The 288,358-nt window shown below is 39.7% G+C and overlaps 3 protein-coding genes across 5 annotated transcripts; 2 read left to right on the forward strand and 1 right to left on the reverse strand.

The window, feature by feature from the left end:
- The first annotated feature begins 9,744 nt into the window (after window positions 1–9,744).
- On the forward strand, window positions 9,745–35,760 carry WDR36 (WD repeat domain 36). The gene is made up of 23 exons (XM_065744242.1): window positions 9,745–9,891; window positions 10,696–10,723; window positions 13,861–13,961; window positions 14,379–14,496; window positions 15,357–15,489; window positions 17,207–17,261; window positions 18,115–18,247; window positions 19,216–19,391; window positions 19,931–20,051; window positions 21,779–21,844; window positions 22,351–22,434; window positions 23,886–24,040; window positions 25,169–25,283; window positions 26,450–26,615; window positions 26,870–26,978; window positions 27,687–27,766; window positions 28,872–28,979; window positions 30,275–30,372; window positions 31,652–31,794; window positions 32,399–32,515; window positions 32,751–32,832; window positions 33,670–33,857; window positions 35,273–35,760. The coding sequence occupies exons 1-23, from the start codon at window positions 9,745–9,747 to the stop codon at window positions 35,420–35,422; spliced, it is 2,673 nt and encodes an 890-aa protein (XP_065600314.1). The 3' UTR covers window positions 35,423–35,760.
- A 29,701-nt stretch (window positions 35,761–65,461) lies between these two features.
- CAMK4 (calcium/calmodulin dependent protein kinase IV) lies at window positions 65,462–208,416 on the forward strand. The gene is made up of 11 exons (XM_065744144.1): window positions 65,462–65,656; window positions 128,511–128,589; window positions 142,264–142,326; window positions 142,968–143,050; window positions 160,646–160,718; window positions 192,738–192,828; window positions 195,098–195,172; window positions 198,640–198,715; window positions 203,985–204,111; window positions 205,227–205,379; window positions 208,199–208,416. Exons 1-11 carry the CDS (start codon window positions 65,541–65,543, stop codon window positions 208,361–208,363), a joined length of 1,101 nt encoding a protein of 366 aa, XP_065600216.1. The 5' UTR covers window positions 65,462–65,540; the 3' UTR covers window positions 208,364–208,416.
- Window positions 208,417–223,041: 14,625 nt separating this feature from the next.
- On the reverse strand, window positions 223,042–227,559 carry STARD4 (StAR related lipid transfer domain containing 4). 3 transcript variants are annotated; one of them, XM_065744244.1, is made up of 6 exons: window positions 227,539–227,559; window positions 227,297–227,414; window positions 226,387–226,436; window positions 224,778–224,904; window positions 224,106–224,220; window positions 223,042–223,549 (listed from the first exon to the last, which is right to left on the reverse strand). In XM_065744244.1, the coding sequence occupies exons 2-6, from the start codon at window positions 227,399–227,401 to the stop codon at window positions 223,323–223,325; spliced, it is 624 nt and encodes a 207-aa protein (XP_065600316.1). In that variant the 5' UTR covers window positions 227,402–227,414; window positions 227,539–227,559; the 3' UTR covers window positions 223,042–223,322. The 3 variants fall into 3 exon arrangements, with proteins under 3 accessions (XP_065600316.1, XP_065600317.1, XP_065600315.1); XM_065744245.1 differs by lacking the exon at window positions 227,297–227,414 and having other exon boundaries at window positions 227,539–227,553; XM_065744243.1 differs by lacking the exon at window positions 227,539–227,559 and having other exon boundaries at window positions 227,297–227,454.
- Between the last annotated feature and the right edge of the window lie 60,799 nt (window positions 227,560–288,358).

Raw genomic sequence — 288,358 nt, forward strand, 5'->3', positions numbered from 1 at the left:
GTAAAGTCAAAGGAAATAGATCATCTCTCAGCTGCAACATTGAGTCTAGTTTCTGTTGCAGAAAAATGATGACCAAGAATGTCAGAAGTTTAGAAAAAAACTGACCTTTAAAAAATACAAGAACCCTGAGAGGAAACAACATCCCTCATGAACATAGCAAACATCTGCAGTGAGGAAGGAACTAATCTGTTCTCTTTTTTTTTTTTTTTTGAAGAAGAAGAAGAAGAAAAGATACGGATTACAAACTACAGAAGCTTATCCTGAACTGTCATAATTTTCATATTTTAATGCAAACAAGCATGCTAGCAGCCCCTCTGTCAAAGATAATGTAGATATATTTGTTTTTGCCTTGAGAAAAAAACTGAAAGGCCATCTCTTGACAGCTTTTCTATGTATCTTTACAAACAAGGATACCACCATTATTTATGTTCCCTTTTAAAGTATAGGACAGTGCCTCCTGCTTTCACTAACAGTGAGTAGATTTGTAGAAACTGCTGCTTTTGCCTCTTCCTGCCAGTTGCCATTCATGCAGAACCTCAGCCCTTAAAATTTTATTCCAAAAGAAAAAAACATCCAGTCACTTCATATATGCCCTTAGTTATGACAAATATTGCCTCCAGAGAGGCAGAGTTGTGACTGAAGCTAGCTGCATAAAATGAGAGAAGACAGACCAGAACTGTTGTGTCCCTGCTTGCCTTTGGCTTTTTCTCTCAAGACAATTTCTGTCTCAGCTTCTACATTTATTTATTTGATTGTTCATTTGCTTTTGACAAAAGGTAACTGTCCTTCCTCTAGGTAAATATTTTATTCTTTACCTTGATTCTGCAATGGGGTAAAAGGCTTTCTCAGAAGGAGACAGCAATCCCAGGGAACTTCCCTGAAAATCACTCTCATAACATGACAAATATTTACGGAGGGAAGAATATCAAGAGCCTACTACATAATAGCCTTTTGCTTTTGAATATTCTTGGGAACACTAAAGATCAAGTTCATTTAATCTGAGATGTGCGGAAAGTTCATGCTAATAATTTATTAAATACATCCTCATCTCAAGGGATGGCCAGGTATAAGCATGACCTATCTCACTTATGTTCTGATTCTATGTAGCCCTGATAACACTGGTTTCACAGTGAGTGCTTGAATAAACTTCCAGTGGTCTGTAAGTCACCCACTATTTTGTCTTCACCTCTTGTTTTGTCTTCTAATCTCTCCTCCAGTCACTCTGCAGCAAGATTGCACACATCTTAGCCATTCCCTTGTACACAGACTGTATATCCACGGGATCAAACTTTGAAGAAAACTTGAGGGAGTTGGGCTTATTCAGCTTGGGCTTTTGGGAGACCTCACTGCACCCTTCTCAGTACTTGAAGGGAACTATAATCAGATGAGGATCTGACTCCTTACAGAGCCTATAGAGATAGGACTAGGAGGATAGCACAAGTATAGATGTACAAAAATACTTGTACAAAAGTACAGTGCATTGCACAGCAGCAGCCCTTTTGAACCTGTACTCCCTAAGCCTAATTCAAATGGGCTCCCATCCACTGATGGGATCAGTTGTGTGCTTCCTCTCAGCTCCCACATCCTATGACAACAACTTGCCCTTTAGCCTCCTGTGGGTCAGGGTAAGGCTCTGGCCACAGGGCTGGGTGGACAGCATGGTCACCGTCCACAGGGCATAAGCCTGCAGCCTGACACACTGCTGCTGGTTGGTCCACCCAAGTGCCTTCCTGCCAAGTGCCACTCCATGCTGCAGCTTTCATGGGCTGTCTGGAGGGCACCAGGTCTTGGCAGCATGACATGCACATCCAAGGCCAAGAGGTGCCTCCAGTGCTTGGTGTCAATTGGGATGTTATGAAGAAGATTTCTTCGCAGTGGGTATCAGACAGGAAATACATGTCCCTGGGACAAGCAAGAGCTGAATAGCAGCACTGAGAGCTGCAGTACTGAGTGAAAGACCTGCAGACCAGGAGGTCTGTGAGAAGTAGACCTCCTCCTGTTTCTGCTTGATGGGAATTTCCATTTTCTCTCTGTGCAGTTGTACTGCAGCTATCTATTACTCTGTGTAGAGATCTCTCCTGCCAAAACATGTGTCAGTGATCTTTACAGAGAGCAGATATCTGGCATGTTGCTCTTCTTGGAGGGAGGAAGGAAAGAAAATACAACTAAATGCCATATTCCTTCAATGCAGCTATGCAGTGTGTATTGTAATTGTGTAGACAACAAGTCAGATGGTTATGAATAAGGACTTCTCTGCAGTCCTCAGAATACCTCATCTTAATCCCATTTTGTATTGAGTCTTCCAGTACTGCCTACATCTGCTCCAAATTTTTAGCAAAACAGCATAAAGACACAACTCTTCAAAACCATGCTTCAGTAAGAAATGCTTTATAGTAAGCTATTCCTAGTATTAACATTAGATTGGATCCCACAGTAATTGTGGGACCTAGGCATTATTATTGCTTAATGTTGAATTTATCTTCTCAGTCCATCACTCTTGATCTAAATAAGCTATTTGTTTTACTAATTCTTGTGAAAAATGTTGTTTTACAAATTCATCTTTCTCTTTGCCGTCACCTTTAATTACACTGATAACATCAAATAAATAAGAGTGGTTGGTTAGATTCCTGTTAAACTGTGTATGACTCTAATGTTCAAAAATGTTTTAGAAAAGAGTAATTGCAAAGAGATAAAGTAAGCAACAAAGGGCACTGAATAGCAAATACATGAGCAGGAGCATGCTACAGTTCTTTGGGGATTTTTTAAGATTATTAGCTGGGTGAAAAATGAAATGTTATTTAGCAGTCATTGTTTCCATAAGGATAGATTTCTGTCACCTTCAGAAACTGAATCCCATGTCTGCTCCATGAGAAGTGTGTTCTTTCAGTTTTACTCTTTTCAACAGCAACGAGGCTGACTTTCTTAAAACTCACAGTTATTAATTCAACTTGTTATATAAGGTCCTCAGGGCTTCTCCCTTAACAAAACACATCAAGAAATCAACTGGGTTTTTACAGAAAGGAATCTTGACTCAGGCTAACAGGAGATAGCTACAGTGAATTATTTAAAACTCACTGTAAAAAAAAAAAAAATTGGCCAGAGTAGAAAAATGTGGCTTTAAAGTTCAAGTTCTAAGGCAAAAATTATTGAGATGTAAATTGAGTTTCCAAATTCTCCTTTGAACATATTTAAATATTTATCATGTAGTCACGTATATCCTTTCTCACTGACAGACAGTGGATATCCTGCTCAAGTGCAAGGTAGGTTCACTATACTTCTGCTGTATGCTGAGACCTATTTTGTTACCAGTCCAAACCAGTGTATTTCATTTGTTCAGGATTTATGTGCACACTGGACTTGATTTGAGCATTTTATACTCTTTTTTTCAATGTATATTTTAATACACCATTACAAAGTTTAGGGACAGTAAGTTACAACATAAATACATTAAATCTGAGAGAGAAAAATAGCTGAGTTAAACAGGAGTACTATAAGGGTGAAGGGTTAAAAAAGATACCAGCATTGCTGAAATGGCCAATTGGTCAACTCAGGAAGTAAAAGCCATGCTTCAAAGAAAGCTAAATATGTTAGTATGGTATAGACATGAAAGACTAAAGTACTTGAACAACTTTAGTTCAAAGGAGCTGAGAAACATAGAAGTTATGGTGTAATTAAAATTCTGATATTTGAGCGTTTGTGAATGTGATCAGACGCAACCAATATCTTTATTTGTCCAGCAAAGAAAATGACAGGTCCTCATTGCTATGGCTAGTCAGCCTAGACAGAGAGGATCTCAGGTTAAAATCTGGATCCTGCTGAAGCGAAGTAGCAGTTGCTTTGGTTCCTAGTGCTGAAACTTAACCTGAAGGGTGTTCGCTCTCCTTAGGAGCTAGGAAATTTTAAAAACAGATTGCCTTGAAGAAAATATATTTAGATAACATATGAAGCTCTTAATAGTTAGGATGTGCCAGCCACTATGTTGTAGGACTTGGATATTCAAGCCTGGACTTCTTCAGGTGCTACGTAGAAGCCAGCAGCATTAGGAGACTTAGGAGAAAGAGGCTCTATGTTTATTTTAAGCCTAAGTCCCACAGCTGATAGTCATCAGCAGCCATTCAAATAAATACTCTCATCATGGACTATTAGATCGAAATGATTCACCTTTTTCAGTAATATAGGCCTTCTCTGTTTTGTTGGTGAGTTTTTTTACCTCAGAACTGAGGTGTACTAACCAACAGCAGATTCTGTGATGCTCTCTTAGAGCTGTTTTGTTCACCAACAGCCACTAGACATATTGGGTGCTCCTGAATATCCTCATCTTTCCAAAATGTGAAGGCCCTGAATGGCACTCAGCTGTTGCTTTTGCTTTAGTAAATAAGATTCTAAATGTGCATAGAGACAGAGAGGAAGACCAAGGTCTAGGTAGCAAGTGTGAACGTAGAGAAAAACATGCCAACATTTTGACTTTCCATTATGTTGGAAATCATGATTCTTAAAAAAAAAAAAATAACCTTCATTTCCTCAGTAAAGATATTCTGAAATAAACTTTTACAACAAAAACAAATAGTAAAAGTAAGAACACTATGCTAAGAATAGCTTAGGTTGGAAGGGACCTGTAAAGACCATCTACATCCAGTACAACCCCCTGCCACCACTGCGTAGGATGCTCAAAGCTTTCCTGTGTGCAAGCGTTCCAGATAGGACATTACTGCTGAGCTACCTGCACCCTGTCGCAGCAATTATATGGTACTGGGCAGTGGTTATACATGCTGTGCCCTCTGCAACCAAAGAGCTGCACTAATGGGGCTCTTCTACCATAGCCAAACTCCTGAAAACAGCAGTCTGAGCAGTGTTTGCCCACCCAGATCAGTCTCATGTGGCTCCTGTCAAGAGCAGGTAGACCACAGACAGGCTGCACGCACCTACATTGCTCACAGCTGCCTATCCTAGGATCTCAGGCTGTGACACATACTCTGCATGTTCTCAAGCACCAACCCACTTCCTTTTCATCTCCCAAACTTCACTTGGGTAATCATTATCTTCCTTCACCTCTCCTTTCTACATGTAAAATTTCATAATTTAAGAAATTCCAAAATCCTACACCCCCGAAGTATAATTATGTTAACATTCTGGGTATGACTGGCATTTCTGCAGCAGTAATGTACTTCAGGCAGGAACACATTGCTCCTGAACACACACACACGCACACAAAAATGCACCTACAAGTGTAAGGTTTGCCTTTCAGCTACATGTACCAAGATGTAACAATCTAAAACTGTCTCAGCAAATACAAGTCAGACTGATAAATTATACTGCCAGTAATATTAATGATATTGATCAGAAGTGTCTACCAAAGTCAGTGATTTCTTGTTGGCTTCAGATTTCCTCTCCCAGTGAGGGCTGGCAGCAGACCTGCCCACAAAGATACCATCTTGACCTGCAGCAAAGTAGCAAAAGATATTTCTTAATCTCTTCTTTCCGCTGCTCAAGCTTGGTTGCAAATGTGGTGTCTTCAAGACAGGACAGGACTGCCAGACAACAAGCATTAGGGCAGAAATGAGATCTGTTACGAGGCCTCATTCAAAAACTACCTTGTCTTGGGCTATTTCTCTTGACAGAAGCCACTTGCAAATCCCTCAGATTTGGCCAACTTCTCAGATAAAAAGCAGCTGTCAGAAGCAAGCCCTTGGTATTATTATGGCTGGAGCGAGTAGAAGTCAAAAGCTTTTAGGAATCATAGAATCATAGGGTTGGAAGGGACCTCTAGAGATTGTCGAGTCCAACCCCAAGCTTGATTTATAAGCACTTCATATACTTTTCATTATTTCTCCTCTCACCTACCTGGTCCAAGACTGAGTAGGAGGCTGCTGGACTGCATGGTGGGGAAGTGAGAAAAAGAAAGGGAGGGCACATAGGATTAATGTTGACAGAAAATGAGAGACCAGATGAATGACTAACAGGCACTATTTATTAACAGAAATTTTCATACATAAAAAATCATCCTATTAAACCAGAAGTAATTGGATTGTTTTAAACATCACACTGTCTTTTGTAGGCGTATGCATTTCTAGTTCCTCTAAAAAATGCATTTATCATTTGCTGATTATGTTTCCAGATCCTGCTGTAACTTCGTCCTGCTGCTAGCTGCAGACACACATGGAGGAAATAAAACCACGTGCACATCAACAGTGATGGAAAAGAACATCAGCGCGTTATGGGGTGCATGGAAACCAAAACAAGCTGTACACTTCAGCTATTCACAGAACTTCTACATCCTGTGTAGTAAGGGTAAGAAAGCATCCTTATTAACATGGACAATTGTATTCTGTTCATTAAGGGCAAATTAACAATGGAAAGTAACAAACGGTATTTTCCTTGCCCTAAATTTATTCCTTAGATCAGTATTACTTCAACTGTGTGGCAGGGCAGTGATGCTGCTGATTATCATGAGTATCACAAAATTCACCTAAAGTGAATGCCTTTGTAGTAGCTTGCACCTTTGTTTATACAACGGTAAAAGAAGAAAAAAAGAAATGCAAATCTATTCGGAAGAACTGCATTGTTTTTAATCAATTTATTAACTTTTACGAGGTCTATTAAGAGCTTTCTGCAGAAAGTCCTAGAGAAAGGTGAAGGCACATGGGTTTGTGAGTTAGAAAAAGAGAGCTGAAATCTCCTGAAATATGAGAACAAGATATTCTTTAGGAACATGGAGACTTGGTTTGTTTCACAGCTTTGGGGTAGTGTTGAATGCAGGCATCCCCACCAGATGAACACCGTGCTATCTGGAAAAAGATGAAGTATTGCTGCTTGTAGGAAACAGAAACACACGCGGCACATATTGACTACACAATGGTCTCAGCAGCATGTCCCCAAGTGGGGCTTGTCCCTCCAGGTGCCAAGGCCTCCTTGAGCACTGCAGGAGTTCAGTGCATGGCATCTCAGTGAGAGAGATGCTAAGACTCCAATCTGGAAGCACCTCTTCTTACTCACATAGCCCGGCGTGAGGGATGCCGCCTCTCGATCGAGCGGTTCTCAGTGCCCTGCGACCAAGTCCAAGGCCGGGAGGAGAGGCAGCAGCCGGCTGGAGAGGGGGTCGGGGAGAAGAAGAGAGGGACGGTGCTCAGGCACGAGATATTACCTAATAGATTTTCGCCCGCCCCCAACTTCATGGACCAAAAAAAATTCCGTTTCCTCCTACGGCAACGGCAGTCCTCTTGGGTTTCCTTAATGACTCACGCCAGAGAGGCATTCCTCGAAAAAGAACTGTCTTTTTCTTTCCCGAAACCAAGATACGGCTGCGTCCGCAACAGCCGACCCGGCGGGGCTCCCGGCGCTCACCCCACGAACCGCTTCCGCGGGGTCGGCAGCATCCCCGTCTGCCCGCCCCTCCCCCTGGCCCCGTCCCTCTGTCCTCCTGCCGTTAGCATCCGAAGACGATGAGCTGGACGTGTCCCCGGGCTCCTGCACGGTGTTGAGCGCCGCGGGGCTGCGTGTGCACGGAGCGGCCCGTATTGTCCCTTCCTGCCGGCAGCCACTTTCCCAAAATCTCCATAATCCGAAGCACATCGCGTGTTCTTGCTGCAGCCACTCCGGGATGAGCCACGCGCCGCTGCCCGAGGGCTGTAACGCAGCGTCAGCTGGTGCGGAGTTCCTTGCTTTGGTTTGTTTGGCGTTTGGGTGCTGCGGTTGTTTATTGTTTTATTATCCCGGGTTTCTTTTCGAGTCAGTGACACTTCTGAATGATTCTGAATGATTGTTATTTACAGTTCTGGAGAGAGGCTCATGAGACGTCCAAATAAGCCCCGGTTATGGAATTGGAAACCATCATTTCCGTAGGCGTACAGGTACATATATGAAGCCAGCAACGATCCGAAGCCCAGCAGGAGAAAAACAACGTGCAAAGGCACCATGGATAACGCAAAGGGTAACCAGCCAGCTCCGCTACCGCTCCCGAGCACCCGCGCCGCTCCCTGCAGACCGCACTCCGTGCTCCTCGGGTCACGTTGCAGGCGCGAGAATTAACCTCTGGCTTTTTCTTACACAGTCTATTGTGGCTTCATCATCTTTCTTCAGATCGCCGACCTGCCGCGGGAGGCCGCCTACAATTTCAGCCTCTGTCACCACGAGGATATACGAGACGATCTCCTAAACGCTTTCGACGAGCGCATGACCTTCAACGAGGTTTGTGGTTGCTCTGGTGGCATCGGAGGGAAACTGTCGGGACGGCACTGCCTCCACGATTCTGTCCTCGATGCCGGCAGTCGCTTTCCGAAAATACTGATTAGCAAGCCGGGAGCTGGCTAGTGTAGTAAACCGGAGCACAGGACGGGGAAGTTATCTCCTCTTCTCCTCCCTCCGGCCGACCCTCCTAAAGCGTGCGCTGAAGCTGGGACTAGCAGGGACGGAGAGCAGAGGCTCTGCTGCCAGAGCGCTCCTCACCCCCGGCAGAGCCCTAGGACTGACGGTGTAAAACCGCACCGACGCCGAAGACGGTTTCACGGTTGCAAAGGTGATAAGTGGTCCAGAAGCTCCGCGGGCGGTTCGCTCGCGCACATAGCGCCCAGCCCGAGGACCCGGCTCCGGGTACACCAAGCAGCCCACCGCCGCCTCCCGCCAGGCGGAGCACCGCCCGCTGCCCTGGCCGTGCTGCTCGGGCGCGGAGATGATCCCCCCTCCGTCTTGTTGTCTCCCTCCAGGGGCCGTTGCTCGATTTTCACACTTGCGAGGACGCGTCCGAGGGCCCGCAGCTGTCCGAGGTTCGCCCGGGTGAACGCGGCACCCGACGGCTAGGTGGCATCCCCAATCCGTGCGGAGCCGAAAGACAAAAATAAAGACACAAAGGGGAGGAGGAGACGGAGGGGTGGGAAGAAGGATACAGCGTGGAGAAGGGGCAAGGGGAGAGGGGAAAGGAGGGATTAAATGGGAGAAGTAAGGAAGGAGAGAGGAAAAACGTGGGGGGTGAAGGGGGGGAAAGAAAGAAGGGGAAGAGCAGAGAGATGGGGGGAGAGGGGATGTAAGGGGAGAGGAGGGCGGGGTGAAAGGGGGAGAAGAAGGCGGGGGGGGGGGGGAAGCGGGGAGACGGCGGGGTGGAAAAGGGACAAACGGGGTAAGGGGAGAAAAGAATGGGGGAAGGGAGCGGGGTTTTCAGGGGGCAGCGGGAGGTGTCCGACGCGGCTCACGGCCGTGCCCCACAGGACGCCCGTCGGGCGCGGCAGGAGAGCCGCCTGCTGGAGTGCGTCCTGGACGGGGCGCGGGGCTGCGGGGAGCTGTGGCTGCGCACCGTGCGCGTGGTGCAGCGGCGATGCCGCGGCTATCGGCCGCCCCAGGTGGGTGCCGCGGGTGGGCGGGCGAGGGCAGGGGGGGAGGGGCGGGCGGCAGGTGCTGACGGCGCTGTGTGCAGGAGCGGCGGCGTGGCGAGGTGCGGTGCGACGAGCGCAAGGTGCAGGAGCTGATGGCGATGTGGAGGAGCTACATGAACTTGGAATAGATGGGCAGACAGAGGCGTGATGTGTATTTTTCCACCGGACTCGCTATTTGTGGTCCGCGGGACGAGCCCTCTCGCAAATGGCTTTAACTGACGGCCGAGCCCCCGCGGCCGCGCTGTACGGGTGTGCCATTAAAGCGTTAACCACCACGCGCTGTACGGCGCTGCTCGCTCCCTCCGCCGCGGGGGAACGCTTTGGGCGGCGCACGGCCCCGCCGGAAGTGGGGCGCGACTTCCGGGCGGCCGCACGCGGCGGCATGGCGGCGGAGCGCGGCGCTTTGTTCGCGGGGTTCCGCGCTCTCGGCCTCTACTCCGGTCACGTCCCGCACGTTCTGCGCTACCACGGGCGGCACCGTGAGTTCTACGTGGCCACCGCGGTCGGGCGCAGCGTCCACACCTACAACGTGAGTCGCACGCGGCCCCCGCGCTGAAGCCGGGGTTGGGAGGGGGGTGGGGAGGCCGGGTCCGCGGTGTTCGGGGGCGGCGGGTGGGGGCCTTGTCCGGGCCGGACGCTGCCGTGTGCCGGGATCTTCGCTGCTGGCGGTGCAGCGCGGCTCCCTGCAGATCTAACACTGCGCTTTGCGATCTGAGGAGCGCTCCGCTGGTTGCTGCGAAGCGTGACTTCCGTAGGGACGGAAGTGAAGGCGATTCAGTCTTGTGGGATGAAGGCATGTCATGCGGTTGTGGGTTTTTTCTTTCACTTACAGATTGCGGACATGCGTATGAAGTTGTTGTGTTTTGCGACAGACTGTGTAGTGTAGATTTGCCTGTGTGTTGCTGCTAGCTTTTTAGTGTTTGCTTTGCAGAGCTTGAGCCAGTTTAGCAGCAAACATCCCTAGGCGCTGATGAAACACTGAAACTAATTCTGTGGAGCAGAGATAAGATTATGACAAAATACGGAGTGAAGTAGAACTAGAGATAATGTGAAAACGGATTTGTCCAAACACTGCAGGATATCAGTGCGTGCTTAGTTCTGTGCATGTTAATGTAGACTTTGCTGGATGGCTGTCTTTCAGCAGCAGTTGTCCCTTGCCTTCTGAGCTGCTGTCTGTGGATTTCACCTTAAGACACTGTTATAAGCTAATGGAAATCTATTTTTCTCTCTTGTAAGACATGCAAATTCCTAATCTGAGCAAGGTTAGTTCCTTGAATTTTGAATTTTGTCTACAGCTAATTCATTACTAAAAAATGCCTTTTTCTCATTGCAGGTGAAGAAGCTTGGTATTGTTGCAGTGAGTAAGTATGCATGTATTCTTATTGTTGGTTGTTGTTTTTTGTTGTTTTTTTAATAGTAGCTGCATCAACTCTTATATTGAAAGGGCAAAATGAATTATATTTGTTAATATTTACACTGAGGAACTCTCTGAAATACCACCTGTTCATTTGGAAACAGGATTGATGTCATAACTATGATTTAATTCTTTTAGAGATAGGCTTTGTGAACCTCTTCTCCAAAGAAGCCTAGGGTTTTCCAAAACCACCCCTAGGCTTTAAAGAAATGAGTATCAATTAAAGCTGTTATTGCCATCTCTTTATTGTTTTTACAGATACTTGAAGGAAAATAATTATAGGATCACAGAAGGTGGTAGTAAAAATCTTAACAGTGTTAAGAATGGGCTGGCCTGCTGGGTACTAAGGACAGGAAAGCATGGCTTGACACAGAATTAACAGTGAGCGACAAAGCATACCCTAGGTGTAAATACGTTCAATGTCTTCACCAACAATCTCAGCTTTAGTCAGGGGAGGTGCTGTGAAGTGTTGGGTCAGGGCCAACCAGTTGAAACCATGGCATGCAAGGCAAGCAGAGAATGCTGCACACTGGATAGAACAATAAGCCAGGAGCTAACTGCCTGCATGGCACCCTGCTGACAAGTTACTGCAGTTGTGCTGATTGCTGGGCTTAGCATGGACCAACAATGCAGTCACTCCAAATAAGATAAACCCTGTACTGAGCTAGGAAGACAACCAGCAGTTTTGCAAAAGCTTTTGTTTCTCTGTACTTTGTGCTGATGAGACCACATGTAGACTGCGATGTCCAGGCTGAGGAATAAGGCTGAAGAAGAGTTGTTGAAGTAACTGGATCTGCTTTGGTGAGGGGATAAATCACAAGAAGCAGCCTATTACTGGAAAGATACTTGCAAAAATGTCAGCTGAACTTGTGTGGGTGGTGGTTGACAGTATAAAGAGGGGCAACAGCCACAATTCGCAGCGTATGGCTGGTGATTAGTTAGTGTGTCTGACTGAGGGAGAGCTACAGTACGATGTAGATATTCAGGGAGATACTTTCCCAGAAGTTTTCAAGACTCATATGGGTGTAATTAAAGCTAACTTGATTAATAGGGGTTGTAATCTAGCTTTGAGAGGAGCTGAGTGGAATGATACATGAAATGCTTAGCTGAAAGTTAGGTGATTCAGTGACATGAGCACTGTCCTTTCAGCTTTTCATGAAGTTCTTACATGGATCTCATAAAAGCCCAGTATTTTTCAGTAACAGCTGCGCCCATAAATTGGAGAATTAACTTATGTAGCTGGGACCAGATTCAGCAGTGAAAACATAAGGCTATAAACAAACATATGTCTTCAGCCCACCAAATGGTAAAGATGTTTTCTGTTTTGTGAAATCCTTTTCAGTGGGCTATACCTGTTAATAGACAGTGATATACAGTTTCTTGTGAAATATGATGTTAAAGTACAGAACTTGAGATATTAAAATACAGTTGTGATTGAGAAAATGAATGATCTGCCTTGCTGATGAGTGATTGTTGTTTATTGATGTTATCTTAGACACGCACTCGCACAGAAGTTCACAGTACTTAAACTGTCTTGGACTAAGCAAGCTCCGCCTTTGCAGGGTACCAGATTTCTGTAACCTGATTGTATCTCTACATCATCACAATAAATAAAATTGTAACTTAGAATCATAGAATGATTTTGGTTGGGAGAGACTTACCAAGCTCCATGCTATAAGCAGGGGCAGCTCCTACTAGAGCTCAAAGCCATGTTCAACCTGGCCCTGAATACTTTCGTGGAGTGGCCAACTACAGCCTCACTGAGCAACCTGTTCCAGTGCCTCACCACCCTCAGGGTTAATATCTAGTCTTAATCTACCCTCTTCCAGTTTAAAACCACTTCCACTTGTCCTGTTGCTACCTGCCCCTCTAAAAAGAGCCTCCCCAGCTTTCCTTCAGGTACCAATAGGCCCCCTGTGCAGATCCCCTCTGGAGCCTTCTCTTCTCTAGATTGAGGAGCCCTGGCTCTCTCACCCTGTCTTCATAGGGTAGTTGCTCCAGCCTCCTTATTGTTTTCATGGCCCTTCTCTGAACTTGTTCCAACACCTTGATGTCCTTCTTGTGTTGGGGGGCTCCAGAATGGGCTGCAGTACTCCAGATGGGGTCTCAGAAGAGCAGAGTAGGGAGGAATAATCACCTCCCTTGACCTGCTGGTCATGCTTCTCTTGATGCAATCCTGAGTACAGTTGGCCTAGGATTAGGATAGCTTTAGAGGTATTGGAAGAGGTCTAGCATGTTCAAACAAATGAAACCTCTTGTAGAGTGCAACCTTATTTATATTTTTCAGTGTACTTCTAGCTTCAGTGCAGCAAAGAGTACAAAGGAGTGTGTGGAATGGGGTGCTATGTCATCAGTTAAGTTTGCATCGTAGGCCAGCTTCTATGGTGACTCATTTTTGATCCAAGTTTCTCTTTGTGCTCTGGTTTGCTTTTGTTTTTATTTGTTCACCAATAGTGTTTTCCCAGGATTTTTTTTTTTAGGTTTCTATCACGTGAGACCACGCCAGCTTATACTGAACATTGTATAGAGCTTAGAATTTTTTTAGCCATTTAAGCTAATAAAGTAGTTGATAGCAATACTGGTCAGCCAGTCAATATGTGGGAAGTGAGTTACATTCTTAAAACAGTAAGCTGTCTCTTTCTTTAGCTGTTATTAGAAGAAAGAAATGCAGGAGTATGTGACAAACTTACTTAAACTCATAGGTTCCAGGAAAGGCTGAAATTAATAGGCATTACAAATTGTGAGGCTTTGGTGTAGCAAGTATTTCCAGCAGGCTGTATGGCTGTGACAGTCTGTATAAAGTATTGTGCTGGACACCTTATCTGCAAGCCTTCAGGAAGTTAACGTGTGTCTTTACTTGAAGTAATAATTCAGTACTTTATGAAAGAACCACAGTGTGATGTTACTTATCTTGTTGTTACCAGATGTCATAACATAGTGCTATCTGGAATGAATGTGTTCTTATAGGAACACTTATAATAAGGCAGTTTTATCAGTGTGTCATAAAGCTAAACAAACACACTGTCAGACTTTCTCTTTGGTTATGAAGGTGAAACCTGTTGAACTTTTCTGTTTGATTTACAGGCAATGCTTTGCTACAAGACATTACTTGCTTGGCAGCAGACCGAATGTTGATATTTGCTTCATGTGGCAATGTTTTCCATGCTATCGCCAGGAACAAAGAGGTTTTTAAGATTTTGCTTATTCATTGGTGGTACAATTAGTTTCTGCAAATTTGTATTTCCACAGCTGCTTGTTACCTTCAATTTTTAGAAATCTTTTTATTGCTTCTAATGTAGGAAATTAAATAGCGCAAAATGGGAATTTGTAAGAACAGATTTCTTGATGGCTGACCTGTGCTTTATATATTGATTACAGTAGTTCAGTAGTTTCTTAAATGAATTAACAATGAATAGATTTTTAAATAAATAATTTAGAGGTTATTTTAAATATCTTGCAAACAAATAGTTTTTAAAACCAAATTATACATAATTTCTGTTTAAAGTTGTGTGGCTTTTCCATCTATTTTATTTACATCTGTTGCTCATTTGTATGCTTCCTGAACGTTTTATACTGAAAACACTCCTGTTTAAATTTTGTAGGTAGTTCATACCTATGAAGGTCACAAGGCAGAAATACACCTTCTGCAGCCTTTTGGGGATCATGTCATTTCTGTGGACGTTGGTAATGTTCTTATTGTTTGGGATATACAGTCAGAAGGTGAGCGACAATTTTTATTGTTGTTACTACACTATAGCATAACACTGTTAAACTTTCAGTAATTAAAAAGGTGAATGTGCATGTTGAAAAGTAGTTTATTCTTCTAAAAGAAAAACATTCTGAAATAACATTATTACTAAAGCAGTAATTTGAAGTCATAATCCTAGAGTAATTTTTCATTGGTTGATTCTGCAGCACATGTAGGTACTCTCTAACTTTCCATATACATGTAAAGAAATGTGCTTTATAGAAGTACCTTATTGATACTACATTTTTGGTTAAAGACTTCGGGTACGGTAGCTTTGACACCATCTCTGAAATCCTGTAATTCCTTGATGTTTATCAGTCTGGAAAAGAGTTAATTCTCATGATCAGTCTGATTGTGTCAGCATCTTACACTGTTGAGTAGTGCCTTGTGGAATCCTGCTTCAGTTGCCTGATTTTTTTTTTTCTTTAGAATGTATTATGAGAATGGCTGCAAATAGGCTGTAGTGATTTGAAGTTGCTATAACAAATAAAAGGTATGCTAATGAAATGAGGTGTTGTGCTCAGACAGGAGCCTGATCCTTCAGAAAGATATGAATCACTTCAGTTTTGCCAACCTTGTTGTGCTAGGGAGGCTTATAAGGAAAAAATACACCTTCAAGCCAGCAGATGTTACAAAGTAAACAAACTTAGAGTGTCCTGTTATACATTAGCTATTCCTTTAATGCAGAAACACCAGTCCTGGTTAACACCAGTCCTAAGCTTTCTTTTACCTTTTACATTTGTCAGTGGGTAACAAGCTGGAGGTTTGCAGGGTTAGCTATACTACCATTGTACTACCATCATTTCTTTTCTGCTTTGTTTTGTTTTTGCAGAGGAGTATCTTCAAGTGGATTTTGATAAGGCCACTTTTGCAGTTTCTGCAATTTTACATCCAAGCACCTATTTGAATAAAATTCTCCTTGGGAGTGAACAAGGCGGCTTGCAGCTGTGGAATATAAGATCCAAGTAAGATTCTTACTGTCTTAGTTGTAATTTATGCTCCGAGCAGTTCTGGATACAACAACTAATATTTTTAAGTGTGGTAGCTTTTGAACATGGAATATTTTACTCAGTACTTTGGCATAAGTTTTCACTTGGCCTGTCTTCAGGCACAAAGAACATTGCTGCTCCCTGCATGCTGGTATCATTTAAACTGCGTGTTATTTACTGTCTGCAGAATGTCAGGAGTCGTTCAGGAATCTTGTATGTATATATATATATAAATTTCTTGGAATCACACAGCTTTCCCATGAAAATAGTTGAAATGATAGTAAATGCATGTCCAGGCTTCCTACCTCCCTTTGGTTGGTGCTGCTCCAAGGAACTGCTGGCAGGTAGTGCAGAGGTGATTAGCATTCTATCTGTAGACTTAAGAAAGAGATGTGTAGACATGTAGTTGTCTCTGAACATGTCCCAGTTGAACACTGTCCAGATGACAGTATGTCATGTTTACTATGATCAACTGCTTTCTCACTCATGGAAGTTAGAGGGAGCTTAACTTTTGCTGCGTTATTAATATATATGCTGCAAATAGGTGTTATCTCAGATTGTGTAGTTAAATTTTGTATTCTCATACACACTATGTATGTTCTGTGAAAGTAAAGCTGTTTTTTTAACATCGAGATATTTTGGAAACTCAGTATATGCCATTAAAATCAGGAAGTAGAAATAACCTAGAAAGTTCAGAAAAGTAGATGTTTCTATTCATGTTACTTTTGCTCTTTAAAGCAAGTCACAGCATGTAGGACACTATATATCCCAGATGTTAAAATATCTTGCTTAAATGTCTTGGTTTCTTGCTTAGCTGTATAAGAATTTACATAACTGTTACTGCCTTTTTGGCAGCTTTGGTGGGTTAAGCAATTTCTATTTTCCATTTGTTTGTTCCCTCCAGAGATTATTTTGTGGATACGTATTGGCATGATTAGATAAAAGCTGAATTTGTAAAACTGAGAGAAAGCCTTGGTAACCTCTGTCAAGAAAGGAGAGGGATTAGGATTTAGGGATTTGATTTAGTAGTTGGATAGGGATAGTGATAGGAGGATGGTTGGACTAGATGATATTGTAGGTCCTTTCCAACCTTATGAACCTATGAGAGAGAGTTGAGAATAGGTATCTGCTAGCAGTCTTTTAAGAATAACTATCTCAGTGGTAGAGGAAAGATTTTTTGGTTATGTCTGTTCTTAAATATTGCCTTAGTTATTTCATCTCAAGTGTTGTGCGACTACTTTGGTTGTCTTTGATGCTACTATTTATATTTGTGAAAAGAACAGTGTTGGAATAATAGTACTATAAATAGTTTGCAGTGGAGTTACTCTACAAATGAAATATCTATTTTTTTTTAATTAGAAGCTGACCCAAGACTTGCTTTCTGTGTTGATAGGAATTCTGAAGAGTTGTGATTAAAGGAGAATTGTACAGGGAGCAACTAATGACATTTTAGTCCTGCTCTGTATTCGTGTTTGTAATCATGTCATCTTTGAAGAATTAATGCATTTATTTGTTCAAAAATTACTGAATTTTTTATTCTGAAACTTAGTAGGTTTTTCTTTTTTTCTTCTGAGAGGTATTTAAGAGCAAAAAACTGACATGCTTGTTTAAGTGCTTGAAAAGCACTCATTTTAACATGGAAAATTCTGAAAAGTTAATTGATTCATTATTTTTGGCTTTGTTTGTCTTCCAGCAAGCTCTTATACTCATTTCCAGGATGGGGCTTGGGGGTCACAACTCTCGCACAGGTAAGTATTTTTTTTATCTTATTTTCTTAGGTAACTGGTCAAGAATGTGAGGCAAAATACTGTAGTAAAAAATGGAAATATGTATTATTTTCAAGGTGTGCTGGTAACACCCAACAGCATATTAGGTAATAGGAGACAAGGTACTTTAGTTTAAAATGGCATCAGTGAAAGTAATCTGTATTCTTTTCAAGACATACAAATAACCCTCTACAGCTTGTTGGATACTGAAGAGAAGTAGACTTGAAGGCCACTCCTAGCTCTGTTGTGTTTAGCATCTTGCATATTTTTGGCTCGTCACCTCTGTAGGCTTTATTCACTGAATTACATAAGTTCACAAAAACAAACAAGGTATTGAAAAGGTGCTAATGTGTTAACTTTAGTGACACTGGTAATTGCTTGCTATTTGAATTTTTTCACATCAGGTAAAGTACTAAGTTGTAGGTTTGTATTGATTCAGGCAAAGTTTTGTAATTGCTTTATTTTTCTAGATGCAAAAATGAATTAAAACTTAGTAGTAGTGTTTGAAACGTTACTAACACCTCTGAAAACAATCTGCAGTTGTCTTGTGTGAAACTTTTAAATGTATTTGTGTGTCTATATATATATTGATCTACCAGGATTACTGAGAACTTGAAATATTTTTCTAAGAAATTGAAACTTCTGAAAATGTAGCTGTTCTGTTCAGCAAAGGGCAGGTGCCAGATCTTGCACCTCTCTTCTTGTATTAAATGCTCAATCCTAGGTTATGGCAATACAGGTGTAGGGGTTCTGAAGACACCTTTACTATTTGTTCTAGTATTGGTGTTTAGAGGAGGTGGCAAGCTTTTTCACTTGTCTCTCAATGTTTCCTCAGGCCCCAGCAGTAGATGTTATTGCAGTCGGTCTTGTATCTGGTCATATCATTATACATAATATTAAGTTTGATGAAACTCTTATGAAATTTCAACAAGACTGGGGCCCCATCACAGCAATATCTTTTCGTACAGGTAGGTATTTGTAAAACTAAATGGAATTTGGGAAAACATTATGAACAAGCATTTCAGAAACAAAGTTTGGAATGAAAGTTATAGTTTCAAAGGCTGCAGATAATTTTGGAGAGTTATTTAAAATATATATATATATATACTTTCATCATGCTGACTGTTCCCTTGCACTTTTTTGTGTACTGCCCAGGTGGCATGCCATACAGTACTCATTTTTTCAGTGAAAAGTAAACTGTTTTCTAATGTGCCAAGAGCTAACGCAGTACACTGCTGTTGTACTTTCTGCAGAGCTATCAGTATGCTGACTTAATGTCTAAACTTAATTCTCAAAAGCATCTTCTCTGTGGAGATAAGTTCAAATGTTAGTACTTGAGTGACTAATGAATGGAAGTTAGTGCAGAATATTGTGATTAGTGTTAGATTACTTGTTTGTGGAAGTTAGTGTTATGTGTTTTCTTCTACTTCTTCAAGGAAATAAAATTAGAGTTTATGTGAAATTATAATTTTACTTAGAGTACTTGAGTAAATGTTATCAACTTCTAAAATTTATTTTAGCAAAACTTAATAAGTTAAAAAAAAAAAGTCTGTTAACTTGAGGTAGTGCAGTGGTTGTCATCCTGAAGTGTGAAGGCTTGTAAGTTTGAGGAAGAAACTAGGGTACAGAATAATTTTAATGAATTTAAGAGCTTTCATGCTTTCAAGGAAAACTGCTTATCTTGGCTACTAAACCTTGAATATATTTGGTTCTCTCTGATATGAAATAAATCCTTCTTCTTTTATAAGTGACCATCATTTATTTTCTGTTTGAAAGATTAGAATATCTCAGTTAAGGCATTTTTAGGACTAGCATGAGAATGACTGGTTTCTTGTGGTCATAGCCTTTCCTTGCATCAGTTTTGAGAGGTGAGATGTAAGTAGGGACCTGATGACCTGAAAGTAAAAAAAAATAAACAAAAATTTTTTTGGAGCAGATGGACACCCAGTAATGGCAGCTGGTAGCCCAGTTGGACACATAGCTTTGTGGGATCTAGAAGAGAAGAAACTAATTAGTCAAATGCGAAATGCTCACTCCACAGCAGTAGCTGGTATGTCATTTGTCCCTGGAGAGCCACTTCTTATTACTAATGGTGCTGATAATGCCATAAGGGTAAGTTCTAGTAACTACTGCTCTACAGTGTTGTGTCTTGTTTTGTTTTGTTTTTTTTAATCCTGTAGACCTCTGAAGACTGTTAATGTATACCCTGGATTGAAGTGGTAATGTTCAAGAGATACAAATTTCAGTCGCTGGCTCTCAGCTTATTTGTTAGTGGAGCAGTCTAAAGTTTTGGTGCCTTGCCATTGCTTCATTGATTACTTTATGATAATCTTGAAGTATAAAGCTTTGGACCCATGCTTCCTAAACCACAATTTATATCCTGAAATATTAACTTAAATCTATATCTCTTTTAGTTTTTATTAGTATTCTGGATCATTAGCTGTTGCAGTTGCTAGATATCCCTTGTACCTTGCATTCTCTGATATAGTAGAGTGGCATATTGATCAGTGGGGAGCAGTCAGCTGCTACATTGTAAACCTCCAGAGTTTAGGGATCACATGTGAATGCCAGTGTGTGGAGTATGCTCAGCTTCCAGCTTACCCACTGCAATATTTATCACCCTAATTTTTCTCTTTTTTGTGGGGTGGCAGGTGTGGATTTTTGATGGACCTGGTGGTACAGGACGTGTACTGAGAAGCCGAATGGGACATAGTGCACCACCAACAAAAATTAGATACCATGGGCAAAATGGAGAGCAAATTCTTAGTGCAGGTATGAACTCTTACTATTGTCTGTTTTTATGTTGCAATGAAAGCACACAGAGCTTACTGAGTTTTGTTTTATTAATGTAGAAGATAATTGTGTATTACCCAGGAGATATATTATGAAACATAGAAAGTGATTAGTGAGTGGAGATAGCACTGTTACTGCATTAGACTATTTCATGGTTTCCCTGGAAGAACATGCAACAGTATTTGGGCTGAAAAGTAGTTATAAACAGACAGACTTTGAAGCTGCTTTTATTGTCTATGTTTGTGTTTGACAAATAAAACTGTTTCATTTTTGTCTTAGAAACCATCAGCTAATCAAAGTAAAAACCACTAACAACTATGTCAATTCTGTTGACATAAAAGAACAGGCAATGTAATTTATTTATTAATTTGCAGGAGCCAGTCTACTTTTCCCACTAGCTAATATGCCTCCCCAACTCATATATATATCTTCCCAAGATAACTTGATAGCAATAATAACTTGCGAGTGTGTAAGAGACTACCCTTCCTTAGAAACTAGTGTATTTAAAAATAAGTTAATAGACTGCTAAGGAGGAAAGTACTAGCTCAGAATACTTGGTGGCCCAGAGCAGTTGCAAAATGGAATAAGAGAAATTTAATGTAATCTTTAATCACTCTGAAGTAATCAGATTGCCTACATGAGCAGCATTTGAAAACATTACACTTTTACAAATGTCAATACCACTCAGCAGTACACTGGTGTACTACCTTTGGCCCCACCATATAAGAGGGACATGAGCGTACTTGGAAGAACTAGCCCACAGGCATGATTGAGGGACTGGAAAATTCTGAGGAGTGTGAGAGAGCAGAAGAATCTTGTGTCCTGCCTCTGCAGGTGAATTTCTCTGCTTTACACAGATGCACATGCAAACGTGTTTGAGTTCTAATAGTCCATTGTCTTTCAGATTCTTAAAGTATGAATTACTGTGAATAATTTTCTTCCCTAGTAATGGCGTTTTCTGATTTCTTTTGACCTTCAAATAAAGTGATGTTTATTCTGCATGTTGTACAGTTACATTTTCTGTTAGTTTCTGATTCTGCTTTGTCCTTACTTCCCCTGTATAGTGTTCTGTTTTGTTTGCCAGTGCCATATTTGTCTTCTGTCCCTTTATTAGATTGAATTACTGAGATTTCTGTGGATACTGATCACTGCCTAGAGGAGGGAAGCCCCATTAGCATTACATTATTTGCTGGGAGATGGAGAGCTCTGCCTTTACCTTTTTTCTATTGTTTAGTTTACGGGCTTACTTAGGTGTAGTTCTTGACCAAATGTGGAACATCTCAGGTAGAGAAGAAAGGGATAAAGAAAGGAATATTGGTACTGAGTAGTACATGGTCGTGGGAAAGTTTTGGAGGTACTGTGGGAGTATTTGAAGAACAGAACAGTGTTTGTAAGATAGTAATGATAGAAAGCTTGCAGCAGTTAGGTTTTGTGAAGGGCAAAGTAGTGATAAGGAAGGAGCTGAACACAGAAGAAATTTAAAAAAACACCTGTGTGCAAGGTATGGTTAGAATATAGACCATAGAAAACTGGGCTTCATTTGTTACAGTACTTATAGAGTACTTCTATTTTTTCTTGAATAAGAATTTTATTAAGTTACTACGGGTTTCTGAGAGGTTATCTTATGCTTTTCTTGTTCAGATAACCTGTGAGTAAATAGAAAGTTGATTTTTGCACTTTGGTGTTTTTTGCTAATATTTTGTCAGGTCAAGATGGAACACTGCAGTCTTTTTCAACAGTGCATGAAAGATTCAATAAAAGTTTAGGACATGGTAAGTGTTTCAATGGAAGTACAAATACTGTTGAAAAAACTTGAAATTTATTAAACAGATGTTATCACTTGTAACTGTTGTATGAAAAACATTAATTAATCTGCTAACTCAGTCCTTCCTGATATTCTCAGGAGTGTTTGGCTGATGAGAAGTAATTTGTAACAGTGCGTATTATTTCACTATGGGAAATGTTGGCATTATTTTTGTATTTAAAATGTATAAAATGTTAGGTGATGTTTATAGTTTTAACTCCCTTTCCCTCATTTGTTTTTGTTTTGTTTTCTTTTTTTGCTGCATCTGTGAATTTATTTGATTGGTTAGCTCAGTGTTGTATGAAACTTGACAAGACACTGTTCATATTATGAGACCGTAGGGAACATCAGTGCTTGTTGAAAACCAGAATTTTCAGAATTTAATAGGGACTTTACATGTAGTGAATAACCTTCTTTGAAGGTGTATTCTAAGGTCTGACCTTGAGATTGAGACACTTACTTACTTTTTTTAAGGTTCAATTAACAAAAAGAAATCAAAAAAGAAGGGTCTTCAGTATGATACGATGGCACTTCCACCAATCACAGCCTTTGCTTCAGGTAAGTAGTCTGTGATATATGACAGCTCATCGCATCGTTATTTAATCTTTTAACCTTCAAGACACAAAATACATTGAAAGTTTGTGCTTTGTCAAGATGAAATCTTTGAGACTTTGGCTCTTCGTGAGCCACAGAATGCAATTCAGAAGTGCATGTTATCTGATAAACTCCTCTCACATTTCAAAATAGGAGTATATTTTAAATATCTCCAGTTTAACAAGTTGTTGTCTTGAAAATTTCCAAGATGAATGCCAAAATCTTGGCTAGTGAATTATCACTTAGGGAGGTGGAGATCTTTATCAGCTAAGGAAAGCCTAGTTGCAACAGCAACTTTTGATCCCCCAGTTTCCATGTTTGAGTCACTGTTCAAAGGCAATTTTCACTTACTCAGGTCATTTGTACTTCAGAGAGTCTAACATTTAGAAGCAGAATAATAGTAATCTGTACCTTTTCAAAGAGATTTTTCTTTAAATGAGGCATGTCATCTTCATGTTTTTATCTTAAAGATAGCTACTTTGTTTTCCAACTATGGTTCAGTGTCCCCTGTGTTGAAAGGTTTGGACTTAGGACATCATGTAGCCCTTTTACTAAATATAGTATTTATGTTTTGCAGAATTCTATGATGCTTACTTGTTGGAAAGTTTCATATATAAAATGCCTGTATGTTTGTTAATGAATGTTAGATCTTCTGCTTGATTAGTTTAAGGAAGAATTATCCTGCATGTGTCTGGAGACATCAAACATTGGTTTAAGTACATTTTAGTTAGAGTTGCTTCTTTCTTGCTATATTGTCACTTTTGGTGTGTACCTGTTTGTTAATTGTTGCTTTATTTTTTTAAAGGTGTAGAATTATCAATTTCGAGATCTGAAAGTTTTTTCTTGATTTCATTAATTCCAGAAGAAGGTGCAAAATGCAAACTTGCTCATTATTAGAACCCTGCATGACTGATTATATTTAGGTTTAAAGTTCTACCGCTAAGCTGCAGAGGAAGGGTTTTCCTGCAAATGCAGGAAAGGCTTCTGCTAGGTAACACAGGATAGCTTAGAGCAGATTTTAAATGGTTAAACTAGTGGCTCTCACTGTTTCAGAAACTTAGAAAACATTAGGGTACTCTTGAAAATGTGTACAGCTTGAACAGTTGAATCAAACCATTGAAGTGTAAATATGCTTTTCAAACCACATAGACTCACACTGAGACTTGAAATGTGGCATGTGAAAAAATGTTTGTTGTTTTGTTAGTATTTCAGTTACAGTGGTAAGTGAACAACTTCAACATGCGTTTTTGGGTTTTCTTTCTTTTTTCTGAATAAGCCCTTGGTGGTCCAGCAGGAAACATCTACTGTTCTATCTGAGGGTATTTCAAAATACTGTGTCTTAAGATACCAGAAAAAGAAAAGGTTATTTGACTTTAGAGTGATTGTTTCCAAAATGAATGTGTATTGTATTGCAGAGGTGGCTCATCAGAACGACTGGGATGGTATTATTGCCTGTCATCAAGGGTATATAACCTGTACGACCTGGAACTATCAGAAAACTTCTATGGGAATTCATAAACTGAGGCCAGAAGAATTTAGCAAAAACAAGCCCATTGATATATATGCAACAGTAAGTTTATTAGTTCAATTAGGATACTGTCAGCTTTACAGTGCTATTTTGAATTGTTGGTAGAGAAGCAGTATTTACAATGAAAAAGCTCTTACTTAGAGGTGTTCTAGTTACTTTTCAGAGTTCTTTATGATGGCTGTCTTAGTATGTCTTAAGTAACTGTTTTGTAATCTTAAGAGAAAGGCTGTAAATGCATTTTTTTCTTTGCAGGTTAATTGCACCTTTTATCTTTGAATTCAGACAGATAGGTGACTGAGAAATTAAGGGGAAACATCAAAGTGACTTAGATTCAGCTGAACATCAGTAATGATATACTTGTGCTGTATATCATCAAACTGAAGGGAAATTGCTGAAAATGTGGGTTTTTTTTTCCTGACAACACGTAGAAAGTATTTTCAAATTGCAGATGAGATATTTTCTTCAAAATGCTTTTGTAGCTTGAGCTGACTGCAGTGGAAGTCAAGCAGTCAATACAATGCACATAAATGTTTGCTGAGGATTTACCAATTTGCAATGCAAATAGTTACTGTAGCACATATAATTCACCTCCTTTGCACCCACACTGTTTATTTTACAATGTGTTTTGTTTTTATGACCTCATGCATAGCAGTTAAGTGGTAGGTGAGCTCAGCTGTAAATACCTGCTTTCTATTAATAGTTAGATCTCTTTTGAGAGAGATTAGACCATTGTTTCTCTGTTTCCTACAACTTAAACTCTGAATTTACTCTCTTGGTTAACCACTGTCAAGGCTGATGTTTATGCAGAGTGCCAGCAGGTATGCTTTGTCTTTATGGTAGCTACTGAATTAGTGGTTGCACTGTTTATGTAGGTTACTCATTTAGGTATCAACTTGGATGTTATTACATATGACTTCAGAGAAAACAGGAGTCACCAAGTCATTATTTTGCTATCCTTTATAAACCTGCATCATCTTATTTATTATTTGCTGCCAATTTGCTTATTTTAAGATCTGTTCTGTCTACTTGAGAGATTTATTCCTTGCAGTTTGCTTTGAAGTCTAATGAAAACATACAAGCATTCCTAATCCATTTTGCTAACGTTCCTAACAGTTTTCCTAATAAGACAGTTTAAGAATTATTTTCATAGGTTTTTCTTCCCTTTGAAAGGCTGTTGATATTACCACGTGTGGGAACTTTGCTGTAATTGGGATGTCAACAGGACAAGTAGATGTGTATAACATGCAGTCTGGCATTCACAGAGGACGCTATGGCAAAGAAAGAGGTATGAATTTCTTACGACAGACTCTTAACAGAGTAGCAACAACTTTGTGTTCTGTTTATGGAATGTAGCCTACATTCTGAGTTGAATTTGGGAGTTCGTTCTGTTTCTGTAAGTGCCCTATGCTGTTCTGTCTTGTACTGTAATTGGAAGTAATTTATGTCCACCACTTCAGAGCATGATCCCTGCTGGTTTTTATATCTGTGTCTGGTTTTAGTCTACAAAGTTACCAGAATGTTTAGAACTAAAATGAGACCCTGGGGTCATAGATACCTTTGAAATAGTCACATCTCAAGTATTTGGCTTCTTGTTCCCTGCTAAAAAGTGAAAGAGTACTTTACACAGGAATTCCAATTCTTTGATGGTATTTGAATATCCAGCTGCAAACTTAGGGCTTTGTGGGTGATAAGTGTTCAAACATCTCCTTTTAATGTTGCTTAAGTATATATTTCGCATCAAGTGTGTTTGCTGCTGCTTTCTAAATCTGAAATGTACAGTAGGGCCTTCATACTCTGATGTTTCTATTTATAGAAACAAAGAGAGAATCCCAATGAGTCCTCCGAACTTGCTGTGTTTTTTGAAAGCTGTCTTGCTTAAGAAGCCTGAAGTTGTCTTTTATAATAGCAGGATAAGAAAGTAAAGCCCAGATGGAGATTAGGAGATAAAATGTGTAAGGAGTTAGGTATTACCTTTACACTGCAGTGTAAAGTTCCTTGGGAAAAAAAAAGAAAAATACTTTGTGCAAGACCTGAAGCAGTGAGTTCTGTGCAGAGTAGTGGTCAGATTCCATGGAAATAATGATGAAAAATAAATGATAGAAAAACAGTCTTCAAATTTAACATTAAAAAAAAGCTCCCCAATTGAAAGCAGAAATGAAGGTTAAACTTCAGATTCACCTGTGTGCATCTGTTGTTTTGCGATTTGAATTATTCTATCCTCTGCCTGAATGTGTACTTGAAAACAAGTTCATTTTTGTATATTTGATTTCTGTACTGTCTTTAAATAATAATAATAAACTTTGACTGCTCTTGTTAGGTCACTTTAGACAATTCGTCACTTGTTTACAGCTCAACTTAGTGTAGTTATGCAAAGCCATGCAGAACAGTGGTTGCTATTGTGCTGATTTCTAAACTGTGTTTAAATTCTGAAATACAACTCTTGATTTCCAGCTCATGAGGGGTCCATTAGAGGGGTAGCAGTGGATGGATTAAACCAGTTGACAATCACGGCTGGAAGTGACAGATTAATTAAATTTTGGAAATTCAAAGCTAAAGATTTAGTTCACTCCACTGATCTTTCTTCTTCTCCAAGTGGAATTCTGCTTCACAGAGATAGGTAAGATGTTTCATATGCATATTTTTTACTCTAGGTATGAAAATCTGGGTGACAAATACTCTAATGAAGATTTCATTCTTGATGATTGAAATACAACAGACTGCTAGTTGTACAAATCACATTACTAGACTGAAGTATGTTGTCCTCTTTCTCCTGAGATTAATTCAGGATAAAAATATCCTAAAGTGTGGTTAGTAAGTTGTTTTCATTTTTCTTGAGTATTCATTGATGTATGTGTTGTTTATTCTTTGCAGTGGCATTCTGGGAATTGCCTTTGATGACTTTGGCATTAGTGTTTTGGATATAGAAACTAGGAAGATTGTTAGGAAGTTCTCAGGACACCATGGACGTATTAATGATATGGTAATTTTTTACTCATTTTCTGTAGTAAGTTATGTATACATATACCTTATTCATTCTAAATGCAGTGGATTTTCTATGCAAATATTAGGTCCCTGAGCATTATATTCAACTCTGAACAGTAAAATTATAGTATAGCAGCTTTGACAGTGTTCATTTTCATGTTAAAGTGTGTTCTGTTCAAATAGTCACATATTTTTAGGGTACCTTGGCATTTTATAATAACTTTACAAGAAGCTAATTTTGTGTTTAACTAAATGAAGCATCAACAATAGTGAAAGACAGTCTGAGATGCAGAATTTTGCTAGTCTTGAATTATACATGTTCAAAAGATGAACCAGGTCAATACATGGTGAAAACATACCTGAGATAATGCAACACACTGATACTTCCTTATTTTATGATTTATGTCGTTGTGTTTTGCAGTGTTCATTGAAAAACTTTGTTATTAGTGTCTGATTTAATTCTTAGTGCTGGGAAGTGAGCAGTTGATTTCTTCAGTTTTATGCTAAGTGGTTTTCATCATTAACATAAAAGTGAGGTCCAAAATACTTTCAAGTAAAGCTATATGTAGCCTGTCAGTGCATTTAAGCCTGTTGTGAAATATTTTTTCTTTTTTTTCTCTTTAATAAGGTGTTATCAGTTTTGTTTTATGACCAGATCATTTTATCTTTGTCTCTGGAAGTCATCTAAAACAGTGTTTTATTTTAGACTTTCAGTCCTGATGGTCGTTGGCTAATAACTTCATCGATGGACTGTACTATTAAGACTTGGGACCTTCCCTCTGGATGGTGAGTCAGTTGAAAGAGCTATAGCAACATATGTTATGAACTCCTTCCTGTCTCCTTGAGGGGCAGAAAGCCTTCTGACTTGATCATCTGTCACCAAACTGCATTTCATGATATTCTGAGTTATGTTATCTTGATACATGAGCAGCAAGTAGAGTGATACGCTGTTCCTGGTCATCACATCTAGCCTCTGTAACAGGAAGCAGTCTGCCTGCGTTCCAGGAGCCTGATGGACAAAACATGAACCACTATGTTATTTTCAAGTTCTCAGGTAGCTGAACACTGAAATCACTGGTGAGGGCCAGGTTCTGTGCCTTTTTCAGGGAATACACAATAACAGTGCCCTGAAGATCTGATTATGAAATTCAGAGTTTTCATATAAGTATGAAAAAGTGTGAACTTGTTTGTCCCAAAGCAGTAGGGTATTCTGAATAACAAGAGATTGTTTAAGGTGGATTACTTCTGTTATGCTGAAGTATCAGTTTGTTTTTTGAGCAGAAGCCTGTTCTTAATTAAATTCATTTTAGAAACATGGAAGTTTTGCTTCAGAACTTCCAAGAAATTCTGGTCAAGCAGAGATCCAGATAGGACATGACACTCCCAATGTGTGGGTGTTTTTTTATTTTATTTTTTTTCCATTTTTGTTGTTACTTAGAATTACAAGGAAAGCGCTGCAGATACTGCAGAATGTTCATTCTTCACAGGAGGTACATTAGTCCCTTATGTTAACCAAATGCATGTGAAATACCTTAAGGAGAGAGAATTTAACAACTAATGGCAGAAAACTAAAAGATGAGTTCAGATCAGTGTGGGGCTGCATGGAAGTATGAAATCTATTGCCCCTAAAATGCATTGGGCCTGAGGAGTTGGATCTGGACAGATAGCTCATCAAACATTTCTCAGAGTGTCTTAGGAGACAGAATAAAAGTTGCTGCTGCAGCTGATGGCTGTAAGGTTTATGGAGGTGAGTTATTTATTGCCCATCGTCACTCATTTACTGAGTTTATAGTGGTGTATTTGAATACTTCTATTATGCTATTTATGTTGTAATTTAGATAGCAAAATGAACCTTTTTCTATGCCTAAAGATTTCTCTTTTCTCTCTTTAGCCTTATAGATTGCTTTCTGCTAGACTCTGCAGCAGTGAGTCTTACTATGTCTCCTACAGGAGATTTTCTAGCTTCAGCACACGTGGATGATCTTGGTATTTATTTGTGGTATGTAATATTTATTTCTGTAAACAACTTCAGGTGGGGCTGAATGCTTTCAATCACTTTTGTGGCAAATATATGTTTGGCTTGCAAAGTATCATCTCAAGAGCTTTGTCATCTTTTCTTCTAAAAGGCTAATGTATTCTCTACTGCTATGAGCTGTAAGTCTTTAAGTCTCTTGTTAAGGTACTCACTCTGATAATTGAATGCTCTTTCTTCTGTTTCTTTCTGTAAATGGTTCCTGTTATGCCCTTCCAAAATGTCTCTTCGAGTCTACTACTTTTTTCTTGCCATTTTGAAATATTGCTTATACATTGTCACTATCTGAAGGGCTTTTCTTAGTACACAAAATTGTCTGAGATTCCTCGTAAGAATTTGAGGAATTACCATCAAGTTCCAGCTTCCTGCAATGGGCAGGGCTGCAACCCACTAGATGAGGCTGCCCAGGGCCTTATCCAACCTGGTTTTAAACACCTTTGGGAATTGACCACAGCTTCTCTGGGCACCCTGTGCCAGTCCCTCACTGCCTTCTGAGTAAATAATTTTTCCTAACATCTAATGTGAATCTCTCTTCTTCTAGTTTAAAGCCATTCCTTCTTGTCATATCACTATCAGACCATATAGTCAGTCTTCCTCCTGTTCATAAGCTCCTTTTAAGTACTGGAGGTCTCAAAGCTAGCTCTGCTCTAGGGTGAGCAGATCTTTTTCATAGGAGAGTTGGACCAGCCTTCTGATCATCTTTGTGGCCCTCTGGGCACGCTCCTACAGCTTTGTGTCCTTCTTTTGCTGGGTTTACCTGAGGGGTATTCACTTGTTAGACCTTTCTGTGGTTAAGAGGTTCGTTACGAGTAATTATAAAAGGTTTATCTACCATAGGTTATTTCTGGCAAAAAGTCACTTACCTGAATTGCTCGTGTGCAGGTTCCAGCCTTCAGCAAAATTGGTTACGAGTACCACCCTGTAATTATTTGAAAGTAGGATGAATGATTTATATTTGCATAATACTTTGTACCTACTAAGTGCAAGCAAGATTTTTTAGGTAATTTTGCCATTGGAAATAAATGCAGAAATTGGCATTGATTGAAGTAAAATTATTTCATACTTCTATATCAAGTCTTGGGCAATAATTCTTTGGTATAACATTTCTATTTCAGACTTTTTGACAGTATATATCATTGTATTTCATTTCATGTTTTTCTGTTTAGAGAATCTGGTGCGTAGTTACAGTGCACTGACAGAATTCTGTATAAAATAATAGTTCCCATTCACGTGAAAATTGGTTTGAAATTTCTGTCTTTTAGGTCAAACCGTTCTTTATATTCACTTGTCTCCTTACGGCCCCTTCCAGCAGACTATGAACCCTCTGTGATAACACTCCCTGGCACTTGCCCTCTGCAAGGTAACCTTCAGGCAAAAGGTTTATTTTTTATTTGATACTGAATTTCAAATAGAAGACACTTTTTACTTCCTTGTTGAATACTTGGTGTTTAATTACTCTGTTTCTGGACTTATGTTCTTTCTGCCATTTCTAGCAGACTTTGGCATACTCATTGTGCTCTAACGTCTACTGAAACATCTGTTCATGTTTTTGCATTTGAACATACAGAATTATATTCTGATTACCTTCACTTGCTGAAGTAGATTTTGTGGGTAATAAGAATGCTTGTGCTATTTGATAGCTTTCTTTAAGCCCAGATTGCCTTAATTACCTTCCGTTATGACCTCCATTAGAGGTGTTTGAAAAAAATATTTGTGTTTGGCACTGGGGTCAGGATCATTGTTTGTTCCCTTCCCCTACAGCTTTTTTCTCTGTATATGTGCCATGGTACTTTCAGTGCTGCGTGTCGTTACATTGACAAGAAGACTGGCTTTAGCTCACCTGCCACATTCCTGTATTGAATTCCCAGTGGAAGAAAGTCTAAATAGCATTATAATCAGATTTAGTACCAACAGTTGTGCATCTGAAGGCCTCTAGATGGAGGTCTTATATGATAAATTTCAGCAGTTCTTGTAAGGTGAAGTGTGTACATTTTGCTCTCCAGCTGGAGGAGGGACACAGCTAGCTACTGACTGCTTAAAAAGAACAAGTAACCTGCTCTGTTGATTGCTTAATTGGGCGCATTTTCTTTCCAGGTACCTAAATTAGAGAGACAGGATTTCCCCCCCATATATTTTAATGTTTAATCCTATACATTGATACTGGCAGGGTCCTTGAATTCACCTCCTGTCTTAAGTCAGTGTAAGGCTTCTGTTTAGGTGCTCTGAAGTAATGTTTTGGCGTTGTAATTTTAGGCTTTTCTGGGATATTCAGATGTGTAGTATTATGCAAAAAGAAGGCAGAAAGCAAAGGTGTTTGCTTTGCAGACATATCATATCTTATTAGCCTTTACAGTCTTGTCTATTCCATTCTGTGTTTTAGCCAAAATTATTCATGATTTAATTATTTTTTCACATTAAAATTCATAATTAAATGAGCAATAGTAAGTTCATGTTAAATATCCATAATTCAGTATTTCACTGGATTTATATAGTTTGTTACTGGAGCTTGCCAAATGTTGACTATGCTTATTATCTTACTATCTGCAACACTTTTTTTGTGGTTGCAAAATAAACAGTCATGTTTGTATTTATAATAATTAACAAGTTGTATGTTCATAAAATATATTTGTTTTTGAAAGATGTGGATGTGGCAGAACATGAAGACAAATGTGATGAAATAATAGAATATGACTCACCAGAGCAATTGGGAGAGCAGCTGGTGACCCTATCCTTACTACCCGAGTCAAGGTGGAAAAATCTCCTCAGTCTTGATATTATCAAGGTAATATTATGAGGTACACCATTGTTTATCTGTTATAGTATCTGGATGGTGCTTCTTAAGGAGGAGGTAAAATAAAGGCTACAGTCTGAGAACTGTTCAGTAACTTCAGCCATAATGATTTGTGCAATGTGCAGAATAGCTATCTGAAGGGAAATATTTCCTTTTTAGTGCATCTTATGAGTGTCCATAAATCTGTTCTGAGTGCCTCCAAACCACTGACAGCCATTCCTATAAACAGAAAAAGAGGAAATGAATAAAAAATAGTAGCATACAGCCAGATAGTCTGGCTTTGACCTATGAGCTGCATTTGTCTGTTCACAGTACTTATCTCACTTTTCAGATATTGTCCTTGATTTTTGCAGTAAAAGATTGCAAAAGACTTCCTATCACAATGACTGCAAAAGACTACTTATCACAGTTTCTGGGATTTGAGGGATTTGTTCTAAATAATTTATATTCATATTCAGTTTACATTCAACAGCAAAAATGTTTTTCTGCATTTTTACTTTTCAGTTCTTATAGTGATACTCTAAAGATAAATTTCTTGGCAATAAAAATTCCAACTTGTTCTTAATGTGACTTTATTCAAATATCTTATTAACAGAAAAAAAATAAACCAAGAGAACCACCAAAAGTTCCCAAGTCAGCCCCTTTCTTCATCCCAACGGTTCCTGGTCTTATTCCCCGATATGCTGCTCCAGAGCATGAAAATGATGCACAGGTAAAAACAAGCCTCAATTTAATAATGCTTATCTAGTGTATTTTTACAGTAACATCTTAAAGCTTGTTAATCCTAACTGAAATTTTGCTATAGACTTCACTAGTTTTAATGTATTTACGTTAATGCTATTTTTTTTCCTGTAAGCCTTTATCACGTAAGGAAAAGAGTATAACTGTTTCCATCTGTAAAAATGTTAACATTTTCATGTATGTTTACTTACTCTTTCATGGTTTAGTCGAAGATAGTAAATATTGGAGTACTGGCACAGAAATCTGATTTCTACATTCATCTCGAAGAAGCCCTGAGCACTAATGAATGTAAGTTAAGAAATTTCACTGAATGTATAGAAGCTAGTGATGCTTTGGTATGTTTCATTTCTAATGCCAGAATTGCAGTATGTGAAGGAAAAATGCACATTGTACTGTAGAAAAGGCAAAAAGAATGGTCTGATAGGTATAAAGCTGAGGAGTACATATCCACTGTTGACCAAAGATCAAGCTGGTCAGCAGCATGGGGCCAGACTGGTTAAAAACTGCTTAGAGGGAACAGGTGACATTCTTAAGACTGTTAGACATTCTTGGAGGTTGTGATGCTATCATCCAGAAAATATGCTCTTTATTACTTGGAAGGGATTGATGTGATAGGGAATAATCTGTTGGTTCATTGAAGCATGGAAAGTCTGATTTGCCCAGCAAATTCTGTATGCATAGGCTACTTCTCTGAAGTTTCAGCAAACCTACTTTTAATTGTAGTTGCTTTGTAATTTGAACTTTTAGGAAGGGACATATTATTTAAAGGATGAAAATCTGTTGGATTGTTTCTATTAAAATTCTTTAAATCTTGAGAGTCAGTTGCTTATGCTGTGAGGCTGAATGTAGCTGCTGTTTTCCTTATTGACACAGTGCTGCTTTGGAATCACTGAAATTGGGGTTTTTAGAAATGTTTGGCAATGTAGCTGATGTGGAGATTTAAATGGACAGCTATTGAAAGCTTGTCTGTGAGCCAGTTCTGAATAGGCTAAAACATATTATGTAGATTTGAGCTGTTGCTTGATACTTATCTATGAAATATTTTGAATTGCACTGAATGGATTCCTTAGTGTTTTTTTTCCTGCAGATGTTAATGACAATGGATTGCTCTATGTTTTAATGCAGATACAGCTCCACTTAATTTGCTGAAAGACTTGGGACCATCCAATATTGAGGTAGAACTGAGAAGTTTGGCCCCTGAGGGTGGTGGTTCTCTGGAGGTGATGCTGAGCTTCCTGAGAATGATTGGGATGATGCTGAAAAAGAAGTACAACTTTGAACTTGCTCAGGCATACCTTGCACTATTTTTAAAGGTAAGTGTTCTTTTAAAATCTGATCTGAATAAAATAGTACAGAGAAAGGGTGTAAAAGCTGTGCAAACTCTGCTAGGACTGTTTATCTTAAGCGGTTTCTATAGGGGATGGATTTAAAAAGACTTAACCAAACATTTTTTACAGGTTTTTACTCTTATTTGTTAGCTGTGTTACTGAAACACGTCTGATTTCTTAATGGTTGTTAATTTGTGAGCTGAGATCTGTGTTTTGAGTAACTTACTGCACGATGTTTGGAAAGGTAAAATGAGAATTTTATTGTACTCACCCCTTGAAATTGGAAGTGTGAGTTTACTTGTGTCAGTGGTCTGCCTTCCTTCTGTTAGCTGTTAAGTTTCACAGAACTGAAAAACTATTCCCAGATGTGTGGAAGTTGGAAAGTTGCCATGATAAAATGCCATAGCATTTACTCCTGGTTCTGTAGAGAATGGAAACCTGTCTGATGCTGCTGTACCTTCCTACCTGCTTCATGGAGCTGTGGGAAAGCAATTCATTGCAACTTAATGGGAAAGCTGTTAAAACGTTCAGATATGTGATGGTATCTATTTAACTGCACATTTCTTAATATAATTATTTCAAGGTTTTATTTTATGGCAGACAAATAGGTGCATATGCTTTGTCTCTTTCTTCTGCTGGTGTTAAGTGGAATACACAGAATTATGTCAACAAGAGCAAATGGTGCAAGCTAATGTAACTAAATGTGTTGAGCAAAGCACGTCAGGATAACAAACTCCCCCTGTGATAAATGCAAGATCATATATTTTGTTACAGATTCTAGAGAAGGCAACTCAGAGCTTATCAAAACTCCTAGATCTGTGCTGTAGCTGAGAAAATTACTGTTCCATCCATTAAGCTGTAATAATACAGTAACTGTACATGTTTGCAATACTGCTTTTCTTTTTGCTTCGCTGATGTTACTATCTATAAAGAAAACACTATATAAGGAAAAAAAAAACATCCCCCAAAACATTAGGAATGTGCTGTCATATTATTCCTGGTTTATTCAATACAGATAATTAAAATAATAATCCTGATTGACCTTAGAGCATCACTTTCATGTTTCTAAACTGAACATGAGTTTATGATGCAGTTTTTGGAAAAAGGAGAAAGTTGTCTTCTAGAGACATGTGTGACTAGGATAGATTCAGCAGCATCAGTGCATCTAGTAAGATGTTTTGCTGCCTTATCCTATCTACTAAATATATGAGAGGAAAATGGCTTCTGAAAGACTAGCAAAAAAAAAAAAAAAAGGGAGGTGGGATTAAATTGAATTAACTGAAGAACTGTCTTCATTCAGTTCCAGTACTTTGCTTTCACTAATGTAACTGGAGAAGCTTATATTCTGATTTTTTTTTCTGTGTTAATTTTACTAACTGCTGCCTGTTTTTAATTTTCAGTTGCATCTTAAGATTATTTCATCAGAGCCAAGCCTACTGGAAGAAATATCCAGACTGTCAGCACAACTTGAGGAAACCTGGATTCATTTGCGGACACTTTTCAATCAGAGTCTGTGTGTGTTAACATATATGAAAAGTGCTTTGCTATAAAATATTTAAGAGTTCTGACTACATAAAAATTTCCTCAGAAAAATAGTACATCTTTTTTGCCAAAGTTCCTGAATTCCAGTATTTATACTGGCAGTTCTTATGCAGTATTTTGTATATCTGTCTAGAACAGAGTGTTTTAGGACATGTGTAACATGCAAATGCTCTCCTGAACTCTGATATTGTGTGCCCCCTGCCCTGGGGAGCCTGTTCCTGCCTACCACCCTCTGGTGAAGAACTTGTTCCTGACACCTACTGACTCAGTGAAGTTCCACATTGTTCCCAATCTAAAAATGATGTAAAACCAAAAAAATGGGAATATGATTCCTGTATGGGAGACCAAAACACATAAATCAGTAACATTGAAGCAAAAATAAAACAGAGAGCATCTTAGTCATTAACCAGTTCTAAATATCTGTTTAAAGCAAAGGATTGTAAAAATCTGCATTCTTCTGAAATCAGCATGTGTTTACATAAACCTTGTGATACTTTTCTTCTCATGTTGCCAAGCTATATTTACTAAGCAGAGGTTTCTACCTGTGCCACAAATGAATGGAAATTGGTGGGGAATTGGGGAAAAAAACATTTACTTTCTGTCAAGTTTCTAAGTTAATTTTGTAGTATCACATTCTGATGAAAATTGAGATTATTTTCTTAGAGATCAAAAATTACAAAGTAAAAGCCTTCAGTTGTGAGGATTTTTATTTTTTTTCTTGAATCAAATGCTTTTTTCATGAGTAGGTGTTTAGGTTTAAGATAATGGTGTTTGGGAATTTACAAAAGGGATTGTCTTAAAACTTTACTGCTTGAGAGTGTGGGGACAGGGGAATGTTAAATAGAGTGTGTTGAACTCTGTGGACTCAATGGCTTGGCACCTCGGACCCACAGAAATATAAGGCACTGGTTGGTGGACACTGGTGCACAATGTAAGTCATGAAGGGACAGAATTGATTTATATTTCTGGGGTGACTGGGGTTTCCTAAGAGTTGACCATGTTGGAGACAGAAATAAGCCTCACTGGTAGACTGGCAAAAGCATCCAGTAGAGGCTGGCCCTGGGGCTCCTTGTATACATTGTGTTAATTACTTCAGAAGGGGGCACTTCAGGGATCCCATGGGGCTTTTAGAATAGCTGCTGTAAGCAGAGATGACGTTAAGCAGCTGCCTGCTTTGCCTGGCCTGTTGGGTGATCTGTATGCTGTGGGGTTGCTACCAGAGGAAGAGCAACAGGTACCAATTGCTACAAAAACAGTGCGCAGACGGCAGTACTGCACTAACAGGATTTCCTTCTCCCCACTCATAACTTGATTCATCAGCTAGAGAGACAGGGAGTGATCAGCAAAACTCACTCACCTTTTAACAGCCCCATTTCAGTTCCTAGGTATAAAGTGGCAAGATGGGCATCTCACATCCCAACAGATGTGCTCAACAAAAACACTGCCATGTCTCCACCCCCTAGCAGGACAGACACACAATCTTTTCTGGGTGTAGTGGGCTTTTGGAGAATATATGTTCCAAACTTACAGTCTCATTGTGAGCCCCTTCTATTGGGTGATAGAGGGGGCCCTGAGCAGCAGCAGGCTTTTGAGCAAATTAAGCAGGAGATAGCCTGTGCCGTGGCCCTGGGGCCAGTGCGGACGGGACAGGATGTAAAGAACATCCTCTACACTGCTGCTGGGAAGGAAGGTCCCACTTGGAGTTTGTGGCAAAGAGCTCCTGGAGATACCCAAGGCCGACCCCTTGGATTCTGGAGTCGGGCGTACAGGGGTCTGAGGAGCGCTACACTCCAACTGAGAAGGAGATCTTAGCCGCGTACGAGGGGGTTCGAGCTGCTTCCGAAGTAATCGGTACTGAAACGCAGCTCCTCCTGGCACCTCGACTGTCAGTGCTGAGCTGGATGTTCAAAGGAAAGGTTCCCTCAACCCGTCATGCTACTGATGCCACTTGGAGTGGATTGCATTGATCACACAACCAGCTCAAATGGGGAGCCCCAGTTGTCCAGGCATGGTAGAAGCAATTGCAGGCTGACCTGAACTGTTGACACAACCACTCAGTTCCTTTGCTGTCTTGCACTTGCTCCAGCTAGACATAGCATAATAAAATAGCTAATGCATCTGTATGTAATTTTGGTGAGAATACTTGAAAGACGCTTGTTGGCAAAGAACTGAAATGATTGTGCAGTTTCATTTTTCTGTATGTACAACTTTATTTTTTATGCCATTGCACTTTTGAACTTTTTTTGTCATGTACCCTGCAACCACCACAGACACAAACGTGGAGTGCTCAGTGCTGCCTGAAGCAAGTTATGCTTCAGTTGCCTACACACAGCATGAGATCAGCATCCTTTTTTTTCTCCAATTTGCAAAGAGGGTTATTAAGGCTATCAAAGGAATGCAGAGGTGATGGAAGGTTAGAACGGCACAGAGAAGCTGTGTAAGTAAGTTGACATTTCTTTAACTAGAAGTCACATTAAATATTGATCTAGTGGATGGCAACCCAGCTGAGGGCAGGGGCTTGGACCTGTGTGGATGAGCTTCAACCCAAGCTGTTCTGCAGCTTTGTAAAAGCTGAAGTAGCATGGAAGTTTCCAGAGTGGTGTTTTGGCCATCTATGTCTGAGAATACAGTCAGTGGGGGGGGATGCATTACTAAGCTTTTTCGTAAGCATCCCTCTAAGATAAAAAAAGATCTTTTTGAACATACAATGACTAGTTTCTGATGATGTAGTTCTCAAGAACTTGTTATTCCTGATTTCTTGAATAGATCTGAAGCAGCGCCCAAATCCCTCAGACTTCAATGTAGTAAATACTTAATAAACCTCTGAGCTTGTAGGTGTGTTACTGTAACTGCCTGATTTAGGAGGTCTCAGTGAGTTGCTTCTTGAACTGAGCCAGCAGAAAGTACAAAGGTATGTAAGCCAGTACACTGTGCCCTGCAAGAAGGAACAAGGGAACAAGAATTTTCCTCCTGAATGAGAGCAAAGATCTGTAAAGCATACCGTCCTGACTCCAGCTAAAACAAGGGATAGGAACAAGTCTCATATAAAAGTGATCCCTTCTCACGCACCTCATGCCAGCTTTCTGTAGTCAGCTGTTCAGAGACTTCCTGACCCAGATGTACTCTTAGCAGTTGTGTTTAATAGTCTGTGAAAGACCCATTTGTTCCCTGCAATCCTGTTGTAATGGAACCCACAATTTAATTAAAAATAAAACACAAAAAGTATTCCTGTTCATATACTCCTCATATACTCATAGACCTGCTACCTTCTAACGCTGTATCTCTCCTACTTCTTGTAGATAAATGGGGGAGAGTACTGGTGCTCCAGTCCCTTCATTTTACAGAGTCTGCTCATGTTCTTTCTCATAGCTATAGAAGACTGGTTTCAGTACATTTGGAATGATATGTTCAAGATCTGTCTTCAAAGCCTGTAAAATTTCTACTGGGAGGTAATGTGTGAATTTGTTGGTTTTGCTTTGTTCCCAGATGAGTTTTGCTGGAGTACCTAAAAGACCTTTTTGCCAAACAGGCAGTTCTCTCAAAAGCAGAACCAGCAAACTGTTTTTTTAATGATTTATGTGCAGCACTGTTGACATAACATTTTCAATCTGAAGGATCTCATTAGACACATTAATACAATCTGTCATAAAGAGATGAGTTTTAAGTCCACCTTAAACATTTCATTCTTCAGAAAATAGTCCTTTGCTGTGATATCCCTCTTCCTTCATTCATTTGTCCTTTCTTCAGCATTTCTTGGCATTACTGCTATTTCAGCAGTGTTTGACTATTCATAAGGCTTATTACAGTGGTTCTGAGCCCTTCTTCTCAGCCTTTTATTTTGTGTTCCTACCCCAGTCAGTGGTGAGCAGCTTCATTCCACTAATGACATTCTCAGAAATAAGAAAAAATTCTGTTTTGCTACTGGATGAAATGTATATTTCACATGCTGATTCCTGTGCTATTCCTTTATCCAAGGCATTAAAAGCAACACGTTGTTCCGTTAATCAAAATTATTGATTACAAATGGGAGTAGTACAACTAAATTGCTGGATTTGGTTTCATATTACCTTTAAGAACTTTAATTTAGGTAACTTTCATTGTAAGAGCATATTAAGGGTGATGTGAGGTAAAAGATTAGCTGGATCAGCAGTGCAGGTGTTAACCCTTGGTTTTCTTCGAGGCAGAACAGCTACTGATGATTTTACCAAGCCTGTTACAGACCAGCCCTGATAGCAGCTTGCAGTTAGGATTCTTCTCTCTGCCATGTGTCTCAGCACTCGTCCCACTTTCTTCTCCAGTCTGCTATTCTGAGGCTGCATGTGTCCCTTTTCACTGTAGTTTGCCCCTTCAGCTTTTAATGGTGGTGTTCCACACAGCACCTCCTGTATGCACCAACTGTATTTGGTCAGATCTCGGTACTTCCTCTGTTTTCTTCCAATTGTTGTGCATTGAAAACTGATTTGGCACCTGTGAATGAATTGACACCAAAACAGTTAGGTGGATTTGGTACCTGGAACTTGGTAGTGGGCTCTGGGCTCTGAACAATGAGTTACTTTTCTCTGAGCCTTAATGAGCTTTCACTGGAACCTTTGTTTGTTTGTTTGTTTCCAAGTAAAAAATAAAGATATTATGAGGAAAACATGTGGACATTTAGTATATATAGATGAGTTTGTACAGTTGAGTAATGCAGATGTTAACACCTTGTTCTGCAGCAGCACAGACCACTGACCTGAGCACCTGAACACTGAGTACATTTCAAATTCATTAACTTTCTCCTTCAAATGAAATGCTAGGAATAGCAAAGGTCTGTGCAAACTGGTGTAATACAAGTGTAATTTCCCCAGAGCATAGAAACTGGGACATACTGGTTTGCTTTCTGTGAAGTAGAAAAGCCAAAGAGCCTATTGACTTGTGTGAACTCTGGTGCTAGGCTGTGTGGAAGAAGTTCAGTGCTGCATAAAGATGACCAAAATGTAAATAGTTTCCATTTTTTAACGTCAGCAGAAGTTCTGTGAACATGGCATGCTAGTGTACAAACCTTTCTAGCATATCACCTGTTGTCAAAGCTGTGCTTCTAGAGAATTATTTGATGAAATATGTTGGTTTTTAAAAATAATGTGTCTTACTTGATGTCAGCACAAAGAGTCAGCTTGGCATTTTTGATGGGTGTGCAGTATTTTTTGGAGGAGAGTAACATGCAGTCTTTGGCACCCATGCTTTTCTTTTCATGAAGAAGCGGTAAATTACAGAAAGAGAAATAAAGGCCAGACTCTAAGGTCATTCTGAATGGGCTATTACCTGCTACCCAAGAGGACTAAGTGAGCTCTCTGGTGCTTTGTTGCACATCATGGAGCCTTGCTGGCGGATGCCAGTCTATGTATGATTTCTTTTGCCCACAGATGCACACTGTTCTAGACCACAGAACAGACTATTGCCAAGCAGAAGTACCATTGCCCTTCCTATCCATTGGGCTGGAGTACTGATGTGCTAGAGATGCAGTATGCCAGTGTTCAGTCATCCCTCTGAAGAAGCAGGCCACCTTGGCGTTTGGCAGTCACCTGAAGTCACCCAAAGAATAAGCCAGAATAAGGTAGAGTAAGTGTATATGTAGAATGCTAACTCATTTGCAACATTTGTGAAGGCCAGTGAAGTGAAAATAAATTTGCCATTTTAATTAGATCCAAAAGCTTGCTTTGTTCTGTGCAACTCTCTGGTACTTAGAGCAGGGGTCGCAGAAGATGTGAATTTAGAAACCCATCCCATCTCATTCATTCAGTGCCCTGGACTCTCCTTAAGGGTTATTCAGATTCTTACGTCCCAACAGGCTTCAACAAACTTAGCTCACTGCAGTCTGGCTATGATGTGCCACTTTTGCTGCACTGATGTGTTTCTTGGCCTGGCTGGATCTAGTAGTTGGGTAGGGATAGTGATAGGAGGATGGTTGGACTAGATGATCTTGTAGGTCCTTTCCAACCTTATGAACCTATGAACCTATGATCTGAAAAACCCTCAGCACACTGCAAAGAAGTTTATCCCTTCCTGTCACATGAGGCAATCTTTAAGGCCCAGGTAAATGTTTTATCAGGGTCAGGTTACATTTTGTCTTAAAGGGATGAGCTGATTGCTAAGATCACTGAACTTAACATTTACATTCACTCATTGCCAAAGATAGATAAAAGGGTGAGCATAATTCTCCTTGAAAAATCCAACTCCATCTGAATAAAAATAAACATAAGCTATTTAAGGAGGGCCCGTGTCAATGTTTTTATCAAAATGTTTTACTCCAGGCACTAGGACAGCACAACCTGTACAAAAATTTCCTGCAGCTTCCTTCGAAGAAGGAGGATTGCAAGTGCTGCCTCTCGGGTCCATACTGAGGATCAGCAATTGAAGAAATTGCTAGGAGGTGAAATTATCTGTGAAGCAGCCTTGAGGAAAAGGGAGCCTGAGATTGCTGCCTGGTTTTTAAAATGTAGTGAGAGCTCAGGAAGGAGGAATTCCTTTGTGGAGGAAGGGGGGTGATTTTGGCAGCAGGCCTACTTGACTAAGAAGGAAACTTCTCAGCAAACTAAGATCAGCAAAAGAGCACCAGAGATGTGAAAGCAAGGGCAGACAACAAAGAAGAAACACTGCCCAAATACCTGACAAAATCAGGAAGACCAAATACACACTAACACTGGAAAGGGGAATGAGCAACAGGAAGGTAATCTACAGTTATTCTCATCACAAAAGGAGGTGTAGATAAAGATTTGGTGGTTGAGGGGGACACCCTACTGATGGAAATGGAAAAAAACAGAATTGTTGCTACTTGTCCTTCAGTATTCACAGGCAAAATCTGCTTCTATTTTTCTGTATGTATTGACATCCTTTGTGATGAAGAGGTGCTACCAACAACAGGGGAGCGATGGTTTAGAAAGACCTTAGATCTCTACTTATGTCCCCTTAAAACCATGGGACTGCATAGGAATCACCCACAAACACTGGGAGCTGCTTAATATAATAGCACTGCCTGTCACCCATAAAAAAAGGCAGTGGTTCCAGAGCCCCCTGCAAGTGGGCTGAGACTTTTGTGCCAATTTGTAACAACTGTGCAGTAGAGGATCTGGGGAAAGAAATGTTGACTGAACTTATTTTAGTCACCAAAGCAATGCTGGATCTTGTGCTGCACGTGTTTTTGAAATTCATCTCCAGAAAAAGTAAGGGAAAAATGATGAAAAGCCAGCAGAGATGCAGTATTTAATTACTTAGTAATGTATTATTAAACAATGTAAATCTCTAGCATTAAAACCAACAGGCATGCTGTAAATTATGATTTTGCAAGTTTTGGTGCTTGCTTATCACATTCTGTGCTATATATCTCCTATACTGTCAGCTCATTTATGGGTGATATAGGGTCTGCAGAACAGAGTTGTATTATCTTTCAGTAACTCGATATAATCGGCGTTACAGGAATTAATTTAGTCATGGTCTAATTATGCCTAATGTCTTAATATTTTGTTAAATATCCCATAGCAAAGAAGCTCAATAGATTAAGATACAGCAGTGTGAATAATCCTACTGTCATTCAAGAGATTTGCAATGAGGCATTGAAGAATTAGACTGCCAAATGAGTTGAAAGTATTTCATGTAAATGCCAGATAAGAAAAATTATTCTAAAATGGCTGTGACACAATACTTTTGACCACTTTACAAGTTTGTGCCTTTTATTGCTGGAGGTTTCATTCTCATGCATTACCACTGTATTATATCCCCTGCTGCAACTGCAGATCTTTCTGTAATAGCTTCTAAAGCTTGAGTATTCTATAACCATTGAGTAACATATCTCTACTTCAGCAAAGGACTTCTTCCCAGTGTTATAGGTCTGGGAACGATGCACCTGAGATATACAGGAACCCCTCTAAGAGAGGCTGTAAAAGAACATAGCTGCCTGAGGTAGAGACACAAAGTACTGCTATCTTAGAGGAAAAAGCAGTGTCTGAAAATGTATTTCTGGAACAAGACCCTGCTGCTTAGGCATGGAGACAGTGAGAATCTCAAAATAGTAGAAGAAATAGACTGGGACCTCTTTACAGGAACTGGGGGATTTATGTCAATTAAATCTTGCTCCTTACCAAGGAAATAGGTGCTGTAAAGAACCTGCATAGTCAGAAGTGAGAAAGGAGATGTCCTCCTCATGAGAGATTCCATCCCCTGTAGAGCATCTTCCACAGTCATAAATGAAAACAGCAGAGCAGAGACCTGGATACCGCTCCAGAAAGAGTTATGACAAAAAACTGCTTGAAGGAAAAGAACACAGAGACCTTGTTCTTTCTATGTTGGATAAGCAGAGGAGTGAAGTGAATAGCAGTGATCCTGTTGGGCAGTAAGGATCTGTTTGCTGAAACCATATAGTTGATAGGTACAGGCATCCACAATTCTTCCAGTTCCCTCCCTGGCAGTGGAAGCACTATGGCATCCTTTCCTCACTGCCAGCATGTGGCCAGGTTTGGTCTTTAGGCCTTATGTTTTAATATACAATGGGACTTGTGTCTGTGTTCTGTGATTGCAAGTGTCAAGCTCTTGAAGGGAGACATGACAGAACAAAACGATAAGGTGGGAAAATACAAACATTTCTGAAGCAATTAATTCATAACACTGGTGGGGAAAGATTTCAAAACGTGTTGTTTTTTCCCCAACAGAAATCTACTGGTGAGCTGTATTGAGTATTTTCAGAGGTTGTCAAGACCTGAATACATTATATCTCTACAAAATGTAAGGCATCTATTCAATTTTTTCATTAGAATGTCCATTCCCATGAGCCTGAAAAATTTGATAACCTACTTCATAAATATTTGATTGCATTAATCTACTTTACAAAGAAATAAAATACTGAAGAGTCAGTATAAAAAGAAAAATCAATGAAATACTAGAAGCAATACAATGAAGTAAGCTTTAACTGAAAGGGATAAAGATACTGACAGTGTTACACACTAATGAAAATTTTACCATGTTAGATTCTCTGTTCCAGGTATAAGAGAATGTTTCTTAACTGAGCCCAGTGCTCAATACCTTTAGATCAAACTTTGGTTATGTCACAGTTGTATATTTCAGACTATTCCATTGTGGTTGGGGAAGTGCTGTTCTTATGTCAGTCAATTGCTTCTGTGTTGAAAGGAGTTTTCAAGCACAGCCATAGCAAGTACAGCCCAGATAGGTATTCTCTCAGCAATTTTATCATCTCGGTATGCTGAAGGAGGAAATGTTGAGCCCCAAGTAATTACAGATGTTACCAGTAATTTTGAGGCAGCCTACATTTATCAGCCCCAGCTTACTTAAGTCTCTGGGCTAAGAGACACATGGATGAAACTGTGGGGTTAGGAGAACCTGGGCTTTCTGGGTGAGATATAGCTTTGCCATGGATCACAATCTCCTAGATACTCAGCTCAGCCACATGTGAAAAAAAATGATTTGGAATATCTGCTGATTTCACACGATGAAGTGACATTGGCCTTCAGGTGAAAACAGTTCAGATAAAACTAATCTAACCTCATTTAAGTTAATCTAGCAAGAGCTCTGGGCTGGTATTTTGGAATGGAGTGTCCATTTTACGTTGAACGCTGATAGTAGAGACAGAAACAAACCCGAACTTTGCTGTTAGAATATTCTGAGTTTGACCAGCAAGAAAGTGGTTACAATAGTCTCTCTAAAGTACAGGTTTGTGCACTGGTCCAGATTTGTTGTTCATCTGATTTAAATACTGCTTGAAATACTCAGTACATTCCTAAAAGAAATGCTGTGATCTATGCAACTATTAAGGTGTTTTAGCTGTCTGAATTTAATAATTGACAGCCCTAAGCAAACTGTCAATTGAGATGACAGATTCCTCTTCATTAAAGAGGGATACACTCAGTGAATCTCTAGCTGCTGACAAGAACAAGGCCTCTGTGATACAAAACAATCTGCTATAAAAACAGGAACGAACATTTCCTTTTATTTTGTAATAAACCATAGAATAATTTTCTGTTGTCTTTCTGCAATAAAATACTGTGTTGTTTTGGAAAAGGGCTGGGGGGAAGTGCTTTATATAAGAAAGATTTTTATTAAGCTTATATGGGAAAAACTGCTAAATAAATCTTTGAACTTTAATTAATCAAGACTGAATACTACATTCAGAAGAGCAGATTAATTATTTTATGTTCACTGGAGAAGATTAAATCAAATATCAATTACTTTTAAAAAGAAGAAGTAAACAACTCAATTTTAAGTGATGCTCCAGTCTGTTATTCTGTTGAAATGAGTCAAGATGGCATAAGACTTTTCTTTCAGAATTATTAACTCAAACATCAGAAACAAGCATGAATAGCAACAGATGAATTAAAACAGATTTAAAATCTAATGAAATGTAAAGATTTGGTGCCAACTTGTCACATTTCAAAGAAATTGGTTACATGTGCATTGGATGTCCCCCTTTCTGCCTAGAATGTGGGAGGTTCTTTGGGCCTTTCTGTTTGGTCCTTGGACGAAAGCTATTGCAAAACCTTTAGGTTGTTGCATTGTATCACAACAGCAACTCTGCCTCCTTATCTATACTGGACACTCCATTGTGTTGTCAATTTTTTCTCCTTATTCACTTGCCTTCAAGACCTCACATTTCTATGGTTTCTGTGTTCCTCCCTAAGGTTTTTGCAAGATAGGAGACCTAGTTTAACAAAGTTATAGTTTCCTTGAATCACCAGGAAAGCAAAGGTTTCACAGCATTAGTCAGTGAACTCTCAGTTTATTTCTTCCCATCTTCTCTTATTTTTGGTAACATCTTTCCTATGGTATTCACACTACTGGTTCCATATAGCATCCACAGCAATTTTAAGACCTTAATATAACACTGTGGGCATGTCTGTTCAATTCAGCATTTTCTAATTTACATTCAGTGTTTCTAAACAAGATTCTCTCTTTACACTGCTAGTTATGCTTTTCTGCTTTTAGTCTTGCTAAAATTGTTCTTCAGATTGTACAAAAATAAAGGAAAAATCCTATTTGTTCCATAAATCTTTTAAATTTCCACTTCAGCATTCAAACTGTAACAATTACCCTTTGTTACAGCCTGCTTCTATTCCTGTTAGAGACCAACATGAAGGCATTTTTTCCCATTGTTACTTTGTTAGCAACCAAGTTACGAAGAGCTAATTGTCAGTCTGAGCAGCACCCACTCATTTCATGAAGTTGATGATATCTTCCTCTTGCTGAAAGGAAATTCTTTTCTTCCTAATCTTTAGAGCACTTTGCTTGGGTATATTCGGTTTTACAGCAATCCATGAATTTGCTGCAAGTAAGTTTTATGAGAATGGTATAGAAAAACAGGTAGAAAAATGGATAGTGTGCCATGGTACTGATAAGAAGTATCAGTGTGTTGCTGCTACTGTCCACTAGTAAGTCAACAGAAATGACTGGAAACACCAGGGAGGAATTCCAGCTCATGATTCCTTGTCCTGCCTCTGAGTTTACTCCTATCTTGTAAAGGCCAGGATTGGAGGAGAAGGTGCAAAGACGATCAAGCTTTATGCATTCATGTTAAGCTGGAATTGAGCAAACCTCAGTTGTTAGTTCACATGTTGTGATCTGTGGTTTAGAGATCTGCCTAGCTCTGTTTTCAAGGAGATCCATGCCCAGGTATTTTGCCTAGGAGTTCTAGTAATTCTGCCTATCTTCTCCATCTCTGGCAAAAAGCCTTCACTGCACACCTGTATTAACTTCAAATGACACTTCTAGGTTTACAGGGAAAATAAAGTAATATATCATCGCTGGGCAAAGCAAGTTACCTGCCCTGTCAAGAACTTGCAGCCTCACTGTACTTTAACACAAACCAATTTATTTCTAGAAGGAATAAAAGAATGTTAAATGATCAAATACGGGTCCCAGTAAGAATGATTTATTTAATAGAGTTCATGTTCATAGATGGGTAGAATTCAGATGGGCTGTCTCAAAGTGATAGCAAAGGAAGTGTCCTTTTTCTCAACAATTTCATTCATTATTATTATTTTTTTTTAATGTGATGAAAGGATGTCTGAAATTAAATAATGAGGTCAGTGTGCTAATCATGAAATGTAGGGATGCACTGACTTCTTTTACTGCACTGTAGGACTGAAATAAGTGTTTTCTGGTAATAATACCTTAAATTGCCCTGACTTTTGCTTCAAAGCATACAAGTACTGTCCCTGAAGTCCACATAATGAAGGGTCATAAATATGCTTGCAGAAGTCATGAAAGTCCAGACAACGGGTTTTCCTCCCATGTCTGACACAGTGTACTTCATTTTCAGGATATTCATTACATGGGGAGCTGCTGATGCTACACCTTACTAAAATGGCCTACCATTCTCTCTAAGTTTCTGGGTTGGTGTTACATCCCACCTGTAACAGGAAAGAGAGGTGAGCAGACTTTCAAATCCCCCCAGTGGATTAAAGCAAAACAGTTCTCAGTGCTCACACATTAGGAGAAAAAATGATAACTTTAAATGGAAATTTCTACAAAAAGTTATCCTATAGGCATTAGCCCTCCATATCTACCTAAGATGCATGGTTTTATAGGAAATTCAAATAAGCCTTGTGTTTCTTAACATCTTTCAGAGAAAGAGAGGAAAAAAAAATAGAAGGGACCAGACAGATGACCAGTCAGGAATCCAGCACTGGGCCTGCCAAGTGGAGGACTCCTAGTGGTGAAGGGAAGCACCAGCAGTGAGAATACAGAGAGGATTCAGGCCCCCTCTAGCCCCTGTTTATAACATCAAAGCAGAAAGGGTGCCTTTGTTACAAAGTGTGACACAATGTTTAGCACTTGAACATGCAGAAGAATCTCAGAGAAAATGTCTTCTCTCATCTGCATAAATACTTACATACACTTAAAAACTTCTATTATTTTAATGGTATTGTTTACCACACTTGAGAAAACAGTAACTTCACTAAAAAAAATACAAAAAGCAAACAGAATGTTAATGTTCCAGTTCTATGAAGTAAATGGCAGTTATTGATAAATTAAATATGACATTTATTATCCTAGATTCTGTTCTTACCCAGAGCTAATGGAAATTATGGAGTATGGCATGTATTTGCTCCCATTAAGGTTGCTTCTTTCAGTAGCACTTCAGACTTCTCTCGTCTGATCTTTTTGTTTGTTTTGGTGTCTAAGCTGCCTAATTGCCCTGCAATATGCTAGGCAGGGTCACAGGAAGCAGTGAAGCTGACAGGTGAAAACTTGCAGTTAACTGTGGTTGTGGAAAACCAGCATTTTCTAGTGCTGCATATGCCAAACAGGAACTGAAAGTTTTAAGTTCTGCTGTCAGGTCTTTCACATTCTCTCAGTTATTATAAATAAATCAGTAATATGTTCATTAGTTTCTTCATCAGTGAGCAATGCTCAGTGTGCTACTGTTACCAGGAATTCAAGGGAATTTTTAAATAAATGAGCAAAACAAAGTGACAGTCTAGAAGGGAACATCCTGCTCAATATTCAAGAAATCCTTTGGCACCTTATGGGTGCAGCCTGCTCTGTGCCAGAGTATCATATTGTGCTTCTGCATGTCTTGTTAGAACAGCTGAATTTAGATTTCACAAAATCATTCCAGTAGCTGGCCTCCCATACCCGTCAGAATGACTGAGTAACTTGGTTGGTTTCCAAGGCTCCTTTCCCAATAACCTAGATCATTTCAGACCGAGTGTGTTGTGGAGAAAAATATTTGCCAGGAATTTCTCTTACAGGAACTGGTAGAAATGTCACTGGACCTGACTCAAACCAGGGAAGCAAGTGGTTTGCTATGATTTATAAGTGTCAATTTTTGTCCTTTTAAGATTCCTGAAGAATTTCAAAGTTCAGCCATTTGCATTATGGGCAGTGAAATTATGTCTTGGTATGACAAATTAAAGACATGTGGTAGAGGGTGGTTGCAGCACTACCATCCTGAGCATGTAGCCAGAGCATGAAGGAATACTGAAGTTTTTTTACAGATGTAACAAGGGAATGACCATCTACCGAAAGGGAGAATTGCTGTGTAAATGATGAGTGAGGGGTGTGCACATGGGTTATGACAGGACTCAGAAACACAAACAAGTAACCTTTTGTTTAATAATTTGAACTAGAGGAGTTACACAAACAAAACACCAGTCTGGTACACAAGGTAGCCTATCAGCCTAATTTTGTCTATGGTCAAACTAGATTCATGGAAGCTCAGGAATAGAATTTGAACTAATTGACCTATGAATATCTTTGGTTACATGGACAGATGGGGAAAAAAAATATTCAAAAATAGTGTCTGGAAAGAGTCTGCCAAGACTTAGACAACAGCCTGTTTCATGGCCAGGGACATCAGGGTCATGGATGAGAGCCAGAGAGTAGGCTGATACACTGGCGCTGTTGAAAAAAGGTCTGCAATTAGGTCTAGGCTGAAAGCACTTTGGACAGCAGAAATCAGTTTTTAAAAGTTATACAGAGGTCCTAAGCCAGCTGCCAAAGTGTCTTCCACAAGCTCCATTCCTTACTCTTGGCACCCAGGCTCTCCAGCACCCCCGCCTTCTCTGAAGTTTCTTGGCCTTACAGCTTGCTGTACCCATTTCCCCTTTACACCTGGAACTTTTGATGATTATGACAAGCTCTTGTTGTATGTTTGCCCACATCACTGATTCACTGTGTTGCTTCCCCACCTTTAGCACAGTTAGTCCAGGAGAGCCTCAGGGACCAAAATGACTCACTTTGTGGAGGTGTGGTCAGTCTGTTCAGGACCAATTTCTTGGTTTTATAAAAAGTCCAGACATTCTGCCACACTTGTGAGTATCACCATGCTTTAAGACTGATTATTTTAATGGCTCTGTTAAAGGATTGGGTTACCTTGCAAAAGCCAGTGACTGCTGCTGCTGAGCTACTGTTTCCACAGGAAAAGGAAAGTCTGATGTAGCACAGAGGATTGGGAAGTCAGACACCACATGTGATACCAAATACAAAAACTAACTGTGAAACTGGTGGTAAAAAGTGATATATTGGTAACAATAGCAGAAGGAAGTCTAGAACCTGGAAAAGAAAATGCAGTCTTCTTAACAGCTTAGATCCTGTTTGGATACCTAATTCAAGACCTATCACTTGGTACAGGGATTCACTTTCACGGAAGCTGACAAAGGGAGGACAGCCACTGGGTTCTTATCCCTAGTGAAGGCTTTTGAGATATATAAAATATTTGATTTATAAAGCTGCTGTTGAATTCTTTCTTCTTCTCCATTCTTGCTTTCAAAATTTCAGCTTTTTAATTTATTTCTTCCCTGAATTTCATTTTTAATCAGAAAGATTTTTTTCTTTACTTTTGTAAATTGACATTGAATTCTTACAGGTAGCAGCTTCTAAGAAAGCGGGGAAAAGACAAAATATCACAAGAGTCAGTCATGCTGGTAATGACATGTTTGTGTCACCAGCCAGAGAGGGTTTTTAATAATGCTCTCTATGCTGCCTATGCTGTGTTAGCTGGCTCTTGTTATATATTCTTAGATAAAATGAGTCTAGGATTTTTTTTTTCTTAAACTGGAGGAGAGCTGCACCCATTTAAAATCTCTGAATCTTCAAATAAAGAGAACACAACCAACTGAAAGGCAGCGAAGATTTGCAGCCATGTTAACTCATACTGTAGTATGCCTTTTCACTTTTAAAGACAGAAAACAATTTAGCAATGCTGCTACCTTAAGTTCTTAAATAATTTTTGGTAATTTTGCCTGGTCAATTATTTTAAACCCTGCTGGGAATAAACCTTCATACATGTTAGAAGGGAGGTGTGCTGCATCTGTGGTAGCAATGATGCAGTGTTTAGTGCAAATGTTGAAGTTCTTCCAGGAGTTGAGTGGGTCTGAGATGCAAATATGTAAACACTTTCGAACACTGCCAGATTTTAAAGCTAATCTTCATGTGATACATTGGTCGGGAAGGTCCAGAAAGGGGAGAAAAAGAACATACTGATAGCATCTCACTGGTGCTAACCTCCTAACATTGCCAGCAGTCAACAGATTCATTTGACCTAACTAATGAAGAAATAAGATGTCACTTGAAGATAATATTGTAACTAACAAGGAAATAGTCCTCAGTATCCTGTCTTCATCTGTTAGCTTGCACTCAGATTATAAAACTTTTGGATGTATGCAGGTAGTGTAAGAAAAATGTGGGGAAGGAGATGGGTCAGACTCTGGGGAATGCCCAAAGGCAGACAGGCCTGGTAAGAGAGCAGCAGCAGGGTTATAGTTCTGTTCTGCAGCGGTTGCTGTTTTGTTCCTGGATGAGAACCCTGGCAAATCAGTCTCCCTGGCTCTGCCCCGCAGAGCTGTCAGTAGCTCAAGTGCCAGAGCCTAGCTCCAGCTGTTTGTTCTCTGCAGAGGCCATCCTTCCCACCATTTGCACTTCCACTGTCCGGGTGGACTCCCTTCCCAGCTGGCATCTTCTTTCTTCTCTGAGAGGTAGGGGTGCCCATATCGTGGCAGAGACAGTGGTCAGCTTGTCCAGCAGAGTATGAATGGCAGCAGGGTTGGTTAGGCTGCATAAACCTGCCTGAGATGTTTAGCCTCTTCCTGAAGTGGGGACCAGAAGTGGTTTTCCATCATTTGCATTGATCTGTTCCTCCTGCTTCTTCAGACGATTTTCAATTTGCCACTACTGAGGCCATAGACTTCTAAATTAAAATGCAGCCAGAACAACCCACATAATACACCACATTACCGCTCTATCTTCCTGCAAAAAAAACCAACAAAAATTGTTTTGTATCAATGTGCGTATCAAATTTGACACCACTGCCCAGGACTCCTCTTTTTCAATAATAAACATATATGACTCAGCTTCTGAAGCAGTTTTCTATTTGTCAAAAGAGTTGAAATTCTTTTTCCTGAAAAAATCAAACCTGCCTGTACTTCAGGTATGTGATCTATGCATGACTGCTCATAGATGTATTCTAATTTATTAAACTACTGCAAAGTAATTAAATCTTGTCATGGAGAACATCCATCTAGAAAATGTCTAATGAGTTGAAAAGTCTATCCCTGGAGTCCTCACTGAAATTTATATGTGCTTCTCCCACTGCTGTTCTACTTGGAGATTGACAGTGCTTTCATTTTGAAATCTCTTTTTAAGAATTAAGTACATAGACACGATTGAGGTAGGACATTGTAGCAAGCACAGGTGAGGCAGGCAGGGGGACGTGGATTCCATTTGTTTGTTTTAAATATATGCATACTTAATCATTTGCCCTCTTTCCTATAAAAGAAAATGTGGTGGAGACTGCTGGCTATGGTAACACCTTCCTTCACTTTGTGCAGTTTCTGTTCTCAAGAATTTGTATTTTTTTCAGGTTATTGATGAGGGAGGATAAATGATCCAGTAGCAAAAAGTTGAGTCTCTCCTTTTAAGATCTGAACTTTGCTATCAGCTGCATTGAAGGTCAGGACTTCGGTTTGTTCTCCCTAATCCACTGATTTATCAACCAGTCTGTGACTTTATGCAGCAAGACATATGCACACGCTAAAGTTCACTAAAATCAGTGGCATGAGTTGAAGTCCATTTTTCTTATTTCTAAACAAAGATATTCGATCTCAGTGAGAGAAGCTGTTTCTATGAATGAGTATGTAGTGGATGTAAACCAGAACTTAAATAAGGGAGCCTGTTCTACTTTTGGTGCGGTACATGCTAATTAGGGGCATATAATCAATTAGAAACAAATGAAGCACCTAACTTCATGTTCCATCACTTTAAAGAGGCATTTCTGGAGGGAGTGGATCATGTCATCACCTGTGTTTAGTGGGAGAGGAGGTAGTAGTGCAAAGGTATGCTCAGAATACCACATAATTCATCATGATCCAAACTAAGCTGAAATAAATTGAAGTTATTTCAGAGGATTAGTGCAGGCTTTTGTGCTCCCTGATCAAACTGAAATCAGATAGGCTTGTTTGCAAGGGCTGGTCATATCACCTTTATTTAAGAAACAATGCATGGTTTGTTTGGATATCATCTACATATGTAATTTTAGCACAAGTCCATGGCAACAAATTCTACTGCTACAAGAGGCATCAGACATTCAGGATCATATCTGCACATCTGTCTCTGTAACTTGTCACACCAAATACAAAACATTCTTTATCCTCATTTCATTCTGTCTTGCTAGTCTGGCTATCATAACTTGATTCTGTCCCTTTTTTATTTTTCCTGAATTTCTCTAAGTAGAAAATGCATACATACTGAAGTTGAGGGAGAGATTCTTGAATTCATTTAGAGAAAAATAAATGTTTTTTACTCTGAAAATCTATGAATAGTTGAGCATGGTGGTATAACTCCCATCCAAAAGAATGTGCACAGATTGCTGGCTGGAATTCTAGAGGAAAATACCTGTCTTAAATAAAGAGCTGACCTCTGTCACAGAATTCATATGGCACATTCAAGTGTTGCCCTTGACAAGGTTATCAATACTCTTTGCCTCGCTCTTCATTTTTTTTTTAATTATTTAAATGAGAACATTGTTTGGACTGAAAATGTTGGGTTCTGTCAAAGCCTAACAATGACACATTACCTCAGTGTTCACAGAAAAGTTCTATTTTAACAAGTCAGAAAGAAGCCCAGAATTAAATTTGGAGAACATAGGGAAAAGCATTTTGTATAGTATTAAATGGATTGATGTAAACTCAGGAATACTCTGATGTTCAGTTATCTTATTTGCCTGGCTTTCTCCTTACTATTAACCGCATAGCTAAAATGGCCTGCAATTAAACTTGGTCTTAGATTTCTAGGTCTCATATTGCTGTTATTAAAATGCAGGCCAGATATAAAAGAAACCACTTTTATGACAACACTGCAAATAGAATACATAAAGGATATAGGCAGAGGACATTATGAGTAGTTGTACTAGCAGTAATACATTCTTCTTTAATTGTGCCTGAACATGATAACTAAGATTTGGCCAAATCATGTGCTTTTGTCTTGTTTTAATTGCCAGTGCAATAAGCAGGACAATAAGCAGTAAAGTGCCTTCATACCCTGCTGAAGTGAGATTGAAGGAAGTGGAGATGGGCTTGTGATGTCAGATTCATTTTCTGCTCAGATCCATCGGATGTCTCAGGGATACCTGCACCACAGCAAGCCTGTGATGCTGTTTTTTATTCAGGAAATTGTTTTTCCTCTCAAGGACCTTCCAGTCTCAGGTGAGGTTAATGAAGAGTCGTACAAGTAGAAACACACCATTTAAATCTTGGCCTTTAAGAGCAAAAATTCTTCTTGATGTCAGTGGATTTTGAATCTGCCTGTAAGGACTTCAAGATTTGACTCAGAAATATTTTGCATTTTTCCTCCTTTTAAGAGCAGATGAGGACTAAAAAACAGATCAATATAGATCTTGACAGAGATGTCTTAAGTCAGACACGTACTTAAAACTGCAGCTTTGATGGAATAAAAAAAAAGAAGATTTGAGGTTTAGTATTTATGGTGATGCTTTTTTCAGTTTGCTCAGTTTCACTCATCACTAGACTAACTTATCTGTGTTGTGCTTAAACTCTAAAGAAAAAATATTTACATCACTTACATTCATGTCTCTTTTTATTATTACCATTTATTCAAATATGTTGCAGTCACTGATGCAGGCTATCTTGGTCTCTCTTCTCACAACCTGCTGAACAGTTTTCCTACTGACATCCCAATAAGGAAGAATTACTCAAGAAAATGGCACCAAGTGCTTCCCATAAGCATGTCATATTCTTCCACGTTAAGCTGCATTACTATGATAGGTAAAAAACGCCATAGCCAAGATAAGTGTACCAAACAGATGATTCTCCAGTTTTCTGTCTTTTAAGTTCTACTTTTCTGACAACAAAATGTCTTTGTTTTCTGTGTTGCTGCTTGTCTGCCACTGAGCTGGGTAATTTTTTAACCAACACCTTCTTAAACAGCCTTTGTACGAACCAAGCATACCCCTTAAACTAAACTCAGTGAATAATTTTAGCAAAAAAAAATGAGAAAAGCAATCAAATATTTTGTGTAGATACTTTTTAAGTTAAACATTTTGCTTCTACAATTACTTCAGTTGTTACAAAAAACTATGTTGAAAAAAATAACCAGAACAAGTCAAATTAAGTATCTGAATGGTTGAAATAAGTAATTTGCATTTTACTATAAAATCCCTAAATAGCAATTTCAAGTCTCCTTGTGAAAGTCTGTGGGATTCAGACCACTAACCAAGAAGACTCAAAGAAAACAAACGCATACTGCTTTCATCCTAGTCAATGCTGAAGAACCCTTTTTGTTGTTTTATTTCATTTCCTATTGAAAGCACATTTCAAAAATGCAGTCAGCAAAACACAATGAGCTCTATGACTCTTGACATCAGTTTAGGTAACCATTTCCCTCCCTCTATGAGTTAAGATGCTTATCTACATAACTGCTGGCGTTTCATAACAGTTCTACAGCTCCTAGAGAAACATGAAAGTGGCAGGTAAAATCGAAGCAGACTTTGGTTGTTAGAGTGCTCATTTAGTGGAAACTTTGAGTAAGAAAAGGAAAGATTAGCTGGTTATCAGATAGATAATTATTTGTGCAGTTCTCATCTGGTATTGAAAAAACACCTATTTCCAAATCAGTTTCAAAACTACTGAAACTGTTGACAATCTGTTCACAATGTGCAGAGCTTGTTGGCATTGAACAGGTGGATCAACACTAGTTTATGATCTAAAATATACAAATAATTGTTCTATACTTAACCAGCTTAAAAATTGTATCTGAAATTGAAAGCCACTATCTAAGCAAGAAACATTGACAAATGTGCGCTAAGATCAGCAGGGGAATGCCTGATCCTTGGATTTGCTTGTTTTCACATAGTGGTTAATTATTTTAATACTGCCTTTCTGCACATCAGCTCTGTGGAAGCAAGAGCAACTGTTTTCTATGCACAAAGACTTTGCATACAGCAACAGTAAATATGCGCAGATCAACATTCAAATTATGCAAGTTTTATTACATGTGCGTCTTTCCATTTATTATTATAAACGCAGAAGAATCATTTTTAGTCTAAGGTTGAAGTCAGCTTTGCTACAAAGGTTAGCAAAACTCAGCTTTATTTATTTGTTTAACTTTGAACATCAATGAATATCTGAAAGAAAATAATTTGAACAGTATACCTATCTGTGATTATAGCACTTTCATTTTTAGTGAAGAGTTCTTCACTGAATTCAGTATTTAACATCTTATTGATTGTATTTCGCAGAAACAAAGTAAGAAGCAATACTTGGAGGAAAACAATGCCCTTAATTACGTTGCAAAATCTCTTAATGGCAGCAAAAGGAGTTTATGCTTCCTCATAAAGTGGTTTGTCTGACTCAGATGTTATCAAAGCTCTTAGAAACATTACATAAATCAAGACTCTAAGCAATGAAGCAATGATAAAGGTATACAGAGAAGCAGGCGTACTGAGTGAGAAAAAACAAGAAAAGCTGCTAATATGAGCAATGAAATAGTTCTGCTTTTTGCTTTTGACATATGGTGGTTATCCTGGGGCATGAAGGTAGAGTCTCTGCGTTACAGTCTTTATACATGATAACCACTGAACTCTGATTTAAATTCTACCAGGTTGTTTCATAATTCTTCATTTAAACCCTTTTTAGTTTTTTTCAGAAAAGAAAAATGTTGTTGATGGGGCAAGTATAATAATAATATATTACATTTGTTAAATCCACAAATGTTGTTCTATTATTAACTACTTCTACTGTAATTAAACAAATGAGAAAGATTTTTAAAATTTAGCTGTACAAGAAGGTTTATTAAATGAACTTCAGCTGGTTTTCACAAATCAGAAAAAATAAACCCAAACCCTAATCACCCTTATTAGGACATGCACAATATTATCGATGTAATTGGATAGAATATGTATGTATGTCTTCTGAAGAAGAAATTACAGTGATGAAACTTTGAATTATTATGCTCTCTTTTGCCTTGGAGCTATTCAGATTTTTTTTCTATGAAAGTATTATTTCTTACAATCAAATGTCAGACAGAATTTGTGAAGTCATAATGTCTGCTGATTTTTATGAAAGCTGCAGAAGTTATCTACGCTGTAGTTATACAGACCTGCATCTCGATGTGTCGGTTTAATAATGCTGAGTTGCTCAATAATGAAAAGACCTTGCAGTCCATCAGCAACATAGTGTAATCTATCCCTATGTACATACTTGAATTACAGTCATTAATCTTGAAATGTAATAAATACAGGCTATAAGCCCTCATATGGATATCAGAGAACTGATGAGGAGCTGTTAAGTCTTCCTTTTGCCTAATGGTAACCTGTTCTTGTCCCTAAGAGCTAAATTAGTCACAGCAAATGTGCAGGAATTGAAAGTGAATAGATGGAGGTAAATCCAGTGAGGAGATCGAAAAAGATGACCATAGTGAAGAAAGTTTAATCTCAAAGCCCTAAAGATTTTATATGAGAACTGTTAAGAGATAAGGATTTAAGTAGGAGTTAGATATTTTGTTTAGAGGAGAAAAAGTGGAGGTAATCTCAAGCAAGCCTTTATATTAGCCTGAAGTTAGTGTCACATTCAGGTCAGACCATACGGGTTAAAGACTGTGTTTTCCTAATCCTTTCCTTGTCACTTGTCTGCTGATAAATAGTACTTCTTGGCATGTGGATGCTCACCTGCTGTGTATCTCTGGTCAAACTATGTCAGACAGAAATCAGCAGCGATGACTTCCTGGAGTACTTGGAGCACTGCATTCAGCATTGGGATCTCCAAAATAAGGACAGGAATCTTTTAGAGCAGGTCCAGAGGAGGGCCAAATGGTGATCAGAGGGTTGGAGCATCCACCTCTGTAAAGACAGGCTGAGGGAGCTGGGCTTGTTTAGCTGAAGGTTCAGGGGACACCTTTTAATAGTTTTCCAATGCCTCTCCAGGAGTGACAGGGAGGAAATCAGGAACGGTTGTGACAGGAGAAGAGGTAATGGCTTTAAACTAAAACAGGGGAGGTTTAGATTAGATACTAGATAGAAATTCTTTACTATGAAGGTGACATGAATAGGCTACCCAGAGAAGCTGTGGATGCCCCAATACTGTAAGTGTTCAAGGCCAGGCTGGATGGGGACCTTAGCAGCCTGATCCAATGGAAGGTATTCCTACTCATGGCAGGAGGATGCCTTCCAACCCAAACTGTTCTATGAATCTTTGACAAGTGCCAGGCTCTTCAGTCAAGGGACTTGTGAAGAAGAAAAGGACACTGATACTCAGTCTAAGAGGAGTAAATGGAGGAATTCTCAAGGAGGTGCAGGAAGAAATACTCAATTGCAAGCATTCTGACTCCTTTATATTTTATGCATCAAGTTCTTTCCATGATTGCTATCTCGTTCTTCCTTGTTAGAGCCATGAATACAAGTATCAGGTGTGTCACTTGAAATAACTGTCCCCATGAATATCGAAGGTACGATTTAATCCCCAATCCTAATATATAGCTAATTAGTTAGTCCTTATTTTTAAATATTATGGATTATGTTTTAACTTCTGGGTTGTATTTGTTGTTTTTCTAAATTTGTTTTGGTTTTCTCCAGAGTTTGATATTTTCTAGAAACCTTCTTTGCTAGCACATAATGAATCTATTATCAACAATATCTGGCAGGGCACTCAAAGAAATTAGATTGTAATTAAAGAAGGCCATATCTGGATACTTAATCAGAAAGATGTGCAAAACAACAACAAGCCACAGTCATTTCCTTGCTCATAACAGCTGGTTTTCTAGAATTTACAAAACTTGTATCTATCCAATCAGAAATAACTGAAACAAACAATGATAGCTATGCTTCCTGCGATGTCCTGAGTAAAGGTAGTACAATCTTCGTACAGTTTTCACTGACACTGATGTGATGAGAGACCGAGGCACAAGTACACTGCACCTACAGCCCTCCCAATAATGTATGACTGGGACAAGGGACTTGTGAAGAAGAAAAGGACACTGACATTCAGTCTAAAGAGAAGTAAATGGAGGAATTCTCAAGTAGGTGCAGGAAGAAAATTCAACTGGAACCATTTTGACTGGATATTATGCATCAAGTATGGATGACTGAGTGAATGAAATGATTGAAACAAAGATCTGCTCTATACTGGACAGCAACAGTCAGAACTAATGGTCATAACTCATTTTTTCTTCTTCCACAGCACTATGCAGTTTTATTTTATTTCCTTTGAGAAGAAAGGCAGCTGCTAAATGGTACAATTAGAAAAGAAAATATGACTACCTAGAACCATTTGGGCAGGTATATGGAAAATCAATAGGAATTCATAGAATCACAGAATGATAGAAAGTCCTGGGTTGAAAAGAACCTCAAAGATCACCTAGTTTCAATTCCCCCGATGTGAGCAGTCTTCAACCACTAGACCAGGCCACCCAGAGCCACATCCAGCCTTGCCTTGAATGCCGACAGGGACACAGCATCCACAACCTCTCTGTTCCAGTGCATCACCACCTTCTGAGTGAAAAAAATCCTCCTAATATCTAACCTAAATCTCCCATCTTTGTTTAAAAACATTCCCCCTTGTCCTATTGCTATCAACCCATTTAAACAGTCTCTCCCCATCCTGTTTATACCCTCCCTTCAAATACTGGAAGACTGAAATGAGGTCTCCCTGGAGCCTTCTCTTCTCCAGGCTAAACAAGACCAGTTCTTTCAGCCTTTCCTCAGAGGTGCTCCAGTCCTCTGACCAACTTAGTGTCCCTCCTCTGGACCCGCTCCAAGAGCTCTACATACTTTCTGTACTGGGGCCGCCAGGCCTGGACACAGTACTCCAGAAAGGGCCTCACAAGAGCTAAGTAGAGGGGGACAGTCACCTCCCACTCCCTGCTGGTCAACCCCTTTTTAATGCAGCCCAGAATATAGATGGTCTTCTGGGCTGCAAGTGCATACTGCCGACTCACGCCCAGCTTCTTGTTCACCAGGATCCCCAAGTCTTCTCCTGGAGTTCTTCTCCAGTCTGTATAAATACCTGGTATTGCCCCAGCCCAACTGCAGCACCTTGCTCTTGGCCTTGTTGAACTTCATTAGGTTCACATGGGCTTACTTCTCCAGCCTGTCCAGGTCCCTCTGGATGGCTTCTCTTCCCTCCAATGTACTGACTGCATCGCTCATCTTGGTGTCATCTACAAACTGAAACAACTCAATACCATTGTCAATGTCACTGATAAGGATGCTGAAGAGCATCAGTTTCAAGATCAACTCTTGGGTACACAAGGCCTCCACACAAACACTCAACTGTTGATCACAACCCTACGGCTGCAACCAGCCAACTAGTTCTTAATCCACTGAACTGGCTGGCTGGAATTATCCTTGAATTCAAGCCCAGTGACTATAGCCACAGCTTTTAACTTCCCTACTAGTGGACCAGCTACTGAACACACTGGATTAGTACCGAGATCTGGTGATGAAGAGTCTCCGGTTCCCTTTACATACACAGTAAGTAATCTTGCACTGCTGAATCTAAAGAGTTAAACCAGAAAACTAAGCAAATGGCTTATAGACTCATTCTCTCTGCTTGGCAATGTAACACTCTGCCGAACATTTGATGACTTTGGTCAGCAAAGGTAGTGGCAATAATCCTTGAGCAACTTTTAAAATGAGGAGAGTTGCAGCTGTTTTCCTTTGTACTACTTACTGTTTGCTTTGAGAATAGACAAAATATAAACTGTAGGAGTGAAAAAAAAAGAACCCACAAAGCTCTTAAAGAATTGTTTCCAAGTTCCTCAGTTCACTGTATACCTACCCAAGATTCACTGTATACCTACCTAATGCTTTCATACCTAAACCTACTTTGAACCTTTCTCCAGAAAGACTGCTTTATGACTGAACTGAGGTGGAACTTCAACCTATCCTGCTTCTGAGTTTGCTTCACAAAAAGTCTGTTTCTTAATCTGCTAACTTTGCTTTTTTCTTACATTTTTATATAATTTCCTGCATCTAGATTTACTTTTCCAAATAGCAAAATAATGATGAAATTTACTTTTCCATCTGTAAGGAGAAAGAAGCAATATTAAACATTGTCAACACTATTTTAAAAATTTTAAGACTGTTCAGTGGTACCAGAACCCTTTGCGTCCCTTCTAATAATGTTTTCTGTCTTTTCAACTTAGAATCATCTTAAGTCCTGCCAGAAATTTCGTACTCTTACACATACACATTAAAGCTCACGTCACAGTATTTTTTTTCTTTCTTTTTCTTTTTTTTTTTCTGTCATGAGTTTCATTTAGTTTGATTTGGTTTGGGGTTTTCGTTTGTTTGTTTGTTTTACATCATATTGGGCTGGAGAGTGTTTAAGCTGCAAAAAAAAAAAAAAAAAAAACAGGAAAAAAAAATAATAACAGCCATATTTTTTTCTAAGAAAAAAGCAAGCATCCATTTTGTTTTAGAGAAATTCTTGAGCTGCTTATGACAGCAAGGAACCTCCCGCTGGAGTTCATCCAAGCAGAGAGGCAGAAGCAGCTCCCCAAGTTTCACTCAGGAAGAGCAATGTGAAACTTCTATGGGTCCTACCAGGTAATTTTGGTTTGTGAAGCTTGCCATCAGTAGAATAGTTTATTTGCATTTAATGACTTGTGAAGTCTTGTGGGTTAGCTTTATTTTCTTTAGTGAGTCAAAGAGTACTGTTTGATCCTGAAAATGAAAGAGAATGCTTCAAGAATCCTTCTACACTCTAGAAATCAAAGGATTGATTGAATCATTTAAAAAGAGACATGAAAGATAAGCGCCATGACTGTACTGCAAAGATAGCTGTTCTGTGTATCCTCCTACAGTGACTATAAAACGATCCTACTGATACCTGGGGTACACAGACTGTAGTTCAGGGATGGCTAAATCAGATTGCTTTCTAATTGTCCTTCCTCAGTCCATTGACTTTTTATCTTTGTTTACACATTTCCTTTCCCTAGACATTAGCAAAAGAGCAGCCTTGACTTCAGTACATATGAAGCAAAAGGGTTTGTTTCTACTGTCTTTCTTTCTCCTCTATTGCTGCTCTGTAAAGGGTCTCATGACAGCCTATACCACCACTTCTGGCAGAAGCACATATATTACAAACCACCACACATCTGATGGCCTATCCTTGCACCCTGTGCTCATTCTCATCTGACCGAATCTACTCTTATGTACAGCTGATACAAGTGTCTTTATCCAGCAGTTCTATCAATCATTAAATAGGCTCAGATTTACATATAAAACAGTATGAAATATGATAAGACTATGAGAAACTTGTTCAATATAAGTCATAAAGCTTTTTCTACGTAAATAGACAATAAAAGAATGCTTTAGCATTCCTAGCTGAAGGACATATACAATGTAGGCTGGGATATAGAGTTCCTTTTCAGAAGACCTAATCTGCACTATATCATAGCAGATAAGCATTGGATCTAGTAAGCGAGTGCAAACATTGATTTCTGTACTGGATCATCTGCATCAGGAAGAAAGCTCTAGTGTCTGCAAACTGGAGAGAAATATTCTTTCGTTAGGACAGTCCCTGACTGAGTACTTACTGCATAGAACTATGTTTTCTGCCTTGGATATGGACATCTTCTACCTTCAACAAGCAACCACAACACTTTCTTTAAAAGCCTATGGGATAAACAAATCATTTTTATTGTAATATCCTGAAGATATATCCTGGTTCAAGGCAGTTTGTTCAAGAAGAAGTACTGGCCTAAGCTGGCAAGGCTAACATACTACTCTTTCAATACACAACCTATGAACAACCTGCTCAAATTCTGGACAGAATTTTCTTGTTGTGTTTTCTACCCAAGATCTAACTGCTAGAATTGTATGAAAAGATCAGAAGCCAAGTTGAAAAAGTTCTTGTCCCATTTTTGAAGGAAATGCTGTGAAGTGTGAACTGCTTATACCCAGTGCAGTGATGACTGTACAGACGCCAGAATCACAGCCACAGGAGGGCAGAAAGATTACTGATCACATCTCCACCAACACAGCAGAATAACTTCCCGCTTTGAGTTTAATTTGGAAGTGGTAGGACAGGGGCAGGAGGTTGGACAGCTCCTGTGTTTATTTTTGTGCTCATAAAAACAGCTTCCTCTGCAAAAACTGCCTCCTGGAACTGCTTTTTTCCTCTGAATTTGTAACCTATGTTTGTTGGCAGGAAGACGATGGTATGAGTCTCAAGAATAAAATTTCACACACACAATGTCATAAATACACAAATGAGGTTTCCTCAGCAGTTCAATCTCATGTCAAGCAATGACAATGCAAATCAGTGCTTTGTGAACAAATGTCAGACACAACTGAAGCACCTCGTGTTTGAAATGCTGCCTTTGGTTCTCTAAAGGCTGAAAGAGGCCTTCATGTGATGGTCACACACAGTGTGCAACCTGAAGACTTCAGGTGCAAATGACTATTTACATATTGCTATATTATGTTTATTTCTTGTTTCTTCTTAAGTATTTTCTTTTTTTCATTTTTTTTCATTTCAAAGGGAGTTTAGGTGCATATTAGGAAACATTTAGTCTGAGAAAGAGTGACAATGCATTGGAATGGGCTTCCCAGGGTGGAGGTGGGATCACTGTCCCTGAAAATATTTAAGAAACATGTGGATGTGGTACTGGGGGACACGGTCAGAGCACATGGTGGGAGTGGATTGATGGTTAAACTTGGTGATCTTACAGGTCCTTTCCAACCTTAATGATTCTGTGAAGAGGTGATTTTCCAACCTTAATGATTCTGTGATTCTATGAAGAGGACCTCCTGGAGAGCAAGGTCAGTCAGTTTCAAAGTACTAAGTTGTCAGTATGGTGTGATCCAGCTCACTCTGAGACAGGATTTTAAGGGAAGTCAGTGCCTTTCACAGAAAATCACAGAATGGTTTAAGTTGGAAAGGACTTTTAAATAGTCTAATTCTGCACAGGTGGCTCAGTACACAAAAAGATCTGCTGGCGCTATGGCATTAGCACAGCAAGCCCCATAGCGTATCTGGAGGATCTGAGATATGAATCTGATAAAAGAAAATCCACTAAAACTGTTCAAAAAACACACACAGGGAGTATATGTACCCTATGGGTTACAGAATATGTTAGATACATGACTGAACCAAAATACAGCACAGAATACAGCTGCCTTATAGTGTGCTGACTGGCCATTCTGTCAAGGTATGTGGTTTTCATGAGCAGTGACCGTTCCTTTTCCCAGGAGATGTGTCAGAAAATGTCATAGGAAGAGAGGAGGAAATGTCACCTAGCAACCAAAGCTTTCAGAAGAAAAGTTCTCCACCGGCCAGGAGAGAGTGAATGTGCTGGGATCCGGGTGGGAGCACAACCAACAGCAAAATGCTGTGTGCCCACTGCCAGCCCCAGCCCAGCCGTGGTGGGTGCTCTGCACACCGTGGGTCTGAGAGGATTCTGGTTTTTGAAGCAGAGCTAAGGATTACTTTTCTTTTCCCCACTCCTCCCAAGATGAAATCACGGTGGGGATCTGCATTTGAATTTTAAAACAGCAAGAAGTCAACTTGATGGGAAAGGGCATTATCTATCTTTTGTCTCTCGTAGTTCTCTTTTTTATCCTTTCCTACCATTTGCAAAGGCCAGGTTAACAGGTATTTCGCCTATCATCCGCTTGAGCAAAGAAGAGCTACTTCCTTATTTATCGTTCTTATTATGCGTAGGCCTTTGAGGCACTAAGAAATTCAAAGCGGAGATCACTTACCCCTGGGCTAGGGAAGGAAGCTGGGGAACAGCAGGAATCAGAATCGTTAGGGCGAAGACAAGACAGGCTGTGAAACGCGCCTGTCTGCACCGAATAGGACGCCGTGCTCCGGCGCGGCCTGCCGGGCCGGGACCGCTACAGCCGGCGATACAGCGTGCCGCACCCGCACGCATCTCATCAGCTGCACGTTTCATAACCTGCTCGGAGTGCCATTGCAGCACGGCAGCTTCGCCTCCTCACGCTCCCTCCAGCACTGCGCCGGCAACCGCACCGCGTCCCAGCGCCGCCGCCCACCGCCCAGCCCCGGCTCCGCGCCCCGCCCCCCGCCCCGCGCCCGCCCCCCCGGGCTGGGGGAGCTGCTGGGGAACCGTAGTTCCGACAGCCCCGGCGGTTGCAGGCGGCGCGGAGAGGGGTTCGAGCTGAAAGTCACCATGCGCTCCACCTGTGCCTCGGGCTCGGCCGGCCGCCCCGCTCCCGATTACTGGATCGACGGCTCTAACAAGGACGCCCTGACCCACTTCTTCGATCTGGAGTCCGAGCTGGGACGGTGAGGGGGGGTTTGGGAGCTCGTGGGGCGGCGTCGCCGGGTCGGGAGCGGCGAAACTTTGGTGTGCGCGGAGCCGCGGGGCGGGGCGGCTGACGGCCGTGCGGCGCCGTCGGGGGTCGAGCTCCGGGGACCCGAGAGAGGTGGCAGCCCCGGGGTGAGCCGCGCCGTGTGTGCGTGGCACTCAGGTGCCGTGCAGCGCCGGGCTCCGTGCCCTGCTGCGTCCCCTTGGAGCCCCAGCTGTCTGTCCCTGCCGCTCGCCGTGCCGGACTCGCAGTCCCTGCCCTCCGTCGGTCCCTCAGCCTGGCTGTCAGCTCGCAGCTCGGGCAGCGGCAGTGAGCAGGCCTCTGTCAGCCTGCGGACTGCGGTGAGTCCTGCCTGGCGCTCCTGCGTGCCCACGGCTTAAGGGTCCCAAGTCTTCAGTTTGTTTCTTTTTTTCCGTTTCCTTTCAAACCGATGTCCCGGCGTAAGATTCAGTTCCCCTCCCCCTCCCCTCTCAAAATACAGTTGTTGGTTTATGTTGAATTTATAGGCAGAAAATAGCACTTTTTAAAAAAGAGTGGAAAAGGAAAGCACTAGAGAAGATCTTGCACCGGATGACTTGAGTCAGCAAATCGGTAAATAACAGCAATTGCGAATTCTAAAACAGGCGTTTATTAAAATCCCCGTTGACAGTGGGAAATTTGCAGGTGGTACTACGGTTTCTTGGCACACTTCTTTGATGAGAGGATGTGCAGTGAAAGGTATTGCTATGAATGCACCTGTGCTTGCCTGCTGTAGCTAAAAGGGGCTGGAGGAGCTGTTGGAACACAATAAAACATTATTCTTGGCTTGCTGGCTAGGTCTCAAGCATTTGCTGCTACCTTTTTGCCACTCTTGTGACTGAGATTTAAACAGGATTACGTACCCTTTCCCAGGTTTGTACTTTATCACACACCTATGCAGGAACATGGAAACGTAGAGGAGGAAGTAGTCAGGTTGGTTTTGTTTCCAGAAGTGACACAGAAATGTACACTGCTGAGCAACAGCAGTTGATAGCAACTCTGTCACCTGAGTAAGTGCTGTTCTGTGCGGTTTGCCTGGAGTCCTTTCAGCATGGCTGCTAAAGACTGAGCTTAGTTTTTGAAGGCTCCATAGTGCTGATATGACATGTGTTCATCTCATGGGTTTGAAAATGTTGACCACTCAGGAAGTCAAGTCCTTGAAAACTGCAGTATTAGCGGGGCTTTCTACCCCTGCAGGGTGTTGCAGAGGAGCCCAAAGCGCTGCACGCTCCACTCTAAAGACAGAAAGATATTTATTTATATAAATAGATGCAAGATGGTAATTTGAGCAATGATAACAGCAACTTAACAAGGTTCAAAATGGCTGGATATCTTTGATTATTTGCTACGAAGAGGGTTGGGGGTGCTGGATGAATCTTAGATCAAATCTTAGCAGAGCTAGTATAGCTTAATAACAGTAAATTGCTTACTAAGGATCTGTTAACCAAGTATAACCATGTTCTGAGTGAATGGGTTTCTTTGTACCTTGAGAGGTGTTTGTCCCTACTCAGAGGGAAATTCTGGTGGCAAGAACACTCTCCAAGGGATTCTTAGGCAGCTTGCTACCTATGGGCTAAGATGACCAACTCATAGTCATACAACTTAGAATTGGTTCTGTTGAACCAGATGCCCGAGTACCAGTGGTGAAACCTTGATTGTTATTAGTCCTAAGGATAAGGTCCTTTGCACTTCACTTGTATGCATTAGGCCTTGGGTATAATGACCAGGCAGAGTGCTGGGCAAGGAGACACCATCATACAAGAAGAGACAGTAGATGCTGAAACCCTAAGGGAAGGTTTGAGTAGGAAACAGCCACGCCCAGCTGGGTAATCTTACTATTCCAAGTTAAAATAATATAGTAAAATAAGTGACTTCTTCAAGATAGGGTTTTGGAATATGTCTTTTGTTAGCCTGAAAAGGCCTGTGTTTGGACAGATGTCCCCAAGTATGGGGGTCCCCTTGGAAAGTAACCTTTCTGCAGAATGTGTCTGACAAATCCCTTAGCTGTTCTAAACAGTAGATCTTGCTTCCTCAGCAGCCCTGAGAAGGAACCAGGGGGTGCTGGTTGATGAAAGATTCAACATGAACCTGCAGTGTGTGCTTGCAGCCTAGAAGTCCAACTGTATTCTGGGTTACATCAAGAGAACTGTGACCAGCAGGTCTAGGGAGGTGATTCTGCCCCTCTACTCTGCTCTTCTGTACCCATCTGCGATACTGCATCTGACTCTGGGGTCCCTAAAACAAGACAGACATGAAGCTGTTGGAGCAGGTCCAGAGGAAGGCTGTGGAGGTGATCAGGTGACAGGAGCACCTCTCCTATGAAAACAGGATGAGAGAGCTGGGTTTCTTCAGCCTGGAGAAGAGAAGGCTCCAGAGGGGACTTCCAGTACAGGGAAGCTGGGGAGGGACTTTTTTAGAAAGGCAGAACAAAGGAAAATAGTTTTAAGCTGTAAGAGGGTAGATTTAGACTAGATATTAAGGAGAAACTCTTTACTGTGGGGGGTGGTGAGATGCTGGAACAGGTTGCTCAGTGATGATGTGGATGCTCTCCTCTGGAAGCATTCAGTACCTGGCTGGATGGGGCTTTGAGCAGTCTGGTCTAGAGGGTGGTGTCCTTGCCTATAGCAGGGGGTTGGAACTAAACGATCTTAAAGGTCCCTTCCAATGGAAACCATTTTCTGATTCTATGATTCTTGTATGGCTAAGAAAGAAGTGACTGGGAAGCTTAGCTGTGGGGTTTCACAGTGGCTCATAGTTTTCCAGACTCATAAGTAAAAAGATGAAGAGTGATGTTTGCTGGTCATATGCTGTCAAGGGTTTTTAAGGATGATTTTGCCTGTGGAGAATCGCAAGAAGACATTACTAGGCTGGCAGGATATTTAAATCACATAGTCACAGAACTGTAGGGGTTGGAAGGGACCTCCAGAGATCAGCTAGTCCAACCCATCTGCCAGATCAGCTTCCTAGCCCAGGTTGCACAGGTAGGTGTCCAGGTGGGTCTTGAATGTCACCAGAGAAGGAGACTCCACCACCTCTCTGTGCAGCTGTGCCAGTGCTCAAAGTGACAAATGAAATACAGTTTAGATGAATGGAAGCATATGGGAGTGGGTGAGAAAACGCTAATTTGGACATAGAACTGTGTCTAGTTAGGTAGTGGGTCTCGTGCCCACTGGATACTATGGATGCTGAGAATTTACAGTGGTTCAAGAGGTTCAGGTTTACTTTAGAGAAACCCATTGAAGTTAATTAAATATAAAATTGCTAATTATTGAACCATAAGTTCTTCAGTGTTATGACAATATTCTTTGACAGTATTCACGTTGGTTTGCTCTATTTGTATTCGTCTTGTGACATCTGTGTTTGGCCACTGTTAGAGACAGTATTCTGAGTGGGAGAGACTATTCTGAAGCAGGACAGCTATTATTATTATTATTATTATTATCCTACTTAATGCTTGGCTACTTTACCTTCCCGTTAGTCCATTTCTGAAAAGCTTTAAAGATAAAATTTTTGTTTTGCAAAATGTATTTCTTATTTCTCTGAAGGTGGCAGCATTGGCAACTTTTTGATTTTTTCAGAATGTATGTCAGCTGGAAGATTGTTTTTCACACTCTTGGAAAAATATGTTAATAATTTTGGGTTCCAAGCTTGTACATTCTATAAAGACTAAAACCTTTTGTTAGCCATTTACAGCTCATGCAGTATCATTTGGTACGGCGTTTCTGAAATAAGCATTAGTGTAGCAGTACTGTATGAGGGAAGGAGAAATTCAGTAACAAATATTTTAATACTCAGCAATATTACAAAAACTCTCTTTATTGGAATTTTAGTCACTATTTTACTTAGTATGCACTGGCTTACCTAATTGTGTTAAGTTTTGTTATCATTTGATTTGAAACTGCCTGATGTTATGTTGTAGGTGTATTGCAGATCTGTTAAACAGCCAAGAGAGGTTGGAAGTATTTTCTACTAAATACTTAGGGCTTTTAGTTTTGTAAACAAACATTAAGAAAAAAATAAAGAAAAATAGAAAAGTTATGGGGATTTTTCTTTGTATAAGAAGGGTAGTTAGAATCATCCAAAACCACTTTCAGTTTTGTGATTGCTGCTGAAAACTGAAAGATGCTTGGTACATGTAGTTTACCTTGAATTGATGGTGATAGCTGAATCATGGTTTGCTTCAGGTGTTCTGAGCACAGAGAATTGAAGTCCAAAGAGTGGTTTATAGGCTATGAAAGCAGTGCCTTCTTCTTTACTGTGTTAGCCACAACATCAGAGGTGGATATTGGTGATATGGCAGCAGAGGCTGAAGCTTCCCACCAATATTCCATTATGTTTTGTTGCCATGTGACAGATGGCAGCAGAGGGGTGGTCTGATAAAATGGTGTCTGACGTGGAAGTGTGTAAGATGCAAAGATGTGTCACTGAATTCCTCCATGTGGGAAAAATGGCTTCTGTTGGCACTTTCTTGGTATTTATAGAAACCTGACAGTGGATGTGAGCGCAGTGATGCAGTGGGTGAATTCAGACAGGAAAGATAAGCCACGTTCCAGACACCCATGCACAGCTGTCACACCACAAAATGAAGAGGGTCTCAATTGGCTCATACATGTGAATCAATGGATTACAAACACAAAACTCTGTATGAAGTGGAATATTGGCTTCAATGCATTTGAAGCAATGGTGACGATGTGGGAATATTGCAGAATACTGCACCATATGGGTCCCATGAATGCTCATGAAATAATGGAGTGACTGCTACGTGCAGTTTGTCAGGACCTACTGAACCAATATGAGGCTGAAGGTGATGGTTTCCTTGATGTCATTATTACCAGTGATGTCAAACTCTTGTTCATTGCTGGTGAAAATGCATAGTTGATAGTAGTGACTATTGTTGAAAATCATGTTTTTTAGCTGAGAATTTTCTGTATCAAATAGTGCTATTTTGCTCTTTATACCTGTTGTGGTTTCCATGGAAATAAATATGAGGCATTACTTTCAGAGCAGCCTATGTAATTTCATTCTGCAGAATGACAAATCTCTCTCTGTCAGGAGTGGTCCTTGTTGATTCTTGTACATCCTTTCCGACTGCAATGTTCTGTGATTCTACGAAGAAAGTGTGGGGCCTTTTTCTGCCTATTGAAATAGTCATTTGTTTTACAGATTGCTTTCCATGTTTACTTAGAAAAGTATGTTTTTTTTATAGGGGTAGGTCACTCCCTTCTTCAGCAAAATAATTCTGCTTAGTGGTTTGCAACTTTCAGTGCTAGATCTGATGATTTTGTGGTAGACACGTGTGCTGCTGACGGTGTGCAGTGCTAGCTGTCCAAAGCCATGTGCGGGCTGCTTTGTTAAACTGCAGTGAGAATTCCTCTTGGAAAATTATCATTGAACAAAATCTGCAGGTATAGATTTGCCTGTCCCTGTGTCGCACAGTGCCACTAGTTGCAACTTGCTTCTTACCCTTATAGCTCTTATCTGCAGATGAATAGCTAGAGTTTCTGTGAAGGCAACTGGTCATTGAATAGGGAAGGCTGTCGAAGGTGGAATTTTAAGGCTTCCCTTGTCACTGCTGTGTTATACCAGAGCTCTAGTTGAAGGAGAAAGATAGCAGTAAGAGAAGACCTGGTATCTTCATGGCACCAAGGCATCTGCAAGGAAGGTGGACATGGAGAATTGTCTTCTTCACACAATGCACTGGCAGCATAGGTCTGAAGCTGAAGACTTCAGCACTCCTGCTTGTCTCATCTTCCTCCTTGAAAAATGTCCTTAACATGTGAGAACAGGCTCTTCCATGATGGACATGCACTTTACTCTTTCTGTTGAAGCCATGCTCTCGTGGAGAAGACAGTTGAGTGCTAAGTTGGCCAGAGAGAGGACATTAGAGAGATTTTTGTTAACTAAGATATGTCTTGAAGAGGTGGGAGAAGTCTGTCCCTCTTAAAATACATGTTTACCTGCAAAGGGTTGTAAATATAATAGTTAACAGGCATTGAATGTGTTATGTGGAAGCTCTATAGCTTCTCAGCCCTGTGTTTTTGGTGAAATAAAAAATAAAAATAAAGCATTTAGAAAGTAAAAAAAGAGTATCCTGTACTATTCTGTAAATAAAAGCAATTTCAGAATAGACATGCCGTTTCACCCGAGGGCTTTAATCAGGAGAAAAATGTGTGGGTAGTTTGGAGAAAAAAGTTAGGCATTTTGAACCAGTCCGTGAAATGTTGCTGTTGATTCTGTTGTCTGAATGCCTGTTTTAGATGTTAGTTACTTTTTAGATAAGTAAATAAATATCTAAATGCCATAGGCCATTGCTTAAATTGTTTTACAGTTGGAATTTGAGGCCAAAGTCTTGTTCTTTTGCAGCTAGGGATTTTTTCATTGAACTACAAACTCTGCACCTGCTTCACAGAGGCATAAAAAACAGAGTATGTTTTTTCTATGATGGCTTATGTGTGTATCTGAATCCTGTTAATACTGTGATTGAGGCATTGCTTCCATCATGGTATGGTGGAAAATAGTTTTTTTGATTCTGTCTGCTGTGAGTGAAATGTTTAGTTGTCAGTGCTTGTAGCTGGTCACATCAAAGACACTAATGCTGCCTTAGCCCACTGCCTTCCAGGAATTGTTTAATGCCTGGTTGGTAGTGTGAATGAAGTTGCCTATCATATTTTATATTAGCCCAAACTCCACTGTATTAAAAATACTGTACTTGAAACATAATTATCATCTTTTAAATATGAGCCAAAATGGACTATTGATGAGGGTGTGGATTTACGTTTTAATTTACAGAAGCACAAAAGCACTGATTTTATTTGCAATATTTTACTACACCATTCTTTTTTAAAGGGCAATTTGTGGGTGCACCTACACTGAAGCTTTAACTTGGATCATTGAGTGAAGCACTGGAAACAAATGCCTGTTATTCCCTCCCACTGTGCTTCAGTGTGCATGAGGGGGCATCCTTGGCAGGCACAGAGCAGACTGAATGTAACTGAACCAGAATGTATAGTTCAGCAGCACGTAATCCACTCAAACCTCATGTGAACACTCAGTTCACAGGACCAGATTGGATCTAGTCTACAGCAGAAGCTGCAGAAAGTTTGTATGTTTGTATTGACACCATGTTCCACTGTTGCACTCCATTGCAGCGTGTGCCATAGTGATATTATGTTTTAATCTAACTGTAGTTAATCTGCAGCATGATAATAGGATGCTTGTGATACATCATGTTCAACATAATGCTCAGGTCAGTGTCTCTCTGCTCAAGTTTTAATTAACTTGTAAGCCACTGAGAATATATTTTATGTAAATTAAAATTTAGAGCCTAAAGTGGACAGTGAAAGAATAGTTAGGTGATACAGAGTATTACGTTATCTCTATACACTTATTAGTCTGTGTACAGAGTGCATTGTTATTCCAATAAATTGAGCTGTTAACGTTTTACTAAAAAAATGACTACTGGAGCAGCTTGGAATAGTTGGAACAAGTTGATGATCATTCTGTATAATTTTCACAGCTTTCTTGTATTTAAAGAGCTATTAATAATGAAAAGTATTATATCATAGAGCTGTTTTTCCTTTATTTTGAAGTTATTTATTCTTTCAGCCCCAGTGTTATTTTTGTCACTGATTTTGGTTATCTTCTTTTTAATTAAAAAAAAGGAAAAAAAAAGTATTTCTAATGGAGCAAATGAGCACCTCTTGAAATAAGTGCTTTAAAGAATACTGTTTTGTTTTTTTTTAATGCATGTAGTTTTTAGGAGTTGAAAATAATGACATATAAGAATAGGCCACTTGAAAAAACATTAGTCCCCAGCCTTGTCACTTATTATTAGTAACTAACCAAGTAACTGAGCTGCCTTTGTCGTATAGTGACAAATGGTAGTATGCTAGCTGTAACATTGGCATAGCTTTTAGAAACGTTATGCCAAAATTTCAGTGCTAAGATTGAGTACTCATAATAATTGAACATATGTAAAAGAAACAGATATTAACTTCTGATTTCATAAAAAGAAAATAAACGTAATCTTTTGTGTTATCATAGTGAAGTAGGATTTAGATTTATAAACATGAGTACTTGCTATTAACTTCTTATTTAGGAGTTTTTACCAGTTCTGCTTCCTCTCTACACAATAGGCAGGTCTTTATTACCTGAATAGCATCATTAATTTCATAAGGGATAATCTTTTTACTGCGTGGTGATGGTTTTTGAGGAATGGTAGGCAAACATGCTGTGTGTTTTCAAACAGTGATGCTGATTTTTGGTCCTTCATTTGTTTAATGTCTTTTTCGTTATTTATGTGGGTTTTTTTTTCTTCCCCCTTTCTGCTCTGCTTTAAAAAGTAGGTTGAAATGACAGCTTTTACAGTCATCAATACCATGGAAGTACTCTTCCATTTGTTGTTAGTTGTGCTTTATTTGGCCTTACTTGCATTGCCAGTGTCTTTGGTGAATCACCAGAAAATATGTTTTAAATTACTGCTTCCTGCTCTTAAAAACTGAACTTGTTCCTCAGTTATTTTACATCTTTCTTTGTTCTTGGTGACTGAGCCAGCAGCTCTGTGATATGTCAGATAGCAGCAAATCATTAAGAATTGAATTTAGGAATTTTTGTGTTACAAAAGAATTTTTTTTTCTTGTTGGTTTTGCCTTACTTTTCTTTCTCAGTGTTCTAAGAGGTCTTTTCAGAAAGAAAAGCACATTGGATGTGTTTTCCCAGTCTACCTATGTTTTGAAACTTGTGGAAGGTCTGCCAAAGAAGACAAGAGGGGTGCACATCTTTCATTCTCAGGTCCAAGGCCCTAGATCGTTGTGTTACACTTAGCCAGCTCTTTCTAACCTGCAGAATAAAACTTGTGTTTTGTCGTGAACAGATTTAGTAGGGAAGGTTCGGGTCAGAATGATCTGTCTGGCAGAAGAGGTTGCAGCAGCTCAGGTGCACCGGAATTGCTGAGGATTATGTGTCTTCAGGGCAGAATGACATTTCCCCTGAGGCTACTGGGCAATGAGGGTTGTTTGTGACTGTGTATGTAAGATGTGTTTAAGATCTGTCTGCGTGGTGCCATAGGAAGGATCACTGAGAATGAAATACTGTTGTATGCTTGATAAACATGCGCACTGTGTGTCCCCAGTTTCTTAAATGATACATAGTTTAAAACAGAAAGATGAAGTAGTGTTGCTACAACTGAGTGCCAATACATGTTGTAAATGTACCTTTTTTTTATACAGTTGTAGGAGAACTGTCAGGTTATGGGTTGAACTGATGCTTCAGCACCTGGTGAACAGGTGTGGCTGGCCTAGAAGTACAGAACTGTTGACACCTGTGTTCTCCCTGCCACCAGAATGGGTGGACACAAGGTACAGCCACCTTGGGCTCATATGAGGGCCAGCCACTAAAGGGAGTGCCTTTTGAACCTAGGCGGCTTCCTGCAATGGAGTGTTGCGTACCCAGATATTCCCTTCACCAGTTGGGTGAATTCTGTTCTTTCTGTAAAAGTAGGCCCCTTTGCTGGCCTTCTTGCAAATATTTTGCCTGCTGTCACCAAGAACCTATCAAAGCAATTTAACTTCTTCATTAGTAGAAAAAGAATGAAAGCAAAAATTGTATAGTTAACTGTCATAGGTTACTACCACTAACACACTGTCTGTCAGAAACTATTGATTTTTGCATCTGTTGATTCAAGAACAGATTTCCAAGGTGGTATTTCTTTCCATGTAAAATAATTGTAAAGATGAGACTGTACGACCATATGACTTTGAAAGGGACTGTTCTGGCTATAGCAAGCAAAACCTATGTTCTTCTTGAATTTGATCTGCAGGGGATAACCAGAGGGGAATTACTTGGTCTGAACCCCCATATTGCATGGTCAGAATTGCACATGAATTCCAACATGACTGAAGTAATATCTGAAAAACTTAGCTGTCTTTTTCACATATGTAGCTATTCCAGTTAGAATTCAAGAACCATAACACGTAAATCAGAAGATGAGAGATAAGCATCCATCTATCTAATTATGTGTTTTAAGGCTACTATCTGTCATCATCTATCTGTTCATATTGGCTTTTGGAGTGGATAAAGCAGTGGCAAAACAAGTCCCAGAATTCCTCAAAGACATCAATGTCCAAATCGAAACCTTTGAACAAATGTATAGTCTCTGCTTAGATGCATAGCTCATGGTGAGTGTCCATATGCCATGGATAAGATGCCAGAAGTGCAACTTGACCTCAGAACTGATGTCATCTTCTCAGTTTTTTTTCCTGAACACTCTCCACTAGAAACAAATGATGCGTCTTTCCTCTGGCCTTCCTCCAGGTTTCTTGAAAAAAAAACAAAAAAACAGTTAATAGGTTTAAGGAAAAGGTAGTATTGTAGAACAGTTTTCTTTTTCTCTGAATAATTTTTCCTTATTGTAAAGAAACTTTTTTCCTGTATTCAGGTTATCATAAAAATGTCAGTACTGTTCCTGATTTTTTATTGTTAATCTTTAAAATATATCCATATCTACCATGTCGCCACCTTTGTGAGATAATACAACATCTCATTTATTTTTAGTGCTTTTATTTTTAGAGATTACTCTGATTGCTCCACTGAATTTTGGAAAGCTGAATATGACGTAAAGTATTCTACAGATATCTTGATTTTACATTTTCTAACGAAAACATTATGAAAGCATTATACAATTGAGGGAATCTGTCAATTGTATCAGTCATGACAAATTTTGAATTGCTTGTGCACTTTTTGTCATATATAAAAACCCAAACCACTGACACTAGTAGGTAACAAATTCACGTAAAGAAGTTGGGAGTAGCTCAGGAAAAAAAATATGATATTTCTGTTCTAATCTAAATAAACTGCATTCAGTAACTTTGCTCTCATGAATGAATGGAAATAAAAAAACATTCCAGATGTTAATGAATATCCATTGAATAAGAAGTCTGACATTATTTTAGCATACTTTGGAAATAATATTCTTAATGATTTGTCTTTGAATAATCCAGTTAACAGAGGCATGCTGCCAGTACAAAAGGCTGTTATGCTATGGGATTTTATTTTGTGCTTGGCAGTAAAAATAAAAACAAATAAATACTGTGTTGAAAAGAGTGGATATTCATGCCCCTTCTGTGGAATACTGATCATAAATTATACAACTTTCAGATGACAGTGAGCCCTCCTACCTGCTTATACTCTTTGGAGACTGAATTTGAATTTTATTCAAACTAAAGAAAGTATGTCTTTCAGATTCATTAAATGTGCAAGATGGAGTTTGCCATTTAATTTGCTAGGTGTCCTGCACCACTCCTAACATTCTGGACCGGTGAGTATTCTAAGAACATACTTGGGGCCAGAAATTTATTCCAATTCCTTTGGCATGCTGTAGTATTTTTTAAAAAATAGAGGTGCTTTACAGTATAGTTTTGCAGAGAAAATGGATCACTTGGTTTGCCTCGAGTAAATGTCTGTCTCAGTGCCTCAAGTTAAAGCCTGTCATGGGTGAATATTGATTTATTGTATAAATTATTTTATATATATAAAGTATTAATGTGTTTTCTCGATTAACTATCTGCAGTTGTGCTATGGTATATGAATGCAGTGCCTTACTGTTTATTTTCCTGGTGGGAACTGTTCACTGGTGAATTTTCTATACCATTGTTACCATTGTCTTAATTTAGAGACATGCAAGATAGGTGTGCATGGATGTTTTTACCTGCTAGCTTTGCTGTATTCCTCCCATCCCACTCTTCTTGCTATAAGGACAGCAAGGAGTCTGTCTCTTCAAGCCTTCAGTCTTTACTAGCTGTTGAGCTTAGTAAAATCAAAAAGAGAAGATCAAAAAGTTGACTTTTGCCATGGTAAGCAACACTTTTTAGAGGTTCAGAGTATTCTGAGTTGGTTGGGAACCCACAAGGATCATTGAGTCCAGCTCCAGGCCCCATATGGGACCACTCAAAATTCAAACCCTGTGTCTGATAGCATTATCCAAACATTTCTTGTACTCCGGCATTTGGGGCTGTACTCAATGCCCTGGGCAACTCGTTCTGTGCCCACCACTCAGCTTCTATCTTCTCTGCACTGAATAGAACCAGGGATCTCAGCTGTTCCTCACACAACTTCCCATCTTCATATCCCTCCGTTGAATACTCTCAAATCATTTATTGTACACTTCTATAGTATATATAGTGATGACCATTTAGGAAAGGGCTTAATGATTTTTTTTTCAGTGACTTCAGGTTCTTGGTGTCCTGGTGAAAGAAGATGACAAACCATCTTGTTCCCCCCACTATGATTGATTCTTTGCAACCAGATATGAAATGCAAGTACTCCGAGTGTTTAGGGACTGCACCATTCTCTCACCATTTGTTGGTATTATTTACTTAGCAGGGCATTCACTTAAACTGAAAGACAAAGCTGAGGCTAGTCTTTTAAAATATTCTTGAAACACCAAATAACTGCAACTTCCAGAGCAGAACATTTGATGCTAAAGAAGGCAGTAATAGGTTGATTTTGTTTCCTGACAGAGGAGGAAAAATTGGTAAATTTAATTCGAGAATATCTGTTCTTGTTGGATTGCCGTATTTAAAAATTTGGACTTTTAGATAAAATTGAGTCTGTGTGTGAGTAGGATCACTAATCAGTTGCCAAATTGGGTCAATATGAAGTGGAAAATTTTCATTGAAAGATGCACCCTGAAATTCTGTAGCATGTTTTCCATTCTCACTCTCATGGAGATGAAACCCATCTCCATCATAATAAATATGCAGGTAAATTATTTTTTAATTTAAATTCAGATTCCATCTCCATGCATAATTCATATCTTAGGTGCTAAAAAGAAGATGGAACATGAATAAAACTGAATGAAAAATGCATTTATTACTATAAAAACTTGTTCATAGAGTTTATTTGATTGGCAGTAGCAGAGAAAGAATTCTCTTCTATTTCTGGAGAATCATTCATTTAAAATGACAAAATAACCTGAGTCTCTTCCTCTTCCTTCTCCTCTTCAGCAGAACAGTGTCTCTTTGAGCATTTTAATCTTTGGCTGTTCTAGCTAAAGCAGTAGCCCAAGTTACCTTAAAGTCATTTCAGCTGGCATGATCTATTTTTATTATTCTTGCAGCATTTCTGTATTAAAAAGAAACCAGAGCCATCTCACAGTCTACTTCTATGTGACTTGAGATGAGATGAAGCATCTTTTATGTTTGAAATAATCATATTAGAATTGAACTTGCAGATGACCATATAAATTAAAGCCAGTGAAACTTATTTTTTTAAATGAGGTTAGTTTTTCTGCTGTCAGTCTATATTTGTGAGCTGGTTATGTTTGTCAATGAATCCAATGAGGATTTACCAGATAGCCTGTTAAAATAATTTTACATAGTGCTTCTTAAGAACCATAACTTCTAACTGTACTGAATACCTAATGGGACCATTTCATTGTGTTCTTTACTACTCATGAATTTGCAGATAGGACGGTAGTGAGTATAAGGAGTGGTGTATACAATGGCATGTAGCCACGGAAGACCACATTTTGTGCTGGGGAATCATATCTATTGCTTGTTTTATTGAATATTCAGACGCTTATAAGTGTGAATAGACAGAACTGAGAAACCAGAGGTTTTTCATCCCTTGATGAATTCCAGTATATTAGTATTTTTTGTTGTTGTTGTTGTTTTTTTCAGTTACTTTATGTTATTTTTAAGCATGAGTGTGATAGGAATAATTCAGTGTTTTACATCATAGAACTTCTCAACAATTCAATGAAATTTGCAACGTTTCCCTTTTTGCGTTCATTGTTTATTAAAGATATGCAGTTGACTTCTCCAGATTTAGGATCAGTTATACAGTGGTGCTTTAAGAGAGTCTTGGTACAGCTGTTTGGTTTGACTGCTTTCATCTTATTTTTCGTCCCTTTCTGGATAATATTTTGTGTTATACCGTAAGTTGAGCAGCATTCAGTCACACTTTTGTATCTAGGTCTGTCCATGATGGGGACAGTGGTCTCACAAGCCCACAGACTGAGAGTTGTGAAGGAAGTGGAAAGGAATGAAAGGGAAAACAACAACAAATGGTGGCGATGATCTGAGGAGGAAAACAAACATAGTTAACTAATAATGGTAGTGGAATACAAGTTAATTGGGATCGAAGCTAATAAATAAATGAGAGTTTCTGAAAACAGAAGTCCTTACCCTGATCTTGCAGGGAGCAAAGAGTTAGTCTTGCAACTTCCAGTCAGTTTCATTTTTCACTCTCCCTGGATGATGAAAATGAAGAAGGGATGTCTTCTGGGAATCGTGGTTCATTCCTCTCTTTCAAGTCTGGAGTTGCAACACTAACTCTTTAGCTCCTAGTGCAGTGCATGATGTTATGATGTGAAGTGCTGATTACAAACAACAAAACCATGACATATGCGTATGATATAACCTCCTATTGGTACAGAAGGATGTTACAGGAGCTGCATTTTTCTACTGACTGCAGTCATAACATTATCATACCTTTTAATAAGAACAGTAAACATTATTGAATTGGATAGGCTCAAGTTTGCCTTTCTCACAGCTGTTATCTTGGTAGTTATAGCCATCCAGTTCTTTGTTGCCCAAACTTTTTGTGTTCCCTTTTCATTTCCTGTTTGTCTGACAAAACATCTATCTTAACAGCAAAGTTCCTGTTACTTGTCTGCAGTGAATGAACTTGCAATTAACACTGTTATTTTTTTCCCTATTCCTCTTGCTAGCAATCCCCAGGTAGCATAATTCTTCCTTTCTGATAACACAACCCTTTCTTAAATTGCCATTGCCTCCTACCATCATCATCAAATTGAGCTTAGCATACTTCTAAGTTTGTGCCAGAATTGCTAATGAAATTACTAAACAGGTAATCTAGCAAACCAAAATAATATTTTTCAAATGTGCATGAAGTATGTTCAGATGATGCTGAAGTAATGAAGAGCAGTGTTTTTCTCACAAGCTTTTGTTGAAGGTTAGATTGCATAGGCAAATTTCCTTGTGACAGAGAGAAATCCCAAACAGTATAAAACCATTACCCATTATTTTAATTAAACTGAAATAATGTAATGATCAGAAATCTTTCAGTATACCCCGTACCAGTGTTGAATCTGTTTCACTTTATTTTAGTAACTCCTTGGTCCTTTCAGTTAGAGAAGTCTAGGCTTATTCTCACCTTCCTTAAGCACCTAGCTCTTTTAGAAAACAATCTACTTTATGTAGGGAGGAAGAAATATTGTCTACTGTATTTAATTAATGCAGTTTCAGAAGCTGAGAAATTCGTCATTCTGCATCCATCTTCCTGAAGCAAGTACAAAGAAGGGTATAATTGTTAAGCTAGTCAGAACCCTTGACAAAATCTGATGTTTCAGAGAAATGGAGGATTAAATTTCATTATTTGGATGGATTTCCCATTTTCCTCTTCCCATTTTAGGAATGTGGATCAAATTCATTATTCTTGAATGTAGAAGTAACGCTGTCAGACGGAAACGAAAGACAGTGTGTATTTAAATGGCACTTAAAAATTATGTATATGAGATATAGATCCTGATTCGTCCTTGATTTTCATCCAGCATAATAATCACAGAAGTAAAAAGTGACTGTGATGGCAACGGAAGTATAAAACGCTACCCTTCGTATGTATTACGAAAAATCTGGTTTAAACTTATCTGTGAATTCTATCATCTGAAAATGTTCTGTGGAGGAGTTGGGCTGGGAACAGATGGTGCTGGGGAAAGGTGATGATAGTTCTCCAGCAAAGAATCACACCTGAGAGGTAGAATATTTCAGTTAAATTTAAGGACTGTTCCTGCACACAAAGGAGAAGGGAAGTAACTTGACTGTGATAAAAATAACAAATGTAATCTAGGAGAAAATGTCTATCTGTCTTCAGTTCTGAAGCAGCCTTTTTGATATAGACAGGAAACTCAGGAAATGTGTGTAAAATCTGTATATTATCATTCTGTGAAGGAGGCTTTATGACATTGTTGCCCATGATACCAGGGACTATTTTGATGATTTTGGATAGTTCTTAGTGTTCTTTTGTTGAGAGATACAAATTCAGTATTGATCTGTTGACATCCATCAGCCAGCTTTTCCTGGTCACATTCTTACCTCAAACTGAAATTTATCAAAATCTCTTTGGAGGCTGATGCTGTGCTCTTCTACACTGTTAATGTCTGACTAATGGAAAATGTATACAAATTGAGGCTGTTGCTGTCAAGAGATGAGTACGTAGCACGCTGTGTATATGCTTTGTGATATTTAAGGAAAGTTTATACTTGGCTTTCAATAAAAAGTAACATGAGTGGTAGGACGGGTAAGGTTTCTTTGCTTGTTGTTGATATTTCTGGAAGCATCTCATCTAGAAACAGTAAGCATTTATTTTCAGAGCTATTTCAAAATCTTGAAGTCTCACCTAGAAATCCTGTCTTCTATAGATTGAGTAGTAAGTACACATATGTAGGCTTCTCTGAAGGTAATGATTCCATGGAAACTGCAACAGGTACAGAGAGCACGAGAGCACTATTTGACAGAGCAAAATCTCAGCTACATCATTTTTCGACATCAACATCGCTGTTAGCTCTGCATTTTCACCAGTGATGAACAAGAGCCTGCATGCTGCACTTGTAGTAATCTGCACCAGTGGAGGTGACACGCTGTTACCATCACTGCTGCTGAAACAAACCAACTGTTCTATACTGTGCTCATATTCACTGGCTTCCATAAACATTCAGCAGGTGTCAAAGATGTCAGTAAATGTGTCCTTTTCTGCATTTCAGAGGCACACCTTTGTGTGCACTTACATGTCAGATGCTGTTTTGTCAGGCTGCCCTCCTACTGCCATCTGTCATGCAGCAACATCATGTAACTATATATTGGTGGGAAGGCTCAACCTCTACTGCCGTGCCACCACCATCCACCTCAGATGTCGTGGGCGAGTGTATTAAAATAGGAGGCACTGCTTTGGGTGCAAATCTCTGTATTTCTCATATAAATATAAAATGATCCGGTAGTTCTAGACTTGTTGAACTTTTAACTGTGTGACAACAGCTGGACTGGATTGAATTAGAGGTCTATTTAGGTCAATAGCCTTCTTGCAGCTGTAGCAAGAAGGAAGTAACTACAAAGTGATATAAAAAATGTCAGACATGTAAGAATACCAGTCCAGAGTAGTCCCTCAGCCTTCAGAATTCTGAAGTCTAACCCGAACCTTCAGCTCTGTTTCTTATATTGGAATAGAAACATAGACTTACACGCAGTGCTCAACATGTACGAATCACAACAGAATGGTTGGGAGGGTCCTTTTTTAACATCATCTGCTTCAGAGACAGCTGCAGCAAGTTTCCCAGGACTGTGTCCTGTCTGTTTATTAGTATCTCTGCAGGGGATTTATACAGGAGACAATAATTTATCCTTTCTTTCGGCTGTTGCTGGTGGTTTGTATTATTTTTAACCCCAATTGGGTATTAAGTTAATAATTTGTAGAGCTTTTACGTAAATTTAAAGATGTCTTTGTAATAGATTTCTAGTTAGTCCAATTAATATATAAAATCAGTCTTGTGATGAATATTCATAATTTAATATTTCTTTACACTGAATTTAATCTGCCTTTCATAAATCTACCCCTCAGTCTCATTAGTCTTCTTGCAGCATTTACGTTTGGCAGAAACCTAGTATTATGAACAATTTTGATTAGAAAAGCAAAAAAACTCCACAGCCATATGTCACCTAATTTCTCATCTAAGCTCCTATACTTGCTCATTGAGCAGACGTGATCTATTCCAGACTTCAGTGGTGACCTCTGTGCAGTGTGAGAACTGAGCATTTACTCCTTACCTGTTTTCTTACTTGTAACCATCAATGTGTTTCCTCCTCATGTGGTTTCCTCAAGAACCTTTCATTAGGGATTTCATCAAATAGCTTTTGGAAATCTAAGTAAGCTTATTAACTAAATTTTATTTATTCACACGCTTTCCACATCTTTCAAAGCATCCTTGAAGTTTTGAGACATGATGTACCTTCATAGAAACTATTCATTTTTCCCCAGTCCATGATATATTCCCATGTATCCCATGATCCTATATCTAGAGCTCTGCATGAAGTAAGTCAATGTAAGGCAAGTATATAGGACTTGGTTTCTCCAGATGTCTCTCAGAAACCTTCTTAACAATGTTCGTCACAGTTTTTTTCTTTCCTGCCTAAAAGAGCTAAGATACAAAGTGGTTGTATAAGATGTTGCAGAACACCTTTTGAGCTACTTCATCATCCTTGAGCTCTAGACGAAGTGCTGAGCGAGTCCCAGCTGGTGCTGTTGAAATGCAATTGCTCATTTTATCTCTTGGTTTCATGACCTGTTTTGCTGCTTCTTTCTGTCTTCAATTTGAAGGATCTTTGGTTTGAAAAGTATTTACTATTTGTCTTCTGAGGCATCCCCACTAAAAAAATGTTCTATTGTAGGTAAAACTTCATTTTGTCAAATGTTAGCTATATCACAGTTCTGTTTTTAAAAAGTTAATTTTTTTTTAAATCATAGTGCATCTACTTTTCAATGTCTTATGCTGATATTGTGCAAAATGCTGTAGAGGTTGTCTTCAAGGCAGAATATTCTTCAGTGAATAAACATGCAAGAGATTGCTCTCCTGTCTCTTCTGTGGCAAATAACTGTCAATAGAAAGCCTAAGAGGGATCTGAGGCAGAAGTAGATGACTGGTCTTCGTCTTTGTGCCATTTCATTGTATGCCTTCCTTCTAGTGTGTTTTGCTACAATTTGGGCAAGGTGAAAGTCTTTGCATGGTTTTATTGTCTTTTCTGTACATTCACATGGTGTTAGTGATTCTAAGTTCATCCAAGGAAAAACCAGTATGGCTGAAGATGAACAAAAGTTCATCTGCATCCACACTGCGCAACTAATCTGTCTTTTGATGAACTGATCAAGGGATAGAACATCTTGGGAAGCAAAGAGTTACTAGTTAAATTCTTATCTAATAGTCAGTACTTACATGTTGCCTTTGGTATAGAGGTTGTGAATGAAAATTAGAAGTCATACATCAGTGCTAGACTTTTTCCATTGAAAATAGTTCAGGTGTAGCTTTTAAGAATAAATATGTGTGACTGATTGGCTGGAAAAAATATTAATGTTAGCCAGTGAAATTCATGCTTAAACTAATTCTTTCTAGCCTGGATCATAAGGAGAGTCTCAGTGTTTACTAGTCAATAATTTTTGCTGCTGATTCTTACTAGTTCTTTATTTCCTTGTGTTAACATTCATCTATGGCTGTACATGATGGTGTCAGTTCTGTCGTAGAAAAAAAAAATCAATGTTGTTTAACTGCCTGGAAGTAAAATGGATAACTGTAAGTATTGACTGAAACTAATGGTGCAAAACTGCTTAGAATTGTCCATAAATAGGTGATCTAATAGCAGCCTTTCAGTAGCTCAGGGGGAGCTGCAGGAAAGAAGACGACAGATGTTTCAGCAGGGTCTGTGGTGACAGAGCAAGGGGAAATGGTTTCAAGCTTAAAGAGGGTGAATTTAGGTTGGGTATAAGAAAAAGGTCTTTCATAGTGAAGATAGTGAGGCACTGGAACAGGTTGCCTAGAGAAGTGATTGATGCCCCATCCCTGGAGACTTTCGAGGTGAGGCTGGATCAGGCCCTGGGCAACATCATTTAGCTGTGTGTGTCTCTGTTGAAAGGTCCCTTTCAGCTATAAAGATTGTATAGATTCTGTGATGATTCTGTGATAATAATTTAAGAGTTGCTTTTGGGAACATGCTGCAGTTCATGTAAATGCATGAGCATGCACACACATTCAGACACCCCTCAGATGGATGAGAAGGTAACTTGAAAATTTTTCAGAAGTAATGAATGACATTTATGGTACCTTGTGGTGGCAGATGAAAGGGAATTACCAGAGAGTTTGCAGAACTGAAAATGAAATGGATGACACACATTTTGAAGCCTAATGTAAGATTTATTTTTCTTGGGAAATGTTAGTCTCAGCTTGTATCAGTGGTGGATGATACAGCATTCTGATTTAAGGTAAAACCTCCCTCTGAAAAGTGTTAGAAGCTGCAGTTCAAAACTTCTCTTGAGATCTGTTAGAGATGGGAGACAGAGCATTTTAAGTTTTGCCTAGATGACTCATCTGGTGCAAGCTGTTTTGGCCCTAAGCCAGTGGGGCCCAGGAGGTGCATAACTTTCCTCTGTGCCCGAACAGATGTCAGATTGTGAAGGCATGTTCAGCCCCACGGAGCATGCACAAGTCTCTCAGGGGCTGTCTGTGCTTCCCTTTACCAGGGATTCTCCAGGCATGGGGAACTTCTGAGGCGCTGTCAGCATCCCAGCTGGTGCTATCCTTGATACTTCCTTTCTCACTCAGTGCAGAGGTGCTCAGAGGAGATGTTTCAGATCTCTGTGACTCCTTTCATGTCTGTGTTTTGCTGATGCCATATCTCATTTTAGATTGTCAATTTTCACAATTGCAGTCTCTAATTACTAGTAAGTATCTAGTAGGCCCTTCAGATTGTTTGACAATATGTCTCCCGACAGCCAAACTCTCATTATTAGTATGGGCACCCTAAGAGGACACGCAAAATGTGATTTACAAGAAAATCTTTCTTTCTTTCTGCATGTGAATTATTCCAAAGCATATTAGAACAGCAAGGAGTTCATTACCTCTCGAGAAGTATGGATGGATGATGCAAAAGAGTTACTTGTGTAAATTAATTGTAGAAATTTCAAAAATGTGGACATGTTTGCTAGCCATAGACAGCATCATCCTCTGATCTTCAGTTTTCAAGCACGTGTATATGGAACAGGCATAATTATTATCGTGGTTTTTGTTTCTAGATCTGTATCCATGATAGGGACATCAGGCCCACTGGCCCAAAAGGGAAAGAGTGGAAAAAGAATGAAAGAAGAAAAAACCAAACCACAACAGTGATCCGAGGAGGGAAACAAATCTAGTTTACTAATTATAGCAGTGAAATGCAAGTTAATTGGGATTAAAGCTAATAAATAAATGAGAGAGTTTCTGAAAACTGAAGTTCTTACTCTGATCTGGAAGGGAGCAAAGAAAAAGTCTAGTGATTTCCAGCCACTTTTATCTTTCCCTTTTCCCAGATGTTGGAAATGAAAAAATATAGTCTTCTGGGAATCCTGGTTTATTCTCCTCGCCTGAGACAGGAGCTGCAGCATTAACTCTTTAACTCCCATTGCACTGTATAATGTTATGATATGGAAGGAATACCGATAACAAACCACGACGATTAAATATGTGCTTATGTGTGAACTATATATTCCAGTCTGTAGAGTTATTTGAAAGTAAACAATCTTACTGCGTGTTCATTGCATCCTAGCTGCCCTCTTACAGATCTGTGAGCAGTGCAGACAAAAGCCACTTTGGGAATATTTTTCTTCAGTTCAAAGTATTTTGTTGAACCTTCCAAAAGCCTATTATCCCTATCCCTGGTTTTGCCTTTTCTGCAACCTTGAATTTTGCTTGCTACTGGGAAGCAATACATTTTAATCTGATCACATGTTCATTTAGAGATTTTCTTTCTCTCCAAAAGGAAAATTACTCATGTAAAATCATCTGTTCCCAAAAACCTGAGTAGGAGATTGGTAAGCAAAACATTCTGCAATTCATAAACTTTTTGTTTACTGTGTGGTGCTGAACTTCATGGAGGACTCTACCTTGGGCAAGCACTCGCATCAGGATTTACCCTGCAATGTAACAGTGGTATGTCATCACAGCAATGACTGGAATTCAAACTCCAATGCGAAATACATTTTTAAGATGATTCTCATGTGTCAGTCTGTCTTCCAAAGCTGCTTAAACTAAGCTTTGAAGGCTTACATAAAGTATGAAAAGAATTAATTGACAGTGCAAACTTTTGTGACTGGGATTCATAGGATTGAACTCTGACAGCATTGGGATGGTTATTATGACTGATTTTCATTGATCTTTTTTTTTTTTTGCACCGAGTATGAGCTGAATCTGCCACTGGAACCATAGCAATTTTCTGAAGCTTGAGTCAGAAGCTGTAGATAGAAGACTGCTCTCTCCCAGGGAGAGTGTCACTCTTACTACAGACATTATGAAAGAAAGCTGATATATTTTTACATTGAATATACATGTAACATAAGAAAAATAAAAAAATTAACCTTTTAAAGTAACATATCTTCTGTTTTGTTTGTTAAAAATATTACCCCTATTAGTATGTACAGCTTAGTTCACAGCAAAAAATAAAACACACTTTCACGTGACTTAAACTTTACAAAATGTGGTAAATTTAACTTAAAAAGCTGACTTCAGCTTGTTCTTCCCTCTCACCATCAGTCAGTGAAATAAAATATTAGCTTGAAAGCTGTCTTGAATTCATATAAATGTTTGTTTGGGTAGGCACTGTTGTTGTAGTTGAAGTCAGTTACTTAATGGATTCTGAGTTCTTAGAAAATAGACTTTATACTCTGTAGTAAATTCACCACTCTCCTCTTCAGCAAGTAAGGACGTTATTCAATTTTCTGCTTATTTAAATGATGACTGTTCCTTCCTGCGTTGGTTCTGTTGTTCTCTTCCTCCTACTGACCAAATTTCCTGTAGGAATGACGATTGTTTGTTACACAGGGCTCTGAGTAATTTGAGAAGCCCAGACATAGACTTCTGAGAACTGTTAAGAGACTTATCACATACATGGTGGCATTTAGAAGTGCCAAGTAGCTGCAAGTGAAGGTGTATGTGTAATACAAGTCTACCAGTGATTATTTTAGGGACGAAAAAAATGCATATAAACAATGATGAAGCTCTCACTATTTTGCTTTTTCTGAAGGGAAGGCACAGCTACTGTTATCCTGATGCTCCTCGACAGCCCATGGAATATTACCTTTCTCTGAAGTCTGTTGATGTTAATTTGCCCACAGAAGGGCTATATTCTCAACCTGAATTAAAGTTGCAAGCGTGAGGTCATACTGGTTTTGTTTTAGGGTATTTGTTGGTGGGGTTTTTTTTTGGTTTTTTTTTTTTTGTTTGTTTGAAATATGACTGGAAAATCTTTTTGTTTTGGTTATGGTAACTGATGATTTTGAAATAATTAAATATATAATGTCATTTATGTGGAACTGTCATTAGATCTTTAGCTTTAGTACTTACCATTCATTGAAGCCTTGGAATGTAAAGCAAATAAAAGGAAAATATGGCTTGTGAAGATCCTAAAAAAGCCATATCAGTTTACTTATTAATTTACTGCTGGCTTTAATCTCCAGTGGTAGGATAAAAGTTAGGAAATCCTAACTCTTACTTGGCTACTGATGTAGCGTCTTAAGAAGGGTCATCCCATCTCAGGCTGTTAATCCCTTCAGTGGTCAGTAGAAAGAGAAGCAAATAGTTTATCCTGTTAATGTTCAATGTCTGTCTTGCAGATCACCTTGTGAATATGCCTCCTTTAACAGTAGAGGACGCCTTGGCAGTGGGAATAAACCAAATGTGTTTTCACAGCTCACATTAAGAAGTGAATTAGACCATAATGTGTTCAGAGAAACTGTGCAGCACCTTTCCAAGAGCTGTGATGTAAACTCCTGTTGAATGAGTTCTGTTTCCCTGGTTAGAATTGATACATATGTACTGTTGTATGTATCCATTTCCAAAAATATTAGTAAAGTAAATCAGGCCAGCTTGCCTGTCTTATCTTTGCAGGTTGAGTAATGTTCTAAATTATACTTAGTAGGATAAAAGGCCTAAATTAGCTACTAGAATGGGAAATGGAAGGGTAGCATCAGATCACTGAATAACGTAATCTTATACACGAGGATCGTGTAGACTGTATTGCCACCAAACAGATGAAATTATGTTTACAGAATGGCATTATATCAGTTTTTACTAGAAGTCTTCTACTCAGTTTTAATGTGATTTTTTGTTCTCTAATTATTTTTAATTTAATAAAAAAAATAGCTAAATAAAAGAAATCGCCTCTAGTAAGGGGGCGAAGTGGGAGAACTGCTGCAATAAAGCACTTCAGTGTGAGCTTGAGTCCAGACACTGACATATTCCAATCAATTACACTTCTGACAGAGTTTCTTACAAGCAGCTGCTGAAGGTGAAATTAGGAAATATAAAATATTAATCCATTAGCTAGGTTGACTTTACAGGAGAGGGGTCACAGTCACTATTTTCTTGTAGCAGAAAACAGTTAAACATACTTGCATCCAAACAGCACCATGAAACTTAACAGAAACTTGTGACTTTGGGCTAGCTTCTTTTTCTATCAGTAGGTTGCAGGAAACTGTTGAGACGGAAATAAACATAGTTGCTTTGGGACCATTTTTTTTTTCTTCTCTAAATATGAAATAATGGAATATAAAATGTATTCATCTGTCTCCAGATATGCCTCATGTTGAAGAGGGCCATGGTTTTTGAGACTGTTAGGTACCTCCGTCTGGAGAACAGTGATTAACTGGAAGCTCAGGAAGGTGTCTGTGCCTTTTATTGTTAGTTGTCTGGGGAGAGGTGTTCCTGACCAGTCTAGTCTGCTGAGGTGAGGTTTTTTTAATTCTTGTGTGTTCCCAGCTATGTGATGTCCATGTTTAAAAATCGAATCAGAACAAGAAACAACAAACAAGCCACCATGTTTTTATCCTGCTAAACCACTGATAGTCCAAGCCACCTATCGATTAACCATCTTTACCATTTAGGAAATTAGTGAAAACACTGAGCAGCATTAGACCCAGAAGCAAACACAGAACTGATGGATGATATGTCTGTCCATTGGAACTGATTGTAACTGTTTTAAACTGTTGGACTTTCTGGAACAATTACGTGATGGTGTCAGTACAGTGTCATAAGCTTGGTGAATGTGATGCGCAGTATTATTGATTCTGCCTCCTCCGGTAGTGGAGGAGTATTACAATGTAGAAGGAAGTTTCAATTTGATAAGGATCTGTTCTTCAAAAGTGCGAGTTGGTTGCCAGTCATTTCCTTCTTGTTCTCTGGTGTTGACAGATAGTTTGGCTAATGTTTCTTGTTTTGCAATTTCTCCAGGGTGTGAAGCTCTGGTTTCATTTGTATTCTTTTTTCTTTTTGAGGCAGTGGTAGTCTAATTTCTATCCCTCACTTTTCTGAGTTATCAGGTATTGTCAGTGATGGCTTTGAAGTTTCTTCTCATCTTTCTTTTAATATGTTAAGGTAAAATTCACAAAGACTAATTAAATAGATAACGTCTAATTCATCCAGGTACTCTCTGGTACATTCCTTTCTCAGTGTTTAGATGTTAAAATAGCAATTACGGTCATTTGAACTGTGGGACTGTGAGTGTAAGAAAGCCATTAAACTTATGTCTTGTGGCGGTTTTTTCATGGTTGCTTTCCTTCAGTACCAAGTAGGATGCTAAGTCTGCTCTTCCTCTTATAACTGCACAGCTGAGGTATGTTTAAAATCTGGCTGTTGTTGGAAGTGTAATGTTGAAAAGACATTTATTTAGTGAGGTACTGGTCTCTACCTTATATTTGAAACTGGAAAGACACTGATGGCTTCGTAAGTCATAGAATCATAGAATGGTTTGGCTTAGAAGAGACCTTTAAGATCATCTAGTTCCAAAAAAGATCCTTTATGGCGTAGACCTGTCAACTGCAAGTAGAATATTGGATTGAATTAGTCAGTGGGAATACTTTTGATTTTAATGTCTAGGTAAACAATACTTGTTCAGAAATGGCGAGATGCACTGATCATAAATGTAGAGATTTTCTTTCATTCCTGAACAGTCTGTTTGTATTTTTACAGGACATATACATATATTGGATAACATTTCCAGATAGACTCAGGAAAGTAGATTCCATGAGAAAGAAAAAGAAAAAAAAAAAAGTAGATTATATAGATTATATTAAGAAGCTGATGAAAATGTTATTCTTCTTGTCAGTAGTTTTCTTACTTAGTTTGCATTTTTAGAGGTGAGGAAAACTGTGGCTGCTGAAAAGCTTGCTCTCCTTAAAAGTTGAATTCTCCAAAATATAAATTTATCTTTTAATAGTTATCATACTAGGAGGTTGTAGTTGTATTTATGGTAGTGTTTCTTCACTGTGAATAGGAGATTTCACTTTCTTGCATTTTTATTGCATTTTTTTCCTAACTCATTCTCTGGCTATAGAAACATTTTTTTTCTAACTGTAATTCAGAGAAAATCAGCTGTTTTAGAGCTTTTCATATTCTAAGTGTTAGGAAAGGAGTGTAAAAAAAGATGGGAAGACAAAATGAGACGTAAAAATATTAACAAAGAAACCAGAAAAGGAGAGATGTGTTGTTAACTTCCATTTTTAAAGGAAGAGATATTTCTGGAAGCACAGCGGAAAACAGGTAGACAAGTGATCCTACAGTAGTGCCATGATGCGACAGCAGTGGAGGTACTAATGCTATCTGCAAAGTTTGCAGCTACATTCTCAAGTTGCTAATGCAGTACCTGCTAGAACTAAAATACTATTCTGCCATTAACATCTGAACATTAAGGATAAACTTTTACAATTTTAAGAACCTGTGCTATTTTTTCACAGAATATGCTGCACCGAGGAGGGGTGGTTAGCATGTTGACTGGCAAGTTCTGTTTAAATTTATTAGTTGGCATGTTTCAGGCATTTAGATTCATACAAAAGTGAATCCAGCATAGCGGAATGCTTGTAATGACTTTTAAAATACTGATCTGTGGCCTGTGAATGTGACTGCAGTATGCATTCATATTGTAAGGTAACAGTTTTTTTTTTTCCTGCGCTGCACCACTGAACTCTTGATTATGTCAGCTTTTACTTTGGGAAATATGTGGCTGTTGATATAAAAATTAAATTTGAACTGGTTTATAATAGCCAAATATAATATAATAGGAGTTCAGTTTTAGTTTTGTTGGTGAGACCTGAGACTGTCTAAACTTGCTTTCAAACAATGACCTTCTGTTTCCTTCTGTTTTGGTTCGTATAGAACAACTTTAGTTTCTGTTGCAAATTACTAAGTTAGCGTGGTGCATTCTGAGGTAACTTTATCCAAAGTACATGTGTTTGCAAATCCAACCTTTTGCTCAAGTAATTAATTGCTCTAGTTAGAGATGTGCATAACTAAACAATGTCAGCTATGACAGTCTTTACATTTTACATCTCAATTTCCTGATCTGTTGTCATTCAGTTCGTGTTGCTATGATGCAACCGTCAAGCATGCAGGTAACGAATGTAAAGCTAGCATCTGTTATGCAGTTACTGTATCCAAAGTAGAAGCTGTTTGTCCATCAGTCAAGTCATGTGAGATGACAGAAAGTTATATATGCACTGAAAAACATTTAGGAATTTTTAGAACAGTGTTTGACTTTTCATATGGTTTTATAAAGTATGTAGCAATATGAGGTGCACTTTAAACATTTCACTAAGGTGTGAGGAAATGAAATGAATGAAATAATGAAAGAGCTCATTCAAATTATAAATGAAATTTGAGAGTACTCACTGGGTGTGTCTGTTCAGTTGCTGACGTGGAGAGCAGGCAGTTGCACCATTAAGATTAATAGAGTTATCAGGAACATATATTCTTTAATATATATAAGTATTTTTACTGAATAGTGTTTTAATTGATGATTTATTTTAAAGTGCAAAATTCTCTGCAATTTTAACTGTCCACCTAATAAGGGTCTCATTTTTACTATGTGAATGAGGTATAGTCTTTTAATGGGAAAGTACAGAAAAAAGCAAAACAAAACAAAAGACAGTTCAGAAAGTACAGACAGCAGATAGATAAACTAGTAAATGTCAAATGCCTGATCTCAAAATTTTTTTTTTCTTTGGCCTGTTACACTGAATACAGTTTTAATAAGGTCATCAGAGTCCTCATGGGATTATAAAAGGGAGAGAAATAAACTTTTTACAAGGGTAGACTAATAGGACAGGGAGGAATGGTTTTAAGTGCATTGAAGGAAGGTTTAGATTGGATGTCAGGGAGATGTTCTTTACAGAGAGCATGGTGAGCTGCTGGAACAGGCTGCCCAGGGAGGCTGTGGGTGCTCTGTCCCTGGAGATGTTCAGGACCAGGTTGGATGGAGCCCTGGGCAACCCGGTCTAGTAAAGGGTCTGGAGGTTGGGGGCCCTGCCTGTGGCAGGGGGATTGAAACGTGATGATCCTTGTGTTCCTTACAACCTGAGCCGTTCAATTATTCTCAGCTTGTACTTTCCTTCTAACATCTTGAAATGCTGAGTGGAAGAAGAGTAATACCCAGATTTCAAGAGGCTGAGTACAGGTATGGTTAGAGCCTTTTATATTCACACTGAGAAATTTATCAGTTTACTTTCAAACAGATTTTTAACTTAACCTGAAGAAGGATGTGTAATAGGAAAGATAGAAGTCTTTCTAAGTCTCTAAAGATGCTCCTCTTCCATCTCATTAATTGTGTAGGTTGTGGTGAAATTTTCCCAAGTTAAGCTTTGGAGAAGACTCAAATCTGTTTTTCTTCAAAATGGATCTTTTTTTCTCCCTTCATCTAAATCTCATTTCAGTTATTAGAAACTTACATAAGTGTATGTATCAGCTCTAAATTTGCAGTAAAAGGAAGAGCTTTTAGATTTATCATAGGTTTGCTGTGAACAAGTACTATTTACTTGAGGAAATTATGGAGATTTGGGAGATTAAAATAACAAAACAAAAGCTTCTTTTTAAGACTGAAAGGCTTTCCACAAAGGAGGGTATTATAAAAATAGAATTCTGCAAGAAAAGAAAGAGAACAAAAACATTTATACTCTGAAAAGTAGTACTGTGAATAACATCACACATCTAAGAGTTTTTACAGAGAAAAAAGCATTCTTGTATTCCCTTGACTCCCAGATTAAATCTGAAATTTTTTTAAAGGATTTTTATTCTTCCCTATCATAGGGCTTGACCAGTAATAATATTTTTTTCAGTCTGAGCTGAACCCTCAACTTGTGAAAGCACTTGCAAACTGAAGTCAGTAGTATTACTTTTTAAAGAGATTTGGAACTTTTCAACACAACTTGTGGTTTGCTGACTTGACTTGAACTGTTTGCTTCTCTGCATTATTTATTTATTTATTTATTCTCAAAGGAAAAGATAGTTTCAATGAGTTATGAGTTCAAATCCAAAATCTTTAAGTAGGCAAGAAAATGAAAAAGTCAGAGTAACTGCAGTTGTGTCTTCTGTCAGCAGCTGACAGAACAGCAGTTATTTTAGAAAGCTGCATGAGGGTGGAGTGAAAGGTGAATAGCATCCAAGCTTCAGAAAATGTGTGAGCTTAAACATATTGGCAATTAAATATATTTAAATACTCATCATTCATAAACCTTGTTACTTCACCAAATTTGAATATGAGTCCTATGGTTGTCTATTTTCTTTTAATAAAAGGAGCATGGGTAAGGTTTGTTAATATGCTTTCTTACTGAATTTATGAAAGATCAGTTTTAGCATTTTTAGAAATAAAAAGCAATGTAACTGGGCTTTATTAGAACCAAAGTGTGCAGTTACTGTTAGTTATTTCTGCAACATAATGCATTTGCATAGCAATTTATATACATCTATGTAGCAGATCTGGAGCAGATGTGTTCTGGAATTCCTAGATGCTTTTATCAAAGAAATTTCTTCATGCATAGTAAAACTTGAGCATGATGTGAAGGAACAGACTTTGTGAGGGACCACAACTCAGTAACACGTAGTCAACAGTTGCTTGTTCAGAGCATCATTTTGCCAGATATTTTCTTCTTACGAATCGTACTCCACATGGATTTTCTTTTCTTTTTTATTTTTTCCCCTTCCTGCACGCTGCAGTGTAATTCAGGACAAGAGCTTGAAATAACGCAGCTGAGGCGCCCATATCTTCTTGCTGACATTGCAGTTCTAGATTCAGCTAGGATCAAGGGTGCGGGCGGTGCGGCGCTGACCAGGGTGCTGAGCCCCGGACCACAGAGACTGGTGGCGATGGTGCTGGAAGGTGTGCGGCCTGCTGCAGATGTGGAAGAAAAGCCTCAGCTGTTGCTGGCAGAAGAGGGAAGAGGCAGGTTATTCCAGCGGAGAATATAAGAATAGAGGTTACTATATGATTTCAGATGTTTATTTTTCTAAGAAAGCAGGCTACTGCCCTGCAGAACAACTAGAATCATAGAATGATTTGAGTAGGAAGAAGCCTTTAAGATCATCTAGTTGCAAGCCCCGTGCTATAGTCAGAAACATCTCCCTCTAGACCAGTTTGATTATAACCCCATCTCCATATAACCCCAAGCCTTGAATGCTTCCAGGGAGGGGACATTCACAGCCTCTCTGGACAACCTAGTCCTGTGTCTCATTACCTTCCTGGTAAAGATTTTCTTATCAACATCTAGTATAAATACCCTTTTCTAGTTGAAAACCATTTCCCTTTGTCCTGATGCTACATTCCCTAAAAAGTCCCTACCCAGCTTTCCTGTAGGCCCCCTTCAAGTACTGGAAGGCCAAAGTAAGGTCCCACTAGAGCTTTTTCTCCTCTAGGCCAAAGAGACCCAGCTGTCTCAGCCTGTCTTCATAGGGGTGGTGCCTCAGGCCTGTTACAATAATCTCTGTGGCCCTCCTCTGGACCCATACCAACAACTCCTTGTCTTTCTTGTGTTGGGGCCCCAGAATGGGATGCAGTACTCCAGGTGGGGTGTCATGACAGCAGAGTAGATGGGCAGTATCACTTCCCCATACCTGCTGATCATGCTTCTCTTGATGGAGCCCAGAATATGTTTGGCCTTCTGGGCTGTAAGCACACATTGCTGCCACATGTTGAATCTTTCATCCTCAGGGCTGCTTTCATGCCACTCTCCACACAGTTTGAATCTCTACTTGGGATTTTCCCAGCCCAGGTACACAACATTGCACTTGGCCTTGTTGTACTTAATGAGGTTGGCATGGACCCACCTCTCAAGCCTGTTTGTGTCTCTCTGTATAGCATCCTTTTCTTCTAATGCCCTCTAATTCCACCACTCAGCTTGGTATTGTCTGCAAACGTGCTGAGGGTGCACTTGATCCCATTGCCCATGGTGCCTATAAAGATGTTAAATAATACCATTCCCAGCTCTGATCCCTGAGGAGCACCACTTGTTACTGGCCTCTACTTGGACACTGAGCTATTGACAACACTTCTCTGAGTGTGACCATCCTGTCAGTTTCTGATCCAGCAACTGCCATCCATCAAATCCATTGTTCCCCAGTTTGTCATGTGGAACAGCGTCAAACGCTTTGCACAAGTCCAGGTGGATGATGTCAGTTGCTCTTCCTTTACCCTATGATGCTGTAACTTCATCATAAAAGACCACCAGATTTGTCAGGCATGACTGGTCCTTGGTGAAACCATGCTGGTTACCACCAATCACCTAATTTTTATTTTGAATGTGCCTTAGTAGGGCCTTCAGGAGGATATGCTCAGTGATCTTGCCAGGCACAGAGGTGAGACTAACTGGCCTGTAGTTTCATGGATCTTTTTTATTTTCCCCTTCTTGAAAATGGGGTTGTGTTGCCTCTTCTTGAATCAGTGGAAACTTCACCAGTCTGCCATGGCCTTTCAAATACAATGGATAGCAGCTTGGCAACTTCATCTGCCCGTTCCCTCAGAACCCATGGATAGATCTCACAGTGTCCCATGGACTCATGCACCTTCAGGTTCTTTAGGTGGTCTAAAATCTGATCTTCACTTGGAGAATGGAGATCCTTCTTCTCCAAAGTTTAACTTGAAAAACAGTGGGAAAAAATTAAACTTTTGGGTAAATAATGTAAGGTGAATTTAAACCCTCTTTTGATCAGGATTATAACAGAATTGCTGTTGTAATAATTTCAACCGTGAGCTGCATGTCAACTTAGAGCAGAGAAAATTGGTGGAATTTAGATGTTGGTGGTTGTAGCAAGAAGAAAAAGAGATGAACAATGAATTATAGCCAGTCACTTTGTGAAACACTTCTACTGCTGTACTTGCTTGTAGATGAGAGAACAATTTTTCTACAGTTTGCCCAAGTTAAATAGTAAAACGGCATACCCCATCACTGTAGAAACATTTGAACACTGACCTATACTCCTGCCTGTCACAGGAACTTTTCGTTATCCCTTTGAAAGCACCATTGATTAGGAAATATGTCAATGATGAGCAATTTTGTTTTCTCTTCAACAGCAGAAATGCTTTCCGACAGTGTTTCCCCCCTGTAAGCCTGCCAAAAACAGTTTTAAAAGTTAAGTTTCTGTGTGCCATGCAGCATACAGATTCCTATCTCATTGCATCTGAACATAGATGGATAAGGAAAGTCTGAACATTTTATAAGAAGTTCCTTTATCAGTGTGTTTGCACTTGCCAAGCCTGCACTTAATTTCTTCAGCATGAATTAATTAGTAGTCAACATTGTTTTTTGATATCCATTTTTGCAGCCAGCCATCTGTGGTTGAAATCCTCCCCCTTCGAAGCTGCTGCAAGTTGCTTTTTTTGTCTGCATTAGAAAATCTGGATATCAAGGCATTCTGCTTGTTTTGTTTTACTGTTGGTAATGTAGCTATTAACAAATCTTTCCCTTGTGAAATTAGAAGACAATTGATTTCAATAAAACAGTGAATTACTCATTTTCTTTGGCTATAGTGTAGGGAGACAAAAAACTTGACAGAAAGCAAAATCAGCTGCAGCAAGCTGATTGTTCTGGTATCTCCCTACTGGCTTTAATTTATTATTATTAGATTTAATTCAGTCGGAAACCAGAATTGACCCTTAAGTCATGTAACAAAATCATGAACCAAAATCTTGTCTAATGCTGTTGTCTTAATGTCATGAGAGTACAGATTTTGAACACTTTATTGAGGTAGCTTTTTATTATCTTTTTATTGAGTAGAATTATCTGTGTAGCCTTAAATGGAATAGCAAAACCCAGTCAGGACTAAGTGCTTCTGTAAGACACCAACTTCACAGAGTTGCAGTCTCACCGGTTGATCAGTTTCACAAGAGTTTGAAATTGAGAAATCGGGTTCTATCATGCTGGTTTTCAGTACATTACGTGGAAAGAGTTCTTGCTAGCATTAAAAAAATGCACAGTAGGGCACTAGTGAATATGAGCAAAAGCAGTACAAGTTTAAAACTAATTACTATTTAATGAAAAGCTATATTACTTTTTTAGATATTATTTCAGTCTGCTACTTTTATGAAAATTCAGTGCTCTATTGCAAAGAAATATTCAAAATCTCATTTACTTCTTCAGACAAAAATAGTTTCACATTTGCAATTGCAGTGGATCGTGCAAATGTACAAATTGGGTAGTTTTGCTTTTCATGGAAATAATTGCTAAGAGTTTGAAAAAATTGGCATGAATTGCAAACATATTTTCCATCTGGTTACAATGTTCCTTGTGCAAGAGCAAAACGTAACTTCTGATTTGTGTGTGAATCACCAGTGGGTCCCCACATTAAAAAAAAAAAAAAAGCACGAAAGCAGAATATTTGCTGAACAAGCAGATAGGCAGGTTTGCACATAAAGTTCCTTGGATAGTCAGCTTACAGGTGAAATGATCAGGTTTGTGTGTACAGTCAGATGGACTATGATAGAATAGCATGACTAGAGGCATTTGTTCATTGAGTGTCTAAAAATGACCTTATAATATTCTCTGTTTTTGATACCTTGATATAAATTTCCAACTTCCAAAATACCACTTAATCTGATCCTTGTTTCTGAACTTGAGGAAGCAACCTTGGCTCAAGGGTTTATGTCTGGATCTTTGTTTTATGTGGTGAGTTGGAGAAGTCTAGATGAGCTTTCAGAGAAGCAATGCTTGCAATGCTGTGAACTTCCCTAGTAGGAATACGTGGGGAGGTGGGCACTGAAGTAGAAATTTACTTGCTTTTGGCCTTTTAGAAAAACAAACAGATTGTCCAAAGAGTGCGGAGAGATTTTCTGTGTGGTTTCCTCTGCTTACAGCAGACTTCAGCTGAAGATAAAAGCTTCCTGGTTAAAATATTGGGTGCTGCGGGAGGCACGAAAGTGTTGTCATAGGAATAAGATGAAGATACAGAACTTGAATAGGAAAAAGCATTGGGAAGCATAGAGAGGAAAATGTTATTTAAGGGACTTTAGTGAACTGAGTACAAAGTTTCTGGGAAGTGTGAGCTCACAAGAACATTGAGAAATTCTGAATGCTACTAATTAATTAGTTTAACAGCTTGATCTGTAACAACATATTCTGCTGCACTGAAATAGGTTATAGAAGAACAGAACAGATGAATGCTTATAAATCCCACTGTTTATGTAGCTTGTGGGAGAGTTTTGAAAAAGTTAACAAAAACTGACCCCTTGAGCTCCATATATGTTTATCCATTGGATGCTGCAGCTATTTTATTATCGTGAAAGCAAAATGATAATTTTTGTTGGAAAAGTTTTATATGGAATTTTTACTTTTGAGTTCTGCCTTGCTAGATTCAGTCTTGGAACAAAGGCAAAATATGGCACAGCTTCTTTGTGGAGTAAAAGGTGCACCCTGTTCTGTAAATATATGTTAGTCTGTTAATGTAACAGGGTTACATTGCACCCGAAAGATGCAACCAGAGTTGATTAAAGAAACTCACTGTTTTATGATAAAGATATAATTGGCAATACTACATAATCTCACTGTGTCCACCACACTAGATTACCACAGAATCCTATAAATCTACTGTTTTTATACAGGAGTTTCATAAGAACTGTCATTTAAATTTTACCTTTCTCTGGAGTTTATTTTTGGCTAATATGATCTACGAACACAGTCATCGTTACTGTGCTGACAATTTGAAGATCAATTTGTTTTACTCCTTGTTTCTCCTTCTGCCTTTATAGCTGACATTTAATTATGATGAAAGGACATTAAACTTCTGTCTCTTTTACAGTTTCGCCTATCTTCTTTCTACTCAGAACGCTACTCTAAAGCTGTCAGTGGTGAAGGGAGGACAAAATGAATCCCACTCCTGAAGTTCATAGCAAAATCACAGCTTCTAGGGCACTTGGGTAAAGAGATATGAAAGAGAGCATGCCAACTGTGAAAGAATGTTCCAGATTGTTTTCCCATCTGTGCAATTCTTCCTTCTAACTTCACACACCATCTTGCATCCTAATCCAAGTTTGGTTTGAGTGGGCTTGAGGTTAGAGAAAATTTTTAAATGTTCTTCTTAATCACTAAACAAAATACATTGAGGCTTTCTTACACAAGGGGAATTCTTTGTTCACTGGAATTCCTTACCTCTCCTCTTTTTCACACAAAACTAGCATTTTCAGAGCACTCGCTGGAATAACATTTACATTCTTTCTCTAGTATTTATCTGATTGCAAACGCTGCTAATGTCCAAATGTTCAGTTTAGTCTGGCAGCATAAAAGCCAATTACTGTTTTCAGATCCAATATACTAGGCACTGAAAAATTAAGAACACCTTCAAAAATCTGTTTTTATACGAGTGTAAATGTTTTTGCCTTTTCCTAGCAGTAAAAGTGGGAAAATTATCCTACAGGTATGAAATCCTTGGTGTACCCACAGCATAAACACTAAATACATCTTAAGCTCCTTGCTTTTTTATATGCAGATACATACAAAGATGATGCAAAGAAGAAGTGTTGCCAGTGAAATGTAATGTTCAAAGTTGGTTCTCATTATAAAAACAGTTATAGGATGTAATGTCGCAAAATCTTAGTGATCTGAATATCTGAGTACTGGGATCTGAGTATAAACTTCTGACAAGCTAGGGCAGCTGTCCTAGAGGAAATGAGTTTTGTTGTTAGCAACATAGTTTGTGTTTATTCTCTTAATATGTAGGGAAAAACAGTTCCACAACCCAGTGGGATTTAGCGTGCAGCTGTGAAATGAAGGAGACCTTTCTTCGTGTTCAAACACATTTTCACTTGAGAGAGCTTAAATTCTTCCCTGGATTGCTTTTTTTCTTTTTTCTTTAGTTCGTGCACACTAACAGCTTATGGCGTCAGTTGCTCTACTCTTTAGTTGCTACCAGCTATGTATGCATTCATATAATTTTCATCCTTTCCATTTTAGAGTGTGTATTGTTTATTTTAATCTCTTTGGAGTCAGCTCCTAAGTTTACATGACTATTTCCAACACTAGTGCATTGATGCTTGCAAAACCTTGGAAGAAAGTTTGAGGAGCATTATTGAATTGTGTTGTAACCCAAAGTGTGTCTGATTTGTTTCCTCAGTGTCTTTACATGTCTCTTTTTATTACTGTCTCTATTTGTACATGTCTATAATTGATGAGTCAGAAATAAAATGATAAAATGTCAGCTATCTTCCTCCTCAGAGAGAACCTCACTAGATAAATATAGTTTTGAAGGAAAGTTAAGTTAAACCAAATCCTGTTGGTTTCTCTACTGTTATCTCCCACTTCTTCCTTCTTTCTCTTTTTTAATCCTAAAGGCAGGCTGCCATGGCAGTTGAAAAAAAATCCTTGAAAAAAATCCCTTGAAAAATATCCCTTGCCATAACTTTTGAAACTACAGAACTGTAATTAACACAGGTTCTTAGTGTTGTCTACTTTTCTGCTGCATAATACTACCACATCTTCCACTTATTTTTGTTTCTTAATACTGCAGTGCAGTTGCATGATCTGAAGTTGCCACTTCATAGACTTAAATGAGCAACTAGATTATTCAGTCTTAATTCTGAGCGGGACCTAATTGTGTGCATCTCATGTGATCATTATTCAGTATCAGCCTGATTGCCAGCATATGTATTAGATTTGTGCTATACATTTGTTTCACATCAGCATGTTAGAAGATGTTGGCAGAAAATCTGTAATCAGCTCTACTGATGATTAAAAGGTATAGATACGTTTTTGGGAAAGTAAAATAGAAACATTTCTAAATTTTCTATGCAAAGTACACAATGGCATTTAGCACATAAAAAATCCCCCAGGCATTAATCACATATTTTCTCTATATATAATCATTAGTCACTGATAAATGTACACTTGCATTTTGTCCATTCTCATTGTAAAACAAATTTTGAAAGCACTTTAAAGCTTTTCAGGGTGACTTGGAAATCAGTTTGCTCAAAGAACTGGCAGTGCGGTATCAGTCCTATTTCCTTTGATTTCTTAATTTAATTATTCTCAGCTCTAAGAGTATTTGAAAGTGCTAATTAGGTGGTGGGTTTGGTGGCATAATCATTTTCACTTGGCTGCCTTCTACGATGGACAGCCTCTCATGAACTCTTACTAAAAAAGAATCTCAAAGTCATACACCTATCTAACCATATTTTTTTAGTTTTTGTTTCTTGTACCAATGTGTATAAACCAAAAAATTAACAAATAAACAGAAATTGAATAAACCCTTGGATTTTATGAAATTACTTAGAGAAGGATGCACCCTATGTTAGTTTTAGTTGCTACTTGATTTGCTCTTTGTCAAGTCTGACTAGAAACATGACAGGAAATTATTTCTGATAATGATGATGAGATGGATTTGACTTAACTGGAAGCTAATAGTAATTGTTTTAGAATAGATTCCCCCATTCATATGTTTCTCCCTCCAAATCAGAATCTATATCGATATCTCACAGAAGCTAAGGAGTTTCTTATTAAAAGGAATTTATAGAGTCCTTTTTATGTTTCCAAGCTACGAAGTGATTAAAAAAGAATATTGAGAAACTAAAGGGAAAATTGTATTACATATCTTTACTCACATCTGAAAAAAAATCTACCGCTTTGTGCTAGAAGCTAGTGGATCTGCTGAGAAAAATGCTACAAATGGGGTGTTTTGTGAAGGTTGAGTAACAATTGGATCATGCAATTTCGGAGTGGCGTGGAAGCTGACAAGAACTCCTGGAGATTGTCTGGTCTTGCTGACTCAAAAGTTAGTTTCAACTTGCTTAGAGCCATTCCAGTTTAGTTTGAGTATCTCCAAGGGTGGAAACTCCAAAGTGTCTCTGGGCAGCCTCACCTAGTTTGTCACCACCTTCAAAGGTAAATATGTTTTTCTTATGCTTAAATGGTATTTCCTATCTTTTATGCTTTGTCTACTTTTTATTGTCCAGACATTGGAGTCTGTCTCCATTTTCTTTAGTACTCCTACCTCACCCCAGTCAGGTATTTATACAAACCGATGAGCCCTTCCCTGATTCTTCTCCAGGCTGAACAGTCCCAACTTCATTTTGTAAGCCAGATGCTCCAACGTCTTAATCATTTTCATGGCCTTTTGTTGGACTTGGAACAGGATGTCTATCTTGTAGGGATCTATTGAAGGAGGTCCGTGTGACTGAGAAACAGCCTTGTTGAAAGGGACTTGGGGATCCTAGTGAAGATGAGTCAGCAGTGTCCTGATGTAGCAACAAGGGCAGATGTGATCCTGGGCTGCATCAACGAGGACATTACTAGCAGAGATGTAGATGTGATCATCTCACTTCACCTGGCGACATATCACAGATATGAAAACATATGTTCTGATTCCTCTCTGATAAGAGAGATTCCCTGTGCTTTTGAGGATCAGTGTACTGTCTGAAAGTAACTTCCTACCTAGAGCAGTTCATGGAGTTTCACCAAGGCTTTCCTTTGTTTAGTGCAATAATGTAGCAGAACAACAGAATGCCTCCTAAAAAAGTGGGCATAAAATGTTAACCAGGAGCATTAGTAAACACATGCATGTGGAAAGCAATGAGTGTTAAGGAAGAAAGTCTCTCTCTCCAGGGAAACTCCTTGCCTACTGGAAAAGAGGAACCTGCAAGCACATACACTAAGCAAGCAGAGTGTGGGATGTTTCAGGCTCTAAGCTCTAAATAGAACAAAGTAGCTGGAATCTCTGTAGTGCATTTCAGGGGAAATGTACAGTTATGGATTGTATAATCAGTTCCAGTGGTTCTTCATTTCTGCTGATCAGTGATAACCCTGCTTCTAGCTGTGTGTTGTGTTACTCTGTTTTTTGGTGTTTCATAATTAGAACACGGTAGACCAGAGATCTGGAAAATAATGTGTTCTGCTGCTTCTGTGAGATGGAAGGCAGTAGGCAGGGCAGAGTCTCTGGGTACTAAGGTAGTAGGCATTGGTAAATACTTCGTGCAACATGTTTGAGGAAAGGAAGAACGCAATAGCATAAGAATGACTTTTGGCATGAAGCTCAGTTTTGTCTTTACATTATGCTTTCCCTCAGTTGTAGTGTATTATGAGTATTTGACTTTGCAAAATCTTTGCCATGATCCTGCACTGCATCCTTATCCAGTTGGGGAAAAAATGGATTTGAGGGCTGAACTATTCAATGGATAATAATTGGTTGGATGGCTGCAGCCATGGGGTTGTGGTCAGTGGCTGTATGTCCAGGCAGAGAGTTGGTCACAAGTGGTATCCTGAGGGGTGCCACCTCCATGAGTGGCATCCCCCAACTACTGCTCACAATTTTGCTGAGTGATGCAGTTGACAAAGTAGAAGGAAGGGATTTCATAACAGAGAAGCCTGGACAAACTTTAAAAGCAGACCAACATCAACCTAATGAGATTTAACAAGGCGAAACGCAAGTAGGTGCAATACCAGGTATGAATTCAGTCTGGGAGAAGAACTCATTGGGTGCAGCCCTATGGAAAAAGACTTGGGGGTTCTGGTGAATGAAAAGCAGGGCTTAAGCCAGCTGCATATGCTTGCAGCCCATAGACCAACTGTATTCTGGATTGCATGAAAGGAGAGGTGGACAGCAGGTGGTCATCCCCCCTATACCCTGTCTTCATAAGGAGTGTCTGGAGTACTGCACCCAAGCCTGGGACCCCCAACATAAGAAGGGTGCAGAGCTCTTGGAACTGGTCCAGAACAGGGCCATGAAGATGATCAGAGGACTTAAGCATCTTTCTTATGTAGAAAGGCAGAGGAAGCTGGGTTTGTTTAGCTTGGAGAAGAGAAGACTCCTGGGAGACCTCATTGTGACTCTCTAGTACTTGAAGGGAGTTTATAAGTAAAAGGGGAACTGAATTTTTTACATGAGCTGATATCACTACTCTAAGACAAGAGAGAATGACTTTAAACTAAAAGATTATTTAGGTGAGATATTATGAAGAAATTCCTTGCTCAGAGGATGGTAAGGCATTGGCACAGCTTACCAAGAGAAGCTGTGGTTTCACCACCCCTGAAAGTATTCAAGGCCAGGTTGAATGTGGCCCTGGCCTGATCTAGTTGTTGGCAACCCTGCCCATGGCAGAGGATTAAAACTAGATGATCTTCTATCCTATGCCATTTTGTCATTCTGTGATCCTGTGACTTCACTGACCATTAGATTGCAGAAGGAGGAGATGGTAAAGTATCAAAAGGATAGGACACTTTTGTCCTCATCTAAACTGGAGGCTTATTTTGGCTGACGACCAGGTTAAATTTATCTGATATATTTACTAGAGTTCCCCCAATAGATGATGTTACTGGACTTCTGTGGTTGGCCAGAAATGTGCACAAACTGCTGTAGAGGTGTATTGCAGAGCCATTTTTGCATCAAGAGCTATGTATATGAGCTTTGTAGTTGCCAGAGGGTAGCTGTCAGAAAATTTGTCCTGGTGAATATTTGTGGTGGTGTGGAAGGGGTATGTATCACCATGGGTGTTCTGCTTAGGCTGTTTTTAACCTGACTTTTGTTTTTATAGTCTGAACCTGTAGAAACAAACTTCTAATGTACCTTGAAGTTTTTTTTTTTCTTCTTTTTTTTTTCCACTCCAGTCATGACTCCCAGCAGTCTATTCCATTTGATGCAGTCATTTACACATCTCCAGATCCCATCTACTTTTAATTTCCTAGATCATAGTCCTGCCTTCAATTGAAAGTTGGTTTCACCAACTAAACTTTAACTGCTGTCTATGTCAGTCAAAGATACTTTCAAAAACTCTTTAAAAGTTGCTATACAAGATTGAATTTTAAGCTAGTAAGGCAATACATTATATTAAACCAAGAAACTATGCTTTATATTCTTTGGTCTGTGCCACAGTCCAATATTGTACCATTTTTTGCAATATCATTTTATAACCCTTTTCTTATGTAGGACAGCTTCATATTAAAAATGGCTATAGCTGTTTGTATCATTTGTTCCTGTCAGAAACTTCATTAAAACCAGATTCCCGATTGTTAGATGTATTTAATTTCTCTCTAAATGTAGTTATAATCATTTCAGTCCCCTGGAGTTTTGTACCAGACTCATGCTTTATCTCAGATTTGTTTCTTCACCATAAATAAGAATAAAACAGTGTTTTTGAACAACAACAACAACAACAACAAAGAAGATAGTTCATTTCTCCGCCCTGGCACGGTACTTCTCAGAACTTGGTGTTTCTGGTTCTCCTTTGGATGATGAGTCTGGCTTTGTTTCTTCTGCTAGTCCTTACTCTTTCACGCTTAACTAGTAGCTTTCCCTGAATTCTATTGCTTCATTGAAATTCACAGATGAAAGATCTCCTGTATTTCTTACATCTGTGAATCTCGAAATAGGTAAGCACTAACCTTTAATCAAATTAGATTAATTTATCCTATGGTCTGCTTTTCTTCTGTTTGGAAGAGTACAGGGCTTATGCTGGAGCTGTAACATACTGCTGGGTTTGTGTAACACTTTTCCCGTATTGCCATTTTACATGTGTAATCACTCAGTAAAACTTGTTTCTCCTGACTGGCACCTGCCAGTGATGCGTAGAGTTTTCTATATTTTTGTAGTTTTGTATACCAAGATAGACCTGAAGTTGTCTGTGTGTAGCAGTAATATCATAAAAATGTAGTCAGTTATCTGATAGATTTTGATATGACCAATTATGTTTCTGTACTTGCATTTGGTGGTATATCAGCATCGTTTTTTCCTACTTTTGAAAAATGTATCTTATCAGGGTAATTTCTGGGCAAGTGTTTCATTCCATAAGATGAAGGGTTTTATTTTTTTATGGTGGTTCTTGGGTTTTGTTTGTTTTTGATTTTACAAAGGTTTTTTTTAAATTTATCCAAATATCACAAAAACAAAACATGTGCTTGCCTAAGAAGTGACCACATCTCAGTTTCTTCCTGTTTGGTTGCTGGAAAAATGCAAGGTGCATGCAAAAATGCTTATAATTTCAAAAATATTTCTAGATGCACAGAAGGTGTATTTAGGCAATGAACAAAGTATCTTGAAACATAATTTTTAAATGATGAATTTTAAACTCATTTTGATAACACGCCTGCAGTTAATATAGTATTTACAGTCAAATTGAGTCAAACTGTTAGGTACTCACAATAGACAGTCACTGTGAAAATACTGCAAAAAATTAATGTAAAAAAACTGTTAGTGAAATGACTGAATGTAATTGAATGACTGTAATTGAAAGTGTATTTTTATTTCAGGTGAACAACAGTTACTGCAAGGCTTGTACTTAGGTAATAACTCTGTTTATGCTTTGTTAGGAAACAATAATCGGAGAAAAGGATCCTGAAAATGAATGTCTTCTGTCTACCAGTGCCAAGAAATTTCACTTTCTTTACTGTTGACCTGCAGAAAGTTTTCTGAATTGCAACATACACGTAAATAAAAGCAGCATTTGGACCTTTGGCTAAATACACTGTAGAGCTCAGGTTTCAACTACTGAGTTGTTTCTCAGTTAAGACTATCCCTCAATCATAAGAATTGAAAGGAATTAAAACTGGAATCTCTTGAAATGATTTTATGTTTCAAACAGAAATACATGTCCCTGAATCAGAAGATTAACTCTTCTATTTGTTGTCTGCCTGATGGCAGCAGTAACAAGAAATTGCAGTAATATAAGTTCAGTTCAGTGAAAGATGAGAAGCTGAATTGTTTTGGAAAACTTGTGTTGAAGTAGAATGTAAACAGAACTTATAGGAACGCTGGTCATGTTTGTTATTGCCTTTGCATGACTATAAACAGTGATCCTCATGGAGTCTTAGGATCAATCTGACTGACTCTGAATGATCAGAGTCACATGCTTGGATTTAGTTTACAAATGCAGAGCCAAGTTCTGGATTTTTTCAATCTATGTAGTAGAGAGAAAAATGGAAAATGCACACCATAGCTCCAAAATTCATACTTTGTTGCTCAGCATTTCAGATGAAGTTTCCAACTGTTTTGTGGATTGTTGTCCAAAGCAAAGACTTGGTGTGAGGTTGAGGATCTAATATTTCCAAATATTTGCAATGTTCTGCCAATTCACATACGTCTGTGTCCCTGCAGGAATTCTCACCAAAAACCCTGCCCATCTGCCAGAGACGAGCAGAGAATATAGAATTCAGTAGATGAAAGGTTGCAGTGTCTAATCAGTCACCTCATTAGTGTGAACAGAATTTTTTTTAATGACTTGTTTTAATTCTCTTAAGTATGGGAATGCAGGAGAGACCCTCTGAAACTGTGGTGAATATAATTCAAGTTAAATAACATTTTCTGCTCTTGTAAAGAGAAATATAAGGGTAAGACAAATTGCTATGATTTATTACTATGTAATACCCTGTTTTCATTTTAAAATGGCCCCAGAAGTAACAGAGAAAACAGTTTAACAGCTAACGTCTTCAATCCTGATGATCTATTAAAGGCAGAAACTTGCTTTCAGATTGGTAGGTGTCAAATTTGGGAAAGACAGGAAATTTTTAGAGGATACCTATTACAGACATAAAAAATAAATATCTTAAAAAAATGTGCTTTTCTGTATGGAAAGGATACATAGGTATTCCAATGAAAATTGATTATTGATTTCTTTAAAAGCTGACATCTTGCCGTCCTTTATTTCTCTGCCATGCTTATCATTATGAATTCACTGAGCAGCAAAAGCATGCACTCTACCAAGTTTTCTTCTGTGGCCTTTTCCCCACAGCAGTTAAGTATGGTAAATTGTTAAAACAAAGTTGTTTTGTTTTGTTTTGTTTTCTAGGGGAAAATGATTTGGAGAGGAGAAAGTTGGTAGAAGTAAAATGCTTTTTCTCTTCAAGTAGTGTGTGGGGGCTGATTCAAGTCTGTGAATACAGTTACAGAAAAGAATGAAAATGGCAAAATAATCCTGTGTCATAACTGCTAGCAAAGTTTGCTTATGGAACACTAGTGGTAGTGTGATTGGATTGTTGATGTACTTAACTAGTGAAATGAGGTATGCACTGATAAAAGAGTAAATTCTGGTGTTTTACTCCTATGTGAGTTAGGGGGAAACGGCGTGTTGCTGAGGTAGTAAACTTTGTTTTCTAGCACTTGCAAAATAGTTCAAATAAAATGACAGATTTGTCATGAAAAATAACATTATACCCTTTTTCCATTAAGTGGTTACACAGTTTAAATGATATAACAAGAAAATGCACTGGGGTTTACATGGTAAATCACTTCTCTTCTTCTGTATGTTCTTCATTACAGCGCATGGAGAGTAAGGACTGCAGTGGATTTTAAGCTTTCTGTGCAACAAGTTGCTATCTCTGTGGACTAAATTTATGCATACAGATCTGTTTCTCTAAATTAAGCTTATCTAAGTCTTGTGCATGTTGCTTAAGAAGGAACATTTTTTTTGTCCTGCTATCAAAATTAGATATACGCTTTTTATCAGCCTGTTGGTATGTTGGATTAACCTGCAGTGAGCAAACGTTGTCAGGAATCTGCTGAAATTGCTTGCTGATAAGGTTGATGTTATCTAGTGTATTACAGTAGCTGCAGTATTTCCAATTAGCTGTAATCACTGGTATCTTTGAAGATCTATTGTCAAGAAGCAATTAACAGAAACAGGTTTGGAGGGCCAGAGTATGTTGCTGCAATTCCATGCTGAAAGCTAAATCCATGTTTATGGACATGTGATGTCCACTTTTTTTATTTTTGAACCCTGGATACTGATTGTGTTCCCCTGGGATCATCTGTTAATGAAATAACTATTGATGGCAGATACACAGTGCTTTTTAGCAAGGTTATTATAACTTGGTGGTGGTGTGGGTTGTTTTTTTCTTTTTCAAAACACAAGAGTAGGGGAAAACAACATAAACAGATAATTTTGCTATAAGCATTACACATGTCATCATGGTGCTTGACTAAAACAACCTGAAAGAAAACAGCATTGTTTTGGTAATTTGTGTTTGTGTATTCACATAGTAGTGATGATGTCTGACTGTGTAGGTTTTTCAATTTTTTTTTTTTTTGTATCCTTTTATTTCAAAATCACATTTATTTTTTTCCTCTTTTTTCTTTCTTTCTTCTTCTTTTTTTTTTCCTTTCTTTTATTTTGAAAAGTTCTGTTGGTTTATGCCTGTACTAGGTCACTCTAACCACTTGTATGAGCACTGACTGTTTAGAACCTAGCAACAGTGGTCTGTTCTACTACTGTTCCCTTCTGTAATGAGTTTCTGGAGCCAACAACCTTTAAAGAAGCAAGTACATTTGTTAGGACATTGCAAATTTTTATACTTCACAAGATATGAAGAATAAGAGAGCTGACTGAGACATCACTTTTCAAATCTGGTGGTAGAAAAGGGTACAGTGCTTTTATCTGTGATTGAATTTTAGATTAGCTATACTGGGCACTATTAAACCTTGTTGTTGTGTGCAGTGCTCATTTAATAACTGAGTCTTCACTAGGCTTCTTTGTCCATGTCTGTCAGCCATGACATTTACAGTTGGCCTGATAGGGTAGCCTGGAAATGCTTTGAGAAGTAACCTGCAAACTAATAGGCTCAGTGATGACTTGACATCTTTTTAGTAAATCAGTGGAACTTAGTTAGACAAAACCAACCAGTTCTTTGTATTCACTCCATAAAAAACAAGACTTGTCTTTGTTTATCTCATTCTGTTAGCCAGTGTCATTTTTCAAAATTTGACATTTTATCCTTAGTCTTACACAGTAAAAATGAACACAGATTTTATTTATTTATTTATTTATTTATTTTAATTCAGAACAACAAGATGTGAGGAGTGCTCAGCTTTACTTCAGTTGTTGCCTGAAGAGCCCCTGTTGTGTACAGCCAGCATTTGTCCAGAACCATTACAGTATCCTGTCTTCCAGTCATGTCTGGATCATCACTGAATGCTGAGTGCTGCTACTGAATGATTTATTCCTGTGTCACCATGACGAAAATGCTTAGTTTATCAATAATAACAGCAGCAATTGGAAAAGCAGCTCCCTTTTTATTTAAATGTTAAGTGATAGACTTCAAGTGCACTCAAAACTAAATGCTACGGTTGGCATAAAAATCTGACATTAACAGAAGACCAGTAGGTGGGTGAAGATGGAGCAAGGGCGCTTGATTTGCTTTCAGAATCTATTGTTAGTAGTAGAAGAGGAAGCTAAAATTGTTTATTTTTAATTTACATTTATGAACACAGTGACATTTCTGTTCATGTACAGGAGATGATGGCCTTTTGGAGGAAGAGTACAGGCAACCTACCAAAGGTAGATTCATACTGCTACCTTTTGCGTTCCTCTTCAGAAGCTGTATTTTTTCAGCCTGTATGGGGTGTTTACATTTGTATGAGAAAAAGATTTTCAGGCATATCTGGTTTAATTAAATTTGTTGCCAGTCTGAGGGTACATGACACTGTGACTAGCTTGCACAACAGATGTGTACAACTGGCGTAGTCCTGTTCAAACGTTGTTTTATTGAAGATGTCAAGAGTTACACTCTAATACAGGCCTAGGGTTTGATGGTGCAGGTGCCACTGAAGATACACGTCTGAGAACCTTTTCCCAGTTGAAGAATGTGGAAAGTTTAAAATAGCATTAAATACAATAGGTCTATGGCATTGGCTTTTATACTTGCCACTTTTGATGCTGTATTGAGCTGAAAAAATTAGCATAACTCTGTTTTGCATATGTTGTATATTCTTCAACATAGGAGAAGGAGCTAAATGGAAAAAAAAGGAAGGAAGTAAAAGGAAACTACCTTCTCTTCAATTTATTCTTTCCTTTGCTGCTCTTCTTTTTCAAAACTTGGAAAGAAGTACAGCTGCAGCCCTCACACTTCAGTTTTCTTTCCTACTCTTGTTCTCTACTGTACTTTGTCATAGCATGTTCTGTTTCTCAGTCTCTGAAATGGTAAGCTTATCAATACGTTTGCTATTTGCTGTTCTGTCTATTCTAATGTCCTTTTCACTTCGCTTTCTCTTTTGGAAGCTGGCTTTTGCTTGGAAGTCTCCTGGCCCACCCTGTGCTCTCCTTTTGCTTTCTTCTGTCACCACCTTGTGTTTTGTCTTTTCCATGCTTCACACTCAGCTTTCCTCAGCATCTCTGTTATCGCTGTCTGTCTCACCTCTGGATATATGGACTGTTGCATACAGAACATGTTCTGTTTCTGTTTATCTTCAAAGATCTGTCCTCATTCTATCTTGCAGTGAGACAGTTGTCTGGTATGTACCACACCAGACAAGTGTGCCTTCTCACTGTGCTTTCATTGCTCATGGTAGCTTTCATTTGTCAGTATGGGACATGGAAGAGATAGGAGATAGGTGTGTGAATTTTTTTCTTTTTTTTTTTTTCTTTTTCTCAGTATTGGTTGTATCAAGGGAAATTTGTCTCCTGTTAGAGATATATGGACATCAGAACTTGTAGTTCATAAGGAAGGCTGGTCATGTTGAAGTTTGTGCTGATATGTATAGAGTCTTAAGAAGAAACTACTGTGACTGTCTTTCACTAAGGCCATGCTGTATGTGTTGCAATACTTAGAACAGGTGTAATTCCTCCTAACCATGAGAAGTCACTATTAGTGGCCTATGTAAAGCTTCCTTCCTAGTCATGTGAAGAAAAATACACTTTCAGGACATGTTCTGTCTGACATGTTCTGAACATCCTTAGAATAAGATGAATTGTGCTTCAGAACTGCCCATTTCTCTCTCTGAACTACAGGAGGAATTTAGGTGATTATCTCTGAAGTAAATGATAACATTTGACCGGATGAGTTTTGCTCTCTGTTTTTGTACAGACTCAGATGGAAAGTGGAGATTTGTCTTGAGAGAAACGAGTAGTTTGGTGGTTCAGGAAAGGTATTCAACACTTGTGTTAGCATTGCAAAATGTTACACAAATGGGGAGGTAAAGCCAAGGTGGAGCGAGATTGTTTGTATGTATGAGACATCCAATTTTGAGTGTCCCTGTGTAGAATCACAGACTATGCCTAGTTGGAAAGAACCCATAAGGGTCATCAGGTCTAACACCTGGCTCCACACAGTGTATTCTAAGCTCTTTCCAGTACTAAGTGAAATGGTGTTTCACTTGTTACAAAGAAAGGCTGCAAATTTTCAGTGCATATACAGATCATGTTTACTGCTCTGAAGAAAGTGATAAAAGCTGGCCTAGTTTTAACATGAATGTCTGTCTAGCTAGTAAGATCATAGAACCATGGAATGGTTTAGGTTGGAAGGGACCTTAAGCCCACTCAGTTCCAACCTCATGCCATGGGCATGGTTGCTACCCATTGGATCAGGGCCTACTGTACAGGCCCCCAACTTGGCCTTGAACATCTCCAGGATGCTTCTCTGGGCAGCCTGTGCCTGTGCCTCACCACTTCCTAAGTAAAGAATTTCCTCCTAACATCTGAACTAAATCTCTTCCAGTTTAAAGCCGTTCCCCCTTGTCCTATCACTATCTGTCTGTGTAATAAGAAGTCAGTCTCCCTCTTGCTTATAAGCTCCCTTCAAGTACTGGAAGGCCACAGTGAGGTCTCCCTGGAGCCTTCTCTTCTACAAACTGAGAAAAGCCACACCACACTCTGAGTATAGAATTTTCTCCTAACATCCTGTCTGACTCTTCCCTTTTAGTTGAAAACCATTACCCCTTGTTCAGTCACTACCAGACTGTGATTTTACTTTTTCCTGCAAAGTGTGCCTTCTGAGACAGTCCTGGATGAAATAACATTACTTTTTTTACAATCACTGTAAAAATAGGATGTTTACTTAATCATATGAGCCTTGCTTAAAATAACTATGGAGTATGCAGTCTTTTTTTTTTTTTTTTTTTTTTTGACTAATTCATAGATTTCTTAAGTGAAACCAAAACAGCAGTTTGTTCTACAGAGCTGTGAGGCACTGCAGGAATATTTGAATAAATTGAAGTAATTTTGAATTCTGTACTGCCCTTTTTTGGTACTGTTGAGTAAAATATTAACTTTCTGCTTTTGAAACTAATAGCCATTAGAAACTTTTTGCAGGCAAATAAAACAAAGCAGCACTTCACAAACATTTAGGAGCAGCCCAGAGCAAGCCCAAAAAACATCACTAACAAAAATACAGTAAGGATGCTCTAGACATCCACGTTTTAACTGTTTTCTTGCATCTCCTGTAATTGAAGTGCTTGTGCATACAAAGTAGTCTGTGACATGCAAGTAGCACCAGAAGGCTGTCTGTGGAACTGTCGACAGCTGCAGCTCTCTGTGTGGAACAGGCAAGCCCTGCAGCTCCAGTCCTCCCCATTGAGCCCCCCATGTGCCTGCGCCCTGGGGCCTGTGGTTGGTATGCTGCTCCTCCTGGGTATAGGCAGGAGTTGCATCTTGGGTGCACCTGCTCCCCACTGTTCTCATTTCATGAATGCAGGCTGATGGATGCCTCTTTATGACGTGGAGTAATGAAATTACAGAACCAGATTTATCTTATTAATGATCTCCTCCTTTCTTTTACTTTAGTGGAGATGAGGGGCTTTCATTTATCACAGCTGGTGTTTTTCATTATTGAACAAACTATACTGCCATACACTAAGCATCCAGATTAATTACCCGTGAATCTTTGTTTATGGGTAATTACTGTTAACTCTTTGCAAATAAAATTCATTCTGATGAACAAAATACAAAGCTCTGACTTTCTGCCACTACAGTTTGATAGGAGTAAACTTGAAACTTAGGGGAATGATTTAACATCTTCATACTCTGTTCCGGAATCATAATAGATAAAAACAGAAGTTAACTCTTGATTTTTGTTAAGGCTTTTCTTTTAACAAAATATGCTGAATGCTGTTGTAGGGTGAATAACCCAAAAGAATAGGATTCATAGAAAACAGTGAGGTGGATGGTATATTTTGCTTGCCTTATCTAGATGGTAAACAGACAACTGGTAAATAAAGAGTGGCTCACCTTTTGCAGATGGCCAGAGTTTGCCAATAACTCCACACGGGAGGGATCTCCAACAAGAGATCCTTCTCTGGTGGTGGTCAGCCCTTAAATGGGGTCTGGGAGAGGTGGAGCCAGGCTCCACCCCTTCCCATCACACAGGTACATTACCTTCACCTATGCTCCTGCAGCTGACTTAGTGCTGGCCTCAGGTGACCAATCAGTGGATCAGGCCGTGATGCAACAGTTCCCATACAGCTGTATTCCTTCTTTAGGAGCAAAACTTTAGAGGCTTTTGGTGAAGGAGAATAAATATGGGGAGCTGGAATAGCTAGTTGTGTTTAACACTGAACTATTAATATTTCAAAGACCATGTTAACTAGGTGACAAATAATTATTAGTTTCATCAGGAAGCAAAGCACATTTCTTGATACACTGGACTTAGAAGCTGCTTTCCTGACCACAGATTTCTTAGCTAATGGATTAATCCATGACTGCTCACAACACCTGTGGTATTTCCTAGCAATTAACAAGCTTAGAGGTTGCTCTTAACTAGGAATTGCTTTTTCTGTCTGTTTTACTGTATCGTTACTGTGGTGGATGTATAGATTTGAGTAATATACTAAGCCATAGTTTACTCATCTAGGAAAACCTGTAGTTGTCATCTGCAAGTGTGTACAAGATAAGTCATGATGAAATCACATGTGATGAAATTGTACTCTTAAGAACTGAGTGTAGCTCACTGAGGTCCTGAATAGTGTTAACAATATTGTCAAAGTTGATTGCCCTGTTCATTTATCTTCACAATGCTGCCTCTGAACAAACAGCAGACAGATCTTTCTGCAGATTTAGATGGTTGAGTTTTCCTCAGTTTAGGTTTTCATTTTTGGTAAAGCTAGGTGGTTTATCTTTCTCCCTTACTTTGTAAACAGAGATCAGTATGCTATGCATTTTTGTCTATCCATCCATGTCTTATTATTTTATAGCTTTATATTACCTGATTTTTATTTGAATACCTACCGAGTTTTCTTCTGCTTACACAGTTTTCTGAGCAGGGAAATCTTTCAGCCTAGATGGGGTAAACTTTGAGGAAGTAATCTTGGGAGCACAGTGTTCTTTTCCCACAGAACAGCATCATGCCTGAATGTGAGTGTGAGTGATATTTGAAGCTCCTGTGCTCACAAGGAGACAAATGAGCATGGCTGTACTGTGCCCCTTGTCTGGCTTTGTGAGTAGCCTGAGCAGGCAGCATATTTCTCCTTTGGATTTCAAATACTGGGAAACAGAAGTGAAAGATGATAATAGGAAATGGCTGATAATTATGTTTTATCTGCAGGTGAAGTTATTCAACTGTTTATAAACTGCATTGAGAGCTCTTTTTATGCAGAGCGCTTCCTCTTCCGCAGTACTTTAATGCTGTAGTAAAGAAATTATCCATGAGGTGTTACAAGAACATAAGGTGTTTTCAGGGGTGTTCTTTGTCACTGTTGAAGTCACTTATCCTTGTGTATTAGTGAGAGATTTTAATTCATTTACTGCAGCGAAGAACTGGTTTGACTCTTTGCAATGCTTAGAATTAACTAGTGTTCTCTTGGCTACACGTCTGTGAAAATGGTTGATTTGAACTTGTGAACAGCAAACAAGTTCATGGTGAAGCCTCACAGAACTCAGTGAATTAATAATAGATTCCTGAGTAGGGGAAATATCGTCAGTTCAACAAAGGAGGTAATTTCTGACTCAATAGAAATGATAGTTCATCTCCTCTTACATGGCTGACAAAAGACATAATTGAAAATGTACCTCAAATTTCCAGCTGATATGTGGTGTGCTAGTAAATGCACTGGAAATCTCCATCTGTCCTTTTTCTTTCATCTTTTGAGAGAAGAGGGAGAACATGCAATTTACAACAAGAACGTTAGGATTTGTTATGAGCTGAAGTATTTGCTGAGCATAACAGTATTTGCCCTGTGTGCTTACCCCCTGCAAGCAGTCCAGTGACCAAAACTGAAAACTTTTTCATGACTCAGATGAATCATCTGGAGAAATGTGGGTCTTCTGAGTCAGGGTGACCTTTTTGGAGTTTGTTTCTGTCTTTCCCTTTGCCACGATATGGTCAGGCTATCTGAGTATCTCTGCAGCAGCTGCAGTGATTTCTCTGCCTGTAGCTGGGCACACCCTGTTGAAAGATTAGCATATGGTCTGTGTCAGAAGCTAGTGATTTTCACTGGTGGTGCAGTGCATTTGTATTTAAGTACCTTGGTTTTACCTTTCAGAAAGGCAGACCTGCCACTTCTGGAAAAGTTTGTCTAACTTTACTTCCTCAAAGGACACAAATGACAGAATAATGTAGCACTGGGATGTGAGTTTCTCAGATAAATGTGTCCCTGATACAGACTAGCTGTTTGTTTCTTGTACAAAAATTATCTTTTAACAAGGAGGAGAGTTCCTGCAACTGGGCGATTTGTCAGGAAATTTACTTAATTATAGCTTGTGTTCTGTAAGTATATCTCAACGCTGTAGAGCAGTTGTACAGTAAGTTCAGCTCTTATAGGAGTTTGTGAGGTCTGTGACAAGGGCTTTTTGCCTTTAGTAATGTCTGAACTACATCTTGTCTCTTTTACATTTCCCTCTTCTGCTGTTTTGTTTTTGTTTTTCAGTGCATTAATAGTTCAATATCAGAAGAATTACACTGTTAAAGAAAAGTCTCTTGGGATTTTTTTTTAATTATTATTTTCTGAGTGATGACAGCATATACTTACAATTCAAATTATCCATCTACGTAGACTTTACACTGTAAAACTACAAGATGAGGTACTAATCCTTTTCTGCTGCTGATGGCAAACCTGCTCAGTAGATTAATTTTCCATTTTTGCTGTTACAGAACTTAGCAAAAGCAAGGAACTTCCAAGAGTGCTTGAATTTTCAAAATGTAGTCACAGAGTGAAATCCAGACATGGAGTAAATTTAGGATAGAAATATGTTTTTCAGGTACTAGGCTTTTTTTCCTAAGGATTCTTTCCAGAGAAAAAAATAAGAGAAGTGAAGCAATTAATTTGAAACACTTGACCTAAAACTCCTAATTTGCTTGGAGTAGCATGTCAGTAGCTTAATATGCAAAAAGAATATATAACAGTTAGCAGTATTTCTTAATAGAGTTTTGGAGTGAGTTAATTATTTATGTATCTGAAAGATGATCAGATAAATTTAGACAAGCATAACGTAATTTTTTATGTTCTGGTGTGTCAGTTCTGATTCTTTAACATTAGATAGCTTCAGGTTTGTTTTGCCCATTATCTAGCTGACATGTTTTCTCAAATTGTGCATTGCATGACATCAGCGTGTCCCATTTCTGACCTGAACTGTATTTCAGGCCTGTATCAGATGTCCACAATTGAAAGGCTATTGTATAACAGCAACTCTCCACACTTTGTCCTGCCTCAAATTCCTGCTGTCTTTAAATGGAGATCTATAAAGAGTTTCTAACCTTTCTGAGCACCAGCAGAGTGTATTTGAGATTGTCAACTCCGAAGAGTATCAAGCTTCTCTATTGGGAAAATTATGTCTGAGAGAACTGCTTGTATTGAAAACTTCTGTTTTCCTGTAATTTTTAGAAAAAGGTGTAATGTGTTTTGTTGCTTTATTTGCATAATGTTTTTCTTTGGAAAAGTAAACAAATCTAGGGATTTTTGTCAATGTTAGTGGTTAAAGTGTGGTATGGTGTTACTCAGTATAGCTCTGAATCAGTCTGATTCAGACTTCTGCAGTATGGGTTTATGTGGGGAAGAAAAATAGCAGAAGTGGGTATAAATCCTCATTAACCACAGCTTGTGTATTTCTGCATGCTCCAGAGCTTTCTATGCAGTCTCAGACAAGTGGCTGTGTATGTAGCTCCTTTATCTCTCTCAAATCATATTGTGGGAATGTTTATCCATTCCTGCAGCTATGGTTAAGCGTGTCACATAGAGTGATGGTATATCCCAAGCTAGGAGGGACCTGCAAGGACCACAGAATTAACTCCACTCAAAATTCAAACCATATTTATATGTTTAAGTATATGAATTGGTTTGCGTATACACTCTAGCTTCTATGATTCTGATTATTGTAACCAGGGGAAGGTTTTACATGTAGATGTAACCTAAGGCTCTTACTTTTTTTTTTTTTTTTGTGAAGCATTTTTGTTGAAGTTTTTTTTTCTAACTGACCCCAAACAGAACGGAGAAGTTGATAAAACAAATGATGTGCAGTAAGTCCCTAAATACAGAGATACACAGGAATAAAAAATTACTTATAGCTCCAGCAGGGTAAGTGGAAGAGGCAAAAGAATATCCTCGACAAATATTTGTCACTGTTTATGGGGTGTTAGAGATCCTTGGGTACTTATCACAAATGTAATATAAACTACCTGTGCTAAAGGGTATACAGTAATTAGTATTCTGTCAGCTGTAGCCTTTTAGTTTTGCTATAATGATAGGACAAAGTCTTCCACAGGTTTCTGTGATCCATGTACTTGTGATAGTTTTTTCAAGTTTATCAGCGTGTTCAGTGTTTAAAAAGCAATGGTGCATGCAGAGAAGATAGTGGATGTAATCTGTGTTCCTAGAGTTCAAAAAGGCCTTTGGTAGTGTCCCTCACAGCATTCTTCTGATCAAATTTTCCAGATGTGAGATGAACAGATTAATGCTTGCTGGGTGCTAAACTGAAAAATAAAGCTTGAACTGTCTTAGTGAATAAGGTTAATCTAACTGCTAACTTCTTACTAGCGATATTCCCCAGGGCTCAATTCTTAAACCATATTCTTAATCTTTAAACCAGTCAACATTTTTATCAATAACCTGAATGCAGGATTGCAGTGCATCCTCAACAAGTTTGTTAATGCTACTAACCTGAGAGGTGCTGTTGACACTGGAACACTGAACTATCAACAACATGAAGGTAACAAAGGAAAACGTGGGATGAAGCAGTGCCATACAGCCACAGCTGGCAGACAAAGGGCTGAAGAGCAGCTCAGCAGGAAGGTACCCTGGGGGTGCTGCTGACAGCAGTGTGCCCTGGGAGCCAGAAAAGAAATGACCACATTTTGGGGTGCATGAAACATAGCATGGGCAGTCAAACAAAAGAGGAGGTTCTCCCACTGGGCTTAGCATTGTGGCCTCACCTTGAATACTGTGTGCAGTTCTGGGCTCCACAACATAAAACAAATGATAGATTATTTTAAGTCATCCGGAAGGGGTCAACAAAGTTGACATCATGGCTGGAAGACATCTGTGAAGAGAGGCTGAAGGCACTGGGCTGTCCAGTCTGGAGAAGGCTAAGAGATGACCTCGCTGCTCTCTGCTGCTCTCTGAGGAGAGGAAGGAGAGGGAAGTTCCAGGCTCTGTTCCTGGGAGCTTATGGCAAGACATGTGGCAGTGGCACAAAGCTGTGCTAGGCAAGGTTCAGATTGGGCATTTGAAAACATTTCTTTACCATGAGGGTAGTCAAACACTGGAACAGGATTTCTAGGGAGGTGGTATATACCTCATTCTTCTCTCTGCTTAGGAAGTGCTTGGATAATGCCCTGATTAATGTGCTTCACCTTTGGATAGCCCCAGAGTGGTCAAAGCTAGCCTGATAAGACAGTCTTCGTAAGTCCCTTCCAGCTGAACTGTTCCACTCTATTAATCTTGTTTTATTACCAATTATTGTTATGTATCTAAATCTTTCATTTCTAGTGGGTTTGCTGCGAAATCAGGAGAGAAATCAGGAGAGAAAGAACAGTATTTTCAGGTACTCCTGACAGAGGCATAATGAAAGAAGGACAATGTCCAAATAAAAAATAGGACGAATTTCTCAATAAGTGTTGTAGTGTTACAGTGTCAAAAACAGAAATTTGTCCCCTGACAGGATATCGCATACATTGCTTTTTCAACAGGGTTTTCTGTTCCAATACTGAGCAATGATTCAACATGGAGGATACAGTGGTGGATATAATGCTTTAAGGATGCAATGGCAGTATCCTTATTTCTTCCCATTCTAAAATGTTCACTATTTTCACATGAATGGGCAAAAGGATAAAAATGCTCTGCATATGGGTGCAGTACATGATGGGCTGTCTTTGAGAAACAGAGTATTGTGCAGTGTTGCTGAACAGCCCTCTTGAAATAGCTGCCTGTCTAATGACAACAGCCTCATGAACGTCTGCAGGGGTTGTTGTCAGAGGCTTCCCACATGCTTGTTCATCACAGCTCTTTTCTGAAATCTCATAGCAGTATAGAATCAAGCTGCAGCTGACTTGGGCTGCTGAGAGCATTTGTTGTGCTGGATGGGCAATGACTACTTGAATACATCAACAGTTGAGTACATGCGATAATATAAGTGAATGAATGAGCACATGGAGATAACTGCACTTTTTATTCCAAAACTGAAGTACATGGTGAACATTCATGAATATATTTTTTAAAAAGTTAAATCTTTAAGTCCTATAAAGAGTATATTCCAAATACTGTTTAACTGTGTTTTTCTTTTACATTCTAATACAGTTTGAAAATGCCAGTCTTTGTGTGTCATTAGAATATGCTGTGCTTGGAGTTTCAGTGCTAAGGGGACAACATGAAAGAATTAATTTAATTTAAAATCTGTAATACACTGTTGTGCTGAGTTCTTTATGTATGGGAGTACAGGCTGACATAGATCAGATTAGAATCATTATCCTGGATTACAAAGCAGCCTTGACAGTTAAAAAGCTGTAGTCTTTTAAAAATGGAAATGACAGTCATAGAAAACTAGTCTTTCTCTAGCTTTGCGTAAATGGTGTCTCAGTCAGTAAATAGGGAGCTTTGAGTAAAAATAATATGATGATTCTGTTAGATGGGAAAGTCTAGATGAATAGGGGAAAACAGTTAATTTCACTTCCGTGATTATAGAGAAAATTTCCTTACCTCAAGAGATTAATAGTAAGGATTCATTCTTGAACTTTGTCACTCATTGTACATGCACTTGCATGCATGTGTTTGCCATTAGTTGTCAGGAAGGTCTGTGTTAATCATCTCTGGGAATGGTTTCTTTGTCATTTCACTTTAAGTTCCTCTAGATAGAAATGTGTGCATCAGAAGCTTTCAAATGGCAGGGAGACAAAATGCAGAAATTTACAATAAGTAGGAAAAAAACCCCACCATATAGCAAGGACAGTACAGTTGTCCCAGGAATGAGAAAAGCTGAAGTCCCAATGTTTATAACATTTTCCAGGGAAGAGATTTGAGAAATGAGCTAGGAGGATGAGGAAAATGAAGAAACAAAAGGAAAAGAAAGCTGAAGTCTTCACTGAAGTTTGACAGAATTTTGAAGGCCCAAACAAGTCAATAGGAGGATATTTAAATGTCAGAAAGGATGACAGTTGCTGAAGTTCACACTAGAACGCTGAAGAAATAAACTCTCTGCAACAAAACCTGAACCAGTCAATTTTCATTTGCCTGAGCAGATGGAAGTCAGTAGGTGCCAAACCCAGAATATATGATAGATGTGGTAGGACAGTCCAGCCAAGGTTGACAATGTGCTACACAGTCCTCAAACTAGTATTATCATGTTGCAAGAGGAAGGTTGTCTTTGCTGGCCTGACTCTGGAAGTTTCAGCTCTCAGCACAGTCACTGTTATGATGTATTTAGAGTTCATGGGTTCCAGGGAATCCAGAAGGTTTCCTATTTCCATTCCTATTCCCCTGTCCTATTCAAAAGACAGTGAATATCACTTTATCCACTGAGGGCTGAATCTTGAATTTTTTCTTGGATGTGGAATTCAGATTTCACCTCTCCATGGACAGCCACTTCGACTTCAGCTCATAGCAGTGACACCATGTCTTGTCACCACTAATGAAGCAATCTAGGAAACTGTCACCTCATGTGGATTCAGTAGGTCCTGACAAAGTTGCACACGGTGCTCTTCCTGTTCCATGTGAACATTTGTAGGACCTACCTGGTGCAAACTGTGGTATTCCAACATTGCCACAGTTGTTTCCAATGCACTGAAGTCAATATTCACCTCGGTACAAATCATAATTCGTTGATTCACATGGGCAAGCTGGAGGATGCTCTTCATTTTGTGGTATGGCAGCTGTGCGTGGCTGTCCAGAATGTGGCTTGACTTTCATGTCTCTGTCACTACTGTTGAAATGTACCACTGCCTCTTTGCTGCAGAATGTAACATGACAACAAAATGGGGCGGAATATTTTTGGGATGGTTCAACTTCTGCTGCCACACCAACATCCACTGCTGATGTTGTGGGCCAACATAAAATAGGATTCATTACTTTTGGAGCAGTCTCCATAGTTCTCTAAGGCTTACAATGAGACCAGGAGAAACACTGAAGTAGGTTGTTCAAAGATTAATTTGCAAGAGCTGTAAAGGACAGCATTACTGGTATAACTTGATTTTGCAAGGTAATTCTGTGCTTTTTGTTTGCTTTGCCTTGCGTAGGGCTTGCCTTGTGGTGGAGGGGTAAAGAGACAATGCTTCTGATGAGTTTTCACATGGTTGTGCATGGCTTTCCTGCGACTGTGAAGGGAGGTGTAATGGTTCTGGCTTTCTGCCCACTTTGCCCCTTGGGTGGCCATAGCTCTGGACTGACCCTGAACCCTGCCCTGTGCTTGCAGAGGAGGCTCAGTGCTTTGGAAAGGGATATACTTGCTCACTGTAAGCCAACTGAGGGAAGGGTTTGTTCTGCTCTATTCTGTACTCTGCAGCCTCACTTCAAGCATTATGTGTGGGTATGAGTACCAGAATATAAGAAGGGAAGAAAATTATTTGAGAGCAGCCAAGAGAGGGCTACAGAGACAGGGAAAGTTCTGGATGGGAAGACGTGAGGAGCAGCTGAAGTCCCTTGAGCTACTGGAGTTCAGGGATTGTTAGGACAGCGCTCTCAGGCATTAGGTTTGAATTCCGAATGGTTCTGTGTGGAGCCTGCAGTTAGGCTCAGTGATCCTCATGAGTCCATTCCAACTAAGGGTATTCTGTGGTCCTATGGTTTTAGGTCTTCCCTGGCCATCAGCAGTGAGGTCTGCCCCACTAGAGACAGGGCATTACAGGGTTGGGAGATCATGCTTCCCTTATGCACGGTGTAAGCAGGGCTTTGCCCCTCAGATGACAGAGAGCAGCAGATTGTGTTGCCTTATGGAAATGAGCCCTTCATTGACACAAGTTGCATCAGAGTGTGTTGCCTTAATGATATCTTTGTATTCACAGGGAATCTGGTTTTCTGTTTATTGTCAACAGTTTACGGGCTGGTTTGGCCTGGTTCCATGACTAAGTGGGGCGGGGGGACCCACAGGCCCATGCCCTGGAAAAGGGGAAAGGGCAGGGGAATGGGCCTGAAAGCAAAACAGTGGCAGTGATCTGAGTAGGAAAGCTAATTTATTGAATGTAATACTGGAATGCAAGATAACACTATATAATACAGTATAATTGGAATTGAGGCTAATAAATCAAATAAAATGAGAGAGTGTCCAAAACTGAAGGCCTTACTCTAATGCTGAAGGAAATATGGATAGGGAGCATGCACCACAGATACAAGCAGTAAAAGGAAGGGACGTCTCCTGTCTTGCAAAAAGTCTTTATCTTTCCCTCTGAATGGAAAATGGAAACAGAACAGCAGAAGTCTTCCAGGATTTGTAGTTCTCTTCTGAGAACCAGGTATCCGGAAATATCATCAATCCAAAGAACTGGAGCATTAACTCTTTAATTCCCAGTGTACTACATGATGTTATGATGTGGAATACCAATTAAAAAATCATAAAACCATGACACTAATCCACTGAATATAGGTGGTTTGTCTTCTGTAGTACTGTAAAAATGTATTATTCAGATGTAGTGGAGAATGATTGCAGAAAATGACGTGCATGTTGCCATGAGATTTTTTGCTTTCTATTTATTTATTTATTTTTTTCTGACAGTATGTACATGAAATGTTTCACTGATAATAATCGCATTCCACCTTCTGAGGATGTTACTGTTTTCAGTCAAAGTTTGATGCTTAACTATTCAAGATGAGAGCAAGAGATTACTCCGGTTACCACCTCTCTTAGCTTTTCAGTTGCACAGGGCTCTATATTGGTGGAGCGTCCTACTGCTTTTAGTGATGAATTCTTGAATTGCACTGATGATACTTGTGACCCTCATGTCATACAGTCTCTGAAAAGCTTTATATGCTGGTTCAGAAGAAGGCTTAACAAGCTCCAGTAGGAAGCTTCCTGCCCTTCTGCACTGACCTTGGGGCTGCAAAGCTGTTTTTCACACATTTCTCACATCTTCCTTCTGACTGCTGTCATGCAGCAGTTTTTCCCTCTCTTGAATCTGCTCATGGCTCAGCTTTGCCCAGCAGAGGATCCCTTTAGGAGCAGATAGAGCTGCTTGTCTGATGTAGGCTTGTGCTGGACTCTGCTTACAGAGTTGTGCAGCCTCCTGCTACCAAAACCTTGCCCTGTAAACACAGCCCTGCTGATTCAGCTGTCCATCCCCATCCCATTATGAATCACGTTCCATTGTTTGTACTGAAATGATGTATATATAGATATACATATTAATGTGGTGGTTTTTTGTTTGTTTGTTTCTTTTTTTTTTCTCCTCTTCTTCTAAGTAAAGTCCTTTGAGAATTAGCCAAGTAAAGATCTAATTAAATTAATGTAATGATCCTGGGAGTCACTGATGCTTGCAGTACTCCCACACATTAATCAATACAGTATGAGAGACATATCATTTTAGCGTTTGAGATGAAGATTCCCTTACCCGTGTTTGATGCTTGGCAGCCCTCAGATGACTGAACTGTATGAAGATTACTGTAGGTGATGTTTCCTAATGAAGAGATCTTCCTGAAACATACTTTCAGCCAGTTGCCCATTCCTGTCCTCACTTGGACTTGCCTGTGTAGAGCATTACCTGGCACTTGTGCCTGTGGTGAGGACAGTGAATGCGGTGTTTGCATGCTGGGAACATTGAATCTGGTTTTGTATAAAAGCAGCATACCCAGAAAATAAACCCTGTGTGACAGCCTTAGTGGTCCCGTGAACATGGGTGCACCATGTTTACAAATACAAAAGCAAGCTGTTTGTGTCATGCTGCAGTTATTGACCATCTCCTATAGATGTACTGGAATGGGTTTCTTCTAGTTGAAAGAGTCATGCTGTACAGTTGGTACCCTTCCTTTGTAGGAACTTCCACAGTGTATGTTATTCAGGAAGACATGTATGATAAAGCCAGTCCTCTCTACCTTAAAAATCTCCAGCTTTTTGGAATTAATTCATTATAAAGAGCATGGCCAGCAGATCGAGGGAGGTGATCCTCCCCCTCTACTCTGCCCTGGTGAGGCCTCACCTGGAGTAGTGCCCAGTTCTGGGCTCCCCAGAAAAAAGAGAGGGAGCTCCTCAAAAGAGTCCAGCAGAGGGCCACGAAGATGATAAAGGTCCTGGAGGACCTCCCCTGTGAGGAATGGTTGAGAGACCTGGATCTGTTCAGCCTTGAAAAAAGAAGAGTCAGAGGGGGTCTGATCCACATCTGTAGATATCTAAGGTGTGGGAGGCAAAGGGATGAGACTGGATTCTTCTCAGCTGGGTGTGGTGATAGGACAAGGGGAAATGGCCACAAACTGATGCATAGGAAATTCCACACAAATGTGCATGGAAACTCCTTCACAGTGCAGTGACAGAGCACTGGCACAGCTGCACAGAGAGGTGGTGGAGTCTCCTTCTCTGGAGACGTTCAAGACCCACCTGGACGCCTACCTGTGCAACCTGGGCTAGGGAGCTGCTTTGGCAGGGGGGTTGGACTCGATGATCTCTGGAGGTCCCTTCCAACCCCTACTGTTCTGTGATTCTGTAATTGATGGATCTTTGAGAGCGTGATACATCCCTTGAGGTTAGACTTTGTTGCTTTCACCCATATGGTCAATGCTATTATTGCATCTCAAAGGGCCTTAAATATGGTTCTCAGATGCAGCACTTCAGTATATCCATTTTGCTGCTGACTGACTCTGAGTTGTTTAGAGATGTTTAAATACAGATGTTGTAGGGTATAATCTGAATCCTTTATAACCAGTATGGCTTACCCAGTGTTTTTTCCTCTGTCTATATAATTCATACAAAGCTACTTTGTAGATAATAAATAAAGTTGCTTAGAACACCCTGATCCTGGTCTCTGGGGAGTATAGCCCAACTTCCTGTTCTGATAACTGTCTCCCAAATACCAGTGCCATAACTTTATATTATTAGTACGCTTATTTAGCTTGCAGTGGATCTTAGAAAGGACATGAAGGTCTACACCCAGCTTGTTTGGTTTTGCTTTGATCAAACCTCTTCAATTCCCACTGAATTAACCAGAGTCCTGCGTGCTCCGCCTGGTGCCATATTTGTCTATTTGGGCAACTGGACAGGAAGTACCATAAGACTTTTTTCTTTTCCTCTTTTCTATTTCCACTGCCATTGCTGCCTGTAGTGGTTGGCAAAATAAGCAAAGAACAATAAAAACCAAAAATTTGCCTCAGTAATTGTTGCAAATTGATTGCTTGCACAAAGAAAAGGTAAGGTCTCACAGATCAAGGGCCAGATTATGTTCCTTGCTATTTACAGTAATGTTCAGTGTGTGCAAACCAAAGCTGTGACAAAGAGGCACCTTGAGCATTTGCAGTTCTATTGCCTGAGTAATAACCGAAGTTCACTGGCTTCACAGAGAGCACTTTTCACTGTTTTATTTTTTGGTTCTATGTGTGGGGAAAAAATGAGGTATTTTTGTCCAGTGTGGGAAAAGTAGAAAATGTAGTTTCAGATAGGGAACTCGGTTTATTGACAAGATGTATGTGTGTACAACTATCCTTCCTTTTATTTTTTTATTTTTATTTTTTTATTTAGTGGGGCTACATCCATTGTCTACAGATGCAGGCAGAAAGGGACCCAGAGACATTACGCCGTCAAAAAGTTGAAGAAGACAGTAAGTGTTTTTTGTTTTGTTTTTGTTTTTACAGTTTTTTGTAGTTATTGTTGCTGTTCATTTGTTTTTCTTTTTTACTTTGGAATATGTTTGGGGTTTTCTGTTTTTCTTTCCTCTGGATATGGTTTCTTAGTGGGAGGGAATGGACTAGATTAAGGACCTCACTAACCCTTGTATTTTCAATAACTGGGCTTCGTCTGTTCCTCATAGTTAAAATAGCTTTTAGAAGTAACAATACTTCATTGTGAATCTCTTATCCCCATAGATCTTGTTTCTCTCTTCATCTGGTGTTGTCTGTACAGACCTTGATTTGGGGAAAGTGTTTTAGACAAAAATTTCTTTAGTTATGGAAAAGGAATTGGTTCTGTGTCATTCAAACTTTCTTTGATTACATATTGCTTTAGTATATTGATTTGCTCAAAATATAAATGTCGTTATATGATTTATTTTATTCAGAAATGGATTAAAAAACTGATTAACATTCAAGTAAGATTAAATATTTCATGGTGGCTTTTTCCACCTACAAAAAATTGCAAGAGGACCAGCTGAAGCATCACTTATTTTTAGAACTCCATATATATCACACTTCTACCATGGCTATTTTTTTGTGTTACAAAATAGATGGTGGAAGGCATGAAGAGAGACTGAAGAGAAGGGCATAGTAATGGACTGATAAACTTCAAGCAGCACAAAAGAAATGGGATATAGGGAAGAACTCTTAATGTTTCTAAGTAGAGAAGATAAATTTGGGGGGAAGGAAACAAACTGTGAGACACAGACATGATTTCTAATCATGAGTGGTTTTGATTCGATTTATTCTAGTTTTAAAGCATTCATTAGTCCAGACAGTTCAGTAGTGTTTGTGTGTAGCAATGTAATGATGGATGGGTAGGTGTAAACATGTCTAAATGCTGATTTGACTGGTGGTCTCTGTGCAACATATAACGAGCAGGTTCTACATGAGTGAAATGTTGGCATTAATTTGTCACCTCTGAAAGTAAGCCAAAGTTTAAACTGTCTTAAAAATTTAGATTTGTTTGCTGCATTTGAATTTGCATTTGGTCCGTGGGAGAAACAGTCCTTGCATTACTGGAGCCTTCTCTATTTATGAAAATGCAAAGAATTGAATTTTTAAGTTCTTATCAGTTTTCTATGCCTGTGATTCCTGTAACGTTTTAAGAATATACTTTATTACAATACACTTTCTGCAGTGCATTTTGAAGAAATGTATGACTTAAAATAGTTTATTTGCTTCTTTTTTAGTGTTTATAGAGATTAATTCAGGTCTGCCTGAAGGAGAAGGTGGAGAGGCTGAGGGCCATAAAGGATTGTGATAGGGAGACTGATTGGTGGTGCCGGTCCCTGTCGGCCCCGAGATCCTGGCACGCAGCTGAGGCTCCACACAGAGCATGTTGCCCCCTGTCGCCTTGCAAACAGGTGATAGAGGGGAATCGGCAGGCACAGTGTACCTACTGCAGTGAGCCCCCTGTCGTCTCCTACCCCTAGCAATACTAGTAAAGTACTGGAAGGGGTGGTGCTGTGGCAAAGGCACTGTAACCCTCTCCCAGAAGGGCAAGGTGATATCCACCACACAGTGGTGGAGCCCCTGCCCTGTTGTTGCCAAGCAGAGCACTGCAATTTGAGAGAGAAGGATGAGTGGAAACGGATACCGACTCAGCGAAGTGGGCGTCCCCTGTCCTGACCATCCTTGGCTCCCCAGGTGCCTCTGCAGAATAGGTTTGAGGCCCTGGAAGTTGAGGGAGAGATGAACGCAGGTGTGGAGGGAGGCCCACCAGTGAGGGTGCCTCAGGTGAAGCAGTCGCCCCCACACCTCAAGACTTCCTCCACCTGTAAGGACAGAAGGGTGATTGTCATAGGCGACCCCCTGCTGAGAGGAACAGACGGTCCTATATGTCGGCCTGACCCTGCCCGCAGGGAGGTGTGCTGCCTTCCTGGGGCACGGGTCAGGGACATTTCTAGGAGACTTCCCAGACTGATCTGCCCTTCTGATTACTACCCACTATTGATAGTTCAGGCTGGCAGTGACGAAGTCACTGATAAAAGCCTGAAGACTGTCAAGGATGACTTCAGGAGACTGGGGCAGGTAGTTGAAGGAGCAGGTGTGCAGGTGATCTTTTCTTCTATACCGTCAGTGGCAGGAAAGGATACTGGGAGGATCCAAAAAGCCCACCTCTTAAATAAATGGCTTAAGAGTTGGTGCAAACATAGGAATTTTGTTGGTTTTTTTTTTATCACAGGGCAGCCTACTCGGCACCTGGCATGATGGCTGCAGATGGAAGCAGCCTGTCTCTGAGGGGTAGGAGGATTCTAGCTGTGGAACTGGCAGGACTTATTGACAGGTCTTTAAACTAGGTATGAAGGGGGAAGGGGACGAAATGAGGGCTGCTGGGTCCGAGGGGGTAGTTCGAGGCTCAAAACAGAGCTTGCTGGGTGAAGAGAGTGGAGTTCCTAGGCATGGAGAGAGGCGGGGGGATGCTGCTTCCCTTGTGTCTGTACACTAATGCGTGCAGCATGGGAAATAAACAGGAAGAGTTGGAGGTCTGCATGCAGTCGCAAGGCCATGGTCTCATTGTGATCACAGAGATGTGGTGGGACAGCTACCATGACTGGAATGTTGTCATGGAGGGCTGTGTGCTTTTTAGGAAAGAGTGGCTGGCAAGGCGAGGTGGTGGAGTTGCTCTTTATGTGAGAAGCAGTTAGAATGTATTGAACTCCACTTGGGGGAGAGTGACGTAGCAGTGGAGAGCTTGTGGGTGAGAATCAAAGGGTAGGCTGGTAAGGGTGACACTGCTGTGGGTGTGTACTACATGCCCCCTGATCAGGAGGAGGAGGTTGATGAGGCCTTCCATAAGCAATTAGAAGTAGCGTCATGTTCCCAGGTGCTGGTGCTTATGGGGGACTTCAGTTACACAGATATTTGCTGGATGAGCAACTTGGCCAAGCACGCACAGTCCAGACGGTTCTTGCAATGTGCTGAAGACAACTTTCTGATGCAGGTGGTGGAGGAACCGACATGGGGAGGTGTGTTACTGGACCTTATTCTCACTAACAAGGAAGGACTTGTTAAGGAAGTAAAGGTTGGGGGCAGCTTGGGTTGTAGTGATCACGAGATGGTGGAGTTCAAGATCCTGAGTGGAAGGAGCAAAGCAAAAAGTAGGACTGCTACTCTGGACTTTAGGAGAGCCAACTTTGATCTCTTCCAGGACCTACTTGGAGCTATCCCGTGGTCTAGGGTGTTAGAAAGTAAGGAGGCCTGTGAGAGCTGGTCAGCATTTAAACAGCTCTTCTTCCAAGCTGAGGATCAGTGTGTACCTGTGAGCAAGGAATCAGGAAGGGGTGGCAGGAAACCTGCGTGGATGAGCAAGGAGCTCATGTGCAAACTCAAAGGGAAGAAGGTCCAGGTAGGCCTGGTCACCTACCTGTGTGACCTTGTGTAGGCAGCCTGCTTTGGCAGGGGGTTTGGACTCGGTGATCTGTTGAGGTCCCTTCCAACCCCTTTGATTCTATGAATTCACATTTCATGGTGATCACATTACTGCTAGTTCCATCACGTATTTGGTTCTGATTTTGGCAGAGTTATTGTAACAAAGGTTTTGTTTTTAAAATGATTAATAGTCAGGGAAAGATGGTAAGCAAGAAGGACATAAGAATATAGTTATGTATTCCACGGCAGAAATAGCTTAGCTTAATGCAGCCTTCACTATATCAGCAGTATGTTTAAGCAACTTAAGTGACTGAGCTGTTCCAGTGTAATCATATACTTTGTGAGGCTTTATTCTGCCATTAGAACAAGTGATATTACTGTATGACTGGGCTTATTTGTATAATTGAGGACATCACTGCAGATACTGTAACAATATATTGTACTTGGTGTCTGTGTGCCATGAGCTACTGTACCTGCCGTCGAAATTGGACACGTAATTATTACCGCAGAGGCAGGACTAACTGTGTGTTAGTATTCCCACAACAGGAGGTTGATATTGATATTTGCCTAGAGCCTGTCTCAGTAAAAATAGCTGTATGGGCCAAGTTATACACTAAAACGTTGATTGGCATAAGTTTCTAGTTGGCTTTTTTAAACAATTATTTAAAAAACCCACCAACAACGAAACAAACAGATGGCAGTTCAATTGCCAAGAACTTAAGGGAGAGAGAGGAAGAGCCTGTGACTGATACACAGTCACCTTTTCTTTAATTCCCTTTCTTAAATATATTTAAGGGAGCTGTGAGGAGCACGGGGGTTTAGAAGACAGGCTAATATATTGAAACAGCAAACTCTCAAATATTTCCATTCAAACTACCTGATTTTAAACACTGCACAGCACAGAGAAAGAGAAACCTGGTGAGAAAGAGTGTCCAAGAGAACAGAATGGGATCAGGAGGCAAGTGATCCAGCTTGCTGTGGAGGTAGCAGCAAGTGGTTTGTTGCTTGCTACAAGCACTTTAGAAATGAATGCTTTTTTCTCATGGGAGTGGCTCAGGTAAGAAAGAGATTATCCTTTTTGACTGGAAAAAAAACCCTAGAAAATGAAATGTTTAAAAACTTGAATTATTGGCTGTAATTTGCTCATATGCTTGAAACATAGAGTTGTATTAGCTACATGTTTTTCATTCTCTACTATGCTTAGCAGATTTTTAAACGTTAAAAAGGTTGTGGATTGAATCCCTTGATACCTTTGTGCAGAAGTCCATTTCACAAGGCAAAAAAAAAAAAAAAAAAAAAGTACAGAGCTGAAGTTACAAACTTGCAGTTGCAAATAAGAAATTAGTTTGCTTTTCATTCTTTCTGCATGATCCCCGTGTGTCTTCATGCTGGAAGAATGAAGAGATCAAATAATGTGTGCTGTTTATGGAGAAGCCCTTAATCTGAAAATGTTTGCTTCCTTCAGGTGTATTCTGAGAAAGCTAGGAACCTATGAACTGGGGCCAGCCTGAAGGCTGTCTCATTGTTTGAGCAGGTAAATACCATCCAAGAAATAAGGTTCGCTTCAGCTTTAAATTTCCTGCAGAATCTGGACAAATTGCTTAAAAAGTATTAGAGTATCACCACTGAAGAAAATAGGTGTCCACTCCTCTGTGGCTTCCAAGTTGAGACACAGAGGGGCTGCCTGTTTTTTAAGGGTACCTAGTTCTAACTGAAGTTATCTGGGAGCTGTTACTGCAGTAACATGCAGTAAAGCCACATGCTCTCAGGAAGGCAGAGTAGGATTCTGAGTCAGATTGTCTGGATTTTGGTGCTTCTCTACTCCCAGTTCAGCCCATGCTCTTGGCCAAGTTACCTACCCTTTGTTTCTGTTTTATCATCCATAATGTGGAAGTAATTTTTTCACAGTTATGCTTTGTAAGGTAGTCTAGTTGGTACTAGGTTTTAGTTGATACATATTTTTCTATAAGAGCAGCTAAGTAATATGAAATGTTAGAGCCTCTGTACCTCAGTAATGAGGCATCCAAGTGCAGAGACTACTTTGGAGAATTTCGTTTTGTTTAGTATGTAAGTGTCCTCTCTCATAGGGTTTGTGATGCTTAACTAGTGTCTTAGGTACTTAAGATCATTTTTATGAGGCAACGTTATTCAATACTTCAGGCAAGAAACAGAGCAACGCTTTTTAGACTACACATGCTGGCAATGGTTGTACTGAGATTAATCTAATTATACTAATCAATAAGACAATTTGAGAGATATTTGGTCTGTGGAGCAGACAGAAGTATGAACAAATGGGAAGATAACAGCCTTCCTGCCTGGATAAATGAGCATGGATGCCTGGATGGATAGCAAGGGCTGTATTCAAATATATTAGGATATGTATGTATGGAATAAACACCATATGTTCCTAGCTGTAGAAAGAATACAAAGAGTTGGGCTATTTTATTCTGAGTTGCAGTGAATTGTTGATAATAAGTGGTAGTCATGACTCTTGTACAGAAATTGGGCCTGTTATCCTGGAGTAGTGCTACTTTCGTTGAAGCTTTCCAATTGGATGAGAAGACAAGTGCTATAGATGTGTACTCTGAAAAAAGGAAAGTAGGGACCATGTATCATTCTTAGGGACTGCCAAATTTAGCAGGTAGGATTTCCAGTGACTTTTGGAAAAGAAGATGTGTTTATGGCTATAAAATAAAAATTTTCATCTGCTTCCACGTGACCTTGCAAGATTTTTAGCTTGAATGCCTGCTGCTTCAGTATTTCCCTGCTGCTGTAGAATCTCTGATGAGACTGTATATACTGGTCCCATGATGCAGGAACCATTAGTACTCTTGTTGAACTAGCATCTAGGAAGAACAGTGGTTTAGCTGAGTAAACTAGTCTACAGGAAAATTGAGAGACAGTTTCTGAGTTACCTTACTCGCTGTTTCAGTAGCAGTTACTAAAAAGTATTGATGTGTAATATTGTACATTTTTCCTTTTTTCTTTAAAGGAAAAATAATATTCTTATTTAACTCTATGTAAAAATAATTAACTACATATCAATACTCACCATTAAAAAGGTGTTCTTCTGTCAGACAATGCACACTCTTCTGTTATTTGTTCACACACATACACAAATGACACATTGCTTGATAGTTAATGAAAAATGGTAATTTCTTATTCATCATTCAATCTGTAGTGCAAACTATTGTATATTTGGATTGCTTTATTTTCCTTGGTATGCTCATTTTTAGTCATTTGTTCACACACAGTGTGATGTTTCTTCTGAAAGCTGAGTAAAATATTTCAGTTTAAATTATTATGAATATAGAAATAAGGCAGTACATCATAACTTTCTACTCTTTGTATCTGGTTTCCCATATACATAAGTGGAATCTAGCTTCCATCATCTGATTCACTTCATTCACAAACAAAATTGCTTTTAAATAAAATGTAAGCCCAATGAGTGCTGTGTGTAAATAAATATAAGAAAGTTCATCTTATGTAAATAACAAATGAAGAGACATCTGATTTTTTTTCTATAGTAAGTTGCCAATAGATTTTTGTTTTAGAAGCTGTGATATCAGACACCACTGAAAAGTCCAGTGAAACTTTTGCTGGAAAATAGCTTTGTAGTATGCTTTTGTAGTCCTCAGAAAGCTAAAAACAGCTTTTGTATGTATTTGCAAGACATCCTTCAGAAAAAGATACCACTCTAGAATTGAAAGAACCTGACCTGCACATATGAAGATATATTATGTCATCTACATTGCAATGTATTGTACTATATCACATTGCAGTGCAGATAAATCCAGCACTGGAGGGAGGGGAAGCCATCCAAAGGGACCTGGACAGGCTGGAGAAGTGGGCCTGTGTGAACCTAAGGAGATTTAGTGAGGCCAAGTGCAAAGTGCTGCACTTGGGCTGGGGCTACTGGGAGAAGAACTCTAGGAGAGCAGCCCTGCAGAGAAGGACTTGAGGGTCCTGGTGAATGAGAAGCTGGACATGAGTCAGTAGTGCATGCTCACAGACAGGAGGGCTGACTGTATCACGGGATGGATTAAAAAAGGGGTGACCCGCAGGGAGAGGGTGGTGACTGTCCCTCTCTACTCAGCTCTTGCGAAGCCCCATCTGGAATACTGCATCCAGGCCTTGGGCCTCTAGTACAAGAAGGACGCAGAGCTCTTGGAATGGGTCTGGAGGAGGACCACTAAGATGATCAGAGGGCTGGAGCACCTCTCCTGTGAGGAGAGGTTGAGAGAACTGGGCTTATTAGCTTGGAGAAAGGGAATCAGTTTATTTGGAGGTGTAGGAACAGCATGAAGTCTTACTGTATGCCAGATATCTGCATCATTTAGAGTAAAACTTAGCTTAACAAGCTTCAACTGTGTTTATAGCTTTATAAATTAAAATGAAAGAATAGGCAGGAAAATGTCAAGTGTCATTTTCTGAATAATCCTGTAAATGTCACTGTTTTGAACTAGGAAAAAAATCACACTTAGACTTATGCATTGTTCTTCTGTTTTATAAGTGTCTGTCTATGCAGCTTTGGGAGCTGCAGCACTATAAATAGTGAGTAACTGATACAAGCAGTTCATGAATGCCTAGCAGTCTGAAATACGTCTTTGCAAGTGATTCAACATTTATCAAACATATTTGCATAAAATAAATCTGTGTGTAAATTAATCAGAAAAGGAGATAACAGCAACATTATTCAAGTAGTTAGACTATGACATATAGTAAAGCTTGTTCTAACAAACATGTTACTTACTTAGAGCCTATAAAGAAGACAGATTATACTGAATTACCTGTGTTGTGCAAGCTGTTAGAGCACTGGGAACCTTGTAATTCAACCTTGTGTGACACCACCAAGTAAAGCAGGAAGATCCTTTGACCAGAGTCTGTGTGCTTTTAGAGAATATGGTTTGCCTCTGGCCTGCTTTATCCTTAAAATATTATATTGCAGTGTGGAGGATCTATTAATCAGATAAATCAGTACATTATTTATTGTTTATAGTCTGTACAATCCCATGAACTATCTGTGTTCATCTGATAGCTTATCCGCAAATGCATTGTGATTTTTTGACAAACAGAAATCTTGCTCCTTTGATGGAAAAAAATTACATTTAACATATTAACAGTATAATCATATACAGAAATGACATTTCATTTTCTTTCTTAAAAAGCTTGTACCATTTGCTTCTGCTAGCCCGTCTGATTTGTGTTTGCAGCCAGCACTTTTGCATACAAGTAGACCTTTAAGCACCAAATAAAACAAATACAAACAAGACAAATTCAGGCACATTAATGTAACTTGCAGTAGTTCCATGTAAGTGTGTGCAGTCTGAGGAATGTGCATCCATTGAAACACTGCAGATACAAATTAGAAGTGTGGACTTGTGTGTAAAGGAAGAAAATATTTGATGTAATAAGGAATAGTCTGTTTCATGCACTGATAATTATGGATGCTCAAAAACTTTGTCAGCAACCTACAAAGTGGGAACACCCTGCTGACTTTATAGAGGATACTGCAGGGCTGTGCAATTACTGCTGTGCTTTATTGTATTGTTTGATTTTGTTCTTCAGGGACTTTGTGTTCAGCTTGAATAGGGACAGAGCCAGAAGCTTAAAATACAGAAAATATTATTTTGAACTGTTTTTTTTTTTTAATGTATAATATTAGTCCAAGTACAAACGTTTGTCCCTTACAAAGAGAGAGCTGCTAACATTGCTGAGAAGGTCAAGGAGTGACCCATCCAGAACAGCCCCTAAAACATAGGAGGAACTCCTTATTTCAAGAACTCTTACTTTCATTCAAAGAGGGTCACATTAAAAATTGGATCATGTGAAATAATTATTAAATAAATATCCTAATTGGAACAAAGAATTATCCTTAGTATCCTTTTGTTCAGAAGGTTCATCTCTTTTTAATGATGCACACGCTGCTACACCAGTTACTGAATTTCACCTGACTAACTCAGAGAAATAGTCTGGATCTCATAGGAGAACAATTTTATTTTGCTGTGGGAATTTTATCATACCATTTTTATATTCCCTGAGATTTTTTATTACTTACAGAGAAGGCTAACATCCCTGTCTTGCACTGTTATGCAAACCAGCTCAGATGCATGTTTTCTGCCTTTCTACCCTGCTTTATACAGATGAAAATGTGTGCTCAGAAGTCATCTTTGGAGTGTTTAATCCTTGTCACAACAGAAAGACTTTATGCAAAGACATTCTTTGTGTGTTCAGGGCAGCAAATGTAATTCCTGTTATTCAGGACACACTGAAATCAAAAAGTAAAGCCCAAAACTGAGTAGAAACTGTGTATTTTAAAGGTTTTCTCTAGGAGATATATGTAAACTAATGCTTTAAACTTTTTAAAAGAAGGTAACCTGGTAGCCCTTTGCATACTTGTCACAGTTGGAAAGAGGCTTTCAGACTACCAGTGATTGTGCATCTCTGCTGGTGAATAGCTGTATTTGCGTATATTTTCTAAGAAAATAAAATGGTGTAGCTAGGAAGAGTAGTTAACAGTTAACACTATAAAGTCTGAGTTGAGGGGTTCTTTTATCTGAGGTGGTAGTAAAAATTATTTCTTAGGAATGCTTGTAACAGAGTGCAGTGGCAAGTCAGCTTTCATTAAAGATGAGGTGTAGGAGAGGACCATTAAGAATCAGACCTAGCTCTAGTCAGCGATGAGGATCCAGTTTGAAGATCCAGTGCTTTTAGACACAGTTTTAAAAACATAAATACCTAGTTCTAGAAAAGTAGGGGAAAATGCTGAGAAAATACTAGCACATGCAGTAATATTTTTAATGTAAATGCTTAAATGTAAAGTAAAGGATTTGGGGGATAATTTAACTAACCCACATTGGCAGATACTGTCTTAACTCTAATCTTGGCTTTGTGTAAAGTACTCTATTAATACTGTTAGCCCTATATCTGTCTGTCTGTCCACTATCTGGACATAAGAGTTCAGGTTTGAGTGCATTCAACCTGCTACCATTTGTCTGGGAATCTCAGGTATCACGGCAAAGCCACAATGCAGACTACAGAGAAGATAGGCATTTCAGTTAAGTGTCCAGGGTTCTAGGGCTACATTTTGCTCCCAGATTCAGTTTGGTAGATCTTTGCTGCTTTTGGTACTTTTCCTGGAAGAAGCTGCAACAGAATGAATGTTGAAATAACTTTGTCCTCTCTGTACTTTGTGTAAGAGAATGTAAGAATATAAAATTAAGTAAAAAATCAGTCTCTTCATATTAAAATGCTGTGGCTACATATGCTGCTGTTTTTACTCTGAAGCAGTCATATCATTTACACATGCTTGCTTGTGTTGTAAAATATATTCCTTTTGGCATTTTCTAGGATTTGGCATTCATAGGCATTTATATGTGACCTACTTACTATCCAACTCAGTACCTGAAATTTTTGGATACCTTTTTTTCATACTACCATTTGAAGAAGCCTAAATTAAAAAAAAAAAAGTGTGTCAGATTGGGATCTGGATCACTGGATCATAGAGGATTTCTCTACCTGAAACTGAGTCTCTAGTCTCTTCACTTAATTTACTGCTGCCAGCAACTTCAGAAAGAGCCTTTGTCATTTGTCAATACTGCTACTTAGTGCCAAAGGAAACATCCTTAGGATTTGGACAGGCACTTACATGCCTGCTGCCAGGCACACATGATGAGCAAACATTTTCAGAACTGAAGAAAATAAACTGCAGATTGTTCAACTTGTATGGGTCCTTTTCAAGTGGGTGAATTGCTCAGTCTAAGCAGCAGCTGTGCCTGTGGTCATGGATGTTAACTTTTCTGATTTGGTCTGAGGTGTGAAGCCCATGAATAGTTCCCAGGTGTGTGTTACTGCCTGGGTCACCAGAGCCACTGGCCATGTGTCAGAACCCTTCTTTTTTCTTGTCCCAAAGCTCGCTCTCTGAGTCATTTTTCACAATAAGGCTGACTTATCTAGGAGGTGAATGGTGAGTGTCCCTGTGTAGTGATCAACATCAGTTAGAACAGTTTTACATTTCAAAGCATTTCTTTGAAGATGTTTGCCTTCAAGAGAGGGTGACCAGGAGTGTTTACTGATGGAAGACCTGGCCCGTGACCAAATAACTCCAGTTTAGTATGGGAGACTGGGGCATTATACCATTGTATCCTGTGAAGATGGGATACAACCTGCCACCTCCCTGCTCCCTCTTACCTGCTGGCTTAAACTTTCAAGGCCTGTAAGATGGGGACAAAGGAATTCCTGCTGAGATCCAAAAGCCAGAAGCTATCGCTCCAAAAAGAGTGGACTTGACCACTTTGTACTTACAAGTAAGTCTGTACTATCATTGTTAGTCATCAGCTGAACAACACAACCTCCAACAACCCATCTCTACTGAAGATCAACATCTTAGATACTGGCAACACTAGAATCTGGCAATGCTAGAATCCCAGTGTTGACTATCTCTCTCTTTCTTTCTACAAAGACTTCTTGCTTTTAATTCCTGTCTCTTTTCTATCCCCCATTTTCCTTCCCCATCTCCCTAAGCAACTAGGATCTGTAATAAAACTGTTTGTGCTAACATTTGACCCATTGTATCTTAATCTCACTGTTGGGTGCACGTATATTAAATAATCTCCTTTCCCTCCTGTAGTTGGAGCAAGACAGCATGCCTTTGTGCCATGTGGGTGACCCAGGGGTGAGAAGTCATCCTGGGCCCAAGGAGGAACTTCTCAACATATGCAGCCACAGCATTTTATTAGATCCCAGCAAAGAATTTAGATATAAGCACCACTGTTTATCTCCCATTAGATATTCAAGGAATGGAGCATTTTGTTCTTTTAGTTTTCTGCTTCTCTGATGCTCTTAATGTATTGAAAGTCATTTTTGTGTCTTTTATTTTGCTCTCAATCAGAGCTAGTTAAAGCAGGTCAATCTCAGTGACTTTCAATAGATCCTGAGGGATCTCACTCTCAGCTTTTTTACACCACTGTCAGACCAGTGCAGAACTACATTGTTCTTGACTTTCATGTGTGCAGAGAGAATCAGACACTGCTTGCCCTGCAGTTCAGAGTGTCACTGATACCTGGATTTGGTGTCGCTGAAGAAAATAAAATAGTGAGAAGCACTTTCCATCTTTCAGGTGTTGAAAAAGGGGTAATTTTCTTAAGCATGTGACTTCATCATTAAGAATTTGAAGGTAATTTTGTACTCCTCTGAGAGATTTATGTAGCATTGTAGTTCCTTTACAATATAATATTTAAAAAAAAAAAGACAACAACCGAACAACAAAGCCTAGAAATGTTTGATGGAATGTCACCACTGAAGAGAAAGAAAGAAAAATCTTCTATCTCACATCATTTGTTTGACCAGTTTGGAAAAAGCTGGTGTCTTAACTTAACTTGATTCTCATGCATTTCATAACCCCTGAGATGAAGAGTGTAGTAGAAGAAAAATATTTATTTTCATCAATGTAGAATTTCTCTTGGTTTTGTCAAAATGTCTGCAACCATGATAGTTTCTTCATAAGTGTATTGATTACCTTAGCAACATAAAAAGCATGCATAAATTGCTTTCAAGCACTTCTTTTGTTTGCTTAGGTGTTCAAGTTCTAGGTTAGTTGCAGTTGTCTTTCCTGAAAGAAGTACTGCCCAGGTCCGCAATTCTTGTTATGTCTGGGTTGTTAAAGCTAGCAATTTGATAAGGGTAGAGCTAACCCTCTAGTAATGTAATAAGAGCCTGTGCAGAGGTAGGCCTGTCTGTCAGGTATGTCTGAAGTGAGCTGAAGCTAAACCTTATGCACTGCCTGTGGCTTAGGGCTGTTTAACTTTTGTGTCAGTTTTTTGTACTAAGCAGCTTGTTACTCTGCTTTGCTGTGCTCATCCTACCTGCAGAAAAGTACAGCTAGTGACCGGAGTGTGCCAAAAGGAAGCTATCTTAGCAAAAGTGGAACCATCCTAAGCAGTGGTAGACAAGGGCAAAGACTGAATAAAAATAGAAATTTTAGGAGTTTACTAAGATATCTTTTCTGTAGTCTACGTGATTTATTTTTGATCGTGTTACAAGATGCCAATGTTTTTTTCTGTTACACGATCTGTCTTGTGGTGAAGGAAAACTGATTTTTGTATCTCACCTCATTGTTATCTCCCAGTAGACCTAGAATTGCTGTTTGTACTTAGTTTCCTATGATAAACATATCTGTGGTTAATAAAGAAATAAATTGTTTACCTATTTTTCCTCCTTCTTTTAACCAGATTGACAAGAAAATTGTTCGTACAGAAATTGGAGTCCTTCTTCGCCTTTCACATCCCAACATTGTAAGTTCAGTCACATTTCATTCCATGTCTTTAAAAAAATAAATAATAATCTTTATGAGAGCTCCACATTGACTACTGTTGTTCACTTACATGGACTTGCAGGAATCTGAGTTAAAACTTTGTGTCTTCATTAGCAGTTCATTATGCAAGTCTGTTGAATTATACTTTAAAGTAAATTATTGATGTTCTCACAGAATTGAGTGAGAAACTGTGCAAAAGGAGCTCTGTGAAGGATAGGAGGATTTTGGTGGAAATTCGTCTTACTCTAGAAGATTGACAGAGGGGTGCTGACAACCACTAAAGAAAGCAGGTTCTAAAACTGCTGTATTCTGTAGAGATTATGGTGGTGTGAAGAGTTTGAAAATAACCACAACAAAAATAAAAAGGAGGAAAGCAAAAGGGGTAAAGGTAGCCAAAAAAGAGAAGGAAAAAAAAATCCAAACCAAATAAAAAACCAGCAAGGTTGTGAGAATATTTACAGTAATTTGCTTGACTGCAAAGTAAAGGAAACATTGACTTCAGTGGATGTCATCCTCTACATTATTTGCTAGGGTCTTTGTCTAGCTGTTAGCACTAGATATGCTCTACAAGAATAAAAATATGAATCTTATGATTCTGTGATTTTCGTTGTCTTTTACCAGATAAAACTGAAGGAGATATTTGAGACCCCTACAGATATCAGCCTTGTTCTGGAATTGGTCACAGGTGGAGAACTATTTGACAGGTAAGCTGTCTTTACATACCACAGTATATATTTCCTGGGGTGTTATGGTCCTGTTTTTGGATCTGCACATAATCTGTGTTTTAGTAATTACTGGAGTTATTTTGTCAACATACAATTTCTTCACATGAAACTAAATCTGCAGGGGCTAGTTGCAAAAACAGGTTTGGAAATCTGTATTTGAAAAGTATTGGGAACGTTTTTTTTTTGAAGGATTGCATGAGTTGAGAATGGAATAAATTGATAGTAAATTATGAAGAGCTCATACTGCACAGGGAAAGTGTTTAGAAGGTGTATGGTGTCAGTGTGTGCTGGAGCAGTTAGAAGGCAGGTCATAATGAAAAATGGTAGGTGGTAATCAGCCATCCAGGAAGGCTATGTTATGTCAGATAAAAAGTTGATACGTGGAATAACAAGAAAGACACACTATTTGAAATTCATTGGATTTATAAAACCAGTCATCTTGTTAAAGCATCTCTGCAAGATAGCTGTTGAGTTCTTGTCTTAGTTTCAGCTAGGACAGAATTTTTTTCTTCAGAATGTCTGGGACCATTGCAAAAATGGTAGGAGGAGAAAGAGACAGAAACAGCCGCCTTTCTCCTAATGTTGAGTGAGCTGCAAGATTTGTGAGAAGATTCTGACTGTCATCCAGATGAGCCTTCTGCCACTCCTACTGAGTTGATGGAGCTGGTAGGCTGGACTTAGCAGACAGTGAAGCCATGCAGCTCGGATCTCTTTCTTGGGAAAGTGGCATTGACAAAACAACTGGAGAAGGGTCACAGCCTTTTGTCCTGTGGCAGTGCCTCTTGTCGGCTGTGAGAGAAAGATATCCCATCAAAGAAGACCTCGTGTGTAATCCAGGGAAATGGACCACCATGGAGAAGGGTATCCAGTACTGGAGGGAAGTAGCTGCAGTAGAGATGGTATATGGAATTCACTTGGACAATAATAGCAACTCCCAAGATCTAGATGACATAGTAATGTGCATGACCTGTGTGGTGAAGAGCTGTACAGAGTGAGCCACCATCATATGCCAGCACCCTGGCAGGAATGAAAGGAAGGGTAATGAAAGACCAACAATGGATAAAGTGACTAGCCTACTTTGGCAATGTGAAGATAGTCTCTCTTCCTCCCTGTAAGCCTGTGTCTCAGCTGTAAAGAAGCTGGTTCAGCCACTTGAAGAAAATGGGACTGAAGTTTCTCCACTTGTACAAACGAATATGTTATCCTTCAGAAGTAAGCGTTCCTCTGCTTGATGAAGGGGATATAGTGAGTACACGCTGTGTGCCATGCTGCGGTTTAACCTGCGTGACTGTGGAGAAGATATGAGGAAGTGGGGTGAAAAACCCATCTCAGCCCTACGGGCATGGGTACATGATTTGCAAGGAAAAACAAACACAAGAGAGAGTGCTTCCAGGAAAATGGCAGTTCTGGTTTATAGAGTGCAGTTTTCCAGACAGAGTAAATGATCTGGTCTTGTTTCTGTTGTTAACAGAGAGCCTTCTAGTTCTCATAAATGAGAAATGATTGACAAACAGAATAACCAGAACTAGAGGAGCCCTGCCTCCAGCCAGTTGGAAACAAGGGAAAATTTGGTTTATTGAACTATGTAGATTTGATGGCCTTGCACATCAGAACCACAGAAGTAAGATGCTATGGTGGACACACTCCATGGTGTACTCTAATGCCATAAAATTAGAAAGAGAAAAAAAAAATGTGTATCTCTGGAGTGCCAGGAGGATTACAAGAGTTAACTTTTGGAGACTGAAGTAAGCCTAACTATAAAGCAATGGCAAAAGCACCCCATTTTAACTCACCCAGAGACTCTGCATCCTTAGTGTAGATTGTTTCAGGTGAAGATACTTCAGGGACCCAAAAAGGTATCGGTGGGCTTTCAGTATAGCTGTCTTGGAGATGGAAGACATTAAGTAGTATCTATCTTGCCTGGTCTTTCACTGGATCCTTCTGTTGTGGGACTGCTAAGAAGAAAAGCAGGTGCTAATCTCCACTACAGTGGTGCACCAGTGCTAATATCACACTAACCAGGACTCCCTGGTTCCCATTCATCAGTTGATCCATCAACTGGAGAACCAAGGATTAATCAACTCCTTGCTCACCCTTCAGTAGTTTCATATATCCAGTGCACTCTTCCAGTTGAGAGTGAAGGCTAGCAGTGAACTACCATGGCCTGAGTGGTCATACTGCTTCTAAGCAGTGCTGTGACAGGTGTGTTAGACCTTCAGTCCTGTGAGCAGTGACTGAAGTAACTGGGGCTCTTTAGTATGGGGAAGAGAAGGCTGAGGAAAGACCTTATTGCTCTCAAGTACCTGAAATGTGATTGCAGCAGGAGTGGGGTTGGTCTCTTCTCACTGGTGACATGTGTCCGGACAAGGGCCTCAGGTTGTGCCAGGGAGGTTTAGGTTGGGTATCAGGAAAAGCTTATTTACAGGAAGGGTTGTTAAGCACTGGAATAGGCTCCCCAGGGAGGTGGTTGAGTCACTGTCCATGAATGTATTTAAAAACCATCTGGATGTGGTACTCAGGGAAATGATTTAGCAGTGGGTTGTTAAAGTTAAGAGTAGTATGGTTAGGTTGTGGTTGAACTTAATGATCTTGAAGGTCTTTTCCAACCTGAACAATGCTATGATTCTGTGATTCTGTGAAATCCTTCTAAAAGCTAGTTTTACCATAAAGTAAGCTCAGGTGATTTGCACAGGAGATCCAGTTCTTAGGAAAAAAAATGGCAAGATGAAAATAGTCAGATTCCCAGGCATGTGCTCAACAGCTAACAAAAAGGAAACACAAGCTTTCCTAGGTGTTGTGGGTTTCTGGAGAATGTGTGTTACAGATTACAGTGTGATTGTAAAGTGTAAAGTTTCCCAGAAGAAGAACAATTTCATGTAGAGCCCTGAGAAACAACAAGCCTTCGGACAAGTGAGATAGGAGATTGTTCATACAATAGTCATTGGTCCAGTCAGGACAGGACAAGATGTAAAACGTGCTCTACACTGCAGCTGAACAGAGTGGCCCCACTTGAAGCCACTGTCAGAAAGCCCCAGGGGAGACTTGAGGTTGCCTCCTAGTGTTTTGGAGTCAAGGATACAGAGGATTCAAGGCCTGCTATACTCCCCAACTGAAAAAGAGGTATTGACAGCAAATGAAGAGGTTCACGTTGCTGTGGAAGTGGTTAGTACCAAAGCACTGCTCCTTTTGGCACCCCAACTGCCTGTTCTGGGCTGGATGTTAAAAGGGAGGGTCACTTCCACACATGACGCAACTGGTCCTACTTGGAGTAAATGGTTCACGCTGATCACACAACAGGCTCAAATAGAGAATCCTAGTCATCTAGGAATCTTAGAAGTGATTAGGGTCCATCTCAAAGACAAAGATTTCAAAATATTTCCAAAAGAGGAGGTGACAGAGAGGAGAATAGGCTCCACTATATACTATACTGCCAGAAGATGAGAAGAAATATTCCTTGTCTGATTCCTGTATGATTGTGGGGAAAGCATTGGAAATGCTGTACAGAATCCTACACAAAAAGTTGCAGAAGCTACTGAAGGAAAAGGTGAATTGGGCCAATTAGCAGAAGTGGAGACCATTTGGCTGGTTTTAGACATTGCTGAATGAGAGAAGTGGTCAGTGCGCTATCTCTACACTAATTCTTGCATGGTGGCAAATGCCCTGTGGGAGTAGTTACAGTACTGGAAGCAAAAGAGCTGAGCATCAAGGATGAAATGCAGCATATTGGCTTGGGATTGAGGGTTGGACTTGATCATGGGCACTATTGCACAGGTTATCCATGAGTGTGAAATGTGCTGTAATTAAGCAAGCAAAGTGGATAAAGTCTCTTTGGTATGGAGGACAGTGGATGGCTGAAATATAAATAATGGGATGCTTGGCAGGTGGATTGTATCACGCTCCCGCAAACATCATTCATAGATTCATAGATACAGTAGGTTGGAAAGGATCTACAAGATCATCTAGTCCAACCATCCTCCTATCACCATCCCTACCCACTGAACTACTAAATCAAATCCCTTAGCACCTCATCTAAACGCTTCTTGAACAGCGCTAGGGATGGTGCCTCAACCACCTCCCTAGGCAGGCCATTCCAGTGCCTGACCACTCTTTCAGAGAAAAAATGTTTCCTCAGGTCTAATCTAAATCTTCCCCGGCGCAACTTGTGGCCATTCCCTCTTGTCCTGTCATTAGTTATCAGGGAGAAGAGGCCCACCCCCTCCTCACCACAACCCCCCTTCAGGAAGTGGTAGAGTGCAATAAGGTCTCCTCTGAGCCTCCTCTTCTCCAGACTAAACAATCCCAGCTCCCTCCGCCGCTCCTCATAAGACTTGTGCTCCAGACCCCTCACCAGTTTTGTTGCCCTTCTCTGAACACGCTCCAGGGCCTCAATGTCCTTCTTGCAGTGAGGGGCCCAAAACTGAACACAGTACTCGAAGTGCGGCCGCACCAGAGCTGAGTACAGGTGGATGATCACCTCCCTGCTCCTGCTGGCTACACTATTTCTAATACAGGCCAGGATGCCGTTGGCCTTTTTGGCCACCTGGGCAAACTGCTGGCTCATGTTAAGCCGAACATTAACCAACACCCCCAGGTCTTTTCCCTCTATACAGTCTTCAAGCCATTCTGCCCCAAGCCTATAGCATTGCATGGGGTTATTGTGGCCAAAGTGCAGGACCCAGCACTTGGCCTTATTAAATCTCATCCCATTGAGCTCAGCCCAGCTATTCAGCCTATCCAGATCCCTCTGAAGGGCCTCCCTACCCTCAGGCAGTTTGACACATCCTCCCAACTTGGTGTCATCTGCAAACTTACTGAGGGTACACTCAATCCCCTCGTCTAGGTCATCAATAAAGATATTAAACAAGATGGGCCCCAATACCGACCCCTGGGGGACTCGTTACAGGACGCCAGCTGGACTTAACTCCATTAACCACTACCCTCTGGGCACGGCCCTCCAGCCAGTTCTCCACCCAGAGAAGAGTGAACCTGTCCACACCACGGGCTGCCAGTTTCCTCAGGAGAATACTGTGGGAGACCGTGTCAAAGGCCTTGCTGAAGTCCAGGTAGACTACATCAACAGCCTTTCCCTCATCTACCTGTCTAGTCACCCAGTCATAGAAGGAGATGAGGTTGGACAAGCACAACCTGCCCTTTGTGAACCCGTGCTGGCTGGGTCTGATCCCCTGGTTGCCATGGACGTGCTGTGTGATCTCCCTCAAGACCATCTGCTCCATAACTTTCCCTGATACCGAGGTCAGGCTGACAGGCCTGTAGTTCCCCGGGTCTTCCTTACGGCCTTTCTTGTAGATGGGAGTCACATCAGCAAGCCTCCAATCTTGTGGGACCTCTCCAGATAACCAGGAATGCTGATAGATGGCAGAAAGTGGCTTGGCAATCACCTCTGCCAGCTCCCTCAGCACCCTTGGGTGGATCCCATCTGGCCCCATGGACTTGTGGCAGTTCAGATGGAGGAGTAGATCTCTGACCATCTCTGCTTGGATCACAGGGGGTGCATTATGCGCCCCGTCCCGGACTTCCAGGTCAGGGCAAGTACCCTGTGGACAACTGCTCTGTCTATTAAAGACAGATGTGAAGAAGGCATTGAGAACCTCAGCCTTTTCCTAATCATCTGTGGTTACATTCCCTGCCTCATCAAGTAAAGGAGAGAAATTTTCCTTAGTTCTTCTCTTGCTGTTTATATATTTGTAAAAGGGTTTTCTGTTCTCCTTTACAGCAGTAGCCAGTCTAAGTTCAAGCTGGGCTTTAGCATTTCTAACTTTCTGCCTGCAAATCTTGGCCAGTTCTCTGAGAGGGACCTCAGAGAGCATCTAGTTCCAGCTCCCTGCTGTGGAGAGGACTGTCAACCACTAAATGAGGCAGTAGATCAGGCTGCACAAAGCCTGGCTTTGAACACCTCCAAGAATGGGGCATCCACAGCCTTATCTGGGCAACCTGTTGCACCACCTCACCACTCCCTGAGTAAAACATTTCTCCCTAACATCCAATCAAAATCTCCCATCTTTTACTTTAAAACAGTTCCTTCTTGTCTTGCCTTTGTCTACCTACGTAAAAAGTTGATTTCCCTCCTGTTAACAAACTCCCTTTAAGTACTGGAAGACTGCAGTGTGGTCCCCCTAGAGCCTTTTCCAGGCTGAACAAGCTCAGCTTTCTCAGCTTTTCTTCACAGGGGAGATACTCCAGTCTCTGATAACCTCTGTAGCCCTCTTCTTGACCTGTGCCAAAAGCTCAACACAAGATAAGTTCAAAGAAAAATATCAGTTGTATATCTCAGTTGGCATGACTGTATCAAGTTGAGGGGATTTTTTGGCTGTTGTATTTTTAGAAGTCTGTTTCCAAGACTAAATAAATTACTTTGTAAGTCCTGTACAGACATGCTGAGCCCAGTGAATGCAACTCTGAATTGGAGAAGTTTGCCTTCCAACCCCTAATTATCTTTGTTGCCCTCTGCTGGACTCTCTCGAGAAGTTCTCTTTCTTTCTTGAGCTGGGGAGCCCAGAACTGGTCACACAGCACTTCAGATGTGTGCTCACCAGAATGGAGGAGAGGTGGAGAATCACCTCCTTCAACCTGCTGGCCACACTGTTTTTAGTGCACCCCAGGATGCCATTGGCATTCTTGGCCACAAGGACATGCTGCTGCCTTATGGCCAACCTGTCATCCACCAGGAGCTTTTTAGAACTCCTTTCCAGTTGGTCAGCCCCTAACCTGTACTGATGTGCCCCCCAAAAGGAAGAACTCCACCCTTGCCCTTGTTGAGCCTCATAAGGTTCTGTTCCACACAACCTTCTGATGTGTCAGTGTGTCAGCTTTATATCATCAGCAGACATACTCAAGGTTCATTCTATCCTTTCATCATGGTCACTGGTGAGGATGTTAAAGGAGATTGGACCCTGTTCTAACCCCTTGGGAGTGCCACTAATTTCAGGCTTCCAAATAAACTCTGCACATCTGATCACAGCCCTCAGCCAGTCAGCCAGTTCTCTCAATCCACTTCACTGTTCACTAGTCTAGCTCACACTTCCTGAGCTTGTCTGGGGGGTTATTGTGGGAAACATGTCAAATGCGCTGCTGAAGTCAAGGTAGATGGGCCTAGTAGGTGTAAATTAAGTGATATTCTGGTCTCCAGCCCAGTTCTGGCACACATGACTTTATTTAAAGTTGTCTGCCCCTTTTCTTTTGTCCCTGTATATTTGAATCAATTATGCATGCTTGAAAAACATTTTAAACTGTGGCATTGTAACAGAGGCTTAGAAGAGTACTATGATACTGCTTAGTCTCCCAGTCCAGTTTGTCCTACAGTTAGTCTGTGTTTCTCACACTGCCCTGATACTGATACCAGTCCTCACTGCAGCCAGGAAAGGATATTACTGAAAGAACCATAAACTCAGAAGTAGCACAACTGTTAAAATGCATGATAGAGTGATCATGACAAGATTCACCCCTCATGTCGCCATCTACAAGAGTGGTCCTTCTTGAAAGAATCTTGTCTTCACCCCACTTGTGGATACGAAATTGCAGGACATGAAGCACAGTGACAGGAGAAGATCATATTTAGTCTCTTTCTCACAATTTCCATCTTACATCAACTTCTTTGGAAGAGTATCACAGGTTTTAGACCAATTTTATATGAAGAGTTTGAGTGATGGAAAGAAATAATTTGGTTTTACTATGTTTCTGGATGGCATCATGTCATGCACACAAAATAAAGTAATAAACTTTCTGTGATTACTTTTAAAAGGTAGACGTGTAGTCAGAAAGCTTTTCTTTTTTTCCTTTTCTCCATTTGAAAGAAGAAGGATAAAGTAAGAATTGATGGAATCAATCCTCCAACTACTTTTAGGTAGATGGGGCTGAATTCTAGTTCAAATGAATTAAATCAAATGTTTTAGTATGAATCAAAGATTTCAGTAGAAAAAAAGATTAAATTCAATGACCACGAAAGAATGTAGAATGACTTCACACCATAAAAACTGATGTAGGTTTCCTGTTAAAAATTAGACTTGACTTATTTATATAAGCAAATTGTTCAAGATTGTTTTTAATACACTTCTACTATGACTAAGTAAACTTAGGTTGTTCCAAGACTTGATTATATATGTAGTCACTCTTCTCACTTTATTATGTTAACCCCTTTGATTATAATTTCTTCAATTTTCATTACAGTTCTTTTCTTTTGGAATAATGATGATTATTCCTAAGGTTGATTCAGTTACATTTTTCTCTTGCCTCTTTATTTTGCCCTCTGTCCCTTCAATATTCTTTAGTTAAATGAAATTGTTTTATACTTCTAAGTTTGATTTTCTCTTCTATTCCATGCTGCGTTTAATCAGATTTTTGATTCCTTTTTGATATGGTTTTCTTCTATCATTTAAACTCTTAACTGTGACAGGTCTCACAGAACAATGAAGTCTGGTTTCTGGCCTTTATGAACTGTCTCTTTTTGAAGTTAATCTTTCTCATTCAGATTTTACTGATATTTATTGATTTGCAGCAAAATCACTTTTCCAAATATTAATTTCAGAAAAAAACCCAACAAACTTTAAAAGAAAATACCAAAGACTGATTTCATTTTGCTCAGAATATATGAAGATTGATAACAATAGCTTTCATTAACTTCTTTCTTTTTTCAGGATTGATATGATTGTGACAGTCCTTATGTGTTCCTTGTCTGTACTTGGTCATCATGACTGCAGGCTCTCTTATTTCTTCATTTTACCGTTGAGTACACCAGCCATTGTCTCAAAATATTGTTTAGGGATGAAGGTCTCTCAACTCACTTTCATTTCGCATTTAATACAATTTCCTCTGAAATTTAGATTTAAGTTAGTACTATCCTCCTGCATGGAGTGTATGCTACCAAAAATAAGATTTTTTTTTTTTCTAGAGAGCTTGTTTTTTTAAGAGGTGCTGAAATGATTAGCTCTTGTAATCAAAATTTCCTAAAGCTTCTAGTTTCTGCATGCGGAAATAAGAATTGCCAAAGACTTCAGCTGTCACAAAAATGTGACTCTTATAAATTTGTGGCAGAGTAGCATCTTTTGTTTGTTTCTGATGTCAGGTCTCATTAATTGGTGTCAGTTCAGCTTGTCTTTTGGACACGAGCCACAGCCATGCTTTGGACTGTATTTCACATGAACAAGATAATATCCCCTCACTCAAGGTTAGCAAAAAACAAAAAAAGTCTGTCTGTCTTGACTTATCCAAATGCACCCTATTCAGTGAAAAGCAGAATGAAAGACACACAAATTGGCTCTGGTGAAAGAGCTCAGTGAAGTAATAACAGCTCATTTAGTGTCTCTTGATTTCTACTGCAGCAATAATTAAAAAAACAGTAGTTTACAGAATAAAGAGGTGTGTGTTGTTGCTAATTTGTAGGCTTTATAATTTACTATTTCCTTCCTGTTCAGAGTTGTAATAATACCTTTACACCTGACACTGTCATAATTACTCTTTAAGTCAGTCAAACTCTAGCAGACTATGATATTCTCTTCAAGAGAAGAGAAAATAATTTTTGGAAATGGTTATAATATAAAATACACCTCACGATGTAGTCAGTGTATGCACTTAGAATTGGATGAAACATCAGAGAACACACAGCTTTATGTATGAATAAATGACTTGAGCTATGATGATGGTGCAACTATAATAATGGTTGGCATGATGCCACTCTATAAATGTGACCCGATAAAACATTATAAAATACCTGGCTCTTATCTTGTGGAAGCCTCTTTAGCTAAAACATTTTCATTTAAAATATCCTTTTGCTTTTTTTGTTATCACTCAAGATAACTTGGCAGGAATTGTTGCCACGAATTTGTCTTCCTGTGTCACTAACATACTTGGGAAAGGGGACAGTCCTGCTGAAGGGAGTGCAACTTGGTGCCTGCAAAGCTCTTGAGTTTTTAAGTGGCATCAGTATAGTCTGCTTGTGATTTCAGCATCACTGGCAAATATGTTCTTTCTGCCACAGCCTCATCACTATAATATAGTCTTAACCTGCGTGCTAGAGAAATGAGAAAAGATGCCTCTTAATTTAGATATGAACATTTTCTCAATTATTAACAAATTTATCATTTATATTTGTTTGAAATGTATAGGTTTTGATAGCTCTGTGCAGGTGGTGATATATATAACAGCTTCTGTAGCTGTATGTGTACAGGAAATCTGACAGACCCAAGAGCTCACTGTGTTTCCTGTGCCTTGATTCAAGACATTTCCTGAAATTATAAAACAGGATGTGAGTGCTTTCTACATTTGTTGTTTTTATTGCTTCTTGTATTTACTTTATGACTGAAGTACAAAGGGAAGCCAAAAAGGTTTAGGAAGTACAGTTATCCGTATTATTTAGGGCACCAAAATGCTTGTCCTAAACAACAAGTAAATTGATCTTAATGATGAAAGCCTGAAAAGCAAATCCTCTTCAGAAAGTGTAATGCTGTGGTCAGTGTTGAAGCTTAACTGATGGAGGAAGGAGTGTATTACACATCCAGGCTGTAAGAGCTGGCAGAGTGGAGCCATAATGCTTATAATGTATAATTCCTTATTTAGCTCAGAGGATTTTTTAGTTCTGTGTATGCCATAGAAATGCTGATCAGAAAGTAGAAATGTGGAAAACAAACATTAGTACCTGTTACAATAAATGTATAATCTTCCCCCAAATTCTCCTGTATGGAACATTTTTGTAGTAACTACCTCTCATTATTATAATGATGGAAGAAAAACAGTTTTTCTAAATAACTAGAGTGCTGTATTTCATTTCTAAACAAGGTACTAAAGGAAAATGTCCCAGAGTCAGGTTCAGAGCCATTTATGTGTTTCTCCTTATCCTTCTTTGTACTGAAGCAGACAGTTTTTGGTATTAGCAACAGCAACAGCTATTCTGTAATGAATTATGAAAGCAGTCATAAAATAAGGGAAAATCAGCAAACTGAATTTGAGCTATAATATTTGCATATTTGCATCAATGCAAATATTATATATTATTAAGAAATAATAACTTTTATAATTAAAAGAATAAAGAAAATTAAGAAAAATACATCAATAGTTAAAGAGGAGGCTATAGTTTTTAACTAAACAAATGCATCAAAACAGCAAGAAGAAATCATCTTAGTAGAGGTATGGGCCAGTTTATGAAACACTCACTGAGGTGTTCTTTGTAGAAAACTTTTTCACTATTGAAAAGACTGATGTCATCTTCTTTCCTTGTTCCTGACTAATTTTCAGGCCTACTTTACCTTGTAGAAGTACATCAATTTTATTTTGAAATTATCTTTACATAAGGATTAAGTGAATATGTACAGAGAAAATCTCCATGGCAACCAGAGAATTTTAGATAAATGAACATTCATTATATAAAATCAAACATTTAAATAATCAGCACATACTGCCATTTAAATTGATTTTGTATTTATATAAGCAAGTATCTCACTAGTACTGTATGTGATGTAATGGGATGTAGACCACCAGAAACATAGTACAGGAATGTGATATAAAAGCTAGCCAGGCCTAAGAAGATAGGCCTAAGAGCAGTAATATTTTTTTCTGATATTGTGGTATTTATAAAGAATGATCAAAAAAGCAAATGTAAGCTTAGCATCAAGAAATAAGGAGAAATAATGTTGGAAGCTGGTAAAGTAGTAGAAAGTAGAAGTGATTTTTTTTTTCTTTTGGGCAGCTTAATGTATTTACAGGCATTTGAAAGCTAAATTACCTATTTCTAGATTTACATAATACTAAAATAGAAGCAACTCTGCAGCTTTGATAAATAATGTTTGTAGTAACAATATCTGGAATTGGCTAGAGTTTGCAAAATTTGGAGTAAATGTTTAGATTGCTTTACATAAGAGTTAACTGTACATATCTATCTGAGGTGAAGGAAGCAAGAGATGGACTTTCTATGCTGAGATTTCAGGCTCAGGATGGAGGTTGGGCAGTGTGGCCTGTGTAGGAAGGAAGCAGGGAATTAAAGCTAAGAATAGGAGAGCATGCCAGTATGGAGATTGGAGGAGGAAAAGGTCAGTTTGTTAAAGTGGGTAAGATTTACTTGGTCACCAAGATTTACAAAAACAGCTTCTGTTCAAAATTGCAGTGATATTCTTTGCAATGGATTTCTCTTGCTAAGAAAAGTGAACAGAAAGAGGAAGAGGCTTTCAGGTATCTGGTATAGAAACCAATCTTTGTGCATTTTGGCTCCTCCTCAGTATTGCTTCTTCCACCTGCTAGTACTCAGAATCACATTTCAGCAGCAGCTGCTGCTGTGAAAGACTGGAGATCTCCCTGAGTCTGCGCTGCCTTAGGAAGGATGCCCAGCCCCAACTTGTGCCTGGCTTGGACCTCACTGGAGTTCCAGCAGCCACCCTTGTCCTGTCCTTCCATGATAAAATGTTCACTTTTTTGTTTCTGTGGGAGGTTGATACTTGAGCTTGTTGCTTAATGTGCTTGTCACTAATCTCCAGATGCCTGTGCTCCAGTGAACTGCTCAACTGTGTATCAATATAATTCTAATTCTGCACTAAAACTTGTTATTAAAATGATATATCAGGATTCCTCAGCTCTTTTCTCATTGATTCTCAGCTCAAACATAGTAAGTTTAGGTGGACTATGCTCCTACTCTTATTTTATTTCCATCAGTAAGAGAGTATCAGCAGAGTAAATGGGGACATGCCTTGATTGTAATGCCCTCTTGCTTTCAGTGGCTTCATAAGGATGTGGTGAATTAAAACTCAGTCACAAGTAATAGGGAGAGTGTCACAACAGGAGTAAAATCCAGTTTGTGTTCTTCCCAACTTAATCTGTAGGCTGCAGACTTGTGAACATCTGTGGAAGTCTGTGCCACTGCTGCAATGAAGATGTGCATAATGAAGGAGACATAAGCAGCAGAGGAAGCTTCTCTTTCATAGAAGAGTAGCACTAGAGATACCTAGAGGCTACACTACAGAGAGCCCACAGAACTACAGTGTCTATATTGTTAGGAGCCTCACAATACTGGGAGAGAAGAGAAAGGATACAAAGACTAGGTGGGAGCTAGCAAGCATCACTGCAAATTATTGAACACTTCAATACATATATTGTCTTGATGATCAGGTGAAAGCTGACAAATTTCATCTGTCTGCTACGCAGAAGAGAGAACAGATCACAGGAAGAAGGCTGCACCCTTTCTGCAGGCTGCTTTCGAGTTTGCATGGCAGCGTGCCACTATAGCTGGTTTTGCTCAGTCCTGCATTTTATAGTTGGGCACCAGCATCCCCAGTTGCCCTACAAAGAAGCTGTGAGGGGAGGCCTTTTAGAAGTGCTTCTCTGCTGTTTATCCTGTTCCACAGCTTGTGCTCTAAATATACTTTCTTGTATTCGCACAGTTCTCCTTACAGCAGCAGAAGGATTTGTCTCAAATTCATTAATTCATTTGGCCTTTTGGGAGACCTTCAACTTGATGTGAATCCTTGTGTACTCTGTTAGATGTTTCTGGCTGTGTACTATCAACAAATTTCAGTAAATGTGTTTTACTGTTTACTTATTGTTTATCACAATAAGAATAAGAACATTTCTATCATAGGTATGATATTTTTTGCTTTCTCTAGAGTGTCATAATCAATTTGAAGGGCTATCTTAAATTTTCTGAATGTTTGTGCTACCAAATTTATAATTTTTCCAACCTATTTTTTCTTGAACCTTGAAATAGCATTTCTGTATACCTCTTTCTCAATTTCCTTCTGACTTCCTCCCACTTCTTCTTTCAAGCAGTGGCCTACCTGACTTTGAATTAACATATCAAAGACAGGAATTAATTAGCTCCTTGCCATTAATGTTCTTGTCGTTCTGTCCTATCAATGACGGTTTACTTTTTCTTCATCTGAGTATTTCTTACAGACAATTCTGTACGCAAAGTATAAATAATTTTTTAATTTCCATAATAACAGAGTAAGACATTCCTGCAGTTATCCTTCCCTTTATGGAAAGGAAGGGCAATGATTCAGTGTCAGTCTGAAAGCTGAAATTGAAAAATCCTTTCAAAGAAGCTTCACTGGCTTCAGGTAGGAGTGTTATGATAATAAAGCAGTGTCACGCCTACCATTTGTCTTATGTAAACTATTGCATGGAGAATACAGAAGATAGATAGGTAGATATGTCTTCACTGATGGTCAGGCTCTCCATGTCTGCCACGACTCTGAACCTGTAGGTGTGGGTAATAGGAGCAGATTATGTCCAGCTGTAGCAGTGGAAGAAGTCTGAGACCTCCTCATGAAACTGAATGTATATGAATTCATGGGGCCAGATGATATGCATCCCAGGGGCTGAGAGAGAAGGCTTATGTGGTTGCCAAGCTGCTCTCCATCATATTTGAAAATCATGGCTATCAGGTGAGATCCCTGGTGACTGGAAGAAGGGAAACATTACATCCAGTTTAAGAAAGGGAGAAAGGATGACCCAGGGAACTACAGGCTGGTGAGCCTTACCCCTGTGCCTGGGAAGATCATGGAGCAGATCCTCCTGGTTACCATGTTAAGGAACATACAAGATGAAGAGGTGATCTGAGACAACCAGCATGGCTTCACCAAGGGCAGATCTTGCCTGACCAATCTGGTGGCCTTCTGTGATGGAGTGCACATCGGTGGACAGAGGAAGGGCTATAAATGTCATCTAACTGGACATGGTCCCTCACCACATCCTTCTATCTAAATTGGAAAGATATGGATTTGAGAGATGGACTGTTCAATGGATTAAGAACTGGTTGGCTGGTCACAGCCAAATGATTGTGATCAACGGTTCTATGTCTGGGTGGAGGCTGGTCAAGAGTGGTGTCAAGCAAAGGTTGGTCTTGAAACCAGTGCTCTTCAACATCTATATCAGTGATGTAGACGATGGAGTTGAGTGCATCCTCAGCAAGTTTGCAGGTGACACCAAGCTGAGCAGGGCAATTGATACACTGGAGGGAAGGGAAGCCGTCCAGAGGGACCTGAGCAGGCTGGAGAAGTGGGCCTGTGTGAACCTAATGAGGTTCAACCGGGCCAAGAGCAAGGTGCTGCAATTGGGCTGGGGCAATACCAGGTATTTGTACTGACTGGAGAAGAACTCCTGGAAAGTATTCCTGCAGCGGAGGACTTGGGGGTCCTGTGGATGAAAAGCCGGATGTGAGTCAGTAGTGAACACTAGCAGCCAAGAGGGCCAACTGTATCCTGGGCTGCACTGAAAGGGGTGGCCAGCAGGAAGACTGTGCCCCTCTACTCAGCTCTTGTGAGGCCTCATCTGGAGTACTGTGTCCAGGCCTGGGACCCCCAGCACAAGAAAGATGCAGAGGTCTTGGATAGGTCCAGAGAAGGGCCACTAAGATGATCAGAGGGCTGGAGCACCTCTCCTGTGAGGAGAGGTTGAGGGAACTGGGCTTGTTTAGCTTGGAGAAGAGAAGGCTCTGGGGAGACCTCATTGCGGCCTTCCAGTACTTGAAGGGAGCCTGTAAACAGGAGAAGGAAGGCCAGTTTATGCAGGTTGATAGTGACAGGACAAGGGGGAATAGTTTTAAACTAAGACAGGGGAGATTTAAGTTAAATATTAGGAGGAATTTTTTCACTGAGAGGGTGGTGATGCACTGAAACAGGTTGCCTAGAGAGGTTGTGGATGCCCCTTCCCTGGAGGCATTCAAGGCCAGGCTGGATGTGGCTCTGGGCAGCCTGCTGTAGTGGTTGGAAATGCTGCCCACAGCAAAGAGGGTTGAAACTAGGTTCATAGGTTCATTAGGTTGGAAAGGACCTACAAGATCACCTTGTCCAACCATCCTCCTATCACCATCCCTACCCACTGAACTACTAAATCAAATCCCTTCATCTAAACGCTTCTTGAACAGCGCTAGGGATGGTGCCTCAACCACCTCCCTAGGCAGGCCATTCCAGTGCCTGACCACTCTTTCAGAGAAAAAATGTTTCTTCAAATCTAATCGTAAATCTTCCCCAGCGCAACTTGTGGCCATTCCCTCTCGTCGAAGATCTCTAGGTGTCTTTGCGGTCTTTTTCAACCCAGGCCATTCCATCATTCTTGGATTCTATCATCCCCCACCGTTATTACAGGACCTAAACTGCAGGAGTCTTCTTTAAGTACTTGTCTTTATTACGTAAAAGCTGATTTTCAGTTTTAAATCAGTGCCCATAAAAATACATATTTATTATGAATATGTATGTCTTATTTCATTTACTGCTGTTACAGAAGATTAAACTTTCTGCTTGCTACATTATCATTAAGAGTTGTGTTTTTATTATCGTCTATTTTCTAGAATTTTGAAAAAAGAGAAAATTAACTGCATGTGACATGAGGAATAATTGGCTTGCTAGTGCATGACACTCACATGTAGCCTAAGCTGGTGAGCCATGTGCATCACACAGAAGTTCTACAGTTTTCTTGTGTTGCTCTTCTAAAATATGGGCCCACACTTCATTGCATCTATTTGCTGTAAATTCACAATAGTTTCGTCTTCAGCATCTGTGCCCTTCTTCCACTGAATAAGTGTGAATAACAAAAACAGTATCCTACCAATACCGATATACTGTTACCTGAGTTAGGTTGGTCACAAAGTAAACTTTGCATTGTTTTACCTTTGTGTTGGTATGATATAAAAACAATTGAATTGAAATAAAAACAGAGGAAAAAAGAAGATTTTCTTGATCTTCAGAGCTCAGAAGTGTAATGGAACTCATCAAATGCTCATTATGATCAGAGCATTTACAGGCTCACAGTTTTGTGTGTCATTTATACTAAATAAGTTTAACATACTAGCTATTTACATTAAGAAAAATAAATAATATTTCATATCAGTTTTAATGAAGCAGAATTTTTTTGATGGCAGAGCCCTTCTGATTTACTACTGAATGGGGAAGAATAATAGTTATTCAGCCCATGATATAAAGGGATAATTTCAATTTAATATGTTTTCACACTGTTTTTTCTAAATAATCCAGTTCTGTATAGACATGGCATAATGCTTTTCTGCCATAAACCCCATTTTACCCCATTTATGTAAATGGGGTAAAAAACGTAAGTATAGATGCAAAAAACAAAAACAAAAAGCCATTTCTAAAGGATTCATAATTTTATCTGAACGCATTTTCTATTTCTTCAATTTTAGAAAACTGCAAAACTTTTCAGTTGAATGTGTGCAGTTCCTTGTCAGGTACCATTTTGTCACACTGCCCCTCTGCTGTCATCTGTATCATGGCAACAAAATGAAACAGAATATTGGTGGGAAGGTTTAATTTTACTGTCGTACCACCAATATCTGCCTCTGTCACTGTGAACCATCATAATAAAATAGGAGGCATTACTTTTGGAGTAGCCCTCATATTACCATCTCACTGATTTGATACTTTAACTCCATCTTTTCATTTAAGTGGAATCAGTGATAACCTGAATTGCAGAAGAACTATTTTCTGTGCTTTACAGGGGACTCCGTACTCCTCGGAGTATTTGAATTTGTTTTCTCACTCATTTTTCAAAATAAGCTTATGCCTGCAGAGTTATTTATCTAATGCATAATTTTGAACACAATTTTTCTCGCTACTTCTTTTGTAGGATTGTGGAAAAGGGTTATTACAGTGAACGAGATGCTGCTGATGCTGTCAAACAGATCCTGGAGGCCGTTGCAGTGAGTATTATTTAGCCTTATATGCTCAGCACCTTTCACCCATGAGCATGAAAGAAATGGGAATTCACTGGAGCTTGTCTCCTTCCTGTGATTGTATTTGTATTGGCTTTTTTTAAGGTAGTGGCACTTTGAAAGGCAAGAAGTGACATAAGATGGCAGTCAGCAATATAGTTAGTGTTCTAAGTTGTCTCTTAACAGTGAAGTGTATGCTGTGTCCAGTCTTGAAAACCTGTGGTGTTCAGCATTGATCATTTTAGCTCTGAAATGCAGTCTGGAATTATTAACACTCACGTAGCTTCCTATTCAGTTTTTACAGACTATGTCCCAGTGATTTATTTGGAACCTTAAAAGAGAGAGGGCATTACTTTTCTCTCAACATAAATTGACCGATTGTATTAGATGATGTAAAAAGCAACAGGAATTTAAGTCCAAGATGCCTGCAGAATATTGTCATGAAAGTAGTTATTTTTCACTTGCAGTTGTTGCTTGAAGGTGATCAGTCTAAGTTTAAACACTGTGCAGAAGCAATAAACACAAGAAAAGAAAGATAAATCACATGAAAATGTAATAATTATGGGGATGCTGGATAGTGTGGGCTACATATCCAACTGAAACTTAATTCTTACTGTTCATCAGATTGCACATGTACAGAATCACAATGATATTGAAAAAAGGCCTAGTAATTTGTACAGTTCCTAATACAGCTTTTCCTCTTAAAAAAAAAAAGAATATTTGTACTATTTCACTTGCTGTCGTGTAACAAAAGAGGTAAAGATGTTTGAATCAACAAGTTGAAGGTTCCTAATGGCTGCATAAAGTATTTCAGCACATTATTTGTATTTCTTTGTAACTTGTAATTCTCACATTCAGTTCCACACCAGCAGTTCACCAAATGGGCAATTATGTGCTGGAAATAATAAATTAATTTGTTGAATTTCTAGTCTGTAAACCAGCATTGATCACTTCCAGTACAAAAGAAGGTGGGCATGTTGGACAAGGAGAGACAGTTCAGTTGGGACATGCAGACGTTTTCAGACAAACTGTAAAATGAAGGCTATTTTACCCTGTGACAATAAGAAGCTAGTAAGGGTTAAGAACATAGGGATACTAAAGGTTTTGCCCACTGCGTCTGACTTCAGAGTCACAGCAGCAGCTATTTCAGATTGTGGCACCATGAGGTAGGCTGCAGAATCTATTTGGCATGAAGCAGTCAACTAGCAGAACAGCTGCATAAATCTTGGAACAGAAATGCACTCACCCCTATGCAATTAGTGCAGATGTGAATGACTTTGAGTGTATTGATAGAATGTGGGACACTTCAAACAAAAACAAACAAACAAACAAAAAAAAAACAGCTGTCAATGGTGTGCAAAGGAGAGGCCAGTCTCAATGACTAGGAGTGGAGAATATGGTAGTGGTGAGGTTGGATCTGTATGGACTGTCAGAGAAGGTATTTTGTCAAAGGAACTTTACACAGGACAGGACCAGGGCGAGAACTGTCCTCTGTTTAAAGTACCTAGTAATGAAAAATTAATGTGTAGTCTAAATTATATGTTTAAAGCACAGCATAATGCAGTTGTATTCTTAAAATGAAGTTTAATTATTAAGGCCATTTTTTTTCTTCCATTAGGGTAGTTCTCCATAATTTGTCATTCTTCTAATTAAGATTATAATTATGTTTTGCTGGAAGATGGTTGGGAATATGTTCCAGTTCTCTATTTTAAAAGTCAGGAACCAGATAAGATCTTCAGCTTGTATAAATTGTTGTAGCTTAGCTGAGATTAGTGGAACAGACCAAAAAAATGGCTTTCACACGAGCATGCAGTTGCTTAATTTTGAATTTTACAGAGGATGGTGCTATATGTCTAGTTAGAAGGATTGTCTTGACTTTGACACTAAGCATTGAAACCAAAGTTGTGAAAGCTGTGGGAGTTCCCAAACTGGGATCTTTGCATCCTAGATATACTAGTTTGAGGCTGTAAACTTGACGGAATGTCTTTTATGAGCAGAACTTGAGTTACTGTTAGGAACTGTCTGAAAAATACTACTGCAGAAGAGTAATATTTCTGGAATAAAAGAAAATGTATCCCTTAATCATTCTCAAAAACTAAGAATTGTACAGTCCCCTCAACAGACCATGCCAACTAATACCCTGCTTACACAGGTTAAGCATTTTGACTTCAGCAATTTTTTGAAATTGCTCTTAGCAAGAGAAGTATCAGCCTTCATATTGCTAAATTCTCTCAAACTAGCGTGCTTTTTTTTATAAGTCCCTTGTTAAGGACTGCTGTAATACTGGATCCATCCTCACAGTGTATTATTGACACCAATAGGGGGTATTGTCTCTTCAGTTTGAACAAAGGGTTTTCATAGACACTTTGTAAGTAGGTAATCAAATGTTAGGAGATTTGAAAAACATAAGTATTTTTGCTTAGTTTCTTTTGCAATTGTTAAACCAAATGGGATTATACTGTTGATTACAAAGAAAAAAAAAAAAAGCTTTTGAGTTTATCTGTTTCTTGTTGTACATGGGTACCTGAAAGCCCATCTCCAGCTGGCTTTCCAAGAATTTTGCAGGTAGTCAGAATGGCACACCAAAGATGAATCCCAATCTTCCAGGTCATAGACCAGCATAAAAAATACTGGTTCTCTCTTGTCTTAAGAACAGATACCAGTGCATACACACAGATATCATGAGGCCAGATACTCACTGAGTAACTTTCAAAATGAGTTACTAAAGTTAGGGTACTCAAAGGGTCTTTGAAATAGTGGTCAGAAGAAGATACTTAAATATTTTCATCATAAAAGATATTCTACTTTGTAGCTGATAGAACTTAAGAAAATGATGCTTTCTTTTTCTGAATGTGTACTTTGAATATTTCATGTTTGTCATTAAAAATAAACCAACAAGAGCTGGGAGAACAGCAGAGAGATTGTTGGATTTCAGATTTAACATTTGCGCTCTGGCATGCTTCATTTTGGGGAATTTTGCCTGGCAACATTTTGGAAGAAAAGGTGGGTGAACTCTGAGTTCAGAAGAGAATTCTAGCTATCAGCATTTAAAAGCACAATTTGTGAGATAATTGGGGAAACACGTAATGAGAGCACTGGTAATTCTCCACTTTCTTAGAAAAAATGTTATCAGTATGGAAGAGAAGTTTTTTATTTATTTTGTGGTAACTCACACAGGGAAAAACGCAACATAGAAAATCTAGGTGACTAATCTGCTTTCTGTCAGTGCTGGTACACGTCCCCAAGCTATGAGTAGCCCAGAGCCTGTACCAGTGCCTGAATCCAGTATTCAAGAACTTTCCTTCTCACTTTGATTTTTGTAGCAAAACAAAGCTTAAGGTTAATGGTGACCTTTTTTGATGAGTGAAACACCAAGTCACATATATCAAGCATAATATCCTGCAAAACTGACTGTATGAGTATATGTTGCTGGCCAGATTTATCCTCGTGTATTTGTGGTTGAGTTTTATTTTGTGCTCTGTCATATAACTTGTCAAATGAGCTGCAGATGGAAGATAAATGGAATGTGATGATAGAGGGCCTTAGCATCAGGTGAAATCTTACCGGAGGTCTCTTGTATCCTGACTAGATATTATTTGTAATGTGGTCATCATCTTTACCAGCTACTTTTATGATCATAGTAGGAGAATGCAGAATGAAGAGGTTCTAACACTGTTTTTAAAAGACTTCTGTAAAAGAACCGGGCTCTGATACATGATAGACCCTATGTGTCAAGGCTGGATGCCGGAGAGAGAGGAGAGACTTTCTGTTTGCAAGCCTGTACCATCTTACAGTCACAGTCAGAGAAGGCAGGCTGGGCCAGTGGTTGTATTTGTATCAAACCGTGTATTGTAAGACAAATATGCAAGTTCTTCCCTTGAGTCAAAACTGGGAGTATTGCCATGTATGTGGCAGGTGGAGTGGTGACTTGTAGTGGAGAAGGAACAGTGTCCTGGTTTGTTTGTTTGTTTAAGTACCATTTGATGTATTGCAGGTAAAGTATTTCTTTCTTCAAAATTTTCTTGATTTGCTTTGATTTAACATATTCTATATGGAGGTGGCCCATAGAGTCTGGGAGACCATTTCTGCTTTTTTTCCTTTTGGTGATGCCATCTTTACAAGGGTCTCGTGAGCATCCAGTGGAGACCTTTCTAGCGCATTCCTGTCAAGAGCAAATAAGCAAATGAATGAACAGTCTAGTTGTGTAAAAAAACTGAAGCACTGCTACTTCATGGGAAAGGAAAGCATTTAAGTCCTAAGTATGTTATTTCTGAAGCAAGGTTAAACAACAAATGGTTTCATATGTAGGATAATCTGTTTACAGGGCGCAGGCATGTTGAATGAGTAGCTTCATCATTTTTCTGGCTTACATTTATTTGCTGTAAGATTTACAACTATTTTTTCATGGTAGTAGTGTTTTTAAATGCTGAAAAGTTGGCAGGGAAATAGAGTGGGTTTCATTGTCACACCAGCCTGCTTTATCAGGACCTTGACTCAGAATTCTCTTTGAAGACCTGTTTTGAGCTGTAACAAAACTCCTTTGGCAGCACACAGGGGAGAGAAGATTTATGGTCAAAAGAGTCTGGCAGTGCTGCCATCAGCAATAAGGAAATGAGGGTATTGTATTTGCTATTATCTCTTAATAGAGGAAATGGAACAAGCACTAATGATCACGTTGCAGACCTACTGTATTACAGTTAATGTCCAGAGCAGCAAAAAGTCAGTCATTTGCTAGTAGGTCTACATCTTAAATTCCACTTTCATCCTTCTCTCATTTTGAAAGCAAGTAATTTCAACATTATTTCTGAAAAATATTTGGAATAATTGAAAGTGTTTTAACTTGAAACAAACCACAAGCCATGTGTCAAAGGGCAGAACCTGCTGCAGACTGTGGAGATCTTGCCTCAGAAGTTGCCTCAGGGGAAATAACAAAAAACAACCCAGCTATACATAAGCTGGTAATGGAGAAATGCTAACCCGTACCTCAGGTTAGCTGCTATTTACATTGCTGCTATTTACATGACCTGTGCAACCCTGATGGGTGGGTTCAGAGTAGCAGCACTTCTGCAGAAGTCAGAGCTTTATTGGTCAAAAGATTTTCTGAAGCCTAAGGAGGCCCCTTTTTTAATCTCTCACTATTCAAAGGCCTGCTGTGCCTGCAGATAAATGTGAGGACAGGCTTGTCTCTCTGTGTCTTCTTTTTCCTGCCTTAGGGAAAAAAACAATACACTGATTGTTTAGAAGTAAAATGCATGTGAACCTGTGTAATGAGAAGCATTTGCAAAGCAATTGCTCAGCACTTCTTTTGTAGTTTATGTATTTTTCAGTCCTCAGTTTCATAGTACAAAACTGACCAGATAACAGGCTCACAGCAAAATAGCTATTTAGAAAACTACACTTTTTATTAGGTAATATGGAAAATTGCCCAAACCTCCCCCCTTGTGGTTTGAGGAAATGCTCGGAGAATTTCTGTGGTCTTTAGAGGAGACAAAGTGCTAGGGGATGGCATGAGCTGAGACTGATGGTTATCATTCCTGAGCAGAGGCTGTAATGATTTACCAGTTGTTTCAGATAACTGATTTATTCCTGTGACCCTGTCACTATGAGTGAATCCAGTGCATTCAAAATACATATCCCCTGAAATGTGATTAGCTGTGAATATTTTGGAACTCGTGAGTTTGTTTGTCTCCTTTTCTTCTTTACTCTCTGCTGATGCTTTTTATGCCTCTGTGACTAGTATGATGTGATAGTATACTGGTTTTATCACACATACAAATTCCTTTTTGAATTCTTGTACCATTTAATATGTCCCAATAGCTATCAGCAAAACTAAGGAATACCTTGGCTTTAAATAACATAAAGCCCATATTTTCACGTGAGATCTTCTTAGGCTCCCAAATCTGGAATATCCAAACTTCAGCAGTTGTGAGTGATAAGAATTTTGTTTTCAGAAGTCAGTCTCACCTTGTGTTAAAAACCCCAGGTGGTAAATTGGGAATATATTGAATGTATGTAGATGATGTATGTTAATTTATGAGCTAGATAGAATAAGTAGAGAGATAGATCTAAGAGAGAGAGAGGAGGAAATATACATGTGAGATCTAGGTGTCTCTTTGATTCAAGTTGCAGGTTCAAGTCGAGGGCTTCCTCAAGGAGCGTAGGCCTTCTGGATTTATTTGATGGTGCATAAGCATAGAAAAAAGCAAGGAGTGGTTAGTTTTTCAAGTACTAAGAAATTTGATTTTCTGGTGAGTGGTGTAGGATGTTGGGAGTTTGGTGATTTTCTGACACAGGCATTCGTGATGATGGCCAGAAGCTGGAGTATAAGCAGACACTGTGTTTCATTACTGGACTGTGTTTTCCTCAGTACTGCACTCTCTTGAGTCCATGTGATAAGCAGTAATTGCAGGAAACAGGTATGTTGTCAGTTATCAAGTAAACATACCCACCTTTTCTTTGAATTTTCCATTTTAAAGCTAATTCACTATCTTACTGTAGTTTCTCACCCATTAAGTATTACTGTACTTTATGGTAGTAAAGTGTAATAATACTAAATCTTATTTTCATGAGCACATTTCATTGACAGTAGAGCCAGGTACCATATACTATCATATGAGGCTGCAAGGTACTTTTTCTTCCGTTTTACTGTGCCTTCTTCACTAGTTTTCTTACATCTTTTTGTGTGACACATTGGTGCAAGTTTTCATGTTGTTATAAAGAACTTTGAAAAGTGTGCAATAAAAAAAAATCTGTCTCAGTTTTGGAGCCTTAAAATTATGTATTTCACTTAATAATCAAAGTTTAAAACTCTGTTATAAAGTAGCGAGATAAGTTGTAGAAGTTTGTTACTAACAAAAAGTTCATCATAGATTAGCTTTGTACATAGAATCACAGAATTATTTGAGTTTGAAGAGACCCCCAGTGATCATCTGGTCCAGTTCCTCTGCAATGAACAGGGGCACTTACAGTAGATCAGGTTGCTCAGAGCCCTGTCCAGCCTGACCGTGAATGTCTGCAGGGATGGGGCATCCACCACCTGTCTGGGTGACCTGTGCCAGTCTCTCACCATTCCTGTTGCAAAAAACTTCTTCTTTATGTCCAATCTAAATCTCCCTTCCTTTCATTGGAAGTTTTTTCCATACGTCGTGTCATAGCAGACTCTGCTAGGGGGTCTGTTCTGTTCTTTCCTATAGCTTCAGTTTAGATACTGAAAGGGGTGTCACTGGAAGGATGAATAATTGAACTAATTCACAAACTAGAAACTTAACACTCCACATCTCTCAATAATAAGAGTGCTCTTTTCCTCCAAGTGTGCTTCATTGCTGTGTTTGTAATTTGAGCACCACATGAGCTTCCAGGTGTATATTGACAGTGGTCTGTCTTGTGTTGTAGTTTTTCTCCTGGTGACAGGACTAAAAGACCACTTTTCCTGACTGCTTTTTTTCTTTTCTTTTCTTTTTTTTCTTTTTTTTTCAACCTAGAGAGAGAGGTGAATGCTAAAGTCTCAAAGTAATTAGCTGCCTGCAACATGTAATTGAAATTACTGAATGGACTTTGTCCCTAAAAAAAACAAGCGTAGATATAACTGTGTTGCTAAAGTTCTGAAGAGTGGATATGTGGAAAAAGGGCTTCCACCCCCTCTTCCTTTTGTGTCAGTCCTTTCTCTTGCTTCTGAGAGACCCTCCCTGACTTCTTTCACATCACAAATCCTTCAGTGGAGGCACTTTCTCCACATTCTGCTCTCAAAACCATGCAGTGCAGTGATACATGCTCTGTATCCATCAGTGGCATTTTGCAGAGGGGAAGGATAGGCAGGACCAGCTGCTGCATCTCACGCAAGCAGTCCATACCCCAGCAGTTAAAATGATCTCTGCCATGATTTATCATATGTTGCAGCACAGTGGGCTGCTTTCAAGATGTCTGTTATGAATGCTGTGTCTATGCCATTCAAATGCAGTAATCTCACAGCAGCACTCCGGTAAGAGAAAGAAAAAGAGCTCCAGTTCAATCCACTGCTAGTGGCCTCTCTGAAGTAGGACAAGTCAGTCACAAGGCACCATTTTTCCATCACTTGTTCTGTTACTGGAATGTATAGAATCAGTAGTCTCAAAATGCAAGAGCAAAGATTCAGGGATCACTGCAGCCGTTCACGTTGGAGTTGCTTTACATGATATACTTAAACTGCTAGGCAGGATGGGCATTTGAAAAGTAGATGTGGCTTTTTAAAAGTAAATTTTGATGTTACCTCTTACTTTTCTTCCTGATCTTTTCTTCTGTTATGACCTTGTGCTTGAATAGTTTCTTAGAATAATTTTTTGGAGTAAAATACAACCTAATGTACCTAATCAGAGAACAGTTGTGGGCTGGTTCATAGCATTCTGTTCATTTTCAGTTTGATGATTATGTTTAAAATCTTGAAGTTGATGTTTTATTTAGGCAAGGAAAATTAATTTTTTTTTTTAATTTGGTATGGCACAGCTGAGGGGAAAAAAAAAAGGAAAAACTCACTGGACTGTTGATAATAAACAGTTCCTCTTGGGTGAGTTGAGATTCATTTCAGGGCTGTGTCCAGGGTGTTGTGTGCTTTGCAAGGCTCTTTGGCTGAAATCTTTCCATGAAGCTTTGGAAATGTAGAAACTACACCAGACAAATAAGGTAGTTGTTTTTGCTTCCCTGCTGGCGCACCCACCAGAGATCATGGGAACAAATGCCTTCTGCATTGCCTTCCCTCAACAGTCAAGTAAAATCATCTTGACACAGCCCCTTCCAAAATCCTCTTCTGCATCCAGAGGTGATGAAAAGCTGACAGCCCTTCAAATGCAAGACCCTTCAGCCCCAAAATACCCACAAAAGCCTGCCCATGAGGCATGTTATGAGAATCCCTAGCTTCCTGATGCAGCTATTAAGAGATCCTACCAGGAGAGTTGCCCCACTAGACCTGCTGCTCACAGAGAACTACTGGTGGGAGATGTGGAGGTCAGGAGCTGTCTTGGGCAGTGCATCCACAAAATTATAGAGTTCTTGATTCTTGATGAATCAGGAGAGAGGTCCCCAAGGCTGATACCTTGGACTGACATAGGGTGGACCTAACTACTATAGTAAAAAAAAAAAAAATTTTTTTGAAGAATCTCCACCTTTTCCTGGATGCAGCAGGGATTGTGATCACTAAGGATAAGGAAAAGACTGAGGTTCTCAATGTTCTTCTTCACATCTGTCTTTAAAAGTCAGACCAGTTATCCTCATAACTGATAACAGATACTCTACCCCCTGGCCTGGAAGTCTGGGATGGGAAGCAGAATTCAGATGGAAACAGAAACCTACTACTCCATCTGGACTGTTACAAGTCCATGGGGCCAAATGGGATCTACCTGAGAATGCTAAGAGAGCTGGTGAAGATTGTCAAGCTGCTTTATGAATCTGTGAGTGTTCCTGGTCAGCCTTAGAGGTCCCAGAGGATTGGAGTCTTGCCAGTGTGAACTCTCATGTACAAGAAGGGTTATAAGAAGTATCCAGGGAACTACAGGCCTGTCAGCCTGAGCTTGGTTCTAGAAAAGATTATGAAACATATCATCTTGAGTGAGATTATACCATATGTGCAGAACAAACCAAGGATCAGGCACAGCAGCATGAATTCATGAAAGACAGATTCTGCTTGACTAACCTCATCTCCTTTTGTGACCAGGTGACCAGCTTGGTGGATGAGGGAAAGGCTGTTGATATAATCTGTCCAACAAAGCCTTTCACACTGCCTCCCTCAGTATTCTCTTGGAGAAGCTGGCAGCCCATGATCAGGACAGGTACACTCTTTGCTAAGTAAAGAACTGGCTGGATGATTGGGCCCAGAGCAGTGGTGAATGGAGTTAAGTCCAGCTGGTGACTGGTCACAAGTGTTGCTCCCTGGAGGTCAATATCAGGGCCTGTCTTGTTTCATATCTTCACCGAGGATCTGGATAAGGGGATTGAGTGCACCAACTCATTAAGTTTGCAGATGACACAAAGTTGGGAGGAAGTGTTGATCTGCCTGGGGGTAGGAAGGGCCTTCAGAGAAATCTGGAGAGGCCGGATCACTGAGCTGAGGCCAATGGAATGAAGTGCAACAGAACTAAGTTCCAGGTCCTGTGCCTTGGCCACAAAAGCCCCAGGCAGCAGTACAGGCTTGGAGCATAGTGGTTGGAAAACTTAAGAGGAACAGACCTGAGGGCGTTGGTTGGAAGAGGAACAGACCTGAGGGTGTTGGTCGATGCTTGGCCCAGGTAACCAAGAGGGCCAGTGGCATCCTCATTTGTGTCAGAAATAGTGTATCCAATAAAACAAGGGAGATGATTATCCCAATGTACTCAGTTCTGGTGAGACTGCACCTTGAGTACTGTCTTCAGTTCTGGGCTCCTTACTATAAGGAAAACAGTTGAGGCCCTCGAGCATATTCGGAGAAGGGCCGTGAAGCTGGTGAGGGGTCTGGAGCACAGATCTTACAAGGAGCAGCTGGGAGAGCTGGGATTGTTTAGACTGGAGAAGAGGAGGCTCAGGGGAGACCTTCTTGCTCTCTACCACTACCTGAAAGGATAAGGTGAGGTGGTGGTCACCCTTTTCTCTCACATAACTAGTAGTAGGACAAGAGGAAATGGCCTCTGGTTGCACCATGGGAAGTTCAAATGGCATATTAGGAAAAATTTATTTTCCTCAAGAGTGGTCATGAACTGGATAGGCTGACCAGGGAGATGGTGGAGTCGCCATCCCTGGAAACGTTCAAGAAATGTGTAATTTTGTAAACCAAAAAATGGTTTAATGGGCAGCATTGGTAGTAGGTGGATGGTTGAGGGTAGATATTAGAGGCCTTTTCCAGCTGTAAGGATTCTGTGATTCTTTGAGAAGCACTGAATGTACAGAAGTGTGCCATTCCAGAAGCAACTGCAGGTATTTCTGTCATTGGTGTTCCTGACTGGTTGCTTGTTATTCTGCTTTAGCTTATTGCTGTTCTGTGTAACTTGTAACACTCACAGAAGAGTAGAAAAATACTGTATTTTATAAACATTCTGTGCTCTGAAATGCATTTGAGGAAGGAAGGAGGTTATCTGCCATTCCTTTAACACTGTACTTGGGGTATAAGATATCAGATACCACAAGAACCTTCTCTGTAGTTTGTCTTGTCATCTTTAGTTGTGAACTGCTGTGTTTGTGCTCATGGGTGATGAATGAATAGAAACACGGTATGGTGAGCCATAAATGCCCTCTTAAGTGCCCTCTAATTTCCTAAACCTCTGTCACACAGTCCAACATTTCAGCAGAGAAATGCATCAAAGCATACACCTCAAATATTGAGAGATCAGAGACCCATCTCTGAACCTTCTGTGAATTTAATCTTTTCTACTGAAGCAAAATTAATTCTACTTCTCAGGCTTTTGTCCCTCCTCTCCACTGCAGGAAAAGGCCCATAAAGCTACTTAGTTATGTAATGGTAGTAACCATATGACATGTAACAAAACAAGATGCATCACTTAGTGTACTGTAGTTCTTTTCAGCTGCTGGTTTTATTTCCTCTTAATTTTATACTTAAATGTGCCAAATTTATTTTAAAGTAACAAATTTGTGAGAGCAAAATGTTTAAGTAATATTTGTACTCCTAAAAAGCTGTTGTTACACTCAGTGATAATGTCAGCAATTGTATTTAATACTTAATGATAATTAGATGCAGAGACTGCTGTTTCTGTAACAACACAGACAAATGGGACAATATTGGCTTAGTTTAGTTGTGTGGTTTCACTAAATGGGAGTTTACTGATGAACAACCTCCAGAGAGTAATGATGAGACAGCTCTGAAATTTTCTCTGCATTTCCTCACATATTTCCAGGAAAATGCCACTCACGAAATTTGCGAATTGTGGAGAAGGTAATGTTTTTCAAAGTAGTAAATGTTTTCAAAGTAGGTGTATGCCCACTCTTCCTTTAATTCTAATGTAGGTGTTCTTTTGTCGCATTTACCATGTTTTTAGTGTTAACTTTCTTATAAACAAGGTAGCATTACTGGCAAACAATATGCCAGTGTTCCTTCTAATAAGTATGTGTTAAAGATGACTCTCACTGTAGGTTTCATTGATAACACTAGTGTGCTCCTTAGACTCCAAGGCTGATACTAAATATATATGGATAGATGTACAGAGCTTATATATATAGTGTACAGAAGATAGATTTTAATAAACTAAGAAAAATTTTAAAGTAATTTAGTAATGTAGCTCAATTTTTTTATTTCAAAGAAGTTAACTTCTCAGTATAGCATTCTTCATGTTAAATATGTACAGCCTTTTGAAACCTAAAGTTAGAAATAATGTGTTTAGAACATCACTTATAGAATCACAGAATCATAGAATGGCTTGGGTTGGAAGGGGACCTTTAAGATCACCTAGTTTCAACTCCCGTGCTATAGGCAGGGACACCTCCCAGTGGAACAGGTTGATCAAAGCCACGGCCAGCCTGGTCTTCAGTGTTTCTAGGGTGAGTCATTCACAACTTTACTGAGCAACCTGTTCCTATGTTATGTTGTGTTGTGTCATGTTGTCTTATGTTATGTTATATATTAGTATGCTTCCTTACCCCTTTTCAACATAAAAAAGGAAAGGGTATGTTGGAAACAGATGTGCTCTGAAACGTGACCTGGATGAGACTGGAATAAACCCAGCATCAAATCTGGGCAAAAAAGGTGAAATCTAAGATGATACTGAGTTATCCCTTCCAAAGCAGTAAAGATCAGCCCTCTGCAAAGCTTGTACACCTTAACATCTTCTTGCAAGATCAAGGTGTGTGTTACTCTGCAGCATCCTGTTGCTGACTGTGGCATTTATGGCCACATCAGCACTGACAGGTGGATTTGATCCCTTCACAGAGATGATCCAAGTGCTTGAATTCCACCTGCCTCAGGTCATTAGGGGTTCCTTGGAGCCCTGCTGGCTGGGGGAAAGGAAGAAATCTTCAGACATTTATCTTACCAGATTTAAAATAAAGAGCAACATAAGACAAAAACAATGAGAGCAGCAATGAAGGTCTGCAAGATTGGTAGCACCCTCTGCATTGTCAGGGGATATTACTCATGTTGTGGCCTTAACTGGTAGAATTAAAAGCATTTGTTAAATACAGGGTGTGTGAGTTTTTGTCTCTTCACCACACAGCAAGGATAAGAAGAAAGGATATTTTAAGTGGACATGTAACCACAGAATCACAGAATTGTAGGGGTTGGAAGGGACCTCTAGAGGTCGTCTTGTCCAGCACCATTGCAGTGGCAGTTTTTTATGGAATTTGCCTTGAAAGCTGATGTTCTTAAAGCACACACACACACACACACACACACACACAAAAAAAAAAAAAAAAAGTAAATCAGCAACAATTCCTGAGATATAGCAGGAAAAAATGAATGCAAATGGCCTGCAGCCATTTGAAAAACAACAGCTGTTAGCTGCTACAATTAAGGCCTCCTTTTAGTACGTGATTTTATTTATTTATTTATTTGTTTGTTTAGTATTGCTTTGGGTTTTTTTGCTTCTGGCATTTTTCCTGAAAAGGTACTCAGTCTTTAAGATGCAGTGTGTACCACCTTAGGTGCTGTGTACCAGTGTGCTGAAACCAGTAGAACTTTCTCAAAAACTGGAGACCTTTGGACTACTGATTTTACGTCCAATTCTAATTTTCAAAATGCTTTGGTTTTGGCAAATATTTTTCTAAAACTGCACGTATTTCTAGGGATTGTACTAACTCATTTTTGCAAATTTAGTTCATGCCAGGTAATCATATCTTTAGATTCAATCTGTCTTAATTTCCTGAAGGTTTATGCAAGAACTGATTAAGGAAATACAAACCAACTACTTAGTACTTTCCTGATGGAACCAGTTGCTGTCACCATGACCTCTCTCCTTGCTTTCAAGATGACAGTTGGACCAGCTGTCGGTTGGTGTCCCAGTGTGTGTCAGCACAACTTGTCAGGCAGAAGCATCAGAGTACCTATGGACAGTAGTACACCAGGTGCAAGTGCACTGCTCCACATGGAGCAGTGCCAGTGTGCTGCACAGCTCTGAATTCTGCACCAACATTTACCAAATTGCTTACCTGAGTGCCTCGCTTTAAGAGCAGTGCATCTCTTTTAACTTAGTGTACTGTTGGCTAATGTGTAGTTATATGCATTCAGTCTTCTGTGTAACATAATATTTGGAAACTAACACTGACTGCTCAGTATTATTTTTTTGTGTGTGGAAAATGGGCTTTTGTACACAGTTCATATGCATGCTGTTAACAATTCAATGATAAAAGCTTCCAAAGCTAGGATAAGATAGCTGAAACACAATGACACTTTAAATAATTAAGTTATCTGGAAATTAAATGCAGTAAACATTATTTAAGTGGTTGAAATCACTGGCATTTTCATCATTGTTATAATTCTCATCTATTTCTGCTAAATCTTGCACTGGACAGTGTGCCTGATAATGCCTATTTCATTGTTTGGAAACAGCATCGGATTATGTGAAGCTGCTCTTCGTTTGTTTAGTCATATGTGCCTAAACACAGTTACTCCCATCTTCACAAGCTCACAGATATTGAATGCTGACTGCTCTTAACTATCAGCTCAAGCCCCAGACTTCTGTTCACAGATTTAGCAGGGGAAAAAAAGCATGTCTATACTGAAACATAGATAAGCATTATGTAGAAGAGCAACTTTTACCTTGATGTGATCCTCCATCCATGTGGGTCATCAGTACTGCACTGAAGCCAGTGGAGCAGATGTGGCAGTTGAAAGTTTGTCTTGTTGATGTCACAGGTTGGAAATCAGCATCCAGACTTCACAGGGCTACTTGCTGTTGAAGCCTGTGAATAGTCAAGTCTGAAATTCAGCTTTTTGTTTCAGTATTCTCCTTGGGTCTAGTTTAAGTAGTTTAAATGGTAAGGTTGTGCTTCATTAGAAATGCAGGGTTGTAAAGATCCTCTGGGATCATCAAGCCTTGTTCCACTATCAGAATTGTAATTTCTCACTAGTTTTCTCAAACTTAAGACCAGCTTTTGCTCTCAAATTTCTATAGGAAAGCTTCTCATCCGAGAGATTAGGGAACATCTGTGAGCTTCCTTTCCATTCATCTTCTCTGTTCCAGGTGTTTACCTGATGTCTTGAGAAACAGCAGTTGCTTCCCCAACAATCTTCCACTTTTTGCTGGATCTAAATCAGATTGTATGTTTAATTTCTGCTCATAATGACCTAGACATCCAATTAATGTATTTCTTACCAGGGAATCTGAGCTTGACGTCAGCTTTTCTGGGAGACCTCCATTACTAGATACTATTGCAGGCATACATATTCAAGGAAAAATTATTAAAAATAAACACTCATGATCATTCTGCCAAATCTTATTTTTGTGCATCTTATTTCTGCACCCCACATTGGTGTGTTTGTCAACGTTATACAGGTGTCCAGCAACAGAAATGATAGCTACCCTCGATAGGAGTTGATATTTTACTGTACTCACTGCTGAATGCTGTTCATCTCTGATGGTAATGTGAAGCCATTTCTCTGTGCTGTACAAGGGAAATGACAGAGCTGTGTGTGTTACTGGGTGTGCTGTCTGGGTGCTGGCAGATGCACAGAGGTGGAGGTGAGCTGAAGTCACAGGTCATGGTGACAGCACATGGGCAACAGAAGCAGTGCAAGGGGGTACACAAGCCTGAATGGGAGGTCAATGTGATAGTAGAGATGAGGAGCTGGCCCACGACAGAGAGAAAATACAAGTGTCTTGACTATTTAGGCCTGTGTGATGTGAAAAGCAAGAGAGAAAAGTGGAAAAAGTCATTCCTGAAAACTGTTTTTAACATGCAATGTTAGCATCTAAATGAATTATAAACAATCTATTAGCAGACTTATGGAAGATAAGAATGTTAATTCCCCAAATTTAAAAATACAAGCAAAAGATTGTAAACGAGAGACCTTGTCTTAGATGAGGCAGAAGCTCAGCCTTGTAATCTTGCAGCGCCATCTTTGGTTCTTGACAGAAGTGTGGGAAAAACATGTGCGTCACTTCTCTGAGCCTCGCAGACTGAAAGAAGTAATTTTTAGCTGTAACTTCCCTTTCTATCATTTCCTCAAAGCTCTAAGATCTCTCTTCTCTACATCATCCCTTGAATTGGAGCTTGCATCCCTTTACATCATTCCCTTCTGACATGCTATTAGCAGCCTTGCAGTTCAGACTGTGCTTGTCTGACAGAAGACATTCCTTCTCTGAAATTCCTCCAGTACAGCTCTGAGCGGATGGGAGAGTCATTTTCCATTCCTTACTTACAGTACTTCGTATACTGCTGCCTGAGCTGAGCAGAAGTAGTCCCTTAGTGGGGCTAACCCTCCAAAATGAAATCAATTCTCAAATAAGGATCATAGAATCGTAGAATTATTCTGTTCAGCTGTTGTTTCCAATTCATTGATGGAACAATGTCCGTCTAGCTCACTGTTTCTCTTTTGGCTTACTTGCTTCCAGTCTTACTGTCCTCCTCCAACCCCACTGCACAAATGATGGCCTACACTTAAATGATCAGTAGTATTTCATGCATGGTGGGAGAGTCCCAAAATTTTTCAGTTGTGCAGCACAACACACAGAAACCATGAGAAGTTGCAACTGAAAGCCATTCAAAGAGCAAGAATAGGGGAAAAAAAAAAAAGAGGGGAGAGGAGAAGATAAAGAAGGGAAGATAGCCCAACACACACTGTGGGTAATGGTGGCTAGGAAGCAGAAGATGCATGACAAAGAGAAGGAGATGGAGGAGAAGGAGGCCCCAGCAGATTGCTGCCTCCCATCTCCTGGAAGGACTGAGGGCAGCTGCCTATCTGCCTTTCTGTGCCCTTGGCAGAGAGCAGGCATCTGCTCAGAACCAGCCGTTGCAGTTACAGGGAAAGCTGGGCTGTGTATTCCTTTTGCTCTTTACTGCAGTCTCTGCCCACACAGACTATATCTTGTAGCCCTCTTTTAAGTGTACTGAACAGCAGTTTGTATTTTGACCTCTACACTTCTTGGAAGGTTGCCCTCAATACTTGTGACTTTCACAGTTAGGAGCCTTTTTCTTATTTCTAGCCTAAAGATATTCATAGCTAGTTTCTGGCTGTTTTGTTTGCCAAGAATCCTTTACTTAAATCATATCCTTCCACCCTGCCAAGTGTTTTAGTTACAGGCAGTGGTCAAATCCTTCATCAAACCTTTGTTTTGCATTGCTGAACAAGGAAGGTTTGGCATCAACACAGCAGCCTTCCCGCTCCCCCATTGATTCCCAGTTCAGAAGAAATTTCCTTCTGCCATCAGTTAAGTACTTTCCACTGCCTTCTGCCACTGCCTGTCTTCACCTGCTTTGCCCTTGGATAGCATTTAACTTTTTCAAAACTATTTCTTATTGGTGGCACATAAATGATGAGCAACTCTTAGAGGTAAGCTTTACTAATTTGTTCCATCTAAGACACTACCAGGTAACAAATAAATCCTGCCATTAATACCTAAATGGATGACTTTGCATTTATTGATACTGACTTTTCAAAACCCTCAAGATTATTTATGGATTAATTTTTTTTTCTCCCGGAGTGTTACTTTTGAGAGTACTGGTAATGCTCTCCCGCTCAGTAAAAGAAGGGTGCACTAAATTTTTGCAGTTAGGAAATACTAAACAAGTGAAAATGCTAGAAAAAATAGTTCCATCCTTTATTAGCTTCACTTTTCCACCACCCCATGCTAGCCCATCTGCTTTCCATTTCTCCTACTCATCTCCATTTTCTTCAGTTCAAACATCTGCTAATGCAGTAATTGATCTAAAATAATATCAAATACCGTATTGAAATCCAGACACATTGATAACTGTGATTTCTGCATGAAGTTTGGTTGATCAAAACCTTCGAAGATTACTACGTTTTGCTCCGTAAATAATCCAAAGGCAGACTGCTGTTTTCTTCTTCAGTGTTTACGTTTGTATCTGCTGTTGTGCCAAGTACAGTTGCAGTTTTATGATCACAGGCTCATCTGAAGTAGGATTAGCACAGTGTGTTCTGAAACATGTTAAAATTAACACGTTTTTTTTCCATTGGCACTTCTTAGTCTAGCAAATCTGTTCAACCAAAGGCTGAAAAGGCTAAATAAGGAGGGCTTATTTTTACCGCATTGCACTGTGAAAGGCTTTGAATTTTTGTCTGAATCTTTCTTTGCTGTATTCCACATTCATAACTGAAGTCATAGTAAGCCAAGTCTCTATGATTGGAAGCACATTTAAATGGTGTCGTTATTTATTAGGATGTAATGAGGGGACGTAACTTTCCATCAGAATCTTCATAGTTCCTCAGTCAGATTGTTTTCTTACTCTAGTCAATAGTAACTTAGCCAATTAGTGACTGAGGCCTAAAGAGCATGTTCCTCTTAACAGTTGACATGCTTCTTTCTCATTACACGTTTAAACATTATTTACTGATTTTTAATTGTTTTACATTTTAAATTGTTTTTCATCCCTCAGAGCAATGAAAGTAATAGTGTAACTGAATGATGCTCACTGCTTTTATTTTCATCATTTTGAAGAAGAGGGCCTTAGCTCTCTTTGAGAGCTACAGTGTTGGCATTATGTTGACCAAGGCTAGCAATATATTTGAATTATGGTGGTAGCATGTAATAAAAAAACTAGTACAAGGGCTTTGCTTTCATTGAGGATAACAGAAGGACTTCCATTTATTTAATAGAGTTCACTGCAGTTTGTCACGTGTGGGTGATGTTTTCTCTAGTTGTAAGCTGTAATTGTAGAGTTATATAATGACTTAGTTTGGAAGGGACCTTAAAGTACATGCAGTCCCAAACCCCTGCCATGGGCAGGGTTGCCATCCTCTAGATCAGGCTGCCTGGGGCCCCATCCAGCCTCCAGGGGTAGGGTGTTCACAACCTTTCTGGGAAGCCTGTGCCAGTGCCTTACTACGCTCTGACTGTAGAATTGCTTCCAAACATCTAACCTAAGTCTCCCCTCTTTTAGTTTAAAGCCACTCCCCCTTTTCCTGTCTGCCTGTGTAAAAAGTCATTCTGGCTCCTGCTAGTAAGTTCTCCTCAAGTACTAGAAGGCCCCAGTGAGATCTCCCTGGAGCCTTCTCTTCTCTGGGCTGAACAAGCTCAGCTCCTTCAGCCTTTCTTCATAAGAGAGGTACTCCATCTTTCTGATCACCCTCATGGTCCTTCTCTGCCCTTGCTCCTACAGTTCTGCATCTGTCTTGTGCTGAAGGCATAGATCTGGATGCAGTATTCTGGATGGGGCCTCATGAGGGCGTAGTGGAGGGGGGACAATCACCTCTCTTGCCCCGCTGGCCACCCCTCTTTTGGTGTAATCCATGATACAGTTGGCCTTCTGGGCTGCCAGCCCTCATGTCCAGCTTCCCCTCCACCAGAACCTCCAAGACCTTCTCTCCCCAGAGCTGTTATCAATAATTTCTACTCCCAGTCAGTCCATATATCAGTGATTACCCCTACCCAAGAGCAACACCTTGCACTTTGCCTTGTTGGACCTCATTAGGTTTTTGTGGACCTACTTCTCAAGCCTGTTCAGGTCTCTCTGCATGACATCCCTTCCTTCTGCTGTATCAGCTGCACCTCTCAACTTGATGTCATCTGCAAACTTGCTGACAGTGCACTCAGTCCCATTATCTATGTCATTGATAAAGATGTTGAAGAGCACTGATGTCAAGACAGACACTTGGCGGATGCTACTTGTCACTGGCCTCCATCTGGACATAGAACCATTGACCACAACCCTCTGACTGTGGTCCATCCAACCAACTTACTGTTCTCTTAAATATTCCTGCCTTCAAATCCATATTTCTCCAGTAAGATAAAGATATGTTGTAGGACCCTGTGAAATGCCTTGCAGAAGTCCAAGTGGGTGGCATCAGTTGTCCACTGATACTATTAGTTGTAGAATGCTACCAAAATGGTCAGGCATCATGTGCCCTAGGTGAAGCTATGCTAGCTGTCTCAGATCACCTCTTTGCTTCACACGTGCTTTAACATCTCTTCCAAGATGATCTTGTAAGACAGTACATCTGAGTTGATTTTCTGTCCTGGACTCCTTTGACATGAGCAGCTTTTCTGACTGCAGAAGCTGAGTCCAGGTTGGAGGTGGTGACATGCTGATACCCGTATTTTGTCACTACTTAGTGCAGAAAACACTTACGTTATTGGAGTTTGTTATGAATTATTGTTGCTTTTCTACAAAAATAGCCCCAGGATCTGCAGATTGGAAAATGTTCTTCCCATTGTATTGGGAATACCATCTGCCCATGAAATAAAATCAAAATACCAAGTTTTCCTTTTCAGGTCCCGAGCTGTGAATCTTGGAGGGATTTGCTACCTGACATCATATTTTTGTTCCATTAAAATATTTTTTACCAAATTTTTCTGAACTCTCAGAAAAATATGGCACAGTAGTTGAGAAACAAAAATTAAACTTTTTTTAGGTTCTTTTGGACATCTCTGCTGTAACAGCAGATTTGGGGGTTGAATGAAATATGTAGAAACTAGGAAAAATAAGCATGAAAACATAATTGATACTTTTTGACAGACGAAATTGAGTTTTAGATAAAATCTACTTTTGTGTTTTCTGTTACCAGTGGATCTCACCAAGGAGTGTACTGTAGCATTCTGTATTTTAGGCATCAGTAATCTGACAAGCTTCAAAAAGGGACAATGTTGCTTGAAGTTCTGTTGCAGAGAACTGAGCACACAGGTATATTTCTTTGTTATATACAGACAAAACATCTCATGTGGATCTGTTGCTGATCTTTTTGAAGACCTGTGAGCTGATGGAAGATTCATGTTTACAGTTCAACATTTCTGCAGGTGACGTGGTATTTCAGAATTCCAATTGAGCATTAGGCAGTGAGAAAAAAAGAAGTACTGCATGCGACAAAGCTGTTGCATTTTCCAGAAGAATCTAAATGGTTCTTTCACATTCAGAAGCCTGCACAAGTTTCTTTCCAGAAAACAAATAATTATATTCATATACAATCTGAGAGAGCTTTCTAAAGGAGATTATCACCTACATAATAGAGATATCCACAGACTAATCATCTCTAATCATCTTCACCTACTCCTTTTTTTGAAAAGATGAGAATTTCTTAATTGCATGCAATTCTGTTTTTGAATGCACAGGTAATTTTTAAGGCTTTGATTTTTTTATATATGTCATTCCTTCAGAAACATTGCTGGTACCCTGCCATATGTGATAAAAATTTACGCTGTTAATGTCATAATCTAGAAACAAATTCAGGCTTGAAAACCTAGAATGGAAATGAATCTTATGAACTGTGTTTTCTAAAAGGTCTTTAACCTTTCCTATAATAGTATTAATTTACCAAGGCATATGCAGTCGATTTATGAGCCTTTTGAGTTTTCTTTCATTTTAGTCTTAAAACAATTGCATCTTTAATACCTCTTAAATATTATTAATAATTAAATTTCCTGCTTGTTGCCAGTTCTTCTTGTTTATAGCTTTATAAATTATAGTTTGTTGTAGAAGCTCGGCACATTTTGAAGGATTTTATGTGGTACTGTGAGTAAAGTAGGTCATGCAGAGAGGTGCTGTGTGTCATGGGGAACTACCGAGGGAATGAGTGCCGGTATAAGGAGCAGGACCACTAGTTTTTGGCATGTGTTTTCCATAATGAGTTAATGGTGGGTTTTTTTTTTCAGGTTTCCTGCGGTTTGGTCTTTTGTGGTTTGTTTTTTTTTGTTGTTGTTGTTTTTTGTTTTGTGCAGGGACTTTTTTGGGGGTTGGAGGGCTGGTGTTTAATTTTATTTTTGTTCGTGTTTTTGCAACTCCTCCTTGTGGAAAATTGACATGTACTGCAGCTCTGGCACACAGAGTCACACAACTTAACTGGCTTCTGCCCTCTACAATTCGGTGGCACTGTTCTGCATCTGATACTCAGTTCTTTTGAATTTCATCACAAATGACTGCATTTTCCCAAAACAACATACATTCTTTGCCATTTTGTTAAGAAACCTGACTGAAGGCAGGCCTGTGCTGCTTGCCTTAGAATAGGTAATGAGACTGTAGTGAGAAAGCTTCCCTGTGCAATGCCCAGCTTCAGGAAAAGAAGCAGCATCCTTGCCCATTTCACTCTAGGCATGCAGAAAAAGAATGTCTGAGCAGAGTGGCTGTGTGAAGAACAGCATTAATGTATGCTAATTGTTCAGTGAGTTCAGAGATTCTTTAAGTGGGTGGCTCTTCTGCATGGATCTGAGGCAAAGCTGCAGCAAAGCTGTTCTGCCTTCTCTGGTGCTGTGTCCTACTTACAGTCTCAGAGAACTTCATGCAGTCAGCTCCTTGCAGAAACTGGTTTGCGTGGGAAGGTGTATGCATTATCTTCTCCTACATATGTTAGACTGTGCAGAAATGGCTGTATGTGATTTGCTGCGATCACACCTGGTAAAATGTTGTCATTGTTATTGCTGCTTTACTCTCCTGAAGCATTAGCATACATAAAAACAGTTCCAAATGTAAAAGAAAGTAATTTTGGAGTTTAACTTAAATTTGTATATAATCTTACTGCTTAATTAAGAAATTCCCATCTGAGTGATTTCCTCCTACCTTTGGATATGGAGACTAGCAAACTAAAAAATATGATTTGGATCTGTGCATCTAAACTGATGCATTTCTGCATATGTTTTAATAATACACAGATTTATAGTCTGAATTCATGAAGCAAATTAGATGCGCTAATACATATTTGTACAAAGTACAAAGGCAGATAAGCTTTGTTCCATTAAATAATATTCTTTTATATTATTTTATTTAAAGTAATCAAAGTTTTATGAAAATATTTGTAAGTCAGTGTACTGAGGAACAGTGTACTCTCTTTCACATTTCCTTGTCTACCAGTAAAAGCAAGATAAATGCAAAGAATAAGCTTGTAGGTAAGCTTTTAAAATTTGACTCCTTTGTAACATTCCTTTTTATTATTACCCACATGAAAAAAAATCCCAGTCTTTCTGGAAAATCAGTATTCCTTTTGTTTTCTACACTGATAAAATGGTCTTCTACTCATTGGGTTTCAAAGTCAGTGTCACTGAAGTAAGGCAACAGTGAAAAAGGGAAAATTACAGTGGCTGCATAACTTGATTTCACACTTTTACTACAGCACCTTCATTGATCCCCTTGTAGCTGGGGTCTGACAGTGTTACTTACAATATCTTCTCTTTTTAAAGCTCTTTAAGCAAGAATTCTCAGTCTCTACAACACTTCTGAAAACACTCTCAGTGTTTCCAAAATATTTTTTTTTCCATTTTGAAACAAACAAATGAACAAAATACACTGTTATAGTCCTGAGTAGGTTAACCTGTGAACAAACAAATAATTAAATTTGCTGTTTCGTAATCAGCAGAAATCACTTGACCTGAATGCCAAAGTCCAGTGATACAGGTTTTCAGATCCACTTTTGTGTTCCAGATCACTTTCTGTCTGAGAGGTAAGTGGAAGCCCAGAAAGAAACAACAGAAATACAGCCTGACTCACTTGAAGCAGTGGAGTTACATAGCGACTTCAACAGAGATAGCACAGTTTGAATGACAGATTGTCGGGTAGCCTTAATAACCCTTTTACACTTGTCACTTAAACAAGTGTAAAAGTGTAAAACTGTCATAACAGTTTTAAGGGTATGGAAACTGTGTTAGTTTGCTGTAGGGTAACACTGCAATTAGGTCCAGGTCACATATCTGGTACCAGTCTTTAGGTTTTGGGAAGTTATGTCTGAATTATAAATAACTGGATTCACACAAAAGAATGTAACAGGATATAGCCCCTGACAAACAGAAATTTTAGATTTTTCTCAGTTTCCCCCAATCTTCTCTATGTAGCTTGTTTTGCAAAGTGCACCAGTGTAGAGTGTATGACTAAGTGTACATTTTGAATGATGAGTATTTGTCTCGCTGTACGCTGTAAGCTGTGTGCTCCATTATTATTACAGACACCAATTACATGGAGACTGACCTTCTGTACGTGTGAAGTGATTAGCAGGGAGCTCACTCTTCTTCCTAGAAACAGGAAACAGGAATGTGTATTTTCTTCTTTCATGAGTAATCTCTCTCTATTCTGTTAGATTATTAAAAGCTTATTTAAACTTTCTCTTCAGAAGCTTCATCAATTAACCACAGCCCTCTTGAACATTATATAGCAGTAATCAAACCAAATTACTATGCAGTAGCTTTCATTACACACTGAGACACTTTTCTAAGGGCTACAGAAATAGCTTAATTATATGTCTAGACATTTCTACAAAGGGAGAAGAAAACATGGTTTTTTTTCATCCTTTTTTAGGTATAATGTCTGTATTTATAGCTCTTTGTCCAGTACTAACTTCATACCTACAGATTTTGTTCTCCCTTTCGGAACTTGCAAAGTTGATTTTATAACAAATGCAACATGGATGTTCTTGCCTGATAATAAAAATAGTATAAATTTGCCCTTTGATAACAGGAGTGAATCTGATGTTCATGAGTGTAGCAGTCACACTATAGGTGTGCTTGGCACAAGTTTGTAGGATAACTCCCCTGGTTCTTGAGGAGAAGCCACAAAACTCAAAGGCTGAGAAGGCTCACAAGTGGAAACAAAGGCATTTTGAGAATTTTTCCTTACTTACTGGTGGAAGGGAACCTGCAGTGCTGCCAGCAGCAGCTCTATTCCTGAGAGCGGGCAGGATGCTATAAGCATAGTGTTGTGGTCAAAGGTCAGCTGGTTTCTTACTGCTCCATTCAGACAAGGGACAGTGCTCAGGCAGGGGCTGTACATCCTGGAGTTAAACACAGCCTGAGTGTATAGAAAGGAGAAAATAGGTCAGGTTGTCTAAGCTGGAGTTAGAAGCATTGCACATGAAGAATGTGTGTGAAGAATGAAGTCAGAAAAGGACAGGACAAAAATTGAGATGCATGAGGTAATGGTAGCAAAATCAGTCATTCTTATATGAAGAAACACTGGTGAATGAAATGTTCTGAAAGGAGAAACATCTTTGTATTTTTTGCTTTATTTTTATTAAAAGTTCAGCTGTTACTGGATGCCTAGCACAATTAACACCAGTTACAGATTAGTAAGATATAAGGCTAGAATAAGAAAAGGCTAGGTTAGAGGTTATTCAGATCATTTAGATCATTTTATAATTGGCTGCACCCAGTGCCCTCTCTAGTATGTTCTTTAAAGAGCAAGCTTCTTAAATGTGAAACGGAGTTAACTGTTAATAGTAATTTCTCATAGAAGCAAGGCAGAGAATGATCTATATGTAGTACACATTTCAAGAGGAAAAAATAATAGGCTAGTTGGCTTAACTCACCAGAAAAATAATCAGCAGTAAATATTAAACAAAGTAGTGTTAGGCACCTGGAGATAAAGTATGGAGTTCACCAGCAAAATTTTTGTTGAGTTCATATCATGCCAAATAAGTCTACTTTTTTCTCAAGCAGGATAAGAGGCACTGCTATAGGAGAGGAACACAGAATATCATACATACTTATCATGAGTAAAGCTTTTAGTACTTGTTTCACTTGATGATCTCACAGTCAGTTAGAGAAATGTAGTCACAGTGCTGTGATTCTGAGTGGAGTTCGGACTGTATGGAGAGAATGCTCTCGATGTAGCTAGAATCAGCAAGAGCAGAGGTGCAACAAAAGTCTTCCTGGGTCTGCTTATTTCATTGCTTTTGTTGACAGCCCTGGATGGTGGAACAAAGAGTACACTTAAGAAAACTTAGAGCAACATGAAATAAGGAAAGACTGCAAGTATGTTGAGTAGTAGGATTAGGAAAAAAAAAAGAAAAACTTGCCAAAATGCAATGTCCTTTCTGTATTGCAAAGGACAAAATTGTGTATGAACCTATATAGTTAATAGTACTAACCTAGAAGTAGGAAAAAAAGACTAAGGACCTAAGAGTTACACTGAATCAAAAGGAAATTGGAGTGGAATATGCTGCCAAAAGAAGTACATCTTTATCAGTACGTCCTGCAAATTTTTTCAGGCCTCAGCTGAAACGCATATTTGCATTTTGAATACACTGGTGCAATTCAGTGCAGCCTGTGGGAGATCAACAGGAGGAATCTATTTTTGCTCTCTGTTTTGCTCTCTATAACTTCCTGAAGGGAGGTTGTAGTGAGCTGGGGGTTGGCCTCTTCTCTTGTAGTGATAGGACTAGAGGGAATGGCTTCAAACTGTGCCAAAGGAGATTCAGGCTGGACATTAGGAAATACTACTTCCCTGAAACAGTGGTCAGGCACTGGAATGGGCTGCCCAGAGAGGTGGTGGAGTCATCAACCCTGGGGGTGTTCAAGAACGTTTGGATGTTGTGTTGAGGGACATGGTTTAGTGGGAGCTATTGGTGATAGGTGAATGGTTGGACTGGATGATCTTTTAGGTCTTTTCCAACTTTGGTGATTCTATGATTCTATGAATATCAGGTCTAGAAAATATGAGAGAAGAGAGAAGTCTGATCTGATGTTTGGTCCTAAGTACACAAAAGGCCTTTGCTGAAAACAGAATAATTTGCTTTCCATATCTATGGTGTGTAAGAAACGGTGTGCACTGTGGTACTGAGAGAACTTTAAGCATAAATTGGACAAATTATGTAATTGATGCTGCCTAGGAGCATGGGAGTAGATAACCCAGGTTCATTTCTGCCTTACTTTTCTACTTTTCTAACTTTTTCTTTTAAGTTTTCTGCAATAGGTTCCATAAATAAAATTAAAAAAAAAAAACCCAACAGTTTTAAGCAGTCTTTATTTGTCCTTTTGTCATAAAATCTTTAAAGTTTGATAGGAACCATTGCCATTGAAGGTTAAAACAAACAGAAAATAAAACTCATACACAGCAACTAGGAAGATGATTTAAAAAATAGTTGAAAGAAAAAATTTCTCTTCTGCAGTCAAAATTGGAGTCATGGCAACGATTCAGTCATTAGTTGATTTTTGTGCCATGAGAATAAAGGCCAAGATGAAGGCTGGTTGTATTTTAACTGGTTTATCTTTCATAAGAGGTACTATGTATTATTCCAAGTTAGCATCATGCTGAGTCTGTCCTCAAAGTTTATCAAAGACTAGAAAGATTGCTATAATCAATTTTGCTAGAATATATTTGCCCCTGATTATCTGATATGCTGTGGACTGATAAAACAGTACCTTACAGTGTGCCTGAAGTATAGCTGATTCATCTGCCTGGCCTACATACATCTCATTGGCAACTGAAGAAGTGTGCTTGTGGGATGTGCAAGGCCCTGTGCTTAGCAAGTATATATTTTTTTTCACTGACTATTTTTTTTCTTTTGCATTTATATTCATTCTTTGGATACAGAATGCTCCATGTGTCTGCTGTTTCTACAAGGGTTGTTCCAAAACTAATTTATTTATAATGTTGGCCCATGACACCAGAGGCAGACAGTGGTGGAATGGCAGTAAAGGCTGAACCTTCCCACAAATACTCTGTTTCATGTTGTTGACATGTGGCAGATGGCAGCAGAGGGGCAGTCTAACACAATGGCATCTAAAATGGAAGTGCACAAGAAGCAAAGGTCTGTCACGGAATTCCTCCGTGCAGAAAAAAATGGCAACTATTGATATTCATCAATGTATGCTGTACATTTATGGAGACCAAACAGTGGATGTGAGCACAGAGAGGTGGTGGGTGCTGCATTTCACATCACTTTGACATGAAATACAAGCTTTTGCTACAGTTATACAATTATGAGCACGTTCTTGTTGATTGCTGATGAAAATGCATAGCTAATGGCGGTGACTATGTTGAAAAAGAACGCTTTGTTTGAAAAGTTGCTCTATCAAGTAGTGTAATTGTGCTATTCATATCTCTTGTAGTTTCCATGGAAATAAATAGCTGATGTTATTTTCAGAGCATCCTATATAATTTGTTTTATTTTCTTATTCATTTATCTTTGCTAAGAGAAATAGACATACATTCTCTAAAGTCAGTACTGTCCCAGTTTATAGCACCTGCTTTGCTGTTTCAGAAAAACAGAAAAGCATGTACATGAGAAAACGTAATCTGTCTTCCCTGTGCCATGGACCAGTTCATCTGATGAAACTGTTGCACACAGAGAGTGCACCTTCCATAAGACTTCTTCCATAGGCCATGCTCTGTTCTGTCTTCTGTCTGCATCTCATCAGCCAGATGAAATGCTGCTATAAGTCTTACGTTTTAGTTCCTAAATGTTACAAGGCATACCAGTTCTAAGTATAGTCGTGTGTTGTTGCCATGGAAAATACATCATCATAATGTAAAACTAAATTTTCTGTATTCACCTTATTTCACTAACACGAATGATCAAAAGTACAGTCAGACAAATGCTATGCCCATACTTTGTTTCACTGTTTAATATTGCCTTTTGAAAATCAAAAGAAAGTGGAAGGAGGATTTTTTAGTTACTGGAAGACTTTATCTTCATGTTATAATCACATTTTACGTGCATGCTGTATTAAGTATTTGTACAGCATCATGCATCTGAAAACTCTTCAATCATCCATAGAACTAAAATGTTTTTCAAATGTCATCTGTATCTTACAGGTGGGAAAAATTCTCTATTTCAGCAAAGCCTGGATTGTGAAGTGAGTCAGTACCTGGTCTAACTTGGTACTTGGTTCCTGATTGTCACGTTTAACTACTAGTTATTATTTAACCATTGAGAGACGTTGTATATAAATAGTAGAGCACAGGTTAACTATTCTGGTATTATGAGAGTATGTAATGCCCAAAGCTGTACTCTAGACTGGAGTACAAAAAGAGTTATCTTTGAACTTATGCCACAGAGACACTATAAAGGAAAATTCCATTCATTAAAATCAATATATGAGAAATAAAACAATATGAAAATTATCTATGAATAAATGTAAGTTATGTTAATTTAACTAATTTGTTTCTATATGGAACCTGAAACTCCATAAAAATTTCTAAAGCACATAAAATTCAAAACACTATTCTCTTTATAAAATACAATATAATAATCAAATAGCCTTCAATACTAGGAGCTGCTGTGTCAGAGTGATGAGTAGATGGTTGCTGGATGCTTTTCACTTGGGCTTTTGAGACTGATGAAAACTACCAAACAAGGCCCAAGGTCCAACCAGCAAGCTGACCTACCAAGTCTCATTGCTAAACCATGTTCCCTAATGCCATGTCATAAATACCATAGGCATATGGACTCTACTGCTACCATGGGTAGCCCATGACAGAGCTTGACCACCCTTCTCCATGATGAAACTCTTCCTGATACCCAATCTAAACCTCTTCTGCTGCAGCTTGAGACTTTTTTTGCTTTCTGTCACACATGACCTGAAGAAAAGAGATTAACACCCTCCTCTCTGTAACCTCCTTTCAGGTAGTCGTAGAGAGTCGTAAGTTCTCTCCTTAGGGCTTTTTTTCTTCAGACTAAAGTAGCCCAGTTCTTCCAACCATTCATCATAAGACTTATAGTATCTTCCCCAAATCTGTTGTTTTTTCTTTGCACAGAGATGGATTAGGCTGAAAAGAAGAAAGTAGGGTTTCTACATGTACTGGAGACATTCATTAACAAGACTGTTTGAATGCAGGGACATCTTAGAGAACTCCAGTTGGAAATCTTTCCTGTTGAAAGTCTGGAGTTCCATGAAGCTAGCTGGTTCTTCTTGGCCGTTGAAGAATGAGCTGTCTCCCATCAGTGCAAATGCTGTGGGATTTTTTTATATGTCCTTTTGTCTGTTAGTTCACAACACAACTAGTAACCATATTGGCCCAGCTCAACATAATTTGACAGCAAGCTAAGTTTCAGATACACTAGATGCCAACAAGACATCTGTTAAATGTCTGACTTGGTAGCCCAGTCCACATGCATTACTTCTGCCAGCAGGGGACAGGCAGCAGCAGGCTGGCTTGCCAGCATACCTGTGGGTCTGTGCTGGTCCAAGTACCAGATCTTGCTCTCAGGTATAAAATTAAGCAAAGATGTAGTAGAGTGGATAGGAAGAGTTGGGGTGTTGTGAGGAGGGAACGTAGAGGAGGTTGTAGTGTCAGTTTTTGAAAGGTGTGAACTAAGTTATCTGGGGAATTCACATCTGTTAGGCACTTGCATCATATATTTTTTGCAAATGTTGGGCTTGAATAGAGGAGGAGATTTTTTTAAAAGAGTTCTTATGGGTATATAACAAAAAGGGAGTTCAGAACGTAAATTCATTACAAATCATGAAATGAATGAATGGATATGATTCATTATGGTTCTTGGGAGCCCTGGGAGTCAAGCTTTCAGGACTTAACAGAGGAAAAATTAAAGAGTTTCTCAAGAATGCTTCCCATATTTCCCTTGCATAAAAATGGTCTAAGAAGAGAAGACATTTTAGATGTTTTCAATCTCACACCATGTATGTTTCTAAGATTATATGTCTGTCTGTATAAAAAATGACCTGTGAAAAGACTTTCTGCAAACTTGGCTGGAACAGTTCTCTGCACAAATTTGTTCTGAACTATTTTATACGAGTGAATTGGAAATTTCTGCTTTCCACTCAGTGACTTGAAATATCTGTTCTTCTCATTCCTACAGAGTCCGCTAAACTGATTTTCAGGATGTGAAAATAGATCAGTTCAGAATCATCATTCTGTCCACCTTGATGTGATTGATTTTGGTGCACTTTTGGTGTACTTCTATTACCTTTGTTTTTCAGACATATCAGTGACATAAACTTTGGGAGTATTCTTGCTGATTGTCTTCATTGGCAGATAAAGGTGTACTTTTTTCCAGGCTGGACACATTTCTTTTTCAGCCATGCAGATCTGACCACAGTAAATGATGTGGCACAGTGCAGTCCATGAGCCTCATTGAATTGTTGTCTGTTTTTACCTTGGATAACTAATTAGCCACCTATCTATGAAAAAAACACAGGTGTGACAAACACTTAGACTTAAGAAACATGCACTTAAAAAGCACTCAGTGTCGCTAAAATGATGCTCAAGGAAAGAGCTGTCCTTAATGTTATGTAATCACTGGCAAATTAGAGTTTGGAAACTGAGAGATACACAGGCATTCATCTCAGATTCTAACTTAAACACTGTAACTGGACTTGCAAGACAGATATTCAAAAGCTTGTTGTTTTCGGCTTAGTAATGAATATGCTAACTTTTTCCACCAGTGAAAACACAGCTGAGAGAAGATTCCAACTAAAATATAGACTAGGAGACTTTCAAATAAGATACTCAGATTCTACCCTTAAGCACCATTCTTCGGAGGCTTTATAAATTTCTGCTGAAGGTTTTATCAAGATATACAGAATTTGTTTCTCTAGTTCACCATTTTTGCCCCTTCTGATAGTGTCCATCTCTAGCAATATAGAAGGTGGCCATAGGTCCTAGAAGTGTTTCCTTCCATTACTGCAAGTTGGGAACGTCTTTACATGAATCCAGTGATGAGTGGATTCACATGCACTGCATGTCTTTCAGCAAGACAGTTCGAAACCTGAGAGTCTACAGCTGTGTTTTGTTGAGACCTAGAAGTCTTGCTCAAGGGACTCTTAAGTTTTTAATAGTTTATACAAGACACATGCTGCATCTTTTCTTATCACTGTTGTCTATTATCAAATTGTCTGTCTAACTGAATGACAATTTTTTTTATCTCTCGTAATATTATAATATATAGAAGCTGCCTTCCTCTGAGACAGAATTCTGTATCTCAGTGTTTGTCAGATTACTTCCTAGTAGTTATCTCTATTAAAAAGTCACTAATGTTTTTCTGAGAAGCTTTTTTGCTCAAATAAACACAATGCCTTCCCAATTTGCAGTTTCCCATTCAGATCTCAGGATGCTTCTAAGAATCCCATACTGAGCAGGTCTGCAGTGAGAAGCTGCTGGAAGTTGGTTAAGTGACTCCATGTCACACAGGTAGCAGTCAGTGGACTGCTGCAAGGTGGAAGGTGTTAACTCACACTTGGCCATAATATCTTATGCTCAGGTAAATGTTTTTACTTTCTCTCTTTATAGTACCTGCATGCAAATGGGATTGTGCATCGTGATTTGAAGCCAGAAAATCTGCTATATGCAACACCAGCACCAGATGCACCACTGAAAATAGGTAAGCAGCACTAAGATGCTTCCCTAATTCCTATCAGTATGTTACTTTGTTCTAAGCTAATGCATATACTCAAATGAACAGTACTACAGTACTCCTTCAAAAGCATGATAGTGCGCTGTGTTTTATAAACACAAAAGTGAATTCTAATTATGGTGAATTTACAGCCTAAATCTTGCAGAAAGCTGTAGATGGTAAGAGTGCAGGAGGAACAAGAAGGATCATGGGGTGAGCTGTATGTGCCCCTTCTATGTCCTTTTTTTTTTGCTAAAATAGTATAAGGGAAAAGATGCATTGACAGAAAAAGTACAAGTTCACAGGCAGAGATGAAAGCAAACAAACCAAGTATGTCCTCAGGGCAGTTCTGAGGGATGAGAGGAAATGCTGTTCACATGGGTTACAGGAAAGGTACCCTGAAGCAGTGCAGGAGGGGTGAGGAGGAGGAGTGGTCAGGCTCTCCTGAGAGTGTATGCTATATACCAGTGCCCTCAAGAGCAGCTGCTGCTTGCCTAGGGCCTGACTTCCAAAAGCCAGGCATGTTCCACTCTTCCTAAATCAACGAGGAGTTCTGAGGAAATCAGCAGGTGTCATGTTGTGTTCAGCCATGAGCAGCTATGGGCTAGTTCACACAAACAGAGCAGTGCAGTGCTCCCTGGTGGGACCTGGGTTGAACATTCCAGACTACAAAGCTGGAAAATGACTGATTTGTAAGTACAAAAAGAACAAAAGCCCAGAGGCTCCTGCTCCCTTCTTCAAGAACTCTATCACCTGCTGTTTTCCAGCAAATGATGTGTCAGATATTCAGTACTCCTGGTCTACTGTGAAGTACCACTTTCTGCTCCTTTGCCAGGGGGCAGGTGAGCATGTGAGGAGTGAGTGTTCCATATTCATCATGCTTGTGTTCAACACAATTTTCAGAAGCCAGTTTTCCAAGAACTATTTTTAAGTAATTTCATACATATTTCTAGGAAAGTATTGTATCTTAGGATGATAATATCTTCATTTACGTTTTCTCATGGCTCTGAAGCACTGTTATATGTAATAGTTTAATGCAGTACCCAGCAGCTATGGTTTGGTGGCTAGTGGTATGGGCTTCGGGAACATTCATCCTCAGAAGAGCAGCACCCTCACCTCCATCCTCAGCACCTCCTTCTCTTTTCTGCCTCAGATGCCAGTCTGTTCCAAAGGTGCTGCCATACCAGTGAATTACAAATTAAATAGAACTGAGGTGAGAAGAAAGTACAGCTGCTCTGCTGAAAGGATAGCTCCACTTAACTAGCTCAGCTCAGTCAATTTCAAGAGATGGCAGGAATCGTCATCCCGAGAAAGCAGCTTGGCTTAGGTGTAATGCTACATTTATCTCTCCCAGTCAAGATTTTCTATGTGAAGCACAAAGACGTGGCTGCTGCCTATGTATTACTGATGTTAAAAACCTACAAAGTTTAAGAAGAATGGAAAGTAGGCTACTTTGGAATAAGAAGGGCATATTTTTGAAATTATACTCTCTGTGTGACACACCCAGCACTAAACACAGTTAATTGTATAGGTACTAGTATCTTGCACCTCCTACAGCACTGAGGGTTGGAATGTCATATGTGTATTTTGTTCTTAAATTGAGTAATTCTTTATCTTTTGATTAAAGTTATTGCTTTGCTTAAAGACAGGCTCGTTTTACAATGAATGGCAGTATTTGTAAACTATATTAACATTTAGATCAGTTACCATACATAAATGATGAATGTTTTAGACATGACTGAACAGTAACTATAAATTTATAGAATAAGAATTGCTTTTATCCTGATCAAAATGTACACTTCTATATTCACTGTTACAAAAAAATATATATTTTTTGCATTATTAAGGCCAGTTTGTCATTACCAAAATTGTCCAAGAAATCACCACTGTGTGATGTGTTAGAAAAGAAACTGTTCTGTTATTTTATTGAATTACTCACAAAGTGGAAGCTGAATATATACATAATACATGTTTCTGTATCACTGATTGTAGACCCTCAGGATTCTCACTATATTGTCTGTATGTAGTCCTCAGGATAAACAAGATACATTTGTGTCAGCCAAGAATACTCATTTGTACAGACAGTTTTTTGCTTCTGGACTGCAGTCTGGGTAGATCCCTTAAATTGACCATAATTTCATGAAGTGACGGTACTGTACATTTAATGCATGGTGTTCATTCAAGTACACATACAATGTAATAATAGTTATTTTACAAGGAAATAAAACCACTAACATTTCTAAAAAAATCTTAACAGCTGATTTTGGGCTTTCGAAGATTGTGGAAGATCAGGTGACCATGAAGACAGTTTGTGGAACTCCAGGGTACTGCGGTATGTTGTTTTATTATGTATTGTTTACTGGACTTAATGTGAGAATGTTTCATTTTTTCTTTCCAATGTGAATTTTTTCTTCCTGAAGTCAAGATTCAGAAAGAATCCATAGAGTGGAAATAAATAGAAAACTGAAATTCAGAATTGGCACCATGTTAAACTTTTCTAAATATGCCTTTTCCAATACTGAAGCTTAATTGAAGCATATGTTACTGTGTGAGTTCATTACATGCACAGAAATAAGTCCAACCATCAGAAAAAATACTGACATTACTGATATAGTACTTGAGAAACATCTCTAGAAATTTGGACTATGCAAGGCATGATGGAAAACTATAAAGATATAGAGGAAGTTACAAATCTTTTAATATTAATTATGGTGAATTTATCTTAAATAATACTTTTTAATGTAGAGGAAATTGAATATCCCTTACAGTTAGCTCATAATTCAACCCCCTAATCCTGAACCATTTAAACAATTAATGTATAGTTTAAAATGCAGTTTTTACGTAGATTGTGTGAGAGTGGGACCTATGTAATTAATATAATTGTTAATGTAATGTGATGTTGTGTTACGTAATGTAACAATACAATACGAGTGCAAAGTCAGCGTTGAAAGGAGCCTCACAGACAGTCCAGCAGCTTTCTCTGGGACATACTATGCATGCTGCCTGTACAGCTGTCGTGCACATATTTGCTGTCAGAGCGAGGGACAGCCACTGTGTGTATGCCTGGAGGAGAAGCTCTCCCAGAGCCAGAAATTGCAGCAGAAGCTGGATGCTGCATTGCCAGAACATGCAAAAGAAGTAGGCCGTCATGCAAAAGAGGATTGCAGCCACCTTTGCAGTCTCCTCACCTTTCACTGCTAAGCACTCTTGTGTCAGGAAACAAGCTGGTAGCCAAGGATAGTGGTCATCTTGTTTAGCTCAGAGCAAGCTTGCTGTGCTTATCACGGTGGATACTCACCTCTAACCACCAGTGTCATCTTATGGAGAAACCAATTTCTGTCATTCTTAGTGAATTCTTGGTCTCAGAAGCATCTTCCTATGAGTGTACTGGCAGGTAAGTGCATCAGGTTGTTTAGGACAGAGCTGAGCCAAGCTGGGTGGTAACTGAAGACTTGGTATTTGTCTTCTCAAGTGTAGAAGTGAAGGATAGTAGATGCTGGACAAGACCATGAGGCTAATGAGCTTGTATCCCAGTTAATTTTGAGATTCGGGTAATGTATCTATTGGCTTCGATGTCTTAGTCCTCCGAACACAGGTGCAAAGTATGCTTCAGAAAAGCACTGAACTCCTATCTACTTAGGGTCATAAGACTATACTCTGAGCCTTGTTTTCTCTCATTGCTGTTACGACTACTATTATGTAGGCCTTTTAATGCCTATCTTTGTCTACTGTTAAAAATACGATAAGGCTTTTGCGCACAGAAGAGCCCTTGTAGTAGAGATGGTTTGGTGCGAGAGGTGAGGCGGAAAGACTGTGCTGAGAAGGCTTGAATGGAGCATTGTTCCTGCAGACATGGACCTGCAGTCCTTACTTTATGATCTGAGTTAACTGACCGTGCAGAATTCCTGGTGCTTGGAAGGTAATCAAGTCTGACTTTCCAGAAAGTGGAAGAAACCCAAACAGAATATTGTTGAAATGACAAATTAAACTATGAATAATCAGTAGTTCCAGGCTGCCAACTCCCACATCCTGCCCACCCTCCCATCAGCTGCCTCTCCAGAAAGGACACAGCAAGGAAAATATACACTTGGAGCCTGGATACTTTGGCAACAAGACGTACCATCCCACAGTGCCTGCAACAAGCAAAGTGATGCAGAAAACTTTAAACAAGAACATGGACACAAAGAAATTGCTGAGATGTTGTCCTTTGAGTGAACTTAACAAGAAAGGCATAGGTGGATACTTACAGTAGCACAACATAGACCAGTGATTCATGGACAGTCTGTTACTGCCAACATTAAAACAACAACAATAGGTGCAGTCCATTCTCCACAAGCAGACTTTACAGAGAAGTCATACAACTGTGTAATCACAGTCCAGATAGCATGGCAGACCTGAGCATATAGGTTTTTGATTTGTTGTGTAGTCATTTGACAGTATATTGGTGGAAGGAGCAGAAAACGAAAGGGAGGACTGGAAGTCTTCTTCCTTATCCTGAACAAAAAGACATTCCTTGAAAACATTGTTTCCTCTAGAAGAACATTGTTGTCCAATAAACATAAAGATTGTCCTGTCTAATTCAGAATCACAGAATTACAGCTCGTAGCACCCCGCATGACATTAGCAAATAAGGCAGAGGGAGTATTAGGTAGCATCTCTTCTCCTGGTTCCCGTGCATCTGTTTCTCCAAGGTAATTGGCTGCTTTGCCTCCAGGCTGACCTGTTAGCTACAGATTGATCTGGATTCAGATCTGGCATTCTTCCACAAAAGCATCCCCTCTCTGTTCACCAGTTTCCATGATAGAAGAGAGAAGAGGCAGGGAAAGTCTGTGCATACAGTAGCAAGCATTTGTCCAGTTCCCATGTTTGAAAGGGCTATATAGCAAATCCAGGGGCACTTCTACAGGCACTTTGCCTTCTATACTAATTTTCTGTAAAAATGCTTGGTTTATTTCTGGCATGGTAGATCTTTCACATAGGTTGAAGAAGTCTGAGCAAGCTGCCCAGAGGCCATCAGGGAAGCAGGAAATTAAGGTTGTGCTCTGGAGATTCCTGCTCTGCAGGGATGTTGATGCACACAGGTATAAATGTTTCCCCTGCAGCAAGAGCAATTGCCTGAATTGCTCTGGTCTTCCCTTAAGACTGAACTCCTTTACAGGAAATCAAGGAAACACCCATGTCTGAGGTGACCACACTTGTAATGCCTCATCTGAAGATAGAGGGACACAATCGTCAGTTTCTTTTTAATGCCATAGAGTAGACAAGCTGAAATAGAATGCAGAACCACAGATGAGGAAAATCAAAGTAAAGGACTGTGGAACAAAGGGTAGACTGTGAGAGGAATAAAGTAATATCAGGATGTGATGAGAATGGTGGAGTAGAATAAAGCATACATACAGTGTTTCACATAAACTTTAGATATATCCATAGAACTGAAATTTCAGAAATAAAATTTAAAGTACCAAATAAAGAATAAAATATCAAAGTATTTGGTATCGAAGTATATCCTTTGTCACATTGTAGCTCCTGTGGTGCATGGCTATCCCTTTCACTTCTGCAGATCTAAATCTAAAAAGCTGAACTTCACTCTTCACTTTGCACTTTATTCCATCAGTGCTTGGACATGTCTTCTTTTGCTTTATGCTCAGTGGAGGGAATCGTTTGCTTGACTAAGGACTTAGAGCAGTAGATGTTGTTTCAAAGGTGTTTGTGGATGTGCACTGAGTTTATACTGATGATTTTGTGACTAATTTCTGGGTTCAAATTTCATTTTCTTGACAAGACTTTTGTCATCTGCAGCACCAGAGATACTACGAGGATGTGCTTATGGCCCTGAAGTGGACATGTGGTCTCTAGGGATCATCACCTACATTCTGTAAGTGCAGATGTTGTCATAGGGTGGTATGCAGCTGCCTCCTTTGTTTTAAAAAGCATAACTTACAGCTTTATGTATGAGCATTATGTATGAATAATATGTGTGAGCTGTGCTGTTGGAAAACAAGGAGATGCTGATCTTGAGTTATGATATTTGTAAAGTTATTTAAAGAAGTCAGATGTTAAAGGAGCATAACAAAAATACTCAGATTAAGTATTTGATGAAATAACATTTCATCTTGAATAGCAGCAAGGTCTGTGCAGAATCATACTACTAATGTCAATGAAAAGCAGTCACGCTGAAATCAGAATTAAAAAGAAGATATAAATGTCAGAAAGTATACAGTTTTTTCTCATTCATACAAACAGTAATCTCTCAACTACAGATGGGACACAGAGAAGCTAAGGTGCATGCAGTACCTTTACAGTGCCCCTGAACATTCTTAAAGACACATTCCTCTTCACACTTACTGTGTCAGCCACTGATGCTGCCATGCCTCTGCAGTCTCAGATTCAGCCCCATTTTAGTCAGGAAGCAGTGGACAGGCCTGGACTGCTTTTCAACAGTATGATGGTTGAATGATTAGCGTTGAAATGGAGGTGTTCCACATCTTACAAAATATCCAGTGAATCAGCTGTAATCTGTGAGCAATGCTGACCGTACAGAAACAGCTGAAACTGCACATGTAGAGCAACAGTTTCAAACATCTAAAGGTAAGCATTTAGAGGTAAGCACTTATGGCTGTACTTTAATATGGCTAATTGCAATTCACTTGGTTACTGTTGCAATTATGTTATTGTATCAATGGAATCCTTCCAAGGAAGATTTTTGAGAAGGAAAAATTGTGTCTTTTGTACTGGCATTTCTCTTCCTGGGAGGATGCCTTTTATGGGAAGAAAATGGGATTTTGCACATACACATTAAAAAGACAGAAGGTTTTCTATATTTAGGTCCATTTTCTTTCCCCTTCTAGGACTTCCTCACTGTGTTGCACAAGTACAGTACATAATAATACAATTATTTTCTTTCTGCCTTTTGGAAATCATTGCATTTTCTAGGATTCATATTAAAATTAAATTTAAGGGTATATAAAGACTCTGATGGAAACAATAGAAAACATCTTCTGTCCAGAAGCTTCAAATAATGAATGGCTCTCGTTTGTCCTATAAATATTAGGCTATAGTATTTCTCTGATATATCAGGAAATGCATGCATGTCTTAATGATGAGTTTTGGAGGCCAAACTTTCCATCTGTGTCATTTTTTGTTACAATTTTCTTACCTGCTCTTTTTAAAATGCAAATCTTTGTCTTAAGGCTTGTTTCACATCTCAGATACTTCCTGTTCTTTATACCTAATGTCCTAATAGTGCCAACGTTGTTGTAATTCCCACTTTTATTTCAGCCCATATCGTTTATTTGTGTAAAAGTTGAAGTGTCTTCCCCAGCGCTGTGCAGGGTTGCTGTGCACAGGCCCTGCTGTCGTCCTACTGCATGGCCACGTGGGTTCATTATAGTGGCTACAGTTCAGGGTTGACTTTGGTGGGAGAGTGGGTCATTTGTCCAGTCAACCATTTCTCATCAGCTCTAGTGGCTCACACTTGGCAGAGTGATACAAGATGTAAGATATAAGCAGGGCTGTCTCTGAGATGCTATTTGCTATGTACAGCCTTTCTGAATCTTCCAGCTGTTCAGTACATGCTCCGAAGCGTCATTAAATGTCTGCACTGTTGTAAACAAGCATATAAGCTCCTGCTGTGTGGCACAGGCACAGCAGATAATCCTCTGTGTCTTCTTCCTGGTCCTCTCCTCATACTTCCCCATCAAAATCCTACTTAACCTACAGCAGTAGGCCAGACAAAGAAGGGCAGTATTGTGTTGCACTTGACTGCCTCTTCCTTTTAGCTTTAGTAACATTCCAACGTTATGCTTTTTCAGTAAGTGTAAAGCTTTGTAGATCAACATTTCATTTAGAAGCTAAGACACGAAAGACACCTTCACAGTACCTAACTCATTAGTCCTGCAGCCTAAAGGACAATGTTGCATACCCCAGCCTTATTATTTAGCAGGAGGAATGTGCATTCACACAGTTCAAAAATATGTTGTTATTATTGATTTCCTTAAACTAGAGTGGGCATAAGATAACTACCTTGCTACAGAAGATGTATGTATAAACCTTTGTCTTCTCACCAATACAAACTTTACTGATGAGGTGATTAAAACAACTTTTGACCCATACATGACAGAATAGTTATTACTAATTTCAGAATTCTAGGGAAGTCACGTTTATAATTTTAGCAGCAAAGAGGAGCAATCCTTTTGTATTCCAGCAGTATCTTAAGAATAACACTGTGCATTTGCAACGTAGCAGTCAACAAATATGTAGTCTTTGTTTAAAGTCAAGATTGCATGGATTAAGGTGTGGGTTTTTTTGTTACCAGCAGACATAAAAGAACACAAAGCTCTGTCTGGTAATTTCGAATTGATTTGAAGCCTGATTAAATTGACTTTTCTTTATTGTGCTCGTAAATTATTTAAAATGAATCAGCATAATCCTGGTATACATAAAATCAAGAGCCATGCTGGTGTCACCCTAGCTTAATTTATCTACTTTGATACCAAAACTGTAGTTTTATTGACCTAATACGACATGTAGCAAAGGATCTGCTTAATGAAATGGAGATTTTTTGAGAAGTGGAAATGTATCTATAGAAATCGTTAATTAGACTACAGTAGGTAATAGTAATGAATTATGATGAAAATACTTCTAGGTGTAACTAAGAGATCAACTTTAAAGGCTTCCAACATAGTCAGAGCAAGCTTTAAGTACAGTTTCGCTATACATAATCAGTTACCTGGTAACCAGAAGCTAATTTTCGCTGAACTTTTAGTGGTCCAACAGCTGTGATCATGGAGATATTGCTTGGGGAAAGGATCCAATGTGAAACAAGCTCAGATATGGTTCTGGGAAGGGCAAATGGAAAGGGAAGGGCAGGATGACCATGACTAGCACTCACCTACTGAGCTCCTATATTTGTGGACTGCATACTTATACTATAAACCATCTCTGTCAAGCTTGGAAATGAGTAACACACCCAGAATGTGTTCATGGTGGAGAATTTTCCCTCTGCATCAGTGCAGTGTTGCAGCTGCTCTCAAAAAAAAAAATTGTTCCTTGAACATCTGTGTCCTTTTTTCAGAACAGTAAGCACAATGATAGGCTTAAAAAATAATAAAAACAAGTTAAAATATGAGGTTATCATTTCCTAAATTTATTGTCAACTTCTTCTTTTGCAGTTTCCTGTTATTTTTCTATCATCTTGTTGCTTGTTGCATTTTCCAGGGACAGAGTAGTGGATAGAATTTTTGTTTATCTCAGAAAACTTACTGGTTGAAAAGGAAATTCACTTTGAAGCATCTGATTATTTGTGAAGGCATGATTAAAGTGAAGAAAAGCACAAAAGTGTCATTATATAAGTAGAAACTATTTCTGTTACTTTGCATTCCCTGGAATCAACAGTGGAGATCTGTCAGGATATGTACTGTTCAGTATATTCATAAATGCAGTCATGAGTGACATTGAAAAACTTCTTGATAATGCTTAAGTTACAAGTAAAGATGAAAGTTGATAATGAAAAACTGCCAAAGGATTTTACATTACTGAATACCTGGGTGACAGAATAAAAGAATGTACAATGATGACCGTCCTAACCTGGTATATAAGAGCTTCTAACTTTACAGGCAAAATGAAGGACTGCTGCTAATTATTGTCTCTCAGGGAAGGAGATACAGGGGTTCTGATAATTACTTTCTAAATGTACTAACTTCCAGCTTGCAAACAGTCCAGGCAAGCAAGTCCAAGGACAGGAATTCTTAGGAAAGAAATTGAAATCAAAATAAAAAACATGTTTATGCTATTCTGAGACTTGGCGGTGTGTGCTTGTTGAACAGCATGTGCATACACTTTAAAAAACATTGAAGAAGACTCAGAAGGAAGGCAGGAAAGAGCAAAGGCTTCAGACTGAGGAGTAACTGAATAGACTAACAGCTGATCTCAGCCAGAGATCAGCAGAAGGAATAGATGCAGGAAGGTGCTTACTAGCATATAGAAGGCAAATAGAGATCAACTTTTTGCATTTTTTCTCCAGAACAAGTATGGAGGTCATTGAATGAAAGTTCTTAGTGGGATATTTTGACCAAGGAATGAAGATGACTGTGGCATCCTTGGCCACAGGATAGAATCACAGAATCACTAAGGTTGGAAAAGAGCTCCAAGATTCAGCCAGTTTCAACCACTGGAACATGACCACAATGCCCACTAACCTGGGCATGTCCCTCAGTGCCCTGTCTATGCATTTCTTGGGCAACTCCAGGAGAGGTGACTCCACCACCTCCATGGACAGCCTGTTCAAATACTTCAGCACTCTTTCTAAGAAGACTTATTTCCTAATATCCAGCCTCAACGTCCTCTGGCACAACTGAAGCAATTACTTCTCATCCTATAACTGTTATCTGTGAGAAGAGTCCAACCCTCACCTCAGTACGACCTCCTTTCAGGTAGTTGTAGAGAGCAATAGAGTCTCACATGAGCTTCCTCCTCTGCAAACAGTCCCAGTTTGATCAGCTGCTCCCCATAAGACTTGTGCTCCAGCTCCTTCACAGCTTCATTGCCATTCTCTGGACACACTTCAGGGCCTTGATATCTTTCTTGTAGTGAGGGGCCCAAAACTGAACACAGTATTTAAGGTGCACCCTCACCCATGGGAGTTGATCATTTCCCTCATACTGCTGATTACACAGTTTCTGATACAAGCCAGGGTGCTACTGGGTTTCTTAGCCACCTGAGCACACTTCTGGCTCATGTTCGCTTAGCTCAAAAAGTGACTGGAAGAACTCAAGAGATTAAAGATCCATGAAGCTTGAATCCTGAGCCACAGTTTTTCTACTCATCACTAGATATCTGATTTAAGCTAGTCAGATGCTGGTAGACTTAAAGAAGCTTTGGACTGAAATTTTATAGCTACTTTTATGTTAAATCACTATATTAATAACTCCAGTTACAGGTATCTAACAGTAGAAAATATTCCATTTGACTGGCTTTTGCCATTACTTATGAATACTTATAACCTCACTTTGGTTTGCTGTGTTGTGTGCATCCTGGCCTGGTTTCCCAAAGTAGGAGATAGGTCTTGAAGATGGGAAAGATCACACCAGGAGCTACTTCTAGCAACCTAAGACCTTGATAAACTTACCTGTTTTTTGTCTTTGCAGACTTTGTGGCTTTGAACCATTTTATGATGAAAGGGGAGATCAGTACATATATAAGAGAACTCTGAACTGTGAATATGACTTTGTGTCTCCATGGTGGGATGACGTGTCTCTGAATGCCAAGGATTTAGTAAGTAAAACAGAAATGAGGTGCAGAATCTTTTGCATTTTACCTATTTGGTTACTTGCTGGGTTCAGTTATTTCATTGACAGTTAAGACACAAATTATCAATTCTATTTTACTAATGAAAACAGTATTATAAAATGCTTGCATTAGTGTTAGTGTTAAGTATTTCAGGATGCCTGAAATGAAAGCAGTTGTAGAAATTCAAAGTATTTTTTAATTAGATTTGACAATTTCCTAAGCTCAAGAAAGTGCTATTTACTGCCTTTCTGTCATCAAAACACAGATGAACAGCAGCCTGCAGCAAAATGATGTGGTTTCTGCATCCAAAGAGTGTTGGTCCAAACTGATCTCTACCAATTTGCTATAGTAAAGCTCAGAGTTTCACTTTCAAACACTGTGTAGCAAGTTTCAGATAAGGATGAAGGCAGTGGCTCTCAAATCCCATGCTGTGGGCAGTTCTGGTGTGTGGCTCCAGTGATTTGCTTAGCTTTACCTTTTATATGAATGCACTGAGGCCATTCCCTTGCCCCTCTGTCCAGCAACTGTTTAAAAGCTCTTTGTGAGGAAATGTCAGAGAACCTAAAGTAAATCCTTCTTTCACTCCTGATGATGAAGTGGCAACGGAGCCCTGTGCTGTCACTGCAATTCTCTTCTTAGAGAAGAAGATCTGGGAAGGAAATCTGCATCAATGTGCCTCTACTAAATACTGTCCTTACACTACTTTACTCTATCCTCATTCTTAAAAATAAATGAAGTTCAGAACATGCAGAAAACCCCATGAAGTGCAGCTTGACTGGACACACTTTGCACCCAGTAGTCTGAACCATCTCCATCCCAGAGATCTGACTACAGTGCATTCTTCCCAAAAGTTTCTAACTCTTGCATTTGTAGATATGCAGCTCTCTTGGTGACAACAGCAGAAGCAAGAGCATAGAGAGCATTAGCTTCAGAAAGGACTACAAAAGAAATACGTAGTACTTTCTAGTTGGTGGTCACAAAAGGTTATGCAGTGCCTGACTGAAGTACTTGACTTTTTACATATTTACAGTGATTACATGGTTCAAGTCTGTACATGGAATAAGGTTAACAGTCTACTGTAATTTGTCTTTGTGATGCAGGTTAAAAAGTTGATTGTTTTAGACCCCAAGAAACGCCTCACTGCTCTACAAGCCTTGCAGCATCCGTGGGTCACAGGAAAAGCAGCAAATTTTGCACATATGGACAATGCACAAAAGAAGCTTCAAGAATTCAATGCCCGGCGTAAACTTAAGGCAAGTCTCTGGTCATAGTCTCTGTTTTGGCTAGTATAGTTTGAAAGTATGCAATAAAATCAGTAGCCTTCAGAGGCCTTGCAGAGTTTCCAGGACAATTTCATATAGACATGTTAAAGCTTTTTACATAGGATATCTGATGTAGGTAGAAAAGTTAAAAATTACTTAGTTAATATATGCAGCCAGACAAATAAAAATGAGATTGGTTAAAAGCTCTGAACAAATAAAACTGCTGAGAATATAAACATCTTTCCCCAAATCCTTTCCTTCTTTCCTACCTCACTTCCCTCCATGTATCCTTCCATCTGTCTGTCCATCCATCCAATTCTTACACCCATTGATCTGTCCTGTTTTGTACTGCGTGCTGCATGCCTGGAGTGTTGGCAAGGAAGAAAAGAATGCTGAGTAGTGTTTTCATAAGATACTCATCCATAAATATGGGGAGCATATAGTCAACCACAGAAGCTTTTGATATGTTAGCCACCTACATTTCATAAATCTATCAATGCAAGGTACAGCCAGCATTTTAAACACTTTATACAAGGTGTTGGGCTGCGATTAACCAAACTGTGATGCCCAGACTGTGCATTTACAAATACCTGTGAAAGCAATTGTGGAATTATTTATCTGAAGGTTAGATGCTGTAAAGCAAGAGTCCTGCAGTGAGAATTCCAAGTCATCAGATTGCTCCTTCACTATCTAATCTATTCATCTACCACGGGAGCAGACAGGAAAAGATATATTAGGTGTAAATAGAGCACCTAACTGACATAACTTTAGGAAACCTCCTTTGCCCCTTGTTCCTTCTTCAGTTGTTAAGGATTTGTATCTGTTTAGAAGAGACTTCCAGGGCTGCTTTAGCACATGGCTAGAGTGAGGCTGCCTTTGTAGCCTAGTGGAATAAGAGTAAAAAGCATCTTGTCTGTGAATTTTAGAACACCGTGCAAAATTAAATTCACAGAGAAATAACCCTTTTTATTTTATTCTTCTCTATTTTTTATTCTTTTTATTCATTTTTTTTTAATAAATTTTGTTATGGAACTGTGACAAAGACCAAAGAAAAAGATTTTGTTGTTTGGGACAGGAGAGATACAATTCACAGTGATACTTTCCACATTTAGAACTGGCTACAGGTGTCTGTTAACATTGCTCCATTCCATAAGATTTCTGTATTCTAAGGGCAGGATTGCTATGTAATCACCAAAGATGTCATACAGTCTTGTTTTATCAAAATGATTTAAGAGCAATGAACAAAGTCATAAAAGTAATGATTTATGAGTGAGCTGTTATGTTTTCTGCCCGGGAGGTCACAAAGAACAGTGTGCCCTTTCTGTACACTTGGAATTGATACTTCACATTTTTTTTGCACTTCTGATCACCAGCTTAGATTATTTAGGCCAATAAAGCCTGCAAATGTATACCTCTGTGCTTAACAGCTGTTGGTTTTTTGAAAGTTTGTTTCTTCATTGCTTTTCTGTCAAAAGACTAAATGGTGAAATCTCTAATAATCAATAAGAATTAACTGGACTTAGCTTTTATTGTGGAGTTGGTCTTTTATACTAACATATTTATAAAAAGAGCCGTAAGTGCTTAGGTAATTCATTCCTGCCCATAAAAGTAAGAATAAAATAGAAAATCATATATATATATAAATATATAAATGTTGTGATAATGTAAGAATAATACAAAATCACCCTTTCTGTCCCAATATACAAGACCAGTAACAGGTTTTCTTTATGTACAAGAACATTGTTAAGAATAGTTTATAGAATCATAGAAGCACAGAATATCCTGAGTGGGAAGGGACCCAGCTGCCCCTCTCCTGACACAGCTCCATGCTGGTTTGCTTTTTCATTTACATATTGATTTTTTTTTCTTTTTGCATGATTGCACCTCCAAACTATCCAGAAACACATTCCTTCTCTCTTTGTGCATACTCACTTCTTCTGTGGTGCCTGAAGAAAAAGCTAGCCTGGCCAGCAATAGCTAGAGTTGTTTTATAGGTTAGAGTTTCTTCTCCTCACTTCCATATGTTTGTTTTTTTGCAGGCAATAAAAGCAAGGGCTAAAATAACTGCCTTAATATGTGTCCTATGGGCATATGCATGCAGCCCACAGGCCACTACTAAGATGTGCCTGGCTTGGTCAGTGTTGTGATCTGGCAGTCAGAGTTGATGGTTTGTACAGGTTCCAGGAAATTCAGAAGGATCACCACTTTCATATCCCAAAAGAAAATGCACATCACTTTACTCACTGAGGGCTGCATCTGGAATTTCTTCATTAATGGGGAATTCATATGTCACCGTCCCACAGTCTGCTGCTTTGACTCTGGCTCATACTATTATCACCAGTAATGATACAATGAAGGAAACTGTCACCGTCAGCCTTGTATAGGATGCATTACTTTCAGAGAAGTCCTTGTATGAATATAGATGTGTGTATGTGTAAATATAAGCTTATCTTACATAACCAATGACAATAAAGTAGCGATAATATCAATGATAATAATTGCTATGATGGAAAAGAGCTTTGTTTTTGCCATCTAACTTCAGTGCAGGAGGTCTGACATGGTTAATGAAATTCATGATGGCCAACTTGGTAACCTAATGAAAGTAGCTCTTCTAAACCACATACTTCAGATAGCCTTCTAAATCCAACCTGCACCGTGCTGGTATCCAGATGAAGTTATGCTGAAGAACAGGCAGCATGGTATTCCCAGCACCCTGATGCTGTGGCTGCTACAGCTGTAATGCTGTAATAGCTATAATGCTGGCAGATTATATCCTTTAAGGAATGTTCATTTGATCCTCTTTTTCTCAGGCTGCTGTAAAAGCTGTTGTGGCATCAACTCGTCTCGGCAGTGCGAGCAGTCACAGCACTCATGACAGCAGCAAGCCCAGCTGTACTGCATCTCCTGTCTGTGATGGCAAGCCTGAAGAAAAATCCACTCAGGAAGCAGAAGCAACTCCAGAAGAAATGTCTTAGGTCAACGTGCACCCCTGTTACAGCTGAGATCTGTCATTCATACACCAGCTAACTTGTCATTCAGCAGGACAGATTCGTAAGCTTGGCCTCTCTGGTTCTGCTTTGAGGTGCCAAATACACTGCTGGTGATTCTTCCTTCAATGCATGTGACTACTTATGAAAATAATAAACTGTTCCATAAGGCATGTCAAGGAAACCATGTTATTTGCAGTAATGCTGGCAGGCAAAAATATGGGGATGAATAACTACCTACCATAATGCATATATTTCATATACATCTACACAGTGTTTCTAGATGTTGTTTGAAACAAATGCTATTTAATTCAGTTTCTGGAAGTTAGTGTCTGTATGTCATGACTTTTCTTTGAACTGCTTCTTTCCAGATTCATAATCCTGCAGTAGACAAAATGGAAGGAAATACCAAACCAGTGCTTTTAAAAATGCTGTGTGAAATATTGCTTTTTACCTGTAAAATTTAAAAAGTATTCGGGGATTTATATGCAAGAAACATTCCACTGTTTCTGGGAAGAAACTGAAATATTAGTTCTACTGGGCATGAAAATGTATGTTCTGCAAGCTTCTGTTGAGAATGCCTTACTCTGAATTTTCTTGTTTATATACAACATTTTAATGACAACCAGAATTACTCAGACTCCTGCTATTTCATTCTCTAGTAAAGCATTAGCCAAACAAATAGACAGAGAAGTAGGGGGTTAAAGTAGATGGCAAAGTTTTGGAATGCTCTTGTATTTATTCGTGACTTTCTAAACTGTGCAGCTAGAAAACATTTTTATAGGGCCTTTGGGAGTAATCTGCAATTATACAAGTTTGAAATGCTTGAAGGAAGCTATTCCACAATGTAGTGATTTTGCTCTGGGGAAACACTCTGGAAGACAGTTAGTGTAATCTGTCTGCTTTGTAGGTAATTTAACATCACGAGTAACCAGTTTCCACTTGTCAGTGCAATTAGTCCTGATTTTCCTGAGAAAGGACCTCTCGTGCAGAATGGTCCACAAGCACAGATCATTCATCCACTTAGGGCTCCCGTGTCTGAAGCTACGAGCTGTGTGCATGGAGCAGCTTGCAAAGTCAGCATCAATCTCTTCAGCTGTCTTCATCTTCCTTTGAATGTAATCAGTAGGAATTGAGAAACTACCAAGCATCAGTATTTATGACTGTTTACATTTCTTTCTTGGTTTACTTGGATAACATGGGGATTTCATGTTACTGCTTTATTACTGAAGTGGCAAAAAGAACCTGATGTACAACGCTGTCATTTGTGTTTATTAAACTTTCTGATACTGATAGTGATCTACAACCCTTACACACTCAAGATTCCTCTTTTGCTATGTTTTTATTTCAGGGTAGGCCTTGCACAACTTGCCTTGAAAAGATATACCAGCTGCTAAAAGTCACTGTTAAAACATTAAGTAGCTACATTTCCTGAAGAAGTTAAAATAAAAGGCAATAGAACATTACTCATGGCAGGTGTACTGCATAAAATGTAATCTAGATTACTGCAGGAAGGAATACCCTGCTCGCACAGTAAAATGCATGGTAGTGCACACATTGTTCTGGATATGTTTTACCCATTTTTTAAACCCACTGAGTTTGTGCAAAAAGATCTGCTAACTAAGTGGTTAAAATTTGAAGTAGGTGTATCTGTATTTCTGGGTGATCCACTTTGAGGTGATATGGCAGTGTCAGCTTGAGGAGCAGGTGGAGCAGGCAGCTGTTAAAGCAGAGCTGAGAGTTTATTGTTCTGACTGTGAGCAGGCCAACAAGACCCACTGAAAGATTCTCCCTTGGAAGAAAACTGTAGGAATAACCACTTTGAAGAAGGGGATAGGCACGTCCACTTGTCTTTCCTTCTGCAATCTTCCTTATCTCCTACAAAGGGACACCAGAACCATTTCTCAGCCAAAGGTTTCCTCTGTCACAGTGATGGAGGCATCTGAATTTGATGAGATTTTGGTAACATTTCCTCCTCCAGTGGTGATATTTGCCTCTGATCTGAGGAACTGGAACCAGTGGCACAGTCATCACACATATGTGACTGCTTGAGTGGAAATAAATTCTTATGAAACATGTTGAAGCTGAAGTGACAAGTAGTGTAGTCCTAGCTGGATCTTAAATCTGCTTATTGTTTAATTATAACATAGCATATTATAAATAGGAACCAACACCATGCAATTAGAAGCTGCTCTGTGACTGCGTGACCTCAGAAGCAGCTCGGCCTGGTGTACAAAGGCTCTCAGGCTTGAAATGTTTTTGCTTGGTTGTCTATCTTCAGTGTAAAACAATCAGAGTGTCTGTGCTGAAGGAATTACCAATATGTGGCTCAGTAAAATATTATGGATAGTATGTCAGTACTGTGCAGAAGGAACAGCAGCACTGGGGTGTGTGCTCTTCATGAGGAGGGGAACATCATGTGCGTTGTTTTTGTCTAGAAAATCACACCCTGTAATTCAGACTTGGGAGTGGTGCACAACACTTGTGTCTTACCATGTGTAAAAAACAGGAGCACACCCAGAAGAGACTGGAAGCAGGCCAGTTCCACATTTGTAGTTATAAACTAGGTAGAAAATTAATGATGTTCTTCTCTGTTGAAACTCTAAACTTCACATCTTTTAAACATTCAGCACATCATCAGAGTTCTCCTGCTACAGACCGAGGAACATTGCCATCCTGAAGTATTTGAACTTAGCTAAACTTTTCCTCTAGATGCAGGTTCTATTAGACATTAAAAAGCTGAAGTTTGAGAGCTAGACTGAATCCGACCTCTGCTGAGCAGCCAGTGATTTCCTGCCTTTACACAGCAGGAGGGTTTTTTACAAGTTCAGAAACATTCACTCTGAAACAGTAACAGATTTTGTATGATTTTGAACACTTTGGTTATGATTCTGCTGATGGTGGATTGCACTGCCTCAGCCCAGTGCTGGCTTCTTAGTTGGCATTTATCCGTGGCTTGCTGCAGGCTTACCACAGTCCAACTTCTGAATGCAAAAGAGCAGAAATTTGGTACAACATGCCTCAGTCTGACAGTGAGCTGGTTGTTGGGCCTGTGAAAGCGTTTTGACAAACACTGCTGAGCATCTCCTTTGCAAGGATTCGTGCCTTGGTGGATAGGGTGCAGTGCTGTAGGAAGCTGTATGGTGCTAGCACAGGGGGAACACAGCAACCTAAAAGGTTTTGGAAGGATGTCAAGCTGCAGAGAGCAGCCCAAGGCTGGAGGGGGCTGCAGCTCAGCAGCAGGGTCTCTCTCCTGCCATTCTGCTTCGCTGGAGTATCCACAAAGAAGCAAGGACACCACCATGATTCCATCAGGAAGAGGAGTAAAGGCTCTCAGAGTTGTCAGTGTCCAGCTCAGCGGGCTGATAGCAGTATTTGCTAAGCAGCAAATACAGGAGGACTCTGGAAAATAAGCACCGATTTCCAAATGTGTGGCAGTTTCCACACAAGTCCATAATGTGCAATTAGCAAAACTTCCGTCGTGCAGCTTTGTTTTTCTAATAGAAGTGCATGGAAGTCTGAAGTGCAGGGCCCTGCAGTTGTTCTCATAGTGCCCCACGTATCACCTGCTTCCAGGGTGACAGGCACACACAGGTCTCAGCACAGTGCTCCTGCTCCTTGTTTGTGCAGAGGCTACGTGTTTTTCTTGGTGAATAACTTGGTTCTCTGTAGTTGACTTGTAACTGTATATAGCTTATATACACATGGTATTCAAGTAACAAAAGTATCTGCACCAGGCAGGGTGAACAGTGGGGGCTAGAGCAGAGGCAGTGATACCAGCAAGTCCTGGAACTACCAAAGATAACCCAAAAGACAGCCCAGAACTTCCTTAAAGCTACTTCACAGTACAGTGATAGCTCAGAAAATGCCCCTTCCTCACTTTCAGAATCATTCTACTTAGAACATGCAACCACAGTGAGGTAAAATAATTCTGCTTTTGCATAAAGAAACTTGGTTACTCTAATAAGCCCCTGCATAATACAGCATTGTATAGAACAAAAATCATCAGCTGTATTGGAAAATAAGAAAAATGTGATAAGGAATTTAGAGAAGAGAAATGGGAATGAAATAATTACCTAGTCTAGAACTTAAGGATGTTGATTTCAGGACACGTATGAATTTCTATGGACAAGACTGTAGATTCTCCATGTAACCAAAATTTGGCCAGAGTAATTCAGTGAATATTGCTGGAGGGTCAGTACAAGCTTGAGTATAAGCTCGTGTGCTGTGAGTCCTCTAGCGTAAGGATGTGTTCACATATATGACTAAAAATCTGGTAAAAGCAACAAAAACAACTCCATTGGATGCTCTTCATCCCCATCAGCCTGGAACACAAAACAAAAGCACATTACTGGAGATAGGTGTAGTACAGAAACAAAAATTATAAGATAGAGTGCCCCAATTGTGAACTTAACAATATACAGACATAAGGATGACTGTATAAAAGTACACATGCACATTTAAATTTATTGAAAGAGAGTGGTGGAGTCTGAGAGTCTGTGAGAGCCAGAACTGCTGCAGTAACCTTTTGAGCCTTCTTCTGCTGTTTGCCAGCATTACTCAGCTGGACTGAAACCTTAGTGTTTCACATTCCTATTCACATGGATCACATCTGGATGAAATTCAGTGTCAGGGGCATTAAGGTATGAAAGATTAATGAGTACAGTGGAACAGCTTTCCCCAGCTCTGGCCCCTTCCTACCAAGACACAGCTGGAAAAGAGCACTGCTGTGCCCTCTTCCCTTCACTTGCTGCAGATGTGGCTGGACCAGGCTGACAACACCAGCACAGCACTGAGAGGTGATGAGAGCTGCCACAGTGTGTTTGGAGGAGGAGATGAGTCCAACCCTTAATCTGTATGCCAGGAAGTTGCTTATTGGCTAAGGAGCATTAAGCACCATGCGTTTGCTTCCATTAAGTGCTGTAGAGGCACTCCCATAATGGAAAATAGCAGCTGTTTGGTTTTTTTGTTTGTTTGTTTGCCTGAGGGATTGCAGCATTGTATAATAGTACACAGAGTGTGCATTTCCACATGGAGCTCCAGCTCCAAGAGCAGCTGCCAGCACATGCTGAAGGCCAGAAGCCTGCTGTTCTCCTGCTTGGTGCCCCATCCTGCGTCCTGGCCGCAGCCCAAGAAGGACTGCCATTTGCTGGGTGGGAGGAGCCACCCCACACCTGGCAGGCTCCAGGTGCTCTCACTGACCTGGGGTGCTGAGGAGTTGCACTTCCTCCTTATGCTGATTTTGCTCCAAAAGTCTGGGTATTAGTACCCCAGTGTAATGTATTGCCCACAGGAGTGTTCTTGTCACTAGTTAGTGCCAAGGTGGGTGTGGGTGGGGTATTATCTCCTTTTCTCCCCGCTTCCTAGAATCACACAGTTTTCTGGCACCTTCCATTTCCTTTCTCAAGAGTATATAGCTGGGTGTCAGAAGTAGCACAAATGTGCAACAAATGCCAGAACCAGCGCCTTGTGTTAGTCTAAAATGGAAAAGAAAGGCACCTGGGCTGCCTCGGGTACTTGGGCTGTGCCAGTGTAGGGCATGAATGGCTTAGAGTGTGGTGAAGTGAGAGAAGTACCATGTAGGTCCTGCTCCTCAGCATCAGGGGCTGCTCTGTCAACTGTGCCATCTTTCTGTGAAGAAGATGTGAGTTTAGTCAACCCAAAGAAACACCGGGCTCAGGAACCCTGAAAAATGTCATGTGTGCTATGTACGACCAAAGATCTTAGTATCGGGTACTTAATACCAGCTGATACAATAGTAGTCTTATTTTTGCCGTATTGCCACTTAGAGCACTTAGGCAGAAGGCGCAGCAAAGTCTGTTCATCACATTTGGTCCCTGTTGTTGTCTGGAGCTGTGGGCAATTATCTGCTTTACCTACATAGCTACATGTGGCTAGTCAGTCAAATAGAAAAAAATTACTGTACTCCTTATCCCTGTGCTGGGCGGGTCTGAGATGTGCTCCGAAATGAAATCAGTGTCTATTAGACTTCAGGCAGTTTTTCTAGACAAGACAAGCCCTTAGGTGTGTTTTTATAGCTGTGAATGGCATGGGATCTCCTCCAGGGACAGTATTCTCCAGCTGCCACTGAGCCATATCCGTTTATCCACAGAACCATACATGGAGTTCTGCTTTATCACACCAGCCCTTAGTATCATCTCCCATACCCTTTAGAGCTACTGCTGCTGTGTTAATCTAAGAAATTTAAATTAATTGTGCACAAAGCCAGCCACATCTCTTTGACACTGCACCCCTTAGGAATGCTGTTTTCATCCTCTTTCAAAGCAATAGAGCTGAGCACATCAGCTGTGACAAGGCGATGCAGTTATGATCCTGCACAGGGAATTCTGCCTCTGTCTCCTGGGCAGGTCAGATCTAGATTTGACTAATATCCAGTGATCAACTTCCCAGTTTCAGCCATATTTACCTAGCAAAACTGGATATATGAAGAGTGAGGTGCAAAAGTCCATGGCTGTTGAAGTGCTGTCTATCTGAGACATTGCTGTTAAGGTCCATCTTCCACTTGTGTTTGATGTTAACTGAAATGACTTAGCCCATTTAAATCAATTGGCCTTGTCACAGCAGTAAAGGCAATTGTGGGATAACATCTTTGCAGACTGATGCAGTGTTTACAGGCATAAAACCACAAAATCATCCAAACATTAGCTGAAAGAAGTTGTCTAGTACTATGAGAAACTGTAAGTCCCATACCTGCAGGAAACAGAGTATCTAGGACAAACAAAACCCAAAACTCGTAGCATAATTTTGTTACTTAGAAATGCCAACTTTACATAAACAAGTGCAACAACCACCACTATTCCCTAAACACTGCCAAGCAATCAACTCCTTCAACAGGAACATAGAAGATTTTGCTACAGTGCATAACAAATACAGCTCCTCCTCAGCTTTCCCCAAACAACAAAAAAGGGGGAAAGTGTCTCTAAGGCCTTTTTCCAGGGTCTCAGGTTCCCATGTTCCTATTCCTTTTTCAGCCCTCACAGTCAGCCATGCTTATGAGAGTTGAGCAAATAAATCACCAAGGTGGGAAATTCTCACCACTGACCACACTGTTCATTAATTAGAAACCAGAGCTGTTCTGTGCATACTATTTAGGCATCTCCCAGACCTTTCCCTGGCTTGCTATGGATGTGTCTTCCTCAGAGCTGTGTTGTTACTCCAAAAGCCTGCAGTGTTTTTTAATGCGGGCAAGTTTACTGAGAAACTTTAATGAAAGTAAGCAGAATGGACTGTGCATATGCGTTTTTAGAAAATATTTATCTCTGGAGCACTGTCCTCCCAGGAACTGGGGAACAGCGGGGCCCAGGGAACGCAGTGGGTACTGCAGAGGGTCCCAGGTGGGCACTGCCACCATTCTGCCCTGACCAAAGAGGTCAGCACCTCAATCACTGTGCTCAGAGCTTCACCAGCCTGGCTGCAGGATGACTGCAAAGCGTGAGAGCTTTTACTGAGAGCAGTTCCAAACAAGAGCCTGCTGCTGTGAGCAAACCCAGCTGTGGGTTGGTGCCATTACACACAACAGGAACCATTTCCTTATTCACACCACACGTTCCTCATGAGAAGTCATACTAGTGCTCCTGATTAAAGAGCAGAAATTTCATTAAATATCTCAAAGGGGACTTTCTTCTTTCTCTCTCTCTCTTTTTTTTTTCTTTTGGCAGAAGAAACAGTGTTAAGAGACCTATGCCATTGAGAAAGTGAACTCTGAAGCAATTAGGAGAAAGATGGGAATGGGGATGGTTCTTAGGACTAAGATAAATAGGACAGTCTATAAGAATAGCAAGGGTGGCTGAGTCAGCCTGGGGGTAGGAGCAGAGGGAAGAGACTTCCTTTCTGTGCTGGATGTCCTTGCGAGCCAAGGAGGCACTGAAAATAGTGTGGTTGTCTTCTACAGACCCCTGCAAAGGAGCTCTCAGCCACGTCACTCATTGACTGAAGCTGTTGTTTTCCTGAGGGGATGCAGTATGTGAGGGGCTAGTATCTGGTGTGGGAAGCTATGTGCTTCTGCTAATTCAAGCTGCACAGGTAGGGGACATGATGCTGTTTCTAAGACAAACAGACTAACAGTGCTTTTGTCTTGTCACACTGAGCATTTTATGAGCCTGTTGCAGAAATTCATTGGTATCAGAGCGATGGTGGCTGGATTCCTAATATTGGAAAGAGTCATCTAGGTATTGACTTTCTCAAATCAGCTCCGTGTCCTGCGTTCCTGACTCCTGCTTTCACTACTTGATGTCTAAGAACACCTGTACTGGCAGCACTGTTTGCTCGTACTAACAAAAGCAGAAGTGACTAAACAGAAGTTCACGGACTCCTTGTTTAATGGTGCACTTTTACTTCACACTAAGCCTGTTTGTGTAGTAATTTCTGATACTCTGTAAATGAACCAGAGAGAACCTGGGTATTTTTGTTGTATAAGTGTGTTGTATTTGGGACCAATATACTTTCTTGTGTGCTTGTGTGGAAATGCCAATAGGACATGAGAATGTGCTTGTGTGATGGGAAGTCTGTTCTTTGTAAGTGGCTTGCATGACTGATCTGAAGCTAAATAAACTAATTCATCTAGAAATGCCTACATCTTTTATTTGCTCATAGCTAATGTCCAGCTGAGCAAGGGATGGTAGTCACCGTTATAATAAGATGAAATTGTGTTCCTAGCAGAGCTGTAAATTAATTCCAACTTAGTAAGTCTGTTATTAGAGGTGGAATACAGAAGAGGGGGACTGCAATAACGTTTGGAAGGTCTCTCCCTATGCCCTGGGAAGGGCTGTGTGAAGTAGGTACTTCTGAAAGACCTCCAGCAACCAAACATCGCCGCTTCCTCGCGCAGCCCATCGAAGTGTTTTTCAGTTCTTAGTGCCTGTATTTTTAACAGCTCTGTGTTACAGTTGTTGCAGTTGGCAGCCCGCCCATCACGGAGATCTGTTTCCTGCAACTGCATCTTGTGAGTCCAACTGCCATCAGAGCGCTGCCTTGCTAAGCGTTCTCTCAGCAAGTCCTTCCCCATGGGTGCTGTGCCCCATGTCCTTGACTGCTTTTGGATTTTTCTGCCCCTAATTAGTTACTCTCTGTCTCGATCTATATATATAGTTAAAAAGTCACAGCTGTGAGTGGTGCCTGAGTGTCGGCCTTGCAAGAATGAGCTGCTGGAAGGATTACTTTCTGTTATTCTCTTTGCTTTGGGTCACAGCTGCCAGCTTCTCTCCCACAGAACAGCTGCTTGGTCACTTTTTTGTCCAGGTGATGCTTTATTTTTTTTGCTTGCTCACCTGCAACTCCTTTGAGACAAGGAGGTGATGGAGTTCAGCACTGATGGCAGTGCCCACTGAAGCTCCTTGCTTAATCCTGTGTATAAGAGATACTGGTTTGTAGGAACATACTTCATGCTGCCCTGAAGAGGCATGCCCTGATTTATTCTTTCTCCAAATCTTGTGAAGTTCAAAATCCTGTTGAGATATAAGGGAGTTGGAGTAGGGTTGCAAAGTAGTCCTGCTTGCAACTGCTCAGATGCACACATATGAGCTCTGTCCTGTATCCCCAGTGGGCTGACAGCTTGAGTTAACACACCAACTTGCCAGCCTCAATGCAGTGTGATTAGACTCCAAATTCAAGGCAGTGCTCTTATTGTAACCCTTAGCAGACTCAGCACTGCTTTGCTATCCTGCACTTCAGGCTCATAACCATCTGAGGCACTGTGTCTGGGTTGGAAAGCAGACACGGTGCTGTCAGTGGGGTCTGGAAGGGACAGAATGTATCTCAAAGTTTAACCTCTGGTCTAGGACTCCGGGATACGTTCTTTCTTATAGAACATTTCATCTTTAGCATGGATTTTATTATTCATCTCTCCAGGCACGTCCAACCCGTGTCCCACAAGATGCAGGTGGCCCAGCACAGCTCTCAGTGCACCACTGCCTTACAGCATCAGTTGCAGGCTCTTCCCTGCACATGGCCTGGCCCAGTCCTGGGCACAACCACCACTGAGCACCAGCTGAACATCAGTGCACTGTTAGCTCCATCTGGGCTGAAACCAGGACACCAGGGGGGCACAGTGCAGTGCTAACTCAAGTTATGGCAAATTACTGTATGCATTTTGTTAACTGGGCTAAACAAAGTCTTGTGAGCAGTGAAAAATATGCAGATGTGCTTTCTGCTTCGGCAAAGGAATTTGAGAATAGGTTTCAAGATAGCAAAAAAAAAAAAAACCATCAAGTTTTTTGGTTTATTTGCAACCCCATTTTCAGTCAACATAAACACATTACCTGCAAATTTCCTAATGGAGTGTCTGGAGGTGCAATCCAAATCCAAAATGAGATCATGCCTCTTTACCAGACTTCCATAAGATCTCTCCTACCGAAGGGAGATATCCTTCACTTCACCATCACACCAGATTCATGTCATCGCTTGTGGCAGTTCACACATTGGTGAGCAACTACTGTCAAAGATGAAGTACAGGAAGAGTAGCATCTCATCAAAAGGCTCTGACAAGCACCTTGGGAGCTCACTAAGCTGCAGCCTCTGCCACTGAACTACACTGACGTGTTAGTTTCACAAAAACAACATCGCATATTCCACTGGTTTTGTGTTTTTGTTGCCCTCTTACTTTATTTAAAAAAATAATAATTTTGTTGCTTATGTACCTTAACAATATATATTTTAGGGGCTGCTCTGAAAGTAGTGCCTCCTATTCAACGATGTTGGCTCACATCAGAGGCAGATTTTGGTGGTACGGCAGCAGAGGTGGAACCTTCCCACCAATATCACACTGCATGTTGTAGCCGTGGGACAGATGGCAGCAGAGGGGCACTCTGACACAATGGCTGCTGAGATGAAGTGTGGATGAAACAAAGGAATGGAACTGAACTCCTCCATGCAGAAAAAATGGCACCCACTACAATTTAATGCCTGCTGAATGCTTATGGAAACCAAGCAGTGAATGTGAGCACACTGATGTGGTGCATTTCAGCAGCAATTACAGCGGGTCACCTCCTACAGACTGTTTTACGTGCCACATGCAGGCTCTTCTTGTTGATGGCTGGCAAAAATGCATTGCTAATGGCAGTGACTATGTTGAAAAAGAGTGTTTTTTAGCTTGCAATTCATTCTACTAGCATTACTGTGCTCTTCGTATTAGTTATAGTTTCCATGCAAATAAATTCAGTGTATTTTTCAAGACATTTTAATTTAGCAGACATCCAAGTCTGATCTGCGCATCTTTCCAGGCTAAATCATGACTCTAAATAAAGATACATGTTTTTGCTTTTAAATATATGGAGATTGATAGCGTTAGAGACATCACCACACAGCTGAAGATGACATATATCATTAGGCATCACTCCCCCGAAATAGTTGAACACTACACTGCCTGCACAGGTGTTGAAAAAGCCACACCATGAGTCCGCTAGCATTCATGTTTTAATTTATTCTGTAACTGCATTCAAAATATAAACACAAATATCTTAAGCACTTAACACAATCATTCAAACCACTGTTAAGCCAGACTGACTTTCATTTTCTAAACATAGGCCTAACTCGACGGGGTCCAACAGAACTATTGCTACTTTTCCAGCAAGGGACCTGCAAAACAGTCCTAGTTGTTTGTGATCGCTAGAGGAATACACTGTTTTCACACTGTGATCCCTTAAAAGCATAGCAAGATGATAAAATCTGTGGTCAGGGCTTGTGCTGTTCCCAGAGTACCTGGCTGAGGTACTGCTCCACCTTCCAGCAGTGGGTGCAGCACCGTGGGCTGCACCAACATGCACTTAGCCCAACGTCTGTCTACTGTACAAGCACAACAAGCAGCACATCTACAAAGAAACTTCAGAGCTGACAGCTTTAGGTGACACATCAGAACATAATGATTGTCTTATCTTTAGCCACCTTTCCCATCCACACATACAGAACTTAGTTAAAATGCCAGACTTAAATAATTATTTTACCTGAACCCCTGAATAGGTGTTTTTTGTTGTTGGTGTTTTTTTTTAATTACTTGCCATATAAAAATAAATGTTGATATGTCTATATACATTCTATTTCCCTAGCAAAAACTGGCACCCACTGCCATTTCTTCTTGGGCACCTCATTCAGAAGCTGATTTCAGGTGACACTCCTGCTGAAATACTAAGCTCAAGTACTGCAGGCAGCACACACCTCTTCCCAACAGCAGAAACACTGGCAAACATCACAAAGCTGCATAAATTCTGTTGCTGTTCTCATGACAACAAACTATACAAATACGAATTTACTTTGCCTTCCACTATTTCCTAACAAGCACAGTATGTGCTCCTGTGCTCAAATCCCTTCCCACTTTGTACTGTCCTGCTCCATCCAGACTGCTCACTGACTTAGAAGGAAAGCAATGCCATGGTAGGGAAAAGAAATTCTTCTGATCTGATTTGTACTTGATCCTGGATTTCCTGGTTCTGAATGCACTCTGGTTAGAGAGCAGCTCTGCCTCAATACCTCACACCCCTCTCAATCCCCAGCTATAAGAAAGTTCTGACTTCAAATATAACACTTGGTGAAACTGGACACCTTTCTTACAGCTCTGTATTACTCTATAGCTCAGCTGCTTCAAATGATCAGCAAAGCTATCAGCAATGCATCACTTCAGTAGTGTCATCAGCACCAGCACACTTTGCCCACTTTAAACTAGAAAAAATCTTACAAGGAAGAGAATATCCAAAATAAATCCTAAAGGTTTGCTGGCACCTTCTATGTATTTTCCTCATCTGGAAACTGAAGAATTGTATTATGCTGACATAAAAAGATCTGGCTTTGGTCTCTACCTCCTGTAGTCTCTATTACTATTCACTTGACTGTTCAGACTCATTGTCAGAAGCAACAGACAACATCTGATGAAACACACAAAGCCAGTTTAATTGGCGTTTAAAGAACAGATTATAATGCATCATAATGGAAAATAAAAGGTTCACTTGGCTTTCAGATATTTGTCCTCATTCACTACTTCTTTTCATCCCTTGGCCACAACTGAAGACAACTCTGTTGATAAAAAGAAACAAGCATGGAAAAATGTATATTAAAAAACATTACCATACTTGAAATATGCCAAGGATTTTCTTGTAAGTCTTCTTTCTCCGTGCTTCATCTTCGTCTTAGGCCATCTCACTTCATACAAAATAAGGCTGGATAACTCTAGAGACACAAGAGTCCTTAAACTGGGCATATGAACAAGGACCTTGTGATCTTTTCTACAGCATCTAGCACTCTGCAAACATCACCCTCGTGTCTACAAGTGTCTCGAGCCCCTTTTGACCTGCTTCTCCAGCAGTGAAGTGCCTCTGTAGGTTTAAACTGAGCTCTTTGTGAATGAATTGAGTATTATGTAGCTGTAACACAACCCCTCAATTAGTCACAGAAGTCTTAAAAAAAAAAAGACAATGAATATGCAGATTAATGACTATCTATGTAGCCTAATTAGGAAGAACAAATAAGGAGCACCTCACCCAACTTTCTCTGTAATCCTCATCCCACTCATCCCACACTGCAGTATTCCTAGGGCTTTCTTACTTGCTTCCAGATCAGTACCTCTAGAATGCAGCACACTCTAGCACTCAGGGAAAAGTGATTCCTCATGGTAGAAGATTACCTCACACCCTGGAAGTTCAGAGAGTGAACAAGGAAGACAAGAAAGATGGGAAGAGTAACTAAGGAGTTTGAAAGGAACTGCAGAATATGCAAAAGCCAACAGTGAAATTTTGTATCTATTAAGAGAACAGAGGCTTCTTCCTGTCATTATGTTTAAGCACATTGAACAGTGCTGTATACCTTAACACACAAAGCAAATTTGAAGAACCCTTACAACCTGGTCTCTTTAAAGAGAACTAAGAACCCAGCAGCACAGACAGTGGGCATCTGAAAGTCCCCACACCTATCAGCATCACTAGGTAGTTAAATATTGTGAAAAACGTGACCCTCTACCCTTCTGTGGCTCTGAGCAACTCTGCAGCTTGTATTTTGACATTGCCAGCCATATTTTAAGACGCTTAGATCAGTTACTGCAAATTTCAACAGAAAGCTCTACTGTGCTGTACCATCATGTTGGTGGTACTGTCTATAGTTCTACTAACTAGGGTTTTCAGATAAGGAAGGCAAAAATAAAGCTAGAAAACACAACTCCATGCAAAATTTTGTAATAACTATTTAGAAGTGCAAATTACTAAGCATAGCAGGTTTGCTACTTTGACCAATACATGTGTGATTAAAAGTTCACTGAGAACTATGGAAAGACACCTGATGACTCAAATGGGTCATTGGATCAGCTGTAAGGGCATTTCTTCATCTACTCACCAAGGATGTTATGTAAAACAGTTATCAAGCTACAGTTAAAACATCAAAGAAATGCCCATAATGAGTACTTAATTTGCTAACATTAGCAAATAGGTCTGTTATGAATGATCATCTCAACGATAAATCAAAGCAAATTTATAATATAGAAATTAAAGATGCTCTGGTACAAACTATATAAATTAAAAACATAATAAATGTAAATATAAATATCTATATAGCAAATATTGCATCTCCTGTGAGCTGCTGTCTGTTCAGCAACCTGCACCCACAAAATCCTGAGCACTCCACTCTCAGTACTGTCGTTGAAAGCCATGTTCAGATCCACTTTTCAAGTTCACATTCACATTTTCTGTTTTTCACCCAATAAAGCAAGAGATTTATAGGTTCAGACTACTTCTCACAAAGTTGCAGGGTGCTGAGCAGGAAACAAGATCCTGTGCTGTGAAATAGGAATGTATTCTAAGTATCACATCAAAATTGTCTGGATTCCTCTACAAAAAGGTTCAGACATCATTCAGGAACAATGTTATTCACCTTTGATCTCAGTAGTTAACTTCTGGTAAGCTAATCAATATAATTTGATTGCAAGAAATGCACAGGCTTCTAAGTCACTTTTTGTCTATGTCTTCAGTGCCTTTTTGAGGTCAGAGTAGAAATTGGCCAGGGTACTAGCCATGGCAGTGTCAACTGCAGACTGTGGCAGCATCCCTCGCAGTTCAGTCTGAATATAACCTGTCAAAAGGCTGTGGCTAGGACAGTCCTTAAGAGGGACGCAGAACCAGCCACAAGGGTGATTGAATCCACGGACAAAATTAGGTCTCACCTCTCCGTAGTTAAGGCTTACACCTGTCACAGAAAATAAACAAAAAAGGGAAAAAAAGCTGAGAGAGATGAAAAAAAATAAAGAGAAAGTATATTTAATATAAAGAAGTTTACACTTGGAGAGTTCAGGAGTACTGACAGAAACACTTTAGTGCTTAAGGGTGCTCGCATGCCTGAAAGCTGTCTGCTCTACATTCAAATTCCTTCACAGATCTTGACAAGCAGAAATCAGTGTTAAAGACATCCCTTCCATTTCCTAACGAGCTTCTTACTCTAATCCCTTTGATGCATGAGCTAAGACAAAGGACACAACTCACCTTCAAGGTTCCACAGTCAACATAGATCAGTCCTGGCACAGAGACAACTTATGGGTAAGGCTTTAAGACTTAAGGCTTAAGACATATATTTCTTTAAGTACTTTAGTTCTTAAGTACTTTAAGAACTTTCAAACACCTCTGAAACACTTGTTGGAGACCACCTTATACACTTTTGAATGCTCAGTGATGAACCATTATTAATTCAAATCAAATGCTAAGCCAAGCAGCTGTTAAGAATTAAGCAGAGGTGAGTGGTGCCTTACCACAAGATAGAAGCCCATCTTCATAGCTTGTAGTGTAAGAGAAATCAACAAACTCCCTTGGTGCTATGATGTTCCAGAGCTGTCCAGCAGTGGTGTAGCGCATCACACAGCAGTTCTTCTTAAATGAAAGAATGAGAGAAACAAAACACAAGTATCTTAGTATAATAAATGACACTTTATTCATACTTGTCAGCAGCTAGCCTTTTCCATAGAGAAGGCAGCTTCTGTCAACTACACACTCTCCAGACAACTTCAGTGAAGTATGAAAGATGGTGCTGCTTTCAGTCTAAGCATTGAAGTTTGTCAGGACTCATCACCTGCAGCTGCAGAAACTGAGAATACATAGCACCTTTAAACCTGACTACTGATTAAAACTACAGAACTGTAAGTCACACCTAGAAACTAAAAGTCACATAGCTTTTATATGGCTTTCCCACTACCTAGAAAGTCTAAAAGGGTCATAAATAAATTGCAAGAGGTCACTCAGCAGCTCAGAAGGCCTCACATGAGGTTACCCACAGCACATATACATACCATCCATTCAGGTAAATATGCACGGAAGAAAACAGGCAGATAAACATCAGTACTTAGAGGAACAACTGCTATTCTGTAATGAATTAGATTCACATGAGTCTACATGCACTTTTCTTAAGAATCTAAACAAGTCTTCACCTCTTCAAATGTTTCCACGATGTCCATTGTAGTCATTAAGCTGTCCCAGTCAAGTCTATAAGGTCCAGGACGAATATGATCCACTATTCTGTTAGTAACATCTTCCACCACTCCCTGAGCTTTGTAGCTAGAGGAACACAAGTTTATATTTAAAAGAAAGAACATTTTATTATGTATTTCATTAGTCTTGAACAGCATATTTACTATAATACCTTGGCACCTGAATTAGAGTCAGTGGATAAGTGCATTGGAAAGATAATACAGGAAAGATTTGAGTGCACATCTGTTCTTTCATGCAAAAAGTTTTATTCTGAAAGCAGTATCATTACACTATAACCTGCCTTTCTTAAACTGCTAATCAGAAGAAACATCATGTTTCATCTAACATGACGTTTTGCTGCTTTTGCAAGAGGAGCAAGGGAGTCCAACAGGGAAAAGTGGAACTAAAAACAAAAACAAAAAAAACTGAGAGCAGGATACAATGGGAAAGCCAGTTTTCATAAAGTAGAAGTAACAGTAGTAGAATCAAGATGAAAAGAAACTACATTCTGCTTTGGTAGCCTACTAGAGAACCAAATAATTTGGTGAAAGACATTGCAGAACATTCATTTGTTATATTTTAGGTAGACACCAGATGTTTTGATTAATTCAGTTACTGGGTTTCAAGCTCCTGAGGGGGTGGAACTGATCATAGTCATTTTCAAAACACTTCTTATCCACTCAGCAGTTCTTTTCAGTAGTAGGTAACTAGTCTCACAAGTCACTGATTTATACACCTGCACGGTTCAAACCTTTTCACTCACAGTTACCTGGCTAATGCCAATCTCATTTGTTTACTCTTCAGAACTGGAGGACAATATTATAAGGACACTACTTTCTAGTTTTGCCTTTGGGAAGTTCTTCAAAACATCCCTTCTTCATCAGATTTATACACAACCCTGCAGACACCTGCTTAGATTAGCCACTCCCAAATTGGCAGTCATTCAAGTTACACAATGCAGTGTTGACAGTGTGCTGGTGGCCCTGCAGACTCAGGAGACACTGAACAAATTTACCAGAACAGAGTACCCAGAGTGCATCAGTCTTTGCGATTCCTTTCAAACACTATCTTTTTACAGCAATTTTAATTTCTTCTGAATGATGCTTTCTGCTAAGCATTTCTCCATGTAAATCTACAGAAACAGACAGTGACAGAAACTCACAGGAAGGCTCTGCATATCACACATCTCTCCCACAGCTACATGCCTGACACTTTGTTCTACCAGTTTCATAGCCAGCAAAGAGTGTGCAACACTGTCTGTGTTGTCACCCAGTATTGCTGCAGACCTACCCAACCACTATGTGACTGTGTGGTTTGCAGACCATTTTTTTTAAATGCCTGGGCATTTCTCGTTGCAAACATCAGCCAGTGGGAAAACAAGTATGAACCATTAAAGCATAACACTAAAAAAAACCAGCAACGGCCTTTACAAGACAGCAAGGCACAGTAGATGATTTACTTAGCTCCTCCTGCAGAGAATCTGTGTAGTTTGTTCACAACCATCATTTCTAAACTACAAAGCATATATGGGGAGTCTTAAAAATCCACCTTCATTCCAAGGAAACTTACAGGTATCCACTGAATTCTTCTGATGGTTTACGCCACACCACTGCATCTTTCTGGAAGAAAATTAAAGATATTACGTTAACACTCATTTACAAACTCTTCTAACATGTCCACAAAATGCCTCAATTTGTCCAGAAGGCCAACTTGTATCCCAGGCTGCTACAAAAGATGGGTGGCCAGTGCATCAGGAAGGTGACTGTCCCCCTCTGCTCTGTCCTTGTAAGGCCTCATCTGGAGTACTGCATCAAGTTCTGGGCCCAAAACGTAACCAGAGGAGAGCCTTGAGGACTGATGGAGAGTTAGAGCATCTGTCCTATGAAGACAGAACGCGGGAGGTGGGCTTATTCGGCCTGGAGGAAAGAGGCTCTGATGAGACCTCACTACATCTTTCCACCATTACAGGAGGGCTGGGGAGCAACACTATCAGAGACCACATTAAAAGGACAAGAGGTGAAGGCTTTAAACTAACAGCTGCGAGTTTCAGATTAGAAACCAGGAGGAAATTCTTTCTTCAGTGGCACAGGCTGCCTAGAGAAGCTGTGGGTGCCCCAGGCCTGGAGGTGCTCAGGGCTGGCTGGAGAGGCCCCAGGGCAGTGGGGACCTACATCTTTAAGGTCCCTTTCAACCCAAACCGATCTGCGACTGCTAGTGGCTTGGGTGCTCTGTTTTTCTGTTTCAGGACACTGAAATTTGTTAATTTCGCAAGTAATCAAGCCCTGTTTGGAACACCCGGCCTCTTATCAACGTTAACAAAGGAAAAAAAAATGCAGTAACCACAGGAAGCGTTGCGATAGAAAGGAAAAGATAAAAACTGACGGCGTTGAGCGCACCACACCGCCAAACCGAGATGTCAGAGCACAGCTGTCACCCCTACGCGACCCACACCCGCCAGCAGACACGGGAAGGGACTCACAGTTTTCCTGGCGATCCGCCACTCGCTGTCGGCGATGCTGTGATAGCGGAGCAGGGTGCTGCTCAGCCTGGCAGCCAGGGCCGCGGGGTCCGGCAGCAGATCCATTCAGGTGCTCCTCCTGCGCGGACACACGGCTCCGCACATCGCCACTGGGCACCCCACCGCCCGGGCCAGCGTGCGACCCGCCCCCAATCGCGGTCCCCGCCAGCCCCAGCCCCAACGCCGACCCCCGGCCCGCTCACCCGCGGGTGCCGCCGCGCTCCACTCCGCGATCCCGCCCAACTCCGGCGCCGCGGCCCAATGGGCCGATGCCGGCAGCCAATGAGAGCGCAGCCGGCCTCCGGCGCAGCCAATGGTGACGCGGCCCGCCTCAGCAGAGAGGAGTAGGAGCGCGGCCGCCTTAGTCCCCGCCCACCGCGCGCGCCGCCTCGCATGGCGCGATGTGCCGCTGGAAGCGGCAGGGCGGCTTCCCATTGGCTGCAGCGGGGCGGACGCGCTATCTGATTGGATGGAGGAGAGGCGTCTTCCGACAGGCGCCTGCCCGTCTCCGCGCTGTGCGGACCGTGTGGGATGGGCTGTGCTTCATGGCGGGATGTTGCTGGGTTTGAACTGCAGCCCTGAACGTGCCCGCTTGGTTTTGTCAACCTTTGGGCGAAGGAGCGGCACGTTTTTGTTGGGAAGTGGTGATTTTTGAATCACCGCAGGTGCTCTGTTCAGTTCCTTGGAGCTGACCTTGTCCTGAAATACCTGATGCTTCACCCCAATAATAATGCATACAGAGATTACGAGGCTAGCTCTTGGTATTTAATGTCAGCCAAAGCATACATGATGCTATCTCTGGAGGTGTTCCCTTGTGGAACAAGTGTCACAAAGAAACAAGCAAGCTTCTGAGTCTGACCCCAACACCTTGCAGGTGTGTTAGAGGCAACAAAACAGTGTGGTTTGCCAAACCAAATTCTGTTTCTGTGACAAAGTATATGGAGCTGCTCTTATTTGCCATGCTTGCTCCTAGCTGGCACTCAATGATCTGGTTCCTGCTCAGATTAAGGATGAAATACTTTGTTAGATCAAGCCCTAACTTCATCTGCTGGAAGAACAAGAGCAGCAGACATCTGTTTGCCTCATTAAAGTTACTCTGACCAATATATATGTCTTAACTTTAAATATCTCTGAACTGACTATTGCCCCTTTCAGTTGGAAAACTAATAATCTGCACTCAATAGACACGTTTGAAAAGGTGGGATTTTTTTCCCCTTTTTTTTCTGGTTCATTAGGAGCTTTCTGATTCATGCGAGCATGGACTAATTAGAAGTTGACTCAATTAGAGGTCTGAGAATTTATACACAGAAACCTGAAGGTTGTAGGGCCTGGCACACTCTATTTTGGGCATTTGTCTTTGACTGATGAATAGGCAAAGGGAATTATACAACTTTTTGAGTAAGAAAATGTAACTGAATAACAGTATTTCTTAATCACAGAGTCATGTAATTCTTTTAGTTGGAAGGGAACTTTCAAGGTCATCTAGTCCAACTCCCCTGCAGTGAACAGGAACATCCACAGCTAGATCAGGTTGCTCAGGGCCTGGTTCAGCCCGGCCTTGAATATCTCCAGGGGCAGGATTTCTACCACATCTCTGGGCCCTCTGTTCCACCCTCCGTATAAAAGAGTTTTTTCTTGTATCCAACTTAATCTCCCCTCTTTAATGTTGAAACAATTTCCCCTTGTCCTTATCACCACAGATCCTGCTAAAAGAGTATGTACCCTTCTTTCTTATAGTTCACCTTTAGATACTGAGGTCATCACTATCACGTCACCTTGGAACTTTCTCATCTCTGGGCTGAAGAGCCCCAGCTCTCTCAGCTCTTCCACAGGAGACATGTTCCATCCCTTAGATTGTTTATGTAGCTCTCCTCTGGACACAATCTAACAGGTCCATGTCTCTCCTGTACCGAGGACTCCACATCTTAACAAGCAATATTTTATTTTGTAGTACAGTTCTATCTAACAGAGCTGTACAGATGACCTTTTATTTTCTTTTGTTTTGTTTCAGACTGATAATTTCTGTAGGATATTTAAGTGTCCCATGACTGGATTGATGGAGGAAACAACTTCACGGGGCAACTTGCATGGTACAGAAGTGCTTTCTGATGTTCAGAGGGAATAGTTTATGCACATTTATAGGTTCATAGGTTCATAAGGTTGGAAAGGACCTACAAGATCATCTAGTCCAACCATCCTCCTATCACCATCCGTACCCAACTACTAAATCAAATCCCTTAGCACCTCATCTAAACGCTTCTTGAACAGTGCTAGGGATGGTGCCTCACCCACCTCCCTAGGCAGGCCATTCCAGTGCCTGACCACTCTTTCAGAGAAAAAATGTTTCCTCAGGTCTAATCTAAATATTCCCCGGCGCAACTTGTGGCCATTCCCTCTCGTCCTGTCGTTATTTATCAGGGAGAAGAGGCCCACCCCCTCCTCACCACAACCCCCCTTCAGGAAGTGGTAGAGTGCAATAAGGTCTCCTCTGAGCCTCCTCTTCTCCAGACTAAACAATCCCAGCTCCCTCAGCCGCTCCTCATAAGACTTGTGCTCCAGACCCCTCCCCAGTTTTGTTGCCCTTCTCTGAACACGCTCCAGGGCCTCAATGTCCTTCTTGTAGTGAGGAGCCCAAAACTGAACACAGTACTCGAGGTGCGGCCGTACCAGAGCTGAGTACAGGGGGATGATCACCTCCCTGCTCCTGCTGGCTACACTATTTCTAATACAGGCCAGGGTGCTGTTGGCCTTGGCCACCTGGACACACTGCCAGCTCATGTGCCATACAACTTGCATGGTACAGAAGTGCTTTCTGATGTTCAGAGGGAATAGTTTATGCACATTTAATTAAACACAGTATTTTTTTTCCTTGAAACTGACTACCATGTCATCCAAAATTATATGGACCCAGAAGTTTCTCTCTAAATATTGTATTGGCAGATGGATGTAGTACACAGCCAGTCCTGGTGTTTCTAGCCAGATAAGCATAGCATTTCATCTCACAGGAACACTAATTTCCAATTCAGTTGAACATCAGCCAGTGAAACCTTGACTCCTAAGAGTTTGTTTCTTGATGAAAACAGGCACAAAGTGTGAAGCTACTAAATCCAGTGCACTAGCAGTCTGTATAAGAAGGCTCTCTTTAATCCAGGATGGACAATATTATTTTCATTTTTTCCCATAGAAATGTTCAGAAGTATGAAGAAAACCAAACATGCTTTTGCTGATAGACAAACACATCAACCACTGGAACTGTTCCACATAGACAGACAAGCTAAAAATTTTTGCAGTACTGTCAAAAAATAAACCTCAGCAGAAGACTTCCATAGAAAACCTCTCACATTCTTCACATCTGACTTTCAAACAGTTATTTATATTTTTTGTGTGTATTCAGGTAAATGTGCTGCTCTTCCATCAGATCGTGATGGAAAGGAAATGTTTGTTTATTTTGTGCTGGCCCACATGTAATGAAAGCAACATTAAAATTTCATGTTTATTTGTCTCATATCTGTATTAAATGATGTGTCTTGACCATTCCTTATAAGTGCCAAACCCAAAAGACTTAGATTGGCTTCTTAGCATTCATACATATTCAAAGATGCAACTTTCTTGGGCAAAAATGGGCAAAAAAGTAGCTAAATGTTTTCCTTGTTTTGCTGATGTAGCACTGCTAGTGTTTGGCTTTATTCTAATGAGGGAGAGAGGCTGTAATTCACCTCATTTCTCACTTACTCAAAGCAAATATATAAGAAATATGAATGCGTTAAGACTGTCACTGAATCAAGCTAGACCTGAATCAAAGGGAAGTTTGTGGGAATCAGAATGGCCAATCATTTCAATCATTTATATGGTGAAGTATGGGTTGTTAGACAGGATGTCTTTCTGTTAGATCAAGTTGTAAGAGAAAATAATTAGATTTCAGGTCTGAGCAGTTGCAAATTGCAACGCCATGAGGTTGGGAGTTGACAGTAGGTGCTGGGATGGATCATAGTTCAGACTGAATAATATTTAAAAAAAAATAAAAGCAGCACAATGATCTCTTCACAAAACAGCAATTTTTTTTTTTTTATTATTTTTTTAGGAAGTGTTTGTGGTTAAGCCACAAGATGGCAGGAAAGCAAAGTAAATATTTTTTTGCTGAGGCAGCTGCACTTGGAAAAACTGTCTAAAAACATACGATGGAGAAACAGACTAATTTTTTCTTATGAAAACGTAGTTAAAGCCTTATTAAATTTTGATATCTGTTAAATATTACTTTAATTAGCATGATCTAACTGTAGTTTGTGCTAAACCATAGTATGGTACCTTTCTGTTACCTGTTGTTTGTTCTTTTGTCAGAGACAGCAAGTAAACAAGCTAAGATTGATGGTTTCCTTTTTGGATGCCACTGGAATATGGTGTATATGAAAATGAGATGCAGAATATACTCTCTTTGTACCTGGAAGAAGAACCATGATTTCTCCTGAATGACAGTATACACTATCTCTGCCTTTATAAAAAGTCTACATTCACCTTGTTTTCAAAGTTGCCTGCAAAAGCAGATTTTGCAAAACCAGACGAATGCTGATGAAGTTCAGAAGGAATCTCACTTTGAAGAACAAAAGATAGAAGTTGGATGGGACCCTGGGTAATCTGATCTAGTGCCTGATTTACTTGCTAGCAACCCTGCCCACATCAGAGTTTGGGTTTAGCTGATCTTGGAGGTCCTTCTAACCCAAGTCATTCTGTGATTCTATGATAAGTGGTTTAAGATCATCTGTTTTCTTCATCTGTTTTTAACCATTTGATATTAACAAACTGCCATAGTCCTTTCTATAAGTGGATTTCAAATGAATCAGATGTGTTCCTCTCTAGTTTTTTCAGTGCAATCTAAACAGATTATTTTTATCCTATTTCTATTCTCAAAACCAATGGTCACACCTCATCAGGCAGATGTTAGTAGCAATAATACACAGTAAAAGTTTATAGCATCAGTAACAGTGACATAGAATCTTGAATCATTTAAGCTGGAAAAGAGTGTCAGGATCACCATGTCCTTTATTGCTATGTCTACATAGCTCGTTTATCTCCAGGGATGAGGACTCCACCACTTCTCTTGGCAGCCCCTTTTAATACATGACCATCCTCCTGGTGAAGAAATTCTTCCTAATATCCAGTCTATACTTCTTGTACTTTTCGAAGCTGTTCCTGTCATTTGTCACCTGAGAAAAAAGACCAACACCCTGCTTACTGCAAACTCCTTTCAGGTAGGTGCAGAAAGTGATGATTTCCCCACTGCTTCATCTAAACAGCCCAGCTCCGTCAGCCAATCCTTAAAACTCTTGTTTTCCAGTCCCTTCACTAGCTTTGTTACTCTTCTGTGCACATACTCTAACAACTCAGTATCCTTTTACAGAGGGACCCAAAACTAAACACAGCACTTGAAGTGTGGCCTCTCCAACACCACGCACAGACCAACAGTCAATTCTCTATTCATGCTGACTGCACCACTTCTGACGCAGGCCAGAGCCCTCTTGGCCACCTGGGCACACTGCTGGCTCATATTCAGATGTGTAGCTCATGGATAGATGGAGCCAGTCACTTGGATAGTCCTGTTCCACAAAGCCTCCATAATGCTACATTAGTGCTGACTGTAGCCTGGGGAACAGAACCTGGCACGGGAGTTATTAAAGTTCAGGAGTTCTTGAGAATTCTTCCAAGTGCAGTGAAGAAAGTAAAAAGCCCAAATCCATTGACATACTTTTTAAATCTCTCCTTTGATGGTTTCTTGATGAGTTTACCTCTCCATTTCACCCCTCATTTATTGTGGTGGTGGGTCTTCTAGTCTCTAAATACTCTGAAGTGCCAGAGAGCTTTCCGAATCTGATACTTCACCTACATGGTCTATTTAGGAAGTAATTTATTATTTCCAAAACGTGCTGAACTAACTCTGGCCAGGCATTAATGACTAAGTTAAGGGTTATCTTTAGTTTTGTCTGATATTTTATTACCTTTTCTTTCTGTCCCTAATCTATTCATATGTTGCTGCCTTCCTAGACGTTTGCCTTCTATCAGGAACACCTTTTATAACTAGGAAAGATGACTGATGATATAGTAATGGCAAAGAGACTTCTGTACTGAGCCTTTCAAGAAGTACACCATTCTGCAGGTGCAATGGCTTTGTATTGCCCATAGATCAAGAGCACAGGTAGCATACTGAAGAATTTTTTTTGCACACAGGAAATGAATAGTAGTTTGTAGGTTTACAGCACACTGGTTTGTGATTTTTTTTTTGTTATTGAAATGTTGCTTCACATTAAGTGTACCAGTTAAAACCTCTGCCTAAAGCAGCTGATACTCTAAAGCAGTCTCTTTCTTTAAAGCAGTCACTTCACTGCCTTTTCTGTTAATTGTCCATGAATGTAGTGAAGTGTGTATCATCAGCAAGGCATAACAGCTGGAGATGTGCCAGTTCTAACTCATTACCTTAGTCATGTTGAGGAATTCCTAATTTGGTATAGATTGAAACTTGTTTGTAACAGCAGTAAATTATTCTCATTAGTCTCAAAACCTATCAGGACTAATCCAGGCTTTCCTTGAAAAGAAAGAATACTACTCAGATTGCAGTCAGGAAATACAATTCAGATTTACAAGAATAAAACTTTCCTTTCAGAGAAATATGAAAACAAAAATGGAAAGTTGAGATGACATTTTTTAAGGACAGTTGTTAAGCCAAAGCGAGGATTCTGTACTGAAATAGTAAGACGATAAGATGTTAGATTTTGCCTAGAAGAACTTATAGCAACAGTTAATATTACTTATATATAAGGCTAATTCTTTTTTTTTTTTTAATGCTAATAGTTTCCAGTAGCATACCTTTTCTGGAAATGTGTTACACTGAAACGTTCTTGCAACTATCTGTTAATTTCCAACAGTAGCAAGTAAATATCATCTTCACTTTCTCTGTTCCTCTTCTAATTATTTTATTTACTACACCCCTTCACATGACATGCCCTGAAAGCCCTCTGCTCTGCTTTGGTATAATCATTATGTTAGCAGAACTGGAAGCCTTGTTCATGCTACGTTTACTTCTATAGTGTTTGTATTTTTATTTTTTAAGTCAATTTGAATATATGCTAATTTTAAAGTGTGCTTATCATTATAACTATGTATGTATAAACATATATTTTTGGTCATGGTTTCTGTCAAGGTTCTTGTGACTCTTATGATTTCCAGGCTAGACTGAAGTACTTGTTTTCAGTAATTTCTTTCTGTACAGTAAATGCTTTGCAGTACTTAACTATCTTACCTGTGCTTCCCACAAATGGAATAGTAACTGGATTATTTTTCTCTTGAATTTCTAGTTATAACTTCTCTCTTTGTCTCTAGCATTTGGTCTTTCATTTTTCTTCTTTAAACAGACTCCCTAACCATTTTATCTTTTTTATACAATGGGAGCAGCTATATAGTACATCCAGGCTAAGCATATACAGCCTTAAGATCTTAAAGCGTGATAACTTTTCATTTAAGTAGGATGTGATAATCTATGGATGTCTAAGCTACTTCTTTTGAGAAAATATCATTAGCAGTTGAAAATAAATAAATGTTTTTTGAGTAATAAATTGAACTTGTAATTGTTTTAATACACATTTTGTCTTAATCAGGTAATGATATGGACATAGCAAATGCCTCTTGATCAGTTCAAAATAGACTTCAGGCAATGGATTTTGTCTTCATCCTAGTTTTAAATGATATATGTGAGACTGGAAGTATAAAGTAAGAAAACTAGTAGAGCAACATAGTTTTGTTTTAGATTTCAGACCCATCTTTAGACTAGATGGGCGCAAAAATAAAAATAAGCAAAAAACACCGTAACAATTTTTTCAGATAAGATAATGGCACAAGACTAAACCTGAATATTTTGAAAGCCTTCTTACTTTTGGTATAAGCTTGTGGAATAGTCCAAATAATGTGCACTCTTCTGAATCAGGGAGGCATGGCTTTTCTTTTCAGATGATTATTATTTAATACATCTTGGGACTCAATATTTGAGGAGAACAACAGCATGGATGAAGAACTTCAGAACATATTCTGAGCCTTATTCTAGAAGATTATTCTTTTCAAAATACAAGGAGAGTCCTTGAGGCAGTCCCAGATGAGATAAGAATGATTAGTAGAACATTTTTTGGAAATGATTCATTTGAAGGAGTAAGACCATCTCTAATCTCAGATACGATCCTGAAAGATCTCTTCAAGGGGCAAGAAAAACAGCTAAAAAAATCACTCAGTGACTGCGGCATTCTTTTAAGATATAAAAGAGTATATATAAAGGAAGTCTGCAAATAAATCAAGTTTAATCAAATCAAGCAAACGCAAAGCTATTGCACAAAGAAACCATATATGTAAGCAACAAGATTTGGGGAGTATAGTTCAGTTGATTAAAAAAGGTCCAATTCAACAGTAACAAAAGCAATGTGATAGAGATTGGAAAGAGTCTGTGTACAGCCCAGTAGTCATAAAACTTTAAGTGGATTCAGTCACATTGATTTCCTGTGTGTACAGCAAGGCATAGATTGAATAAGGCTCTACAGAGAATTTAAGGAATTATAACACATTTGAAGAATGTTGTGACACATGATTTTATGCAGCTCTTCATAAATAAGAGACTGAAATTTTGGCAAGAGAACAATATCCTTCAAAGGGAAAGTATTTCAAAATGTATAGGATGCAATAGAAAGCCAAATTGGTCTCTTCTTAAGAGACCTGTGAAATTAACTGTGTTAATGGGAATTTTCCATAATGAATCCTCTACTGTTTTTATGGCAGAAAAATGTTGCATTGATAGTCCAGAGATCACCATTTTTTTGAATTTTAATTCTTATTTAGTTTTCCTTACAGCAAGAAGAAGTAGGCGTAACCATTTACTTGGAATAAACTATACATATGACATGTGAGTACATATGTTTTAATAGTGAAACTTTCCATTGCTCAGTGGTCCAATAACATGTACCTTAGCAGCTTCATCCTTATACACTGAAGAATTTAAAAACTTTTCTACAGAAGTTCCAGTATGTGCATGTTTTAAGCACTGAAGTGCTTTATACTCTTACTCCTTTTCTTGAATATTCTGCCTGCTATATTTGCAGTAATATTGGACATGTTATGCACTCACTAATGCCTGGCACAGCTTTTGTGTGGTGTTAAATAGTTTGAAATAATAGGCATGTTTTAAATCATCTAATGATTAAAGCTGTGAAATGATTGCTAAGTAGATGGGATACACATAGTCCTTATGTTTTTATTAGTACATAGGAGCACATATGAGTAGTAGAAAAGCTCAGAGTTGTAAAACAAGCAAGAAAACAAAATACCTTTCTCAGGAATCAACAGCAAAAATATTTCCTGCTAAAATGTATAAATTGTCATGAAGTCTTAGGAAGCCATTTCAAAAGGTATGTTATCTGTACCTAGGTGTTTTTAACTTTTGTAAGCAGGTAGGTTAAAATTCATCAACAGCACGGCAAATGCCTCTGCTGATGTATGACTGAATTCTTGTTTTGCTTTCTGGAGATATGGTTTTAAATTCTGGAAAGTCTTACTAATGGCTTCTTGTCTGATTTTACGCTCTTTTTATTTTATCAGAGTATTATTCAAAACTTTATACTCTTCTGTCTCAACCTGCACACATCTTCAGTCTCATCTCCTATGTTCAGATAGCTGCCTGTTTCCTCACTCTTCTCTTCCCTTTTCCCTTAATTTGGCCATGTGCCAGGTTTGTTTGTTCCTGTCAAATTGTTGATATCTGACATATACTGACATGTCAGGGATGGAACCAGCCAGGACACGTATTTGCAGTGCCAGCCCTTCCAAATATATAGGAGAGCTTTGTTTACATTACCTTAGCTCATATTCTGAAAACCAGATACTTGGGACTCAAGGGGACCCTCGGTCACTGTCTATTGCTGTTATCTTTGTGATAAGTGATTGCACTCACTAAGAAGCAAATAGTCAGTGACAGTTGGAAGAACCAAGTAATACCCTGCTCTGTCTGCTCTCAGGCTCAGAAGACGAGCTGTCAGTCCCCTCCAGGGCCCATCTCCACACTCCAGGAGAAGCACAGGTACCCAAAGGCAGGTTAGATCCCTAACTGAGGACTCAGAGGAGAGGACATCTTGTCCCAGTCCCTTCCAGAGTGTATCTGCTGGAGCACAGAGATGCACATTCTCACTGGTGGATGCCTTTCCTGCTCAGATTGAGAGGGGAGTGGGATGAGGTCATATGTGCTGACTGTTGATGTGAGTGCACTGTGCCTCTGTTTATCCCTGTGGCTGGCTGTGTTTGAATGCAGATGCAGTGTGTCTGTGTGCCGGCTAGCAGCATATATTCAGTCTTGCTGGTGGCATAGAGCTGAGGCAGCTTTGCCTCTCCTGGACTGTGACTCGGTGATGCTGGCAGTGCCCAATCTTCTTCACTGATTGCCTCTGTAATCACACAGGAGTGCACTGCACTAATCTACACTATGCTCTCTTGAGGAGGTTCAAATTGCCTATGGGTTTGACAGGAAACAGAGAAGCAGGGTTTCTTTGTGCACAGGAACACTTCTCCCTGAAGTGATTCTGGGAATACACTGCCAAGAAGTCCTCAGGCATCCTCCAGGCAACCCATTCAGTCTCCCCAAGGCAGTCCAGCTGCTTGATGCTGTCAGTGGTCGATGAATTCAGCCTCATAGGAATGGCTAGAAATATCATTTAATTCTTATCTTCTATTTTTATAGGTAACCATAACTCGCTTCAAAAGTGATTAAACTTCTGTATCACATTTCATTAACAGATATGAATAATCCTGTAACTCAGGCATACAGATCTACCTAGTAGATTGAAAGTGGTGCAGATATTGCTAACATCAAGTAGTTAAACAGTTGAAGCAACTGCAAAGTGCAACATGAAACTAAATTCTAAATATGTCACCAGAAGAACTATTCCAACCAAAGTTACACTTCAAAAGGGTTTTTTATAGGTTTCTGCAAGGTAAAACTTTATAGTAACAGTGAGTTAATGTAAGAAGAGAAAAATGCAGGTAAAGTGCAGGGATTTGGTGTTTTTTTTAATTGTTTTTTGTTCTGTTTTGTTTTGTTTTGTTTTTCTGTTTTTAATTTGAGTCTGGAATACTTAACACAGCTACTGGCCAAATAATTTCAAAGTTAATGCCTTGAAAGAAACCATCTGCCTTAGTCTCGTGGGAGATGGAAGTGGATGGAGTAAGCTGTATGACGTATAAACATTTAGCTGTTTTGGCTTGAGTAGAACTGCATGATACATTACTTTTATAAACAGTGTTCCTCAACTACATGGAAAAAGCCTAGAAGCTTTTTGTAATTTCTATTACTCTCTGAACTAGAATTGTGTTCTCAGAGGATTTTCCTGTCCTTTTTCTACAGTCCTAACATCCATTTCTATGAAAGTAATTTTTAAAAAATTGGGGAATCCCAATGATGTGGTTTCAGACTCTTCGAATACTGTTAATTCTGTCACTGGGTTTTTACACCTGTGTATAGAAAAGTAGACAGCAATGAGTACAAACCTTGTTAATTTATACCCTGTTGATACAAGATATGTGAAATGTATCTGATTTGAGATTGTATTTCTCATGGAGAACTTATATAATCCTCAAAAATAAAGTAGTTTTGTAGGTTGCCTTGGTGAAAATATAACATGCTTATATTGTGTAATTGATGCCTTCATCAACACACACATTCACTGTATTCAAGCAGTGGAAATGTTTTCACTGTGGGATACTGCTAGTTTCTGTGAAGTGTAAGTGAGGTGTATTTATAAATACTTCAACTCAGATAATAGTATTTATGCAGCAGTAATCTCTAACCTAGAAGCTATCCTCCATGGCTGGTGTTTAATTCTGCTGTATTGAAATTGCATATACAGGTCAAGCTTGCAACATCTCTCGAATGATTTTCTAAGGTATGGAATGGAAGCTCTTGGATTTATTAATTCCTGCAATCATAGCAGGCCTTGTAAACTGTGGTATTCTTTGAGTTTTAGCTGCTGAGTTTCTAATCAGCTTTGGATTTTTGCATTTCATAAAGACAGCTCAAGCAATCTCCAAGTGGGGAAAATCTGCAACACATGATTCCAGCAGGCAGTGGCTGGCAACACGGACAATGAGAATGTAAGTTCCTTTCAGAGAAATGGAAAGGGATGTTGAAACTAAGAGCCATCCAATTCCTCTGTTCCACACTACCTAGCTAGCAAGTACTAGTCCACAGAGACCAGTAGATGGTATTTTGTTCATTCATATTAAGTAAAAACATGGGTCAGTATGCTAAGTGGTATTTTATTTTTTTTTTCTGTATTGGCATTATCCACTTCAGCTAATTCTTTCTTTCATATTTTCTTTGTGTATTTTGCTGTTTTCTTGTTCCCTTTTGTTCTTTTTTGCATGGCTGCATTCTGATTAAAAAGGAATTATTTTACTAAGTGTCTGATCATATGCAATAGTTCCAAATTTCTGCTTGTAGGAGTTATTGAAGGTCAGGATCCAGGATATTTGAGGGATTAAGTTCAACTCAGTTCAAATCTGTATTCATATACATCTTTTACATGCAGCTAGTACATGCAGCTAGTCAGAATCTCAGGAACATAAACTTATGAACAATATTTGAAACCTTCTTTGACAAGGCCTGAGAGAGGAGAGAAGGAGACATCAAACTTAACATGTGGTCTCACTTTCTGCTCAAATTCGTACAAGTAACTCTTTTTAGAAAACAGAAAGAATAAATTATTCATGAAAGTATTTCATTTATGACACTGTGTACTTTAAATCACTGAAGCATTGTACTTTTAAAAACATTAATAATAATCTATAATATAATATTTAAACATTCAAAATTATTTTCAGAATTTCACTAAAAAGTACATATCTCTTTGAAGGCTAAAAGCAGCTGCCTGTAGAAGCATATAGCAAGATAACCACATTTATTTTCTCACATATACACTGCCATCCTGTGACCAATCTGAAACAGATATGCCTCTGATAAAAGGTTATGTATTTTTATTCTGTGATTTTGCCTGGTCACTTTACAAACCTGTGTGAAGTATTACTATGCAGAAGATGGCCATATGCTATGCGGAAACCACCTGCTTATGTTTGTGTTGCCTCTGTCTTCTGTCAGTTTTCTTTGGTGCCCTTTCTAGATCTTGAACTGGAACACACAGTGAACAGTCAATTCTTATTCACTGCCTCCATGCCATTCAGATTATACTGACTTTTGTCTTATACCTCACTCCATTGTTTATTTTTCCAAATTGAAGAGTTCTCATTCAGAAATATTCACTGGAGAGTCATCACATAATAATTTCTGATTCAGACTTACTTCTAAACAATTTTGTCTTTTTTTTAGTTTGTTTGTTTTTTACTTTCTCCTAACCTTTTTCAGTTCTCCTGTGTCCTTCCAGTCCAATCTACATAAAATATGCCAATACTTCTGCATGGACTAGAGTTTATGTCCTTTGAAAAGAGTATCCACGGATTCTTTGAAGATAACATCTGCCAGAAAAATGCATCACATTCCTTGCCACCTGTTTCAAATATTTTAGCATTTGTACTTTAGGTGAAACCAGGCTAATATGAACATCAATATGCAAGTATTAGTTCTGGGTAGTTCCTCAGTTACTGATTTATAGAGGTTAGGATTTGCTTATTGGCCAATTCTATTCTTCCAGGAGCTTCTCTGAGGCATCTCCAGGGATAGGAATTTTATCTCTGTGGCACTGGTTGTTTGAATGACTATGTTCCTTGGATTATACTCTGTGGTTTGAGGACATTTCTGTTGTTATTGTTGTTGTCGTTTTCCTTTCCTGACAAAATGTTTTCTCACTACAAACTTACTCATAGACCATGATGAATCTCCACTAGTAATTATGCCCTTAAATGTTTTATTCGTTTTTCTGTTCTATAACTTCAAAAGATGACAGATGGTGTTTTCTTTGCCTAAAGTGGAGGAGTTGTTTGTGCTGGCATAGAGTAAATGGTATTTCCTTACTTCTCAATGATTTAGTTTTGAAGAAGAACAGTGAGAAAAAGGCTGGAGTTGAAGGAGACTGCTATCTTCAGGAATAGGATTCTTAATTCAGGAAATAAACTCCTTATATTTTATGTAGTCCACATATTTTAATTCACTCTAGTTAGTGTAGAGTATGGAATTTCATTCTTGAAATTGCTAATACATTATAATGTTCGCATAAAGAATTTATGTTTTAACAATGGCACAGTATTACTGAACTTAGAAAAGTTATTCATTCTTCAGTTTAAAACAACATTCTTCTTTCATAGGTGACTACTCAGCCATTGTTTTTATTGAACATTTAGTTAACACTTCATGCAAGATTTGACACTAGATAATAGGTGATGCTTTGAAACAACTCTTTCTTATTATTCAGGACTTCCTTTTCAGTCCTCCAACTTAATTCTAGAAGACTTTCCATGTTTTTCCATAAAATTGCACCTTTTTCAGAGTTGCAAATACCCTGACATATCACCATTTACTTCAGGTGGACGATAAGAATATGAACAAGTTAGTCCTTGCAAGCATTGGGGCTTACAAATAATTGCTGTTGAACCTGTACAGATCAGAGTATCCATATACACTTTAAATAAAAAGAATATTGCTTTTTACTTCTGTATTTGCAAATTGACTGTTACTGCAAAACATAAGCTCTTCACACGTGGCATGAATGTCTTCAATAAATCTTTTGTATGACTTGAAGATTCACTTGTCTTGGGTTTTGGGAGATGCTTTTTTGCCACATTGCTGAAACGCCAGTCTATAGATGGCAGCAAAAAGTTTTGATTCCTGAGTCATTATGATTTAGACTGACACTGAATGAATGGATGTTATAAAAATATCAACATTACTGTGTCTATAGTACAGCCAATGTACTGAGAGTTGGCATAAGCAGTCCGTGCTTCTTTCTGGATATGATTAAGGGGCCACTACTTCATGGTAGTTCAAAACTTCTGAGTTCATAAACAGAACTTCTCTTCAGCTTCTCCCAGCAGTAATCGTTGAATTCCTCAAGGCTCCCCTCTGAGAACCACAATTAAGAGTTTGTGATATATTCTTTGTCGAAGATTAACATTAACTCTAAAATTCCAGTGTTTCAATAATATTTTTACAGCACATAGGATGATAAGAGGATATAAACTAAGTAATCCACTTATTTATACAATCTATTTAAGAAAAATCTGTTTAAGAAAATCTATTTAAGAAAAGTTAGCTTTATTACAGTGCATCTATTAGCTCTTTTTAAACAGGCTTTCATAAAGAGCATGTCAGTAGTTGAGTGCTTTTAGATTCCCAGTGACACAGATAATGCATATTCTGATCCACTCAATGGTGGTAAATACTTGCTCATCAAACAATTCTTTTACTCTTTTCCATTTCTTCTATGCTTATTATTTTCGCCACTACATTTTTCAGATAATAAGCAATTTACTTGTCCATGATGTTGTTAGATGTTTCACTTGCTAAGAATGGGAAGTCTTTTGAAATTTGCTTTCTAAGAAATGTCTAAGAGCCACTAGAAATATAACTAATATACTTCTACCTTGAATTTACTTGTGTTTAAATTGTTTTTATTTTTTTTCCATTTTACTGTATGACAAACAGCACTGGTTGTTAAGTTGCTGTATATTTAGTAATGTTTCTCCCTAACCTAAGCATTTACTGTTTCACAAATTGAACTCTTCGAATGTGAAGAGGCCCTCACTGTAGGTCTAGAAAGCACTTAGCTCATCCTAGTTCTGCCTAATGGGTTTCAAAAGCACTTACAGTCATTGAGTAGCATTGTCACCTCCTCATCTTCTAACGCTGATGATCTGAGTCCACTTATCTACTGTGTTTGCATAACTGGTTCAACTGGAAATAAGACTTGACTGTTTAGGTTTCTCTGTATGAGATCATATCAGTGAAGACTGATCTACTGAACTGAGTGAGTTCTAAATGCACCATTAAAACATGCCCCTCAGGAGAGCAGAGTGTTGAAATTCTAGTTTCTATCTTTAGGCAGTTTCGTAGGAAGGATAGCAATATTTGGTACTGTAAAAGTTTGGTAAGGGATCATTGTGTGCTTGTGCATTTGTGCACATGTATGCACCTTCATATCCTAAAAAGAGCATGTTATGTCTCTTTCAGACACTTTGAATATGCCTCCTTCTTTCCAAACATTTCAGTTTCCTCACAGTTAAAGGAAAGGCAAGTTATATAGTATTTGATTATCTTTCTTTGTAGGTTATTTTGGTCTGCACATATGTATGTAGGCTTGAACTCTGTGGGAATAAGTTCTGTAGGTTTTAGTAAACATCTTTGAACAAAGTTGCTCCAAATTAAAACTGTCAATACCATGGATATATTCTTATCTAAAAAAAAAAAAAAAAAAATTATTTGCTGAAAGAATAAATACCAGTGTGCTAATCACCAGTTGATATGTAATTTTCATTTGTGATTGGAAGATTTTCAGGGAAGCTTAGGGAGAAAGTTGTTGATGGGGCACATGTGTACTTTTTGTCTATTGAAGTCTTATTTTTCCATGGCCTAATTACCTACTGCTCTTAAGTGATGTTTTTATTACAACTTCTTGCCTAGTTGTTTTTCTAGTTACCTTGGGCCATGATTTACTGCTGCTGATAACAGCTTCATGTAGATTAGTGCTAATATAATATGCTTTTCCTACTCTTGGTAGGAAGCAGACTTCTGTTCAGACTGCAGTCTTATACAATGCACTGTGTGTATGCAAACATATGTGTGACCCCTGGTGTCATTTCCAAGAACTCCACAGTTTGGTTGGTTTTCAGAGATAATGTTGTGATAACTACAGAATCAAAAATGCTAGCTGGATTTCTGAGCATTGTGGCTCCTAGTCTTCTGCAGTAAGTCTTTAGATGTTTTTTCATCTCATCTTTCTACTTTCAGAATTTCTTTCAGATCACTATGTATGCTATAGAGGTTCCCAAGTGGATCTCATAAATTTTAAAAGGCTCATTAGATCATTTATTTATTAACTGATGTGAGAGGAGAAATACTAAAGCAGAGGTAATATTCTGGGTTGGATAAAAGGGACATAAAAAGTCTAAAAGTAATCATGTGTTCCAGAAAAATCCCTTGAACAGCCAGTAGCTGTGGCTGTATGCAGTGGAATGAGGAAGCCAGGAAAAAGATGGAGATAAAGGAGTTTGAAATTCCTATTAAGAATAAAATGATGTCACTTCTGCAAAAAGGAGTAGAGCCCTTCCTGAGGAGGAAGTCAGGTTTTCAGACAGCAAGGTTCCTCCTGCTGGAGCAATGATATCCAAGGAAATATTGCTCTGGGCAGCTTGAGGACAAGAAACATCAGAAGCATTGGGGTCCTGCAGTACAGTGACAGTATCTAATCTACTTCATGCTGGACGTGCCTTATACTCTGTTTTTTTTGGTTTTGTTTTGGCTTTGTCAGGGAATCATAGAATCATAGAATTGCTTAGGTTGGAAAAGACCTTCAAGATCATTAAGTCCAACCAAAGTTCATCAAGTCCAGCTACCTTGGAACTAGGACTTTAGAACTAGCCACTTCACTGTGTCCTTTCCACTTAGGGTACAGAGAGCCAGAAACAATTTCTCAAAGATCCAAGCTAACTTAAGTGGTGATGACAGTAACTCCATCAGAAGACTAACCAAATTTCCAGGCTACACAAATCTTCAGTGAGAGCATTTCCTGCTTTTCAAGTTTGGCTCCTCTGAAGCCAAAATACAATAGTTAGAAAAAAATGAAGCTGAAATAAAATCTGTTCTGCTTTTCTGATCACTGAGTGATAAATAAATAAATAAATAAATAAAGCCCACATTCTCTTTGCTGATAGCTGAATCTGGAAGGCCATTTCTGCCTGTATTAGCCAAGAAGATTTGGAGCCTACTACAAAAGCAGAACAGCAAAATGTATTGGTTAGAGCAAGCTATACAATAAGTGACACCATTGTTCATCAGTCCTGTCTAGAGAAGGATTTTGATTCTGGAATGACCTTTGGACATTAATGCTGTCATCTGCTTTGCTACCCTGTTCTTTGGCTTCCTGTGAACCTTAGAATGGTTAAGGTTAGCAGTGCCTCTGGAGATCACCTGACCCAATCCCTCCTCATGCAGGGGCACCCAAAGTGAGGGTGCCCAGAACCACATCCAGGTGCCTTTGAACTACCTACAAGGAGACTTCACAGACTCTATGGGCATCCTGTGCCTGTGGTCCATCACCTGCACAGATCTGAAGTATTTCCTAAGCTTCAGAGGGACCCTCCTGTGTTCCAGTTTGTGCCCATTGCCTTTTGTCTGGCACTGGACATCATTGAAAAGAGCCTGACTTCACACACCTGCACCATCCCTTAAGGTATTTGCATATATATTGATGAAATCCTCCCTAAGCCTCCTCCAGGCAGAATAGTCCCACCTCTCTCAGTTTTTCCTCATAAGAGAGTTGCCATAGCAGGCCAATAAAAAACACTTTGTCTGTGGTATACCTGGCATTGTCTCAAACAATTTCAAGACCATTGCTATGACAAACTTAAGGCTGAAGATTTGGTGAAGAAGGGAGTGCTGTAAAGAACAGGATGATCTTGCTCTACCTTAAACATTCCTATACATTTCTTGTTTGCTGTACAACTGTAAACTTAGCAAGCATTTGAGACTTCTTTAGTACTTCAGAATTCCCGGATGAGCATCCTCAGAGACCAAGGATACTCCACAATTCAGCTGCTGACTGTACCAAAGTGGGAACTCCAAGTAGTGAACTCCTCCTCTGCCTCCCTCTCTTTCTCCCACTCTCTCTCTCCTCTTCTGCATCCCTCCATCTCTCATTTCTTTCTCTTTCTGTCATAAAGTTAAGTAAAGCAAAGTTTACTTTGATTTCTCATGAAGTTACATAGTTTAGCCACATGTCTTAGACAGATATAATTGTAAGAATGTCAACACCTCTAATGTAACTGCAGTATAGAGGCTCTCATTAAAATTAATGATTATGTTTGGACCATGAGAATCATTTTACCTTTATCTGTTCCCCCTTTACCAGGGGGATTTCTAAATTTGGTCTCTCCTCCCTCCCATAACGAGAAGAACATGACAGATTTTTCAGTCTCCAAATTATCTTTGTGGCCATGTTTTGGACTCTTTCCAGTATGTCCATGTGTTTCTTGTACTGGGGTGAACAGAACTAGACCCAGTATCTCACATGCAGCTTCACCAGTGCTGAGCAAAGAGGAAGGATCAGTTTCCTTCACCTGCAGGCAATACTTTGATGACTGGGGCTTTGATTACTGATGACTGGGGCTGTTTCTTCCCAGGTCTAGGACTTCACATTCATGACAGCTTCTACTCTAAAATGTGATGGCATGGGGAAAAAAAACAAACAAACAACTAGAATGGTTGTTCCACACAAAAATAAGTATTTCTGCCACTACTAGCAAGAAGAATTAGACCACAAACATCAAGATCACAAGTGGCACCATCATCATAGTAAAACCATAGCTGCCTTTCCTGCTCCTGTGTAACTGCAGGTGATATAATTAGTGTAATAACCTTAATGTGATTAAATGACTTCACAGGTAGGACCTACCTCCCAGGGACAGAACTTAGCTTTAATTTTTCCTCTATGTGGCATTTGACTTGTATTTGAATGAACTTAGTTCAAAATCAAGATTTGTTTAGCCTGATAATCAAAGTGGTAAAAAAAATAGGCAATATGTGGTACAAAATGTGAATATTAGCCAGAATGTCTTCAGGTTATAAGCCTTGAGTGTAAGGATAATGGACATGACACTATTCTTTCTAACCTTGTCACTTGGGAAAAGAATCATCTGGTGCCATTTTTGAATCATAGAAACAGCTTAAGTAGAACAGAGATTCTCCAGGTGCCTGTGTGACCACTCACACACTGTGAAAAAAATGATCTTGCATTAACAGAACAGAATCATTAGAAGGATAGAATGGCTGGAGCTGGAAGGGACCTCAAGGATCATCAAGTTCCAACCCTCTACCATGGGCAGGGCTGGCAGCGACTAGATCAAGTACGAGCTTAGATTGTCTATGGCTCCATTCAATCTGGTCTTAAGAGACTCCTGGCGTGGGGCATCCACAACCTCTCTGGGCAGCCTGCTCCAGAACCACACCACTCTCTCTGTAAATAAATTCCCCTTGACAGCCAGTGTAAATCTGCCTTCCTTTAGTTTAAAACCATTCCCCTTTGTCCTGTCACTATCTACCCGGGCACAAAGCTGTTTCCCCTCAGGGTTATAAGCTCCATATAAACACTAGAAGACCACAATGAAGTCTCCTTGCAGCCTTCTCCTTTCCCTCCTTCAGGAGGGGTGCTCCTGATCATCTTGGAACTGAACTTGGATCATCTTTGTGGCCCTCCTCTAGACCCTCTCCAAATGCTCCACTTCTTTCCTGTGTTGGGAGCCCCAGACTTGGATGCAGTACTCCAGATGAGGCCTCCTGATGACAGAGTAGAGAATGCAGAAAATCCATTCAAACAGCCTCTTCTTTCTTTAGAATTATGTATTCTTTTTCTTTTGACTTAGATCAGATTTGGAGCTCCACGAGCACATGTAGGACCTTCACAAATCCAATTTCACTTTTTAACATGCCAATAAGAAGAGTTTGTTCCCAACAAAAGTCTCATAGTCATTAATTCTGACATAAACTATAAACCTGTTCCACATTATTTCTAATTCTTTTTAGTGTAACAGAAAATAACAGCTGTGTCAGATTTAAAAAAAAAAAAAAAACATTTTTCATCTGACTTAACCCTTTCTTTCTCTGATAGTGTGGGGTTGAATGTACTCAGGCTGTTAATGATTTGGTTCAGAATGTAATTTATTTGTCTGATTTTAAATTGTATCTTCTGTAGAAGTTCTTCTGTTCCTTGTCTTGTCAGCATAGTGACTGACACTTGGCAAACTTCCTAACACTGATCATAGGGATGTTTCAATCTGCTTCATTCATTTCTGAGGGAGGATGTGCCCAGAGGAAAAAAGCCCTTAGCTGCAGCCTGATAATTCTGCCCCAGAAACGACATAACTCTGTCAAGCTTGCTCTGATCCCAAACTGAGGAGCTCTGCTCAGAAAGATCATGGGATTAGGTACAGCACCATTCACTCCAAGGTTCAACCTTGTATTTTATTTGCAATTCAGGAATGTCCTATATGGATGTACCTGGTTAGGAGCGTCACCATTACAGTGACTTATACAACTTCCAAATAACAGTAATCTTTCACATGTAGGAATAATTCAAAAATTATTCTTTGCAATTGCACTCTGAGTCCTTGTTGCTGACATCCATTTGTCTATTTTATTTGTTGTTCAGTATAACTTATATTTTTGCTTGGTTCAGAAGATGACAGTTACACTGCTGTTCATTCCTGAGTGTCAGTCCAGGAAGTACACCCCATCCAAAAGCATACCACAGGCCTCAAAGCTGTTGTACAAGAGAGGCCAGACCTATCCATACTGTACACAAGTACTGAAGTTATCCCACCAGACTCTTCTAGCACTTTCTCTACTCCTGACTTCACTGTCATCGTCAGACAGCCCTTAGAAGTGATCCCTCAAAGGCTCTTGCCACAGACCCCTCACAGACCTGGAGAAACTAGAGAAGTTCACTGCCCTAGTAAGGGAAGGAGTCTAGCACCTGCCTCCATTGGCCCAGCCTTTGTGGAGAAGGAGGCTGAGGAACATGCTTTGTGAGCCTCACAGAATGAAAGAGGGAGGGCATCAGCCATAGAGTAGATACGGCTCTGTTCACTCTGCTTGGGAAAAAACTGTTCCTGAGGCACTCAGTAATAAGAATCCAGCCCTCTGTCCTGACTTGTTTTGAGCAGCCCTAGGGAGCACAGAGAGACTGGATATAGTACATTGTTCCAGGCTGGTGAGGAGGGAAGAGGCATTGTTCAGACTACTTGGAAAAGTGACCATTGCAAAGGTTGTATTACAAAGGCTGATCTATGCTATCTCCAGCACACATACTCACTGAGGGCTCCCTGTGCTTGAGGTTGATTGACCCTGTACTTGAGTGCTTCACATGCCTGTCTGCAGGCTAAAGGATGGCAGAGAAATGTGCAAAAGTCAAAGTTCAGGTATTCATGGAATCAAAGAAAATCAATTTTCAGGTGCTTTCAGGAATGGCAGCTGCTGTCTGATTTCTAAACACCTCCAGTACCAATTCAGGCAGCCCAAACTCCAGTTTTTCTGTTTGGACAACTCTGGTATCTGACAGAAAATTTGTCTTTCTACATTTCTGTTCATGCTCTCCCCAGTGACCTGCAGGGAGCATGACCATCTCCCTTAAATCATCCTGTTTGGCCAGAGCTTTACAGTGCCATTTTGGGGGATGCCTGACAGAACACTACTGTTTATGAATATTTAGAGGTCTCAGTGCACACAAAGAACAACATACAAAACTACAAATATTTTTTTTAAGTGCTGATTTATAGCAGATACAACAAGATTTCTCATATTTTTGCTTAGATTCACAGAATATTCCAAGTTTAAATCTAGAGGATGCTTCTTAGTGTTAGATGAGGAATAAGTCAGTCCACATTTGACCAAGGCTTACAATTCAAACATGATCTTGTTAGTAAACAGAAATACTCTATCACCCTCTAGCACATTCTAAGCTAGATTTTGCTCTGATAACATTTACCATTTTGAGATACTGTACTGACATGTGAAACAGACTTTGGGGTTGTTGGGTTTTGTTTTGCTTAATTTGTGATTTTTTTTCTGTGTGAGTGTGTAGGTTTTTTTGTTGTTTTGTTTTGTTTTATTTTGGCATGACTTCAAACTGGTACTGCATTATGCTTCCAACATAACTTAAGAATAATAATATTGAATTATTTTTCAGTAAAACTTGGATCATAAAGAACTGACACACACAAAAAATATTTTATTTGCTTGTTTTAGTTGATTTTATTTGTATTTTAGCAGGTGAGTGTCTGTCCTCAAAAGGTCTTAGGTTAGATTGTGAGAGCTCTGAATAGCACCTCAGAAGAAGCCCTATTTTCACCCAGGAAGTAGTTCCTTCGCCCTTCTTCACACTGTGTACCACATGTAAGGGCATGTCCTTCATCTCTGGAATCAACCTTATATGTATTAAACACTGTCAGATTGCAGCAGCTTCTTGCTGTGATAATACTGTTTGCTTGCCTTTATGGATTTTATAGAATTGTGTTCAAAAGTCTTTTTAAGCAAAATATGTGACCAGCCTAGTATGAAGATTTCAGCACCTTCTCATCTACGCTACTATATAAACATCTGATTTCCCACAAGCATATAAAAATGTATTTTAATATCACTAAACAATGTTATCTGGCTGGCAAACATTCAAGTCAACAAGCTTAACATTTGGGCAGTGAATACATCAATGGCTCTAGCTTAATGTTTCTGACTTCTGTCTGGCTTGCACCAGAACACACAGGACAGCATGAAGGTTTATGCAGCAGCCCCTTGGACTAGTGGAACCTTCAATACAAGTGGAGTCAGCAAAATGAGAAGAACTTGGGTCTGTTCTTATTTTGTGGGTTGTTTACCAGGCTGCCTGCATGGACTGGAAAATTAAATTCATTGTACTTAATTTTCTCTGCTTTTCCTTCTGATGCATGTGTGTGAGATGTGTGACAGAGTGAGGTGCAACTTCCTATATGCTCTCTGCTACAAACCATTTTAACGATGCTGTTGTTGATGTTTTTCTACCTAACTGTTTGCTTATTCTGGTGGGTTTTTTTTTGTTTGTTTGATGATTTTGTCCTGTTGGAGCTGATACAGGCTGAATTTCAGATGACAGAACAGATAAAACAAGTTTCAGGAGCAAGCACTCTACAATCAATATTTTAAAAAATCTTCTGTAGTCACTTGTGCTAATGTGTATTCCTCATTTACTACTTTATCACTACAGCTTGTATGCTAGCAGTTATACAGTACTCAGCTTTGCATGTGAGAGCGGAAATCACATAATTACAATGCAGCCAGTAGCATATCCCATCTACATATACACAGTGACTTTAAATACATTATTTCCCGGCTGAATTTTGCTTCAATTTGCTGTACAGCAGCTCACTTAGCATGTCCAAACATGGCAGGTTTGCTGTGATATAACCTGCTTGAATCACAGTTTGGGCAATGTCCATTTGGTACAAGTGCAGCAGATTCTGATGTTTTGTTTTGATCTGTTTGTACATGCAAGATCTGTCCAAGTTTTCTGGGCATCTGCAGCTTATGCTCCACCCAGACTGTCTGATCTCTCAGCCAGACAATCAAAATCCCCTACCACATTTAGACATAATTTCCACGGAAGAAAAAACATACATGTAAAGGAATTCAAACACAGTGTACTTAAATACAGTCTTCTGTTTACTAGCTACTTAGTTTGATAACAAAGCTTCAAATAATATAATTGCATATCTTGTTTTTAAAGTATTTTCTCTTGGACCTCCTTATAGGAAAAACTGCCTCAAACATCTTTTTTTGTATATGGGAACTTTCTTCAAAAACACAGCACAGCTGTGCTACCTGACATTCTGCATGTGAGCAGCCCACAGGGGATCTGGTTATTTTAAATGGAGAACATGAGTAAGTGCTTTGCTGGACCATAGCCAGGATGCGCGGATCGTTTCAGAACTCAGCCCTTCCTCTCTTTGCTTTGTTATTTTTCAAGTTCAAAGTGTGCCAGTGTGCATCAAGTTAATATGATTGAATTACTCTATAAAAAATAACCAGTAATTGCCTGACATTTTCAAGAGAGTTTTTCATGAGTTGATTAAGGGGTACTTGTAGAAACTGGCCTAGTTTTCACAGGCCTATTTTAAACAAATAATTTCCACATGCTTTAAACTGCATTTGGTCACAGTAACCATATTGTGACCTGTTTCTTTTCAGAGAAGGATAAAAAATTCTCTTTTTTCCTGACAGTGAACTTGTTGTCCTATATTTAGACAAAATATATTTGATTGTATAACTGGCTGTTGTATTATGGCACTGGAAAAATTTTGTCAACCAGGAAACTCTAGAGTACTGAGTTTCTCTGCTTGCAGAGTGTTTGGAATGCAACTTTAAATCTGACTGCATGACTCCAGACCTGAAAACAAATGAAGTTTGGAATTAGTCATGCATACTTGTTTTGGAGAATCAAGAGATCACATGAGTTTGGTAGCCCACAAAAATACAGAGTATTGTAGACACCTAATTTTCTCAACATAAATAAGGAAACTTTTAAAAAGAAATGTAGGACAAAACATTTATATTCCTTGCTGTGTCTGAGCAAGTTTGTAAGATTCAAGACAGAAGCTGGAGCGTCTGGTTTAAGCTTATGGTTTAAGGTAGCAACCAATGTAAATATGGTGCACTAGAAAGTCTGCTCTGTGTTTATGCAGATACATTGTTCTCATGATGTAAGAAAAGTGTCCAGTGTTTAACTCTGATTTACCAAATGGAAACTTGCACAAAGATACTACACTCCTGATGCTGGTAAGTGAGGTTGGACTTCTGGCATCTCTTTCTCATAAACTTGCCAAGCTGGAAAACTTCCTACATAAGTGTTGCCTTTTTGGAAAATACTTAAACTATTTCTTGGAAAGTGGTTGAAGGTCAGGCAGAGTTTGTTCTGGGTTTTACAGTATTTATTATTACATAAGAAGGTTATGTCCTACTTCTCATTGAGGTCTGGCTAAAGACTACTGATGTGAAGGACACACGCTTCCTATCACAAAAGAAACCCTACTGTAGACAAAAAACAGCACTATATGTAGACACCTGGACATGTTTGACATCTGTATTTACATTTGGAAAAAACATACTCAAGAACAATCTTTAAAATCCTTCAATTATATTTAAAGTGAAGGAATTTTGATTTTAACAAGGGCTTAAATAGGATCTCCAATTATGTAGCTTTGAGATCATCCTGCTCTTCAGCATGAGATCTCAAAAATACAACCAAAAGATGTCAGAAGAAAACATCAAATATATTGGATGATGCTAGTCCCTAAAATACAGGCACAGGTGGTATTCACTGGTCACTAAGTGCATGCCCCCTCAGAGTTTGGGTGTAGGGCATAACAAAGACAACAAGAAATGTGTGTCCCACATATAAAAATCCCACTTATGGTAAATACAAAACAAAACAAAAATCAGTCTACAAGGGAAAGGTATGAAAGATGGTCACAACTTCTAGCAGGACAGGGAGAAAGGAAAAGCAGAAGAAGGCTATACTATTGTCCTCCTCAGCTAAGGACACTGCCACCTAGTAGCCACAGCAGATCATCTTCAGCTTTGATAGGTGAAGAGTGCTGCTCTTATCTTTCTGCTCAGCACGTTTTTGTGTGTGCCAAGTAGTTTTAAACATCACTGGGTTAAGTACATTTGGACTCTTCAGAGCTCTAGGAGGGTGTGTGTGTGTCATGCTGTATGTGAGCACACAAGTGACTATGCACATCTGTGTTTTCTGCTCGAAGTTGTTCACGCAATGCAGTGACTGATACCACAGTACTGAGTCAGAATTAACAGAAAAAACTCAGCTCCCATGAATGAACTTGAGAATTTCAAAATCTCCTATCCACTCCCTCATTTTCTTTGTTCTACTCTTACTTCTCATCACATCAAAAGATTTGCCCTGGTGTGCATTTATGCACACAAGCAGTCCCAGCAAAGCTAAGGACTGAAGTGCAGCTTGCTCTCTCAAAGGCACATCTGGAAAAATATCTCCCTCTGCACTTTTCCACTTGTCTTTTCTGACTTTTATGCTTTGAATTTGTGGCTTGCTTGCCACTGCCTGCCCTAGTATTTGCACATTGCTCAGAAGAGTGGAGTTCCAACCCCATAAATCACAATTAACTTAATTGCAAAAAAGAAAATCTGATCTGGGGACTGATGGGTCTGCTGTAGAGAAAATGAAATGGTTAATACAAGAAGAAAAGTACAAGGGTGTGTATGGTATTTCCGTTTTATTTTCTCCTTTAAGGTTTGTCTGATGCTCTGTTTTTATTAGTCACAGAACTAGAAAATCTGTGAGTAGAGGAGAAATAGTCCATACAATCATGTACAAATGCTGAAGCATTCATGGGTTTTGGCAATACGTCTCAAAATCAATTGAAGTATTTTTCTCTAGAAATGCTATTACTTGAATTGAATATTGAAAAATAATTATTAGAAAAGAACTGACTAGTAATTTTAAGTATTCTGGAAAAAGGTAACATTTTGGTGGTGTTCTTTTTATGGCTTTTGAAAGGTATTCTGTGGTCAGGCACTCACTGTTCTCCACTGCTGTACTGCTGTGGGGTTATAGCACATCAGCTCTGAGTTTGTCCCAGTAATTTCACAGTAATTTCTGCAGTTACTGCAGAAGTCGAAAGCAACCTTTCACTGATCTCTGCCTGGATAGACAGGCAATAGATTGCCTAAAGTTTGTGGACAAAAGCCCAAGTTGTTGCCTTCACTCCAAACTGTGTCATTAGCTGAGCACAAACGTGTGCCTCCAGTCCATCAGATAAGTTTTCTCACGCTCACACAGGTCGATGGAGGTGATGCCCCCCTTCTTCCTTTGCTGACAGTGGAGAGGTGAATGAGCATGAATATGCAGGCAATGTATAAAACAGATACTGAATGAAAAACAAAGACTTCTGGGCAAACCATCTTCTGGGAAAGTGACTGTTCTGTGAAGTATGCAGGCCAGGCCCTGCAAATAACAAAATCTGATAAGCTATCACACACAACATACCTCAGCTCCTTTTCAGAAGCTCCCCCATGGCAACGTTTGTGCCAGAGATCACCACAGAACTGGTCAAGCTTCCCTCTTTCCGACTCCTCCTTGGCCTTCAGCAGACTCAAAGGGATTTGCAAAACAGGTTCCAGTTCAGCAGTGGGTTTACATTAATAAGCAAACCAGATCAGAAACACTCACACTAGGAAACATAAATGTTGGGGTTCTTCATTTGTATACATCTTGGTTTTAATGGCCTTTTTAAGAGAAATTTCATTTTGTGTTTTTAAACAGCATTGACATTTTAGTCAGAAGTTATATATTTGCTTCCAAATGCACAACCGCTAGGAGAGGAGGGCCAAGTAGCTAAAAATAGAGAGGGAAAAGTCTTTGAGTGAAACACAATTTCCTGTCTGAACATGAATAGGTATCTCTGAGGCAATCTGAAATCACCAGCTTTTAGATTTTTACTACGCTGAGAATGTTCCAATCTTGTTTTCAGTATCATTATAGCAGATAGATGCTGAAAATATGCTGTATCAAGACCTTAGGGATTGCCACTGAGATGGTCTCTGTGTAACAGTGACCTTCAGGATGCTGACTTTTCTTTGTGTGAGATAAACATGAAACACAGCAGTGCTCCCATGAAGCTAGATCAGCAGTATAGCCCCTTTAAAAAGCTGTGCTTAGTTCCCACTTTCACAATGCTTACTCAGCGATGCTTATTTTCACTGGTTACTTCTGTCAGTGCAGATATTCTGTATGAACAATATCAAACAGGAAAAAGCCAGGAGTAGAAGTTACTTCCACCTCATCTCTTGTTTTTGCGTACCAGCTGTCATGCACACAGCTCCAAGATCAGTACAGTTTGAGAAAGGATTTCCAGAGAAAGAATGACTTAGGCTACTTCCACAGGCATGATTTGGTACCAGGTACCAACCTGCAGCTGGTAAGGCTCAATATGACTGTACTGTGCCTTTCACATCTAGATGTATGACTGTGTATTTAATCTGAAATACCTAAAAACACCAGGCTAATTGTATTCCTATAAAGAGCAGCATGCCAAAGTTAATCATTTTAGAAATTCAGGACAAAACTGCTTCCTCCATATTCCTCCATATCAATGCTTACACTGTCCTCTATTCCAACAACAGTATTCAACAAAGGGAGAGTACATTAGCTCTTGTATGTAGACGTTGAAATACAGCTTGTTTTGTCCCTTCCTGTGATGTAGGGATAAATAAGGGAAAATGTGGAGTTCAGGAATCTTAAGCAGCCTGCAGTGTTTGCTGTTAACTGCATCATTTTACAAATTTCTGACAGCTGCATGGGGAGGAAACTAGTCATACACTCATTTGGGCCTAGTCAGTACAGATTTAACTCAGAGAAATGTGATATAAAGCAATACAGTGATTATTGTATATTTCAAATGTAATACATTCTGCTTTCTGCTACAAATATTTCATTTTCCAGGATTTTTAACTAGATAGGAGCATTCCTAAATATGAACCATATGCAAACTTGGAGAATTCTCCTCAACATTACAAGCTGCTTTTTAGCACCTCATTCATATTGTAGTAGAAGCTGGTAAATATCTTTTGATGTTAATGAATAGGAATTGCTGTACTAAGGCCAGCAGCCTAACCAGTTGAGTACAATGTCTCTTGGGGTGACTAGGTTCAGATACATTTCATAACTGCAAAAAGCAGGTTGGTAGGAGAAAAGTTGATCTCCACATTAGCTCTTCCATTTTATCACCAACGGCAGAAATAAGAAATCATTAAGGGAAGTTAAAGAGATACTATTTGATGGTGGTCCTCTTATCTGCATGAGAGACAGCTCTATAAACCTTCCCAGATTCTTGACTTCACCTCTGAAGAAGAATGTTTACAAAGCTCTTTTTAATGAAGCTTAGTAATAGTTGCCTTGGCTCTAAAATGAGGAAAACCACACAAAGTAATCCAAGACTTCAGTATTCACAAAACAAGGAAAAGCAAAGTAATTGACACAAATCTGCTCTCATATCATACAAGGAACACAAATAACAATCTTTTCCCTCTGGAAAGTCTGTAAAAAAGAAGCATTTTGTTCACTTTACCATAATAAAGAATGTTCAAATTTTATTTCAGGAATGAATATACAATTTCAGATCTATCCATGCTTTAACACTAAAAAACCCGATTTTCAGGATTAAATAAAATGCACAGAAACAGATTTATATATCTGTACTTGGGGAAAATAATAATAAATTATAGTATTTCAAATGTGTATGAATTGATATAATCATCTTTATGATGATTTTAAGTGAAGGATGTGCAAATTAATGGGTGGAATAAAGAGGTTCTGAGGAATGATCTGAATGTTAATGACAAAGTAAGATTAATTTGTGAACTTTTGCATGGCCTCAAACAATCAAAGCAATAGGAAAATCATGTAAGACATAGGTTTTTCTAGGCACACTTGTGAGCTCCCTGGAGCAGGATGAGCCAGGCAAAATTAGCAGCACTGTGTCCATGCTGATCCCTAGCATGCTGCTGCAGGAATTTCTGGTTCTTCCTGGAAGAGCATCAGATCACAGAATCACAGAGTTGCAGGGATGGGAACGGACCTCTAGAGGTCATCGTGTCCAACCCCCCTGCCAAAGCAGCTCCCTAGCCCAGGTTGCACAGGTAGGTGTCCAGGTGGGTCTTGAACGTCTCCAGAGAAGGAGACTCCACCTCTCTGCACAGCCTATTCCAGCGCTCTGTCACCCTCACTGTGAAGAAGTTCCCACACACATTTGTGCAGAACTTCCCATGCTCAGGTTTGTGGCCATTTCCCCTTGTCTGGTCCCCACAGGCCAAAGAAAAGACATTGGCCACATTCCTTTGACTCCCACACTTAAGATATTTATAAATATTAATCAGATCTCCTACAAGTCTTCTCTCAAGAACAGATCCAGGTCACTCAGACTTTCCTCATAAAGGAGGTGTTCCACGCCCTTTATCATCTCTGTAGCCATTCGCTGGACTCTTTCCAGGAGCTCCCTGTCTTTTTTGTACTAGGGAACCCAGATCTGGACACAGTACTCCAGGTGAGGCCTCACCAGGGCAACGTAGAGAGGAAGGATCATCTCCCTTGACCTGCTGGTGACACTGTTCTTAATGCACCCCGGGATGACATTGGCCTTCATGCATTGGTGCTCTGAGGGTAAATACAGCCAGTGCCAGGATGGTTATCTTAAAACCATCCCCTACACTTAAATAATACTTTTCTTAAGGCAGTGAGATAAAGGAAAAAAATACAATAATTTCTGAAAAAACAGAAACAGAGTAGGCTTGTTACACTGTGCACCTCTCCTGAAGGGCACTGTACATCCAGATGGCCACAGACTGCTACTTTCTTCTGATGCTGTGTCTATGGACTTCAGCAGGCTATGTACAACTGTAATACAGCCCGACCACAATGTGACAGGCAAGCAGCCATTTTTTCAAGAATTATATCATTGTCTGCTCATATCTCTAGACAGCAGTGCACTTAAAAACACATGAACTGTTTCAAATGGGATGAAAAAGGAGATGGAAAAAGGGAAAAGCGTCTGAAGGATAAATCACTGAAGCACTTGATTCTTTGACATGGTATGGCATTCCCATTTCTTTTTCATCTATGTAGAGGGAGACTGCAATTAAGGAGACGATCTACCAAGCCTTCTTTTATCATATAATTGATCATATAATCAGTAATTTAAATCACCCATATGGTGTGAAAATTTAGCTAAACTTATTGGGTGATTATCTTTAGTGATCTTAAGTGTAACTCTGTGAGTTGACAGCAAGGCCCATATGCATAAGAGAGGATGAGAAGTGTCATGGCCTGTCTGTCTGTTTATTGCTAATGATCTTAAGAAGCTGCTGCTGGACAAACTCAGCACAACACACAGCTTCACTGGTCCAGCTTCTTTCTGCTGCTGTAGCCACCATGGTCTGCAAAAGATCTGTTCTTAGCTGACAGACAGCAAGAGTCAACAGGAGCAGAACATCTGACTGGGGAGATATCTCCATCATGCAGTCTTCAGCTATTATGTTTCTTTCGTAAGTACTTCTTAAACTACTGCAAAGTGGAATAGAGGCCTAAAAAACCTCATTTAGCCCTTAACATATTTACTAGTACTGCACATATTTCCCATCTACTGTTCCCTTTTCTTTTGTTTGAAACACATGATAGGAATGTAGTTGATGACAGTTACCAATCCAGAAAGGTATTCTTAGCCTTCTGCAGCAGGATGAACTACCTGCAGAGCTCCAGCAATTCTGAGATAACTTCATCTAACTATTCCTCAGTATCTATCTGAAAATTTCCAAGATGGCTTCTAGCACTGCCCTAACCTTCAGCAGACACCTCCTAGCTTTCATGCTAAAGCCTCATACTGAAGTGTTGGCCCTTTTTTTCCTGACTTGACTTTCGTGGGCTGGGAAACAAAAATTTCCCCCTCACTTCTGCAGCTGCTTTCAAGTGTGTTGCCACATTCTTCTTACTTTAAACAGTCCTATTTCTCTCAGTCTCACCTCACCAAATGTGTTTTCTAGACCCCTGGCTATTCCCACTGCTCTCTTCTGGACTTCCTCCAGTGACTCCCCACCTTGCAGGAAGTGCCTTTCCCAAAACTGGATGCAGCAATTTGGCTGGGGCTATACAAATGCTGACTAGAGTGGAACAAGTACTGTACAAACCCTGTAGGTAATGCTTCTGTTTATATATTCCAGTGCTGTGTTTGCTTTTCTAGCAACAGCAGTAGATTAACTCCTGCTGCGGCTCTCAGATCTGCAGAAGTACTGCCCCAAAAAATCGGTTTCTGTCTAATCACCAAGTAATGGTTGCATGTGGTATATTCTTTTTAAATGGTGTCTGCTTAGAAGGAAGAAAGGTCACTTCTCCATACTGTCAAGAAAACATTATGTTTTAATGTCACTCACCTGCCTCACTGCCAGTGCCATCACAACCACTATATTGGTGCCTAAAATATAATAGGGTTGGTTCCTACTTTGATACCTTAGTTCTGAGAATGCTGATTTGCAAAAATAAACAAGATAAGGCTTATTTTACTATTGTGTTTTTGTAGCAAATTGACAAACAATTTTCTTGTATGGTTATCTATTTTTGGTTTCACCAAGCAGTATTTCATCCTGACCTGGTTTGCCTAGTTTGCTTATATAAAGATTGCATCAGCCAATGTCAAAAGCATAATGAAAGGTAAGATTTATGGGTTTCATTGTTTATTCACAGGTCTTTTACATTATTGTAGAGGAAATGAATTGCTTGGATGTGATTTTACTTTTGATGAATTTTTGCTGACCATTAAAAAATGGATAGATCTTTTTCTTTGGAATAAATTTTTCTGTTTATTTTCTTAAAACTTTCACATCACTTTGATTAATTGGCTAAGACAAAATTATCTGCCCCACACAGCTTAACAAGCAAACCTTGCACAACTGCATCCTTCAGTATGGAGCAGGATTTAAAAAGTTGTATTGCAAAGTACTGCTCAACACAGAAGATCAATTTATCTAAATGATCTTAAGGACTATAAGGACTAGATTAACAGAATCAGGGTAAATGTCAAACTCCATAGCTCAGTGTCAGGAATAATAAGGGTCTATCAGTCTATTAGCAGACAGCTTGGCCAGGAGATACAAGAAAGGCATGAAAAGATATGGACATTTTGGTCTGTGTAATTACTCTGAGTTTTGACTACCAGCAGTGAGTACTGCTATTTGAAGGTATGATAGGGTTTTTTTGCAAAGTTGTCTTGGGAAGGGGTGAGTAACTTCATATATTTCTTAGGTGGTCAAGGAGTAAGTGTCATGAAGAATAGAATCAAACAGCAGCAAATAACAAACAAACTAATAATAATAATAAAAAATGCAACAAGCATGAGAAATTAGCCAGAGATGAATGTATAGGGAGAAGAAAGAACCATTGATTATCCTAAAACCAATACTCCTTGAAAAAAGAAATATAATTCAGGTAAAACTTGTGAGGTGAGACAAATAGTGATAGCTACAGTAGTATTTCATAGTTCTACAGAGCAAAAAAAATAAAAATAAAAACACATCAGTAATCAGTCTTATTGTAGTAATACCATGTATAAAAGGATAATGACAACTGCTGTACAATCTTCCATACTTGTGTGAAGAACATTTGCATGCTTTCACTGTTTCTCAGTCCCTAATGTGTACCTGCAGCACTGTCTTGGATGAAGGAAGAAATTTAGAGAGGAGTTACAGTCAAATAGGGGCTATGGAGTGGGGGAGACAAACTGAGATATGCATTTCTGTAATACCAGCAAATAGGTTACAGCTCTGAGTCTTGTATTTTTTAGAATCACGTTGTGTCCTTTCAGCTGTTTTTTGGCCGTTTCTAATGCGGATTTTTAATTTGTCCTCAGAGAACACTGAAACCTCTCACATTACAAAACCTAGTAAACATTACTATCATTTCTTAAATCTGGAAAAAAGGAGGGCCACAAAATTAAAACTACATTTTCAAAAACAACTTTTCAGCTGGTGGCCTTTCAGTCTTGAAGGCCTTTAGCCTGTACACCTCTTACTGTGTCTTTGGTGGTTACTAAATGCAAAACTATCTCAATGAGAAAGGAAAACAATCCCCAAACATCACTGAGAGAGACTACAAACGAATAAATTCCGCAAATGCCCCTCAGCTGCAGTCCTGCTGCCCAGAGTTGCACCTTCAGGAGCCACATGTTGCCAACATCTTTCCTTGCAAAATTTGCCTTGGAGTCAGTGACACAGGAGGCAGTGCAGCAGGCACACAAGGATGCTCCCCAGTACCATGCCAATCCCCATGGCCACCTGTCCAGGCCTCCTGCTGTACTGAAGTCACCAGCTCTGATTCTTCAGCCAGGGCAAGATGGCTGCATTGGCATCATCACCATCAGCAGCAGGTCCTCCAGGCTGTCCTGCAGCAAATGGTGCAGACGTGCCAGTGCTGGGGAATAGACTCATCTGCTATGGTCATTAATGTCCCACCTCACGGATTTTACCTCTGTTTTTAAAACTGTTTGCTTTTATTATTGGCAATAATTCTTCTGAATGCTCAGAGTAGAATGTTGTTAGGATATCAGCTAGTATATGTTATTCATCCAGTATCATGTTTTGTTTCTTCTATTTCTTATGAGGGCCAAGGATGGGCCTTATGTAGCAATAAATCAAGAAAATACCATGACAGTGAACATACTCAACAGTCATATGGTGACTATTCAGATTGGCAACATGAGGCGTATACTCCTGTAAATGCTATGATCCAAGATGCTGGCATACTGTTTCATAGAAGAAAAAAAAAAGAAAAAAAAAGAAAAAAAAGAAAAAAAAACCATAAAAAACCTAAAAGATACATTTAGCAAGCAGTAGAAGATAGGAGTTTTGAGTGCATTGGGTAAAGTAGTTCCTCTGACCCATTGCCTCCTTTTTGTTCTACTTTCTAGCAGCTTCCAGGAAATGTGAATGAAATCAGGAAAGCGGCTTTTGGCACATGCATAGTGGGGTACTTGAAAGGAGGTCTGCCAGCTCACAAGTGAGCTATGCAGTTTCAATTAGCCACAAACACTCTGCTACCCCCAGGCATTTCAGTAGTCACAACTCTCTTAGGTGCACACAACAGGCACGTGCTGTAGCACTGTTGTACTTTGACATGCTGGCATACTGAGGGTATAGCTTTCTAGTTAGCATCCTTTAAAATCCCAGATGATCCAGAAGTGTCTTTTGCATAGCACAGGAATTGCGTATAGCATGTACGACATTGGAGTTGCCCGTGGTCTCATGTTTCTGCTGCAGAAGCTACTTGCCACCACCAGCAGAGCAGCAGACACTCCAATTCTATTTCATTGCCTTGTGCTGCTGTTGTAAGATCTTACTGCTGGCTCATGGATAGGCAGCGTTGAGGCCCTCAGTCTGCTTTCCTTCTCTGCACTGAACTTTCATAATCCATGGAGTGGATCAAGCCAAACCTACTTATTTATAATCCAGGAACACTCTGGCTTGCTCTCTGCACTGTGACAGGGGGGTTTCCAGTGTGCAGGGCAATGTGCTGCTCATCTTACCAATTTTGGTACTCAGCTTAAAGAATAGTACTGCTAAAGGTCATCTGCATAAAATGCACTGGCTTGATTTACTTTAAACAGAATCACAGAATCATAGGGGTTGGAAGGGACCTCTAGAGATCATCGAGTCCAACCCCCCTGCCAAAGCAGGTTCCCTACACCAGGTTGCACAGGTAGGCGTCCAGGCGGGTCTTGAAAATCTCCAGAGAAGAACATTCCACAACCCCCCTGTGCAGCTGTGCCAGTGCTCCGTCACCCTCACTGTAAAGAAGTTCTTGTGCACATTCGTGCAGAACCTCCTGTGCTGCAGTTTCTGTCCGTTCCCCCTTGTCCTGTCTCCACACACTGCTGAAAAGAGTCTGGCCTCTCCACTTTGTCCCCCACACCTCAGATATTTATAAACCTGGATCAGGTCCCCTCTCAGTCTTCTTTTCTCAAGGCTAAAGAGACCCAGTTCACTTAGCCTTTCTTCATAGAGGAGATCCTCCAGGCCCTTCACCATCTTTGTGGCCCTCCGCTGGACTCATTCCAAGAGATCCCTGTCTTTTTTGTTCTGGGGAGCCCAGAACTGGACGCAGTACTCCAGATGAGGCCTCACCAGGGCAAAGTAGAGGGGGAGGATCACTTCCCTTGACCTGCTGGCCATGCTCTTTTTAATGCATCCCAGAATGCCATTGGCGCTCCTGGCCACGAGGGCACACTGCTGGCTCATGGTCAACCTGTTGTCCACCAGGACACTCAGGTCCCTCTCTACAGAGCTCCTCTCCAGCAGCTCATCCCCCAGCCTGTACTGGTGCATGCAATTACTCCTTCCTAGGCGCAAGACTCTACACTTGCTCTTGTTAGACCTCATCCAGTTTCTGACTGCCCAGCTCTCCAGACTGTCCAGGTCTCGCTGAATGGCAGCACTGCCTTCAGGTGTGTCAGCCAATCCTCCCAGCTTCGGATCATCTGCAAACTTGCTGATGGATCCGTGCTGCACAGCTGCCCCAAAGACTTATTTCATCTTCATTGTAGCTACCACCTTGAGCATACCTAGTTATGTTCATCATGGTGTTAAAAATAACTGCTAATAACTATTCTAGTTAATTTACAGTATGGAAATTGTATGTTCAAAATTGAACATATCTACCTGTAGAGTTTGCTATAGGCATCTGGGGAAATGCTTTCTTACTTTTCTATAGTATTTCTTACCAGATACATTTGTTAGTCATTTCTGGTGATTAAGGCTTGAAGGCCTACCAGCAAATGGTATGTTATTTTCCAAAGAAAAGAAATTCACCAGTAAAAAGTGATTTCTACCAGTGATTGAAAATCCAGTTACTCAACACAGTTATATCACATGAAAAGAATGTTTATGTTGGTCTGGGGACAGGCCTAGTGCTTCAAGCATAGTTCAAAAAGATGTAAGGAAATCCGGGCTTTCTGAAGTAGGTTTGTACATAACAATAAGCAAGAACAAAAAGGTTGCATGGTTTTCAGAAGTAGAAACAAACTTGATTTAACACTGGACAAAATGTTACTGTCCTATCCACAAACAAGATGCTGTCTGTTTCCAACACGGTTTATAACTTCATCTGTTCACATACATGGGACCAGCATTTATAAACACGATTATGGGGAGTGTCAGATAAAAGGATACTGGCCTGGCAGCAGGGTGCAGACAGGAATCACTGCAGGAGCAGGGAGCTGCTTCCCTCCTGTGCCTTGCTGGTGGCCCAGCAGAACAAAGACCTATTCTTGGTCCTGATGCTGGGTCATCTTCACCTCTCCAGCAAATTAAAGCAGTGCAAGAACTAGAAGCAGCTGGGGGAAAGTGAGTATTTGGGGAATTTGTGCTATAGCTCCTTTCCCTAGGCCTTAATCCTTAAATCAGTACAAAATTATTTCCTGGCCAAAAATTACCTGGTAGCTTATTAAGTGTGATTTAGACTTGGTTTCCTAGGGGATAAGGAGAAACAGGTCCCAAGATGCCCGAGAAAAAATGTAGCTGTGATTCGTGTCTGATATAGCTGGGCAGGCTGGCAGGGCACACCGCAGCACATCCATCTTGATCAGAAAGGAAATCCACGGAGGATCACAGTGGTGGTCCCACTTAAAATGCACGAGGAAATTGAAGTTAGAGACAGTAAGTGCCCTGCACAGGAGAGAAAATCTCAGGTTTCCCTTTCAGATGCCAAAGAAGGGTTGAAAGATATGGAGCGAGCCCCAGACTGCTGGCTGAGCTTAGCTGTAACGCCTGCACAAGGCCCACACTCCTTTGGAACATGTTTGGTAACAATGTCCAGGCTGTCAGGGTAAGCTACACAGCTCCAGTGTGCAAGCTCAGCTGAACTATCCAGGTTACAAATACTTGAAAAGATCTGGATCAACCCTCTGAATCTAGTTCTGGTCTTGTTTGTTCAGCCCAGTAACCCTAGTGGACTAACTCAGGATTTACATTTGTATGAGATCAAGCTGATGGCTCTTTCAACATCCCTGGTGTTTTGGCATGTGTTTTAGGCACACACTGTTCTTGGATTCAATCTCCACCTGATTTCTGGGAAATTAAGATAGATAACGCTAGCCATGTGGAAGGATTTGATTAAGGTTCCTCTTTTCTACCACAGAAAGTCATTCCTAGTACTTCAGATCTGTGACACCCTTGCTTTGGGGGACTGGGTGACTCCACTCCTCTCCTTTATAACATGCCTCCCCAGAATCAGGACATAGTGTGTTAAATTTTCACAAGAACAAACACACCAGGAAATGGATTTAATACATACTTTTATCACAGTCACCTTGCTCAACTGCTAGACAGGGGATGCTGTGGCTAAACGATGCTTGCCTGTGACCCTTGGGCAGAAGGATGTGGGGAAATTAAGGGATGCAGCTCCATACCCCCAGTCACAGCACATCTTCTCTCTCTCGGGCAAACACGTGGAGGCAGGAAGCAATGGGGGAAGGGGAAGGGTACCTCAGCTTTATCTCTGCTCATGTGTGTGAAACTGCATGCTGTGAGCTTCAGCAGTGGTTGCAAACTGCAAGTCTGCAAATTCTGGGCTCCATCATGGAAAGAAATTTACAGAACTGCTGTATTTCAGAGAGAAAAGCATTAAATGCATCTCTTCTCACTCTGTTGATCAAAGTACACTCTTAAATAGAAGCAATTCTGTATTTTACATAACCGTTTCCTGCCACAGTTAGCTTTCCAGCATCTGACAGAGACATTTCCTGCTACGACAGTTAACTTACTGATAACTTACTGCTGTTTATTTACAAACGCAACTGTTCAGGCATCCTTTTATACCTTCCCCCCCTTTTTTTTTTTTTTTTTTTTTTGAGGCTTTGTTGTTCTTTTTTTTTTGTCCCATACAGCCCTGTCCTCCCTTGACCTTCCTGTGAGCAGCACTGCCAGCTCGCACGGGCTACCAAGGAAACACTGAGAACTGATTAAACTTGAAAAGAAAGCAAATAGACTGTGAATTCCTGGGAGGCTACAGGTGGTTTTGAATCGCCAACTGATGTCTGCTCCGGAAACTTGACGGCTCCGGATCCTCTCCAGGGGCTACGTCAGACGGGTTCCACAATTGAGCAAGTGACTAACGGGCAGAAACCTACCTCCCAGAAAAAGGTAGTGAGGAAAAAGTGGTCGAGCCACAGTGATTCACAGGGAAGTGAAACCTCCAGAGATGAGTGTGCCTTGGCAGCCTGCACACTTGCTCAACTCTAGCTACAATTGTGCAGCTGTCAGTACAGTCAGCAATGAGGCTGATTGCATAAGCAGTGGGAAAATAAGTCTATATAGAACAGTAGAACTATGGCAATCTAGCCCTAGCACAGCAGCGTCTGAATCTTGCTGTTTAGTAGTTGTGCTGTAGAAAACTGGACAGTCAGTAGTAAGCCCTGAGTGGCTGCGTATTGAGAATTTTCATTAGTAGCTTAAAACACCCTGACACCTTTAGATAAGAAATGCTAATTTGAGGATGATGAGGTGTTGAGAGGAGAAATCATGGAGCAGAGAGTTTTCTACGTTTTTAATGTATGTCAATAGGAATTTGTTGAGATGAACTGAAGGCTTGAAACTGCACGAAAACACATGAAAACACAAAAAAATGCATGACAATCCTGGATGGTACTTCCATCCTGAGAGCGTGTCTGGAAAGACTTGCCTACTGCTGTGACTTCTTCAGGCATTCAGGGCCTGTTCTAAATTAAATTTCCCAACAATACAATTATCTGTCTGGACAGATTCATGAGTTTAACTCTGGACACGTGCAATACAAATCTGAAGCAGTGCTGTGCAAACAGGATACTGTTTCTTTGTATAAAACATCAGCTGTGGGGTCACATCTCTTCCACTGGAATCAGCAGCTGGAAAATATTAGATGAGTCACAAGGATCTGAGTGCTTTGAGAAGCAGCATGCACCAAGTGCTGTACAGGACTTGCTCTTTACCCACAGGTTTAAGGACTAGATTCTTGCCTTCATAGCAAGAATAGGCTGCGTTGAAAAGTAACCAATGTTATATGTTGACCAGTGTATTCAAGTTGGTGTAAACAGCATGCTTGGGAATGTCAGACCAGGTAAGGTATAAACAAATGTACTGAGAGCATGAACATCCTTCTGGTGCTGCTAAGGAGGGCTGATTTTGCACTTGTACTGCTTCCTGAGACAATATACACCAGCCTACACAGCACTTTGATCCTTGGTCGTACCCTGACAGACAGATGGTTGCTCAAAGGACTGAAGACACTGACAAAACTGTTCAGAGGCATCAGTGTAGGTGGTAAGGGTTGTCAGTATGCTAGTAGGTCACCTGACTATTCCAGGTTGTGTTTACACTGCAGCCAAACTGTAAACAAGATGCATATTCTTCCTTTTTCTGCAGTATGTAAATACCCAGCTACTGTAAACTTTCTTCAGCAGGTCACAGACCACATCATGCCTCTCCCATTCCCCTGTGTCCACTGACAGTCTAGGATGAAAGACACTGGCTCCGGTTGAGGTGGCTCTCAAGCAAGTGTCACCATCTGCAGGCACAAGCCAGCCAGCATCTTGTCGTTCTGCAGTGAGCTGGCACTGACAGACACTGAGGTGTGCCTCTCTGGTGCAGAGACAAAGAGACTCTCATGCTTCATCTCTGCTCACCTTGTGGTCTCTTATGCTCCACCTCAGACAGCCGCAGCTTCTGAATTTCCTGTTTTCCTTTAACTCTTTGCTACACTTTGTCTGCATTTCTTTTCTCCTACTGGTCTTTTCCTTCTCTCAGCCAGGGTGTAAGTTACACATGCTACCATGGCTACAGCAGGAAAGCCTAGGTAAGTTCCTGTTCACCATAGCGCAGACGAGTCTTAGACAGCAGAGACATGCAGGACTGCAAGGGGCACTCTGGTGCTTAAGCATACAATTCTCATAGTCCACTCAGGCTCAGCCCACAGTGGCAGCAAATGAAAAGTTTCTAGGAAGCCATAAAAAGACAGAAATTCTTGGTTCTCATCTATCATTCCTTCATGATAGAATCATCTGTCTTGGAGTAAGAGGCAGCACAAATAATCAGAGGTATTTACAGGCCTACTCTGAAAGCTCTGGAGGCACCCTACAGCCCCTCCACAGCAGTCCTCTCCAGCATGTTCCCACCCTTCCACCTATGACAGGTTTCTAGCTATTTCCTACACCTTTTCTGTGACACTGAAGTCTACTCTGTCTCACTGTACCCCACGTAGGACACTCTGTTGGCATCACTTTGGGTTGAATGGGGCTGTGTTGTTCCTCACCACACAGGTTCCTGCAGTGGTCTGTTCCACATGTGCTGTGTACTCCTGGACTTTTGCCTCCAGGCACACATCTCTTCTGAACTGGGATGCCCAAGAAGAATGTCTTGCTCCAGCTGTAGCCTTGCCAATGCCGAGCAGCACTAAACTATTACCTCACTTGGTTTGCTGGCTACACTCCAGCATCTTGTTTGCTTTCTTTTTTTTTTTTCTTTTTTTTTTTTTTTTTTTACAACAGGAACACGATGCTGTTGAGAAAGATCTGAGCTCATTTTAATTCTATTTAAATTTGCTTTTTTTGAGTTTGAACTTCTTATCTGGTATATTGATCTTTTTTTTTTTTAATTCTATTTTATGGTGAAACAGCTTTGTATTGGAAGTTTTTATGAATAAACTTGCCTATTTGATTGGAGTCTGGCACTAAAGTAATAATGATTTAAATGTGCCGCTCTTCTTTTCCATAGATTTTGTATCCATGCAGGCATGGTAAGTTCCACTGAATAAGAAAATGAATATAAACTCTTTTTTAACCTACTTTTTTTTATTGTCATTGGTGGTATAAGCTCCAAGTTATAAGAGCTAGTATTTTCTTTATTTGGTAATTAACAATGCACTTTTTAGTGCTGAAATTTAACTGGAAAACAAATGTAGTTCTGCCCTACTTTTCACTTGAAATGTGATGCTAATTCCTAACCTGTTATTCTTTACACTTAGTTTAAAATGTTTTGTGAAAAACAAGTACTGTTTGTTATTTCTGCTTTCCAGATCTCATCTTTGGGTTGTTGTTTTCTGCTTGATTTGCTGAGGCACAAGTGCCAGTTTGCTAGATCTCTCATTATATGTAATTACACAGTTTGAGTTTTAATATCAAGGTTTCCAGATCTACTTGACCATAGTGCTTTAAAAAACATTTACTAGCCTTTCTATTGTGCAGATAATAATATAACCAGAGTTAATTAGGTGACTTGCCATGCTGTACTGCATCAACTAGCTGTAAGATATATTTTCTCCTGTCTTTTTTCAATAGTTTTAATCAATAATTTTAATTTTCCAGGTCCATAAAGCTTCCTTGACAACTTAAGGAATATCAACCTACTCCATTTGCCCCTCTTGCCTTATCACCTCCTCTCTGGATCAGACTTTATGCTGTTCATCCTCAGACCCAGCTCAAGCTCTGTTTGTGCCAGAGTCAAAGTTAAGTTGAAGGTTGCTGCTCTGAGGATGAGAACAATATTGCTTCTTTTTCCACTAAGTGTAGCAAAGCTCAGCTGTGCTGTGGCTGCATGGGGTATACAGTCAGTGGAGGTCAGTGAGTGTCATTTTGTGTGTGTGACAGTGTGAGGTGACCAGGACAGGTGGTTGGGGGACATGTGGAGATTTCTCCACTGAAACTGAGCCCTCAGAACATCTGAATTTAGTCACTGACTCTCCCTTAGGACCTGCATTCACATTGGTTGCAAGGCAGGTGATGCTGGCCAGGGCATGGTGCCAGTGCAAGGCCCAAGACTGACGACCAATGCACCAGGGACTGTGCTGAGCTAAGGGGTGACTTAGTCCTTCCTGTTCCCCAAACCCAACAGGTGTGCAAAGCCCATGGATCATACTCACCCCCTCCTATGCCACCAGCTCCACTGCAGCACTTGCTCTGCAACCAAGCAGTATCCCACAGTATTCTCCTAAGGAAACTGGCAGCCCGTGGTGTGGACAGGTTCACTCTTCTCTGGGTGGAGAACTGGCTGGAGGGCCGTGCCCAGAGGGTAGTGGTTAATGGAGTTAAGTCCAGCTGGCGTCCTGTAACGAGTGGTGTCCCCCAAGGGTCAGTTTTGGGGCCCATCTTGTTTAATATCTTTATTGATGACCTAGATGAGGGAATTGAGTGTACCCTCAGTAAGTTTGCAGATGACACAAAGCTGGGAGGATGTGTCAAACTGCCTGAGGGTAGGGAGGCCCTTCAGAGGGATTTGGATAGGCTGAACAGCTGGGCTGAGCAAAATGGGATGAGGTTCAATAAGACCAAGTGCCGGGTCCTGCACTTTGGCCACAATAACCCCATGCAATGCTATAGGCTTGGGGCAGAATGGCTTGAAGAATGTAGAGAGGAAAAGGACCTGGGGGTGTTGGTTGATGCTCGGCTCAACATGAGCCGGCAGTGTGCACAGGTGGCTAAGAAGGCCAACAGCATCCTGGCCTGTATTAGAAATAGTGTAGCCAGCAGGAGCAGGGAGGTGATCATCCCCCTGTACTCAGCTCTGGTGCGGCCGCACCTCGAGTACTGTGTTCAGTTTTGGGCCCCTCACTACAAGAAGGACATTGAGGCCCTGGAGCGTGTTCAGAGAAGGGCAACAAAACTGGTGAGGGACCTGGAGCACAAGTCTTATGAGGAGCGGCTGAGGGAGCTGGGATTGTTTAGTCTGGAGAAGAGGAGGCTCAGAGGAGACCTTATAGCACTCTACCACTTCCTGAAGGGGGGTTGTGGTGAGGAGGGGGTAGGCCTCTTCTCCCTGATAAGTAATGACAGGACGAGAGGGAATGGCCACAAGTTGCGCCAGGGAAGATTTAGATTAGACCTCAGGAAGCATTTCTTTTCTGAAAGAGTGGTCAGGCACTGGAATGGCCTGCCTAGGGAGGTGGTTGAGGCACCATCCCTAGCGCTGTTCAAGAAGTGTTTAGATGAGGTGCTTAAGGACTTAATTTAGTAGTTGGGTAGAGATAGTGATAGGAGGATGGTTGGACTAGATGATCTTATAGGTCCTTTCCAACCTTATGAACTTATGAACTTATGAACTTATGAACAAGCATCTTCTCCAGGCTCAGCCCCTCTGCTGTCATCCCTATGACGTGTGGATGTGCCCAGCTCTGGAAACAATGTCACTGAATGCATGGAAGATGGGAAGAGCAGAACAGGACCAAGGCCAGGCAGGTGCCAGAGGCCAGGGAGGAATGCAGTGATGATATGTGTACAGCTGCCAGCTGCATCACCCCAGCATAGGATCAGGATACATGTCACTGAACAAAAAACGGTAGCTAGAGCTTGTGGAAGTTTGCATCCAGAGCCAGTTTTATCTCACATCTACAAATGACAGGAGAAAGCATGCTACGTGTAGTTAGTATCCCAGAGAGTCAAAAGCGAACATTTCTTCACAGTTGTATCTATTAATTATCTTCCAAGGAGCATCAAAAGATGTATGAAACCCCAAGGTTTCATAGGCACTCCATAAAATGACTGTACTGTTGGGTTCGTGCTTTTTGTTTGTTTGTTTGTTTTATATTGTTACCCCGTGACTTCAAATATATATGTACATATATCTGACGGTGATGCTACATGCAGGCTACTGCCACTATTACTGATGCAAAATATATAGGTCATGTTTGCCTATTTAGGAAGCCTATATTAATCACAGTGCATATGAAATCATCTTTGTCAAATCTCAGCTTCTGGAACATCAGCATAAGAGAAGTTGTATATTTTAAGGGGGCTTTCAAGTTTAACTGTGGTATCCAGGGGCAATTTTCAGTTCTGTTATATTTTTTTCAAAGAGCTTAAGCCACAGATCCTTGTTTTTATTAAAATCTAGCATGTTGCTCTGATGATTAAAAACCAAGGTCATAATTACTCCAGCAGTTGCAAATTTTAAATTAGTGTGCAATCCTTCAGATTTGTCAGATTTAAAAGCTTTTCTTCTGAAACCAATTTAGACATTTCTAACAATAGGGCAGGGATTTTAAGGCTTTCTCATCACCTTTCAGATCTCTTTCAGAAATGCTTTACTTACTCCCCAAAGCCAGTGGATCAGAGGTTAAAAAAAAAGAATTAGTTAATGAATTAACGATTTTTCTAATTCTATTAACTGTTTCTCATTTATCTATGCATTTATGTGCACATATACAATGTATCTACATGCATATACTGCAGATCACAAAATCACAGAACCGCAGAATTGTGTGGGTTGAGAGAGACCTCAAAAGATCATCGAGTCCAACCCCCTGCCGAAGCAGCTCCCTAGCCCAGGTTGCACAGGTAGGTGTCCAGGTGGGTCTGGAACATCTCCAGAGAAGGAGACTCCACCACCTCTCTGTGCAGCTGTGCCACTGCTCCGTCACTGCACTGGGAAGAAGTTCCCATGCACATTCATGCAGAACTTCCTATGCTTCAGTTTGCAGCCATTTCCCCTTGTTCTGTCCCCACAGATCAATGAAAAGAGGTTGGCCGTGTTCCTTTGTCTCCCACATTTAAGATAATTATAAACATTAATCAGATCTCCTCTGTCTTCTTTTCTCAAGGCGGAACAGACCCAGGACACTCAGCCTTTCCTCAAAGAGATGTGCTCCAGGCCCTTTATCATCTCTGTAGTCCTCTGCTGGACTCCTTCTAGGAGATCCCTGTCTCTTTTGTACAGGTGAGCAGAGAACTGGACACAGCACTCCAGATGTGGCCTCACCAGGGCAGAGTAGAGGAGGAGGATCACCACCTCTCTTGACCTACTGGCCACACTCTTTTTAATGCACCCGAGCATGCAATTGGCATTCTTGGCCACCACGGCACACTGCTGGCTCATGACCAACCTGTTGTCCACCAGGACACTCAGGTCCCTCTCTGCAGAGCTCCTCTCCAGCAGCTCATCCCCCAACCCATACTGGTACATGCAGTTATTCCTTCCCAGTGCAAGACTCTACACTTGCTCTTGTTAAACCTCATCTGGTTTCTTACTGTCCAGCTCTCTAGCCTGTACAGGTCCTGATTAATGCAGCACAGTCTTCTGGCATTTCAACCACTCCTCAAAGCTTTGTATCATCGATGTACTTGCTGAGAATGGACATTATCTCCTCATCAGTGTTGTCAATGAAGATGTTGAACAGGACCAGCACTCACCCCTGGGAAACACCGCTAAGTACAGGCCTCCAAAGCTGGACTCTGTGCCACTGTTTACCACCCTCTCAGCTCGGCCAGTCAGCCAGTTCTCAACACACCTTGCCATCCACTCATCTATCCCACATTTACTCACCTTTCTTAACAGGATATAATGGGATATAATGGGAGAAATTATCAAAAGCCTTGCTGAAACCGAGGTAGATGACATCCAATTCTCTCCCCACATCTACCCAGCTGGTGATGCCATCACAGGCTATGAGCTTGGTTGACCATGATTTCCCCTTGATGAATCCATGCTGACTACTCCTGATAACATTCTTCTCTTCCAATTGCCTGGAGATAGTGTCCAGATCAAGCCTCCTCCTGGGATTATTAAAAATTGCATCAAGTCTCACATCTAACAGTTGTCCAACAGCCACCAATTCATCAGTTTTCAACACTGTCCCACATGGTATTATCCTGGAGAAGCTGTTAGCCTGTGGCTTGGACAGGTACACTGTTTGCTGGGAAAGGAACTAGCTGGGTGGCCAGGCCCAAATAGCAGTAGTAAATGGAGTCACATCTAGCTGGGAAGTGCTTACAAGTGGTGTTTCTCAGGGGTAACTACTGGGGCCTGTCCTTTTCAGTATCTCTAATGATGACCTGGATGAGGTGTACACAGAGTGTACCCTCAGTGAGTTTGCAGATGACAAAGGGGTGGAAGTGTTGATCTGCCTGAGGGTGGGAAGGCCCTACAGAGGGATCTGAACAGGCCAGACCACTGGGCTGAGGCAATGATGTGAAGTTCAGCACGACCAAGCAGCCCAGACACAACAATCCAGGCAACACTACAGGCATGGGGCAGGGTGGCTGGAAGACTGTGTAGAGAAAATGGACCTCGGTGTATTGGTAGACACTTGGCTAAACATGAGTCAGCAGTGTGCTGGCCAGTGGCATTTTGGCTTGTATCAGAAAACAGTGCTGCCAGGAGCAGCAGGGGAAGTGATCATCCCCCTGTACTCAGCCCTGGTGAGGCCGCACTTCAAGTACTCAGTTTTGAACCACTCGCTACAAGAAAGACATTGAGGCCCTGGAGCATGTCCAGAGAAGGGCAATAAAGCCATGAAAGATCTCTGGACCGCAAGCCTTACAAGGAGCAGCTGAGGGAGCTGGGATTGCTCAGTCCAGAGAAGGCTCAGGGGAGACCTTACTGCTCTCTACAAATACCTGTGGGGAGGCTGTGGTGACATGGGGGTCAGCCTCCTCTCCCATAACTGGTGATAGGACCAGAGGAAATGGCTTCAAGTTGCACGAGGGGACATTCAGGGTGTGTATTAGGAAATACTTTGTCTCCAAGGTGCTGGATTGTGCTGCTTAGGAAAGTGGTGAAGTCACCATCCCTGGAGGAGTTAAGAAACGTTTAGATGTTGTGTTGAGGGACATGGTTTAGTGGGAAATATTGGTGGTAGGTGGATGGCTGGACTGGATGATCTTACAAGTCTTTTCCAGTCTTGGTGATTCTATGATTCTATAATTCCCAGATCCAGTTAGGTTATCTGAACCGCTATTGTTTAGCAGCCAACAAAAGGAATCACCTTTTACCATCCAGTAACTCCTGAAAAAAAAATTAAAAGTAATGGAAAGAACAGGTACAAAACTTAACTAAGGAGCTCTCACATCAGAATAAAGGAGAGGAAACATCACAGTTACCATTACAGCTTGCATATTTATTGAACAAATCCTACTAAAATAGCTAAAATACATTGGGTACTTGTAGTGCATTATTAAAGATCACATTATTACAAAAGCCTGCATTTTCAGCAGTACACAACTGCAACTATACATAAATGCCACAACTGCTGAATATTATTTGTTGCTCTATGTACAGCACAATAGATGTATCTAATCTACTGGAAAAGAAAAGAGATACAGAAGGAGAGGAAAGGAAAGAAAGCGAGGAAGTGCAGTGCATGCATTGGTATTTAACAGTCAGAAGCTAAAACAGTTCAGAACAAGGCCTGCCCTGTGAAAGGAAGAGCTAAAAGACAGAATTATATAAAAAATTAAGGTGGGCTTTCAGACTGTGTCTAACACAACAACATCCCATGAGTAGATGATACTGTTTAGTTTTGTATTTTGTGTTGTTTTGTACTGATAGATATCTGGGAGCAAGAACAAAAATGTAAACCTCATATGTTGACAGTGCTGTGGGAATGTACTCTTTTCCCCTATAGGACTTCACCTCTCAGAAGTCTGCAGTATGTTTCTTACAATATCCCCTATTTTATGTATTAGAAGAGGACTTTAAAACTCGTCCCTCTTCCAAAAAGGCCTTAAAATGACAAAAATCACAAGAGATTTTGAGAGGTTGGTTAAAAATTATTGCTTGTTTTTCTCCATTAGGTGGATAGGAGTCAGAAAGGAGATTTTATATAAATTACAGTTTTGTGATTGCTCCCACTGTAACTGCAAGTTTGTGAGTGGACCCTGACAGGGAATCAGTTCCTCACTTGTACACTATAAGTAGTTACTCACCTACGGCACTGAATAAGAAAGCCACACTGAAGACACAAGTAAACAAGTCAGTCCAGTCTAAAGAACAACATTCAGAAAAACAAAGTACCAACACCTTCTCAGAACATGGAAATAAAAAATAACTCCATCAGAGCTACCTTGCCAAGGAGCATATTTAAAGTCCAAAATAGCACCATTCATCAGTGTCTCAAATCCCGTGGCAGCATCACAATCACTTACCACAAGGAAACCATGAGTTTCATACTACTTCTATACATCAAAAGAGTACATGGATAAAATATAGAGATATACAGACAATTGATGAAAATAAACTACAAGGTTTGTTACATCTAAATGAAAAAAAGGGGGACTCTCAGCCTCTGCAAAAAGCAGTTAAGGATGGTAAAAATGGAGAGAGTAGTTTACCGGTTTCATGTAAGCAGTGGAGTTTGAGTAGTGGAAGACATTGCTGTGGTAGAACCAGGCCTGAAGGCCCACCTGTAATGTTTGTAAACATGGATTCACAGTGTGAAATTCTGAGAGCTTTCGCTTGAGTCAGAATGTTAAACCTAGTTTTATGGTACACGTTTGTCCACTGTTATTCTCTAAAGCAAGGCTCAGAGTCCCATAGTTTCTTCTTACACTTGATGATTTACACAGAAACAATTCCCAATATATGACACCATGACCTCATCAAACCCATACACCACATGTGATACAAATGGAAAAATCAGGACTAAAAAGTGTAAAGGTAATCGATTTTGGTGAAATGGTGTCCATTGCCAATTACTGGAGCCCCGCACTCCCCTTCCACTTCACTTTCCTTCTTGCGATTTACTTCCTTTGAGATGGGAAGACATCCCTGCAGAGAAAAGAAATAGCATTAGCTGTGATTCCCTGAAGTATGCCTGGCAGGACTTCCCTTCTCACATCCTAAGGTATTCAACATCCCCTAACTTTGGTTCAGAAGTAAACATCCACTAAACACACCTTATTCAATCGTTAACAATAATGCCACTGAGGGCAACATATTGTTATATTCCAGACAAGCTATGTAGCATCTAAGGAAAAGTCTTTTCCAGGGGCTGAGCAAGTGTGCCATGGCAGTCAAAGAATTTCAGAGTTATATCAGCAACTGCCATCTACCAGGGAGCCTGTCCAGCCGTTTAAGCTGGGGATACCCCAACCATCCTAGCAAGTTTACAGACACTACAGAGGCATAACCCTTGCAACAGATCACCTTCAGTTACACAACCCTACACTACCCAACATGAGTTTTCTTGTGCCCACCAAACCAGGGAATTTTGGAGCACTTCATAATGGCTGGGGCTGCTCTGGCCTACAGCTGCACTGGCAGATGAGTGTGCAGTACTTCTGGTATTATTACAAATATGGCCAAAACCAAGCAATTATCCATTTTGCACGTATGAAGCAGAGAATGCAGACAGAGTGTCTCAGTATAATGAATGAAAATCTCATGTCCACAAATCAACTGAGAGCACTGAGCTCCCACTGAATACATAACTCTGTATTAACACAAGAGGGGAAAACATGATGCTCATGTTACTTCCTATCTACTAACCAATTACCTCGCTCACTTGTTTTTATATCCCAAGCTCTGTTCTGTGGCTCCACCTGGCCTCCAATATAAAAGCAGTCTGAGTTATGAAAGATTATTTCATTATTGAGAGAACATTTTGCAGATTAACCCTCTAATTTTTTTAACACCTTATGTCTTATGCATCTAGCACACACTAATAAGATACTTTTCTGTAATACTTCACTGAAAACAGCACTTATCCTTTTCCTACTGGCAATTCAAAGGCTCTGTAGTGTATTACTGTGGTCTCTGAAAAAGTAAGGCACACTACTTTGTGTGCCATGTCACCCAGCTACCTCTGAGATGATTTCACCATACTTAATCACTCACTGGCTGAAGCCTAATCAGCAACATAAATACATGTTTCACTTCAAGCCTCAGGAGGCCACCTAAAGGCTAAGCACAAGCTTAAAATACTTTGCTAGCAGTATGTCATGATAGTATCTTAAAACAAAAATAATGCTTAACTAGCAATACATTCCGAGTTTTTGAAAGACCTCTGTGTTTTGTTTTTGTTTTTAAGTGAATTTAAGAGCTCAAAATTGTAAAGGTGTTTTGATTTTATTTTTTTAGTTAATCTTGATTGAAAAAGATTTTTTTTTAAATTTGTTTAAGAAATGGAAATTATCTTCTCCAAGTTTAATGCTTCTGACAGCAGGATTCTGAGTTTCTGAATCAGAAACTTAACAAACAGCAGTCTCACAACTACCTAGAAAGTGCAGTTTTCTGGGTCTTTTTCTTTTCTTATGGTTCTTCAGAGCCATAGTTTTCATTAGAATGGTCATAGTTAGTAGCATTAGGATGAAGCCACCCTTGGGCTTTCCCACTGTAGTCATTGCAGCTATTAGTCTAAATTCTGCTCTCAGGCACACAGCTAGCCATGGAGCTCTGCACTGCATTCAGCCAGGAGCTGTTTTCAAGCTCAAATCCTTCCCTAGGAGCAACAGTGCCCACACCCACAGAGGCATCATAAACTTACAAAGTGGGTGGGTTTCTGTCAGTAGAAATGCAGGAGTCTGATAGATGCAGAACTAGTAGGAACACATCCTTGGCTTCGTTAGAGTCAAACTAAGGAATTTGCAGAAGACAGCATTTCAGAGTGAGAAAACGATGTTTAAATTCTAGTGACTGCACAAATAAGTTCTCTCGCAGGACTCCAGAAAATTCCATCCATGTGATATTTTTCTTGTTTGTTGATTAAATTTGCTAACTTGTGTATCATTACAGGATATGAAAAGAAAACTAGAATCTTACACATGCAAACAGGCACAACACACAAACCAAAGGTCTGGGCAGATTTCCAAAAGTATTGTGTTGGGCAGTTCCTTTTCAGCTGTGAAAACAATCTTAGTGCTGAAATTCTGCCACACAATCATAAGATTAAAAGTCCCATATGACCCTTCTAGGTTGGGAAGTAAGCTGTCTTTCATAAATGTATCCTTTTATACTTGTTGGTTGCACTAGGGGGAAAACAATAAAAACAAACAAAACTAGAAGAACAAGAAAAAAAAACCACCAGAAAAAAAATGAAATATATATATATATACATGTAACTCTACTGATTTTATTTCATTCTTTCAATCAGTCTGGTATTAAAAAGGAGCACACAAAATATTTAGCTGCAGAAGGGCTGAGCAGCTTCTGCAGTTCTCTCCAGAAATTTATCCCTATTAATTTTATAAGCAAGATGAAAAATAACAGTGGGTTTTTGTTAAGGCTGATACTCTGCTAGAAACTGGATTCTGTGCAGTTAATATTTAAATTGCTTTCAAAGCTTAACTGTGAAATAAACTAAAAACTGCTCCTTTTGAGCTTATGCCAAATATCTTTTGAATAATTGCATAAATGTCAGAATGGTACCAAAAAGCAGGAATGCAATAACTTTAAAGAAAAAAAAACAAACACTTATAACACTGATCCATTCAGAAGGTTATCCCTTTTGATGATTTTTTGAAGACTGTACAATGTAAAAACATGGCTACTCAAAAACCTAGTAGAATGCAGCACTGTTGCAAAATATGTTGCATTTAGTTAATAACTTTATTCCTGTGTTTTAGGAACTACTTTGAGTAATGATGAACGAAACACTCAAAACCGAAACTTAAAAACTAAAGACACAGATGATTAATAAAATTAGCAGATTTATTTAATGTAAATATGACTGCATTTGATCATTTGGTATGTTTGCTTTTATCTGGCATTGCTATCAGCCTACTCTAATGACAGGACGAGAGGGAATGGCCACAAGTTGCGCCGGGGAAGATTTAGATTAGACCTGAGGAAACATTTTCTGAAAGAGTGGTCAGGCACTGGAATGGCCTGCCTAGGGAGGTGGTTGAGGCACCATCCCTAGCGCTGTTCAAGAAGCGTTTAGATGAGGTGCTAAGGGATTTGATTTAGTAGTTCAGTGGGTAGGGATGGTGACAGGAGGATGGTTGGACTAGATGATCTTGTAGGTCCTTTCCAACCTTATGAACCTATGAACCTATGAATCTATTCAGATGAACTTTCAGAAAACTATGAATGTTAGAAATGGCAGTACTATCATATATGTTAATCTAAAGGATTCAAATTCAAATTAGTCAGCTCAACTACACATTTTAGAACTTCCTTTATAGGGAAATTATGTAAAATATACAGTTATCCAAATGGAATAGCAGAGTTTTGCAAACAAGGAGATGGAGTCTAAATAGTAATGGAAATTTAATCAAAACAGTTTTCCAAGTGCTCTTATTTGCTGACCTGATAATTTTTTTCCAGACTCTGAGTTATTATTGAATGAGAAACAAGAATACAACATATACATTCTGTAGTTCTGAACAACTGTCCTACTTTCCTATGCAAATTTCAAATCCAGTTTGGGATTAATGAAACCAGCAATGGCAACAGAACAAAAATCGTATCAGTCATGCCTGACAAACCACATCTTCTGACCTTCTTGTCAAATTTATATGAAAAAAGTTATGGACTATACGCTTGTTATTTAAGCCAGGTAAAGCACAAAAGTTCACAAAAGGAAAATAACAGCAGCCCCCCCTTCCCTCCCTCTACATTATCATTGACCTGTTCCTCTTTTTTACTAAGCTACAACTGCCAAAATCAAGCATCCAAAACTCAGATGTCAAGTCTGAAAAATCATGAGACAGGCTTAAGAAATCTGAGCTCTTGAAAATGAACATGTTTCCTTTCTGGTTTGTAGCCATTAAAAGTCCATGTTTTCTGCAAGTCTGAAAGCTAAAAACATAATTTTAAAATGAAAGCTAAAATCCTCACTTAACTGCTTGGCTCAAGGAGGCAAAGCTTCAAGACAAACAGAAAACCATGAGATTCATGATGAAATCATGAAATCACTCTCTTGAAACAGTCATAAAATAAAATCCATTGAACTGTCAGTGTTTTGTGGCTTGATGATTTCTTTTTTTTTTCATGAGGTGTGTGTGTGTGGTTTTTTTTTTTTTTTCCCCTCAGAAAACTCTCTTCTTCGTCAACTGTTAGATGAGAGAAACATAAACAACTTTACCTTTAGAAATCCCCCATCTCCTCGGCTGGTTGGAAAGATTTTCTGGCTAACCCAAATCGTTTGCCTTGGTTGATAAATCTGTAGCAACACAAATACATACAATTTTAGGATGGGAGGGATGAATGAAATGAGTGAATGATGATAATGAATACGATTACCTTTGCTGATAATTACAGGAGACAAGGGGAACACAACTTTGATAATCCTTTCACAATGAACTGTAAACTGGAACTTAATATTTTTTAACTACATTGAGCACTACCATAATCTTGGGTTAGCATCCAGTATTTTAGACCTCAAAGGAACTCCAACACATTATGTAAGATAAATGAGTTGTCAGCAGGATTTAGTTATTAAGGTACCAACCTACTGCTACTGTGTTGCAGAGCTTCCTATGCAACCAAAGGAGAAATGATCTGATTTATCCTGCCTGAAATGAGCATACTTCCACTAGGCCCTTGCCACAAAAATGAGGTTAACTTTCCAGAAAATGGGTGAGATTCAAGCAAGGCAACAGCCTCCAATGGGCAGCTGGAGCAAATGCTAAGTGAATATACCTCAGTTACTACCATGAGTCAGAGCTGGAAACCTCCTGTGCTCCAGATCCTCATCTTCAGGATGAAGACCAAAACACTTTCCCATCTCACTTAAGCTCTGAAATGGTCAAAGGAGTCTCTAGACTTACATTCCCAAGAACATGCAGTTTGAGGGTGGGTTTTAGGGATGGGGCAGGGAGAGAAAGATGTAAACTGTGAGATACAACAACTACAGATTTAAATAGAAAACACACACACAAAAAAACCCCACCACACAACGCTTCCCCCAGCTATCTCCATCTATGTCTCACATCAGTCTCCTCCACAAAGAAATATTTAGTACTGTCCTGTTCTCAGTGTTTTTCGAAAGCAACTACTGTGGCCATCACTGTACGACAAAAAGCATGTGGACCACCTCCACATGCTGCTAAGTCCCGAACTGTGCTGACAAAGGGTTTTCACCACCTGAAAGGACAACTTGGACTCTAGCTGAGTAGAGGAAGTTTCTGCAATGGAAAAAAGATGCCCATATGCAAAAGTCCACTCAGAACTTTGTATAATCTGTAAAGACTGGGAAAAAAAAATCTTGGTATTTTGCCATATGTTCTGTCTTACAAAATGCATAAACTTTTTAAATGTTCAAATATACTAATAGCATAAATAACGCAGCAAGAATATTAAGTAAATGATAACATCTAAAAACAATTGATATTAACACTGCAAGATGAAAGATGATCTACAGGGAGAGAAAAAGTGCAAAGCAATGCTTCATTACAAAATGGGATGTAAGGTTTAGTGCATTCCAGCTGTTAACCATGAAGTAAACACTTCTAGATAAATGCTTCCATTGATAAACACCATCCTTTCATTTCTTAGTACTTCCTTTATGACTACTATGAGAGTACAAGCTTGGCCTAAGTAGCAAAAACATCAAGATTTAGAAAAGAATTACTGAACTTTAGGATATACTGAGAACTGAGGTTACTGCAAGTCTAGATAATGCAAAAGAGCACTATGCTGACTCAAATTGATAGACTCACTCATTAGGGAAATATTAAACTAGCAAAGTTCAATCATACACTGTCAAAGTGGATCACCGCTAAATATCTGACTTGTGGCATTATTAGCCTTCAACGAAATCTTTCTGGCAGAACATGTGATACACAGAACCATTCACTTTTATGTTGAGAAGTCAGGGAAAAAGAAACCCACTGATCTGGGACATGTCTGAGGCAGTGTTCTACAACAACAGTTCTGACCAAAAATCGAGGCCCTCATATAAGGAGTTATGACCCGTAAATAACATATTTTCCATTATTTACTCCATTTTCTTTTAAACCTAAAAAAATAAAAAATAAAAATTACTATTATAAATCAGAAAAAAGCAAAGGTGAGGAAAACGAAACAGCAGTTTATTCAGTTACTACAGCATCCAGACTGCAGGACTATTTACTTACTGCTACTGCTTTTCAGAATCAAGGATTTCCCAGAGTAAGTTTTTCTTTTCTCCACTGTTCAACAAACCAAAAATCCTCTTTTTGATATTGCAAAAGTTCTGTTTAACCAGCATTTCCAAACTCAAGTCCCCACTCTTCCGTAATGAGCCACTAGTCCTTTCATAAACATCTGTCCTCCTTAAGACCAATAATAACGGAGCAGAAACTTCTGCCTACCTTCAAAATAGACATGTAAAATAATATTTACAGAGCTGGACATAATTTTAACTGTATCAGTTCAAACACTAAAATGATTTCTTACTACCCATTCTTCATTTCTACACATTAAAAACATCTTTCAAACATTCAGAAACATTTATTGTGAGAAAAAAAAAAGAACAGATTTAAGACTCTAAACTTAGTACAGAGAATACAATTCTGTTAAGCATTGTTAAGGTTATTACAGTTAAGAAACAGACAAGAAAGTCCCCAGTTTTTTTTTCTCTCTCTCTTTTAATTTGGACTACAACTGTTCAAGTTCATTGCAATCTAGATTCCCAAACTAGAAGCTCAGCAGAGAAAACCAACCATTCTGAGTGCAGCAGCAATCACCTTCTGAGAAGTTTCAGCTCACTTCTTGTCATAAAAATCAATTAACGGTATAAGGTGGGAGGTAGAATGGAATTATGAAAAGAATACTGTGAATTCCTAATGCATGGTAATTCTGCACTAGCATACTTAGGGGAAAAAAATAAAAGGAAAATGTTACCAGATGGATTATCAATCTTCCCCTCAGATACAAATAGCTATGGCTTGAAGAACAGGGAAGTAAAATGACAGATGTGTATGTTTAACAGAAAGAAAGTGCCATCACACCATCTTCATGGCACACTCTTTTCCCTCTTACCCTCAAACAGTACACTTGAGGCATTCTGAGGACATTTCTGTACCCATATACCTTTGAAGTAGTTCAGAGATTTTTTACAACCATTGCTTTGTGATGCTACAACACAAATCAACAGCATTAGGACTTCTAGAAGAAAGGTTTGTCAATTATTTCATTTCCACGTTCTCTCAACATGATCAAAAAGTGTCCAGCAGATTTTCTTCCCCAATTGTGTCTTGAGGTTATTTTCTTTTGCAAAAATCAGAACATGGTTGTCCGCTAAGTTGAAAAAGTTATTTCTTTGCATGTTTGAGCTGTAAGGTCTTCCGTACCCCTTAAATGACTCCCACTGCAGTTAAAATTCACCTCATAACTGACAGTCCACCAGTACCATGCAGATGCTTGAACAGTACCTGCTGTTTTAACATCAAATAAATTGTTCTGTTAAAGAACAAATGAATTTTAAACAAAACCAAAAGAAAAATTGTGCTAGGATCAATGCATGCTTTATCATTTGCTGTAGTGTGAGAGATAAGCTAGTGCTCCTATCTGTATTTACGAGTTTATCTGTATATCTGTGAGGGGAACATTATGGAGGCATATAACACTGATGTCCACCATGTCCCAAATCTAGCCTGCAAGATTTAATAGACATGGCTGAATGGTTGCTGCCGATCTCAAGAATTTAGTTGGGTGGCAGTTGGCTGCCAGTCAGCTTTGTCTTTTGCATCTTGTGGAATACCAGGACATCAAGAGTGCTCATAATCTTTCAGATAAGGAGAAACAGCCTCAGTGAAGTGAAGTGTTGGCAATTTTTGTTTTGTTTTGTTTGTATTTAAGAAGCTGTAGTCACAGTCTCGATAGGCTGATTCCAAAACATGATCAGCGAGGAAGCATTCCCTATTAAACCATCAGAAAACAACTTTCCCTAGTTGAAATGCAACTTAATGAACTTAACTGATTTAAAAATACTTTGAGCTCAGTAGGTTCGAGGTCTCTCAGTTTTGCATGCACTATTGTTTTTTCTCAGTGGCTCAGCATCACGAGTCTGAGCTTTTGCTTGATGTACAACAGTTATCTCAACAAGTTAATCATTAGCTGCCTTTGCATTTTCAATATATTGTCAGGGCAGGAGGTTTTTCTAGCAACCCACATCAATGCCACAGGCATTCAAAACTCAATGGGAGAAAAAAAGTGTGTTTTTTTACAGTCATTTCACACATCTTTCACACAGCAAATAAAGGTAGATAAACGGTTTGGGAGAACTAGTGATTAATTATGCTATTGTTCTCTTCCAGACTGGAATTAATCAAAGTAGTCTACCTTCCTGAGTAGACTTTACTTGCCCATTACAGTAAGAATTAACATGACAGTATATTGGCAGAGCATAGCAAGACTCCTGCACACCTGAACTTGCCTTAAAATTCTGTGCATCAGCACGCTTTTCTGCCTCTGCCTTTTCATGGAGAAGTTATTACTGCTGCATTTTATTCCTCCTCATCTGATGACTCAAACCCAACCACATAGAAATGAAAAAGCTTAAATGAGACAAGTACACTCTTCCTTGCATCTCCCTCCCTGTGCTGTACATGAATTAGCAATTTTATTCATTAGGTTCTTGTTTCATTTTTGTGTTTGTTGGTTTTTGATATCTTTTTTTTCTGCAGCCCTTGTTCATCACTTCTTCAGCTTCTGTTTGTTTTACAGAACTAGATGGTATTTGCTTTTTCCTTATACACCATAAGGAAGTGACCTTGGAAGTAATTTCCCTATATTTTAAACACAAAACTTCTCATAAAAAACCATCTTCATCCATTATTTCTTTCATTGCTCTTAAAGCTTGTTTTCTCCAGGTGACATTGAAGTTCTTTCTGTCAGGCCTCTTATGTTGGCTCATCTGTATCAGCTTCCTCAAAGATTTCACACTTGTCTTCATCTATACTTCATAGCCTGTTTGTTTCTTTTTTAATTGTTTTTATAAATATGTGCTTGTAAAATCCCATGGAATATACAAGCAAATTATCTGAGTGACTGTACAAAACATACTAAAATATATAATTTTAAGACTATTTTACCTTACTGCCACATCACCCCTTGCTGCAGAAAAAGATAATGGTACAGGCTGAGCAAGCAAATTTTGCCACCAAAAGGTCTCTTACCTGACTACTGGCCTCCAAAACTGAGCAAACATGGTGCTCAGGATGGGAAAAACACCAGCTAATCTAGTTTGAAAACATAGTCATCACATTCCTGCTACATTCTTTAGCTGGTAAGAGCCCCCAACTGAAATGTTAGCAGCCTTCTGGTATACATGATTGAATGAGGTTAGTTACAGAAAACAGTTTGTTCTCCCCTAGAGAGAAATCCTCCTCACACCATCTGAGCATAATGCAATTTTTAGGCAGAGAGATCAATTTGGACTTTTCTGTACTAGTCAGGATGAATTTCGCTTGTGTGCTACAAGTGCACTCATCCAGTTCTTCATTAAGCATGCAAAAAACATAGCACAACATCGTTAATATTTACCGTGCATGTGAAGAGTAAGAGGAAAAAAAAAAAAAGAAGTGGTACATTGTGAATGTTGTCATAAACACTCATCCAACTTCTGTCTGAATTCAGCAAACGTATTAATTACCAGAGTGTCACACTTCAAGGGAAAAGAAATGCAAATATTTCAGAAGAACAGAAAGAAACAAATGAACATTTTGTGGAAAGTTCCATTAACCAATAAAAAGCTGTACATTACATTATTCCAACAGTGACTTTGAGTACGTGGACTCTGAAACTATTAAACATTACAGAAGTCAAATAACAAAACCCCTCAGAAAACCAAACTCAAAAACAGCACAGCACCATGTTTTCCTCTTGTTTTCTAGTATGCTGTGAAGGTAGCTTTTGTTACTTCACAACACACACACACATAAACAACAGTAATAAGCCTGAAAATCAAAACAGTATCTGAATTTTGTTAGCTGTGAGTTCATCATTGGTTTTCAAGCACAATCAAGTTGTGAAAACTTTAAATAACAACCATTTGTATCTATGCCTAATGGCAACTGAAGAAGTAGATGCACCCTAGGTTTCCTGCAAAGTTAGGTGAACACACAGCGTGGCAGCAGCCATCAGGACTGACGGCTGCATGCTCAAGCTCTTCACTAGCTTCAGATCCAATAATGGAAAATTACTAGAGCAATACAGGAGGGAAAAAAACCACCCACTCTAAGTTGGTGACAGGCTGACTAGAAGTCCACTTAGTCGTCTCCTCACTGCATAAAATTTTGATTCTAGGGGAAAGACCAGAAAGACCAGTGGCCAGTAGAGGAATCCTGAAGAAAGGATTTCAACTACACATTTCTACTGTGTGATTCCTCCTTCCAATTTTGAGTTACACAAAATGTATACGCTATCCTAAAGTTCCAAAGCAGAAACCATTACTTAATTTCTTACAAATTCTCTAAATTAATAAAACTTCACTGACTGCTTTGGGCTAATTCTGTTGTGTTTTTTGTTTGTTTGTTTTTTCATTTAACTGTTTAAATTTCTCACACGTATCAGAAAAATGACTAGAAATTCACAGTGATTTTATCCTCCAAGTGGAGGCAAGTTTACAGCCTCTGCCAACTGCTCTCCTGCAGAGCCTAGAAGTGAAAACCTCTCTCGTGAGATACCAGTCCTTTTCACAAACAACATATTTCAGTCAAGATCTGAAAGTCACATTGGTAACCTTGTGAAAGAGAGACAAAGCTGCACTGTATAGACAGTATTTACCTCATTAAGAGAGATGAACTAGTCAACAACTGATGATATTTTAACAGGTGTTTGAAAGCACTATGGCACATTTAACCTCGACAGTCAGTGCATTACCCACATTATCAAGATTTAGCATAGCCTAAGTGTTAATCCAAATATAAAACACAAGGTAAGCTGTATCATATATGTAACATAATTTGTAAAGAATAAAATACCTGTAGATTCTGGGATTTATCTCTTCAGGAGACAGACAAGAAAACTTTTTTTGTCAAGTACTGTTTCTGTCTTTTGTTTATGCTGCCTTAGATCTAATGACTTATCTCAGA

Source organism: Cyrtonyx montezumae, unplaced genomic scaffold (genome assembly GCF_038088225.1).
Source record: "Cyrtonyx montezumae isolate F1298 unplaced genomic scaffold, pur_monq_1.0 scaffold_30, whole genome shotgun sequence".
NCBI lineage: Eukaryota > Metazoa > Chordata > Aves > Galliformes > Odontophoridae > Cyrtonyx > Cyrtonyx montezumae.

Excerpts from the sequence above, each read along its gene's own strand:
- WDR36 (XM_065744242.1), top strand. The coding sequence starts at position 9,745 with ATGGCGGCGGAGCGCGGCGCTTTGTTCGCGGGGTTCCGCGCTCTCGGC. Across the intron at positions 21,845-22,350 it reads CAATAAAAGTTTAGGACATG|GTTCAATTAACAAAAAGAAA; the intron begins GTAAGTGTTTCA and ends ACTTTTTTTAAG. Across the intron at positions 22,435-23,885 it reads AATCACAGCCTTTGCTTCAG|AGGTGGCTCATCAGAACGAC; the intron begins GTAAGTAGTCTG and ends ATTGTATTGCAG.
- CAMK4 (XM_065744144.1), top strand. The coding sequence starts at position 65,541 with ATGCGCTCCACCTGTGCCTCGGGCTCGGCCGGCCGCCCCGCTCCCGAT. Across the intron at positions 198,716-203,984 it reads GGGATCATCACCTACATTCT|ACTTTGTGGCTTTGAACCAT; the intron begins GTAAGTGCAGAT and ends TTGTCTTTGCAG. Across the intron at positions 204,112-205,226 it reads CTCTGAATGCCAAGGATTTA|GTTAAAAAGTTGATTGTTTT; the intron begins GTAAGTAAAACA and ends TTTGTGATGCAG.
- STARD4 (XM_065744244.1), bottom strand. The coding sequence starts at position 227,401 with ATGGATCTGCTGCCGGACCCCGCGGCCCTGGCTGCCAGGCTGAGCAGC. Across the intron at positions 226,437-227,296 it reads GGCGGATCGCCAGGAAAACT|AAAGATGCAGTGGTGTGGCG; the intron begins GTGAGTCCCTTC and ends ATTTTCTTCCAG. Across the intron at positions 224,221-224,777 it reads TCGTGGAAACATTTGAAGAG|AACTGCTGTGTGATGCGCTA; the intron begins GTGAAGACTTGT and ends TCATTTAAGAAG.